The sequence below is a fragment of the Perognathus longimembris genome, chromosome 4 (genome assembly GCF_023159225.1).
Source record: "Perognathus longimembris pacificus isolate PPM17 chromosome 4, ASM2315922v1, whole genome shotgun sequence".
NCBI lineage: Eukaryota > Metazoa > Chordata > Mammalia > Rodentia > Heteromyidae > Perognathus > Perognathus longimembris.
This window is the reverse complement of record NC_063164.1, coordinates 6,940,553-7,228,910: the sequence shown is the minus strand read 5'-3', so window position 1 is coordinate 7,228,910 and position 288,358 is coordinate 6,940,553. Positions and strand designations below refer to the sequence as shown.

The 288,358-nt window shown below is 41.5% G+C and overlaps 3 protein-coding genes and 3 long non-coding RNA genes across 34 annotated transcripts in view; 3 read left to right on the top strand and 3 right to left on the bottom strand.

Annotated features, from left to right (window-relative positions):
* The window catches only part of Dner (delta/notch like EGF repeat containing), a 277,045-nt gene extending 199,160 nt beyond the window's left edge, over nt 1-77,885 (bottom strand). Inside the window, exon 1 of the mRNA XM_048344595.1 lies at nt 77,607-77,885. Coding sequence (XP_048200552.1) covers nt 77,607-77,885 — 279 coding nt within the window. The remainder of the gene's footprint in view (nt 1-77,606) is intronic.
* A 17,665-nt stretch (nt 77,886-95,550) lies between these two features.
* Trip12 (thyroid hormone receptor interactor 12) lies at nt 95,551-228,524 on the bottom strand. Of its 29 annotated transcripts, XM_048344575.1 has the most exons (44): nt 227,143-227,270; nt 206,883-207,029; nt 192,445-192,570; nt 190,792-191,447; nt 190,645-190,704; nt 171,312-171,417; nt 170,534-170,572; nt 165,873-166,009; nt 159,368-159,451; nt 158,024-158,119; nt 148,371-148,519; nt 145,315-145,350; nt 145,140-145,235; nt 144,001-144,093; nt 143,092-143,253; nt 140,558-140,626; nt 140,306-140,471; nt 138,207-138,333; nt 137,955-138,114; nt 134,859-135,012; nt 133,335-133,563; nt 132,923-133,041; nt 131,661-131,868; nt 128,734-128,834; nt 128,179-128,353; nt 126,904-127,045; nt 125,514-125,705; nt 124,607-124,758; nt 122,359-122,531; nt 121,979-122,052; nt 120,774-120,973; nt 119,801-119,928; nt 117,544-117,695; nt 116,749-116,891; nt 115,722-115,878; nt 114,393-114,491; nt 108,311-108,425; nt 107,854-108,008; nt 106,703-106,867; nt 103,552-103,716; nt 102,058-102,171; nt 100,502-100,596; nt 99,799-99,902; nt 95,551-99,265 (listed from the first exon to the last, which is right to left on the bottom strand). In XM_048344575.1, exons 2-44 carry the CDS (start codon nt 206,978-206,980, stop codon nt 99,069-99,071), a joined length of 6,168 nt encoding a protein of 2,055 aa, XP_048200532.1. In that variant the 5' UTR covers nt 206,981-207,029; nt 227,143-227,270; the 3' UTR covers nt 95,551-99,068. The 29 variants fall into 29 exon arrangements, with proteins under 29 accessions (XP_048200532.1, XP_048200516.1, XP_048200522.1 ...); XM_048344559.1 differs by having other exon boundaries at nt 190,645-191,447; XM_048344565.1 differs by having other exon boundaries at nt 122,359-122,516; nt 190,645-191,447.
* Nucleotides 116,105-136,484, top strand: LOC125350225. Its single transcript, XR_007210703.1, has 3 exons — nt 116,105-116,366; nt 126,320-126,328; nt 136,474-136,484. It is a non-coding gene; the product is annotated as an uncharacterized LOC125350225 (long non-coding RNA).
* LOC125350222 lies at nt 223,788-224,059 on the top strand. The gene is made up of 2 exons (XR_007210700.1): nt 223,788-223,886; nt 223,925-224,059. It is a non-coding gene; the product is annotated as an uncharacterized LOC125350222 (long non-coding RNA).
* Fbxo36 (F-box protein 36) lies at nt 227,400-286,611 on the top strand. Its single transcript, XM_048344593.1, has 4 exons — nt 227,400-227,907; nt 272,134-272,242; nt 277,591-277,763; nt 286,259-286,611. The coding sequence occupies exons 1-4, from the start codon at nt 227,812-227,814 to the stop codon at nt 286,445-286,447; spliced, it is 567 nt and encodes a 188-aa protein (XP_048200550.1). The 5' UTR covers nt 227,400-227,811; the 3' UTR covers nt 286,448-286,611.
* Nucleotides 234,096-241,153, bottom strand: LOC125350224. The gene is made up of 4 exons (XR_007210702.1): nt 240,263-241,153; nt 239,450-239,454; nt 236,854-236,858; nt 234,096-234,125 (listed from the first exon to the last, which is right to left on the bottom strand). It is a non-coding gene; the product is annotated as an uncharacterized LOC125350224 (long non-coding RNA).
* Nucleotides 286,612-288,358: the final 1,747 nt, after the last annotated feature.

The following is a 288,358-nucleotide window of genomic DNA, read 5'->3' as shown; positions in this document are numbered from 1 at the left end:
GCAATGGAATAAAATTTCTTTAGAAATGCTAAAATAATCCCAAGTATATAAACAATTTCAAAGTTTAGCAGGTTTTAAAAATAAACCCAAAACATTACAACTGAAACAAAGCCACAGTGTGAAATCTAAAGTTAGTCAGACTGGTGTAGAATGTCACAAGGCTCCTTCCAAGCCTGGGCAGACATGCCAGTCCAACCACCTGTTCCCAGGGCTGGCAGGGGCAGGGCCGGCCGCTGCGCCACCCAAGTCTCCAGACCCAAGCAGGCAGACACAGCCACCCCTACAGAGATACGCACCTGAGCACATACCGCCACCTGCGGCTCCTCTCTGGGAGCTTAATTCAGGTCACAGAGGCAGGAACGCTACCTTGACCTACCTAGCAGAGGAGCCTAAAGCCAAGCACACTAACAATGGCCTTTAAAAGTGGGTTCCCAGTACTTAAAAATACCCAAGTACAAACACTTCGAAGCCTGAGTTTAAGGACTAAATAAAAAATGCCAACATGCACCTATCATCCTAGCTACTCAGGAAGCTGAGATCCAGACAATGATTGTTCAAAACCAGCCCAGGTAGAAAAGTCTGCCAGACCCTATCTTCAAAATAACCAGCAAAAGCCTGACCAGAAGCATAGCTCAAGGGGTAGAGTAGCCATCACACAAGCAAGCCAGGTGAGAAAAAGGCCTTGAGTTCAAGTCCCAGGACCAGAAGAAAAAAGAAAATACCAACACTCAGCAGACTATGACGTTGTCCTGCTAAGGGACAATGACACACAAACAAAGCCTATGAATAATATAGGGGAAAGGCTGTCTTGTTTTGTGTGGGGGGACTTGAGGTTTGAATTCAAGACTTCACACTTGCTAGGCAAGCTGTGCATCACACAAGCCACACCTTAGCCCTATACTTTTATTTCTGAAATCATCTTACACTGATATAATCACATCTGGAATTTGGGTTTCGTGAGCTAATCTTGCTTAGGACGTACGGTTCAGAGAGAACCCAGTGTTTCTAGAAGAAAACAGGCTGGCATTGACTGCCATTTTCCAATCTAGGTGGAAACGGGAAGGGGGCGGGGTATCTTTTCAGCTCCAGTGGCTCTGCCTTGCTGCTGGCCCAAAGGAGTCTTCTGTCGTCATGGCAACCTGGCAGCGCCTCTTGGGTGAAGCTGGAGGGGGCCTGCCTCTCCTGCCAGGCTCTCCTCTGCCCCTACCTAGACCCTCTCTATGACCTTTACCAGCAGTGGTGACCTCATCTTCGAACCACACCTATAACCTTTTCTCGACGGAGATCCATCTCAAGCTCCAGTGCAACTGGTATCCAGGTTGAAAATGAGTCTGCAAGCTTATTAAGTGTAACTACCACAAGTTAGAATACTTCCTTCCTTTCCTATGGCCCTATACATCCCAGCTCTTCCCCTCTCCCGGTCCCCACTGCCCTGAATCTGTGGGCTTTTCCCATGAAAACACTGGACTCCCCAGAAACCCAGCAATAAGGGGTTTCATGCCTGGCACAGCGGGAGAGCTCCGGTCCAGACCACAGTCAGCCCTGACTGGCCCATCACCAGACGTTAAATGCATTGGCGATGGTCCCTTCCTACAAAGGCTCTGAGGTTCCACATCAGAAGACTCACACCTGGATTAGCAATGTCTTGTCAAGGGTGTGAAAGGAAGAAGAGAGATGGATGGATGTTGATGTCCTGGGGACAAGGTCTTATCTCTGCATTATTGCTCGTGGCATTTTAGTCTTACGTTATTCTAATAAAGAAAAGGAAGGAAGGAAGGAAGGAAGGAAGGAAGGAAGGAAGGAAGGAAGGAAGGAAGGAAGGAAGGAAGGAAGGAAGGAAGGAAGGAAGGAAGGAAGGAAGGAAGGAAAGAGAGAAAGAAAGAAAGAGAGAAAGAAAGAAAGAGAGAAAGAAAGAAAGAAAGAAAGAAAGAAAGAAAGAAAGAAAGAAAGAAAGAAAGAAAGAAAGAAAGAAAGAAAGAAAGAAAGAAAGAAACTGGCTAGGCACCAATAGCTCACACCTTCAATCCTAGTCACTTGGGAGGCTGAGACATGAAGGATCATGGTTTGAGGCCAGTCCAAGCAGGAAAGTCCAGGAGATTTCACCTCCAAAATAAAAAGCAAAAAGCCAGGCTGGAGGCCTGACTCAAAAGGTAGAGAGACCCAGCCAAGCAAGCAAAAGGCCTTACATTCAAACCCTAGTAGGAAAGATAAAAAGGCAAAAAAGAAAAGAAAAGAAAAGAAAAGAGAGAACAAAAACCCAAAAGAAAATAAAAACAAAGAGAAAATGCAGAAGAGTGGGTGGAAGAAAATGAAGATCATAGAGAAAAGAAAAGGAAGGAAGGGGTGTAGTTCAACCACGACAGTTTGGGTGTTGTTTTTTCCTTCTTCTTTTGTGACCAGAATGTACTGAACAATCTATTGAACCAACTGTAAACGTAAAGCAATGAGGTTGAATTCCAATTCACAGTGCCCATAAGGGCGCTATTTCCTTACACACGCTGTGAAATGATCATTTCATGACAATGACACTCAAACTCGTGCTTTCCATAGTGTTTACCACGCGCTGAGCTTCACACTGCCCACAGCAGTTAGTGGCTTTCTTAGCCCTGTTCTGACGGCTGCTGGCACTGTATGCTCATTTACTATTATTTTATTTTGGCTCACATATTAGAAAGATGAAAATTTAGAAAGGAAGACACTGAAGGGCACACACGTTGGATAATTCAGCCATGGTTTCAAGCTCTGAAAGGGCAGCGCCTGGATTTGAACCCTGGCTGGCTGACAGAGCCACATGCTGCTTGCCTGCATGCAATTTCTCCCGATGCCCATGGCTCCCACATACTGAACCTCGAGTTTCCCTGACAGATGCAAGATGAGAACAGTTTCCCCTAACCCCTCAAGCTCACGGTTTCCCCAAACCCAGCCGCTGCTCACTGGCTCCTGAGCACACTGCCCTCTTCCTCCCTCCTCCCTGCACCCTTCTCCCTCCTCCCTCCTTCTTCCTCCTCCCCCCACCCTCCTCTCTGCCCCCAGCTGTACAGGGGGGGGGTGGCCCCCTTGCTGCCAAATCACTAGAAGACCAGGTTCTGCTGGCAGAATAGGGTTCATATCAGGACCAAGGTACAGACAGAAGAGAATGGAGAATGTGGAGATGAATTAGCACAGAACTAAGAAGGAGCTCATGCGTGGACCTCAGTGATGAAGTCCAAAGAAGGCCTCCATAGAAGGCAACCAAAGAAGAAGCAGAAGCAAGAAGGAAGAGGAGGAGGAGGAGGAGGAGGAGGAGGAGGAGGAGGAGGAGGAGGAGGAGGAGGAGGAGGAGGAGGGAGGAGGAGGAGGGAGGAGGAGGAAGAAGAAGAGAAGGAGGAGGAGGAAGAAGAGGAGGAGGAGGAAGGGAATGAGGGGAGGGGAAGGGAGGGGAGGGAGAAGAGGAGGGGGAAGGGGGAGGAAGAAGAAGAAGAGGAGGAGGTGGCTGGGAACATGGCCTAGTGGTAGAGTGCTCACCTCGTATACATGAAGCCCTGGGTTCAATTCCCCAGCACCACATATACAGAAAACGGCCAGAAATGGCACTGTGGCTCAAGTGGCAGAGTGCTAGCCTTGAGCAATAGAAAAAAAAAAAAAAGCCAGGGACAGTGCTCAGGCCCTGATTTCAAGCCCCAGGACTGGCAAAAAAAAAAAAAAAGAGGAGGAGGAGGAGGAGATTCTTAGGAGAGGATCACAAAGGCTCAATAGCTATGTGCATATCATCATATCACATGAAAAGAACTCCAAGAAATGGAGAACTCATTGAAAAGGACTCCAAGAAATGGAAATAAGAGGGTTTTTTTTTTTATTTTGAGCTTTTTTTCTTGTTGTCACTATTTCTGATTGCTGTTTATGTGAGTTTATCTGTTTGGGGGAGGATAAGGAGAGCACAGAAATGGTAGGATGAAGGATGCACAAATGCAGCAGTGAGATGCACTAGACACCCTGTTGACAATTAACTGTACAACCTGTGGGGGACTGGCAATCAACTAGTAAAGCACAAGGTCGTTTTGGTATCACACGTACCTACTCTTTCCTCTGACCACAGTGGTTTGCTGGCGCCAGCCCATTGTGAGATTCTTACGAGTTGTGTGAGCTGGCTGTCAAGTGTCCACATTATCAAAATTCAAAGAAGCCTACAATTAAATGGTGTGAAGAGCAAAGGTAATAAATATTTTAAACCTATCTCCCTCCCTAAATATTTTACTATATTTTATCATCTTTACTCCAGCAATTATTTATAGCTATTGTAGTTATGTCATGAAAATGCTAAGTCCTGTGTTCTCCTGTGCATCTCTTCCTGACTCTGCTATCTTCGATTCCGCTGTGGGAGCTTGAAATCTGCTGCCGTGGGAGTATTTACACCGTGGAAGTGAGAAGATCACAAATGGAGGGGCTGCAGTCATAATGTCTTCCAGAGTCAGTTGTTAAACATTACGGCCATACTCAAGGAAAATGCACAATTGACCGCCATCCTCTTACTTATCTGTGACAGATATGAGGCATTTGGTCTTTTTTAATATGAAAAACGTCATCATTTTTATTTATGCATTTTACTGGATTTAGTTCCTTTCAAAACCCATGAGCACAGAGTGCAGTGGTACACACCTGTGATCCTAACTCTTGGGAAGCTAAGACCAGAGGATTTGCAAATTTGGGACCAGCCTGGGCTGTATGTATAGTGAGACTCTGCTTCAAAAACAAATAAAAAAATTTAAACTTCACTAAGATGCTTTAGGAAAATTATTTAATGTTCTTATTAGCAAGGAAATAATTGGAACAGATGTCACATAAAGCATTTTGGTAGAAATTTGAATTCATTCCTTTCTATTCAGAGTATATTATCTGCTAAGCAGGATTTCTCTGGCTCTGTGTGTGTGTGTGTGTGTGTGTGTGTGTGTGTGTGTGTGTGTGTGTGTGCTGTTACTGGGGCTTGAACTCAGGGCCTTGTGTTCTTGCTTAGCTTTTTGTTTGTGCTCAAGGTTGGTACTCTACCATTTGAGCCACAACTCCACCTCCAGCTCTTTGCTGGTTCATTGTGGCTAAGAATCTCAGGAACTTTTCTGCCTGAACTGGCTTTGAACCAGGTCAAAGCCAGCTTTTGAGAGTTGGTGGTGCTAGCTCTCTTCTTTAAATTATGAGCAACTATTTAAAGCCAAACCTAACCTGATAGGAAAAAAAAATCACAACAGTTTGTGTCAATTCTCTCCAGCTCAGCCATAGACCCTTAAATCCTAGAGGACTTTTTAAAATCAATTTTTAAAACGAACTGTAAAACTCTCCTAATGGAGGACTGGGAGTGTGGTTCTGTAATATAATACCTACGGAGTAAGTGCAGGGCCCCGAGTTCAAACCCCAGTACTGCAAATACTAATAATTAATAATAACGTATATTAAAATACATAAGTAACCTAAAAGGCCAATACATTTTGAAAAAGAACACAAGTTACAAGATTGACACTATCTGATTTCAAAACTGCAGTCTCAAAGAGACTGCCCATAGTCCTTGAGGCAATATGGAATCAGTCAAAAACACAAATGTCGATACCACAGAATCCAGAAACAGATTCAAGCATGCTGCCAACTGACTTTCAGCAAAGGTGGCAAGAGGGTTTACTGGGAAAAGATAACTCTTTTCACCCAATGGTGTAGGAAAGGTGGCTATCCATACAGGACAGGTGTCCTTGGTGCTCCGCTCTCATTTTCAGTGTGCACGGTGGAGGAGGTACTCTCTCTGTAGAGAGGCCCAAGAGGCATATCCTTCCCAGAGAGATGAATTCAACTTCCATCCAAAGATGCCGGGGTATTTCCTGTTCCAATTATTGAAGTAGCCGGACCTCTTGTATGACTCATGAATCTACTCAGACCTGCTAACTTGTGGGCGGAAGTCTAAAACAGAAATACTAAGAATTCCATCATTTTACTACTAAGTCATACATACAGTCACCCCGAGACAACCCACAAAGCCATGTTGGTGGACTCATCTAATTCAACCCTCTTCACAGACTTATAATAGATTCCAAAGCAATGAGATCGGTGATCTGAAGAAGCTAATGGGCTCCTCAAAGGGCCAGCGAGGATATGAGGCAGACCAGAACACATCTCTTAGGTGGTTCCAATACCAGCCTCTAAAGCTAGACCCCATAGGCTCAAAGAAAAACATTGAGAAATAAAACAAGGCTAGGGAAACCCACTTTTGGAAATGAGAACATAGGGTTTGTTACAGTCACAAATTATTTTGATCCCAAAGTAATTTTTACCTCTAACAGCTTCAAGTATTATGAAATGTCTTGTTTGAATATCACTTAAAGGACATTCGATAACAAAAAGGGGCACCAATTCCTATGTTATCTTTTTGTGTTATCCATACGTAGTTGTACAAAGGGGTTTCGATTTGATTCAAGGTGTCAATTGGTGAGTACAATGTGTCTTGATGATATCACCTCTTACGTCATTCTCTCCACCTCTCCCAACCCCGCCCATCCCATCAAGGTAGCTGGTTCCATTTCCACACATATACATTGAATATTGTGACTGTGTTCACCCACTCTTTCTCTCCTCATTTGTCTTCTCTCCTCTCCCCCATCAATAAAACATATTCAGTTTCCCAGTGTTTATTTTGTTAAACTATAAGTTAGTTGCTCAAAGGAGTCATGCCATTTAGTCAACTTGTTTGTGTGTGTGTGTGTGTGCGTGTGTGTGTGTGACTCTGTGTATGTTTCTGTATGTCTACATTGTAGACCTACCTTCCACACATGAGAGAAAATTTAAGCCCTTTCGGACACTAATTCTTAAAGACATTATAAAACTAAGTTTTTGAGCATTTAAATTTACATCTCAAAAGTGGATACAACCAGAGTTCAAACAATGCCAGGGTTTCTATCACAATTCTCACAAAAACTAAGCCAGTGGCCATTACAGATGGAGCCAGGATGGAAGGCACGTGCTCCAGCCTCCCACGCTCCAGCCTCCCACGCTGCGACTGCTACAAACACGACGTTCTCATTGCTCAAAGGCAGCCTACTGAGGGAGGAACCAGGGTCCCACGTGGGATTCCGGAAGCCACAGAACTTGCATACTTGCACAAAACAACCTGATCTGCAATTTCCGGCTTCCCCCTTCAAGAGATAGTCTGTACTTACACTTAGATCTCAATTACTGACATCTATTTACAAAGGAGCCCTTGAAGAAACATGAAACACATATAGATGCCCCCCACCCCCAGCCAACTACCCATTTGTTTTCACAGCTTCCAGAAGGTTCTTTCAACCCAGCCCTTAGGTTCTAACACCCTGAGAAGGCTGCTTGAAAGGGCTGGAAGAGAAAAACAAAGGAAAATCTATAAAAGGCTAATCTTACTCGGGTATGCTTTCATGAATTAAGGTCGCCCCAACTCTAAATTCTGTTGTGGCGGGGTCTTTGCCTCTCCACCCTTGAGCTCTGATCTGCATCGACAACCCTTCCCGCTCACCGAGTCATTGCTCTGTTGAAACGGTTAACACAGAAATGTGCCAAATTATTTAGAGATGGATGAATAGCGAGTAAAACATTGTCAACGGCTGACACATGGGGAAGAAAGCGCTTCCTACATCCTGTGTAAAAGGGACCGCTGAAACAACTCAGGCCATGCGAAAAGTAGGCATATTTCAAACAACTGAAAAGACCTCCAGGCATTGCTGACATCAAGACATATTTCAGATAATAATAATTTCTAACTGAAAAATACATATTTCAGGGCTGGGAATGTGGCTCAAATGGTAGAACACATGCCTGGTATGGTCTCAAGGACCTAGCTTCAATTGAAAGGAGGGAGGGAGGGAGGGAGGGAGGGAGGGAGGGAGGGAGGGAGGGAGGGAGGGAGGGAGGGAGGAAGGAAGGAAGGAAGGAAGGAAGGAAGGAAGGAAGGAAGGAAGGAAGGAAGGAAGGAAGGATTCTCAAACCAGCTTACTTGTACTGCATTTCTCCCCGGTCGTGGTGAACAAGGAGAAAGCATGCTAAGTGTGGGAAGTGGTCATTTTCTCACAGCAACAACATGTGTGCATGGGACGGAGCGGTGGCAGGAGCTGAGAGGCACGGAGGGCTCACTGAAGCCACGGAAGGGCCACTGGGCAGCGCCAGGGACTCCCAGAAGCCGCCGACCGCCCATGCATAGCAGCGCTCACGCCTCGGATGGGCGGTTTCTGCCGCCAGAGCTCCACTGCCTGCTTTAGGGCCGAAAGGGCCAACACCCGCACAGGCCTGTGTTGTGGTTTTGCTGAGCTGGCTGGAAAGGCAGAATGTCCAAAGGATTGAGGTTGCTAAGACGACTGCCAAGAGTTTAGCACAAATGGTGGTTCTCATGATTTAAACCCCAAGCAGGAAGAAAAGAAAGAAGTTATTATTTGGCTGGTAGGGATCTGGGAAGTGGGAAGTTGTGAAGCCTTTAAAAAGTCCTGGATGTCCTGACAATGTTGAAGGAACAGCCGTGGTGGGAATAAGGTGAGGAGGGAGGGAGGGAGGCTGGGTGCTGTCGGGTGGGACAGGACGCTGGAATCGGGGATCTTCAAGGTCAGCAAATGCAGAGCTGACTGTCTAATGTGTAGTCACAGGTGAGGAAGGCCGACGGAACCCAGATGCCGCTGGGATTTTGTGAGGATGCCCCGTAGAAACCAGTGGTTCTATGACTCAAAGAAGAAGAAAACTAAATCAGACATGAAAGAGTTTCAGAAATAAGTAGATGAAAGAGTGGGTTAAGGGTTAAGCACAGAAAAATCTTCCAAGGAGTACAATTCTGCGCATAGATGTGAAAGGGCAATATTTTCAAGTTACACTGCTATCTCTCCCTTTCTCCCTCTCTTACACACACACACACACACACACACACACACACACACACACACACACCAAGTTAATATCAAGCCACTGCCCTGGGGATTTTTTAAAAAAACAAAAACAACCCCAAGGGAAGTAGGGAAAGTATGTTGACAGTCTCCCGATCCATATTGCACCCTTCATACTGGGGAAAAATGAAACAGGCAAGAATAATCCTCTAGGAAAGGAAACATCAAAAAGAAAAAAGTATGAAAATGTTCTCCCAGGACATTTACATTTTCCTCTAAATGGAAGCTGGGAAATGGTGTCCATTGTGAGCTTCTTTGAACCAAGTCCATTGGCTTCCTCCTGGCTCCTCGGCTCCCCCTGGTGGACAATTTGTTTATTTTTATGGCACCTCCAGAGCTTGGCACCTCCTGCCCACAGGTATGAGATCAATAGGTATGAAAGTGCTCGGAAATGCAGCTTGTTCAGGGTTCTGCTGTGACCAAAGCCACAAAAAGAGAGAGAGAGGAGAGATTCCACTACAAAAATCACACCCTGTTACCTTTTTGTAGCAGATAAGAGTCTATTGCGTTATATTACAATCATTTAAGTGAATCTTCCTCACATTAGAAATAAGGCTTGGAAGGAAGGAGAAGGAAGGAAGGAAGGAAGGAAGGAAGGAAGGAAGGAAGGAAGGAAGGAAGGAAGGAAGGAAGGAAGGACTGGAGGGAGGGAGGGAGGGAGGGAGGGAGAGAGAGAAAGAGAGAGAGAGAGGAAAGTGGATGACTACAAAGCCATTTACACTGAATTTGTGGCTGTGGTGACTTCGATGGTGCTCACTGCTCAGTAGCACCGTGCCTGCTCCTCCCATCCTCCCAGGACGTTCCTCTGGTCTCCATCCATGCCGTCTCTGGTAAGAGATGGGGCATCAGTCACCACGGGGGTGAAGCTTGGCGTGATGAGTGCTAATTCTGTTGCTGTGACACAAACCCCAGATCTTCATTGTGATGCCAGCTCATTGAGTCAGAGTAGAAGAAGTTTGGTGTTCATGCTCTTAAGCAAGATCAAAATTTTAGAGCACAAGTACCTGATTGTGATGTCGGCTAAGCAAGGAGCCTAGGGTATTTTGCCAGTAGGTTGTAGTTAATAGGAGAACAGAATTGAAGTTGTCCCAAATGACACCATAATCCCTCTCGACCCTTCTTTCTGGGATAATTGAAGCACTTGTCGGCCCTGGAAATAGGCCACACACTTAGCACAAATTGAATCGCACCTTCTTTGAGCTACTTCAGATTTGCCCACGGAATCTGTCGATAGTGCCTGGCGTGGAGGCTGACTATGTAATTTGTCATCCACACCAGATGCCTTCAGAGTAAAAAGGGTACCGTTAATTAGCAAGGGACACAGGCTGATGCACGGCCGGCCTGCAGTAAGTGCTAGTAGACAAGCAACCTCAACTGGCCTCTTTCATTCATTCCATCAGTCATGGATTTTCTAGGAGCTGATCTAGCCGTAGGCCCTGGGCCGTGGGCTAGGAGAGCAGGGATGAATGGACCATTGCTCCTAACCACAGACTCCTAGCAGGATGTGGACAGGCTTGGCAGCATTCGTGAGCTGGTGTTTCGAGTCCACCCGGGCAGACCTGGCACAGGGGCTGCATGGACACGGTCCTGAGGGGGCAGTCACGGAAAAGAGGCCTCAGCCTCCCACAGAAGCAGCCAGGAACAAAGCTGCCAGGCACTTTGCAAAGCCCAAAAGATGGGCCAATCCGTCGGCAATGTGGATTTCAATGCTGGGTCTGTTATTAGACATCCTGACATTCCCCTCCCCCTCCCCCTCTTCTCCTGTATTCCCCTCCCCCCTCTCCCTCTCCCCTCCCCATCTCCCTCTCTATACATGGCCCTCTTTCCCTTCCTTCGATGTCCGATGCAGCGCATAAACACAATACCAGATAATCATGCCCTGAGTATGGATTCCTTCCACCTCCTAATTTAAGGCAAAATATTACAAGAAGTTTGATGATTAAATAAGACTCAACAAGCACAGACTAGTCTATGGCTAGGGTTGCCAAGAAAAATTCTGTAATAAATATTAAGATAGCCAAAAAAAATGTGATTTTAGTAAAGCATTTTAAACACAGATGGCTTGCAAAGTGCAATAAACAATGCTCCACTGGTTTAATTCAGAATCACAAATACCAAAATATAGAAGTCAAATAATTCGTTTCTACTCCTATCTTGCGATGCTGACACAGTACCATATGCTCATCAAGACATTTGTGCACTGGGTGTGTTTTATCGTGAGAAGGCCTGAGCCAGCCAGCTCTCAGCTGCTAATCGAGTGGACTAAACATCTGACAGGTGCTTGTTACGCAACATTACTCTTGGGTCTAATGAAAAAATAAAAATGAAAAATATACTCTACAAGTGTGAATGTGTATGCGTGTGTGTGTGTGTGTGTGTGTGTGCACCAGAACTTGGGTGTGAACTTTGGGCCACATCCTCCCACTCATTTTCTTTCTCACAGCCGATTCTCTACCACTTGAACCAGGCTTCTAGTCCAGTACTCTTCCGGTTAGTTGGAGATGAGATTTCCCGCCTAAGTAGTTCTGACTCCAATTCTCCCAATCTCAGCCTCCTGAGGAGCTAGGCGTATAGGTGCAAACCACTGGCACCTGGCTTGACTGTTCCTTAATTGACATCTCCATCCCGGGTCTATTCCAGGCTTGGACATCGGATGCCCCAGCTCCACAGCAAACAGGGGAGTTCCCTGTCCCCATGGGGCCCCACACTCGCTAGCAAGGGACAATACCAAGCAATACCAAGGATGCTTACGTTCATTTTTTTTTAAGACAAGAGCTAAATAAGAAATGTCTAAAATCATAAAATGCTCATAGTGAAAGAGAAAAATAAAACAGATTAAGAAATAGTAGGCTTAGAGACATTGCTCAAGTGGTAGAATATCTGCCTAGCATGCACAAGGCTCTGAGTTTGAATCCAAGAAGAAGAAGGAAAGGAGGAGGAGGAGGAGGAGGAGGAGGAGGAGGAGGAGCAGGAGGAGGAGGAGGAGGAGGAGGAAGACCACAAGGAGGAGGTTGAGCATGGTGGTATGAGCCTATAGTTCCAGCTCCATGGCAGGCTGAAGCTGAAGAGCACTTGAGCACAGGAGTTCAAGTCCAGCCTGGGCAACATAACAAGATCTCATCTTGAAAAAAGAGAAAGTGATAGAAGAATTCCAGAACAGATGTAGAAGGGGAGAAGTGAATTTAAAACTTAAAGAAGAACAAATCCAACTACAAAAAAATAGCAAGGGCAAAATTTATCTTACCTATGTACAAACTAATAGTTTAAAGAAAAAAATAGAATTCTAGTCCCCAACTTCTATACATTACACTCAAGGGATAACTTGTGAAAGAAAATATTCAGATCACTGTAGGAGGGAACCAGAGAACACTTCTAGATTGGAATCTAAAAATACCTGTTACAATGATCACAACTGCTCAATCCAGTTATTCTATTCCTAAGAATACATGGTAAAGATGCATTCTGACATGTTCACAAGAGATTTTTTTATAAGGGTATCTGTGAACATTCACACCAAATATGTATACAACTTAAAATATAACAAATTGGACAGAACTTCAGAGTCCAGCAAAAGCATCACTACGCAGCGAATTATACCATGTCTATGGCGAAATATCACCATGTGGACCATCGATGGTGAAATATCAGCTAATGATCACAAATTTGTGAATAATCTACAATGGCACGTAGCCATGTCTGGGAGACTTTTAATGTAGAACTCAAAAGTATAAAGTCATATTATAAATGATTTCCATTTGAAATCTATTATGTTTGGGGGATGTTTTTGTTTTGTGACAGTCCTGGGGTCTGGACTCGGGGCCTGGGTGCTGTCTCTGAGCTTTTCTGCTCATGGCTGGTGCTCTACCACTGGAGTCATATATCCACTTCTGGCTTGTTTTGGTGATTAATTGGAAATAAGAGTTTCCCAGACTTTCCTGCCAGGCTGGCTTTGAACTGATCCTCAGCTCTCAACCTCCTGAGTAGCTAGGATTGCAGATATGAACCCTGCTTGAAATCTATTGTGCATTTTTATACTAATATAAAAATATTTTAGGGAAAATATGCTAAGAAGTGATCCTCTCTAATCTGAATTAGAAGATTACAAGTGAATTATTTTCCTCTTATGTCACTAACAGTTCTAACTATTCCACAAAGGAATGAATAGTTTATATTTATAAGGAGAAATCAAAGAAATAGAAATATATCATTTTAGCTGAGTGCTGGTGGATAACACTTGTCATCCTAGCTATTCAAGAGGTCAAGATCTGAGGAACAAGGTTCAAAGCCAACCCAGGTAAGTCCATGATTAAGCTCCAGAAAGTGGAAGTGGCACCATGGCTCAAAGTGGCCTGAGCAAAGAACCCATCCCAGGCCCTGAGTTCAAGGCCCACAACTGACCAAAGCAAATGAAAAAACTGCATCATGCTCAACTTTGTATCCTGAGGGTCTTATACAACAGATGCTCAATCAAAGCCAACTGAGTCATAAGTCACAAGTTCAAAATAATTGGCTCTAATACTTACAACCATTCATCTATTGTGTCAGTGGAGATAATTGTCTTTGATGGGAGCTAAATCAATGTACACACTGTTCCTGGAGTGACACTTGGTTATATACTGAAGGCACTCTACAGAGCTCTTGAGTTCTTGAGGCAACTATCAACATGTTATACTGCTTATAAGAATTGAATTCAGTCAGTGAAGCTCTCCCATTTCTTCCTGCCTTCCCTCGTCACTTCACCTCTGAAATGTCAAGTGATTTAGATTAATTTAGAATATCTGGCTTTCTAAAGATTTCTTTTTGTTCTTAAATCTTTAGTCTTGCATTGAGAATGCTAAGCATATGCACAGTAGCCATGGTTATAAGGAAAGCAAGTTTGAGTAAACATCTTCACATATACTCTCAGATCACTTGTGACCTGGCACTCTGTTTCTCTCTCACTCAAGCACAAAGTTAATAGACATTTCTCTGAATCATACATTTTGTCCCAGAATAATTCATTGCCTCTACCCTCCACTCCAGTACTATTTTTTTAATTTGCAAACTCTTGCCCCAATGAAAATGGGCTTGTAATTGCAGTAGGCTTCCTCCCACCCAATGATAACCTCTCTAAACCTATGTTGTGTGGATGAAATCCATGAATGAAGCCTACACTGACCTGAACTCATTACATTTCACCACTTGCTGATACAGAAGACTTACACTGTAGCTGGGAGTATAAAGTTGTTCAACCACTCTGGAAAGCAGTGTGTAGGTTCCTCAAAAAAAAAAAAATTAAACATGGGCTCGGAATGTGACCTAGTGGTAAAATGCTTGCCTCGCACATATGAAGCCCTGGGTTTGATTCCTCAGCATCACATATAAAGAAAAAGCCAGAAGTGGCACTGTGGTTCAAGTGGTAGAGTGCTAGCCTTGAGCAAAAAGAAGCCAGGGACAGTGCTCAGGCCTTGAGTTCAAGCCCCAGGACTGGCAAAAAAAAAGAAACCTAAACAGAACTACTCTATGATCTAATAATTGTACTCCTGGGCATTTGTCTAAAAGATTACAAATCAGGAGACCATAAAGCCACCAGCACAACCATGTTCACTGCAGCGCCATTCACCATAGCCAAGGTGTAGAATCAGCCCAGATGCTCCTCAATGGACAAATGAATCAAGAAAATGTGACATATATATATACAATGGGATTTTACTTATCCATTAGAATGAATGATACTGTGCTATTTATAAAGAAATGTAAAGACCTGGAAAAAAATTATGTTAAGTGAAGCAGTTCAGGCTCAGAGAGACAAAGGAACCATGTTTCCCTTATATATGGAGGATATATTTAGCTTATAAACTTATTAGACAATACATTTGGGTAGTATGCAAGTATATACAAATGTATTAACTGACCTATGCTTGGTTCAAGAGAGAACTCAGCTAATATAATCCCTTAGAAAGGCGAAGGCAAAGTTCGACAAAATAAACACCAGGAAGTGGGTCCTTGAAGAGGTGCAGTGGGGACGAAGGGAAAAGGGCATTGATCGAGATATACTGTATTCATGAGCTGCTTTTCTAAATGACAACTCCTTTGCACAACTACTTACTCAAGATAAATTTTTAGAAAAGGAGTTCTTTTCTATAACAGTTCTTTTCTTCTCCTCTCCGGGAGGAGAGGAAGACTTGAGGAAAGGCTAGACAAGCACAGCAGGATTAAAGTGTCTTAGACAACATTCTCAACTACAATCATTTCAGGATTTATTCCTATTGCATCAAAAAAAAAGTATTTTTCTTCCTTTTTTTTTTCTTTTGAAGGTCAAAAAGTAAATATTGAAGGTTGACTACAAAAAAAAGCTTCTAGAAGTTTAACTCTACCTTTATGAACACATTGATTGTCTTAAAATAGAAGTGATGATTTAGTCCATCAAACATATTAAATATGGAAATTCCTTCAGAGGGAATTACGTATGTAATTTACTGGAGATGAATGCTATCCAGCTCAGCACCTGATTTGTAGGGTCCTAATACCCATGGTATAAATACTGTCATCATATCCAGTTTTCGGCTACTAACGTCATGTCATTGAACGCAAAGTCACAGACAGCTCTGTAAGCATGGGGCAGCTCCCTGGCACTCCTGACTTGAGCTACAAACAGCATGGGTTATTCTAGGACTACAGCAATCAAGAACATCAAGAGGAGGGGCTTATGTTTATGTACCACACATGCTTTCAGAAAACTTCCAAGCCAGACACTGGTGGCTCATGCCTGTAATCCTAACTACTCAGGAGGCTGAGATCTGAGGATTGAGGTTCAAAGCCAGCCCAAGTGGGAAACTCTGTGAAACTTTTATGTCCAATGAAGCTCCAAAAAAAGCTAGAGGTGGATCTGTGACTCAAGTGGTAAAGCACTAGGCTTGAGCAACAAAGCTCAGGGACAGCACCCTGGCCCTGAGTTCTAGCCACAGGACCTGCACACACACACACACACACACACACACAGAGAGAGAGAGAGAGAGAGAGAGAGAGAGAGAGAGAGAGAGAACTCCTAACACCTGGGTTTCTTACACATTGGATGAAAATTATTTTTAACTGTTGCCACCTACTCGTGTGAAGGGATCATGAGAGCTGGAGGTTGAAGGTAAGGTAGAGGAGAGAACGCCCCATCCTGGACTTGGGTAGAGTCAGTCATCATCAAGGAAACAGAAAGGATTCCACAGGAAGAGACATTTCACTCACCTGGCATCTTGCCTATTGCTAGTGTGTTAGGGAAGATGCTCCTGGGAGAAAACTGCACTTGCAAAACCAAATCCTCTCCCCTGGAAATAGGAACATTCCAGCCTCTTGCTTCTGCTAGCAGCCCTTCATGGTTTCCTTTCAGGCTATTTGCATTACCTGCTACCTCTCACCACCATCCTGGCACTTTAGTTAACTAGGGTTAACCAGGGTTATACAATCACCCTGCATTATCCCTTCCATGTGGGTGCTTGCCTGGCCTGACAGTGTCTCTAACTCTCTTCCAACTCTCTTCCTCTCTCTCCAGGGGCCAGCCACTTCATGGCTCATTCTGAGAAACGTAGGACACATGGAGGTTGATAGTTGTGACGTACTTTCCATAATACTTAAGAATCTGAAGTCAATTTGTTACATAGGAGAGACCTGTTGGACTCTTCCCTCCTCCATTTGCCCTTCATCTAAGATGTGGACCAAGATTTCCCTTGGGATTAAGCAAACTGTCAGTCATACCTGAAGGTGGCCTGTGATACCACTGGGCCATTCAGTCTCTCTCTAATGCCATCCATGAGTCAAATGGTCAGCTGACCATGACTGAATTGTTTTTAGGGCAAGCCAGGAAGCAGCTGTTGACTGGCTCCTGCTTTGCAAAGCCATGCTGGGTCCTCATGTCCATGTGCTGTCCTGTGGCCTCCACTTAATGCCTTTCATCACCTAAATCTGTGAGTCTGTTTCTGTCACATATAGCTGTAATTGGCCTAGACACATCTAGCGCTGTTTGGTACATCCATTATGGTAGGCAGAAGGAAAGTCTCCTTGATCTCTTACATCTTCCTATGGGTCTCCAAAGACACAGGAGCATATCTGTCAGGCTTTAGAAGAAGCAAGTTCATCCTCTGTGCTTTGCTTTCTTCAGCTTTTCAAATCATTATCTGGTCCCAAGCAAAACTGCAGGAGGAGAAATAGTCCTTGAAATGGCCTCAACCAGGTCTCAGTGTGTTCTAAGCTGAGTCCCTCCATCCTTCTGCCTTGGGTTTATCTTAGGTCAACTCCTCATGAAGCAAATGAGGATAAAGGACAGCCCACGGTGACAGGATACACATGGAGGATTCTTTCATTCCCAAACAATGAATTAGCACAATATTAGCCAAAGGGGACCTCAAGGACTTTCAGTAGGTGACATCTCAGATTAAGTTCCTGACTTTCAAAAGGGATCATGAGAAAGCAACTGGCAATCAGAGGCTGGACCAAAGAGGATGTGCAAATTAGCACAATCCATCGGACCAATGGAAATGTCCAAGTGCCAACAAACAGCTCTTTTAAGATTCAGCAATACAGGCAGGCAGCAAAGATGGAGGCAATTAAATCAGACACCCTGATGGGACAGAGAGAGAGAGACAAAGACAGAGAGACAGAGACAGAGAGACAGAGAGACAGAGAGAGAGCTGTTGGAAGCATAATGGATTTGTCTCAATTAGAAAAGGGAAGTGACAGGCATTTGACATCTTAGCTATTTCTGGTCACTATTATTTCCAAAAAAAAAAAAAAAAGGAAAGAAAACAGTACTCAGCCAAGATTTACTTCATGATAAAAATAAAAAAACTAGAAGAAATAGTTAAATGGAGCCCCAACCCCTCCTCCCATCTAGAACAGTTTGAGATGAAAGTCATGGAGGAAGACAGCAGCAAGAGAGAGAGTAAATTGTGAGATCAGGAATCAGAAGTTGGGTTCAGATTCAAATTCTGCCCCCGAGGCCTCATTCTCTCGTCATCTGTAAAGGAAATGAGATCACCACGCCAGCAATTGATTCTGCAGAACAAATAAGCTAGAATATAAGACCAATGGACACCAAGTTCTCAATATGCCCCTAGACATACAGAACACTCAGAGGGGAAAAAAATGAACTGTGGCCACATTCATGCCAAGTAATCTGTATCTCATTAATATTCTGCTTTAAAAAAAAAGTGATCTTGCAGAAGAGATGGTCCCCTCAAAAATCTGCCAAAGTGAGAAAAGAAGCCTCCCTATAAAAGACAGTCAATATTCATGAAGCTCAGAAATGAGCCCAAAACAAAAAAAAACCCAGAATCAATGTTTTTTCAGCCTGGTGTCTTGGGTGTGTTAGGTGTAGAACTACAGTAATCAGCACTGAGCTTTCAGCCGGCCTAAAAATAGCGCTTCACCTGCTGCTGCTTTCTTTTCCCATTGGTTGCAAAGGCTATTGTTTATTCCAGCAGATGGAGAGGAAGCTGTGAAAAGCTCTTCACTTTGTGCAGAAGGGAGCCCAGGGAGGCAGAGGCATGGGTAGTATGTTAATGAGCAGGGCTGGGGATGATTAGCTCAATTGCTAACCCAAGATCTTTCTTCTCCCTGGAATTTGTCACAACTCTGATCTATGGGCTGTGGCACCAGCATGCTAATGTGGACCTGCATCTCTGGGCACAGCAGTGAGCACTTCCATTAGGCCAAGTTTCTATCTCTTCCTGGAGTCTTTCCTGGTGCACTTGGAAAGGCAAACTTTCTTTGTATGGGTAACATAGTACCGTAGAAGCTGGAGGTATGTGGGAGCCATTTCTGGGTGTGGGACCACAGTCCCACTGGTGACAGAAATAAAGAGCAAACAAACTCTCAACTCTGTGGTTCTTTTTCTCTGTGGATAGGCCAATGTCTTAGGCACCACGTGTTCTCGCACCATAGCTGGAGAAAGTGCGATCACAGAGTTCTGCCTTCAACAGCTCCCTGTCCAACACCCATTTTTTTTGTTCCTTTCTCATTATACCTGAGCAGATCAAGTTGATGAAAAACAAATATTAATTAAGGCTCAGTTTACATTAAAGTAGACGGGAGATCCTGTTAATCTTTTATTAACCCATTGCCTGAGAATGTCATTTTTTTTCCTGTTCATGTTGTAACTCTGCATTTATAGTTACTATCTCAATATAAGAAAACATGTGGAGAAAGCAATGGAGACTGAAAGGAAGAGGACTGTGATTTGAGGCCAACTCACACAGAAAAGCTTGCAAGACCCCTTTTCAACCAAAAGCTGGACACAGTGGTGCGTGCCTGTCATCTCAACCAAGATGGGAGGCTGAGACAGAGGTTCTTGGTACCAGGACAGCCTGGGCAGAAAAAGTCTGTCAGACTCCATCTCCAGAGAGGGAAACTGAATGCAGTGGCATGTGCCTGTGATCCCAGCAACCATGGGAAATCTAAAGTAGGCAGATCACACTGCAGGCATGAAGCAACACACTATTCTAAAACTAACCCATGAAAAACAGAGCTGAAGGCATGGTTCAGCAGAGCATACCAGCCTAATGAGTGAGAGGCCTTGAATGAAGCCCAGTGTTTACAATAGATGGAGGAGGAGGAGGAGGAGGAGGAGGAGGAGGAGGAGGAGGAGGAGGAGGAGGAGGAGGAGGAGGAGGAGGAGGAGGAGGAGGAGGAGGAGGAATATGGAAGCTGGCCTAGTGTCTCATGCCTGTAACCCCATCACTCAGAAGCTGAAACAGAACCATCAGCCTGGGCTACACAGGAAGGCACTATCTCAAATAAATAAAACAAGAGCTGAGTATAGCTCAGTAGTAAGAGTACTTGCCTAGCATTTCCCCTCCTTTCCCCTTCCCTCCCTTATTCTTCTCTCCTCTTGCCTATGTAAGACCTGGGAGATAAGGAGAGGGTCCTGAGGGGTGGGGAGGGGAAGGGAGATAAAGGTGATTGTTGAGGATCAGTAAAAACTAATGGTTAACATTCCTTGGAATAAATAAAATCTAGGAGAAGGCTTTGCAGGTTGTCAAAAAATCATATTTAGAAGTTTTGGATAAAAGGTTGAGGGAGACTATGGGTCTTATCTCAATTATGTGTTCATCATAAAGATAATAATAATATCTAAGCTGTGTGCTAAGTTCTAATCCCTATAGAAACAAGATCAAGTAGTTATCAGCTGTAGGAACAACCAGCAAATTAACACTTGTCGAATTGTTGAGGTCAAGTCAGAATGTCTATGTAAGCCACCTGTAGTTCAGCCTGGACACTCTGAGATCACATGAGCAAAAACACCAACATGCCATTTTTTCATCAGCAAAACCTTTTAATTTTAGCCCAGTTGGAAGTGTTGACCAGGAGGTCTCAAATGCCACCAAAAAAGAAAACACACACACACACACACACACACACACACACACACACACACACACACGTCTACAAAATCACCAAAGATATTACTTAAAATAGCATCTGGCAATTTTTAGGATCTCTTTCAAAGAGTCATGCTGAGATGAGGGGAAGGGGTCGATCTTACTCGGTTTTCTCTAGCTTCGTAATGCAGGTTTTCTAGTTCATTTAAGCTAAAATGAACCCAACTTTTAAATACTGCCAAATCCTGGACATGTTGCTACAGCACTCACTGAAATGGTGGACTCAGCACCACCACCACCAACAATAACCACACCCTGCTAAGTATAAAGTGTCTACAGCCAGGGGGAGCCAAGAGCAGTGATCAAGACCCAAATACTCAAATAAATTACACAAATGATTTTTTTTAAAACAGCATTTTATTTTGTTATTGTTTTTGCCAGTCCGGGAGCTTGAACTCAGGGCCTGAGCACTGTCCCTGACTTCTTTTTGCTCAAGACTAGCACTCTGCCACTTGAGCCGCAGTGCCACTTCTGGCCATTTTCTGTATATGTGGTGCTGGGGAATTGAACCCAGGGCTTCATGTATATGAGGCAAGTGCTCTTGCTACTAGGCCATATCCCCAGTCCCTACACAAATGATTTTTAAACACATTAATCAATTTAAAAAGAAATAATAAAAAATATACAAAGAGAAACTAACTCTTCCCAAAGATAATAAACCAATCACTAAATGGGCAAGGGAGCTAAAGAGAGACTTCTCAGAAGAAGAGGTAAGACGGGCAAAGAAACACAAGAGGAAATGCTCATCACCCCTGACCCTAAAGGAAATGCAAATAAAAACAACTCTGGGATTCCATCCCAAGCCAGTTAGATTGGCCAAAGTCATGAATTTAAACAACAAATGTTGGTGGGATGTGGAGGAAAGGAACCCTATGGCTTTGTGGGTGGGAGTGTGAATTAGTGTAAGCACAACGGACAGCAGCCTGGAGGTTCCTCAAAAAACAAAACACAGATCTTCCCTCTGACCCAAGCATACCACTCCTGGGCATCTACCAGACCATCATGAGCCAGGATAGACTAAAGACACCTACACATCCATGTTCATTGCCACACTATTCACAATAGCCAAGTTATAAAAAGAGCTCAGATACCCTACAATACATGCGTGGGTCCATTTCTTTGATTTGTTGTGTTTCTGGGTCTTTATTGAGAAAGTTTTGACCTGTGCCAAGGAGCCCTAGTGTTTCTCTTATTCCTTCTTGCAATGTTTCTAACCCCAAGGTCTTTGATCATTTGGAATTGATTCTGGTGCAGGGTGATATATGAGGATCTAGCTATAGTTTTTTTCACAGGTGTTTAACCAATTTTGCCAGCACCATTTGTTGAAGAGGCTGTCTTTCTCTCATCCTACTTTTTGGCTTACACCTTAGCGTCAAAGTGTGGTCTCCAGAACACATCTCCAGTCTTTAAAACCTTCTGTGCAAACCTCTGTGTGACCTTGCATGTATTTCTTAAGCCCTCTCTGCCTCATTGTCATCACCTCTACAAAGGAAGGTGGGCAAAGGACCCCTAGCTGAGGATTAATAAGGACATCCTCTAAGAGATAATGGCCCCGGGAAGATCCCTGGCAAGCTGCCTTCCTTTCACCAAGCATAGGCTGAGCTCTGATTCACTGCCAACCACAATGCATGCTGGGAAGCCAAGCATAAACAGGAGGACCACTCCCTGCAAAGGCAGCTAAAGAAGCCAACATCTAACGCTTTAGTATTCCTCAGTACACTTTCTTGTCAATAATTAAAATAATTCCATTGCCTTGATAGCCACACTTCTATTTATAATCCTCAAATTATCTGTTTCATTCCAACAATCACACCTAAGCATTTATTCATTAACTCTTGGGAGAAGAGTTTAATTTCAGCAAATGTATTTCAGAGATATTTTGACGCCTTGAAGCTATGAAATTATAATGCAACTCATTTGCTTTCTGAAAGGTTTACAGGCAATAGTTTTCCTTGTCTTTATTTTCAGCTTTATTGAGTTATTCTTGACAAATAAAAAATGGCTCCTACTCAAAGTACACAATATGATGACTTGATAGATACACATATTGTAAAATGATTACCAATCTAGTTAATTAACACCCCTTCACCACACAGCCCCTTTCATTTATGGCCCTGACTGTATGATGAGTGTCCAAGCAAGTTTTATTAAAAAAAAAACAATACAATATCATTAGCATAATCGCAGTGCTGTTCCTTAGAATCTAGAACTTACTTATAACTGAAACACAGTGCCTTTTGACCACATTTTCCACATCCCCAGGCCCCTTCTAACTACCCATAGAAATAGGTTTGATGTTTTAAAATACCACATGTAAGTGAGAACATAATATTTGTCTTTTTGTGTCTGGCCTGTTTTGCTTAACAACATATTCCATGTTTTCTCAAATGGCAGAATTTTAGAGGCAGAGTGAGTGGCTCAATCAATAGAGTTTCTGCCTATCAAGTGTCAGGTCTTGAGTTGAAATCCCAGTATTGTCAAGTAGAGGATTTCTTTCCTTTTGTCTGAGGGAATAATATTCTAATGTATATGTGTATAGATCACACCTCTTCCTTAGCCATTTACTGAGTGGATGGTTGGTGATGGATTGTTGGTGGGTGGATGGCTAGTGAGTGGGTGTCTCTTTGGGGAATTATTATTCTATTATCTTTTGTGAATTCTATACCTTTTTATGAGTGATAGATAGTATCTATATCTATTATGAATTATGCTGGAATGAACCTGGAGGAATCAGATAAGTAGTATTAAACCTTCTCAAAAACATTTTTTAAAAGAAATGATTTTTCAATTTCAACATTATATTACAAACAAGCCATAATGATCCTAAAGGTATTTATTTAGCCTGATGATGTTTCATCATTAGCTGAGCAGCAATCCTATTCATACCAGTATTTGCTCTGTAACCACACAGCTGTCAAGAACACTGTGAAAATATGTACCAGTGGCTCACGGCTATAATCCTAACTACTCGGGAGGCAATCTGAGGACCAAAGTTCAAAGCCAGCTGAGGCAGGAAAGTCTGTGAGACTCATATCTCCAATCTACCATTAAAAAGCCAGAAGGAGAGCTGTGGTTCAACTAGTAGAGTGCTAGCCTTGAGCAAAAAAGAAAGAAAAAAAAAAGTTCAGGAACAACACCCATGGCTTAGAAACATTTATGATTTTCCTAAGTCAGTGATTTGAGAACAAGAAAGAAAAAAGAGAGTGAATTAAATTCGAATTCAACAGAATGCTGCTGAAGTCCCTCCCACACATGCATCTAGTTGATCTGAGGTCACATTCTAGAAAGGCCAATGTAACTGGGAGGCAGGTTCACATTTGCCGCCATTATCCCGTCGACCCAGCCTTCACAAGTCTGTGGAGAGGAGCATGGAAGAATATGACTTTACTGCAAAGTTCTTCCTGTGTGCTATCTAAGAGAGTTCAGGACCAGGTGGCCTAGATAGTAATACCCTGTGTAAAAGGGGGGGAAAAAGAACTTTTATAAGAAAGAGTAAATCGTAGAGAAATAGAGGTTACAAAAATTAGCCAGCTTTCTCCTGAAAGAAATGTAATACTTTTCAGAAAATGGATCAGTTCTCTACATCTGAACTTGGTCCCGGAGGATGAGGTGACCTAAATGGAGCTGCCACTCTGGCGGTCAGAATTCTGCAGCTCCCAGGCTGGCGTGTGCTGATGAAGGAGACTGCAGCTGTAGCGAGGCCCTGCAGCTCCAAGCTCCACACAGTGCCTCTGTCCTGGGACACGGGCGGGGGGTGTCCTTGCAAGGCGCCTGAAGCTAGACTCAGTGAGCACTGGAAACAGGAGCTACTAGAGGAGCTAGACTTTTTTTTATGTCATTAACCTTATTTTTAATAGAGTAACCTTACCTCCTTCAATATTTACTGTAGGTTTACCTACAAATTACCACAATTGTGAAACAACTCTGTTCATTGCTAACCTATGCAGAAAAAGGAAGAGCTTCCCATCCCATTCAGTAGCTATTCTCCAACTCTCCATCTTCACAAGCCTTCAGTATTTATTACACAGAACAAAATGGCTGGCCTGATTTAACCTCACCACTGTGATCTAAACTATTTCCAATTTATAGTCTGGTCACAAGACTGGAACTGTAAGACCTGCTCTGGGCTGACAAAAGCCGTGTGACCTTGGGCAGCCAGATTCATCTGCCTCTGAGGACCAGACTCCATGAGCGCCTCTCACAGAAGCCACTTCCTAAGGTATAGAGGTGATTCCCCACAAACACTGAAGTTAACGGTCAACTCCGCGATGTTCAGAAGCAAGCCCACATCCCAGGTGGAAACAGAGTCCCTTGGAGCTGAAATTCTGCTGTTGTTCAGAGGTACAACCTGTAGCATACCTGAATATATATATATATATACACACACACATACATATATATACACCTGAATATACATATACACGTACATATATATACATCTATATGTATATGTACACATACATATACATGAATATACATGTACATATAAGTATATATACACTACTGTAGTATATTATGCTGTATAATATGTCCTGTTGCTATTTCTGTTAATGCAATACAATTCCTAGGTTATGCCTAGCTCTTACTATATTGATTATATCTAGGACATGTATGTGTCTTGGGCACACATACAAGACAGGACTCATCAAACGGTGGCTCTGTGCTGTGACCCATTTGTAGCACAGCCGACATTCTTCAGAGAATATAAAGATGCTCTTTAAATGACTGAGGACTTGATCTGTCTCGTTCATATGAGCTGTCCTGAGGGTCTGTCTCTCAGCCTGGTGGGGAGGGGTGCTACTACAGAGGAGGGGTCAGAAGGCTCCTGACTGTCACATGAGAAACAAGTGAAGGCTTGCACATGGCCAACGCCACACCCTGGATTATTGTTTTGCTATGGCCCACAAGCTCTTCATCATCCATTTCAAAATATCTCCTGTCCCCACCCTTTACCCAAATGTAAGCTCCATCAAAAGGGGGGAATTTGTGAGGGGGGAAAAAAAGGTATTCATTGCCCGACTTATGAAATGGTAGTGTTGTAAGGTGAGAAAACAGAGAAGCTACATTTTGAGAGGTCAACTCTTGGAATCTTTATTGGAGCGTTAGCAGTCTGCAGGCAGCCAAATGTTACAAAGGCCTGCAGCCCGTAAATACACTTAACACAGTTAGAAAACAGGCCAGAAAGGAACAAAAGAATAAAAACAATACCAACAAACCAATTCAGCCCCAATGAGCACTCTTGGGTGGTCCTTGATCCACAGATCTTCCCCCCCAGAGGCTACAGAACTCTGCACAGTACTCAGCGCCACCAGAACCGCCCTGTCTGGTCAGTGTAGCAGGAAGAAGAGCAGGTTTGGAGCCCATCTGCTCCATTTAGGGCTTCAATTTCCAGAGGGATTGATCCCCAGGTTTCAGAAAAACATGAACAATTAAACAAGACAGAGGAACAGACACTCACTTCTAGAAGATTTCTGAGTGGCTCCAAAAAGATTTTTGGGGGGATGGCATATCCAGCTTGGAGGAGCTGGTTGTCAAGAGTGGGCAGAAAGACCAGGGGCCCTGGAACTCCTGGAGGGGGGGGGCGTGCCTCTGCTGTATGGGTTTCCATCCCCTGGCAGCTGGCCCGGGGAGGCCATTCGCCAGTAGCTTCAAGGAACCCAGATGCCCTCCTGGGCACTGGGGTCTCGGTAGTACCTCCATTGTTATAAGGCGAAAAAAACAGAGAAGCCACATTTTGCAAGGTGGAATCTTGGAGTCTTTATTGGAGCACTAGCAGTCCGCAGGCAGCCAATTGTTACAAAGGCCTGCTGTCCACAAATACACTTAACACCGTTAGGAAACAGGCCAGAGAGGAACAAAAGAATAAAAGCAATACCAACAAACCAATTCAGCTCCAATGGAGAACTGAATAAGGATGCCATGAACACCAGAGAAGAGCCAGGGGCCAGGACACAGGATGTGAACATGGAGACATGTGGCATGGTGTAATGGCACCTAAGCTGATCCAGGCCTAAATAGGCTTAGGTCAGGGGCAGAGTCACAGGAAGCTCCCAGCCCCAGGCACTGGACTGACAGGTTTAGTAACCTATCAGTCAAGTGCCCTCCCCTGCCTCCAGGAATTCAGGCAGATCAACACCTGGGGGCTTCATCTTTCCCCCAGCATGAAGATAAGTTGCTAGAGCCTACCATTCACTGCGTGGCAAATATGGTGCCGGAAAAACCTGACCTTCCTATTTTAGTAGCCCCTCACTACAACACATTAATAGCAACAATAAAATTATTTTTAAGAGGAAAAATGGAGATTTCCCATTTTCAGTTTTGTTGTATTGGCAGAACTTAGAATTGAACTCAGGGTCTCGCTCTTGCAAGGCAGTGCTCTACCCCTTACGCCACTCCTCCGGCCCCTTGTTCCGTTGGTTATTGTAGAGGGAGGGTCTTGCTTTATGCCCAGTCTAGCCTGGGCTATGGTCCTCCCTCTTGGGCTTCCCGGTGCCACAGTGCCCGACAACTGTAGCTGGGATGACAGGTGTGTGCACCACTACACCCCGTGCCGAGAAAGGTTTTACCTTGCGTTTATTGTTGAGTCACAGACATAGAGAACATTGCTTCTGTCCAACAAATGCTTGCTGAAAGAACGAAACTAAGCTCCCCCTTCACGCCAAAGACGTCATGGTGGCTCTGAGTGGCAGGCCACTCAGACACAGAAAGTTAGGTATTCCTACTTAATACTTATTTGTCTGTGGTAATCAGACATAAAACGATAAGCTGCTGCCTCCAAATTCCCACCTATCAGCCTGAAACTCAGGCCTAGCTCACTGTAGCTGAATAGATGGAGTCGTGAGATACTGAACTTTATATTCCCAAGATCATCAAACTGCCAAAAGCAGGAAATAAGATCCAATTTTAACTATTAGGAATTAACCTATCGATTGCCCAAAGATAGATGACTTACAAATACAGGGCTTCATCAAACATAAAATATCAAAAATTAAAGAGAAAGCTCTCTATGAAAGATAACCGGGACAAGGAGCCAAATGTTAAAAAGATAAACATTCGGTTTAATGCAATATAAATTTGACCAACCAAAGTAAACCTCAAAATCAGAGCAACTAAGCAGGGCACGCAGGGATGGATCATTCCTGTAATCCTAGCAACTCTGGAGTCTTGAGAATTAAGGGTCCGAGTTTGAAGTCAAATTCGTGCAACTCCTATCTCCAGTTAACTGCCAACAAAAGCCCAAAGCAGAAATGTGGCTTTAGTGGTAGAGCACTATCCTTGATTGAAAAGGCCAAATGAGAGTAGAACTCCTGAGTTTAAGCCCTGGTATTGGCACAATAAAATAAAATAAGAGGACAACTAATGTAACTTAAGAGGCACAAATAGGGCCTGCTTTTTAATGAAATGTTTACATGGACCATTCAGATGCTGTCATTTCACAATGACCTCTTTGTGAAGAATGGGAGAAATGTTGTTCCCTGGCATGATGTATTGGCATTCAAAATCCATAATTCATAATCAAGACTGAAATAAAACTTCATGGCTGCATCTCATGATGCCAATAGCTAGACAGACAGACAGAGACAGAGACAGAGACAGAGACAGAGAGAGAGATTCCAGCAGGCAACTAGGACAAGGTTTCTTTAGGCCATGACATCAGACAACTTGTTTGACTGTTTAGCATCATATTGACATACTAATGATCATTCCAAGCTCTAAATACAGTCAGATTTGTGTCAATTTGGCAGGAGTGTGCTACCTCACAAAGGGCTAGGCCGACAAAGAAAATCAATCCCACTGGTTAGAGTAGAGCACAATGACATCACAGGAAAAAGGACACAACACTGGGACTCAGCACCACAAAGACATCCAAGAACACTTCAGCCATCAGAGACACAAGCTATCCTTAGCTCATTGATTTTTGCATCTCTGAGCAGCATTATTCAAGAGGGTACGTGTTCTAACACGCAAACATAGACCCAAGGAGAGTAGAAACAGCCCAGTGGTGAATTCATTGTCTGCCAGGCACAGCTCTCAAGATTTTATATGCAATAAGTTAATACTGCTACTCCCCATTTTGCAGATAATAAAACTAGAGCACAAAAAAGCTGGGTGCTGGTGGTTCACATCTGTAATCCTAGCTACTCAGAAGGCTACGATCTGAGGGTCATGGTTCAAAGCCAAACCGGGCAGAAACATCTATGAGACTCTTATCTCCAATTAGCCAGCAAAAAGTTGGAAGTGGAGGGGTAGCTCAAGTGGTAGAGCACCAGCCTTGAGTTACAAAGCCAAGTGAAAGTGAGAGGTCCTGAGTTCAAACCTAGTACTAGCACAAAAATGGAGAGGGGGGAAAAATAACTTGGCACCTGGTTACCCAACAAATGTCAGCTCAGGCACAGGACCAGGAGCGCTGGGTTCAAAGGCCATGCTCTCTCTCCACCACTCACAAGCTCCAAGGACAAACAGCATCTATGTGGTCTCTCCTGCCTTCTGGGCCTCCCTAGAACAAGCCCAAATGCCTGAAAAACCAGGGATAAAGACAGACCTCTCTGACTCCTGCTGGTCAGAGAAACACTCAGATCCCCTCAAGTTGTCTGCATCCATCAGGTGAACAGCACCAAACCAGACCCAAGTTCAAGAGTGAAGTCTCCATAATCAACGGGGTGAGATACGAAAGTGAATTAACACGTGAAATCTCGGAGGCCTGTCAGAAAAGGAAAAACAACAAAGAAGACCAATCTACTGATGCTGAATTAAAATAAGAAGCTGGGCTATCTCTGGGCTGACCACCCCAGGCTAGGATAAGTGTATTCTATTTATCCCCAACCCTGGCAGTTGGATGATTTCTAAGGTCACTCCTTATTCAAAAACTCTGCCCCTAGTATTCCACACTAAGTTTTCTCAGGACTTTGCTCCTGAGTAGGCTTAGCCAATTGAAGTGGATTAAAAGCAATCATTAATGCTCTTTTCTCTAGCACAGTGTTTAACTTTGATCCAGGAACGATGAATATGGAGAAAATACATCCTAATTCCTGGCTCATCTTTGCGAAACCAAAAAAGGAAGTGTGGTAGAAAATGGAATGTAATAGAAAACACAAGCTTCCTCCCAATCAAACCACCATTTGATGATGCTGAAAGCAAGCATATTCAAATCACTCCAAAGCCAATTTTGTCTCCACAACTTGATTCAATCCCAGGATTTGTCATGGCACTCATTTCCTGAGCACATGTACAAACCAAAGGCATCTTTCATCCCCAACAGTTTTCATGTTGCATTCTCAGAGAAATTATAAACTGGCATGCTTGTAGCCTGCACACACACACACACACACACACACACACACACACACACACACACCCTCAATGAATACAAAATTAAATGCCCCTTCTTCAATGAGTACTTTCAGTTTTCAGATCTCATTTTTTATGTAAAACGTTTTTTAAAAAGCAACAACAATAAGAAGAAATCTCCCTTCTACTGTGCAAAGCATAAGGTCTCTGTGTGTGCATCACAGCATTTCTATGCAGCACCTTCACTAACATACCCAGCCAATCAACTGAAAGTATGCCATGACTCACTCATTACGGAGAAGAGTTAAATTTTTAGGAGTGTGTTTTTGGTTGGTTTCCTGAGAGTTGGGAATAGGATAGGTGTGCCCTATTTCATAGCAAACAACGAGTGCATTTGCATTCACTGCCAGCTGACCTCCATTCTATAGCACAAGTGGGGCGGTGGTTTGCAATTGAGGGCCCAGTGGAAGCATAACTTCACCTGTGCAGCCATCTCAAAGAATACATTACCAAGAGTGATTCCACAAACATTCCGGAGCTAGAAATACAGAGATTTCCATTTTGGATCTCTATATTCAAGGTGCACCTGGCATTGAGAAAAGCCCTTAAAGTTAACTGATAGGATACAGGAGAGTAATCATTCCATTATTCGTGGTCACATTTCAGTCGTTGGCTTGCACTGGTTTTGAGGAAAATCATAAAATCCTGCCCATTTGTCTGTTTCAACTACCAAGATTTGTTGCATACTGATCTTTTCCATACTGAATAGGGATTGCCTCCTAGTCTTTGCTTAAGTTACTAATTTACACAAATTCAGAGAAGAATTGCAGAAAATGAATGTCGTTATTACTTAGAGACATTTCATATACGCCAGAGACAGAATGCAACACCCCACAGCATCTCAAATGGCAAGGACAGGAACTGAAGCTGGCAGCTCTGGGGTAAGGTCCTATTCTGGAAGCACCATGGGAAACTTCCCTAGTGACCAGCTAGTTAAACTCGATCTCCATTCATCAGAGGGGTGAATTGAGGCACAGAGACTCTTCAGAACGTGACTAGTAAATGAAGCAGCTAGAACTTGAGTCAAAATCCATACTATAATTCATTCATGCTATTGTCCTTTCAAAACAAGCTCCAGGAAGCTGGAATATGTGTTGTCAAGAAAAGATGAGACAAGAGAAGGGGACCAGATGAGTGGAGAAAGGAAGAGTAGGTGAGAAGAGGCACAATATCCAACGTACGTATGTGAAAATGGATCCAGACGACTTGATGGGATCAGTAGAGTTGGGACAGATGGTGGAGAAAAGAATAGGTGATATTGATCAAGAAACCCTGTACTCAGTGTTTTCTGAGTGGAAACCCCTTGGCACAACTACTTAAAGATGCTAATAATAGCAATAATTAATAAATAAAAGTAAAACAGCACAAAAATGGCACCCAAGTCAAAGCAAGGCAGGGTCACTCATTATTATGGCTTCCTCCATGTGTGGAATAGGCTCATTTAGAAGCCACAGAGCCAAGAGGTCACCAGACCCCAGCCCAAGTCAAGCCACCTGGTTTCTTACCAAGACTTATCATGAATGACTTTCATCTTCGGTATAATAATATACTGACATGTTTGACCTTAATTACACTTTTAGTTCTAAAAATAGGCAATCCCCAAAAGACAAAGAAATTAAAAGGGGGGGAAAACAACATGGCCCCATGCAAAAAAATAAAAATAAAAATCTTATGTACCTATTTATTCCGGCAAGGAAATTAAAGAATTCTTTTTCATGAGTAGAACTGTCTCCTTTGGTCAAATCACTCAGGCAAAGCTGCAGGTCAGGGCCCTTCCATTTGTAGACTAGCCATTGCTATAGCTATTACTGTAGCTAGTCTCTAAATTGATCAGGGCACACATTACTGCATAGTATGAACCTCATTAAGGCTAATTTCCGCTTGCTAAGGGGAAGCTCTAATTTTTAAGGTCTATGCAAAGCAAATGAGAGCTATGGCTGCATGACCAGAGTCCAGGTCCAAAGCAAAGTCAGCAAAGGAAAAAAAAAAATACAATAAACCAAATCTTGCCAGACTTAAGACACTAATTAAAGAAAAATTCAACACAGAAAGGCCAGAGTTGCCAGAGGATTTCAAGAAAGCTAATCTTGGTTCCAAGGGTTGGTCACCAATTTCACCAGTGCCCAAGCCAGAGGAGGGTGTGAGCTGGCCAATCCCACTCAAAAGTGCTGGGAATAGGCAAGCCACCAAAAGGGGAGCTTCCAGTCTGGCCAGTATCACTGCCAACACTTTCAGGCAGTTCTCTAAAACACACTATACCGAGTAGATATATTTAACAGTTGGGTTTTTAAAGTATTTAAATATATGAGCAATTGTTGCCCTCAAATAACTAGCACCATATTTAAACAATAATAAAGAATGGTAATGTCAACATTTACTGTTTTCAACCTATTATAGTGTTAAGATATAAATAAGCTATTAAAGCAATGCCTGTTCAATTGGATTTGGAGTCAACCTAAAATAACAACTAGCATAAATTCCTAGCTGGATGCCAGTGGCTCAAGCTACTCAGGAGGCTGAGATCTGAGGATCTTGGTTCAAAGCCAGCCTGAGCAAGAAAGTCCATGAGACTCTTATCTCCAATTAAACACCAGAAAATGAGAAGCGGCACTGTTGCTCAAAGTAGTAGAGGGCTAGGGAGCCTTGAGTGAAAAAGCTCAAGGACAGAGACCAGGCCCTGAGTTTGTCAAGCCCCATGACCGACCAACCAACCAACCAAAAACAAATAAATAAATAAATCCCTAGCACTTTTTGGACTGGGATTGTTTTTGACACAGGATTGGTGGAGGGTCAAGATAAATCCAGGTCTTTATTTCTTCTTATCATAGTTCAGAGTTAACTTTCCTTCTTAATTGCTGCAAATCCAAGCCACAGATCTAGGCCTTTCTCAAGTACGTATACACATTACTTAATTCAACTTTTTAGCTACTCTTTCCATTATAATCTTAACTCAATTCCAATCATTGTTCATGTCAGATAAACACCACACTTTCACCTTGTCCTACCCTGTATTCAAAAACCCAATTTTTACCCAGGACAGTCATTGAAGCCTGTAATCCTAACTGCTTGGGAGGTAGAGATCAGAGTATCATGATTCAAGGCCAGCCTGGGGGTAAAAGAAGGTCAAAAGACCCATCTCAACCAATGACTGGGCAGGTGGCACACACCTGCCAGCTCAACTACGTGTGGAAACACAATGGCTGGGTAGCATGGTGAGAGCATGTCCTTCCCAGCTAGGACACCGGAAGTACAAATAGGAGAATCACAGTCCAGAGTGGTCTGGGCATAAGACCATCTGGGCATAGTTCAAGCAGCAGAGAACCTGTCTAGCAAGTGTGAGGCCATGAGTTCAACACCAAGTACAAAAAAAAAAACAAACCACCTCAGGGCTCACATAATGAATGGCTCGATTTCAAATCAAGACTCATAAATTTACTCTAGCTTCTGTCAGTAGAGATTTTCCACCCTCTCTCGCATTAGTTCCCAGATGGTCAGTCTACCTCACCACCTTCTGCTCGAGTGCCACTGCCTCCTCAGCGTTCGTACCAGCCTTGCATTGTGTTATATCCTCCTTTTCCTTTCCTCCCTTCCTCCCAGACAGTGACCTGACTCACATGTCAGGGAGGAGTCTACAATCAGTCATTGGTGCCTCTCCTATCCTCCGTTTCCACAGCAATGTGAGGCTGGGAATATGGCCTAGTGGCAAGAGTGCTTGCCTCCTATACATGAAGCCCTGGGTTTGATTCCCAAGCACCACACATATAGAAAATAGCCAGAACAGGCACTGTGGCTCAAGTGGCAGAGTGCTAGCCTTGAGCAAAAAGAAGCCAGGGACAGTGCTCAGGCCCTGAGTTTAAGGCCCAGGACTGGCAAAAAAATAAAAAAAAGCCAAAGCAATGTGATATGGATTATCATTTTTTTAATATCTATGTTTTACTAGTAACCAAAGACAAGGCACAAGCAATAAAAGTGAAGGGCAGGGGTGATATCACAAAAGCTAACCTTAGACACATTTCTACAATGAAGCACAATTTTACCTGAGTTTCACAGCAACAAGGCAAAATATGAAACATGACATGCTAAAGTTGTTTTTAATCCGGGTTTTATCACATGAATTCATCAGCAGCTATTCAATATCCTCGGCTTTGAACTCATAGGAAATTTCCATGGGTATCATTATATTAACAACATTTAACACCATGATAGATAATATGACAGAAAGTGCAAGCCCATATAGTGAGCATCAAAAGAGAGAGAGAGAGAGAGAAAGCATGCACTGAGGGCATAATATTAGCCTTATTCAATTAATGGTATTCTTTTTTGGGAGCTGGAAAGATACAGCATTCACAATGTAGAGCATTGAGGTCCTGTGACTTAGTACAGAAATAGCTCCCAGTACTATCCGCTGTTCTGCCTGGCCTTAACTGTGTGTGAGCATGCTCACTCTCCAGTACTGCAGCTTGAACTCAGGGCCTGGTCGCTATCCCTTAGCTTTTTTGCTCAAGATGATGCTTTACCACTTGAGTCTGTATTTGGGGCGGCTAATTGGAGAAAAGAATCTCACATATCTTTCTTTTTTCTTTTTTTCCCAGGCTGGCTTCAAACCATAATCCTGAGATCTCAGTGTCCTGATTAGCTAGGATTCCAGGTATGAGCTACGGCACTTACTTCTGACTCAAACAATGCATCTGGTGGTTCAAATGAAGGCTACTTCAGTGGCTGGAGGGAGCCCACCAAAGTCTGGATCCCAAAGATGAGACAAACAAAGGTGATGCGTAGGCAGGAAAGCCAGAGTCCCCACGACAGAGGGCCCCTTGTCCTCCTTGTGGAGAAGTCCCACAAGCAATGCATGATAGGTCCACCACATCTATCGCTGAAATACCACTGTATCATGTGCTCCAAGGAGAACAGGGCAAAGACCTGGGCAGGATCATCCACCTGCACCACCATCTCCAGTGGCCTGGAGAATGGTTCCTGTCTGAACTTCACTGTCAGCAGGGCTGGAGCTGCCCCCAGGACTCAGTAGTAACAAAATGCCCTCAGGACAGCTAATGGTTTCAAAGCTCTGCACCGCACTCTGGAGATACAGAGATGCAACGGCCCAAAATAGCTGCCTGATGTGGCCACTCTGCAAAGTGACACATAGAAAAGTGGAGCAAGGAAGCACGGTGCGGGACTGCGGAGAATTTCTGACAAGCCAGTGCCCTGGAGAATACCAAGCCTGGCGTTTTAATCAAAAAGTTATTGGGAGCAGGCATCCTTCGTGACAGTTACATAAACTGCCCACGAGCCCAGGGACCTGCTCCGCTGGTGCTCTTTATGTTTCCTCAGGCCTTTTTTCTTCTTCTTCTTCTTCTTCTTCTTCTTCCAGAATTAGGGGCACACTTAGGCCATAGCTTTAACCCCAGTAAATCACAGCCACTTGAGAGTTGTAGATGCCTCTCTCTGTGCTTGTTCCTACACCCAATGTTTTTCTGATGAAGATGTTATCTATGAAGATAACAGCTGACATACTTCCATCTATGATCATGTTTGTGAGTAAGGCTAAGCTTGTTTATAGTAAGAGGCAAAACTTTCATAGAGAAAGGGGGAGAAATAGGAGAGGGGAAGGAGGAGGGAGAGGAGGGGAGGAGGGGAGGAGGGGAGAGGAAAGGAGAGGGGTTGGCAGGGAAGAGGAGCGAAAGAGCTGTGGATGACAGCTAGGAGTGATCCTTTCCCAGCCCACAGGTGGAAATGTGAACCAATCCATGTGTCTTCTCAGCTATGCCCAGATCCACTGAGGACCCGTGCCGTAGCTATAAAGGAGATGTATGGCAGCACTGGTTCTGAAGTCTAGCCACATTTCAGACAGAACTGGGAGTTTGGGGGTCACACTCCTCTGACTATGTCCTCCAATGTGCACACCAAGGTCTCAGGGCAGAAGAACCCAGCTGCAGCACTCGGGTGCTGCTGCTCGCCGTCTCCCCACTGGGGGCCGCTCCAGAGGCCTGGTCGCGGCCCGAGGTGGCACCCTCTCTCGCCTCTGCCTTTCCTGTGTACCCAAGAGAGGGCAGATTGTCAGAGAAGCAGCGTTCAGCATTCTCCGTCCCAGGCCACAAAGTAGCAGCTTCTAATATCTTGGTCCAGAAAGAACGCTCATTGCTAATCCAAGCAAAAAATATATTTTTAAAAGTAGCTGAAATGCAAAAGGAAGAAATCAGAAAAGGTTCGTAAATTGTTCTCCATAAATAACGCTCAAGTGGAAAGTTTGCACTGAGGGAATAGAAGAACAGGAAGTGCCCATTCTAGAAAAGTTATGATCAGCTCGAGCATCTCCAGCCTTGCTGGCACTGCAGAGGGGAGACTTTCCCCTCCCTGCAGAGCGAAGCTGCTCAGCTCCACCCTGGGGAAAAGAGGAGGGGGGCAGGGACCCCTACACTGTGGAGACACCATTCAAGTTCCTAAGTCATTGTTGAGGAAATTCCACCAGGCACCAAGAAATCACGATTCCTTCCAGACAGACCTGAGTTCATTCAGAGGTACATCCTAGGTATGACACAGGGTGTGAATGGCACTAAGAATGGCCACACACTCAGCTGTATCCTCCTGGGTCCTCTCAGTGTGTCTTCTACAAGGCCAGGGTGGAGGAATTCCCTTGCTCTCTCATGGCATGAGAGAGACCACACCCGAGCGCTCTCATCCTCACCTAGGGGTTGTGACGGAGGCAGGGAGGGAACTGGGGGGCACAGCTGAGGAAACAAGTCACACAAAACAACAGACTAGCCTGCGGATAGGAGACAGATTTTCCATGAGGTTCTCCAAGGAACTGGAAACATCTCACAGGAAGATGATGTGACAGCATCAGCCACTGGTATCTAAGTAAACAATAAGCAGAGCCATTCTGTGGCAAGTCTACAATGCGCTAAGAAAGCAGTGCTCGCACCCAAAATGGAGGAGTAGAGGCTGGATACCAGTGGCTCACCCCTGTTATCCTATCTACTCAAGACATGGAGACCTAGAAGAGAGTGGTTAGAAATCGTTGTAGCAGGCTGGGAATGCAGCTTCGTGGTAGAGAGCTTCCCTCACATGAATGAAGCCCTGGTTCAACTCCTCAGTACCACAGAAACAGAAAAAGCCAGAAATGGTAGATCACTAGCCTTGAACAAAAGGAAGCTCAGGGACAGTGCTCAGGCCCTGAGTTCAAGCCCCAGGACTGACAGAGAGAAAGAAAGGAAAGAGAAAAAGAGAGAAAGAAAGAAAGAAAGAAAGAAAGAAAGAAAGAAAGAAAGAAAGAAAGAAAGAAAGAAAGAAAGAAAGAAAGAAAGAAGAAAGAAAGAGAAAGAGAGAGAAAAAAGAGAAAGAAAGAAAGAGAGAGAGAAAGAGAGGGAGGGAGGGAGGGACGGAGGGAGGGAGGGAGGGAGGGAGGGAGGGAGGGAGGGAGGGAGGGAAAGAAAGAAAGAGAGAAAGAAAGAAAGAGAGGGAGGGAGGGAGGGAGGGAAGGAGGGAAGAAGGGAGGGAGGGCGAGAGAGAGAGAGAGAAAGAAAGAAAGAAAGACAGAAAGAAAGAAAGAAAGAAAGAAAGAAAGAAAGAAAGAAAGAAAGAAAGAAAGAAAGAAAGAAAGAAAGAAAGAAAGAAAGAAAGAAAAGAAAGAGGAGGGAGGGAGGGAGAGAGGGAGGGAGGGAGGAGAGGGAGGGAGAAAGGGAGGGAGGGAGAGAGGGAGGGAGGGAGGGAGAGAGGGAGGGAGGGAGAAAGGGAAGGAGGGAGGGAGAGAGGGAGGGAGGGAGGGAGAGAGGGAGGGAGGGAGGGAGAGAGGGAGGGAGGAAAAAAGAAATCAGTGTAGCACAAAAAGTCCTTGAGAGTCTATCTCTAAAATACCAGCAAAAATGATGATGATGATGATGGTGATGGTGGTGACGATGATGACGATGGTGATGATGTGGGCGTTAGGCAGGCACGTGGCTTCAATAGATCAGAGAAATCACTGTTCAGGGTCAGCTCAGGCAGACAAACCTACAAAACTCTTACCTCCAACTGACCAGAAAAAAAAAAAATTCTAGAATGAAAGACCTGGCTCAAGGAATAGAGCTCCAGCCATGGACAAAATAAATAAATAAATAAAAAGCTGGAGTAAAGCCAGGTGCCAGCGGCTCACGCCTGTAATCCTAGCTACTCAGCAGGCTGAGAGCTGAGGATTTCGGTCCAAAGCCCACGCGAGCAGAAAAGTAGGTGAGACTCTTACCTCCAATTAACCACCAGAAAACCAGAAGTGGTGCTGTGGCTCCAAGTGATAGAGTGCTAGCCTTGAGGGGAAACACTCAAGGGGGAACACCCTAGCCATGAGTCCAAGCCCCATGGCTGACAAAAACAAAAGATGAGTAAGAGCATGAGGCCTTGAGTTCCAACACCGGCAACCAGCATCGTCAAAAATGCATTAATTGGGGGGGGGGGGGAAGTAGGAGAAAACGAGGGAGGTGGTAACACTGTCCAACAATTAATGTGTTCATTACCTTACTTCTGTGACTCCTCCGTACAACACCTTCATAATGAAATTAAATTAAAAATAAAAGAACATCTTTAAATAAATAAAGACCCCAAAGTGCAAACAAATGCAGCAATGGTACTCACTACACTCCATGTTGAAAATACAGCTGGCGGGTGGGGAGGGGAGGAGAAACCTCGAGAGAGCAAGGGAAGGGGTGACGTTGTCCAAAAAGAAAATGTACTTTTTACCTGACTTATGTAACAGTAACCCCTCTGTACATCAACTTTATAATAATGACACAAAGTTAAAAAAATAAAAGTGGCTATTTTTCATTAATAAATAGTGATAATAATGGTACTGCCGGCGTGGGATCCGATCTGGAAGTGCTACCGATGGTGGGCATGTCCTTCCCATGCTGTCCATCGAGTGGCCAAGAAAAGCTTCTGAGCATTGGAAACTTGGTTATTGTGAATAAAGGGCCAAAATCTTTAATTCCACTTCTTCATACGCAATTTAATATTCATTTAAATAGTCGCATGTGCCTAGTAGCTACCAAACCCACAGCACAGATCTCCTGATTAATTCCAACTACCAAATCTGAGGAAGGAGGTCACAAGCTTGATAGGAAATGTACTCACTTCCTTACATATGAAACCGTAACCCCGCTGTACATCACTTTGACAATAAATAAATCAATTCCTTAAAGAGCACCATAAAGACTGGGGAAATGTGTAAAATGGTAACCACAGGTTGTCAGTGACGTTTTCCTGCTTTTTTTATTTTTTATTTTTTGGCAGTACTGCGGTTTGAACTCAGAGACTTGCACTTTCTTGAGCCACGCTCCCAGCCCCCCTTCTTGCCTTTAGTTTGTTTTTTTTATTTTGCCAGTACCAGCTGGATTGCAATCCTCCTACTTAAACTTTCTGTGCAGCTAAGATGACTGGTGCATACCACCACACCCGGCCACTGGCTAGGATGGGGCTCTCAACATTTTGCCCATGGTGGTATGAAATCACAATCCTCTAGATCTCTACCTTCTGCTCAACTAGGATAACAAGGATGAGCCACCACACATTGCTTCTACTTCTCCTCTATTTTCACCTTTGTAAATAATAAACACATACTACTTTTATCAAGGAAGTAAGTGCTAAAAAAAAAAAAATTAAGAGGGGAAGACAAGACATCTTCCACACTTCCTAAATCCGGTATCTGCCATTCTGACTGAGAAAGTCATGACACTGAAGCTTGAGCCAATCAATAAAAATCCTGGCATCAGGGTATAGGCCTATAATCCCAGCCATCAGGAGGCTGAGGTAGGAGGATCCTGAGTTTTGAAACAGCCTGGACTACACAGTGAAACTCTGGCTCAAAAAAATAAAAATGCAATAGCTAGCAAAGATGGAAATGGTGGTACCCAAAGATCTATGGCTCCCAAGAGGCTCCAGTGCTAAGCTGCTTGCAGTCAAGATGTGGGGAGCCAGCACCTGGCTCTGGAACTTGCTGAGATTGCTCTCACCCTGACTGCCTATGCTAGTCCCCCTGCTATGAGTCTTTCCAAATCTCTTCCCTCTGTCTCCTTAAAATTCACCTTCCAAGTTAAATGTCACCTTCTCTCCAAGGTAACCGGCCAGTCGCCTTCATTTAATCCTCTGTACAGCACTTCTCAGAATCTGCCATTCTCTTATTTACCTGCTTATTGCCATTGTGCCTCGGAAACACACATGCTTACGCTTCAATGTACTCAGAAAGTACACGAAAGAGGAAAGCCTATGCCAGAACACACAACCAGAGCCACCAAAGACACCTCCCCATGCGGAGGACATGCCAGAGCGGTGCTGGCTTTCACAGGACACAAGAAGTGTCTCAGGTGACACTTTCAAATTGCTATGGATACCGTCAGCATGAGCTTCATCCTCCTGTTTAAACCTCAACACCCACAAGTTGCCAGATATCCTCAGCTCCTGTCCTGGACCTACACGCGCCGTAGCCAGTTCAGAGAACCCACAGACAGGGATCTTAGCTGAGCTGCCGCGTGCCCATCTCGTTACTGTCCAGCAAATAGCTGGACTGGAAAGGTCACCCAAAGCACAAGGAACAGGGAGCTGTGGGGGGCTGGGAGACAAGGGCCTTCCTGATTTCTCAATGGCTCATTGTGTCCCTGAAGGCTAATCACATAGAAGCCATCTTGCTTCCTTACCAAGGGGTGGCTCTCAAGGCCTGCCTCAAAGATCTCAGCTCACGTTCCAAAGAGGAAAGGATCAAAAGGCCTCTTCCCTGGCCCCTGCATTGTCTGCCTTGATCAATGGACCTGTAAGGGCAATGGGACCCAGATTCGCTCCCTTGAGCCTGGCAGATCCCAGGGCTCAAGCTTGGCCTGCAAATAGCATGATGCCATCACAAGTGGCGAGGCCCATTTTCCAGGAGGAGCTGACATACTGAGTTAGTTCCAGGGCATCGCTTCGCTTTGGGAGGTCCTGCCACCAATGTGAATCCTCGTTTCCTAGCCTCCTCCACATCATTGGAAGAGGTGACCTCAAGCCCTGTTGCCCTTGACTTTGGAGATGAATAGATCTGGCTGAGATGCAAATCGTGGGTCAGAGCACTCCAGACCTGAGCTCAGAAGGACGGGCCTCAACCTGATGCCTACAATGCCCCTACAGTGCGATCATCAGTGGATATGATATGCTTACCTGCTTTAAAAGGTAGTGGCCAAGATCAAATGCCTCTGAAAATACACCTGACATTTGCTAAATGGTAGTGTGATAAGGTTCAAAGTGTGTGAAATGTCACCTTGTCTACATACTGCAGTGATTTGGAGCGATGGTTTTGCTCCAACACAGTTTGGGGTGTTAACTGCTTTATTAAGTCTCCACACCCCATCCCTACTTTTAGCCACTACAACTGAGTCCTCTCTAAGTAACACAGTGGAGAGATATTTTTGCACAGGACCTACAGGTATTTTTCCCCTGTGGAGAATTCCTGCATTGGTCTCAGGAGGTTTCAAACCACTTATGTGCACCATCAGTGAGGTCCAGCAGGATCACGGAGCTGTGGAAAGTGGAAAGGAATCTCTACACATGCCTTCACCTGGAGGGAGCATTTGGGAGCATGTTCCTGTAGTTACATCTGCTCTCTGCCCAGGCATCTGTCCCCACAGGCGGGCATGGGTCCTTGTTGCTCTCCCGTGATTTCCCATGACTCCTCAATGCTGGACCACTTAAGTACACAGTGGTACCTTCCACATGCTCTATTTGCCCCCAAGCCACTTTCTCCATGTCTCATGGCACTGATGTTCTTTCTTCCTCCCTGGCTTGCTCTTTGAAAATGAAAGATTCAGATTATCTAGTCCATCTACTCATCTCTGCTTTTGCTCCTCTTCTGCCCTCTGGGATAACTTCTCTGGGCATCACTGCTATCCTTCCTGTGTCTACACAGCTGTGTCTACACAGGAGGCATTTCCTTCTGGCTCAGCAGGCCACTGACCTGTCTGCTATCTAACGCTAGGCATCCTCGTCCATTAGAACCCATATCACTCTTGTCTTCCCGTGCTATCACAAGTTATACATGCTACAGTGTATAATCTGAGATGAAGAATGCCACTTCAAGTCCTACTGTCATTACAGATTTTGAAGGTTCTAGTCCCTCTCTTGACTCATTTTACATACAAGACTGAAATCTCAGAACCAAAAGAGGGAAGGTGTTGATCCAGGTGTAAAACCCTACTCTCATAGCTCTGGGCAACTACCAATTTGGGAAAGAAGACCTACTCTTTGCACAAATGTCATCTCTCTCACACACACACCCCAACACCCAGGGCAATTGTGTGATCACAGTGATTTTTCTATTTACATTAGCTGTTACATTCATCACATTTTGTGGATTGTGCCATAAATTCTTATTTTTGATACAAGTGAAACAAAAAAGATGCACTTTTCATAATGTGAAAGCGAGCAATATTAATCAAATTCTTACCAACCTTGAATAAAAAGGCCAAGTGAGAGAGCAAGCCCATTACCGGGGCTTCCTCTTGTACCTGGCTTTTACATTCTACTGGTTGAGCTGTGCCTCCACTTCTGGCTTGTTTTTTCTGGTTAGCTGGAGGTGAGAGTCTCTCAGATTTTTCTGCCCAGGCTAGCTTCAAAATTCAATCCTTAAACCTCCATCTCCTGAGTAGCTAGGACTGTAGGTGTGATCTACCTGCACCCAGCTGAATATTTTAAACGCATGTCTGCTAGGAAAGTACTATTCAAGAAATTACATTAACTCCAACCTTCCTTGTGCAAACTTTGAAACCTATCTCTCTATTAGCATATCCTACTCCATTTTTTTTAGGATTGAAGACAGAATTACAGTCATTTTCCATAACATCTAGCACCAACTGGCAGAAACACATTATAACGAGCTCCTTATCAATAGTAACTTATCATCTAGTTTCCCATCTCAGCAGAAATGTCAAGATCCATGAAAACCACTCATCATGTTCTACGTCCCTAGTGCTGTGTCTGATAAATCGGTGTCTGCTAATTTCACAGCTCTTCTGTCCTCACATTTAACTTCAGACTGTTCTGCATTTGCTTGCCTACCTGCCTGCCTACCTGTCATTCTCTCTAAACTAGACTTAATTACATGGCAAATGGCTGTGTTACCAGCCCATCTCAACACTGTTCCCATCAAACCTGAGGCCAATCTCATCAGACAGAGGCAGTCCAAACTATCACATAAGAATGAAGGTGGCTCCATTCACTCCAGAAGAATAGCATGTGCAATTGCAAAACAATTACGCACAGTACAAGCAACTAGACTTACTTGAGAAGGGGCTGGAAAAGTGAGATCTTCCCAACTGCAAAGAATATAGAGGGGCATTTGACTCCCACCTATACAATCAGGAAGTAGTAATTCTGGGTGGGATTGCCAAATCCTGAAACAACCTTTGCAAGTCACAATAAAAGGACATTAAATATTCACAAAGAGTAACGATGGTGTGCCTCTTATTAGTCTCAGGATTCAGTCCCAGGTCAGAATAGAAATTGGGGTTGAAAAAGCCCTACACACGAATATAGACACATCGATATGCCACTAGTCACAGACAGATTCTGGGAGACATGTGAGGTCTTATCTAGGAAGAAGGTTTGATGCATCCTCTGGGGCTCTCATGGGCCCATTCTTGTGCCAAATGACCATAGATCTTGATCATGTGGAACCGGTAATAACCAGAAAAGAATCATTGACCCCAGATGCTCACATAGTCACGTAGTCACTAACTCCCTCCTTCCTGGAAGAGCAGGTGACACGCAAGAGAAAAACCTCATTGGCCAGCAACTTGGTCTCAACCCTGGAATGCCTAATAGCAAGAATCTTTTCAGCGATCCCGTGTGTTAGTGATGTAAAACGAAAGAATCAAAAGATCTACTTATTTTTCCTAACTGTGTGACAAAACTGTTGGCTTTTTTGCCATTTATTGTCTTACTGTATTTTCTGTTACTGTAACTAAGTATCACTGACTGAGTAACGTATGAAAAGCTTCCTTGCAGCTTATGGAGGAGAAAGTTTGTATTTGTCTAGGGAAAATCACCTAAAGCATTGTATTGAAAACACAACACATTGTTTCCTTAGTAAATTCCTTCCTGGTCATTCATAGCACTAGAATCTATCACTACTTTGTGGTCCATTCTTCAAGTCAGTTTTGCATCCTTTGTACCACAGGTTCCCAAAGCCTAGGGAAGCCATGCCATACCATCCAATGGGGAACTCAAGGAGAATGAAAATGATTTAATGAGATTTCTCTAAGCGATCTATTCTTTCAACCTTGTGTATCCTTCCCCAAAACTGCCATTCAAATTCAGCAGAATGCATTAAATAGGTCATGGAATATTTTACCTTTGATAAAACATCACACAATATGTTTATAAACAACTAGATATTTTAATTCAGCGAATAACACCTCAGGATATTAGAAACAGCCTAACACTGGTGACTCACACCTGCAATCTTAGCTACTCAGGAGGCTGAGAGCTGAGGATCTCAGTTCCCAGTCAGCCTGGAAAGGAAAATCCCTCAGACACTTATCTCCAATTAACCACCAAAAAAGCCAGAAGTAGAGCTGTAGCTCAAGAGGTAAAGCACTAGTCTTAAGGAAAATGTTCAGGGACAGTGCCCAGGGCCTGAGTGTTCAAGGCCCAGGACCAGCACAATTAAATTTTAAAAAGAAATAGATACAATCTGTCTCCAAATGCTACGTACATACTCTAGATGTAAGCAAGATGGCAGATGGCTCAAAGGAAGACAGGAAAGGTCCAAGAATGCAAGCCCAAAGGGCCACCCTACGTTGAATCACAGTGACATTTGGACAGAAGAGAACATGTGGCAACTAGTTCACAACTTTACCCCACATTCTCCCCAGAACCACGATATAAAATTTAGAAACTACAGACTGAAAACTCTCAGGAAACCAGATATAGCTGTACAGATCTTATATGGCCTATAATTGTAATAATTTTATAATACAATATTACATTTTAGTATGTATAGTACATAATACATAACTGCATATTATCTTAAATTAAAATTTGATTAATATTAATTCATCCCCTAAGAACTTCCACTTAAACAGCATTTACTGATAACTATAGCTAAGGACAACTTTCATTTGCTTAGTCAATTTGCTCATCAAACTCTAGTTAAATATTCCACCGAGGATTTAAAAATACTCATAAAGACTCCACTAATCCTGCCTGCTCATACTTCTTGCTTGTATCACCAGCAAGCAAGCCACATTGGCCAATTTGTCTCAAATCCATGAAGTAGGACGCAGAAGTTAGAGCAAGAACAAAGGAGTGATGCTATCCAACAGCCACAACAGAATGGAAATCATTAGGAATGCTGTAAAACTGCTGAGACGGTCAATGATTCCTATGCAGACTAGGAAACTGTATTTGCTTTGTGAGCTAGCTGATTATTTATCGTCTTAGCTCTAAGATGTGACAGCATGAAGTTTGACTCTTAGCACAGGTAAACAGGTCACAAAATATCATCCAGACTGGGGAGAGTAACTCCATCAACTGAGCGCCTCCTGTGTGCTAGGTGGTCCAGCTTTCCTTCTAGTTCCATGACTCTCTGGATATGCCCAGCTCTCTAGATCCAAGGAAGACCTCCAAACATCTCATGTGAGTATTGCTGGGCCCTCAGGCTTCATTCATCCCAAATGGAATGCTTGTCTTTTCCTTCTAAAGCTGGGAATGTATCAGGCTTCAGGCTGGATGCCTATCTGACCCTCATCCCATTGATGGCAATCAATGGCAAGCCCTGTAGTCTCCATTACTTAAATGCTTCAACCTTTACACCCTCTAACCAGCTCCCTCACCTCCTGTCTGTTTGCTACCTGTTCCAACATCCACAGAATGCCACCATCATTTCCTAATCCTAATCCTAATCAATTCCAGTCATGTCAGCATCTGCTAAAAGCTCCCCATACCAAGATAACATGGCTTCCTTGCTTCACCCACCTGACCTACGCTCTTTTCTTCCACCCCAACTTTCTCCAGCGTTTGTTAGAGGGCCCACCTCAAACTCTGGTCTTCAGTTTCTTGACCTCAGGTTCCTGGCCACAAACCCATAGCTTATCATTGCTTCGTAAATGACAAAGTCAGGATCATGTCCTTTGAGAAGCCTTCCTGTCTCTCATTCAATCACTCGCTCCTTCAGCCTTGTTCTTTGACACCATTGAAACATCCAAGTCTCACTCCCACCTTCTCCTTATTTGTCTCCTTATTTCTTTTTTTTTTTTTTTTTTTTTTTTTTGGCCAGTCCTGAGCCTTGGACTCAGTGCCTGAGCACTGTCCCTGGCTTCCTTTTGCTCAAGGCTAGCACTCTGCCACTTGAGCCACAGCGCCGCTTCTGGCCGTTTTCTGTATATGTGGTGCTGGGGAATCGAACCTAGGGCCTCGTGTATCCGAGGCAGGCACTCTTGCCACTAGGCTATATCCCCAGCCCCTTGTCTCCTTATTTCTAATCCGACCTGGTCTCCCAGATTCAGAGCCTCAGCCAACTTCCCCTCTAAAATCCTCAAGCTCACTGAACACCATCCTTCCATCACACCTCCTTAACAAAAAACCCTGTCCTCTTTCCATCCTCAAAACCACAGTACTCAAGGCTTCCGGAGCAAGGCACCCCGTGGTGTGGTTTGTGGTCTACGGGCTCCTCTAGCTTCCCCCACACTGCATGTCTTACTTCCTCCTGACCGTCCTTGCCTCTTATGCCAAGAGAACCAAGCCCATCCGATGCAGATTGCCTGGGTCCCCCGCCTCTGTACCAAAACCACACTGGCATCCCGATACAGAGGATGAGGTGGAGGGCCTGGGTGTTGAGCTCTGCGCCACATTCCTGTCCACAGGTGCGGCTGCTCACTTGGCTCTTTCGTCCTCAACCTCTGCTGCTCTACCCAATCCAATCCTTCCCCATTCAAAACAATCAAGCACCTTCACTCCTAGAAAAACTTTTACAAAAAGCTTCCTTTTCCCCAAATACCCCTTCAGCCCATGCCCTCCTCCAGCTCCTTTCTCCTAAAAGAGGTGACCAACTGCAGTGAGGATCATGGTTCAAAACCAGCCCAGGCAAGAAAGTCTGTGAGACTCTTATCTCCAATTAAATCACAGAGAGAAAAAAAAAAAAAAAGGAAGTGGTGCTGTAGTAGCTCAAGTGGTAGAGTCCTAACCTTGAGCAAAAGGAGCTAAGGGACAGGGCCCAGGCCCAGAATTCAAGCCTCAGGGCTAGCAGACAGAGATGGGGGGCGGGGAGAGGAGAAAGCACCTTAAGACAGCTCCTCCCATAAGTATTCCATTCTATGCTGCAGGTCCATCACCCTCTCTATATATACCTGATCAAAGGGTCTCAATCGGAGGTATTTTGAAATGTTAGGTATGATTTCTGTCACCATGTATGTGGCAGGCAGTTGAACGGCCAGATGGTTGGATTCGAGTAATGCACACAGCCATTAGAGGAGTTGGGCCTTTGGTGGGGTTCGATGAAGCACATCTCCCCTGGAATAGGGAGTGGAGCTCTGAGCTGGCTTGACCTACAGAGTTCAGTGAAGGTGATGCAGCACCAGGTCTGGGCCTAAGCTTCAGGAAGCCCTGCAGGCTTCTGAGGCCTTTTTACTTGGTGGGAAGCCAGCTGCCTTGCAGAAAATCCACCCATCCACTCACCCTGAGACCACCATGCTGCAAGCAGTGTAATCTGGCTGTATTGAGGAATGTGCAGAGGTCCTGCCCAATAGTCCTGGCTGAACTTTCAGCCCAGTGGCCAGGACCAATGTACTTCTCATGCCAATCACATCATCCTGGAATTAAAACCTTCCATCCCAGGTATGCCATCCCATACCAGTGGTGCCCCTTTCAGCCACACCCAAAGGACAGATCCATGAGAAAGTATATGAAGTAATTGCTGGGGGGCGGGAGGGGGGCAGTGTCTCTGTAGTGGCCTTAGGATGAAACCAACATTTGGCTACAATATACCAGGTGTCCCTCATAGGTCACAGCCCACCGTTCTGATCTCATCGATTTTGGAAGCTGATCCCATGAATGAGATGCTACTGTAACTCCATTCTACAGACCAGTACTCAAAGGCTGAGAGCGTGACAAAGAGAGTACATGCAGGTCTATCTGTCCTTCCAAGAGTTCTGGGCTCCTTGCCCCACTTGGTCATATTCTATGGTGAAACATTCTAGAACATCTGTTCTTCATGACCATGACCTACTTACAGCCCATAGTTCACACAAATCATCAAGCAATATGGGCTATCTTCCAACTGAAACTAATTTAAAATAATTTCCTTTTTTTTTAAGAATTATAATGAGAATCCATAGCCACAGATAATTTAGATGAAAGCTGTTCTCATGACCTAGTAAAAATAAAGAACCAGCATATGGTTTGAAATAAATGCAATTCTCGAAAATGCAATCTAGATAATCACTGAATTAGTATAATCATTCTGGGGCATGTTTTTATCTTTGTTGATTTTTTTCCTCCTATCCACTGAGACTGTAGTTGTTTAATAACGACACTAGTTTAGAGGACTCTGATCTCTGGTTGCTTAGCAACCTACAGCTTTGAAGAGAGTGAGGGACGAAAGGTTGGTGGCAAAATAATACTCTTTGCAATTCAACAGTTATTTCAAAGTTTTAGAGCTACTCAAAACTATTCTGTTTTAAATTCAAGTATGCAAATGAATACTTCACTAGATCATGTATCATTTTCATTCCTATCATATCCTGAATTTGAAGTCAAGAGTCACTCACTGAATGAATGACACAAACTTAGTAACTTAAAAAAAAGTATGGCATTTAACAAGGTCTTTTCAAACGTCAAGTGTCGTTACTCAGAGCTCCCTACATTGTTGGGAAAACTAAATGAAAGAATGCAATCACAAAGGATGCAAGGCTTATAGTGTCTGCCCAATAAGCATGAGCCATCAAACCCATCATCATTAATGAGGAATTAATAGCATATATGAGAATTTAACCCAAGAGACTGACCCCTATGAGGTATCACCCCAGAACACATCTAAAATGAACTGAAGCTGCTCACTGGTAGCTCATGCCTGTAATCCTAGCTATTTAAGAGGCTGAGTTGTGACGATCATGGTTGGAAGTCAGCCTGGGCAGTAAAGTCTTTGAGACGCTTATCTCCAATTAACCCACCAAAAAGCCAGAATTAGAGCTATGGCTCAAGTGGTGGAGCACCAGTCTTGAGGAAAAAAAGTTGAGGGACCGTGTCCAGGCCCCACTTCCCAAAACCACTGGTGGCTTTGGCAGAGGTATGACTTCCTAAAGATGCAAAAGTTTAGACACGTTTCCTGTTTAAAAATATTATTTAAATTTATGCCATCGAAAAATGTGTTTCTGCATACCACTTAGGTTGGCCTGAGTATGCTCTTGAAAGAAAAGCAGCAGCAAGCTGAGAACCTCTACAGAGGCCTCCCAAAAAGCACTGGAGATGTAACTTGGCAGGACACCAAGTCAGAAGAAAATATGTTGGACCCACTGAACTCAGATGAGATGAAGAACTGCCAACACTTACAGTGTGAAAATCTCTGGACACTTCCTGTGTTTAATAGCATATACAAACTCATATTTGCTTTAATTAGGGGCCACTGTAAAGCAGGGACGAGCAGACACCAGCAATGGCTCTTTCTAGTCCCATGAAGAACTTCAGATCTCCTACCCTTACCGCCTTCAAAGCCAAATGCAGAGAACTGAAAGCCAGACTTCCACCAAACACAGGACTAAGTCCCAAAAGGTTAGGTGGTTTGCTTAAGGTTGTGCTTTCGGGTTGTGTTGGGGTTCAGCTTTGGCCTTGAGGGGGAAGGGCAGAGGAGAGCGCTCCCGAGACGCCGCCCTTCCCCCAGCCCTGAGAAGCGGGGCCACAATTCTCTGGGTCTGAAACCAGAAGAACTGGCTTTGCGACCAGCCCCCCAACTTTCTCACCAGCCCATGTGCCCCCCATTCTCGCGGGCTTTGCCCATGGGGTGGCACTATCCAGGTGACGTTAGCTCATGAGGGGGTCTTATGACAAGCTCGCCAGCCTATCGCCAGCTCCTAGTCTATCACCCCTTTTCTCGTCACCCCTAATATATCAACTGTTAGCCACTCCCTTATTAAATCAGATTTGCTCTTGAAGCATCTCCGAGACCCGTCTGCACCTGGCTTCCTTCATGGGTAAGGAGGGAGGACAAGGGATCTCGTACGGCCGCGTGCACCTGAGGTCTTTCCTGAGCCCCCCACTCCACTCTGGCCTTACCTGCAGGTCGGGTGACCAGGGGAGAGGGTGAGAAAGGGAGCGATTAGAGTAGAGCCTGAACCCCCATGCCAGGGGAGGCGACCCGAGCACGGCAGGGTTGTGATCCTGGCTGCCCCCAGTTAGCACTTTTTCTAACATACTACTCAAACACCCAAGGCTGGTACTGCTTCAAAGTTTGTTTTCCAACTTTTAAAAATTCCTAATTGCAACAACCTTTCACAAGTGTAATTTGAGTAATTACATCTGAAGGGTGCAATTATTTCCCTTTAGTGGATCATTGTAGTCTCTGTATGCTTATGAGTACATCTCCCCAATTATCAACCCCAAATGCGAAATCTCTCCTCCACTTTCAGATTATCAAGCGGTCAACTGTGCAGCCAACTAACTCCAATAATCTCCCCCACAGAAACAGAGGCAAGGCAAGCACGTATCCTGTTGATTAGGCATTTCTCAAGTTCTGTAGAAAACACACACACACACACACACACACACACACACACACACACACACACACACACACAAAGGAAATTACCAAGCAAAACCCAAATGGCCAGATCCAGGCAACATTAAGAAAATACCTTGCTTTCTTTCTCTCTAACAACAGAAACTAAAACACTGCAACACATTAAAGCAATGGATTCAATCACGGGTCTTGAGAGAGATCTTTGGAAGTCATGATTGGCCTAACAAAATGCTCCATTTGTACCATAAAACTGGCTTCCGTTACATATCCTAATTTATTGGCTAGAAACTAGAATGACTCTCATCAATGGGAATAGTGAACCACAAATCACAGATTTAAGATTTAGCTTGCAGGCAAGTGGGCTTCCAGTACAACAATTCTTATCTCAGTTTAGCACAGAGAGAGCAATGGCAACAACACAACTCCTCTTCATGATTCTATTCCACGACTCTATGTGATTAGACAAATATTTGAAGATATCTCTGTTAAGAATTGTGGCCCCCTCCCCAAGGTCAAAGCTAACTCCCAGTGTGATGGAGGGGTGCCTTTGAGAGGTAATGAGGTCATGGGGGTATGGCCATCATGAATGAGATCAGCGCCCTTATGAATGGAACCCCAAAGATTTCATTGGTCAGTCTTTCCACCATTCAAGAATATAACTCAAAGTCAGCAGTCTGTAACCACTAGAGGGGCCCTCACTTTATAATGAAGCCTCCACACCTGTGAAGGATAAATCGCTGTTGTTTATAAGACTCCATTTGTGGTACTGAACTAAAGTGATCTCCTGAGTGAAATGCACAGCACTGTTTTTTGGCCAGTACCAAGGTTTAAGAAAGAATTTCCTTTCCTTGCTCAGCTTGTGCCTTACCCTTTAAGCCATGCCTACAGCCTAAATGATGAAGATGATGATGAAGATGATGATGATGGTTATTATTTTTATTATTATTATTGAAATGGAACTTCATGGACTTTTTCTGCCTGTGTTGGCTTCTTAACAGTAATCCTCCTCATCTCAGCCTCCTGAACACCTAGGATTCTAGGTGGGAAGTTTTGGGGTTGTTTTTTTGTTTTGTTTCATTTCGCTTTGAAAATTTCTTCCTCTCAACTATGGAAAGGTCCTGACGAAGAAAAAGGAGACGGGCTGGGGATATAGCCTAGTGGCAAGAGTGCCTGCCTCGGATACACGAGGCCCTAGGTTCGATTCCCCAGCACCACATATACAGAAAACGGCCAGAAGCGGCGCTGTGGCTCAAGTGGCAGAGTGCTAGCCTTGAGCGGGAAGAAGCCAGGGACAGTGCTCAGGCCCTGAGTCCAAGGCCCAGGACTGGCCAAAAATAAATAAATAAATAAAAAGGAGATGCTATACAACTTCCAAGTGCCCCACACTGTGCTATGGTTTGGACCATAACTCTCCTTCAAAGATCCGTATGCAAAAGGCTTGGTCCCACCCCAGAGTGCTACTGGGCGGTAAGGGAATCTTCAGGGGGTGGAGCCGAGTGGAGGAAGCTAGGTCACTGTGGCCCTTGAAGGAGATATTGGGATCCTAGCCACTATCCTCCCCTCTCCCTCCCCACCCCCATCTCTACCTCTGCCTCCTCCCTCCCTCTCTGTCTTTGCTTCCTTGCCACCATGAAAGCAGCATCTTGGCTATAGTCAGACACAATACAGCCAGCTGGGTACTGGTGGCCTACCTATAATCCTAGCTACTCAGGAGGCCGAGATCTGAGGATCATGGTTCAATGTCAGCCTGGGCAGGAAAGTCTGTGAGACTCTTATCTCCAGTGAACTACTCAGAGAAAGACAGAATTGGTGCGGTGGTTCAAGTGGTAGCACACAAAGGGAATCAGGGGCAGCACCCTGATTTCAAGCCCCAGGAAGGGCAAAACCAAAAAATTAATAGAGCCAATAATAAAGCATGGGCTGAAACCATAGTAAAATCCAAGCTGAGCCTTTCTTAACATTGATGTTTCTCATCTGTCACAGAGACAGAAATCTAACTCACACAATACGTGACCTCCATGTATCTTATCTGTATTATCATGGCCTTCACAGCAGCCAGGAGAGAGGCTTCGCTGGGCCAAATGTGAAGATAAGGGAAATGAGGTTCAGAGCACAGAGAACCCTGTGCGAGGTCACAGTAGCAGGATTCATATCCTGGAGTTCAGTCAGTGAAGGAGAACTCTCTCTCCCTCAGACTGAATAAATATGCAGGTGAGAGGATGAAACTGAATTTCCCATTTGAATTGATCACTGCTAACAGTAGCTATTCCAGATTTGTCCAGTTTTGTTTTTCTCGGGGCACAGTGGTAGTAGTGGGAAAAGCCAAACCAAACTCTCAACCAAGAAAGCAGAAGAAAGGTGGAGACTTCCAGAGGCCGAGTAGGATCTTCCTTTTGTCGAGGAAGGGAAAGGTTGAACACAAAAATGTGTCATAGGACATACACAAATAACGGGGGCCATCTTCAGCCATAGTTTCCCATTGGAATCATTCCAGGGTCGCCTACCTCCAAAGATTGTGACACAAATGGTCCAAGGAAGGCCCAAGAACTGTCATTTTTGCAGCTAACCTAGGCATTCTAACACATCACCAGGGTTCAGAACCCCTCAGAGAGGAGGAAAGATTATTTGTGTCCCCTCTGCATAAAGCAAAATAGGCCTTACAGAGTCACAAAGAAGGAGAGAATCTCGGCTCTTCTGTAATCCAGATAGCTCTGGGCAAATCATGAGACACTCCTCAGCCTGTTTGTCCTTCTTCTTAGCAATGACAATGCACAGAGATCATGCCTTGTGTGCTCAGTTGGCCCGGTGGAATCCCCGTTGGACAAAATGTTTATTCTTGAATTCAGCAAGGTTACCATGTGAACCCAATCTCCCTTCCAGCTCTATTGCCCTGGGTCTACTTGTTCATTCATCCAACAAACAATACATGCATCCCATGAACAATAGTAATACGATGCTAATTGCGATGCTTAAGGTACCTTCCCAGGAGCTCAGATTGTACCTGAGGAAAGCAGCAAACAAAGATCTCTGTTCTCCCACAGCAGGAGAGACAGAAGCAGGTACAAGGTGACAAGTGTTATGGGAAAACAGAGCAGAATAATCGGATATATTCTTCCTGTGTATGTATGTTGGGGGGGTGGAGGGGGAGGGAAGACAGTATATGTGTATATGTGTGTCTGTGAATGTGAGGGTGTGTAAATCTTGAAGCCACTGTTTTACTATAATTTTGTGTATCACACTGCAATGTTACACTTCATGATATGTCCAGGTTTATTCTTACCAATTCCTATTTATTAAAAACAAAATAGCTGGGCTGGGAATATGGCCTAGTGGCAAGAATGCTTGCCTCATATACATGAAGCCCTGGGTTCAATTCCTCAGCACCACATATATAGAAAATGGCCAGAAATGGCGCTGTGGCTCAAGTGGCAGAGTGCTAGCCTTGAGGAAAAAAAAAAAAAAAGAAGTCAGGGACAGTACTCAGGTCCTGAGCTCAAGGCCCGGGACTGGCCAAAAAAAAAAAAAAGAGAAAGAGCTGAGCCCGGTGCTCGTGGCTCTTGCTTGTAATGCAAGCTATTCAACACGCTGAGATCTGAGACTCACAGTTCAAAGCCAACACAGGAGAAAGGTCTATGAGACTCTTACCTCCAATTAACCAGCAGAAAGCTGGAAAGAGAGCTGTGGTTCAATAAGTAGAGAGTCAGTCTTGAGAGAAAAAAAAAGTGAGGCTCTAAGTTCAAGCCCCAGTAACAGCACCACACACATACACAAATATAGATAGATAGATAGATAAATAGATAGATAGATAGATAGATAGATAGATAGATAGATAGATAGATAGATAGATAGATAGATAGATATGAAGGGGCTAGAGGCATAGTTTGAGTGGTAGAGTAGTTGCCTAGCAAGCTCCAGGTCCTGAGTTCAATCCCTAGTACTATCCAAATCCCCCCACCCAAAACAAAAAACACACCTCTACAATGTCTTCCCTGGGAGCAGTGACTCAAGCCTATAATCCTAACTACTTGGGTGGTTGACAATAGGAAGAATGCAGTTCAATGACAACCAGCTAGAATAGCTCTCAAGACCCCTCCTCAACCCATCGCTAGACAGAGTAGAGTGTGCCTGTCATCCCAAGCTATGTGGGAAGCTACGTGGGCACAGGCCTAGGCAGGAAACCAGACCCTATCCTAAACTCAACCAGTGAAAAACAGAACTGGAGGCATGGTTCATTGGTATCATACCAGCCTAGCAACTGTTAGGATCTTAGTTAAAACCCTAGTACCACCAAAAAAGAAAAAAGAAAGACGCATGCCATATTTTGTATTAGCAAAGTTTTGCATCAATTTTTAGTCTTTTTTTTTTCCTATAATGTTGAATCTGGCTATTCAAGCCAACTCTGCTGATCAGAACAACTAAAAAAGTAGAACAAATGTTTAAATTACCCCGAACCATATCCAACAGTAAAGTTGTTTGTTTGGTTTTTTTTTTCTTCCAGGTGTATGTGAGTTTTGCAAAACCAGCTGAAAATAGACAAAAGTTGATGACAATTCTACTGAGCTCGGAGGAGGAACATTAGAGTTCTGGGCCTGCGAGAGGGCAGAGTCTGACAAATCCCCACCAAGGAACACTCGACAATTGAGAGTGAACCAGAGCTGCAAATGAACGGGAATAACCAATTACATCAGTAAGTAAATATAAAGAACCATTAAAAGACAAACATCATCAAACTCTATGAAATACCAAACCCAACTGCATACTCTTTTTATAAGAGTCCTATCTTGGCAAGATATGAAAGCAGAAGGCTGCAGGTGCTTCTTAGTGCTAGAGCACTTGCCAACCTGCGTGAAAGCCTCGGCATCCTGAGCACAGAAAGATAGGAAGCAAAACAAATGGGAAAATGTCCTATGAGAAAAACCGTATGTCTATGTCCACATTAGACAAAGTAAATGTAAAAGTGAAAAATGTTTACAACATACCTAGAGCTAAAGAGAAATGCCTTACTATGATTAAAAAAAAAAGAGTCAGCCAATTGATAGGAAACTTGTATGCACAAGAAAATGCAAAGCAAGATTTTATAGAACGAAATAAGTATACAAATATACACTCAAAATACCATAATTAGATATGTTCCTAGGTTATGGTGCAATGACACTAACAATCTATTATAGTAGGAAAATATTCGAAATGAACAAGCCCTAAATAATTAAATCTAATTAATGAATTAGAAAAATGCAAATAAGTGGCAGTGAAAATATTACATGATAAAACACATATGGAAACTCTAGCTAAGACTAGAAGAAAAAGTGTATCACTTAATCATTCATAACAAATTTTTAGATGCATCAGGTTAAATCCCATGAAAGTTGAAAAATAGTAAAATAATGGAAGAACAGAAATGAATGAACTATGAAAAGAGAAGTAGGCTCAAAATGGGGCCTCTACAATAAGAAGAGGATGCTTCAAAAAATTCATGACACTAAGTTGGGAAATGTTTATGCATGGGCAAGTGTCATTTAAAAATGCATCAATTTGATATTTGCATTGGCTTCCCCTTAATTGATCCTAGGAGTAGGTACTCATTTTCATTATTTACACATCATTCTTCCATATTTTATCCTCAGATTTTTTTGTTTTCAGCCATTTTACTTTTGAAACCAAATTTTATTGTAGAAATACTTACATAACAAGAAAATTTACCAATGTTGCTATTGTGAATGTTCAGTTCTATGGTGTAAACTATATTCAACAGTGTGGTGTGACCATCACCCCCGCGGACACTCTGAACTCATTAAACTCCAAACATCCATTTCTTTTCCCAGTCTCTGCTGACCACCTCCCTTCTGTTCTCTGTCCCTCTGGATCTCACTAGCCTATGAATGATGGGTGTGGGCGCATACATTATTTGTCCTTTCATCAGCAACTTTCTCCATCTAGAGTAATGTTTGCAGGGTTCACCCGGGTTGCAGCGTGGCTTAGGCATTCCTTCTTTTTCAAGTCTCAATGTATTCTACTGTGTGTACAGCCCTCATTTGTGTTCCCAGTTACCCATTGACGCACACTCACAAATAACGCTTCCATGAACCTGATTGTATCAATATCTGTTTGAGTCCTTTGCTTTCACTGTTTTGTCCATATATCCAGAAGTGGGATTGCTGGATCATGGAGTAAGTCTGTGTTTAATAATAGCATCCCCTTCGGGGAAAGAGGAACCCTTCTCCACTGTTGGTGGGAGTGCAAACTAGTACAACCACTTTGGAGAACAGTATGGAGGTTCCTCAAAAAGCTCAACATACTCGATGACCCAGCCATACCACTCCTAGGCATCTATCCTGAACAACAGGTCCCAGGATACCATAAAGACATCTGCACATCCATGTTTATCGCTGCACAATTCACAATAGCCAAAATATGAAAACAACCCAGGTGCCCCGTTACAGATGAATGGATCCCACAAATGTGGTACCTGTACACAATGGAATACTACATAGCTATTAGAAATGATAAAATAATGGTATTCGCAGGGAAATGGTCAGATCTTGAACAAATAATCTTGAGCCAGACAAGCCTAGAACACAGAGAACAAAGGCACGTGGTCTCCTTGATATATGCTTGTGGGGGGCGGGGGAGAGAACAGTAGAGACCAGGTCTATAAAATAACGAACTTCTCTTCAAATGGTATTTCCACATGTTTGGGTCAGCGATTTTACCTTATGTATCTAAAACCAAACAACTACTAAACAAACATGAAAAGGTCTAGGATAGACCTATCAGAGGATCACAACAGACCAACAGCTATGTACATATGATTATATGAGGATAAGCAAAAAGAACTCCAAGAGAAGGACACAGGAGGACTTTATTATTGTCGTTACATTTAATGTTCTAGGTGAATTTCCTTTGGCGTACCCTACGAGATTACTTACTGTATATGATTTTGGTACACTGGATATTGTATATATGCTTACCTGAACTAGGGAAGGGAAAGAAAAATGAGGGAGAGTGTAACAAATATGACAAGAAATGTACTCACTACCTTATTATGTATCTGTATCCCCTCTGTACATCACCTTGTCAATAAAATTTAATTAAAAAATATTAGCATCCCCAAGGACAATGACAAGAGTTTCAGTCCCTCCGCATTCACAACAATGTCTGTTATTTTCTTTTTTTTTATTAAAAAAAATCTTGACGGGTATGATGTGGTTATCTCATTATGGTTTTAATTTGCATTTCTCCAATGATTAATGATACTGAGCATATTTTCATACTTTTTTTTTTTTTGTCAGTCGTGGGGCTTGAACTCGGGGCTTGGGTACTATCCCTAAGCTCTTTTTCTCTGGTCTAGTACTCTACCACTTTGAGACACAGATCCACTTCCAGTTTTCTGATGGTTAATTAGAGCTGAGTCTCTAGCACTTTCCTGCCCAGACTGGCTTTGAACAATGGTCCTCAGATCTCAGCCTCCTGAGTAGATGGGGTTACAGATTTGAGCCACCAACACCTGGCTTCATATTTTCATATTCTTATTCACCATATGAATAGCTTCTTTAGAGAGAGATACCTATTCAACGTCTTCTCCCGTATTTAATTGTGTTACATGGTTTTGGTTGTTGGTTTTAGTTCTTTAAATATTCTGGATCCCTGATCAGATATCTGACTTCCATATTCCTCTCATTTCTCCTACTGTATGGGTTGCCTTTTCTTTCTGTTGTTAGTGTGCTCTGATGCACAAATGATTTTCGATTTTGAACTCCAACCTATATTAATTTTTTTTCTATTTGAATTGCATTTTCTATTACTTACAACCCAGTAATTCTGACTAATATATAAAGTGTGGAAGAACATTCCTGGCCTAGTCTTTAAGAATGTAGAATCTTGGGGCTGGGGATATAGCCTAGTGGCAAGAGTGCCTGCCTCGGATACACGAGGCCCTAGGTTCGATTCCCCAGCACCACATATACAGAAAATGGCCAGAAGCAGCGCTGTGGCTCAAGTGGCAGAGTGCTAGCCTTGAGCGGGAAGAAGCCAGGGACAGTGCTCAGGCCCTGAGTCCAAGGCCCAGGACTGGCCAAAAAAAAAAGAATGTAGAATCTTTATTTTTCTTATCTATAGGATGACAATATTAGATGTGTCCTTTAAGCTCCTTAAAGAAGTGCTCAGTTTATTCATGTTTAAGACAACATAATCGTTCTCTCAATAAGAACTTAAGCACATCGTTGTATTTCTGCTCTGTCCACAAAATGGCATCATCATCTTAAAATCAGTGTATCTGCTGGCATTTCGCTGTAGTTAACCAAATTATTGACCTTTCTGTCACAGTGATTATGCAAGTTAATGATCATTTTTAATTCAATTTATTTATTTATTTTTTGCTAGTCCTGGGCCTTGGACTCAGGGCCTGAGCACTGTCCTTGGCTTCTTTTTGCCCAAGGCTAACACTCTACCACTTAAGCCACAGCGCCACTTCTGGCTTTTTCTGTTTATGTGGTGCTAAGGAATCGAACCCAGGGCTTCATTCATGCTAGGTGAGCACTCTACCCCTAAGCCACATTCCCAGCCCCTCAATTTATTTTTAAGGGTTTCCTGTAAGTTAAAAAATAAAATCACACTTTTCACACAGTTATTTCTGAGAATCTTGGTGGGTGGAAGTATTAAGCTATGCAGACTTGTTTCCAATCTAAATGAAAACTATTTTATGAATCCAGCTTAAAATAATGGCATGCCCATCTAAGATATATTAGCACCTCCCCCCAGCCCCCAAAAAAGATTCAGATGGGGAGAATGATGAAAAGGGTGACACTGATCAAGATTCACTGTATCATATACTACCTGGTTGATTGACAACTCCTTTGCACAACTATTTAAAGATAAAAATAAAATAGAATGATTCTGTGAATACAATTGGATTCTACTCGTCAAGTTCATTCTTCATAGTCTTGAACTGGATTCGGGAGCTTGCCTAACATATTTTCTTTTTACATCCTTGTCTGCACATGTGTGTGTGTGTGTGTGTGTGTGTGTGTGTGTGTGTGTGTGTGTGTGTACTAGGGCTTGAACACAGGGTCTGAAACTCCTGTTTGGTCTTTTTTGCTCACATCTGTCACTCTACCACTTGAGCGACTGCTTCACATCTGGCATTCTGCTGACTGATTAGCAGTAAGAGTCTCACGGGGGGCTGGGGATATAGCCTAGTGGCAAGAGAGCTTGCCTTGTATACATGAGGCCCTGGGTTCGATTCCCCAGCACCACATATACCGAAAACAGCCAGCAGTGGCCCTGTGGCTCAAGTGGCAGAGTGCTAGCCTTGAGCAAAAAGAAGCCAGGGACAGTGCTCAGGCCCTGAACCCAAGCCCCAGGACTGGCCACTAAAAAGAAAAAAAAGAGTCTCACGGACTTTCCTGCCTGGGCAGGCTTCACACTGTGATACTCACACCTCAGCCATGTGAGTAGCCAGGATTATAGGCATGCATCACCAGTGCCTAGCTTGTGCTCAATCAATATCCTATATTGATTTTTTTCTTATGTTACAGAGATCAGTAGAGCAGACAGCTATGATACTCTGTGAGGAAATCCTTGAATTTGCAGCCAGGAGACCAATCTCAACACCTCCTTTATGACCCCAGGCAAGTCACCAAGAATCTTGTCTACTGCAGTTTCCTCATCAATCAAAGGAAAGAAATGTGAGGATTAAAACACATCACCTATGGAAGGGGGCCTTTCCCCACAGCCATTGTTGTATAGAAGCGAGCATGGCACGTGAGTCGGAATATCAGTCAGAACACAGATAGAAATCCTCCCCCCCTCCCCCACAGTCCTGTCTTCAGGGCTGGAAATGTCCGAGCTCAGACACTGGTGGGAAAAGCCCTGATCAGGAGTTGGCAAATTTGAACGCTGATTCTTACATTCATGAAACTGGCCTTCATTATGTTCTACAAAATTAATGAACTAACCAAAGCAAATTACAACGCCACTCCCAAGTCATTGCACTCACATTCAAGTCACCAGCGGAAAGAGTGAGATCTCCAGATACTGCAAGGAGCTCATCTCTTTCCCTCGCCTGACATTCATGGGCAGACCTGCCAGAGCCCAGCAGGGGGAAACCCACGGCTGGGTGGGAAGCCGAGGTCCATTCTGACTCTTTTTTTTTGGGGGGGGGGCAGTCCTGGGCCTTGAATTCAGGGCCTGAGCACTGTCCCTGGCTTCTTTTTGCGCAAGGCTAGCACTCTGCCACTTGAGCCACAGCGCCACTTCTGGCCATTTTCTGTATACGTGGTGCTGGGGAATCAAACCCAGGGCCTCATGTATACGAGGCAAGCACTCTTGCCACTAGGCCATATTCCCAGCCCCCCATTCTGATTCTTGACCCGAGACTATGATTACGCTATGAGTGTCTCAGGTCCTCAGCTTGTGTGATTGGCAGAGCTGCCAGCTCGTTGGCTGTTCATTTGTAGGAAGGAGGAAAACTCTTATGTATGAGGACTCGGACTGAGCCTACAAAACACACACACACACACACACACACACACACACACACACACACACACACACTCCTTTCCAAACTTCATTATCAAACCCCACTGCCCAAACCCAATCCCTGAACATACTCACAAGGGTCAGAGTGAAGGGACCAAGGACCTCAGCAGTGGTTGCTAAGCAACAGAGGATCTCCAGCCCTTTTGCCTTGCTTTGGCTCATCAGCAAGTACAGGAGTGCCACCCCCAGCTCACTCATTTACACTGAGCTCATTAAAAAAACGAGCAGCCTAAGTGCTCTCCATCAACCCACGTGAGAGGTAGTTGCTTAACAAACAAGGCCGTTGGGTAGCATTACAGCCCACAGTCATCACTGGGGAGGCTCTGCTTCTCCCCCACCATGTACTGAGTGTATTTGGTGGGAGGCTGGGGCCTGGGAGGGGGAAATTGTACAGGGTCTCTGAAGGCTACCTAACAGCCTATCAGAGACCTTCCCCCAGCCCTGTGCAGACTGCTGAGGATCTAGAAGGCCTTGCATATTAGTTTTCCAATTTTCCCTCTTCAATAAAACGAGGCAATTGGACCAATGCCATCTAACTCCAATTCCATTGTTCTAGCAAGCTCTTGATTTTTCCCAGAGCATCTCAGCAAGCCACAGGAACTAGAATAAGGCAGATTTGCTCACTCCGGGGAAGATGAGACTACAGAGCTCTCTGGTACTAAGGTTGTGCCAGGAGGGAGCCATGACAGGCCGGGGCCTCCCATGAAGAGGACGTGGAAGCCACTGACTGACTGGACAGTGCAGTGTCACTGGGCGCTGATAATGAAGACAGATCCAGGATGAAGATCTGAGACATTATGTATCCAGACATCTGGCTGGCATGGCCATTGAGGCAGCAAATACTTTCCACAAAGGATTTGGGGGTGCAGGTTGTGTAAGAAGGAAATGCAGATAGAAAACCACCTGGAAGTTCCTCAAAAGCTAAATCAAAGGGGTTGTAGATGTGGCTCAGCCAATGAGCAACAGCATCAGATACCAAGTTCAAGTCCCAGACTCAGACAAATAAAAAATAAAGGGATTTACAGATGACCACATGACCCAGCTATTCCACCCCTGTGTAAACGACCGAAAGAACTGAAAACAGGGACTCAAACACCTGTATAAAAATGTCCATCGCAGCACTATTCACAATAGCTGACGGGTGGAAGCAAATGTCATCAACAGGTGACGTCAACAGAAACTCATCCACAGACGTGATGAATGAAGGGTATATGTGCAACTGAGTATGATTTAGACATAAAAAAGAAATGAAGGGATTGCAGGTGTGGCTCAGGTGGTAGAGTGTCAGCCAGTGCGCAAAAGATGTTTTAAAAAAAGAAGAAGTATTGATACATATTACACCTGTGTGAATCTCAAATAATATATATATATATACATATACATATATAATCTATGTGCCAAGTGAAAAAAGCTAGGCCCCAAAAGTCACATATTGTATTAGTCCATTTATACAAAATATGAAAAACCAGTAAAACCCTAGGGACAGAATACACACCTGCAGTTGTCAAAGACTGGGAGAAAAGTGGAAAGTGTGGGGATTAATTGCTTAATGGGTACAGTGAATCCTTGCCAGATGAAATATATATATGTATATATATGATCTAGATTGTGATCAATGCCCCTGAATTCTTCACTTTAAAGTAGTTACTTTTTTTTTTTTTTTTTTTTTTTTTTGCCAGTCCTGGGCTTTGGACTCAGGGCCTGAGCACTGTCCTTGGCCTCTTCTTGCTCAAGGCTAGCACTCTGCCACTTGAACCACAGCGCCACTTCTGGCAGTTTTCTATATAGGTGGTGCTGGGGAATGGAACCCAGGGCTTCATGTACAGGAGGCAAGCACTCTTGCTACTAGGCCATATTCCCAACCCAGTAGTTACTTTTATATTAGGTGATTTTTCACCTCAATAAAAATAAATTTTAAGATACATCGCGGCCATGTGTATATCTAGAATAATTTGTGGTACAGAACATACCCGTACAGGATTAGAGAAAGCTCAGGACTCTTTGACCCTTTACTACGCGTTGATCATAACGAGATGACAACCACTGGTGCCCTAACCCTGCCCATGTTTGGTTCTAATGCACTGTGCTCAGAGCCCTGGGAAGAGCATGTTAGAAATGTCCACATCAGGGCTGGGGATATGGCCTAGTGGCAAGAGTGCTTGCCTCTTATACATGAGGCCCTGGGTTCGATTCCCCAGCACCACATATACAGAAAACGGCCAGAAGTGGCGCTATGGCTCAAGTGGCAGAGTGCTAGCCTTGAGCAAAAAAAAAGCCAGGGACAGTGCTCAGGCCCTGCGTCCAGGCCCTAGGACTGGCAAAAAAAAAAAAAAAAAAAAAATGTCCACATCAGTCTGCATTTCTGAAGCAGCACTTGGAGACCCTCAAAGGAGGCCTGGTAAGCCCTGCCAAGAATCCAGACTCCTTCTTCAAAGATGCCTGGCTAGAGCCATGAGGGAGTCTCTAGAGACACACAGGGAAGGAGAAGGGACAAGGGAAATGAAGGGATTGACCAAACCACCCCATCCATGCCCATCCCCTGCTGCTCTCCATCTCCTGGACAGCATTTACCTAGGAATTTCTATGTGGATGAGACTTCCAGATAAGTGGGAGAAAAATCACAAGCATGAGCCAGGGGCTGGTGGCTCGTGACTATAACCCTAGCTAACTGGGGAGGCTAAGATCTGAGGATCATGGTTTGAAGCCAGCTTGTGAATGAGAGCTAGCAGTGAGAGTCTTATCTCTAACCTGCAAAAAGCCAGAAGTAGAGATGCAGCTCCAATAGTAGGGCACTAGCATTGATCAAAGAAGCCAAACCAGAGCCCCAGTAAGAACGCGCGCGCGCGCGCGCGCGCACACACACACACACACACACACACACACACAGAACATAAGCATGTTTCCGTATAAGAAGATCTGATGGAAGGAAGAACTAAATTCTCATCAACTCTGTCTGCCTAAAAAAAAAAAATCCTTTCCTGTGGGCTGGGAATATGGCCTAGTGGCAAGTGTGCTTGCCTCCTACACATGAAGCTCTCGGTTTGATTCCCCAGCACCACATATATGGAAAACGGCCAGAAGGGGCGCTGTGGCTCAGGTGGCAGAGTGCTAGCCTTGAGCGGGAAGAAGCCAGGGACAGTGCTCAGGCCCTGAGTCCAAGGCCCAGGACTGGCAAAAAAAAAAAAATCCTTTCCTTCTGGGCACCAGTGGCTCAGGCCTGTTACCCTAGCTACTCAGGAGGCTGAGATCTGAAGATCATGGTTTGAAGGCAACTCAGGCAGGAAAGTTCATGAGACTCTTCTCTCAAAGTAATCATCAAAAAACAGAAAGCAGAGCCTTGGCTCAAGTGGTAGAGCACTAGCCTTGAGCACAAACACTTAGGGGCAGTGCCTAAGCACTGAGTTCAAGACCTAGGACCCCCTCACCTCTTCCCCCCCCCAAATTCTAAAAACAGTAATAAATCCTTTACTGAGCATGTAAAATATCCATAGGATCCACTGGTCCTCTGAAAGGGAGGAAGCATGTAAAACCACGCATGCTATCAATCTGTGATTTCTAAAAATGTGTCAGTATGTATGACCAAGTAGAACATAAAACAGTTTCTCCTCTAGGAAGCAAACAGGCTGCCTGACTTCCCTCTCTATCAGCATAGCTCCCAAATCCTCATCCTGCCTCATCTTACCCTCCCTTTGTGCAAGAAAAAAATAATAATAACATTAAATTTACTGCTATCCAGCTGAGAGTTTATTTTGGGCCTCATAGAAATGCTAATATTAGTTCTCATTTTTCTGTCTCTATTATTTCTCTCATAATGAGGCTTTTCTACAAAAATAAACAAATTCCCTTTTGCATAATCCAAAAAAAAAATCCAATGGCCAATTTTCATGAAAAGAAATGAAGGTAGAAGACCACAAAAATTCCTGGTCCAAGGAAACAAGGTAGTTGTTCTCAAGGGAGAAGAGGCTAAAATTACAATGTGGAGATTAAGCCTTGAGGGAAATTTGCATTTTACTGAATATTAGGCCAAGCTTTTCTCTGCTCAAACTTGGATAAGGGACTTTTTTATCAGACCATTACACCACCAAGGACTTTTAAGAAATGCTGTATTATCCAATAATGCCATTAAAATTAACTTGGTAATTCTAGCAAAATACCAAGAAACATATGCCAGTTATTAAAGAAAAAAAATGTTCACACTAATACTCTTTAGAGAGAAAGAGAGAAATAAGGGATTCCAATATAAAGGGTTAGAGCTTTCCAGTCCTTATGAGAAGTCAAGACAAATTAAAATATCTAAGCGTGATTTATGTCAGCCCTTTCTATAACAGGCCTAAGTTGGAGCTACACATGGTAAATGTTCTTTTAGGGGCTGGTGGAGTCCACGCTTAGTACAAACCTGGCCAACATGGAATTCTTAAAAAGGAAATGCTTGGCTCAAATCAGGCCATCCTCGGCAGAATGGAATCAAACATAAGGGTTTTAATTAATGCTTTTCGGCTAAATAAAAACCCCAAATTACAAGTTTCTGAAGGATAAAAACAAAACAATGAAAATAAGCAAAAAAAAAATCAAAGAAAAAAATATGTTCAACACAGAGATTGGGCTACATTCCTTCATTAGCAAAGAGCTGTTGCAAATCAGTGAGAGGAAAAAAGAAAAAATGCTCAACTTGAAAGGTAATTCACAGTTTGTAAAATGCAAAGAGAGGACTAGAAATGTAGCTTACTGGTAGAGAACTTGCCAAGAATGTGTAAGATTCTGAGCACTGTAAAACAGGCAGACAGTCAGAGAGATAAATACATAGATACATGCGTAGATACTTAAAAATAAGTTCAACATAAAAAGGCAAAGAGAACCAATAAGATACTGTATTTATCAGCTATCATACATTTAATAAAATTTGGAAGAGTAAACAGCCATTATTATATGCTGTTAATAAATATGCAAAATTGTCCAACCTTTCTAGATGGAAATTCAGCAATATTAGAATGTGTGTACACCTTCCTAGTTGTGTGTGTGTGTGTGTGTGTGTGTGTGTGTGTGTGTGTGTGGTCAAGGCAACATGAACAAATCTGCTTCAATAAAAATTGAATACAGGGCTGGGAGTGTGGCCTAGTGGCAAGAGTGAGTGCCTCGTATCCATGAGGCCCTGGGTTCGATTCCCCAGTACCACATATGTAGAAAATGGCCAGAGGTGGCGCTGTGGCTCGGGAGGTGGAGTGCTGCCCTGGAGCAAAAAGAAGCCAGGGACAGTGCTCAGGCCCCAAGTCCAAGCCCCAGGACTGGCAAAAAAGAAAAAAAAAAATGAATATGTAAGTATTCATTCGGTGAAGGACTGGGTTGTAGCTCAGTAGAACAGCACATGCTTAGCATGCGTAGGGCTCTGAGTTTTATCTCCAGCACTATACTGGGGAATACAAAATAAAGTGCTACTCTCCCACCAAAAAAGTAAGTTTGGCCAGGCACTGGTGGCTTGTACCTATAATCCTAGCTACTCAGGAAGCTGAGATTTGAGGACTGCAGTTTGAAGCCGACCTGGGCAGAAAAGTGTATGACACCCTTATTATCTCCAATTCGCCTGAAAAAAAAAGTCAGAAATGGAGATGTAGTTCAAGTGGTAAAGAACCACGTGAGAGAAAAAAAAGAAAGCTAAACAAGAAGATGAAGCATTGAGATCAAGCCCCAGTATTGGGACAAAATAACAACAACAATAGTTTGCTTTCTAACTGAAGACACAGAATGTTCAAAATAGGAAAAAAAAATTCCAGAAAATAATGCATAAGATAGTTTTGTTTTTATATAAAAGATTTGCATAAGCAAAGATATCTTTCTATATATCAATACGTGTTTATATGAAGACAGAAGAAAATGTAAAGCTACACTCCAAATGGAAGCGTGACTAGTTCAGAGGTAGGAGATTAGCAGAACAGGTGGAGAGAGTACAGTATGTCTGCCGCCATGTTTTTGTGGGCTTTCAATGCCTTGGCAGTTTAAAAGTTACTCTAAAATGGTTCATAAAGATGTAAAACTGTAAATTTAGTTCCTATTTTAAAATGCAAACTAATAAAATTTGTCTTGTATAATCATTTGGCCAGAATTTAAGGCACCATTGATTTGCCCTTCAGGAAAGAGCCAGGAACTGGAGTAGGGGTTAGTCAGGCCTTTGGGGTAAAGTTGTCAGCATTAGCAAATTAAAATACAAGCTTCCTAGTTAAATTTGAACATCACACAAATTATGTGCATTGTTTAGAATATAAATGTGTGTGTGTTTGTTTGTTCTTTGTTTATCTGAAATTCAAATCTAACTGAGCACCCTGTATCCTGGGAGCTTCTCACTCCCAGACAGACACTTGACACTTGGCTTAATCCCCACCCAGAAATTCCCCAGATACTAAAGCTGCATCTCCTTCCTCCATTCCAGTGGTTCTTCTATGAATAGAGGACCTGTTCATATACAAACCTCTGAGGTAGTTGTACAAAGGAGTTTCAATTCAACATGTCTGTTTGTGAGTACATTATATCTTTTATTTTTCTCTTGATTTTTTTTTTCAATTCAATGAATCCGTTTATAAATACAATGTATCCTGATCAATGTCACCACTGTCATCATTCTTCCCTCCATTACCCAACCCCATCCACCCCCTTCAAGGTACCTGGTTCCCTTCTCACATCCCTACATTGATTATTACTCAACTCTACTTTCCCACAGTTCCTCTCTCCAGTCCTCTGCTCTCTTCTCCTTACGCGCCACCTACCGCAAACAGAACCGTTTCATTGTTAAACTGTCAGTTAATTGTTCAAAGGAGTTGCACCATTCAGATCTATCAGTGTATGCCACACTTTACTGTTTGTGTATATATGCATGTTTTTACGTGTGTTTACATTTTAGACCTTATTTCCGCATATGAGGGAAAATATGATCCAGAGTCTCTCTAACTTAGTACAAGGAACATAAATTGTCCAGGTCCATCCATATCCTTACAAATGATACAATATTATTCTTCCTGGTAGATGTATAGAATTAGAATATATATATATATGTGCATGTGTGTGTGTAATACATAGATGTGCCATATTTTCTTGATCCACTCATCCATTGAAGGGCATCTGGGCTGTTTGCATAACCTGGCTATAGCAAATAGTGCAGCAGTGAACATAGGTGTGAAAATGTCTTTACTGAGTGCAATTTGACAGATTTAGAGGACTCACAACAACATGATTGTAGACTTCCAATAGTTTCAAGATTGGAATTGGAAAAAAATAGAAATATTTAAATTCAGTGGAATACAATAGTCTAGAGACTGACCTGCACATTCAGTAATTTTTCACAATTTTGGACAAAGATGATAAAATAACTTAAGAAAGTCAACAAGTGTTCCTGAGACTACTAGGTATCTTATGCCAAAACTGTAAAACTACTGCAAAACTACATGCACATAAAACAACACAATCTGAAAATGGGTTCTAGATGCAAAACCTAAAGCAGGTACTCAAAAGGGGTGGGGTGGGGTAAAAAGGAAAGAGGTAAACAAATGGAGAGGAGAAGCAGGTGGAAATGCAGACAAGAATCCAATGTGTATCCTACAAAGTTAAGCAGAGTGAGACAAGGGGAGGGTTGGGAGGGATGGGTGAGGATGTTGAAAGGAGTGCCATTGATCAACATGTATTGTATTCATAAACTGCTTCATTAAATGGCAACTCATTCGTACAACTACCTAAAGGTAATACAAAAAAGAAATGAGTAATAACTGTTTTTCAAAGCCTAAAACATGAGAGAATATGGGGGGCATTATTTTGTCCCCAGGTTAGGCAAAGATTTCTTAGATAGGTCACACAAAAAAGTGCAAACCATAAAGAGAAAACTTGGTAAATTACATTGCATCAATATTAAAAACCTACCCTTTAAAGGGCCGTGGTGGCTCTTTTAATCCTAACTACTCAGGAAGCTGTGATTCAGAGGATCTTGGTTCAAAACCACCCCAGGCGGAGACTATTTCCAATTAACCAGCAAAAAGATGGGCTAGAGGCCTAAGCAACCCTAAGTCCAAGCTTCAGAACTAGCAAAAGGAAAAGGAAAAGCCTATCCTTTGAAAGACTCTGATGAGTGTGTGCACAATATTGGGGGAGGGGGAAGGAGGACTCTTACACTCATTTGAACAGCCAATTCATCAAAGCAGCCCGGATAGACAAATAGCTCCTGAATAGATAAATGCTCACTATTAATCATCACAGAAACACAAAGTAAAACCACAACAAGGTACCACACTTACTACAACAAAGAAAGAACCAAAAATACAAGAGCATTCACATTGAACTAGAGCTCTCCTTTTTTGGTTGTTTGTTTTGCTGATGGCAAAGCAATAATGTAACTCTTTCAGAAAACAACCTGGCAGTTTCTTAGTGACTTCTTATTAGTTTGTAACGCATATTAGCCACATGACCTAGCAATCCCAGTTAATCCTAGGTATTTGCTCAAGAGGAATGAAAGCATATGTCCAGTATTAAAGACCCATACTCATACGATTACAGCGGCTTTATTCATAAAAACAAACCAGATGTCATCGGTTGGTGAGAGAATGAACCAGTTGCGACTCGGTCATAAAAATGGGCGCTAAGAAGAAAGCAAGCTCTGACACGGTAACCACAGGGATTGGATCTGAGAGCACATGGTCATCAGGATGGAAAGCATGGGTGCCGGCTCACTGATGACATTCAAGAAAAGACAAAACCACAGTGACAGGAATCAAACCAGAACCTGTTGGGGGTGGGGCCAGGGGTCGCATCAAAGGGCAGCAGGACATTTTTAGTAGTAGCTCTACAACTGTATGTGAAATTTGCACAAATAAATGCTGAAATTAGTGATTTTACTCCATGTAAATTGTACCTAGTAAAAAGTCTGGGGATCCTTTGTCTGAGGATCAGCAGTGGAGACCAACTGGAAGTTGATCTTGGGTTTCTTCACATCCTGTCTGTGTTAAATCTTACCTTCCTACAGTTGTACTGGATGTGTTGAGCATTTCTTTTCCTGTTCAAATACACTCCATGCTTGAAAATTAAGCATGGAGTTTGTCTTCAAATGGCACCTTATAGAAATCTGACCAGAACACTGTAGTAATTCAGGAGCCTTTGTACTTCAGCCAACCTCCGTTGGGCCTTATCAGGCCTGTATTTCTGATAGATCCTGAACAGAACAGCTGCAGACCTTGCCCCTCTAGGGATTACTTCCACTGAAACCCAATCATAACCTCACATCCTGCTTTGAATGAACTACAACAACCAGATTTAAGTCCCAGCATTCAAATTCTAGATGCTAGCTACATGTCCTTGACTTCAGGAGCTGTGAGCAAAGAGTAGCAGACATCTCTCTTTCCAATCATCTTTCTTTTAAGGGCACTGATTTCATGCCACAAATCCTCTCTCTATTTCTCAAAAGCTCCATAGATAAGTAGCAGCCAGCCATGAGCCATAGGAAAAGGCAAAGGAACCTAAAATGGAGGAAGAGATCACATGGTCTCCAAGAGAAAATACCGGGATTAAGACATCCCAGCTCAAAGTGACCTTGGCCTGGTAGACTGGACCTAGAGATTGAAGTTCCTCACAAACAATCTCAATAATTATTCAGGCCCCAAAGGCTAATGCTGCTCTGCTCACCCTAGAGATGACCAGTTTCGTCTATTGAAAGTGTGTCTGTAGAAAGTGTGTCTGTAGCGGGTGCTGAACCTGTGCTTGCTGCCACAAATGAGCTAAAGGCAGGAGAAAAGCCTGACAGCTCTGTGTCCATTTGTGTCGTCATTGTCCTAAGCCGTTCTCTCCACTGTCACCTTGCAATCACCTAGAGAACCAGAAAAGACAGAACTGATGGATGTCTTTGTGACCCAGGACTGAAACAACCCCTTAGGACAGCAGAGCCTTGCAAGACAGGTCGGTCACCTCCAAATGTGACAGCAACCTAGCAGGATCAGTCTGTACCCTGGGCTGGAGAAACCAACTCCTGTTGACCAGATTGCTCCCCTCCAATGATGACAGCTCCCCCAGAACCCAGGAGACCCCGAACTGAGATCATGCCAGCCAGGCCACACCTATACCTGGGACTTATAAACTGTGCACACCTTTGTTCCCTGCCCCTAATTCTTCCTCTACTTAAACCTAATGCTCAGATCTGCGCTCTGAAGATGGCTGAAGATGAAGTGTCATCTTCCTGTGGCATCATGCCACATAAGAGTCTCCTTTCTCTGCCATATTCCTTTCCTAATAAATTTGCCTAAGGCCTCTCTTATGCCTGAAGTCTTATCTGAATTCTGCTCTTGCTGGTTGCAAGGGCCAAGGTAGATGACTGTACTGACCTTCCAGTAACCCCGTGCCTCTCCGATCTCTTTAAGAAAGAAAAATCTTGACATATTCACCGACTTGAAGTAGTCATAAAGATGGCTGAACATGCCCCTCTTGAACATACGTATCTCAATGGTTGTGTGGAGGTAGGATAAATTAAAATAACCAGTGATTACACAACAATGTACACAACTGAGACTGCGTGTGCTCAGTTTCCCCTGCTGGCTTGTTCTTGGCGCTCACCAGGCCAGGGAAGCAGAGGAGGAAGTAATGGAACGGCTTTCATGCCTGTGTCCTCGAGGCCCCGCCCTGGGGTAGACAACTTTTGCTAAGGCACACGCTCACTGAGGATGGCATCAGGACCCTAGTTTCACACACCAGACCTCAGAAGAAGGAGCTGCTGGTTGGAGGGCACCCAGAAACAGGCTCCAAGCCAGGGCTTGCTTGCGTTTCTCCCACTTAGAGTCCACTTGCAGAAGCAAAACCTATACCACTGGGGAACGGCGTTCAGCAATCCGTGGTCTCAGGAAAACTGGGTATGCTTCCCATGTGATGAACAAGATTGGGGGGCGGGGTGCCTGTCTCATTTCTCTCTGTGGGTGCTCCAGGTTAGAAGGCTGTGAGGAAGGATGGCGGAACTCTAGTGATTCAACAGAATCACTTGGAGAGCCTTTAAAAACTCCCAGGACTCAGTCCAATCCACGCACGGACCAATTCAGACTAGGACCCCGGAAGTCAGGTTTGATAAATCTCCCAGGTGAATCTTGTCAGTAGCCAGGGCCTTGCACGCCCTGTAGATGAAGCCAAGAGAGAGAAAAACAAAGGCCTTCTGTATGGGCACTGCCACGGTGTGGGGTCGTCCGGGGGTCAGAGAGAGCAAGGGCTCAGCAGTTCTGCCTCTGGATTGAGCAGCAATGACCATGGCTGTCTCCTGAGTTGTATCTAAAAATACTGCGAGGTGTTTGCTTTGTGACTCAAATGTCCTTCAACTTCAGACTAGGCTGTCTCCCTCTCTGGGAGCTTGAGAAATGAGGGCACAAGCAGAATCGTATTGGATGGAAGATGTCACCTGAAACACTGAAACAAAGAGACGGAGGATGGGAATACGTTTTTGTCAACACCCAGAGCGAGGAGGGTGATGTTGCTAAGAATGACCAAGAATACAAGGCACAAGATTTTTTTTAAATATCTTTAATAGCATCAGGAGAGTCGACTGCTGCCTTCTTTTCTTCAACTTGTTACAAGACTTTTGACACTTTTTTTTTTCCCTTTCATTTCAAAGGAAATCTCAAGTCACTGAGAACTTCTCTGAGAAATCATTTATTTCAGGATGGAAGAACTATACGTCTGTAAAAACAAAAGTTTAATACAGTCCATTTCAGTCATTTGTTAAACGTATGTCACAGCATAATTTATCATAGTAGAGAGAAAAGGCAGTGAGCTCACTGAAGGAAAACACCCACAGATACTGAATAAATTGGTACCACCATATTATACACGGAAACACTATAATCCTTTTCTTTTGTATATCTTGGATTGTATAGAACATTTTTAATATTTTTCCAAAATGTTTTAAAATTCATTGTCATATCAAGTGTGGTAGCACACACCTATAATGTAGAACTAAGAAGGCTGAAGCAGGAGGAAACAAGTTCCAGGCTAATCTGGGCTACATAACAAGACCCTGTCTCAAAAAAAAAAAATTATTCATTCTTAAATGGTTCTTTAAACTTATTGAAAAAAATTAAATGACATTTCTGAGTTTCATCATTTCACTAACAAAAATAAGAGGAGCATTACTTTCCTTTTTGAGAAATAAACATGGGATTCAGGGAGGGTCAATGACTATCTCAGGGTGATGAAAACGTAATAGAATGATGAAAGGAGCGACAGTGATCAAGATGCAATCTCCTCCCAAACTGGCATGTCGAATCCAAATTGAGTCTTTGTTCAAAGACTCAATGCTAAGAAAAATAAAAGCTAGAGGGCGAAGCAATGTCTTCTGACATTACAGTTTATACCTGACTTTCTCGCCTGTACAATGAGATGTGCGTATACAAAGTCCAGTAGAGAAGACAGGCACTAGGCAAAGAACTAGAATTCTTTACTGTTGTACATTGCTTGCAAATCTCATGTCTGTAACCCTAGCTACTCAGAAGGCTGAGACCTGAGAATTAAGATTCAAGGCCAGCCTGTACAGGAAAATTCAAGAGACTCTTATCATCAATTAGCAAAAAAAAAAAGGAAGTGGAGCTGTGCCTAAAGTAGTAAACCTAGCCTTGCAGGAGTACAAGGGAAGAAAGAAAGACAGACAGACAGAAAGAAAGAGAGAGAGAGAGAGAGAGAGAGAGAAAGGGGGAGGGAGGGAGGGAGGGAGGGAGGGAGGAAGGAAGGAAGGAAGGAAGGAAGGAAGGAAGGAAGGAAGGAAGGAAGGAAGGAAGGAAAGAAGGAAGGAAGACAGGCAGCCCTGGAATCCTCTGAAACAGTGCCCTTGTTTCAAGTTAGCATATTTAATCAGGAGAGAGAAATATGGAGTCAGCTTAATGATTAGCAATAACTAGCAGTAAAAGCACTTCCACAAGTCCCTTTTTTCATCCAGACACAGACACTGACACATTTTTATTATCATTTTGAAGGATAAGATCCTTAGGGAATACGCAATGAAAAGAAACACACAACTGCCTGCTTGACTAGCCAAGAATTATGATTAAAATAAGACTTACAAACAAAACCAGTGCACTTTAAAACAATCCCTGCCTTGACTGATCAGTTCTATAGACGGACGGTGTTTCCCAGAGGTCTCAGCAGAAGAGAACGGTAGGCCCAGTAGTGGTCACCTCTGATATCTGCCTGTCCCCCTCCTCCACCCCCACCAAACCAGAAGAGCCACAGAAGCCTTGAGGTTTTTCAAGCCTATCAGCAGGATTCGCATCTCTTTTCATTGGTGTCCATCTGCTTGTCCTTGAAGCAAAGTGTCTCCAGTGAAGATCCAGAATCCCACAGGCGTCGAGCAGGGAAAGGAGGGAGACTGGCTTGGGGGACTGTGCCATTAGCCAGTGGGGGTGGAAGCACATGGGTGGCCAGCCCATGACCACAAAGGACACACCTGACTGTCCTATTGGCTTGCCTCCTCCTAGAGGAGAGGGGCAGGGCAAGGAGAGGGCAAGAAAGCTGCCAGCAATCAAGCATACAAGGTAGGTTGTGGGTGAGGAAATCAAGATCCAGTCAATTCTGGTCACCCAACACGGCAGACTGAATTGGAGCAGACGGACTTCAACCATCCACAACACGCAATTCCTGCTACTCAGGTGACACAAAAGCATGCCACAGCAAAGCCAAAGACATATGCACGAACATAGTCACTCAAGTGTGGTGTGTGCAGGAGAGGAGCCCACTGGAACATTTCCTCATTCCTTTGAACAAGTAACTTACAGCTTAACCAAATGAATACCACGAAGCTGGACCGCGTTGGGGGTGGGGGGGAGCAGCATGGGGAACTGTCAAAAGTAGGTGGGCAGATAAATGAAGAGGGGAAAGGTGGACAGATATAATCATAATATTCAATGTATATATGTGAAAATGGAAGCAGTCAAATTGAGGGGTGGGTGGAGTTGGGTGTGCTGGGGAAGAATGATGGGAGGGGTGACACTGATCAAGAAGCACTGTGCATGTTGAATTGAAACCCCTTTGTACAACTATTTAAAGATAAGGGTTTTATCAAAAGAACGAAAGAAGGAAGGGAGGGAGGGAGGGAAGGAGGGAGGGAGGGAAGCCAAAGACAACCTCCATCCATTTGAATTCCAACTAGTGGTTTACAGTTTTCTTAAATTTCTCCAGACAAAAGAAAACCTCAGGTCTCTCTGCTACCATTGTTAGCTTTACTACTATGTGGTTGGGAGATGAGTGATGCTGTTTAAAACTCTTTCCATTGAGGTAAAATTCCATTTCCAATATGTCCACTGAGCAGTAGGTTGTATTTCAGCAACACTGCCTTGGCTCCTCTCCTTCCCCTTATCTGTAATTGAGTATGAGTATGTGTTTTGGGTCCTTTGTTTTCTCTTTCTCTCTAACTTCTCTGTTCAGATTGTCTTTTGTGATACAGTTTCCTGTTTTGTTTTCTGTTCCCATGGATAAGGAGTCTTGAGTCTCACTGCAAACTCATGAAAGATTAAATTAAAATCATTAGGGATCAATGTTTTATGGGATGTGAGGCTCTGAATCGTCCCAGTAAGTTCTTCTGGGTAACCAAGCCTGATCAGATTCCAAATTTACTAAGCTCCCCAGTTAAAATTACAGTCTGTCCATTCTCTCCAACTCTGATCTCAGAGCAGGGAGTGTTGTTTCTTCCCAGATGGGCAGTGTGCCCCCAGCTGCCTAGAGGGCCAGCTACCAGGAAACCTGAAGCCGTTCTGAACCACTGGGTTCTGCAATGTTGATGGGTTCGGTTCGTTCATGGCTCTTGTGAATAAATTGCCTTATGGATCAAATCACCATTTAGGACAAATCAAAATACTTAATGCTTCTCTGTTGGTCATCTTCCAGGAGCACTGAAGAGCTCTTCCCTTTTTTTAAAAAAAAATTTTCCCCCAAAGATTTCTTACACATATTTTTAGAGTTATCTCCCCACCCAAAATCCAAGTTGTGTTGAATTCCCAATTCAAAGTGATCCTTCTCATTTTCCTTAACCTGGTTTGCACAGTCTCCTGTCTTCTCCTGTCTACACCCATCCAGCCTGGCTCCAAATAAGCTATTTCTTTCCAGGAAGAAATCCAGACATGTTCATGTAACAGCAGTTTAACCGAAACAGCTCAGTTCTTAAAAAAAAAAAAAAACAAAAGAAAAAGAAAAAGTCATAGCATTCTTTGAGCAGCAGAGGAAAGCAGTACCGGTCCATTGTCTGATTTTTTTTTAATGTACAGTTCTCATTTTTGCAAAAAGCAAATCTATTCCAGTGGTTAGGATGGCTCCCCAAACCTACTCCAGATGTTCTTGTCACACAGCTCAGCACCGTCACCATCACGGTCATCACCATCACCCAAGGGAGACAAAACGGTTACTGAAACCAGCTAACAAAGAAGACAAAAATGGGATTCAGGCTTGGAATTGCCTCCTAAAGAAGATTCTGGGCAAATAACAAAAAGTCTGTCTGTCAAGGTCAAGCTTTCCAAATCTCACTTCTGTTTTAAATAAAATGAAAATCTATCATATATGTATACATATATATATATATATATATATATATATATATATATATATATATAATGCTCTCCCTTTTGAAAGAGGAGCCCCCTTGGGGCATTCCCAAAAAGTAACTCTTCTTGTTTCAAATCGAAATGAAACTCTTCCACCCTAAATGTCAAAAGACAGCATGTGATTGCGAACGTGTTTCACACTCACGTGGTTTGACTTAATCATTTCACATCGATTGCTTCCCCGTCCCCACCCTGGAGCCGGGGAAGGATTCTCTCCCCGGCGCGCGGCGCGGCCAGTTCGCCCACTGAAGAGTGTCCGTGGCTTTCACGGGGCGTTTCACATCACTTGGAATTATTATTTTTTTTAAATGTTATTTTCTACACCCAAACCCTCCTGGAAGTCTCCCCTTCAAGGGCAGCCGCGGGCCGCCGCCTCCCCTCCCCTCCCCTCCCCTCCCTCACCCAGCTTCGCCTCCCAGCGCCCCGCTAAGCGCCCCGGCTGCCCGCGCCCAGCGCGCGCCTGGAGGAGCGTCCAGCAGCCCGAAGGGCGACGCCGCCGCCCGCCCCCAGACGTGCGCCCCGGACCCCCCACCCCGTCCCCACCCCTCCGCGCCCCCCCCAGGGCCCCCCGTGCCCCCCGCGAAGCCCGGAGGGAACTGGCTGCAGGCCCGGGGAGGCAGCTGTCCGCTCCGCCGCCGCCCGCCCGCTGCTTTGTCAAAGCCTCAAGAGGGGAGGAAGGGCAGGAAAGTGCCCGCGCGCCCCCCACCCCGGGCGCCGGCCTCCCCCCCCCCTCCTCCCCGGGGCGCACCCGTGCCACGCGCAGCCTCGCTCCCGCGGGACGGGGAGCAGGGGACAGCTCTCGTGGGACCCCGGGGACCGGCGGCCACCGGCGGCCACCGGGAAGCCCGGCACGGCCTGGGTCAGGTAGGGCGGCGCGCCGGCCCCCGGAGCCGCGCGACCCCGCACGCAGCCCGAAGCCGGCGGCGCCCGGGAGCCCGAGCCGGGCAGCGGAGCCGCCCCTCAACAGCCCCCCCCGGCTCGGCCCGAGCGGCGCCCCGCGAAGTAGGGGACGCCGAGCGGCGGCGGTCGGCAGAGACCCGCGCGGAGACCCGGGCGGACCCGGGAGCCGCGCCTCGCCCCGCGTCGCGCCCGCCCGCCCGCCGCGGCCACTCACCTGGCAGTCGGTGCCCGAGACGCCGGCGGGGCAGGTGCAGCGGTACCCCGGCTCCGCGGCGGGGCCCGCGCGCTCCGGGCCGGGCTCCGCACGCGGGGTGCACACGCCCCCGTTCCGACAGGGCTGCGCGGCGCACGCTCCGGGGGCCGGCAGGGGCGCGGCGGGCACCGGGCTGGCCAGGCAGCCGCCGCCGTGGGGCCCGGCGCCCAGCACGAGCGACAGCAGGGCTAGCGCGGGTAGCAGCTGCGCGCCCGGAGCCCGGGCGCAGCGGGGAGGCATGGCGGTCCGGGAGGCGCGGGAGCCGGAGCTGGGGCGGCGGCGGCGGCGGCGGTGGCGGCGGTGACGGCGGCGGCTGGGGCAAGCTCGGCAGGACCGGACGCCTCCTGCAGCTGCAGGAACCGTGGTTCCCGGGGCAACCGGGGGCGGGGCCGGGGGCGGGGCCTGGGTCGCTGGGGCGGGGCCGGGGGCGGGGCCTGGGGGCGTGGCTGGAGGAGGCGGGGCGCCAGGCGGGAGGAACCGAGACCCGGAGCCCTCGGGCCGGCAGGGAGTTGGGGCCGGGCGCACGGGACCCCAGCCTGAGCTCAAGTGTGGTCCCTGAGAAGGGCGACGAGGATGGAGCGGTCCACGCCGACCGGAGGGAGGACTTGGGGCTGCTCGCAGCAGCCCCCCTGCGGGCCTCCTGGCGGAGGATCTGTGACCTCATTCCCGGGAGGAGGGTGGTCCGCCCCACCCTTCCCACGGCGTTGCCATCCTCACCCCCACCCGCACCCCTGTACCCACACACACACACACACACACCTGGACCCCCACCCCACACCGCGCACCCAGCCGAGCGCGCGCGGCCCCGGCCTCGTTCTTGGGCTGACCGAGCTGTCTCCTCCTCGCCCGCCCACCGGAGCGCGGACCCAGGCGCGCCGCTGCTTTGAACCCAAAGGGAAACTGAGGCCCGCGCGCGGTGGACCGGAACCCAGGGTTCACCTGACTCCCAAGCCCAGAGCACCGTCAGAACGAGAAGAACAGATCTAAAAGCTCAGGAGCCCAGCTCCGGGCTCGGAAGAAGCCTGGGCGGTGGGTGACCTGCTTTGGGGGGGTCTGTTGGAGACCTCTCCCGCCGCCGCTGCGCGCGTGGGTCCCCCGCTCCGCCCAGCGGAACGCACCCGCCGCGACTCCCCCGCGACCTGCCTCCGCCTCCGCCGTCACAGCAGCCCACACAGCAGACCCTGGATGACCACGGAAGGCTTGGACAGCGGCTTGGCGGGAGAGTGCTTGCCTAGCACCGGGAAGACCTGGGTTCGATTCCTCAGCACCACCTATGTAGAAAAAGCCAGAAGTGGCGCTGTGGCTCAAGTGGCAGAGTGCTAGCCTTGAGCGGGAAGAAGCCAGGGACAGTGCTCAGGCCCTGAGTTCAAGCCCCAGGACTGGCAAACAAACAAAAACAAAAAGGATGACCACATGACAAAAGAAAATCTGACTCCTTTGGGTTGGCCATCTGGGCAATTGTTTTAGGAAACACAGAGATGGTTTGGTGAGAGCTGCCTAAACAGGAAGAGAGTCCACATGTCCGTAGCTGCTGCGGGTGAGGAGCCGGGGACCCGGGGCCCCCAGCGGACACCAAAGGCCAAGTGCTGGCCCCTGCTAGTCCTGGGCCACGCAGACGCTGGCGTTAGGCGCTGGTGCCTAGGGCCTGGCGGGAAGCCCTGAGATCTTCAGGACACCCACGGGAATCTACACGCCGCCCCGCGGGGAGTCAGCCCTCCACGAGTGGGTTACAGTACTATGTTTCTCCTCACATCTGCTCTGTCTGAAACCTCCTCTTTTTGAAAATTCTAATTGTGTGCCACTCCAGCACCCTCTGCTGGCATTAGTCTCATCATTCAGGTGGTTCCAGCACTTGCTGTGCAGAAGTGGCGCTGTGGCTCAAGTGGTAGAGTGCTAGCCTTGAGCAAAAGAAGCCCAGGCCCTGAGTTCAAGCCCAGAACTGGCGATAGATAGATAGACAGACAGACAGACAGATAGACGGGCGGATAGACAGATAAATAGATAAAAAAAGTAAAAGTCGGCCTCGTGCCAGTGGCTCACGCCTGTAATCCCAGCCACTCAACAGTCTGAGATGTGAGGATTAAAGTTCAACGTTAGTGCAGAAAAGCCCAAGAGACTCTAACTCCAATCAACCAGGATGGAGATGTAGCTCAAGTGGTAGAGTGCTGCGGATGAACAAGAAAGCTGAATGAGCATGAGACCTGACTTCAAGATCTGGTACCAGAAAAAGAAAAAGGAAAAAAAAAGACCAGTGTGAGGCAAAGTAAAAGGTCTGAAATCCCCCAGCTTGCTGGTGGTCTGGCTGCTTATCCCTTCTTTGAGCTTCTGCTCCGTGTCTCCTAGGTGAATCTCCAGCTACAGGGAGTCTGATATCAGTAGGCACTAGAGCAAGAGATGCGGACAGAGCCTGGCATTTGAGGACACTGCAGTGCCGGGCTCCATAGAAACCGCAGCTGTATTAATAGAGGCAGAGACACAAGGACAGATGAACACACACGCGTGCGGATCATGATGTGTGCATTACATGGTCGGCTGCAGCTTTCCACCACCAGTTCAACACTCATAGATCCAACCAAGCATGGTCCAAAGAAAACTTAGGAAACATTTCTTTTTAATTTGGGAAAAGTTAGATCTGTACTTTTTTCTTGTTCATTATCGCTTAAGCAATACCCTGTACTAGTTACATCTTTGATATCATGAGTGATCTAGGGACGACTTAAAATACAGGGCATACTGTATGTGGGCTATGTTCAAACCTGATGTCATTTAAGGGACTTTAGTGTAGATTTTGTTATCTGGGGAAAGACTGGCTGACAAGGGAGGACCCGGCACCCATTTCCCACTGATGGCAAGAGATGACTCTGTGTGTGTGTGAGTGTGTGTGTGTGTGTTGTTTGAATCTCAGGTGTGTGACGTGTGGGTCACGTGTGTAATGAACATGTGACACGCACACGTGTGCGGATATATGACATACTGCACCCCACCTGCAGGGTTCGTTCGGGCTGGAGTGTCAGGAAGGCTCTCCAGGGTTTTTAGCTCATCTGCTCACCTGCTTTCTGTGCACGGTGAATGCTCGTGCCAGGTGGCAGAATTGTACGATGTCAGAGCAGACAGGACCCTGGAGGTCTTTTTCAAGGAAGAAGATGAGACATTGGATAACGTTAGTCGGCACCCTGGGCTGGGTAGTGGCTGGAGCAGAGTGAGACACTAAAGCTACAACTTTCCATTCTTTCCATTTTCTCCTAGTGCCTCCCCTCCATTTCCATATTCCTGATCCAACAGCCAACCAAAGGAAAAAGCACCACAGAAATATAAACACTAAGTCTCTGGTCATTTAAAGTGTCTTTGTATACGTTATAGCCACCAACACCATAATGACTATCATATTCCCATAATTAGGAGTATCACTGTAATTGGTTACATCAATGTTTTAGCATACATCAGGTTAGTATATCTAGAGTTATCGTTGAGCAGTTCCTAAATGATATTTCAGGTAGGTTCACATTTACTTTCTTCCCTCAAGACTTGTTCTGATTTGAATTAAACTACTGTTCTCACAGCTGTTTAAAATAGTTTTAATTCCTTTTACATTAGCACTCATATTGATTTGATCTCAAGCAGGTTTAAATGAGAAATCTTGAATATAAAGACTTCAAGGAAGCCTATCTTCCCTATATAAATATTTCATAAAGCACTTGAGCCACCACCAAATGGAAATCGTATCTTTGAGACTCCCAAGAGCAGGAGAATTATTTTAAATTCCACAACTGTTTTTCATTTCCCACATTTGGTCATGAGAAACATCCCAACCTGGAACACAGACTCCCTTTGAGAGGGAATCCACTTCAGGCCGGGGCCAGCAGAGACGGAAGTTCCACCGGTTCAAGGCCTGCCTGCACTCGAGTCCTTGCAGCAGCCTTGAACGTCGGTGCTATGAAGCTCTTGTCTGATGATTTTCCAGGGCGACAGCGACGCCTTCATTGGCTTTGATGACCTGCCAACTACATCATGCTTTTATTGTCATACGTAAGGGGTTTCCATTAGTGACTAAAACGAAGTAGAGATTTCTCCTTCTCCATAAAAAGAAGTCTAGAGGCTTTGGGCCCAGAGTGGATCAAATTCTCCTGGGTTCCTGCTGGAAGAAGCAGCCTGCTTCCACTGCAGATGTGGGAAATGGCCAAGCCAGGTCACCAGCAACTGTGCCTATGCTGTTGTCTGTATCACCGTCCCTCCTTCTTGAGTAAACGAGTCATACTTTTGCTTTGGAAGGACCAGCCCCATTGGACTCTCAGTTTACAGTGCACAGATGTAACTGACCCCACCCCACCCCCACATGCCAAGTCATGTGACCTAGACAGGTTGCCGGGGTAACAGAATGGCTCAGAGATGGGCATGTCCTTCCTGTTGTGTTTATAAACTCTGCATGCCATTGACACCAAAACTCAACAAAGCTAACGAACTTGTAAAGATCCTTTCACAGAGGAGGGGTTAAAGTGAGTGGCAAGCAGAGGGGGAAGATGGAGAGAGAGGGAGGAAGGGCAGGAAAATACATTCATTATAGTCAGTGTACATTTGTGATCATGGAATCGTATAACTTGAGGGTATGGATGGGAGTGAGGAAGATGGGAGGAATCATTAAAAGGGGAGACATTGATCAAGATGCCTTGTACTTGTGATCTGATTTAGTGAACTAAAACCCACTTGTACCCTGGCACAAGTGGCTCATGCCTAAAATCCTAGTTACTTAGGAGGCTGAGATCTGAGGATTGCAGTTCAAACCTAACCTGGGCAGGAAAAGCCTTGAAACGCTTCTCTCCAGTTGACCACCAAAAAGCCATGAGTACAACTATGTCTCACGTGGTAGAGCACTAGCCATGAGGGGAAAAAAATATCAGAGACAGTGCCTAGACCACGAATTCAAGCCCCAGGACTTGCACACACACAAACACACAAAATGGTGAGGTATAGTGCTACATTTTTATAATCTCAACAACTTGGGAGGTAGAGGTAGAGTGATTGCAGTTTGAGGCCAGCCTACACCAAGTTAGCACGATATTATGTAAAAAACCTGAAAGTAAAATGCCTTGGCTCAAGTTATACAGTGCTTGCCTAGCATGTATAAGGCCCTGAGTTCAATCCTCAGTACTGAAAATCAAGGCTGTAGTTCCAAAATTAGCAAAAAAAGAATTCAACAAATTATTTTTACATGGACATATTTTGGCCATGTACTGTTTATAAGCAGAATAAAAGCACCATTAGCTATCAGAAAATCTATTCTCCTATATTAGATTTAAGGAGAAATATCATACAGTCTTCTACATAAATGTAAGTTATTTGCTAAAAATTCAATATATAAACTTGGTAAATACTCTTGAAAACTAAAAACCATATGTACTTCTGTTTTCTTAATGTAACACATGTATCTGTCAAAAAGTTAGCATCAAACTTAATGAGAAAAGATAAGAGGCAATCCTATTAAAGTTGAATGTAAGACAATGTTCATCATCATTACCAATTAATATTGTTCCTGAAGTTTTAACCTCCACAGGTATTCAAAGGGAAATTGACAGATATGTAATTGGACACACAGTCATTATTATTATATGCAAATTGCATCATTTCATATCTGGAGAACCCAGCCAAAATAAAAATAAGAGAATTCCACAAGAAGTCTGGAAACAAATATACTGAGCCCAAAACCTTTGCATACGCAAACGGCACTCAAAGATGTGGGAATAAGGAATCTTATCTGCATTAGGAAAAAACTAGTAATAAACCTAAAAAGAAAATGGAACACTGACCAAGAAAATCTCAAATATTACTGAAGGACACAAAAAACTTGAACAAGAATAGAGCATCCCATAAATGCGTAAGATTTAACATCATGAAATACAGCTGTGCCTATAAATTTAACATGATAAGTAAAATCACCTATGGGACTAGTGGAACACAGTATGGAATTAGACATATTGATTCTGAACTTCACAAGAAAAAAATAGTCTACCGAAGTCAGAAAATAATGAAAAGGATTAATCAATATGAAAACATAATATAGCCAGACCCTGGTGGATCACACCTATAATCAGCCACTTGGAAGGCTGAGACTGAAGTCCAAGGTCAACTTTCAACTTCTTCGTTTGTTTTTGTGTGTGTGTTTTGCCAGTCCTGGGCCTTGAACTCAGGGCCTGAACACTGTCCCTGGCTTCTTTTTGCTCAAGGCTAGCACTCTGCCACTTGAGCCACAGCGCCACTTCTGGCTGTTTTCTATACATGTGGTGCTGGGGAGTCGAACCCAGGGCTTCATGTATACGAAGCAAGCACTCTTGCCACTAGGCCATATTCCCAGCCCCTCCACTTCTTGAGAGGATACTGTCTCAACAGAGAGCCAGACATGGCCCCCTGCACCTATCGTTCTAGATATGTCTGTCAGGAAGTCTAACATCCAAGCATGAGCACCAGTGACTCACACCTGTTATCCTAGCTATTCTAGTTCAAAGCCAGCCTGGCCAGAAAAGTCTCTTATCTCCAATGAACCATCAAAAAGCTGATAGTAGAGCTGTGGCTCAAGTGGTAAAGTGTTAGCCTTTGGGGGGGGGGGAGGGGCGAACAGCACCCAGGACCTTAGTTCAAGCCCCAGAACTGAACTGGCATGCATAGTTAGACAGACAGACTGTAAGCCTGCTAGTCTCCTCCCCCACAGCTTAGCACACTCCCTTCCTAAGCAACAATAGGCCCATGTAGTAGTAAGGGTGGCAAAATATGTAGCCCCCACCCCTAACCCCTTGAGTACATTTATGACCATATAAGGTAACAAGATCCCCTTACAAGTGACCTCCAGGCCTGGGCAGTCAGGACTCCCCTTATCTACCATCTGACAGCAGCCATCAGTCATAGCCGTGACATGGTAAAGGCCCTGGTCCCCACGTCCACGCGGAGGTCCCTGCCTCTAAGACCTCCTAGGTTATAGATGTCACCCCCAGACAATAGACCGCACTTCTTCTCACTTCTCCTGGTGAGAAGGGGTCTTGCCAGTCCCTTTGCTGGCAAGAAACTTTTCCTTTGTTCTTTGTTCCCGGATGTCTGTGTGGTTCCTGGCAATGTGTGATATATCCTAACAGACAGACAGACAGACAACAAAGGTGGGTGCTAGTGTCTCAAAGTTATAATCCTAGCTACTCAGGAGGCTGAGATTTCTATCACCCTGGGGAGAAAAGTCCATCTCCAATTAACCAGCAAAAAAAAAACTAGAAGTGGAGGTGTAGCTCAAGTGGTAGAGTAACATCCTTCAGTGCAAAAAGAAAAAATAAATACATAAAAAGAAAACAAGTAAAAGCACAAGGTCCTGAGTTCAAGCACCAGCACACACACACACACACACACACACACACACACAATCACTACACAACAGGTCTGTGAATTACCATACTGACAGGTTTTTGCCAGGTTGCCATCTTTAAAGCCCTTTCAGGTTCACAGCCCCACCAATAGTGGGTGGAACTCCATTTCCCTCTCAAAAGTTCCATGGGGCTTTTTCATCTTAGAAAATCTGACAAGTGGCAAAAAAAAAAAAAAAGAAAGAAAGCATCTCCAAATAAAAAATAAAAAAATAAAATAAATTTTAAAAAAGGAAAAAATGATGAGGAAAAAGCCCGAGAGTTAATAACCTAATTAACCAGGAGGGGGTCCCAGGCAGCCAGCCATGCACATCACCGGGCCTGGCAACGCCGCCGCTGGAGCCCCGCCCCCCCGGGCCTGCGTCGCGCGTCACGTGACCCTGCGTGCGCCCGGAGACGACTGACGCGCCGAGCGAAGCTCTGTGCGGATTGGAGGACGTGTGCGCAGGGCGCCGCCAGCCTCCAGCGCTGCCATCTCTTCTCTCAGGAGCCTCTATCCTTGTCCTCCTTACCAACTGAATTTCAGCAATCAGGTGTGTAGGAATGCTGGCCACGGGATGCATGAACCACACCACGTTTTGCTTTGGTGTTTGGTGTTTGGTGTGTTTTTTTTCCTCCAGTTATTATTACCCTAAGAATCTTGTTAAACTGAATTATGCTTTACCTTCCAAGAATCGGTCCCAGCACTGAGGACAGAATCATGCTTTGCGACCACGAGGGAAGTTTGCCTGTTCACAGGCAGTGGGAACTCAATAGGAGCCCAACAGCCAGCACCCAGGGGTCATCCCAGAGTGGACAGGGAGGAGGCCAAATTCTGGAAAAGAGAATTATGGGAACCAGGAAGGCCATAGGAGAGGCCACAAAAGCACTTTGAGTGGGTCCTTCACTTCCTAGCAAAATATACATTGTTTTGCTTCTCTACTACAGTGATGGATAGAAAGGCAAGTGGTGGTGGTCCGGAGTTCTGACCTGGGACTTTGCTAGAAAGAGACTATGTTACTTCAGAATTCTAAATGTATTTCTTAAATATGCAACATAAAGTACTTGGTAAGGGCGGGAGATGTGGCACAGTGGTAAAGTGCTTGTTTTGTAAGCTCAAGGCTCTTAGTTCAAACTCCAGTGCTACCATAAGCAAAGAAACAAAAGAAAGAAAATACTTGGTGGCCATTCCAAACAGGTAGTTCTGCTTAAGACTGGACACTATAGAGAAAGACAACCTTTTAAATAATGACCTTTCTGATTAAAAAAAAAATAGTAACAATTTTCCCATGGAAATCTTGAATTCTAGTTACCAAACCAATATAATAACAAATACCAAAAACATAAATTCATTAGAAATTAAAATTCCAACTATGAAGCACTCTTTAAAAAGTAAGAAAAAGATTTAATGAAAAGGGTGTTCAAATGGCTAGGAAAATGCAAATTAAAGGCAGAACAGTTAATATTATACATTATGACAATGGCTACAAGTAAAAGCCTGACATTGACAAGTGGCGACAAAAAAGGCAGAACAGTAATTCATCACCTACACTGTTGATGGGAATTTACTTTAGCACAGACATTTAGAATGAGTTTTTGGTGATCTCAAAAAAGGCCAAGTAAAAGCCTACACTACAATTTGTGATTTTTCTCCAAGATTTGACAGTCCATGGAACTATGGATCCCAAAGCACCAAAAGATATATGCTCAATCTCAATAGCAGTCTTATTTGGAATAGCCAAAATCTGGCAACAGACCAACTGTCATCAGTAGGCGAATGGATGGATTATGGTGCATTCACATGCCACAGTGTGATACATTTATCAAAATGACCAAGCTGTAACTCTGTGCAACATGATTGGTTGTCACACAATAATAAACAAAATACAGTATGGAAAGTCAGAAGAAAGGTGTCTGTGGAAAAATAGAGAGGGTGAAAAGAGAGGAGCAAAGCCAGTGGGTTGGGGCATAGGGAAGGTCCAGTTTATACACGATATGCCTTTCTGACGTGTATACTTCTCTCTGGGTTAAATTCTTCCCATTAAAATAAAAAAGTAGAAAAACCCATACAAGGGGGCTTTCCAGAGCCTATAAGAAATCATTAGAGGGGCTGGGGATATAGCCTAGTGGCAAGAGTGCCTGCCTCGGATACACGAGGCCCTAGGTTCGATTCCCCAGCACCACATATACAGAAAACGGCCAGAAGCGGCGCTGTGGCTCAAGTGGCAGAGTGCTAGCTAGCCTTGAGCGGGAAGAAGCCAGGGACAGTGCTCAGGCCCTGAGTTCAAGGCCCAGGACTGGCCAAAAAAAAAAAAAAAAGAAATCATTAGAAACAGCCAAATTTGTCCATACTTGCTGGATCTTCAGATCCAATCTCTAGACTTATCCCTTTGCCCTGTAATCAATTCAGTGAATACTTACAAGACTCCTATGGTGGCATATGCCTGTAATCTCAGCACTCGAGAGGTTGAGGCCCGAGGATTGACCAAGCTTGAACTATATAGAGACTTTGTCACACACACACACACACACACACACACACACACACACTTTTGATTGATTGAGAAAGAGATAAGCAACCTACGGTGGGCTAACATACTATGTCATACTATATGAAGAGGAATAAAATAGGTTTGTAAGCTCTCAGGGAATTCATTCACAGTTTGGGGAAGCAAAACAGCTTTCTAATCTTATCCTCTGCTAAATACCCCACCACACATCTTCTAGGTTCGTTCCCCTCTTCTCTTTTTGTTCTCTCAGTGACCCAGCCTGTAAGGCAGTGTCGGGCTTCATAATCAAAGCCAATCCAGATGAACTGCATGGCAATGCATTATGCCATCACTTGGTGTGTACCACGAGAATTCCTCACACTAAGGCAGACATCACTAATCCATCTCATGTCACCCAACAACAATGGTGTGTCCATTCTTCTTAAGTGTGCATGAGAAAAAATTCTCCCAGATAGCCCCCGTGCTGGCCATAAGACTAACCACTACAAATGGAAAAGGCTTGAAATCCAAGCATGTTCCATCACCACAATGAAGTGAAATCAGGAATCAATAACAAAAAACATTAGGACATTGACAAGTATGTAGTCATTAAACAACACACCTCTGAATAACCAAGAGGCCAAAAATGAAATTGTAAGGTCAATGAGAAAGTGCTTTGAGACAAATAAGAACAAAAGTAGATCATGGGCAAACCTGTAAGAGGTGCTGAAGGAAATACTTGGAGGAAATGGGTTGTGCACCTGTACTTAGTAAGAGGCAAGATCCCAAATCAACAACTAGCCTCTGCCTTCCAGACACTAGGCAGGGAAGGGCACGCAAAGTAAACAGAAGGAAAGAAACCGCAAGATTAGACTGGAAATAATTGGTGTCGTGTGTTATCTACCTCTTGAGAAAGGAAGCTTAGGAGAAGAGATAAGCACCCCCACAGGCACTGTGTTGGGGTGTTGATGACTTCGTGGGGGCCAGAGCTGTGGGGTATTGTGTTTTCACACAGTATCACTATTGCAGGGGCACCTGGGTAAAGTGAGAAGCAGGCAGGTAACAGAAGATAAAGGCCACAGAGGCACATTTCCTTTTCCCACAGGCAAGAGACAGACTCTGTGCTTTGACACCAAGATGGAAGGGGGGAGGACAAGGGGAGGGAGGGAATCACATTCTCGCCCAAGGCCATTGCCAGCCACTTTGACTTCTGGCCATGGTAAAAGATGCCACCCATCTACCACCCGCTCGCCTTTGAAGGTGCGAGGAGCTCGGAGCGCCTGCGCAGGAGGTATTCCAGAGGTGCAGCGTTCTTGCAGAGGCAGAGAGTCATGAAGCCCAGGAAAGAGCCGGGGAACACGTGCTGCAGGCGCGGGCGGTGGGGGGGGGGGTGCGGACTTGGGGTGCAAAGACTTGGCTGTGTCTCCAGCTCTGCACTCCCACTGGGGGTGCCCGGGCCGGAGGCGTCTTGCACGGAAGCCACGCATTCCCTCCCTGGGCACGTGAACCGAGGGGACACCGGTATTTGGAACAGCCTACGGCTGCCCTGGGAACCACCGCGTGCACTGGATTCAAGAATCAGATGTAGAAATCCAACAGCGGAGCCAGCCAGGCCTGTGAGCCTTGGGTTCTCGTCTGGCTCCGCTCCTGAACGCTTCTCAACTTGTTTCTTCACCTGTAACGTGAGAACCCTGGATCGGATGATTGCTGAGGTCTCTGTGAGCTCTGGGGGATAATCGATTTCACACACTTCCCCATCACAGACTTGTTCCAAGCACCGCAGCCTTTTTAAACCACTGGACCAACACAGCGACACCTGCTATTCTCTCCATCGTAGGAATGTGTGAAATAGGTGAACCAGACTAACACAGAGTGGACCTGAAAATACATAACACACATTCAAAACGGATACGACCCAAAAAGGGAATAAGATCCAGCTGACCAGCTAATGACACCAACCTAAAACTCCAAGGGTAACCAAACCCTTTAAGCAAATAACTTTAAAAAAAAAAAAAAAAGCTGTAAGTGATTCACAGAACATTTTTTATCACCTGTAGGCACAGAAATGCCCCTGCGTGTTTAAATATGCTTTTAAAATATTAAGCATCTCCCCCAAGCAATGGAAGTGATGGATTTCTCTTGTGTCATGATCTCCCCAGGCCCTGGCTGCGTCTGCTCACAGTTCACCACCAAGGTCAAGGTCCTTTGAACAGGAGACTGATCACAGATCACAGTGCTCTTCTATTACCTGGCTGAACCCAGTGCTGTAGCTGCAGACAGGGCATGGACAAGGGCTGCCACCAACTAACATGGGTCACACAGGGCCCTGTGAAGGAGTTGGGCATGCGCCTTGACTTCTACTTCTTCTAAATAGAAAAAAAAAAATCTTAAGTAACTCAAAACAGTGTTTTCATTTCCTCAAATTTTAGCGAACATATACTTGAAGCTATTTCTTTTTTTTTTTTTCTGGAGGAAGGATATAGAGCCTACTTGTTTTCTAACTTTGATGTCAGAAGTAAAGGAAGGGAAGGGAAAGATGAAATATTTCTGGTCATCCAGGTAGCTCTCCTCATTCTTGAGAAAAACTGTCAGTTGCTCTGGACCAAAGTGCTAGTCCTCCTGTTGTTAAGATGTAACATATCTAGAGACATTAAGGTCTTTTTTCGTTCATTATTTTCATTCCAATGCCTTAAAAAGTTATTTGACCAGCACTAATTTACCTACTACTTCCTAGCACAGTCTATTCTGCTGTGAAGCTAAGCTCCCTTCTTGGAAAAAAACGGATTTCTTTTTTTTTTTTTGCCAGTAATGGGGCTTGAACTCAGGGCCTGAGCACTGTCCCTGGCCTCTTTTTGCTCAAGGCTAGCACTGTACCACTTGAGCCACAGCGCCACTTCTGGCTTTTCCTATATATGTGGTACTGAGGAATCGAACCCAGGGCTTCATGTATACGAGATAAGCACTTTTACCACTAGGCCATATTCCCAGCCCTCGGATTTCTTTTTATTCCACACTGACCCAACAAAGAAAACGAAAGGACCATGTCCACAGGACATGGTGACAAAGAAGGAAGCATCGTCTGGGCTGATGGGGGCGGCAGTATTAAGAGGGAGGGCTTCAGCCTGGGAACCCTGTTCATTACTCCAGGGTCTCCCCTGGATCTTTATCAGTCCACACAACTGAGCACCTCTCTGCATCCATCAGTTTCCTTCTTGCTTGCTTTCTAGACTCCTAAATATCAAAGCTCACATCATGACTGTTAGTGCTGTTCTGGGCGAGGCATCATGCCAGGTACCAGGGTCAAAGAGACAAACGAAGCAATGAACTGACAGCAGGCCATCTCTGTGGATGTTAAAGGAGAAAGTCTGACTGGACACATGGAAATATTCATAGGACATTGAACTTGCATGAGATTCAAGTGGAAATCTCCATGTAAAGGGGAAAATACTGTAAACCAGGAACCAGACAGCCCTGTTGCTTTCTCTGTTCACTTTGTGACAAATATTCAGCAATTAACAGACATGCCCGATCACAACCACCAGCACCCACTCCCTGGGGGTGGGGGACAGGGGCGATTAAAGAGGAAGATCACAAAGCTTGTCTTTTTACTTCTGGGTGTCTTCCACCACTTAATGGATTTCATCTTCTTCATCCACAGGAGTGCTGTTCAGAAGAACAACAAGAGCATGTGGGGTCCATTATAACCCCAGCACTGGGGAGGTTGAGGCAGGATACAGAGTTTCCAGGCAGCCTGGAGAGAGTCCCTGGTCCAAAAGAAAAACATAAAACAAACAAAAAACAGACAGAGAAATGATCACAATACTGTACTCTATCATTGTCCATACAGGGAAGAAAACCTATTTTTCATAGTCCATTAGCCTGTAATTCTTAGAGAACAACTTATCTTGGCTTAGCTCTAAAATGTTGTAAGCCCTACACTTAAATACTTACTCAACATCCTCAAGAGAACTATTGAACTTCTCTACTGGGGTGTGTGTGTGTGTCCTGTGGCTTGAACTCAGGGCCCGGGCACCAATCCTTGTGCTTTTTTGCTCAAGGCTAGTGCTCTACCACTTGAAACACAGCTCCACTTCTGGTAGTTTAATGGAGATGATAGTCTCACAGACTTTCCTGCCTAGGCTGGCTTTGAACCACAATTCCCAGATCTCAACCTCCTCAGTAGCTAGGATTTAGACATGGGCCACAGGTGCCTGGCTATATTGATTAATTTTAAGGCTGCTTTTAAACTGGAGAAAGCAACCATCATGGCAATGCCTTCTGACTGTCCAAGTTCTCGTGGATACACTTCAAACAAGTGACAGCCTCCCTTGGAGTAACAAGATGTCCTACTATTGATATAATACTGGGTGTAAGGAATGGAGGAGGGCAAAATTGGGGCTCTTTTGAGTAAAGGTAACTTTCTTCTCTTACCCATCTTCTGTGCCTGTTCTCAACTTCTGTCAAGTTTTGATTTATTCCCCACTTGAGTTTGGGAACATGACATTGGTCTGCATTCTGCAAATTCCCATACAGGATTACTGTTTCTCAGCCACAGGTAAACACCCTGATCCTTAGGATGTTTGGAAGTGAGAAGGGCATTTTGGGTTGTCACAGTAACTGTAAGCTGCCTGTACATTTCAGAAGGAAGAACTTAAGACGCCACCTGCTTTGCTTTATAACCCTCTGAACCCAGAAGAATTATGCCAGCCAAAGAAATAACTGGAAGGCATTTCGAAGACTCATGCCCAAGACTGCATACAACCCTAGACATCACTGAAGTTGCTTTAGAGGCTAAGCTGCAGCGAAGTCAAGGGTTATTCTCCCAATTAGGAAGTGTGGAATCAGGGTTTTGGTTCCCGAGCCTGCTCTATGTACCATTTTCGTTTTTTTTTTTTTTTTTTTTTTGGCCAGTCGTGGGCCTTGAGCACTGTCCCTGGCTTCTTCCCACTCAAGGCTAGCACTCCGCCACTTGAGCCACAGCGCCGCTTCTGGCCGTTTTCTGTATATGTGGTGCTGGGGAATCGAACCTAGGGCCTCGTGTATCCGAGGCAGGCACTCTTGCCACTAGGCTATATCCCCAGCCCCCATTTTCGTTTTTGAACTCATGACTTTGTGCTTGTTGACCACTTGAGCACACTCGAAGCTATTTGGGGGGGGGGGGTGGGGTTCTTTTTTGAAATAGTATCCTACTTTTTACCCCAACCCAACCTAAACTGAGGTCTTATATTTCCTGCCATAGCTGGGAGACAGGCAAGTGCCACCAGGCTCACCCAGGTTTTTCTGTTGAAATGTGGAGTCTCTAACTTTGCCCCCCACCCCCATCCCAAGATGCCTCAAATTCAGATCCTACCAATCTCTGCCTCCCCAGCCACCAGTGCCTGGCCTCACGTCTTCTGAAAGCCTATCACACAGGTCTGGGCATTATGATGAATGACCTCAGGGACTCTGCCTGGATGCCCAGAGCTGTGTGTTCTGTACTTAGTGACTTTAGGACACTGGGAATGGGAGATAAACAAGCCTTGGGAAATGGCAAAAGATGAGATACACGAAGCATTGCGTTTTTGGAGCATGTCTATGCTACATGCTCTTTCTCTGTCATATTTCTTTTCTAAGAAACTCTCCTATCACCATAAAATAAGAACAGGGGCTGGGAATGTGGCCTAGTGGTAGAGTGCTTGCCTTGCATGCACGAAGCCTGGGTTCAATTGTCAGTACCACATATATAGAAAAAGCCAGAAGTGGTGCTGCGGCTCAAGTGGTAGAGTGCTAGCCTTGAGCAAAGAGAAGCCAGGGACAGTGCTCAGGCCCTGAGTTCAAGCCCCAGGACTGGCAAAAAAGAAAGAAAGAAAAAAAAAAAGAACAAGTCATGACAAAAGCCCAGACTCTCATTGATTGAAAGAGCAACTTGGTCCAGAGCGTTGCTTAGACTAACTTGACAGGTAATCGTTTCAGCAACCAGCAGCTGCCCATGGAACGCTAGTGTTTCAACGCGTCCTTTCATTCTGGACTAGTGTTTTCTGCTCCAGTATTCCTTGCTATAATCTTCTTGTTAATAATGTAAATTCCTAAAGTGTCCCTATTGAGCATTATGATGTAGCCACATAGAGGATGTGCATTCATGCACTTACTCCCGATATCCAGTGTGTGCATTTAGGGCACTTGAATAGGCGCATCTTGGATGTCCATCAAGGTTGCCTTAAATCTCAGTGCAGATTTTTGAAGATCAACTTTGCACTTAGGGACCCCTGAAGATTCCTGAACAGGAAGGACAGCACCCCCCCTCCCCCGGGGAATCTGTCCTCACCTGCAGTGGGAATGGGAGCAGCACCCACACCTGGCTGACACCAGAGCCTGGGGCAGCAAGCTGCAGGAAGGCCAGATAATGACAGCAGTACTGCAGTGGCGGCCCCCCCCCCCCAAGCTGCTTGGTCTCAAAACACACCCACTTCACTCTCTATTGCAGTAGTAGCCCAAGAAACGCCATTACGATTTAAAGCTGTTTGAGGGCTGGCTAGAGTGCCTGCCTCGTATTCATGAGGCCCTGGGTTCAATTCCCCAGCACCACATATACAGGAAATGGCCAGAAGTGGCGCTGTGGCTCAAGTGGCAGAGTGCTAGCCTTGAGCAAAAAGAAGCCAGGGACAGTGCTCAGGCCCTGAGTCTGGCCAAAAAAAAAAAAAAAAAGCTGTTTGAACTGGTGTGGCATGGTAGCTCATGCCTGAAACCACCATACTTGAGAGGATCTCCCTAAACCAACTTGGGCTGCACAACCAACACTCAGTCCCTTCAGAATCAAAAAGATACAGTAAATAGAATTTCACCCATAAAACCAATGCCTATCAACTCAGAGTAACAGCAACCCAAAAGTGCTGAACACCAACAGAACTGGTACTATAGACAGCACTGCATCACAAACACTACATCAGTGCCTGTCTTGTATTTGGTAGCATTTTTCACCTGTGACTTCTTTATATAGATCGGTTCATTAATTTCTATCCCTACAATAGGAATTATATCAAGACAATATGTGGCCAGTTATGCACATATAAATGTGTCATATATTTAAGTCTATATGCTTTATTTTTTTGCCAGTTCTGGGCCTTGAACACTGGGCCTGGGCACTATCCCTAAGCAACTTTAGCTCAAGGCTAACACGCTACCATTTGAACCACAGTACTACTTTTTCTGTGATTGGATACGAATCTCATGGACTTTCCTGCCTGGGCTAGCTTCAAACTGGGATCCTCAGATCTCAGCCTCCTGAGTATCTAAGATCATCCAGTGAGCCACCAGGCGGCCAACTTTGCCTGTTCTCTTGAAAATAGCAAATAAGGTCAGACACAAGGGCTCTTATAATCTTTGCTACTGTGGTCCACTATGGGGGAAGCACAATGGCTGGCTGGGCACATGGCTCTTCCCTTTGTCATCCGGAGAGGATTAACAAGCAGGACAGAAGCTCATGTCAACCAGGCCATACAGAGAAACCCTGTCTTCAAAATAACACAGAAAGGGGTTGGAGGTGTCCCTCAAGTGGTGGAGAGCTCTGGGCCCATGTTCATTCTTCAAGAGCTGTAAGCCGCCTAATCTAATTAAAATAAACCAAACAGAAACAAAAAAAGCTTCACATATTCCCTGCCTCTCCCCCTCCCCCCAAAATCCATCACTCTCTAAAGGAATCTACTTCTTTTGCTTCCCTTCCTAATTTTATTTCAGAAACAGACTGATAGAAATATTTGTCAAAGGCAGAACAGCTAGCCACAGAAATCAAGAACAGTGGCTTCAGTGTTCCAGCCGTAACTCTCCACTGGACCTAGCACTTCGAAGTACCTTCAAATGCAAGAGAGAAGTGGCTTACCCAAGTGCAAATCTCTCTGGAGTAAGGATCAGGGACATTTCTGTGTGTCTCTTAATGGGCACTGCCTTCAAAATGGTTAAGTAAAATTGTTACTTGCCAAAACATGCTTTCCAAAACCCACCCATAGAAGCAAATGCCACATCTCAGAAGAACACTCTTAGTTGTGTATATTTTAATGAAACTGACCATGAAGGATAATGCTGTTTATTAAAAATATAAGTCAGGGAGAAGGAAGTCAGTGCATTTACGCAATTTTACATAAACATTTGTATTTGAGGTTCCATTATTCCAACAGTTCATATAAATCACTGTTTCAAAGAAAAAAATGTTTTACACAGGAGATCGGCAATTAGTTATAGGTTTGGTAATGAGGTTTGTAGAAAAAATAAAACCATCTCTTCCTATTAAAGAATACCACTTATGTAGAACGAATCTCCAAGAATTTTTTCTTGCCTAAGTAGTTCTCAGAAAACAGCCAATCATTTTCTCTTGGTATGTTTTGTCTGATTTTTTGTTTTCTTTTTAAGGTAACACCAAGGACTTTCAGCAATATCTCAACTAGGCTATCACTGTGTAGACTCATACACACCATTTCAGATAATTAAGAGAATCACATTTTAAAGGAACAGTCTCTTTACAAAAGGGCAAACACAATGGGACAATGAAACAAAGCCTGAGACAAATTAAAAAAGATGGCCATTTTTGCTAAAGGAGAGTAATTGCCAGAATCTGTCCCTCCAAAGGGATTTGGCTTATGAATGCACTTTAAGGTGTTCTTCCAGCATCTTTACTTAACCAGTTTTTCTTTGGAATAGTAGTGACATTCCACTTCACTGAGCTCATAGTACTTACTACAGAATTTAGGAGTCCAATATCAACCCAAGATAAAAGATCACAAACTTACAATTTGCCCATAATAATCCTTATTGTAGAAATCCAAGAGTTTGGTGCTATTTCCTGAATATGAAAGCTGGTGCTTTGTTTATCCATTTGCCCTTCATGCCCAAGATGCCTTGAGGGAAATTACGGAGTAGAAGTGGGCAACATATGCCAGCTGTACCACTTTCTGTACTACATATGAAGCACAAGAGGCAGACATGGGAATGAACTTTCTGCAGCATACCACTTCTTCCCATATGGAACAAACTTCTGATCACCAACACAGGGAACCACTGCCCAAGCACAGGAAGAGAAATCTGCATCTTGTTCAAGTGGTTATATTAGAAGGTTTCTGCTGAATTGAGCCCAGTGGGGCCAAGGCATCTGCTCCCAACTACAGTAGTTAGGAACTTACAGTTGACTTCTAGAACGAGAGATTACATGCAATTCCCTCTTCCTTCTCTAAGTGCAGTAGCTAGCAGGTTCTTTGCACACAACAGATCAATAACTGCCTAACTAACACAAAGTATTAGGACTAAAACCTCCATCTTAGCAATTAAAGGGAAATAAAATGTCAGTACCCAACTGCCTTGTGTTGACCATACATTAAGAAAATAGTGTGAAACAAATTTAAGGCATAACTGGAGTAACAGCAAAGGAAATAGGTATTTCCCCCCCTACGATGCAGTATTAAGGCCTCTGCCAAGACAGAGTGCACTATAATTATCCAAAAGTCCCATGTATTAAAGAAGTTGAAAACCAAAAGCTTTTAAATAATTATTAACCGAATTGCTCACTTGAGTTTGAGAATCTTCATATGTACTCATTAAATGGTAGAATCAATAAGGTCAAATCTGCCAGTGCCACAAAATGGGTAAAATAGTTATTTTTAATATGAAATATTTGTTTATACAGATGTCAACATTGTAACAGAACTCTGGAGGTGGGGAGAATAAAATTCTGTTGTCACACAAAAGCCTTTGTGCTTATGTTTGTGAAAAGATACCAGAAGTGAAAACAGAAAAGTTCGGTCATTAATTTCACTTAAGGAAGTAGTTCAGCTCCTCTAGCTGAAACGCAGCTCCCTTCTTGATTTTCAGAGTGGACCTGCTCATTTCTCAGCCTCTGCAAGCACAGGGAGAGGCTCTGGCTCCCACTTCCTCCAGCAAGTCCTTTGCCACTCAGTGACTGGGTTATAGTCCAAGTAAACACAGCAGAGAATGTTTCCATATAAGGCCTTGAAGCGTAAGATGACAATAATTGAAATAAAAACTACCCAGGAAGTTTCTTCTGGGTGATGGGATGGGGGAAAAGGACGTCTATGTCAACTAACTACAACTTTGATTTCTTAAAGTTTAATAAAAAACAAACTCATCTTTCATTTTCAAAGAGATGAAATACTAGAAAATTCAAATTTATGCAACAGGCTTAATTTTGAGGCCCAGGACGGAAGGACTCTCCTCCCATTTTCTTTCCATATGTTATGTTCAAGCTGCTATGACAAATTATTTAAATAGCAAAATCAGCCATGACCTGAATCATGAACACGATTAACTTACAGATAACTATTCATCTACACACTTAGATGTTATGCGTACAGCACAGAACTATAAACAAAAAGGTGAAGCAAACTTTATTTATTTTCAGGTAAAAACATTAACCTGATAAGATTATTGCAGATTTGAGAAATCAGCACATAAAACAAATGGACAGCATTTCTTACACGTGCTTTTATCTGTGTGGAGACCCAGGTTGAACTGTTTGTCTCAAGTGAACACTGGGAGAAGATGAGAATGGAAAAAAAGACTGAGAACAGTAATTTAACACAAGAACAAGAAGGAAAAAAAACGCTTACCCCAACAGGGAATGAAAACTGCTTTTTTAAAAAAACTTTACATCCATTTTAAATGCTCTTGACTGTAGAATAAATACTAGCCAGCCCAAGCCATAGACTTTCGAAACCTACACAAAACAAACTAATAAGCTTTCCTGCCTCCATTCCAGAGGCTGTTGCTGCTGGAATCACCATGTAAACAGTCCTAGTGTGTCACCTGGCAAATGCCAGTAATAAACTATTAACTATATTAAAACTAAACTATAAGAGAAAATCTACTTAGTTACAAAGGCTGAATTATATTGACAATATATTTCAATTCAATGAATCTTAAATTATATCTTAATCTGAGAACATGGGACAACAAAAAAAGCCCACGCTAGTGAAAACATTACAACTGAGTGTTGTCTACACACACACACACACACACACACACACACACACACACACACAACTCCGTGTACTGCACAGACAATAATGAGTCAGAGTCAGGGAGAAAGAATTAGAAGAAAGTGAAAAGCATAGATCCCATCTACTGAACTACAGTTGTCAAATACATGTGAGCTTTAATTTCTGTACTTTATGTACATGAGTTGTCTTTGGAAAAAACAAAACTGCAGACTTAGCTAGATGGATACACACAGCCCAGAATTAAACTGCACAGCGACATTTATTGTTCAGCCTGGAAAAACATCCCTTTTAAATTTCACACAGCAAAGCAAGTTAAAAACTTCACTCATCAAATAAATGATAATTTAAACAAGAACTTGCTAAAGAAACCTCATCACAACAACATTTTAGGGCCTGATCACTTTAAGTCCATGGGGCCATTAATGAATATCAACCAAGTATCTCTTTTATAATCTGCAAGTCTTTTTTTCCTACAACAAGAAGGCGTAACATGTTTCCTTGACCCAGGTGATACATTTAGAAAAGAAATCATGATTTTTTTTTCTTTTGCTGTAACAGGCAGACACTGATTTCTTGTTGTGATCAGGAAAGATGGAATGACTGCTGCCCTTCTCTCGCTGCTATCAACAGTTTGTCACGCATTATTTCAATGCTTGAGTAGTCCGGCAACTTAAGATAGTTCACACAAGTCATTACAGAAGGTAAGAAATCATCTGGGTTCTCTGTTGATTCAAATGTCTTCCGGACAATAGTCAAAGGTGGGTTCAGACTCCGAAATCCTAATGAGGAAAAAAAGAACAAAGCTCAAGAAATTTGGCAAGTTAAAAAAAATTTCCCGAAATACACTGCTTTGATGTAAAATATTAACACTCACTGGTATTTTTTTCTTGCGTGGTAAATGTATTTTTAATACATTTAATACATTTTAATACATTGAAATCTTTTTTCAATCGTGACAACAGTTCTTTGTCTCCTGGTTTTGTAAGACTGTTTTAGAATCCAATGTCATGGATTCTTATTGAAACACAAGAGCTGATCATCTAAGTCAGCTATAATGTACAAACAATAAATTTTGAAGCAGAATTATACGTGCATTAGCAATTTTATTTTAGTATATTTAAGACTACCTCAAACAAGCCTGCCAGTTATGGTCTTACTGGTGCTACTAAACAAACTGAAAGCTTAGAAAACATCATATTAGAATAAGATGTACTCTAAGTCAAAGAAGCATCTACATTGTTAGGAAGTTTCACACACACACACACACACAACCATTGGTATAACAAACACCAACCATCAACACTGTACTCACCTCCAACAGGCAGTCGTGGGCTACCAGTCACAAACTGGAGAAACAACCTCTGCTGCTCATTATCAAAACTACTGAGAATCTCAAACAAGAACTTCACCGCCCGACTATAGCAAGAAGAAAGCAAAATTATTCCATTGTTTCAAGTACAACCTTTAATAAAATCTGACTTGAAAGTTACAAATTATCAGTTTTAAATATGGTTACAAGTGAACCCCCATTATAGCTAATTAAACTTGTTTTTCTTCTGCTATAGCTCAAATCTCTGTACCAAGTGGATGAAGTAAAATTAAACCTGTTTCGCCTTAAACAAATAGTTAAAACCTTTTGATCTTTATAGTTTTGTAAGTAAGGCAAAATGTCTGCAAGGTAAATTTAAAAGTAGCCTCCCCCACCCCAAACTGTGCATGTGTACGTGTGTACACCTGCCTGTGTGTGCACACACATGCACATCAGGCATGGGGCTTGAATTAAAGGCTCAGGTGCTATCTGAGGTTTTGTACTCAAGGCTAGCACTCCTACTACTTGAGACCCACTTCTGGCTTTCAGATGGTTAATTGGAGGTAAGAAATCTCATGGACTTTCCTGCCCAGGCTGGCTTTGAACTATGATCTTCAGACCTCAGCCTTATGAGCCACCACCATCCTCTTCCCCAATAGCTTTTCACTGTTTAAACACAAGCACCCTTCTAGAGGCCAGCAGTTACCTGTCATGAGTGTAGCCATGATCAGGCCTGCAACACTCCATCAACGTCTTCGCATCCCAAGTGTCTGCTTTACTGCCACACAGGAGCTGATCCAGCTTTGAGAGAAAGGACAAAGAATTACTTAAAAAAATACCTGTACACTTATGTAAAAATAAAGGGCTACTTGTAACAAATTAACAGTATCTTTCAGTAACAAACCTGCTACTTGAGCCTCCTTCTAACATATTTAGATTCCTCATTTCCTCTTCAGTTGTATTATTAACATTTGCAGGGACTGTATTTCAGAGAAGTCTTTAACCTCAAATCACAAGGGTCTGATACAGACCTTGAATTCTCATTTTATTGTAACCCTTCTCATCATTTTAGAGGCTTTAAATTGCAAATCTGCTTCCAATCATGGAGACTTGATAAATCCTGGCTTTTAAAGAGTGTATACACACAATGTATACAATTAAACCAAAAAGAATTCTAAAACTTAATGGGAAAGAAAGACAAGTGGACAAGAAAGTTAAAGTGAGGCAGGAGGATTACAAGTTCAAGGGCAACCCGAGTTATACAAAGTGAGACAAAATGGCTTTCTGTTCTGTTCTTAGAAAAATCTAACATCGGTTTTAAATTAAGCCATTTTTCTCATCTGATGATTATCCATTGTGGAAGGCTGCATGTATAAAGAAAATCCAATTTGTGGAAAATGAAGTTTAGTACTTACTATGAGCATCATTATGAAGCACCTAACTTTCTGTTTAATTGTTAGGGCTACCTTACTAATAAAATTGCTATCCAACTGCTATAGATCAGTCATATCATATTAAATACAATAACTTGGATAAGGTTATACATGAAATCCTGGTCATGATGAAAACCAGACTCAGTCTTAGAACTTCAGTAACACAAAGTGCCTAAGAGTACCAAATACAGTACATGCCTAAGACAGTTAGTGGTAAATCAATGAAGATATAAAATAATCAAGCTTAAAATGCCAAGTCATTCAGAATTTCCAGACCCCGGCAATAATGCACGCATATTGTAAAAACAGTATTTAAAAAAAAAAGAAAAAAGCTTCCATATTAGAGGAATTTAACACATTCATGGGCCTTTCTATGTACATTTGATACTGGTGAAATTAAAGAAAAAAGACAACTTGAAACGTTAAGGACTAACCTAGGTCATGAAATGCTTTGTTTAAAAAAAGTGTAGGCTGGTGAGGAAACCCCTGGTTATCCCTGCAGCCACATTGGTGGAGAAATATGATAAACATGCAGACAGAGGGCCACACACACCACAAATCCCATTCCTTGTGGAGCAGCACTAAGCGGGGGGTCTCCATTCACAGATGAGGCTATGTTTTACTCTATCATATGGTAAGACCCCAGCACTTTTTTCTAGGAGGAGATGCCTATTTTCATATCATTTCTCGCTCTAGAAATTTCCTTGTCTTGCTTGAAATTCCCCTTCTTGCTCTCAAACTCCTGTGGTTATTGGAACAATAACACTAAAATATTCCACTAAGATAATTACAGGTGCACAACTAAAAATCATGAGAAACGACTACTTACTTCCTCTGGGTAAAAGTACTGAAGATGACTGAGTGGGAAAACAGATTCAAATCCATCTCGAAATGAATCAAACTGCCTAGAAACACCTTCATTGAGTGCCCAGAATATAACCAGCTGCAAAAAGAAAACTATTTTTTAAAAACTGAAACAAGATTTCAAATTTTTTTTTTTTTTACTATTTAATACACAGTAAAATAACTTTGTGGATCACTTTAAACAAGTAACAAGCTGGGTACCAGTTGCTCATGCCTGTAATCCTAACTACTCAGGAGGCTGAGATCTGAGGATCATGTTTTAAATCCAGCCCAAACAGGAAAGCCCATGAGACTCTTAAAGAATTTTTTTAATTATTTTTTTTAATGTGGTACTGAGGAATCGAACCCAGGGCCTCACACATGCTAGGCAAGCATTCTACCACTAAACCACATTCCTAGCCAAGCCCATGAAACTCTTTATAAACTACTAGGAAAAAAACAGAAATGGTGTTTTGGCTCAACTGGTAGAGTGCTAGCTAGCCCTGAGCAAAAGAAGCTCAGGGACAGAGCAAAGGCCCAGAGTTCATGCCCCAGCACCAGCAAAAAATAAAAACCCAAACAAAACAAAAAATCCATGTTATTAAGTGCTTATTTCCTGTAAGCAACTTAAGGTCAGTGGAGTCAAGTTTAATTTGATAAAAAAAAAAAACAAACATAAACAAACATCTATATTTAGCGTTTTAAAATTTCATTTGTGTAAAACTTCTCTACTATAGGATCAATATTGCCTTACCCAATAATAAGAGATTTTTTTCAAAATAATAATTATTGAAAATTAATGTATTAAGAGTCACAATTAGCAACCATTTAGCTCTAAGTCCTGCTAAGTTCTGAGAACACAAGTTTTTTGCAGTGTGTACCTCTTATAAATAAATAGGCAATGCCTGGGCATGCAGGCACCTGAAACCAAAGGGCAAAAGAAAGCAATTTGTGTGAGTGTGTCGATATTGGGGCTTGAACTCAGGTCCTATTATTCCCCTTAGCGTTTTTGCTTAAGACTAGGGCTCTATCACTTAAGCCACAGCTCTACTTCTAGCTTTTTGCTAATTATCTGGAGGTAAGAGTTTCATAAACTTTCCTGCCCGGGCTGGCTTTGAACCGTGATCCTCAGATTTCTGCCTTTTGAAAGCAGCCACAATTATAGGCACAAGCTACCAGTGCCTGAGGTCTTTTTTTCTTAAAGTAGTAAAATATGCTGTTTATGATGTTGCATTCAAGTTTGAGTATGGGTTATTCAAGGTATCAACAAACAGCTTGTTTATTTTCTAAAAACAAGGCTAAAGCCTTAAAAAGCAACATTCTTGAGTGGTCCCAAGGATGTGGAAGAGCTCAAGTCAAATGACCCTTGGCATGTATTTTACTACACCAGAGAAATCTCTTTCCTCGCCTTTGCACAGGATACAACAGGCAAAATCTCATATGACCACAGCCCACCTGACCCCCACACAAAGTTACATACTCTTAGGTATTCCTCTAAATTGTGGATAGTGACTGGAATATCTTTCCCTCCTTTCTTCAGTTCAATGTTGGGAAAGCCTGGCAGCGTGAAATCCAATCCTAGATCTTCAACTGAGCAGCCATTCATAGTAAGTGTTTCCAATGCATACTGTAGACTCTCTTTGGTCTTTCAGAAAGAAAAGAAAAGAGTTAGGTATAAGGATTTACATTCATAGATACACTTTTTTGTTTATAAAAGAGAATCCTAGTACACTTGAGTCCCACTGCTCTTAACTTATTCCCTCATTTATCTATTAACTCTTGGCCACAGTCTATATATGAACAGAGAATTATCACAAATACCACAGAATCTAATTCTGTGAGAAAACAACTGAGGCATCCTCCACACTGAGAAGTTGCTGCTATGGGTATATTCAAATCAAATTTCATAAAAAGTGCACTATGGTTTGCATAAAGTTTTACCTTGAGCAAATGGGCTCCAGAACCAAAGTTTTCATTAATTCTAGACTAATCTTAATGAACCTAATTAGATATAAACCAAAAACTGAATAAGACAGGAAATTGTAAATGAAGTCAATGTACTGTCTAGTCATGTTAACTAACTTTTCCCCCTGTAAAATTCATCTAAAGAATCCTAGATGTGCTGTAATAAATCATTCCACTTGTCTGAAGCATAAGCAATGTGTATTCATACAGGAATGCTATGATAGAAAAAAGCTTCAAAAGAGAGCCCTAAGAAAAGATGGGTCATATCCTGATGATCAATGTGAAAAGCAGTGTTTACTACTCACTTTAAAAATACCTAAGACGGGGGCTGGGGATATAGCCTAGTGGCAAGAGTGCCTGCCTCGGATACACGAGGCCCTAGGTTCGATTCCCCAGCACCACATATACAGAAAAAACGGCCAGAAGCGGCGCTGTGGCTCACGTGGCAGCAGAGTGCTAGCCTTGAGCGGGAAGAAGCCAGGGACAGTGCTCAGGCCCTGAGTCCAAGGCCCAGGACTGGCCAAAAAAAAAAAAAAAAACATACCTAAGACACAACAAGAGGATGAAAAAGGATGAATACGATTGAAGCAGGCTACATGTATTAAAAAAAGAAAAATGAAACTGTTGAAATCATTTTACAAAGAGGAAAGTGGAGGAAAGGAAGATAGAGGAATTGAGATGATTGAAATACATTGTAAACACGAATGGAAATACTATAATAAAAACCCGTGTAAGTAATGTGTGCTAATAAAAACTGCCTAAGACAATAGGGAGTGATCTTGTTCAAAGTATACTGTAGGCATCTATGGCCTACACATTGTCCCTGAGCTGCTTTTGTGCAAGGCTAGTGCTCTATCACTTAAACCACAGCTCCCCTTTCCAGCTTTTTTGGGTGTTTTAATGGAGGTAAGAGTCTTGAGACTTTCCTGCCCAGGCTGGCTTCCAACCACAATCCTTAGATCTCAGCTTCCTGAGTAGCTAAGATCACAGGTATGAGCCACCACTGCCTAGTTATTTTGAGAATTTTTCACTTTCAGGTAGATTGTGAGCCAAGACAGCTTGTCCCATGTCTGTGTATTTTCTAAAGTAACAGAATGCCACAGTTTTCCTGGTCTGAGTCATTCAGTACAGTAAACTAATTTCTATAGTGTGATCTGTGCTATGAATTTTATGCATTTAAACTGACATAAGAAAAAGAACAGAATAACAAATATCAAAAGAAAACTTGTGAAAGAGCTGTGATAACACACTGTGCTTGAAACAAGGACAGCTAGCAGAGCTTCTGCAATGTGGAGAAATGTAGGCTCCAAGAACATAAAGCCTAAGTTTGAATTCCAATTGTCCCAGTTATTATGTGTGACCTTAGACAGGTTGTACAACTTAAATACCTTCAATTTCTCATCTGTAAAATCAGAATAGTCACAAGTATCTAAAAATTTACAAAGTTTGTGCAGTTTAATACTTGTGAAGTACTTAAAACAGTGCTCTAACTATTCTTCCTGTTACTTAAGAGACTATTCTTTACTGCACTTAAAAGTTTAAATTTTAAAAGTTGCAACATTTAAACCTAAGCAACTCTAAAACATCTTAAGACAACAGATCTTTTAAGAAAAAAGGGGCTTATATTCTAAATATTTTCTCTTAAATATATTTCCAATTAATAATTATTAGTTAAGCTCTGAGTGCTAACGGTTCACATCTGTAATCCTAGCTACTCAAGAGGCTGAGATCTGAGGATCGTGGTTCAATGCCAGCCCAGGCAAGAAAAGTTCCTAAGACTCCAATCTCCAACTAACCAGCAAAAAGCCAGAAGTGGAGCTATTGCTTAACTGGTAAGAGTGCTAGCCTTGAGGCAAAAAACTAATAAGGTACAGTGCTCAGGCCCTGAGTCCAAGTCCCAGTTCCTGCAAAACAAAACACTAGTTTATAATTACCAATGTGGAAGGTAAGTCTCTTACAAATCATCTTCTGCCTAATATAAAAGTACTTTAGAAACTTATCCATCTCTAAACTCCTTTCTGCCTCATGAAGAAATGTGAAAATTTCTTCAAAATATCTCAATTTGTGACTCATACTATTAACTCAGTTGGCTTAACATAACATCAGTGTTATCTGCAAACAGAAGCCACTCTCTAATAATCAGTGTTTCTATTAATTTTGGATTGAACCAAAATGAGCTATTTAAGGCATAACTCTAAATTTATATAATGATATACAGCTCAAGATTACAAAATATGGGCTATTCCTAAGTTAAGTCATATTTTCTGAAAATAAATTGTCTCAAGAATATAGTTTCAATAGTTCAAATATACACTAAAGGGGGCTATATGGCCTAGTGATAAGAGTGCTTGCCTCGTATACATGGTCCTGGGTTCCTCAACACCACATATGTAAGTGGAGCTGTGGCTCAAGTGGTAGAGTGCTAGCTTTGAGCAAAAAGAACCAGGGACAATGGTCAGGCCCTGAGTTCAAGCGTGGAAGGGCCTCCAACCTTCAACAGCCATTCTTCTATTCTCAGCTTCCCAAGTCTATTACAAGCTAAGTCCAACACTTGCTTAGTATAATAGAAATATTTTAAAAATTTCTTAAAATGAAATACTAATATAAAATTTCAACTACGTTTACCAGGAAAGAACTGACCACTGGATCATCTCTTGTAGGCCTACCTGGGATTTATCTTGTTCCAGTCTTTTCTTCTGCCTGACAATGTCTTCCAGGTGATATACTGATCTGGCTACAACAGGGTCGATGTCAAATAAATCATGTGATGTCAGTGAAGTTTCTTGCCGTAGCATCCACTTATAAAAGGGTAAGCCAAGGGGAAGGTCCACCTGAAGGGCAACATGCAAAATACTGTCACAATAAACTTCTATATTATCTCAAATCTCTAATGGACACTCAAAAAGTCATTTGAAAAAGTCAAATCAATTCCCAAAAAGTTATTTATTTATAAACCATTACTCCTTTTACAAGAAACTGATATTTTAATTTGGAGCCCTAATCATGGTAACAAATTTAGAATAGTAATGATTTAAGCACTAACACAGAACAACTTTTTCTTAATGATAGACATATATTCTTCTTAATACATTTTATATGAGGGTCCCTGAAACACTAAAAGATGCTTAGAGAGATTTAACTCTATTTGAACTAATAAGCAAATGAAGTCAATTCCACTGCAGTCTGATTTATTAAATATTCTGAAACAAGTTAAAATGGAGAACTTACTATATTTAAAACTTAAAAATGTAACTTGTAAAATAACTGACAATCATCCATTCTTCTGTTAAAAATAAAAGCTTGTAAATTTGACAACAGATGAAAATGTCATGTGTGTGTATATATCTATATATACAGGTAAAGTATCCAAGAAAATGTGAGAAGAGGAAATGAAGAAAAGCCCAGAAATATTCAAACCTCCACGAATACTGATTACTTGGGTTATTTTCACAAGAGTACTTTAATAGAAATTTACCAAGGTAGTGTTACATGGTTATGGCTTTCCTACTGAATTTAAAATGTAGTGTCTGATACTTTCAAAGCCTCCCTTAACAATGCTCGCTTCTTTGAACTCTGGTTACGGAAGGAGTGGGCCAACGGCTGGCAGCTGCTCTGAAAATTCTGTCTTTGGCAGCAAGACAGCCTCGCTCCTACCCTACTGCATCAGAACTGGCATTTTAAAATTCCCAAGTGATTCATACGCACCTTTAAAATTGAGAAGTAGTGCTCTAAAATACAGCAGAGTGCAGGGGACGGAGGTACTTTCACAGAACATAGTACACCAAAATTGTAGAAAAGCAAACAATCCTAAACTTACCAATCTGAAATCCATGATAGCCTTAGCCATTAATTTTCCTAAGAAGCGAAACTTCATCTTAACCTTTGCGATATGAGCTGGCTTAGCTGTCCTACCAAAAGGAAGCGCAAACAGGCCCTGGAGGTTTTGAATATACTTGGTCCCTTCTTGGCTTCCTGTAAAATGAGCAATTCACCAAACTTCAGATGATATTTCCAAAAATGAAAACAAAACAAGAACAAAACTTGGTAACTTCGAACATGTAAGAAATGTAACATTATTAAAACTGGAGAAAAGAAATCCTTTAGAGCTGGAAGGTTGTATCCTATTGATAAACAAGGTGGCTTTTGTTTTGTTTTTTAAAGGCTAAAAGATATGGCCCTTTAACAGAGATTAACTATATTTAATGATCCTTCACGTAAGGCTCCATTATCTGACCTTGAATAGCAAAATTCACTGGCTCACAGATTCAAATTACCTTTTGGATTGCTAAGAGTTACTTCTTCACCTCTCCAGAGACCCAAGTCAGCTCTCTGTAGTTCCTGAGATACAAGTGCATAAAACTCCAGTGTAGGCCCAAGACCTGTACCAACCTAAAAAAGAACAAAAATAGAAGGACTCCAAATTTTATAAAACTTGTGGTACTTTTTACCTGCCATTCTCTCAGCAATGTGAAAACTAATAGCAAGTTAAACATTTACCAGGAGGTAACAGAGGTATTTACTAAAATTTTCTGATTGAACTTTCAGTCTTTAGCATCTGGAACAAAACTAGAAGCCCTTTGAGTACAAACACTATTCCATGTCATATGATATGAACGCAACTGGAGTAGTGTTCATAGCTTCATCATTCTTCTAAGATTCCACTAGACTGTAAAAGAAGAGACAGCTTATGACAACTTTGTATCATAGTTTAGTCTGCCAAAGTTATAGGCTATTTGTAAAGAGCACTGTTTTACTATTAGTTACTTTAAAAAATAACCTATACTAGCATAAAAAAGGTAAGACATAGGCTACCAGATAGTCACCTCTGACATTCAAAACAATGATGGTGTAGGCTTGATGTTTCACTCTTATCCTACTGCATTAGCTCCCATATCTTTGTTAGAATTTTACAACAGTAAATGACATCAAACCTCACAATAAGCACTTGAAAAACAACCTTGTAACAATTATTGGTATTTCTCCCCACAATACAAACTATAGGAAAACTATAGGGGGTGCAGTAAGGAGCAAGCAAAGCACAAGTTCTTATCATGGCCTGGCATTCTGTGATGCCTCCTCTATTCCCCATCTTCTCTATCATCACTTACTTTGTTCTAATCACCTTCATCTTCAGATGATGTATGCTGCTAGAGCCATTCTTCCAAACAGCAATGACTTGCCCCTATGCTCAAACCTCATCTTTGAATACCCTACCTACCTTGCCTGTCCTCATCTTCATGCTACATCTTCTTTAACTTTATTTTAACAATACTTGTCTATTATTTGTGTGTTTGTTAATATGTGTACATGTCTCCCTGAACTAAAAGAAAAGCTCTAGGGACTTTGTATATTTTATCCTCCTCTGAATCCTAAACAAGAGGAGAGGCAGGGAAAAAGACAGAGACAAAGAAAACCTGTAGTAATGTTTAGTATCCACCAGATGGTGCTTTAAAACTAGTTAATTTTCTTTCTTTAATTACAAAATTACCCCAGGATAAGAAGGCACTGACAAATATTTCCTCCATTCAAATACAGCTATTTCTACCAGTTGTGAGTGAAAAAGATAGGCAAGAGTGCAAGGCCTTGGGTTCAATTCTTATTTCTAAAAAGAAAAGTTTTTACTTGTGTTTAAAAATATTTCCTTTGAGTCTTTATAGGAGCTTTCTTCTTCCACTCCACTAAAAAAGATAGCTATTTAGTTCCATTCCTGTTCTCAAAGGAAAAGCACTGTTTTCTGAACAAAGACACACAACTACAAAAATAAACAAACAAAAAAACCAGGCTCCATAGTCCATGCTCCATACATCATGTAAAAGAGCCCGAACCTTTGGTGACCATAATCCCTACCATTTGGCTAGCTTTAAAATTTAAAGACTAGTTAAATCATTCCCTGTTTTGTTTTCAAGATAAGTGCCATTTCTGATCTGGCATTTTAGGTTAGAATTCTTCTAGAACTGGTTAGAAACTATTCATGAAGGCAACCGGATGGGCTGATGTATACAGCTGAATTTGATTCATACCCTGAAGCCCTGTGCATCTGTAGAGCCAGTACTTGATTTGGGGAGCCGCCTCCTCCCCAAATAAAGTAAAGTCTTGATTTCTGCATTAGCAGTTAAGATATTGGTTCCTCAAAAGGGTCAGTAAGAAGCCATTCTGAGCTAGTTTAGAGCTCATTTAAGATGAAATTTGACTTGAACCATGAAGGATGAAAGGGAAAAAGATACTTCCACAAAGAAAAATGTTGGAATAAAAAAGTAGGAAGCATATTCAAACAAAGTTAAGTCAACCAAGTAGGTAAGAGTGCACAGATCTTTCATCCCTCAGACTAGAGTTTGAACTCCATGCCTTGCACTTGTTAGCCAGGAGCTCTGCCACTTGTTGTTGAAAGCTAGGATTGGCCTAAATAGAAATTCTATCTACGGCCTCTACCATAAGGCTTAAGGCTTATTTGCTGAAATGAAGTCTTGCTAAGTTTTATTTCCAGCCCAGACTCAAACTATGATACTCTCCGCCTCCTGAGAAGCTGGGATTACAAGTATGAGCCATGGCACCAGCCAGATTTTGCAGTCTTATAAAGAAAAAACAAAAATCAGAATATACACTTAGTACCTATATCCTATTAGCAACAGCCAAGGATCCAAGCAGATTCCAAAAATCTGAGTTTATTCCAATGTGCAAGGATCCAGATCCCATTTGGCCTCCACTTGGCCTTCTTCCTTTCCAACTTCCAGCTTCCAGAACAGTGCTCGCTTTTGTTCCTTGACACTAAAGCCTGACTCTTTAAACCTACTGGAAGATGGTTCCTCAGGCCTTCCTTGTCTTCCACTACAGTCTTAAGTCAAGACCTCACTTCTTCACACCTTTACCAGACATTCCAGAGAAAAGGCTCCTTGCCTGAAAGCTTCACTCACTAGTTACCTAATACCACTCACTTGCCACTCTGCGCCTTGTCCTGTGTCTCTCCAACAACACTGTAATCTTTTCAGTGTGGGAATTCTGCTAGAATCTGGATCACTGGCATACAGTATAATTCTCAGTACACAACACTTTTAAATTTTAATTTTGGTGACTGGATACTTTCTAAAGCTTAAATAAGGAAAAACATGCTTAAGAAAGTCATGACTAAGGCTACTTGGATAGCAATAGATAATACTGTAGATTAAAATTTTAAATCTATAAACCATTTACCCTGAGCCAAATATTGTTCTAAATCATCATATATATGAACTCACCTATAGCTTTGGATTAGAATATTATTACCCACATTTTATACATAAGAAAACAGAAAGGTAGCTAGGGATATAGCTCAGTGATAATGCATTTGTCTAGCCAGAGACTGTAGGTTTAATCCTCATCATTGGGGGGAAAACAACAACAACAACAAAATAAATACACATCTTTGAAAAAGAGAGGGCAATATAGTGGAAGGTCTATTAAGTTTAAGTCCATGTAAGAAGATTTTCATAGAAGTCAAGATTACCCACAGCTTTGTCCTTATGTTTTGAAGCTAAAATGGTACAGAAAATTGTTCCTTAAATCTTTTGCTATATTGTCCTGCCTATTGATAAGTATCTCAAAAGAAGACAAAGACTAGAAAGTAAAATGTTTTTATTCACAGATGATGAAAGTCAGCAAGCTAGGTACCCCTGACTAAACTACACTTCTAGCCCAAAGTCTTTTTTACATGTCTGCGAGCCAAGGAATAACTGCTATATTTTTAAATGTTTGAAAACAAATCTTGACTAGCACTTTCAAGATGTCTGAAAATGGCATGTTTTTCAAATTTAATTACTATAAAGTTTTATTGGAACATGGCCATACTCATTTATGTCTATGATCACGCCACACAATAAAGGCAGATCACAGTAATTGTAAGAGGCCACATGACCCAAAAGATTGAAATATTTACTATCTAGTTCTTTACAGAAAAGTTTCTCAAGCTAAGAATCGACAAGAATCCTAAGTCATCTATTAAAATATAACTAGATTAAGTTTATTGTCACAAAAACTAAGGTCGATATATAAAATGTAATTCTCCATAAGCCAGCTACGAAGTGAAAAATGGAAGAAATAATACCACTTTCAACACCATGAAACATTAATATATTCTGGGGAAAACGTAACCTAACATATGCAAGAAAGACTCTGGACATAAATTATGAAACAACACAGAAAAATCAAAGACCTAAAGTGGACAACTATACCATTTTCTTTTATTGGAAAATGTCAATTCTCTTCAAATTGAGCACAATTCAACAAAATCCTAACCAAATTCTGAGGAAACTTTAGATTGACAGATTGGTTCTAAAATTCATGTGGAAGTATTAATAAAGATAAACCAAAAAAACTCTGAAGAAAAAAATTAAGACTCATGCTATCTAATCAACATTTACAATAAAGCTATAGTGATTAGAATTCTGATAATAGATTAAATGGAAAAAAATCTAGAAAGCCAAAAAGTCATAGTTTGTGATTCTCAATAAAAGAGCGAAGGGAACATTACTGCCTGTGTTTTTAAAAAATGGAAGGGGAGGGAAGAGGGAGGAATGGAGAAGGAAGGAGAAAGGAGAAGGGAGGGGGAGAAAAAAGAAACGAGGAAGAGAAGGAAGGAGGAGGAGGAAAGAAGAGAGAGGAATAAGAAGGAAAAAGGGGGAAGAAGAAAAAAGGAGGGAGAAGGAAAAGAAGAAGAAAAAAGGAGGAGGAACGACAAAGAATAAAGAGGGAGGAGGAGGGGAAGAAGAAAAAAGGAGGAAGAAGAATGAAGAACTGGGCATGGAAGGATCATATACTTATTATCCTAGCACTTGGGAGGCTGAGATAGGAGGCTGGGCAAGTTAAAGACCACTCTGGGCTACATGGAAATACTGTTTCAAAACAAAAGGATGAAGGAGATAACAGAAACTAAGAGAATGTATGAATAAAAACAAGTCCACAAATTTAAAAAAAAAAAAAAGACAAACTCTCAAAAAAAAAAAAAAAACTGAACCCCTACCCAATTTATGTCTATAATCCTACCTTACTGAGGAAGTAGAAAGCAGGAGAATCATGGTTTGAAGCTACTCCAAGAAAAAAGTTCCTAAGACTCCATCTTAACCATGGTTAAGTCATGGTTCAAGCCTATCATCTTACCATGAGGCTGAGAAAAGGCTGAGTGCAGTGCCAGGACAAGCAAAAAAGTTCATGAGATCCCCCCATCATAACAGAAAAGACTAGATATGGGAGTATATGCTTTGTCATCCCAATTGTGGTGGGAAGCATGAGTAGAAGGGAGGAAAATCTTTGAGCTGGGGCCAGTGGCTTATGCCTATAATCCTAGCTACTACTCAGGAGGCTGAGATATGAGGACCCTGTTGCGAAGCCAGCCCAAGAAGGAAAGTCCATGAGACTCATCTCCAATTAACCACCAGAAAACCGGGAGTGGTACTGTGGCTCAAGAGGTAGAGCACTAGCCTGAAGTGCTCAGGGACAGCTCCCAGGCCCCCAGAGTTCAAGCCCCATGACTGACCCAAAAAAAGAACAACAAAAAAAAAACCCTTTGAACTTGTTAGAATGTAAAAGCAGGAAAAAAAAAACAATCACATATATATATGTGTGTGTGTGTGTGTGTGTGTGTGTGTATATATATATATATATATATATATATATATATATATATTTTTTTTTTTTTTTTTTTTTTTTTTTTGCCAGGCCTGGGGCTTGGACTCAGGGCCTGAGCGCTGTCCCTGGCTTCTTTTTGCTCAAGGCTAGCACTCTGCCACTTGAGCCACAGCGCCACTTCTGGTCATTTTCTATATATGTGGTGCTGGGGAATTGAACCCAGGGCTTCATGTATACGAGGCAAGTGCTCTTGCCACTAGGCCATAGTCCTAGCCCCTTTATAAAAATTAAAAAGTTCTACAAGATAATGGAAAGATAAAATCCTAACTGACAGTGACTAAACATTCATGATTTGAATCCACAAGTCAGTCTCTAGCTCCATAATAAAACTAATAAAACAAAATGTAAAAATTGGAAAAGCCTCCAAATTTTTGCCCCCAAAAGATATATAAATGTAAACATGATCTATGTCATTAGCCATAAGAGAAATGCAAATTAAAATCACAGATCCTAGTACAAATTTACCAGAATAGCTAAAATTAAGACTATGTGTGGCCAGGTACTATCTGCTCACATCTATAACCCTCCGGAGGCTGAGGTCTAAGGACTGTGGTTCAAAGCTACATCGGGCAGGAAAGTCTGAGACTCTTGTCTCGAGTATCACCCTGAAACCAGAAGTGGAGCTGTGGCTCAAAGTCCTAGAGCACTAGCCTGGAGCAAAAAATCTCAAGCCACCACTGAACTTTTTAGTAAGCTCACCTCATTTTCGTACTGGATTTCTAACATGGCTCGTGAACTGCCAAGGTCCTGCATCACAGATTCGGCTTGCTTCAACAACTCCTCTCTGTTCACAGTACGCTACAAAGAAAGTACAGATATGAGTAAATTGCTTTGCTTAAATTCACATTTACAAATAGGTGGCATTCCCTTAAGTGCAATATAATCAACTAAGCAATTTGACCAATTTAACACCAGATGTTAATAACAACTGCATTGCTGCAAACACCAACAGCATCCTTGCATACATGAAGGAGAGCTACATTCAAATCTAATTACCAATTTATCTTGAATCCATGGCAAGGTCAGAAAATTAAGGTCTCAAAGGAAAAGACCTCCTTAATTCTATCAAACATGAATGCAATGGGAGGACAACTTTCAAGAAATTCCCCTGTGCACATACATTTATATTTCAGATATGGTGAAATAGGTGTGATGATCGTAGTAGTTGAGACAGAGACAGAGGCTCTGGAGCAGCCAGTCTCCTACAACCACTTCTGAAGATGTGCCCTAATAAGATCCATGAAGATGATAAACACCTCTCTGCTATTTCTAAAGCAGGGTAACATTGCTATTTACGGAATCTTCATGTGACATACAGAGATAGAAAGAGCACAATTAGTTATTAAGTAAGTACAATATTTGTTTTTTTTTGTCTTCTCATGACAATCCCCTTCTTTTCATAATTACAAGTGGCCCCTACAAGACTGTTGGAGGTAAAAACTTTGGAAGAGAGGCTTAAATTTTTAGTAAGAAAAGGAGAGAGATGGAACAGAAAAGTCATGAGTGAAAGTATAGGTCAGAAGTGTAGGGCTGGTGTCACATAAGAATAATATGGGCCCTGTGGTTCACAGCCAAGTTGTGGAGCCAAGATTAGAAGCACAGAAGATGAAGTCAGCAACACTGAAGCTTCCTGGGATAGAGACTCAAAATATATTCAGGATTCTGTTTCAGTCTTTTCTAATGGGAATGTTAAGGGAGTGAAGTAGATCTGGTTAAGTCTAATATTAGATGAATCAATTTTAAAAGAATCTATAGTTTGAGATCATAATCTGGAAAGAAAAAAACTTTCAGCAAAGAGAACATTGTCATGAGTTATAGTAAATAAAAGAAAGAAGGACAAACTATTTCAGAAACTAGTGGACTCATAGGCCAGTTCCAAGAAATTAATAGAAAAATAAAAGTAACACAAAAATGATAAAATGAGATATATAAAACACTTACAGCTTCTAAAACCAACAGGCACAGACCATTTGTAGTTTTTCCATTGCTTTGAAAAACTCAGTTTAAGTGTTTTTGGGAGAAACTTACTTTTTTTCTATCCAATCTAGGTGCAACTCTGCTATCTTGAGAATCAGACTGGTTGATTTCTGGGTTGGTATCAAGTAATCTTTGCATTGCCCGATCTCGATCAAATGCGGTTACATAAAAAAGCATTTGCCGGGTATCAAAAGGAAAGAAAAATGGGCTGCAAAAAGATGCAATATATACTTGTTATCTGGATAAGAATCAGAAGCAATCTTTAAAAAATCAAAACATATAACTAGAAACACGATCATGTACCATAGCTCATTTTTAAACTTCTAACTGCCAACTATTCAGTACTTCCCACATAAAAATCTAAATTTTAGTCTCCAAAACCCTACATTTCAATTTACAGTTTACTCAATAGTATCTTTTATCTATCCCAAAGCATTTAGAAAGTATGACACCATAGCCTTGTATGGCTGCTTAAAAAAAAAAAAAAAAAGCCATACTGCATATGCCCAAGGACTAGTTTGTTTCTTCTCAATTTTCCTCCCTGATTTTAGTAATTGAAGCCACTCAGAAACTGCCAAAAGGCAGCTTCTGCTTTTCAAAGCAGCAGCCATGCAGTCCTGCAATACAAGGCCTTACTTAGTGCCTCTTCATTCAGGTTCTAGATTTTGACATACACTTTTGTCAAAAGTACTTCCTGTTGTTCTATTCACAATAGCAGCCTTTATCAATGCAAAGAAAAATATCCAGTTTCTAACTTGCACTGTAATTAATAAATGAAATGTAAAAAATTACCTCACCTGACACCTACATGGCTTTGGTTCAAAAGGCTCTGAGAAAAACATCCCTTTGTAATCCTATTTTATGATCTGCCTCCCCATCCCATGTAGACATATACAATAAAGAAAAACTAGTTCCAGCCTCAGGACAATCTGTTTGCATGCTAAAGCTGTACTATAACTGAGCTGTGATTGAATATAACACTCTTAATAAACAGTTGATTGGGCATAATAAAGATGTTTCTGTGAAAAAGTATGTAAAAACCAATGTTCACAAAGCCACAAGAAAGTGATGGTCTTACCAGGTTTTTCCTAGCTCAGTAAGCCATGTTGGGATGTTTCCTGTCATGATTACTAAAGGATCTTGAAGCTGCCTGTTCGCTTTTGCTGTCAACTTACTGTTAATAAATTCACTAGTTGGAATAATCTCCTTGCACATTGCATTCTATAAAATGTTAAAAAAAAACAGTAAACAATAACATTATAGTCACAATCTTTTCCTTCACTCCCAAATATATTCAGAGTGCCAAGAATTCACCTTGTCTCTAATACCCAATATGTAACCTCCTCAATGTTGCATCCCAACAACTCTTTGTAATTGTTTAAACTCCCAACCTCCACATGCCAGTGATATCGCCTCAGCTACTTATTAATGTGCCAGCTTATGTTTCAGGTAAGGCTATTTTTTTCACTTACATTAAATATCAAAGAAAACATGCAATTTTCTACCAGCTTTTTACTTAACTTCAATAAATGAAAATTTGGGTTAATTGTACCCTAAAGGAACATTTGGTTAAATATACCTAAAGAATACTAACTATGATAAATTTATGTTCAATTTCCATCTCCAGCTTAATTGAATAGGGTTATAACTAGAGAATATTTTACAAGTAAATCTAAGAACTTATGCCATAAAAAAAGTAGGAAATAAGTTTCCACAGATTAAATACATATTACTGGGCTAGGAACCCTGAATTTAGATGAATCAGTTTTCACTTCTAGTACAAGACAAGATTCATCAATCAGAAAATAGAAACTATGAGCTAATCTGTCATGAACAGACCATAGGAATTTCAGAAGTAGACAACATTACTCACATCATACAAGTAATACCAGTATCGACTGACAGCATGTAAAACTCGTAAAAGGAGGATCACATCTAATGATGGGTCTTCAAAGGTGATATTTTCAGGTGGTGTGGGAATAAGGTAAACTTCTAAAGGATTTGACACTGATGGGCATACTCCATCTAGAATATAGAAGACTACATTTTAAATTCTTACCAAAGCATGACAGCTAAGCCATCTTATCCCTAAAACGGCAGTATTTTAATTCTTGATGCCTTATTAATAGCACAAATAGAGATTGTTTCTCTTTTATATCTTATACATGAAAAACCCAAGGTTATAAAAATTTCATTTTCTCCTCAAATACCCAAACATAAGCAAAAACAGACTTGTTGTATGTTGGTGCCTCACACTGTAATCCTATCTACTTAAGAGGCTAAGATCTGAGGATCACAGTTCAAAGCCACCTCAGGCAGGAAAGTCTCTCAGATTCTTATCTCCAATTAGCCACCAGAAAACGGGAAGTGGAGCTGTGGCTCAAAGTGGTAGAGCAGTAGCCTTGAGCAAAAGAGCTCAGGGACAGCACCCAGGTCCTGAGTTCAAACTCCACAACTGACCAGAAAACAAAACTCTTTTATCTCTGTGTATATAATGCTGGCACTGGTATTAAGGCTTGAACTCAGAGCCGGGACACTGTCCCTTACTCTTTTTGCACAAGGTTGATATTCTACCACCATTTGAGCCACATAACTCTACTTCCAGCTCTTTGGTGATTAACTGGACAGAAGAGTCTCACAGTTTCCTGCCCTGGCTGTCATATCTCATCTCCTAAATAGCTAGAATTACAGGCATGAGTCACCAGTGCACAGCTCTCTTTCAATTATAAACAGGTAGTAATAAAACACAAGAGAAGAATAAAGTCAAACCATTTAAGTACCCTGTTAAAGAAATTTCCTCGATTATATAATTGTCATATGACAGACTTCCAAATTATAAATGTAGTTAAAGGGTTTGATTATATAATGCAAGGCTCAGAACTGAATATGAATATATGATGATGGTTTTAAAATAGGATCTGTGATTCTTTGATTCTTGTTAACAAGTTTTCATTTTCTGAAAGCCTAAAGGACAAACAGGTACCATTCATTTTTACCAAGTGAAAGAAAAACAATCAAGACTACTGCTTTATTTTTAAGAGCTTTTTTAAAGACTGAAAACAAATACAATCTCAAAATCAACAGCCTTTTAAATTCTTGTATTTGAAACCCCTTTGTAAAACTACTTAATAAAAATAAATATATACAGTGCCTTTTAGCCAGGCACTGTTGGCTCATGCCAACAGCTATTCAGGTAGCTAAAGATCTGAGGATTGTGGTTTGAAGCCAGCTTGAGCAGGCAAAGTCTGCACTAATCTCTAAATTAGCTACCAAAAAGCCAAAAGTGCAGGCCTTGAACTTTTTATAAAAAGCTGAGGGACAGTGCCCAGGTACTGAATTAAAGCCCCTAGGATGGGGGAAAAAACAGAGGGAGGGGGATACAGATGCTTTTAAATAAAAACTTGGCTAAAAAAAAGCAAATTTGTTATAATGCTCTTATTTCTCTCATACAGAGGAAAGCAATGTGTGGAAGGTTACTGTAGTGGAAAGTGGCCCCATAATATAACAACCTTAGTCTTAACGAGTTTTTCCTGCTATATTAAAGTTGGGGAAGAAGAAAAGCAAGTAAAGAAGGAAAAGCTGTAAATGACTTGTACTCTACAGTTTTTATATTATCGTCATCACTTTAATTCTACAACTGAGAATTTATAATTATAGTGACTAACAATAAAAATGAAGGACCCGCCAGTTTGTCAATGACCAGAAGTCTCTACTATTAAAATGTTTCATTCTTCATTAAAAAAAAACATGAATTTTAAAACCTTAAGAGTAAGCATGTTCTCCACTTCCTGTAAAATTGTGAGTTCTTTTTTTTTTTTCCCTCAGTTATATTCAAAGACTTTACTACATCTAAATAACCTTAAAACCAGGGCTGGGGATATGGCCTAGTGGCAAGAGTGCTTGCCTCATATACATGAGGCCCTGGGTTCGATTCCCCGGCACCACATATACAGAAAACGGCCAGAAGTGGCGCTGTGGCTCAAGTGGCAGAGTGCTAGCCTTGAGCAAAAGAAAAGAAACCAGGGACAGTGCTCAGGCCCTGAGTTTTATTTGCCCCAAGACTGGCAAATAAATAAACAACCTTAAAATCATGAGAAAAGCAATCTACTTCCCATCAAACATCATCTTACCATGCCATAACTCATCATGCTTTTTTGCATTTCTGGGGGACGTTTTTGTTGGAGCTGTTTGAGCTCTTCCTCTTTTACCACCAACACAGTCTTTATTACTTTCTTCATCCTCTCTCACGGGTTTGTACCTAATGTGATCAAACAGTATATAAACAAAACATAGTATTTGTCTCACTGTTGCATATCCATACATGTAGAGTATATTGTGAACATATTTTCACCCCCTCCACCATATTCCCTTTCCTACTTGTTCCTTCTACTTTTCAAAATGTTTGATGGATTCATCATGCTGTATTGTACACACACACACACACACACACACACACACACACACACACACACAGAAGTGTAATTTATTATACAAAGGCAAAAGTCCACATTACAGACTGAAAACAGTCCCAGAAGAACCCAGAAAGCTATTCTATCCTCACTTTGAAGACTACACAACCTAGCTATATTATTAGAGGAGGGACAATGTTATAAATTCCAATAGTAGCTTGGAAAGAATCCCCCCCCCATTTCTATACATAGAGAAATGAATACCAAATGCAGGAATTTATAGCCAAAGGCCTATAAGGACTCAGAATATCTATCTCATTATTTACTGAATATATTTAATATATCTTATTATTTACTGAACTATTTCAATGAAGAAATTTTGTTTTAATTAGGGACTAAAATGCATTAAAAAGGCAGATGTAAATTATTATTGCCGTCCACAGGTATGTTTCCATAATTTGAGGAAGCAAGGTATACACACAATATGCAAAACTAAATATTTTGAGCTCCTATTCTCCTTACAAATACCAATAATGACTTCAGTATCAATTCTAAAACACATGGCATTTTCAAAGTTCACAAAATACCAGGGCTAGCAAAGGGATAGCAAAGGTAGGTGGTGATTAGCAATAGGAAAATGAATGGGAATAGTAGGAATGGAAAGAAATGCAGGAGCGAAGATTTTCAAACTTGCCATATTGTATGAGTCTTTGTCCAAATCCCAGCTCTTCCTAGGGGATTGCTCTCATCATCTGTGGATTCTCTTTCATCTTCAGCCTGAACACTGAACTGTCGTACTGCCTGATACACAGTCATATTGTATGGTAGCAAATGTTCTCCAATGTAAAACTGTAGCCTGTGTCTCACATTTCCTGAATTTAAAAACTGAGCAGCCTAAATAAAGTAAGCAAAATCAATTTTAGCTGCTGATACGGGTGTTTATATAGTTTATCCTCACCTGCTGGATACAGTAACAAGAATCCCAGTCAAGGTCTGAAACCACAGACAGTTACCAAACCCTATGCATGACAAATAACTCTTATCTGGTATGCTTTGTCACCGATATTTCAGATTTCTCCTCCCCCAAATTTGAGATAAGCTGAGTGCTTGTGTCTGTAATCCAGTTACTCAGGAGGCGGATATCTGAGGATCACAGAAGCCAGACTGGAAAGTCCATGAGACTATCTCCAAAATAATAGTAAAAACCCAGAATTGGAGCTGTAGCTGAAGCAGTAAAGTGCTGTCCTTGAAGTAAAACAAAACAAAACAAAAAACCTCAACGACAGTGCTTAGGCCCAAGTTCAAGTCCCAGGACTGGAACCAAAAGAGTATATTTGCATTCTTATGATGTGGTGGTACCTTTAAGGGTAGGACCCAAGTTTAGATAAAATTTGATGTTTCATAAACACCTTTATACACATAACTTTAGAGTAGCTTTATACAATATTTTTTATTTTTATGTTCTTGCTTTTTAATGCAACCTGTCTCATAAGGTCAAGTGTGAAATTTTCTACTTATAGTATCTTGTGGTATTCTGTGAGTTTTGAAATTTGGAGTATTTTGAATTTTTACATTAGGGGTGCATATGCATGCATGCACACATATATACATAGACTGTTTTATCCTACATGTAAGATCAAACCTTAGCTAAGTTATGTCTATAACTTATAACTTATTAATTTATAAAATTAAGCACAGTTAGATTAGCAACTACTAATAAGACAAAATAACAATATACTACAATAAAATTACATAGTTGTTACTTAAAACCTACATTTGTCATTTGTAGAATTTTTCACACTTTCTGACAGTACTTGATGGGTAACTCAAATTGTAGAAAGCTAAACTGCAGATAAAAAGACTAATGTATTTTACAAAATGATGGGTATTTTATCTTACCAGAGATTCATCTATTTCCTCATCTGATCCATCATCATCACTGTCTTCATCATCTTCTCTTACTCTTCCATACCCTAAATATACACAAAGAAGTGAAATGTCTAGCAACTAGATAAATGGTTAATTTGTCATTTTTTTTAAAAGTTACATGTTGATCCATGGAACAGAAAGATCAAAGAAAATTCTGTATTCCAAATGACAAAAATTAGCTCATCACCCAAATAACCAGTTAACCTGTAGGAAAGTTCCACAATACCAATACATTAGTGGTAGGAAAACAAGTTCCTACTGTGTAGGTTTTATCAGAAAGTATTAAATAGGGTAACAGCACATATATTTTTCAATATTAATTTCATCCCAAAGGTATACAAGCAAAGTACCTCTAACTACAAGGTATCTCTCGATAGCTTGCACCAAAGCCAAGGGGTCGATCTTGACAGGCCCACCCTTCCACTGCTTCACATTTGCACAATCAGGATGTCTTTGTAATTGGCATTTTAACTGATGTGTGTTGAAAAACTTTAAAGCCTGTGATCCTCTGTTGAGAGAAAAGCTCAAGATAATTTGCGAAAAAAGGTTAGTCTATAGTTGTCAATCAATACAGCAAGAAAATACAAACTTCAATTTTCTAATGCACAAAGTTAAGTTTGTGTCATGTAAATGATAATGCAAGTAACTCAAGGTATTTGATACAAGTTATGAATAAGAAAACAAAGTGTAAGTGCAGAGACATGCACATGAAATCAACCTCTAATCTAATGTCCTATATAAGGCAATTTTTTGAAATAAGAATTCTTCAACAACTTAAATATACTTCTTCAGTACTTTATCCTTTCTTACAAAATTGTATTTAGAAAAACGAAAATTCTGCCAGGTGGTGGTGGCTCAAGCCTATAACCCTAGCTACTCAGGAGGCTGAGATCTGAGGATCACAGTTAGAAGTCAGCTGGGGAAGGAAAGTGCATGAGACTCTCTCTCTAACTACCAAGAATGCTGGAAGCCAAAAAGGAAGCTCAGGGATAGCGCTTAGGCCCTAAGTTCAAACCCTAGAATCAGCGTGTGTGCGCGTGCACTGGCACACACATTCTCTTTCCTGTTTTTGAATATTTCAGCTATACCTTTCAAATCTACTTTGCTACATAATTTAAAAAAATATTTAATGGTGCTAGGAAAAGGACTCATGGTCTCAGCCTCCAGCCTTTTTGTGAACTGGCTATTTTCCGTGTGAGGTCTCAGTTAATGCCCAAGCTGGCCTACACTGTAACCTTCCCATTTGTGCTTCCCCATGTCACTGAGCACCACAGGTATACACACTGTGCCTAGCAATTATGCTTCCCCAGCAGCTGGAGTTAACAGGCACATGCTAGTCTTTCCTTCTTTCTGCACCAGCATCCTTGGCTCCCCACTTGCCAAGTAGCTAGGTTTACAGGCCAGTGCTTTGCTCCATTTTGAATAAAGTAGTTTATTAGCAACTACAGCAGTTAGTACCTTGTGATATTTAATAGATTTTTCCCTATACGCTCTGAGTTTTTCCTATAAACTCTGTTCTTTAAACATGTCTTTAAAAATTGGTTGCTAGTAAAAGTCCATAAAGAAGCATGTAAATAAGGGGATGAAAAAAGCATTCCCTTACATGTATTCAACACATTTCATACACATAAGGATAAAACTGCAAACTTCCATGGTTTTCATAAGATTAGTTGAAAAAGTCTGTTATGTCACACATTATTCAAGGCTTGTGCAATGATCAAAACAAGTCAGGTGTGATGATACACACTTGAAATTCCAGCTACTTGGAAGGCAGAGGTAGGAGGATAAAGAATCTGAGGCTGCCCCAAGCAAAACAAACTAAAGGACTAAGATGTGGCTGGAGTAGGATAGGAGGCCTTAGATCATTCCCTAATACCAAAAAGCAAAACAAACCAACAAAAACACAAACACCTAAAATATATAATGAACATTAAATTTCAAAGTCTATGCTATGGTAGCTTGATATATTTTAAAATAGATAACAGTTTTCATTCAACCAAATTTTTGGGTGCTTTAAAAATAAATGGAAGCATGGGTTTGGATTTTAAAACAAAACCAATTATTGTTTTCTAAAATTCAAATTAAAATATCCCATGAAGCCTGCAAAAATATTTCCATACCCCATAATAACTTTATTATTTTATAGTGTCCTATGAGTCCTTAAAAATCACATTAAGAATAAACAGAAGTTTTTTATTGAAACTTCAAGATGAACCCCTAAATACAAGGTTAAAGTCATTATCATATATTCAACAGAGAATACAAATATTTTATTGTCCATACCCAAAATTGGGAGAACATAGTAAAGCATATCAGTTTAAGGAAAACTAAATAGGTTTATTATCACAGTTGTCAAGTACCATTTGTTTACATAATACTTTTTAAAAAACGTGTTAAATAATATTTTTCAAACAGACTAAGACTTTTACCAGACCTCTTGCCATTTTTTACTTTAATATAAGTAAATACAAATTGCAGGGTATACCCGCAAAAACAAAAATTCCTCAATAGATGAGTATGAAAGGATAATAAACCTCAACCTTCTGCCGCTAACCATCATGGGACCCTGACAGGGTATACCCAGGCAGTGGTCCTTACCTTCCTCCTGTCCCATTTCCACTAGGGAAATCATGCACTTTGACTGGAAACTGTTCCATCTGGCTGAGGCAGTTGTTCATCTTGTGAACTAATGCCAACAAAGGTGCATGACCCACTGGTTCTACTCGTCCAATGGGCTCTTCTCCGGGAAGCTAAGTTATAAGTAAACCGACAGGTTAATAAACAAGCATTTTAAAAAATGAAATACATTTTGACAAGAAATTTAGTAAGCAGTTTTGTAGAAGGGAAGTATTCATCTCTTCATTTTTATCCTTAATGATTAGTTTGGTTGGGACACGGTTTCCAAATACATTATTTCAATTAAGATGTTTTTTGGTATGGCTCACAACTGCTTTATTCACTACTCATAAACCCAAACAGTTCTGAAAACACAAGTAATTTATTCAGTGGCACAGTCTGACTTGTAAATGAGGTTTACAGCCTTTATTTACCTGATTTTAGCAGATAACCCTAAAAGTAGAAGTAATATAAGCAGTGCTCAAAATTGCCTTTCAATACACCAAGAACAGGGTTAAGTAGATTTGCTAAATGACAGAAGAGTAATTCTTAGGTCTACTACACAGATAATCCAAAGAGAAACATCCTGGCTAGCTCTAAACATTCAAAACAAGAAAATGTGAGTTAAATCAGATATATCTATGAGTAGTTACTCTCGTTCTTACCAGTGAGGATGAAGGACGGGGAGTCCAATCTTTTGATATTGGCTTGTAATACATTATTATAAATGGCAATAAAATACTCTTTGAAAACTATTAGGATAGTGCTTTATGCACAAAGTGTGGATAAGCAATACACAGTATCTTGATCAATGCCTACTACAAATTACCTGCATAAGTACACACTGATTCTTAGGATTAAGATATACGAGCATTATTAGTTAACTTACAGGAGAAGAAAAAAATACATGAAGAAATCGCTTTAATCTGATCTCTCTGCTTACAGCATCCTTTTCACTTTTAGATGTCAAATACAGCAACAGCTGCTTCACAAATCCACTATGCTGGATTTCAAATGATGAAACATCTGATTCTGAGACTATGCTACGGATTTCTACAAGGCACTCAGCTCCACCATCCACCTGAAATAAATGGGAATAGGATTTCTCTATTGATTTAAACACTCAATAAATGTACAATTTACATTTCTTCAAAAGAAATGAAATATATTCTCAATTTTTTATGAAAAGATAGACGAGGGAACAGTGTATTCTTAGTATAAAAGATCTTACATAGAGAATTAAAAATATTTCACGATGAAAAATATTCAAACTAACTTTTTTGGGGGGGTGGGAGACTATGAATTAAAGAATAGTGGGTTCTAAAACCAAAATGAAAAGATCGAACAGAAATGTAAGGTGTAGCTTTATTAATACATTTAAAAATCAAATGAGCTGGGGGCTGGGAATATAGCTTAGTGGTATAGTGCTTGCCTTGTATACATGAAGCCCTGGGTTCAACTCCTCAGTACCACATACATAGAAAAAGCCACAAGTGGCGCTGTGGCTCAAGTGGTAGAGTGCTAGCCTTGAGCAAAAAGCCAGGGACAGGGCTGGGGATATAGCCTAGTGGCAAGAGTGCCTGCCTCGGATACACGAGGCCCTAGGTTCAATTCCCCAGCACCACATATGCAGAAAACGGCCAGAAGCGGCGCTGTGGCTCAAGTGGCAGAGTGCTAGCCTTGAGCGGGAAGAAGCCAGGGACAGTGCTCAGGCCCTGAGTCCAAGGCCCAGGACTGGCCAAAAAAAAAAAAATAAAGCCAGGGACAGTGCTCAGACCAGAAGTTCACCAAAAAAAAAAAAAAAAAAAAAAGGCAAATGAACTGGTTATTTTCTTGGGAAAAATAAGAATTACAAAACAACATCAAAATCGCAAGAACAAAAATTCCTCAATAGTTTAGATGAGTATGAAAAGATAGTAAGCCTCAACCTTCTGCCGCTAACCATCATGGGACCCTGACAGTGTATGAGTGTGTGTGTATAAATACATACATACATATTACATCAATTCTAATTTATACCTTAAAAAGACTTTGAAGAGATATGTGCTCAAGGGACATTTCTGAAATCTATGCATATGTGTAATGGGATGAAGAGGAAAAAATTCAAAGATAAGATTTTTAGTGCGTTCAATAAAATGATGAACTGACAGTCAAGGGAGAAGCAAAAATGTCTGGTTAAAAAAGGGTGGGAAAAGCTATCTATGTTAGTTAAACCCATAGAAAGCAAGAAAAGATGTCAGAGACTGAAAAGGACAAGAAAGATGCACTAGACACCATACCTGGAGGTTGAGTTGTTCAGTTGCAGCACAAAGTCTCTGAAGGACATTCAATGCAGGATTGCTTCCATCCATATTCTCAGAACTAAAATAGCGCTCTACAAATTTATGTGCCTGCTCCTTAATCCAACCTTTAATTTTTTCTCTTCAAGAAAGAGAAAGAAAAATGAGGGTGTAAGGTCTCACAAGAAATGTATTCACTGCCTTATTATGTTACTGTACCCCCTTTGTATACCACCTTGTCAATAAAATTTTTAAAAAACCACAGGAAGGAATTAACTCCAGAATATATCTGGAAATAAGATTCTGTAACTTTTATTGTTTACATTTTCAGTTTTTTATAATAGTATGCTTTTTTTTTAAAAAAAAAAGAAGAAATATTAGTCTTATTCTGTGTATACAGAAAAGATTTCATCTGTAACTTTTGATCAAAAGCAAATACTTTCAAGCCTATGTCTGTAGAATAATAAATCAAAGTTTTTTTTGAAAATGGGCTACAATGTACCTTGAGAATAATTACTTAGAATCCTACAGTGAAAACTCTTAGTGTTCACATCCAAATTCAATTTTACCTAATTATCAAGGCATAAGCGTATTTGTAATGTCCTTGAATAGAAGTTATAGACCAGAAATGTGTATCTCTTTAGGGGCACATAATGCTCTGACAAATAAGACTTGAATGATTAAATTACAAGTACAGGTAGCTTTAACCAAAATTCAGAAATCCAGCCACCAACTCAGTCAAAACAAATTATTTAACCAGTGGCATGTGAATCATATATATATTTTTTAATCTGGGAAGATGATAACCTATAGTAGTATTCTACAAAAAAAGGTGCCCCCCCCCACTTTTGTTCAATTATTTTAAACACATAAATTAGTATGAAGCTGTTTATGGTTGATAAGAGTTCCAGGTACTTAATTAAAAACAAACAACCGCCCCCCCTCCAAAAAAAAACAAAAACCCTCTGCCCTAAAACAGAGAAAAATAACTTCCCTTTGTCTGAAATAGAACTGAGGAAAAGGTTCCATAAAGAACAAAATTTGGTTCTGAACATGTATTATAGCTTCTATGTTTGTCTGTCAGAATGTAAGACAGATGGAGCTTAGGGACAAAGGGTTCATGAATTGAGAATCTACCTCATCCTTGAGCTATGCCATTTCTGTGAAGTTCCTTTTCCGTGTTATCACTTCCATATAATAAATGTGCTGAAGATTTCCTGATTCAAGATAGAAACAACAGAGAATCTCTCACCTTCCCTTCTCCCCCCACTTTACCTGTTATTGGATATGGTATCCTTTGAGGCAGCCCTGGCAAGACCACTAACTCCTGCAGTTCGTGCTGGCTCAATGTTGTTGCTATTGGACTGTGCACTTAACCTTCCCCATGTTTTTGGATTCAAGCTGGCCAGGAAGGAAGATTTAGGTGACTGAGTGGTGGTGGGGCTTTTAGCTGTTAAAAGAAAAAGAACTGTAGTTAAATTGGCTTAGTACAGATAAATTGGTTTAGTCTTAACTGATTAAAAATAAGAAGCAAATTAGCCAGGCACTGGCGGCTCATGCCTATAATCCTAATAGCTACTCAGGAGGCTCAGATCTGAGGATCACAGTTTGAAGCCAGCCAGGTAGGAAAGTCAGTGAGACTCATCTCCAATTAACCACCAGAAAACCTTTGGCTCAAGTGGGAGAGTGCTAGCCTTGAGCTGAAGAGCTCAGGGACAGCGCCCAGGCCCAGAGTTCAAGGCCCATGACCAAAAGATAAAGAACACTTCATCTGGTAACTTATGCTACCATCTTCCCCACCATGTACCCAAGTTTCATCTAAGGACACACCTTGATTGTCTACTTTGTCATCATCTCTTGGAGGTGAGTACTTTGGCCTTCGTGGCCCTCGTTTTGGCAGTCGTTTTCTCTTCAGAACATCACTTAATCGACTATCACGTGAAAAAATGAGATTAGCGATTACCATCAAGAAAAGCTAAAAATGGCAGATACATTAAGTTACAAAAAAAATTGTCTAATATGATGTTCTTCACCTTTACTTAATGCTACATCTTTGCCAGACACAATCTAGAGATGTACAAAGGATATGATTACCAAATAGAATCTGATTCATCTATGTATTCATATTTAAGATACAATACATAATGTACATTAAGAAAACAGTACAAATAATCAAGATTGTAAGAACTATGTTTATCACCAACTAAAAACTGTGTGTTCTATCTAGTGCCATCTTTCATCCCTAACTTAAATGGCAACCAAGTATACAGGGCACTCAATATTAAGCCATCAAATATTTTACTGATTATAACGACCTACAAAAAGTTATTTCATGGCCAAACCATCACAAATTAATGCATTTATGAACACTTTGCACATATACGTAACTAATTACTAGTAAGCCTACTCTGTATCAGAACTATGTGTGATTTGTCTATAGCATCTATTCGTGTACATATATCATCTTTAAGATAAAAAAGTATGTCTGTCTCAAGGCTAGCCCCATACACTGCTCCTGTTGCTACTACTCCCCATCTGACTACAGCCTTTGTTTTTAACACTAGATTGCACCACCACACGTGGCTAATACCATTTACTCAGCACTACAAATACCTTGAGACAGCAGTAGGTTCTTACAGTAACAAAAGTACTTAAGATGAACAGAAATAAAATCCAGTTCAAATTGCAAAATTATGAAAAATTTTGGAAAAAGTTTTCTAATACCTAACACATCTATGAACATACTTAAATTGTTCAAATACATAGGACAATCAGGGTACATGGCTTTCAAAAGATAAACCTTAAATATGCCTCAACAGTTTCTATTTTAAAAATAAAATTACTTAGAACTTTTCCCTTGGAATGTAGAACCACTTAAGGCTGAAAATATTGGAGAAAGGTACTTCCCTCTTTCTTTGGTATCATCAACTGTTAAAGACTCCATAAACAACTCAAACTCCTTAACTTAAAATAGCTCAGAAATGTTGTGGGTCTGAGCTCTATTATGTTACCCTAAAATTCTAAGGACCTATTACAGCTTGGGCACCACACTGGCATCAGACAGCAAAACCCTCCAATCAAGTGGATATGAGATTTTAAAAAAAGGAGTATGGAAGACAAGTACAACCTTAGAACTGGAGAGGTCAGAGATACAAGTATTTTCCAGGCCCAGATTCTTCAAATGTGGCAGGTGACAAATTACACCTAAACACAAATGTTTTCCTGTGCATGAAGTCTCAGTTGTTTGCCACAACTCATGGGAACTACCAAAATTATTTTTTAAGCTAGGGTGGCAAACTGCCACCAGGTGGCACTAAAAATGCAGTCTTTTTAAGCAAGCCCCTTTCCAAGGTTAAAGTTTACCGAATTCACTTTTTGAATTCTACTTATTCAGTATTGGTGTATTTTTATCAAGATATAACGGGTAGCATGCAATATTATACTTAGATTCTAAATTTTGGAACTAAATCTAATTTATCACATTGCATTCATAGAGCAATACTCAGCTTCTAACATATCTTAAAGAGTGATATGCTTCTGTAACAAAATTAAAACAAACAAGAGTGGTTTAACAGTAATGCAAATGAACACAGGGCATTACACTTGCCCGTTTGGGGCTCTATCACTTTAAGTCATGTCTCTAGCTCTGTTTTTCACTGGTTATTTTTAGATAGAACACTAAAGTGTGCCTGTGATCTATTAGTCTACTTTAGGCTTCCCATAGTCTACCAACACATCTAGTTTCCCTCATTGTAGATGAAGTCTCACTTTCTCTGCTAGAGCTGGCCTGGAACCTCAATCTTCCCATCTCAGCCTCCCATGTAGCTTGGGATAGACAAGAGGTATATATATACCACTATGACCAGATATCAGCAGAAGGCATCTCACAAGCTTTTCTGCTCATGCAGAACCACAATGCTCACATTCTTTGTCTCCCCAAAACAGGATTGTAGGCATGAGGCAGTAGCATATAGCAGGGTTTATAGTTCAGTATAACAAAGCTAATATGAAATAGGTGGAAGTACAGACTTTTCCTTAAGGAAAACCATTATTCTTAGTTAAGAAAAAAGTATGTGTCCACTTTATAGTGAAAGGTCTAGATATAAAATTAGGTTTCCGTATTTTCTAAAATTTCCAAGAGGGGTTTGGGAATTAGTACTGAGGGGTTTAATTTAGGGTCCTTTACTTGCTCAAGTTGAGCTCTATCACTTGAGCCACACCTCTGGAGATGGAGTCCAGCAGACTTTTCTGCTCAAGTTGGCCTCAAGCGACCATCCTCTACCTCTTAAGTCTCATGAGAAGCTGGTGGGAGCCAGAGGAACCTGGCAAACTTTAAAATTTTAACATACTAAAGACACATTTACAGTAGTTGAGTATATAATAATCACAATTATAGAAGCAGAAACAGAGTGAAACAATAGCTGTTTGACACTGTGAAAGTAACAGGGAGTATTCATTCTTCTTAGTGTCAAAACAAGACTGAATACAGGTTTCCAAAAGTATCTTTTCCATTTTCATTGAACATCTAACAAAAGACAAGAGACTGGGCAGTAATTCAGTGGTAGAAGCACTTGTCTAGAATGTGCTGTGGGCCTGAGTTCAATCCACAGCACTCATTTCTCTCCTTCTCCCTAAAAAAAACCCAAACAGACAATGTCTACTACCTCTTGCATTTTACATGAGTCTGCATGAATCTTGGATACCAAAGCAAAGTTAACTACAAAGAAGGTAAAATTAACAATGTAACTTTCACTCACCCTTGAGGGCTCAGGTCCAGAGAATCATCTCTGCTGTGCTGCAAGCTAGGTGATCCCAGATCAGCTGCAGCATTGGTGGCGGCCGTTGCTGTCCCACTGCTAACTGACGTGGTAGACCCCAAGGATCCTGACCCATTTGTACATGCCTTTGGTGGACTTGTCAACAAAGACTCTGACTCTGCTAAATGTTTAACTTGATGCATTACACCTTTATAATTACAAGGATGAAAAAGAAGTCAATTTTAATCAGGAGGCAAGACCACTTATCCACCATTATAAAAACCCCCAAGTGTTAAACACTAATATGAAGAGAACTGCTTGAAAAAAAGCTACCAAATGGGGATGGAGCTATAGAAGACAAAGCTAGAAAAATACAAGAAAATTTGAACATATAATAATCTTCAGAACCAGATCATATTTTTAAAAGCTACTCAAAATTCAAAATATCCATTATATAAACAAGAATGAATTCCAAAAATACAGTGCACCTGGTGATAGCCAGTACAAGACGTAGTATCACCAGTTAACGTTAAGGACTACAAGGACACCAAGTCACAGTATGACAGCTACTATGAAGCACCACGTGTGAGATGGGATCCTTATCTGGACTAGGATAGTGGAATGGTACATATCTAAGTGTGTGTGTCCAAGAAGGCCTGTGTCAACAATAGGAACTTTTGAGTGGATGTGCATACATTCAAATTTATCTGGTGAAGGGTCTATTTTCCATCATATCCTTTAGAAGTCACAACTCATTCCATAAATACTGTTTACTCTTTATGCCAGACCATCGCAGCACCTGAGACTTCTCGAGTAGGGGGACAGATACATTTTTTCAAGAAATTACAATAAACACTCATATGCTTGAAAAAATACAATACTGCTAGAGCATAGTTAGGAGGACAGAATTCACATCAATTGTTATGTATATGCTACATAAATACGTGAGGGGAAACAAAGTAGCATCTTATTTTCTGAGGAGATCTTTCCAGATGACCATATATTAGCTATATTTTAAAAGTCTATGATTGCTTCTGGAACTGAGTGTCTATGGAAATGTCACTGACTGGTATGTACTGGTTGACAAGGGAATCTAAAACAATAACATTTTCACATATATATAAAAAAAAACATTCTCTATATGCTGCTATGGCATGTAAGTGTCTTAAAAAGAAAATAGTTTTTATTCTGCTTAAAATTTTTTGTTTTGAAGTAGTATCTGGACTAAGTGAACATTAACTTATTTTCATGAATGACATTACCTTCTCTTCTGAAGTAAACACTAAAAATATCAGGTAACTTCTGCATTAAGATTTCTGCCATCTGAAGTGCTCCAACTACTATCTTCAGGTCTTGGCTTGATAGCATGGATGCAATGTGACTAAAAAAGAAAGCATTTGTATATAAACTTTGACTAAATTGGGTCATTACTTTTGGCCATACTACTTTTAATGTAGGAGCATGGTACTTTTCATTGTAACACCATTATACCATGACAAAATTTTCCCTTAAATTCTCAATTTGGTTAGTTTTCATTAAAAAATTGGGCTTATAAAAAACTAAGACCAGAAATGAGACCAGCTGCTCCCAACAAACTTTCTATTTTTTTGTAGGATCCTGACATAACTTCAGAAACTTTATGAAGTGCTTTTAGTGGTTACATCAACAACATACCTTGAAACAGCATGATTTTTCAGAACATCCTTCAGAAGCTCAGCATCCGCAAAATAAATTATCCTAAGAATTGCTCTAAGGCACTTATGTCTGACCGCAGGTCCTGCTGAGGAACTATATACTTCATAAAGAACACCAAACAATGTCTTAATAAAAGACTTAGCCAGTTCCGGATCTTCTTTCATAAGCTGTGCTCGAGCATCATCCTTCTTTAACTCTGAATATCCACCTTAAAAAAAAACAAAAACTAAGTAACAGACTTCAAAACCAACTATTTAAAAATAAAAGTAACCAAGCCAATACAATTATTTCAAATACTACTAAACCTATAGTCACAAACATTAAGACAAAGTTTAGCCACAAAAAACTACTAGCTTACAATGACCAGCTGGAGATAACAGGTATCAGTGTGCTGACTGTATCTCTTCATTTTACTAATATATACTTAAATACTAAGCAAAATGCAAGATTAACAGAAATACTGTTAAGAAATAAGCAGAATTCAGCCAGGCATAGGAATTCATGCCCATAACCCCAGCTATTTGGGAAACACAAATAGGAGAAATTATATGAGATCATATCAAGCAAGTTAAGAATACCCTATATCTCAAAGAACATGCAGAAAGTGGTAACACATGCCTTTAATTGCACTCACAGAGGCCTTGAACATAGGAGAATGGGGAAGGTTGGGGCATAAGACACTATATGAAAAGTAACTAAAGTAAAAAAGGATAAGGTGTTGCTTAAAGGTAAGTGCTTGCTTGCCTAGCACAGGATACTAAGTTTAAATTCAAGAAATAAATAAAACTGAATAAATTAATGGAAGTAGGCAGATTTCAAGAAGTGGGTAGTATTTCTAAATGGTAGGAGGCTAAACAGATAAACTGAACAGTAACTGATGAGAGCTGTAACTGAGTTAGCAGTATCAAAGGAAAGAAACCCAATCCACCCTACCACTTGATTTTCTAAATAAAATTATTAGAATGTAGTCATATACATTTGTTTACATGCTGTGAACAGATGCAGTAATAGTGAGACATAAAGAAACTTATGATCTATAAAGCTGTATTACTACTCTGTCCCTTCGAAAGATTGCAGTTTAAAGCCAACCCAGACAGAAAAGTCCATTAGCGTATGTCCAAAATAACCAGTCATAAGCAGGGATTATAATGTATGGTCAAATGGTAGTGAAAGCATGGAGCCCTATGTTCAAATTCTAATACCACCAAAAATACAAATATGTTGGAAAGAACTAATTGAGTGCATGGGTGGACTAAGAAAGCAGGAACATACAAATAAATCATCACTTACACTGCCAGTTCTAACTGGACATCACTTTAAGCATTGAATTTTGGGAGAGATACCAGTTTAATATGTCAATTGATGCAAATGATTTTAAAAACACAAATTACTGTTATATAACTTTTCAACTTCCTAAGCATATGCAAAGAGCCAATTATGATCATGAAAACAGAAAATATTATGCACAACAGTAGAGTGCTACTGAACTCAAAAGGTACTTACTAGTGTTGGTATTGGCTAAGGGGTTAGGTTTTCTTTGAATGGCACGTGCTGTCCCTGTGTCCTCATTGATTTGCTGCATAGAATTAAAATCAATAGTATAAACTCGTCCCAGAGTGGACAAGCTTATCTCATCCTCACCGACCTGATGGGCTGCCTGAGAGCAAAGAAAGAGAAACCTTGAATATAAACATGGGAGAAACGCATTACCTTAAGACACACTGGGGACCCTCTATAGATTCTATCATTAAGTATTTCATGTAAAAACTCATTACTTCAAGGAATGATTTTCAACTAAGCAATGATTATACACTTCAGACCCTATCAGGCACCCTTAGAAAAAAATATAAGTACCCAGTCACGTGGTGTTAACTGTCATGAAGACATCATTTATCTTATCTAAGGCACTTTTAAAGACATTGCTGAGAGGGAAAAAAAATTGTTAGCCAGTGTCTTAAGTAGTTTAATGCTTAGAGACATTTACATGATAAGATTCCTAGCATCCACCAAGATATTCCTAAAAACAAAATGATATGTAAAATTGTCTTTAAGGAAACAAAGATATTTAAATATGTTAGTCTAAAGTTATAAGGAACACAAGTAAAACTAAGATTAGTCACCAAGGTGTAAAAGTGCGCATTACACCAACACTGCCTGATTTCAGTGAGCCTGGAGAAGTCACAGAGTCTGGCAGATATGGTGGGGCATGCCTAAGAATCACAGCTCACAGGAGCTTAGGCAGAGAGGATTCTAAGTTCCAACTAGTTATACAATAAGACAATGTTTTCTGTTTGGTTTTTTTTTTTTTAAGGTCACAAAATCATTTGGGGGAAAATGGAGAAGTAATTGAAACTAGAACTCAGGGTGTTATGCTTGCTAGTTACACACTGAGACTCCTAGGTGGAATGGAAGTCTCTCGTGAAATACAATGCATATGCTAATAGCAAAGGTAGGATTACGTGGAAAATTACAAAAAGAAAAAAATCAATTAGAGTTGGAGATTAAGACCATTAGCAGCCATGGCCTATGCTTAATATATTAAGGCTAACAATGAACAAAACTAGTCAAAAGTTAACTTCCTCATAAAAGCAAGGTGGTCCTGATTCAATGAAGAGTTCTTCATAAGAACTCAATTTTTACAACGAAGTCATTGTTTTTAAAATGTTTTTTACAAATTTATTTTTACAAACTGGTATAATATAGCTTTATTAAAGAATGACCGGACATGGTAGCTCATGCCTATAATCCTAGCAACCGAGGAGATTGAGATCTGAGAATCACAGTTTGAAGCCAGCCTGGGCAGGAAATTTCCTTATCTCCAACCAACCAGAAGTAGATCTGTGGTTCAAGTAGTAGACTGCTAGCCCTGAGCACAAAAGCTCAGGGACAGTGCCCAGGCCCCGAGTTCAAGCCTCAGGATTGGGACGAAAGGAAAAAAAAAAGGGGGGGGGGATAAATAGCAATACAGGTATGATGTTCTAAGAAAATTCAAACATCCAAGGTATATAAAAATGTGCAAAAGGGCTGGGAATGTGGCTTAGTGGAAGAGTGCTTGCCTAGCATGCATGAAGCCCTGAGTTCGATTGCTCAGGACCACATGCACAGAAAAAGCCAGAAGTGGATGCTGTGGCTCAAGTGGCACAAAAAGAAGCCAGGGACAGTGCTCAGACCCTGAATCCAAGGCCCAGGGCTGGCCCCCCAAAAAAAGAAGTGCAAAAGAAGCTATTATGAGTAATAAATATATACAACATTGTTTCAAAGATCTTACCAAACCAAAAACAAACTGCAGGATGAAATCAGAAAATACATTTAAGGTTTGTAGTTTTATGCATTGGTAACAGCAAATGATGTATAAGATCTCAAGAAACTTCACATTTCCTAGGTTAGGGAAAACAGTTTGCTCATTTTGTATAACTGACCTTTATCAAATTCCCAAAAGATTAACCTATTTTTGTACTAAGTGGTTTTCATTTGATGTTAATATTTATCCCCGTTGTGGGTAAAGATGGCATTGTCTGTTTTGTTTTTTGGTGTTTTTGTTTATTTCTTGGGCCTTTTTTTCCTTTTATGTTTATCTGTCTTTGGTGGGGAGCTGGCAGGGACACAGAAATGGAGAGGCAAACTCAGCAGTTGTACTCAGTAGATACTATGCAGAAAACGAACTATACAACTGGTAGGTGGGGATGGGAAGGAAAAAGAGAGAAGGGGTGACATTGCTCAAAAAGAAATGTAGTCAATACCTGATTTATGAGACAGTAACCCCTCCCTACATTACCTTTATAACAATAATTTAAAAAATACAAAATAAATGTATTCCATTAACAAATAAATTGTAGGGGAATGGTGAGGGAAAGAAGGAAGTGGTGACAGTGTCCAAAACAAATTACATTCATGGGCTGGGAATGTGACTTAGTGGTACAGTGCTTGCCTAGCATGCATGAAGCCCTGGGTTCCATTCCTCAGCACCACATACAGAGAAGGCACTGTGGCTCAAGTGGATGAGTGTTAGCCTTGAACCAAAGAAGCTCAAGGACAGTGTCCAGACCCTGATTTCAAGCCCCAGGAGAGGGAAAAAAATTTGCATTCATTACCTAACTTACAAGATAGTAATCCCTCCGTATAATACCTTACTACTAATAAAAAATTATTTTTTAAACAAATTATAGTCAAACCTACTTACTGATTGAAATTTATCATTCACCCACAGCTATAATTTGATTTCATGCTTTTACTCTTACTGACATGTATGTAACTATTTTGGGGGAGATTCTTTTCAACTAAAATTAAGATTGATATGTTTTAAAAGAGCCAAATTCCTCGAATGTTTCCTTTCAGGAACGAGGAAACCACAGAACAAAGAACTTAAATTACTTGCTCTAAGTCAATCAGGTAGTTAGCAGCAGAAGCAGGACTAGAACATCATGTTTTCTGACCTGAACAGAAATGAGAACCTTGTTCTCAGGAGACAAAAATGAGAAAATCTTGAGTTAATTTAAAAATTGAGCACACTGAAATACACACATCTACCTCCCCATTCCATCCCTGCCTATCATAGCTCTCCATCCAAATAAACATACTTAAGTGGTACAATGAAACTACTACCTCAATGATCCGGCTGTCAATCCTGTTGTAAGGATGCCAGAGGCCCCGATCATCACGCCACTGCCATATTGCACCATCTGTGTTTTGTGCATTTCCTTTCTTCAACATGGTATCAACCGCAAAAATGCCTTCTTTTGGTAAGCATGGCATAAGTTCACTGAAAACAAAAGTGTAATTCTTTTAGTAACTAGTTTCTGACCATTAAATATTTAATTTCCAAAGTTATCTCAAACCAGTTATTATTCTTACCAAATCAAAGATGTCAATTCATATAGCTCTTGAGGGCTTCTAGGAACAAGATCAATCTGTTCCTGACAACTTCCATTGGAGGCACCACATAGGAGGAAGTGAAGTGTTTCTGCAATGTCTGTAAAGCCAACAATAAAAAAATCCAAAAGCCTATGAAACTAGTTTGTAGTGCCTAGTTCAAATACTTCCTAGAATTGAAGTAATTAAAATTATTCTCTTATAAGACAACATAACATGGAAATTAAAATATCTGAATTAGCAGAAATAAAAACCTAAGGAGAACCAGGTGCCTGTGGTTCACACCTATAATCACAGCAACTTAGGAGGTGAGATCTGAGAATCCATGGTTTGAAGTGTGAGCTGGTGCAAGAAAGTCTGTGAGGTCCTCACTTCCAATAAACTAATAAACTTTACTAAAGTAAAGCTGAGGCTCATTCAACTGGCAGAGTGCTAGCCTTGAGCAAAAAAGCTTAGGAACAACACCCAGGCCCTGAGTACAAATTGCCAGCAAAAGAGCAGGATTTGAGATATGGCTCAAGTGGAAGGAAATGGGTGAGGCAAGCAAGAGGATGAGGAGTTCAAACCTCAATACCAGCAAAAACAAACCTCTAAGGAGAAATGTGCGTACATTTTAAGAATTTCTCTCTAGTAACTTCAACCGAGTATGAACCTTCTGTTAAGTAAGCCTAATCATAATCACTTCAATCTCACCCATTAGATATTAAGCATCTTTCATTACTTTTCTTGCGGATCACAACCCCTTTTTAAATAAAAGCACCTTCTACATGCTGCCATTCCAATACATTTATATACTTGTCTTCCATTCAGATATAATGAAAATGTAGGGACAACTATGGATGGTACATCACTTGAAAGCATCTGGAACTTACTTTTCCAGGTATACATGACAATGGTTACATTCCAACCAAACAGTAACATTTTTACAATATTCTATGCATTAAGTTTCCATTCCCAGAGGGCATCAATTTCTAAAGTAATCTTCATGGAAACAATTCAGAGGCACTGACACTGTAAGTGGAGGGGAGTTCCTAGTCTCTACAGGTTTAGTCATTCTAATGCTGAAACCTGAAGATTGAAGCTCCAAGTCTTGCTGCCTACGGTCCATGTATATTTCTAAAATTATACATATGCACAAGGCACACAAATTCACAAAATGATTAAAAAAAATTTTATCTCTTGAAAAAGTACAGTCTTGGTAACTTTGACTTCTTTAAATTTTAGGACCATAGGAATAAAATTAATCATAATTATAACTGTTTCAAACAAGTATGGTTAATATCCCCACTAGAAAATAATCAAAACAGATGTATTCTGAAGCTCTACTATTATCTGATTTCAATTACAAAATTTATGGTCCTAAGTAGATTTCATACATAGAAATGATCAAGTGCAATTATAATGGAATAAATTATCTCCTGAACAAAGTTTAAAAATAAAATTAGCAGCAAGTATCAGAGACATTTATCAGTATATGTAAGTTCAACCTTTTTTTTTTTTTTGCCAGTCCTGGGTCTTGGACTCAGGGCTTGAGCACTGTCCCTGGCTTCTTTTTTGCTCAAGGCTAGCACTCTGCCACTTGAGCCACAGCGCCACTTCTGGACATTTTCTGTATATGTGGTGCTGGGGAACTGAACCCAAGGCTTCATGTATAGGAGGCAAGCACTCCTGCCGCTAGGCCATATTCCCAGCCCCAAGTTCAACCTTTTTGAAGGTAGCAAATGTTCTAGAAACTAGACAGACTTTAGAAAGAACTATAGTACCTGTTAGTGACTCTAATGAGAATCATTATAAAATTAATATTGTGTAGCAATCCATGATCTTGAGTCATGAGCCACAGAATCACATAAATAACAATATTAGAAATACTAATATACTCTTTCAACAAAAACAGGACCTCATGCATGTTAGGTAAGCCTCTACCATAGAGCTACATTACTACATACCTATTGTTAATATTTTTCTTTTTTTTAATCCAATGACATTCCATAGTCTCTTTTACTTGCTTAACTTACGTTGACTTTTTAGTCAAGAGTAAGTCACTTTTCCTGCTTAAAATACAATAGTAAAATAGCACTTACTTTGCTTCATCAGTTGAACAGCTAGTGTTGGACAGTTGGAACACATCAGAGAAAACATCCGAACAACCATTATAAACATCCCAGAACTTAAGATCGGTGGAGTCACTACTAACAATTGTTGAACATTCGTAAGCAGATCTTTGGAGGCAACCTGTTGTAGTAAGTTCTTCATGAATACAAGAAAAAGAAATGGTTATGTTGTGATTTAGCAATTCAACAGCTTTTGTAAAATATCACAGATAAAACACTTACCTCTTCATGTTGAAAGTTGTCTACTAGACGTGCAAAACAAAGGCAAGTGCTTTCAACTGACTTTTTGTCCTATATGTCAAGAAAAAAGAAATTTATTAAATATAAGGAAATTCTACTAGCAAATTTCACAATTATCTTCTTTTTAGCCCTGAATTCTGTAAGGCAATCTCAATTAGTAGAAAGCAAATTGAACCTAGGTATAGTACAATCCAGTAACAGATTTCAGAGCAAAGAGAATCATACTGGAAGCAAACTTTCTTCTCTACTAACTCCCAAGTAAAAAGGCAAATAAAAAGAATAAAAGGAATACTAAACAAGTTATACCTAAGAACACTTAAAGAAAATATAAAGATCCTATGTTACCTTAGAAATATTCCAAGTGCATTTGTACATGTGTGAAAAATATCACAATGAAACTTCCCCTTGTAAACTAATATAGGCTAATAAATTCAATGTTCCAAACAGAAATGTTTAAATGTTTACAAGTAGACATAGTTAAGTATGTCAACCAGACAAGGTGCACAGAGACTCAAATAGCCACAAATTTGGGGGTTCGAGAGCTGGTAGTATTAACGTCAAAGTAAGTGCATTGACTGATATAGCCACTATACAAATTATCTGAAACAGAGTCGCTAAAAAATTAGAAAATACTTGGCATAAAATTAACTTGCTACCAAGCACTACTAGTGCCTCAAGCCTATAATCCTAGCTACTCAGGAAGCTGAAATCTGTGGATCAAAGCCAGCCTGGGTGGAGGAAAGTCCATGAGGCACTTTATCTCCAATTAACCTCCAAAAAGAGCTGTGGCTCAAGTGGTAGAGCACCAGCCTTGAGCACAAAGAGCTCAGCGACAGCACCCAGACCGAGTTCAAGCCTAAGGGCAGTGCGCACGCGCGTGCGCACACACACACACACACACACACACGCGTGCGCGCGTGATTTGCTGCAGTAGACCTAAGTGACTCATGCCTGTAGTCCTGGCTTCTCAGGAGAGAGGATCGAGATTTGAAGACAGTCAGAACAGGAAAGTCTGTGAGACTGATCTCCAATTAACCATGAAAAGGCGAGAAGTGAAGCTGTGGCTCAAGTGGTAGAAAAACCAGCATTGAGCCCAAAAGCTCAGGAACAGTGTCCAGGCCAAGTTTATGACCCAGAAATTTCACCCAAACCAAAAAGCAATTTGCTATTCACTACAAAAATAAAGGAGTGATGTCATTGCAGACATTATCTGTACTGACCCTCATAAGGGAAAGAACATTTTACTGTCTGCACTTGTCTTTTAGTTCACCTTATTTTTTTCCCTAAATTAGTGATTTCCTATGCAAGATCTAGCATAGTTCTCAAAAAATGAGAATTCAATTAAAACACCCCAGCCTTTGCTACTCTGTAATATAGAAAAGAAAGTAGTTATCAATTATTTAATTTTCCTGCCTCTTATGTCTTTTTTTTTTTGGGGGGGGGGGGTCAGTCATGGGGCTTGAACTCTGGAGGTCTGGGCATTGTCCCTGAGCACTTTTGCTCAAGGCTATTGCTCTACCTCTTGAAACACAGTGCCACTTCTGGTTTTCCGGTGGCTAACTGGAGATAACTTTCCTACCCAGGCTGGCTTTGAACCTCTATCCTCACTCAGTTTCCTGAGTAATTAGGATTAGAGGCATGAACCTCTGGTGCCCGGCCCTTTTATGCCTTATTTCTAAGTATATCAAGGTATTATGATAATAAACTAGAAAACAAATTTTTAGCCTAAGAAAAATTACATAATTGAACTACATTTTTTAAGAAACAAAGAAAAAACTGAATGTACTACTCTACCATTTTAGAGAAAAAAAACTCCCAGATGAGTCAATACTCATTTTATCCAGCTACATAAATCCCTATTTAAAGGTATTTTATGTATCTTATTTTTCCCAGAATTTAAGCACAAATATTTTTTCTTAAAACCAGATTTCTGAAGGTATGTTTTTATAATAACAAACCACACAGGACATCATACTAAAAGAAACTCTACTTTCTCTGTAACCTTGGAGTTAAGTTTAGAATCCATCGTCTAGCTCAAATTCAGTGTAGACCTCCTATCAATGATTACAGTCCACTCATTCCACCTTTAACAAAACTGTTCTTATCTTCTCCAGCCACAGACAATGCAGTATATATCTTTCATTTCTATTTGAGAGCCTTATCTCTGTTTTGGTTATAACCCCTATTGTTCTGTTCTTGTCTATTTTTCCTGATGGCCAGGAAGTGTAAGCAAAAGGGGATTCGGATCAAATCACACAGTAAAACCTTATGCTATGGTAACAAATTTATTCTTTACATTAAAATAACTTAAGATACCAAATATGTAAATTACTGTTCATTTGGTTAAATCCAAATTTTAATACCTAAGACAGTATTTTAAAATAACTTAATATGTTATTATGATCAGCTAATACTCCCGGTTATATAGATCCTCTTAGACTTAGGACACTAGCGAACAATAACTGAAATTATCCTAACTTTTTTTTATAACAACATAAAATAAGTTCATACTTTACCTGATGAGTTAACCTTTGAGTAAGCAATGGAAGAGAATCTGCCACAAAATGAAATTCATCTGGTGTGATACTCTGGCAACAATTAGCTGCAATTGCTAATGCATTTCTTTGGGCATTTATGCTGAAGAATTCGAGATATAGTAAGCAGTCTGCCAAACCACCCTGAAATACAGAAAACCTTCTATTAAGGTGATGGAAAATACTTTATCGACAATATAAACCAAAACTAGAGTGGGGTGCTGTGGCTCATGACTGTAATCTTAGCTACTCAGGAGGCTGAGATGTGCAGCCAGCTTGAGCAGATAAATCTGAAAGACATTCATTTCCAGGCAAGTAGCAAAGGGCCAGGTGCCAGAGCAAGAGAGAGAGGCCACGAGGTTCAAGCCCAAGTACCAGCACACATACAGAAAAGGCAAAACAAAGTCGGGGAACAGGGACTCGAGACTGTAAATCCTAGCTTACTCAGGTGACTTCAATCTGAGGATCACAGTTCAAAGCTAGCCTGCATAGGAAAGTCTGTGAGACTCTTGTCTCAAAACCACAATCAAAAAAGCTGAAAAGTGGGGCTGGGAATGTGGCTTAGTGGTAGCATGCTTGCCTTGAATGCATGAAGCCCTGGGTTTGATTCCTCAGCACCACGTAAACAGAAAAGGCTGGAAGTGGCACAGTGGCTCAAGTGGCAGTGTTAGCCCTGAGCAAAAAGAAGCCAGGGATAAATAGTGCTCTGGCCCTGGGTTTGAGCTCCAGGACTGGCCAAAAAAAAGCTGAAAGTGAGGCTGTGGCTCAAGTTAGTAGAGCACTAGCCTTGAGCAAAAACCAAACTACTAACACGTCTAGTACATCAAATTTGTTAACATGAAATATGAAATCTTACAGTAAATGAAATAGTCCTGCAGTAACAATACTTACCGCCTGTAGAATAGCTTTACTGTGTCTCCGTGACAACATCTCCAAGGCAGTCAAGGCCTGCTCTGCCACATCAATGCACTGAATAACTTGCAGCTGGGAACATATAAATAGGTGACTGAAGGTTAAGACTTAAGTTCAAGTGCTTTATCTTTTACATCAAAGTTTAATAGATGATTTCTTTTCCTTCCCCTTTTTGAGGGGGTGGGTAGGGGCAGCTGGTACTCTATGTTCAACTTAAAGACCCTACACTCTCAGTCTGCTGTCTCACTCATCGTGGGCACTCTACCACTTGAGCAATGCCTCCATTCCAGCTTTTTGTCTAGGTGGAATCTTGCAGACCTTGCTGCCTATACTGGGTTGAATCTACTATACTCCAGACCTCAGCTGCCTCAGTAGCTAGAATTAAAGGTATAAACTACAGGTTCCTAGATAGATGACTTGTTTTAGACATAAAGGTACTTGACTGTTAATTCAAGATACTGGGTTGCAAAGGCAAGAGGCAGGAAGAAGGATTGAGAGTTCAAGGTCATTCCAGGAAAGTTAATGAGATTCATAGCTTAAAAATAAGGCCGGGGTCTTGGCTTGAGCAGTAAGCACCTGCCTGAATCAACAGTGGTACCAAGTTTAAATAAAGTACCACTGAAGGAAAAAAAATTACATTTGGTTTTAAATCTTATATATTACATTTACCAAATAAATTAAGTTTTATGACAGTATACTAAAAAGGAAAAAGGTCCACAAAAAGACCAAAGCCACATTTACCACAAACTGTATTTTAAACTTTCCCTTCTCCGTTGATTCAATTTGATGATCTTAAGGTACTTTGTTTCAACTTTTTCAGCTAGCAATTCAAAGTATTAATTGCTGTCAATATCACTGATATTTCTGGAAATTATATTTTAAACCAAGTGCTTAAGTTGTTCACTGAATTGTTAATGCAGTAAAAATAAAATACAGATTTCATAAATGATTTATTAGCTTCAACTTTAAACTATTGGTCTGATGAATGCCAAAATATTCTCTTCAGGAATCGTGAGCTAAAAATATGCCCCAGTTAGATAAATCATGACTGGAAATGATAAATTCAAAATGTGACTCAACGTGTGTATTTCTAAAGAATTAGACAAAACCAAGTCTACCTTTTCTAAAAAGACTGGAATAGCATCTACTACAACAGCAGATGATCGAGGAAGTGCTTCCATCATGTATGTTAAGGCTCGGCAAGCATGATTCATCTAGAAAATAAAGATAATTTTCTCAATAAAAGCTCAAAACTAAAAATTTAGAGTATTTTGAAATATAGTGTATACTTACAATATCAAAATTATGTTCCATTTGCAGTAATGTTATCTGTTAAAAACATAACAAAGGATTTAGAGGGTATATTTTGAGTAAAAAGTTCAATAAATAATTCTTTTTTCACTCAAACTGAGAAACAAAGTATTAGATAAGACTTGTACCGCACAAAACAACATTATGATAAAACCTCGCAAACATACAAAAGAAATGATTATATTCAGAACAGCATTCATTATATGTAGTAGCTCTTACTTGGGAATACGTATTGCTAGATTATTAATCGTCACCTCAGGTTAAAATGAAACCTTTCACGCTGCTTACAACAAGACATTTTGGTTGTTCTAATCTCCATTCACTTACAGTGCCAACAAATATTCAACATATAAATGTATAGGACCAGTAATATATTATTATTTGCTGGATTAAACTATTAGTACAGGTATAGGACCACAAATGACAATCCTATGGACAATACTCTCAAAGCTATAAACACCATTTAACTAAGCTGCAAAGAATATACTAATGTGAACATGGATCAAACCAAAAACCAATTATTCATTAACTAAAAGCCAGCTTAATATAAAATTTCAACATTTGGATAAATGAATCTAAATACCGGATTTTATACTACTTTTTCTTATAGAAAAGGAAGTAGGTAGATTTCATATGCTGCTAGCAGCATATACTACGCCCTATTGAAGCAACTGAATTTCCTCCTCAGGGAAAGACAGTATTACTCATCGTTATTTAATTCACAGAAAACTTAAATGCACAGAATTTAAACTGTTAATTAAGTAACTACCAGTAACATATCAGATATTCTAATAAAATATTCACTTAATATCATCTTTATCTTCTCAGGTCTGAAGTAGGCCATATACCCGAAGTCCAAACAGAGACAATCTTTGTTTTAAACAGACAACAAAACACACATCTTCCTACTCAGGAATAAGCAGCAATCAGGTGTGTAAATTAGCTACAGTAATCACTTAAAATATTTAATCTAAGTTTCAAAGTTGTCATACTACCAAAAAATTAGTTCAGTTCTCCAATCAAAAGACTGAATGAACCCTTTTGTAGGGGGATGGGGGGGTGGAGAGGGAGAGAGAGAGGGAAAGGGAGAGAGGGAGGAGGAGGGGGAGGAGAGACTACACTTATAAAAACAGCATTTTGACAACATTGCTTTTTAACAAACAAAAAGCAATGATAGTAAAATATAATTCAAACAGTAGAGCCCAGCTATTGAACACATCAGCAATCTAAGAATGGATATTAACGTAGGCAAAATACAATAGTACAAAGAACAGAACTGATAAGATTTGAGAACTGGCTTTTATTATCTAGAAATCCAAGTGGCAGAAAGGTAAGAAGAAATGCTTTATCAATGCCCTGCCAGAGCCAAGCAATCCAAAGAGAACAGACAAAATAACGGTTGTGTCTCATTTGTTGTCTTTTTGCTCAGCTCTCTCAAAAATCAACTCTCCTGATGTGACTGAATGACATAATCTCACGTATGAACCAAAATTTCATTTTCTGTCAGCATTACTGGGCATACAAAAAAGACAGTATTTAATTTCTAAGATAAATACATGCTAAATGTAATAATATATTGTTAGCACTTAACCCACACTTAAATTTTAATCTTAAATTATAGCAAATTTATTTCATAATGAAGTTAGAAAATTATCAAGTTACTATTTGAAAACACACATTTAGTAATGACAACTTTTGTTTTCACCTTAGAAATTTGAAGCATTTATTATGTCAATAAATCTTAAATATCAAAAAATATCAGCACAAAATTGTATTAAAAGATCATTTTAAAAATTGGTTTCTTGGGCTGGGGATATAGCCTAGTGGCAAGAGTGCCTGCCTCGGATACACGAGGCCCTAGGTTCGATTCCCTAGCACCACATATACAGAAAACGGCCAGAAGCGGTGCTGTGGCTCAAGTGGCAGAGTGCTAGCCTTGAGCGGGAAGAAGCCAGGGACAGTGCTCAGGCCCTGAGTCCAAGGCCCACGACTGGCCAAAAAAAAAAAAAAAATTGGTTTCTTGGAAAGTGGCACTGTGGCTCAAGTGGTAGAACACTAGCCTTGAGCTGAAGAGCTAAGGGACAGTGGCCAAGCCCAGATTTCAAGCCCTCAGACAGACAGACGCCCCCCCCCCTCCAATGGATTCTCTCTTAACATAAAGCCTTTAAAATTCGAAGGAACCACATGGCATATGGGAATGACTACTCTTCCCAAATGTATTTGCCAAACATGAAACCTTTCACAGCCATAAACATAACTCAAAGTGAATTGTTTGATTACTATTGCCCAAAAAGGTTGGTAGGTTGGCAGATATGGCTTATATATTTTATGCAGTAAGAAATCAAAATAGTACTAATAGGCTGACTAACTTAAAATTTAAAACTGTTAAGTATCAAAACTCAAGTGATATACATATTATGAACTCCAGCTGGGAATGTAGCTGTGGTACAGTTCTTTCCTTGAAACTAGCCATTGGGTTCCATCTCCCGGCATTATCAAGATCGTCTCTAACGGCATCTCGATCAAATCGAGTGCCAAATTACACAACTATGTTCAGAAATATCTACCACCACAAAAAAAAGAATATTACTAGCAGTTACAATCACTAGCAGCTACATTATCTATAAGCACAAAATAAACACACCAAGCCAAGCACTCATCTTAATTCTCTCAGTTCTTATTCTTAATTCTCATACCATGCTTTGATATAAATGAAATGACACTAGGAATATATTCATCTTTTAATTCTAGCATGTTTAAAAAAATCATAGAAATATTCATACATCTAATGTAATTCAGCAGCCTTTAAAGAATAACAAAAACACCATTGGTGGCTCATGACTATAATCTTAACTACTCAGGAGTCAAGTCCATGAAACCCTTATCTCCAACTAAGCACCAAAAAGCCAGACATGGCTGTGCTCAAGAGTATTAGCCATGAGCTTTAAAAAAGCTCAGGGACAGAGCCCCGGCCCTGAGTTCAAGCCCCTGGACAGCACAAAAAGGAAAGAAAAATAACAGGAAAGTTGTATACTTACCAAAGCTGGAACAACACTCTTGACTGGAAAACCTCCCAGCGTCTCCTCATTTCCCATGACTAATAGCTGACACATTTCAATGACTGCCTGAAGCTGCTGACTCTCATCACTGGCTTGTAGTCCTTGCAGAAGCTGCTGGGCCTTCGAACCTTCATAAGAAAGAAATCAGTATTTTTTTAAAACATTGTATGGTATAAGGTAGAACTCAAAGAGTAGGTCTAGACATGCTAGTGACATATTCAAAGCAAAATCAAAGTAGTTGGGTCAGCTCTATCTTAGTCTCATTTCAGTTATTTCTATCTTTTTAGTTGAGAACCTGATTTACTTTTCACAGCAAAATAAAAAAATACCCATAAGACTAATACGAAAGTACCTACTTTTAATGAATGTACATAATAAAAAAAGCTTTATGTAAGAACAAACCTATTAAACGACTTCAAAGGAAATGTTATTTTTCTCTAAATGATGCATCAAAATAAATGGATGCAAGTACTACAAAAGGAGAAAGAAATGAGACAAATGGAACAACCCATCTAATAAAACAGGTGAAAACGATGAAGCATTCTGTAAAAACAGTAAACAATTTTTATATCTCCTTTCTTTTCGTGTAGATAGGTGACTGCTTCTAAAGACTCAATTCCATTATACAAATAACTAGAAAACACTGGTAACTATTTCTACAGAGAAGTTATCAAGCTGAAGAAAGCACTGAAAGACAAAACTGTAGGGCTACTGACAAACTCAGAGCACTTGCCTAGCATGTATGAGACCCTGAATTCAATCCTCAGCACTAAATAGTCTACAGATGTTTTCATGTTTCCCTGTCACTTTCTCTTCTTACATCTTTTCAAATTACTCTTTGTGTTCAGTTGGTCTAGTTCCATGGTATTAAGCATAATAGTTGGATATATGCTTGGAAACAATTTCAGCCAATGTATTTATATAAAAAGCAAAGCCTCTCATTGTAATTAAGCTTCATTGATCGTCTTAAGGGGATACTCTTCCATCGGACACATGATGAACCTTGGAAATCTTGTATTCCATTACTGAAGATCATAATGAATCCCATAACTATTGCTGCCTTTTCTTATGGAACATTAAATAAACATTTTTGGCAGTACTAAGGTTTGAACTCAGAGCCTTTTGCTTGCTAGGTAGGCACCCTACCACTTGAGCCACACATGAACTGCTATTTGTCCTTTAGAGTAATTAAAGGACCCTCCCGCAAAAACAGTACAAATCACTTTGTTCAACTCCGTATCAGATGTTATAAACTAAGTTATAATCAATTTTAGACCAAGGATATTCATTCTTTTTTTTTTTTTTTTTTTTTTTTGGCCAGTCCTGGGCCTTGGACTCAGGGCCTGAGCACTGTCCCTGGCTTCTTCCCGCTCAAGGCTAGCACTCTGCCACTTGAGCCACAGCGCCGCTTCTGGCCGTTTTCTGTATATGTGGTGCTGGGGAATCGAACCTAGGGCCTCGTGTATCCGAGGCAGGCACTCTTGCCACTAGGCTATATCCCCAGCCCCGAGGATATTCATTCTTATATTTAAATAATGTAGAAAGAAATATTAAGAGGGAGAGTAACTAGTGAGAAAAGAGCTAAAAAAAAAATTGGTCTTTAAATTCATTTAAAAAGGAGTAAACTGTTTATACCACATCTTAACAGATCACCTAAAAAGAAAAAAAACAATACGCCATGCAATGAACCATTTACAAACATTAGGCTTGGCAATTCTAAGAATATGAACCTCTCTAACAAGGTAAGATCATGACCAATACTCTGGAACATCCTAAAAAGAATTTCTGCCCACTGAAAAGAAAAAGCTAAAATCATAATATACTATATCCCCTGGTATATGAAGAAATCAAAGTCTTTGTGGAGTAGGTGTTACATTTAGAACCTTTTTTATACTTGTAAAAATTAATGGCAGGGTAGGGGTGTAGGTCAGTGGTACAGCACTTGCCTAGCATGTGCGAGACCCTGGATTCAATCCCCAGCACTGGAAAGGAAAAAAAAATTCATGAGGAACCCCAAATAATTTCTTATTACATGGATTAAATCTATTGATATTTTTAAATGTTTGTAATTAAAATAGAAAATATCAAGTCAATTTATTCACTACATATTAACATACACAATTTTTTCCTTGGGAAAAAAAGATGCTACTTTCAATGAAAAAGATTAATGTAACTGTGTATGGTGACAAAACATCTTAACGTTAGGTGTAATACAAGTCATCTTGGAAAGGTGTTTAAATCACTTATCTAACATGTTAATAATGGCCCTGGGATCAATCCTAGCAACCAAAAGAAAAGGACAGCTGAATACTCACTTCTATTTTCCATATATAGTGGTATGTTACTTGAGAAAGTGTATTAAAAATGCACCCCATTTTGACACAAAGAGTATTAAAAAGGCATGAAAAAGGCATGAACTTAAAAAGACAGTTGACAAAATTTCTCTTATCAAGCAAAACTGCAATTATTTTTACTAGAAGAAAAGCTAAATCAATGCATTCAATATGGCACTGAAGAATTCAATGATCATTAGTAGAGTTTTCTGCCATTGCTTTGATTCTTAAAACACCAGCAATTTCACCAGCAAACCCTCAGTAAATGCTACTGGTTTTGTTTTTTATTTCATTTTTTTCAGTTGTGGGGCTTGAACTCTGGGTCTGGGCACAGTCCCTAAGCTCTTTCTTCAGCTCAAGGATAGGGCTCTACCATTTTGAGCCACAATGCCACTATAGATTTTCTGGTCTCGGGGACTTCCCTGCCTGGGCTGGCTTTGAACAGCGATCCTCACATCTCAGCCTCCTGAGTAGCTAGGATTACAGGTCTCTAGGTCTCTGCCACCAGTTCCTGGATTACTACAATTTTTAATCTTAGAGTTTCTACATAAAGATCTCAAGAACCACACACCAAACTTTGAGAGATACTGCCCATTAGAAACTGGCAGGCAAACACTATTTAAAAAAATGAACTAGTAATTATTTGGAAGTCTGTACGCTATACAGTCTTTTTTTTTTTCAAATTTTTATTATCAAACTGATGTACAGAGAAGTTACAGTTTCATACGTTAGGCACTGGATACATTACTTGTACTGTTTGTTACCTCGTCCCCCATACCCCCCTCCCTCCTCCCCCTTTCCCCCCATGAGGTGTTCAGTTCACTTACACCAAACAGTTTTGCAAGTATTGTTTTTGTAGTTGTTTTTCTTTTTTTTACCCTGTGTCTCTCAATTGCTATACAGTTTCTTAACTGCAGCAAATCAATTCTGACACTGGAAGTCAAAAGCAGCCATAGACAATGTGAATTATTATTCATGAACAATAAAAGCGGACCTTTGTTTAGTATTTGTTACAACAGATCACTCTTAACATCCATTCACCCACTTAAAAAATACGTCATTCTTAGTTCACAGATAACTCTTATTTTAAGTGAAATTATGTATGTACCTAAGGAGATGATCAGATTTAGTCCATGAGTTTTGACTTCTGTCACAGAAGCTAGTAGAACTGAATCACCACCAGATATTTGCTATGTTCTGCAACTGTGCACGTACTATGGTTTGATCTAAGAGCGCTGAACCTGTAGGTATTTGAGCCAGTCCTCCAAGCTCTTTATTATTTTATTTTTCTAATGGGAGTCCTGTTTCTTGTCCTGGTTGGTGATCCTTCTATTGACACTTTCCATGTAGTTGGGGTAATGGTCTACTAACATGCCCAAGTGTTTATTGGTTGTGATAGTGTCTTGTAAATTTTAACAGACAAGCTTCAAACCATGATCCTCTTGATCTCAGCTTTCAGAGTAGTTACAATTACAGGTGTGAGCCACCATGCCTGGCTTGCATAAAACACTTTAATAAACACAATAAAGTATCCTGTAGTCTCAGGTTAAAGGCAAGTCCTGCTTCAAATATACACACTATACACACAGGTGTCACGTTTTTGGGTCTACTTCAATACTCAAGGATAAGGAGAAAGATTTGCCAAGTTGGTATCAATCTAAATTGTTAGAGAACCACACAAAGCAAATACACAGAGTTGAACCACAGATGAAATGAGTCACAACAGAATTCCAACTCTGGTCAGATAAGCTCAAGTCATGGCTAAAGGGAAACTATTTTGCTACTGAATCTTTACATTTAAATAGAGAAAAAGAAGAAGAAAACACCACTGGCAGAAAGTACCACTCAGTTCTTTTATACAAAAGGTTTGCCATATACTTTTTTTTTTGGGGGGGGGGGCAGCCCTGGGGCTTGGACTCAGGGCCTGAGCACTGTCCCTGGCCTCTTTTTGCTCAAGGCTAGCACTCTGCCACTTGAGCTACACTTGAGCTACCACTTCTAGCCATTTTCTGTATATGTGGTGTGGGGAATTGAACCCAGGGCCTCATGTATATGAGGCAAGCACTCTTGCCACTAGGCCATATCCCCAGCCCCTGCCATATACGTTTTAATCACTAGATTTTGAGAACGAAAAGAACACATCACAGAAATAAGCCAATTCTTATAGAATTAAAATCCATATTGCTTAACGGATTAGCAGATTAATGTATAACCATCTTCACAATTAAAGATAATAAAAAAGTATAAGCAAAGTTTTTCAAGAACTGCAATCTACAAAATATACAAAGAAATATCTACAATTGAATAAAACAACTGAAAACTCATCAGTAAGAAGTGAGCAACAAGAAAAAGATCTCAGAATCACAAAGACAGACTAGAGTGAAGAATTGAACATACAATGAAAGGGGAGATATTGATGAGGATATATTGTACCAATAAACTGACATATTATACTGAAATTCTTTGCACAAGTACTCAAAGATTGTCATTTCTCACCAGCAGATTTCTAGGGTGACAGATACAGATTTTGTTAAACTGAAAATAATGCCTCCAATCACTATAAGTTCAAGTTAGTCCAGGGAAAATATAAGGGAGTTATAGAAAAATAAACAAAAGGGGACATTCCAAGAGGTAGATGTAGATAACAAAAAAGAAAGAAAGAAAGAAATCAGGCAGTAGTTCATGTTTTGGGGTTTTTTTGTTTTTTGTTTTGGTGTTTCTTTTTGGTTGGCCAAGGGGCTTGCTTGAACTCAGGGCCTGGGTGCTGCTCCTGAGCAATTTTGCTCAAGGCTAGAAATCTACCATTTTGAGCCACAGTTCCATTTCTGTTTTTTCTGGTGGTTAAATGGAGGTACAAGTCTCATCGACTTTCCTGCCTGGCTTTGAACTGATCCTCAGATCTCAGCCTTCGGAGTAGCTAGGATTACAGGTGAGAGCCACCAGGATCCAGCTTTAAGCAATTTCGATGCGGGATTCAGGATTTTCCTAAGTATATACAGGAACTCTTTTTGCCAGAAATTAATGTTAAGAAGTTAAACACTCATAATCCTATGCCTTTACTTAGACCTAGGATAAACAAACATACAACCAGGGTTTTCCATTGGTATTATTCATATTTCAAGCACACCATCAAATCTCCCTATAGGGGTTCCCATAAAAGATAATTTTTTTAAAAAAGGTTGAGCATGAGGTTGTACATGTGGCTCAAGTAATAAAAGGTCTGTCTAGCAAGTGCAGTAAAGTTTCAGTAAAGTCAGGAAAGTTTTTTCTTATTATAGTTAAAAAGTACTAGTAGATGAAGAATAACTAAATGAAATACAAAACACATGAATGAGTCCCATTAAATTAAGGTAAAAAGTACTATCACTTCAAGTACAAGATCAACATACTCAAACAATTAAAAATATTAACAGGCAAATTTTTTAAATCATCTATAAAAATAAAACAAACAGGGCTGGGGATATGGCCTAGTGGCAAGAGTGCCTGCCTCGGATACACGAGGCCCTAGGTTCGATTCCCCAGCACCACATATACAGAAAAAACGGCCAGAAGTGGCGTTGTGGCTCACGTGGCAGAGTGCTAGCCTTGAGCGAGAAGAAGCCAGGGACAGTGCTCAGGCCCTGAGTCCAAGGCCCAGGACTGGCCAAAAAAAAAATAAATAAAACAAACAGGCTGGGCACTGGTGGCTCACATCTGCAATCCTAACTATTCGGGACACTGAGATCTAAGGATCACAAGCCAGCCCAGGCAAAAAAGACCTTGAGATCTTATCTCCAATATACTACTCAGAAAAGGCCGGAAGAAGCACTGTAGCTCAAGTGGTGGAATGCTAGCCTTGAGCACAAAGAGGCTTAGAGATAGCACCCAGACCCTGAGTTTAGGCCCTAGGACCAACAAACAAACAAATAGCATTGCCTTTAAGGGGCAATGGTAAGATTGATAGTGAAAACATTAACAGTCTTACAACATATTAAAAAATGTTCTTCAGGCTAGAGGGAAACAATTCTTAGTAGATGAAAAGAATTTCAAGAAACAACTAAGAATAATGGAACGGGGAAATAAGCAAACAAACAATATGAATGGCTTAAACAAGTGTTATTAAATATATAAACCTAATATAACAACATAAAATGTGGTAGAAGTTAAACAATTTTAAGATTCCTATGCAGTTTGAGATATGAAAAAGAATTAAGGTAGGCAATAATAAACCAAGGATATGTATTATAATCTTGAGAATAAAGAGCATATATACATAGGATGTTTCAAGAAATATACAAGAGGCTAATAGAAAATTAGAATACTTGACTACATATACAGGAACATACCTATACACATATATTTTTTACTTTTTAAAAATACTTAAATACAGATACATACAAATACTTTTACATGTAACCTTGTTTCTAAAAATAACAGTTTTTTAAAAAGGAAATAACTCAAATGGCCAAATAAATATCCACAGAATACAGTGATATGACAGTTTTACAAAAGGAATCTTCACCCGACCCTCTATACTCATAACCTGACATTAATGAAACTGAAATTGTAACCTCTTTGTACAATTACTTAATAACAGAATTTGAGGGGAAAAAAATAACAGGACAGGTTATCTATTTAAGAAAAAACAGTAACACTTTTAATAAGTTGGAATTGAAAGATAAAGCAAATTAGTTACTATGTTACTACCACTGGAAATAAAGCTTCTAACTTTGGAGAAAGGAGTATTAGTGAAGTTAAGTGAAAATATTACAGCCCTTTTGGTTCAAAGCCAGCTTAGACAGGGAAGTCCATGAGACTCTCATCTCCAATTAATCACAGACATAGCCAGAAGTAGGACTGTGGTTCAAGTGGTAGAGTGCTAGCCTTGAGTAAAAAGGAGCCCAGAGACAGCACCCAGGCTGAATTCAAGCCCCATGACTGGCAAAATAAAGACAGAACAGTCTATAGGGAGACATTGTCTCAAAAAAATCTTCAGAGAGCCAAGAGTTTGGCCTAGTGGTAGAGTGCTTGCCTAGCATGCACAACGCCCTGGGTTCGATTCCTTGGTACCACATACAAAGGAAAGGCTGGAAGTGGCACTGTGGCTCAACTGGTAGAGTGCTATCCTTGAGCAAAAAAAAAAAAGAGCTCAAGGACACTGCCCAGACCCCTGAGTTCAAGCCCCAGGACTAGCAAAAAAGAAAAAAAAAAATCTTGGGAATAGGGAGAATGGATGAGAATGCAAATGAGAAACCAACTGCTATAGGTTAATGACTGTCAGTGGGCTTGTAAGGGTTAACGTGCCATTATGCAACCTTATCCTATCTTTTTCATAATCCCATTTCTAAGTTGGGATAGCTCCCAATTTCCTACACTTGTGGTTGACCTGAAAAAGCCTCCATGGTCTGTCTGATAAGTCTCTGCATCAATTCGGTTTCATCTTCTACTATTTTCCTTCTAACTTTCTCAAACACAAATTTATTAACATCTCTGGCGTGGCACATGTTCTTTCCTATGCATAGCTGGTTTCCTAACCTCATTTTTTGTTTTGTGGTTTTGTTTGTTTGCTTTGCCAGTCGTGGAGCTTGAACTCGGGGCCTGAGCACTGTGCCGCTGGTTTCTTTTTGCTCAGGGCTAGCACTTTATCACTTGAGCCACAGTGTCATTTCTGGCTTTTCTTATATATGTGGTGCTGAGGAATCGAACCCAGGGCTTCATGTATATGAGGCAAGCACTCCACCACTAGGTCATATTCCCAGCCCCTAACCTCACTTTTATCTCTAGAAAAATCATAAGGACTCAGGATAAGATTTCTCTAACCAGTCTAGCCATCTCCCCCAATCAACCTACAACCTTTATTCTCTTTCCTTATACTGACAAAAAAAATCTAAATTCTTAGTAAAGATTAACTAAATGCCCGTTGCTGTCTGTATCCTTTAAGTATAGAAAGTCCACAACTCTATCCTATTTGTGATTCAGTACAATCCCAGCATCTAGTATAAATGGTATTAAATAAATATCCAATTCAAGAGTTCTTAAGAAGCCGGGTATAATGGCACACACCTGTAATCACAACATAGGAAGGAGAGGTAGGAAGATCCAAAGTTTAAGACAAGCCCTCAGCTACATGGTAAGACATTTATATATCATTTTTGATTTATCATATATATCATATATATATGATAAATCAAAAATGATACAACTTGAGGGGGAAAGAAGTAGCAAGGATGGAGAAAAAATGATCATCACTCAGTGCATCTGATTAAAGATGCACTGAATATATAAATGGGTATGTTTAACTGCAACCTTCTTGCATAACCATTAGATGAAAAAGATTAAAAATAAAGAGAAAGAATAGGGGGGGACTGAAGACATACCTCAAGTGGTAAAAGCATGAGACACTAGGTTCAATCTCCTGTACCACCAAAAAGAGGGAAAAAGTTTGATTTTTGCATGTTATCTGAGATCTATCAGGGCGACACAAACAATATGCCAGCTGCTTCTTTTATTTCTTTGTCAAGTATTACAATTACAGGCTCAGGTCTGTAATGCCAGCTACACAGGAGGGCTGAGATCAAAGCCAAGCTAGGCAGGAAAGCTTGTGAGACTATTATCTTCTCCAATTAACCAACACCCCCCCCCCCAAAAAAAAAGCCAGGAGTAGCGCGGTGGTTCCAGTGATAGAAAGCTAGCCTTGAGGATTTTTTTTTTTAAAGGTTCAGGAACTGCACAACAGGCCCTGAATTCAAAGCCCCAGGACCAGCACACAAAAAAATGAAGTAAAGTAAATATAGTTTTAGGAAGCTAATGTAATTCCCTGTTAGAAATCAAGTGTAAAGTACTTATAGTTACAATTGAGACTGTTCTGTTAATCATATAAAATCTCTGGGTTAAAAACACATTAATTTGATAATAAATCCAGTGACTAGAAATTGTGCTCAAATTCATATTAAGAGACTGCTTTATAGATGAATTTCATTATACCATAAACACTCAAGTTCTGAATCTGTTAGACCATGCAACCAGGTAACTGCCAAGTAAATAATTTACTGTTCTATAGCTCAAACAAAATAAAAGATAATATTGCTATAAATACTGGGTTTTTAAAATCCCAGTTCATTAATCAAAAATAAAAGTACAAAAGAAAATTTAGTAGATGATGAATATAAGGTAAAAACATACATCAATCCTACTTGTAAAAAAAAATACAGATTAAAAGTTCATGAAAATTTCCTAATACTCATCATCAATAAGTAAACATTGAGAACAGCACTTAATAAAGGGCTTCAAGGAAAAAAATAAATTTAAACATTCACTTACTAGCTCCGCTTCCAATTGTTCTATGGAAAAGTTGTGACATCCGAGGGCCAAGAGGACCAAACAGGTGAGGAGGAAGACCCCTGGCCTCTAACAGAGCTAAAGAAAAAAGAAGGGCAGGGGGAGTAGTTGAGTTTACTTAATGCAACTGACCAGTTCTTAAAATGTCAAGGAACTGATTCATCTCACATAACTGAGTTAGCCAATGTTACTTTCAAAATTTCAAAAGAAACTGCATTAAACTTCAAAGACCACCTGCATTATTAATGTAGCAAACATTCATGTACACAGATGCCTATACTTCAAGCATCTTAAGTTTTATGGAGAACTTAAAATCCAGTGCCAGAAGGAGCTGTAACTTTTTCAAGAAATACCCAATGTAGGTATTAAACACCATTGCCCCATTTTCCCTCTGACACTGTTTCCCAGTGACATATTGGTTAAGACTCTCCAAAAACACTATGAAAATCATATTTTTATGTTCAAAAAGAAAAACTACGAGTTCATAAGAGTTCTAGTTAAAAACAGTTGTCATGTCTCTTAAGAACATCAAAAAGTTACTCCAAGTTTACTTATAAGTTTCTCATAAGCCTCACATTGAGGATCTATTATAAATCTACCATCTGAGACAGAAACACATATCTACCTATTAAATAGAAAGTTTATACAAAATTTAAGATTGCTTTTTGTAAAGGCTCTGACAATAAAATAAAAATCTGAAATTTACACAAACATTATACCCTTCATTTTAAAATAGGTGACCAAAAAGACAAAAACCCACCTTACTAGATGCATTCATGTTATTAAGTACCAGAAAACAACATACCTTTTTCAAGGTATTTGGCAATTTACTATTAAAACCAGATATATGCTTATCACCATGATCAAGACTTTGGGAGGCTGGTTCTGGGACTTGATCTCAGTGCCTTGTGCTCTTGCTGGGCTTGCTCGCTCAGATAGCACTCCACCACCCGAGTCATGCCTCCAGCCCAGCTTTGTGGTAGTTAATTGGAGATGGAGCCTCAAGGACAATTCTGCCCAGGCTGGCTTCAAACCTTGATCCCTCAGATCTCAGTTTCCTGAGTAGCTAGTATTACAGGAGTCAGCCACCGGTGCCCAGCTAAGAAAATTTTAATAGTAGAAAATTATCTAAGGCTTTCTTATCAAATCAATAGTAAAAATGAAGATGCAAATAGCTCATATTCTGAACTCAAAGCATCCAATCACCACTGAGCAGCCTGTGTAGAAGTTCAGGCACTGCAAGATGTTCAAATGAACAATTAATTTCAACAGAGAACAGGAGTAGCTGGCAGCCTGTAGTAATCATTTCTTTCAGACTGTCTTTACCTTGTAATCGTCCCATCTCAGAATCATCCGATTCACTCTCCCCAGAGGTAGTCATGCCAACAGCCCCTGCAACAGAACTAGAGGCTTTTGGGGGAAGGGGGGGTGAGGGTTAGGAGAGGAGCATTTAAATTCATTATGTCTGGCTTATCTTAAAAAAAGAAAAACCAACATTTTACAGAGTATTAAAAATAAAAGCAATTAAACTTGTCTTCATACCGCACATTCAGATGCTGTTCTAAACTTCATTGTGCAGTGTTTAAAACAAAAGGAACACTGAACTACCTTAGTAATAACAAGCATAAAAAATTAAAATCTTTGCATTTCATTCATACATGGCTTTTGACAAACTCCTCAAACCCTTTGAAAGAGTGAATTAAGGCTTGTCCTGAACTCCTGAACCAAAAGTCAATGAAAGCAATACTGCTAAAACCACTGTTTTATCTGTTTCCTCTAATTGCAGAAGTATAGAAAGATTGTATATTCTTATTTTTGGAACAAAATACTGAACATAAATATTAGAATGAACAGATGACCTCAAAGCATTGCTAAGAAAGAGAAAACTAAAATGCCAAAACCAGAGTAGGATGAAGAATTAAAGGTCAAGGGGGCTAAAAAAAAAAAAAAAAAAAAAGGTTCAGAGGGACATTACTACACAAAATGCTGACCTGAAACCAAAGCAAAACCAAAAGCAGTGTTACGGTCATCAAAATATGCACCTAATCAGGAAAAAGAAATAACCAAAAAACTACTCCTGCAAAACTAGCAGTGTTCTGTACTTCCAAGTGTCTTCTTTAGTTAAGTATTGTTTTAGACAGGTAAGACTGATGTACCTAAGACCATATGACTCACAATTCCTAAAGCATGATTTATGAGACAAACAACAGAATAATGCACGTCAGAAAGACTATTTTTAAAAGGCTCATGAGTACTGCACAAATTTAAAGCTTTTCTGAGCTGGCTGTGGTGGCCCACACCTATAATCCTAGCACTTGGGAAAAGGAAACGATCTTGAGTTGAAGGCCAGGCTGGGCTACAGAGACTCCTGTCTCAGAATTATTTAAAAAGTAAAGAAGCAAATAGTTTTCCTTAAGTAAAATATGCCAATGCACCAGCCACCAACTCCAAATTTTTATTACTATTTTTTCATTGAGTATTTTAAACTTCAGTGGGATTGATTTTTTTTTGAAAAGTTTACAGATTAGAACAAAGATTAGCAAACTGTGGCCCAAAGGCCAAATCCAGTCTACCACTTGGCCTTTTAAATACAAATTTATTACAACATAGCTGTACTTATTTATTTATATACTGTCTGTGGCTGCTTTCACGCTATCATCACAAATTGAATTAATTGCAACAGAGACCATATGAAGCCTAAAATATTTATTATCTGGCCTTTTATAGAAAATGTTAAGAACTCAATGTTTTAGAGACACAAGATTACCCAAAAATGCTATTAAAGGGTTAATGAGGCTTAACCACCCACACTCAAAACTGCTGCTGTTGAAGAAAATGACAAACCAATAAACTGCACTACACGCTGCTATAGGTAACATTTATTAAATGTTTTCTATACACAGGAATTACCTACATGTTCCCTCACAACAAAAAAAAAATAGTAATATAATAAGAATTCACACATGAAGAAACTAAGGCTTGTAACTGAGTATTCTTTCCCAAGCTAGATTACTAATAAGGGACTGAAAGTTTGAAGGCAAGATAGTCTGACTTTACTGACTGCACTGTTCTTCCTAGGTCCAAGACTAGAACTCGAACTTGTTATCTGTAGCCACTTAGCTTCATTGGCTAGCACTTTACCAACTTAGCCATCCATGCCACCAACCCAATTTACTCTTATTTTTTGTCGGTCATGGGGCTTGAACTCAGGGCCTGGGCACTGTCCCTGAGCAATTTCTTTCAAGGCTAGTGCTCTACTGCTTTGTGCAGCAGTGCCACTTCCTCAATTGTACTCTTAAGAACTATACTGTACAAGCATCTTAAACATACTTGTCAAAAGTCTTTTTGAATAAAATTAGTATAATTTCTTTACATTATACTGAAACCCTGTAAATAAATACTTATATTAGGTATGGATTATGACTGAGTATGTTAAAAAGTGGTTATTCCAAGTATGTGGAAAACAAACACAAAGTTTTAGCATATGAAATGGTTGGCTTTTAAAAAGCACTCTGGCCAGGTGCTCATGCCTACAATTCTAGCTGCTCAGGAGGCTAAGCTGGGGATCATGGTTCAAATCAGCAATGAGACTCTTTATCTCCAATCAACCATTCAGAAAGCTAGCAGTGGACCTGTGGCTCAAAGTGTGCTTAGCCTTGAGCAAAATAGCTCTCAGGGACAGTGTCCAGGCCCTGAGGTCAAGCCCAAGCCCCAACCCCGACAAAAATAAATAAACCCTGAAAAAAAAAAATAAAAAGCACTCTTGTATTCACACATTAAAAAGCAAACAAACAAAACCAACAACAAAAAAATAAAACACAAGTATTAGGCCCAGTGAAGATGGCTCACATCTGCAACACTAGCTACTCAGGAGGCTGAGATCTTAAGATCATGGTTCAAAGCCAGCCTAAGCAGAAAAGTCCCTGAGGCTCTTATCTCCAACTAACCATGAGAAAACCAGAAGTGGCTCAAAGTGGAAGAGTGCTAGCCTTGAGGGGAAAAGCTCAGGGACAGTGTCCAGGCCCTGAGTTCAAGTCCTGTTACAAACAAAAAAAAAAATTTTTAAGCCACTGAGTGAAGGAATGAAGTCCAAAAATAAATGTACTCCTTATCTGACTTATATAACTATAACCTTCTCTGTATATCACTTTTTTTCAATTCAAAAAATTTAAATACTAAAACTGTACTTAAGGGCTAGGGATATGGCCTAGTGGCAAGAGTGCCTGCCTCATATACATGAGGCCCTGGGTTCGATTCCCCAGCACCACATATACAGAAAATGGCCAGAAGTGGCGCTGTGGCTCAAGTGGCAGAGTGCTAGCCTTGAGCAAAAAGAAGCCAGGGACAGTGCTCAGGCCCTGAGTCCAAGCCCCAGGACTGGCCAAAAAAAAAGTAATAAAATACTTTCTTTAAAAAAACTGTACTTAATAGTTTTAAATTAAAAATTATTTAGATTTATTTTAAAATATCCTACAGAGCTGTAAGCATTAAAGGTAATAAATTCCATAATTTATAATTTCAAATTATAATGCCACAAGACATTAATCAACCAATATGTAAAACTTATAGAACATATTCTAAAGTTTTGTTCTCTCTCAAGTTTTATGGACCCATAGAATTATTACAACCAAAGGCAATCATTCTGCTTTTCAGTGGGGGTAGTTAGCCAATTCTGACAGAAACCAGTTACTAGAGGCAAAGGGACCCTTTCACTAGTCCTTTAAAAGCAAGTGGTTTTTGTCTGTTGTAGTCTGGTATGTTTCACAAAACTATAGACAACCCAAATTGGTCTAGCCTTGGCCTGACTTAATTTTAAGAGAGGGGGCTGTTTATAAACTCCTGTAGATAAGAAAAGAGTATCAATCAATAGGAGTCAACTCCCAGTCGATCTTAGTCAAGGTTAAACTTCCTTGAGCAAATAAATACACTACATTTTGTCTGCAGACAAATAAAATCCAAAGCCAGATTTTCAGCATTATCACTTTTTTCTAAAGCTAGTATGTGTCCTGTTCTCTTATCTAGTCTTACCATACTGCCCCAGTGCTATGAAAAATAGTTTACAATGGATAAAACAGTGTTTAAATAAGACAAAAGTTTTTACTATAGAGTACCAAGTTTTTATACTTTAAGAATTACAACCTTTTACATAAAAGATAAAATTCTGATAAGTTTCTGGAATGAGATTTTAATTGCCAAGAAAGTGTTAAAAAGCTTTTAGATGCAAGGCTGGGGAATATGGCCTAGTGGTAGAGTGCTTTCCTTATATACATGAAGCCCTGGGTTTGATTCCTCAATACCACATATATAGAAAAAAGCCAGAAGTGGTGCTGTGGCTCAAGTGGTAGAGTGCTAGCCTTGAGCAAAAGAAGCTCAAGGGCAATGCCCAGGCCCTGAGTCCAAGCCCCAGGACTGGCAAAAAAAAAAAAAAAAAAAAAAAAGAGGTTTTAGATGCAAAATACAGGAAGCAATAGGATTTCTTGCCCTCCCTCCTATCTTTTATTCCCCTCCCTCCTCTTTCTCTCTCTCCTCAATATGTCACAACACTTGGAACTAATGTCAACATCATAGTTATAGAATATAATTTCATCATCAGGTAATATGGTCACCATATAATTCATAATGGTGTTAAATAAAGGTAAATAGAGAAGAGTTTACAAAAGGGGTTGCATTCTATGATCTAATCTCAATCATTTCTTGGGAAATTATGGAGATTTTTAAGGTAAAATGTGTCAGATCAACATCTATTTTTTCTTACCACTTTACTATTTTGAAGGGAGTATTCTACCAACTAGAAAATCATTGAGAATGGGATTACTCAACACAGGTTGTCAAAGTCACTACCACAAGTCGAAGCACTATGCTCTACACTAATTTACACATTTGTTAATTTACAAATAAACTAAAGCACATTATGCTGAAGAATTTAAAACTCCGTAAGTAAGAAAAACAGGGGAAATCCTACACCTAACAAGCCATTCATCCTACAGATGTACTGAATTCTGCGTTTATCTAATACTAATAAGTCACTGATATCTTTAATTCACAGGTATCTTTAATTACCAACCACAACATATAAACTAGGAAAATACTTATATTGTATTGTGCTTAGGGAGGCAATCTGACTAGAGTAATTCCCTTGAATTTAATTCCCATTGGATAAAAAATTTTTGCTCCCCCACATCCTCGATTCTAGCCTCCAATTATATCCATATGAATTAAAACACCCTTATAACCCTAAGAAAACATAGGTATTGTAAATGTGTACTTTATTTCTAAGATCTGGATTTGAATGTTGCAAAACCATTCTAGCTTAGAAACCTGAGCAAGTCTAAGCAATTGTCTCTGCTAATCCCTGTTTATAAAATGGCAACAAGACCCATACCTGAACAGGTTGTTTTGAATGTTAAAATGAGAATTATGCGCCAAATGTTTAATACTGCATTTGCAGTAAAGTATATGTTAGCCACTGTTAACTGTTATAGAGTCTACTGTAAAACATGCAGCAAATCCTTTCTGTCATCCATTTGGGAACTGTCCTTTCTTCCACATTCAGTCTTGAAATTTATAGACTGAGAAGTGATGTAAATCATGACTAGAAAGGATAGGATGTGGGTCATGACAAACAGGCTTTGGTGGATTTCACGCAAAAAGGCCTATATTTTTCCAAGTATTTAACAATTAATAGTGAGGGAAAGTATTCTATGAAAAAATAAAGGGATTGAAAAGTTTTCTCACAACAGAAAAGATGCTCTAAATCAAAAATAAAATTTATTGTATGAACGGGAAGAGTATAGTTACTTAAAAAAAGACAGATACCAAGCTGGACAGTATGTTAACAATAGTTAGCTCTAGATCCTTTATGACACAATCTATGACATGACCAATCATACAAGTTAAGAAAAACTAGCACATTCTCAATACTGAACCTCAGTATATAAAATTGCTTTGTTCAAAACTAAGTCATTGGGCTGGGAATATGGCCTAGTGGCAAGAGTGCTTGCCTCATATACATGAAGAAGCCCTGGGTTCAATTCCCCAGCACCACATATACACAAAACAGCCAGAAGTGGTGCTGTGGCTCAAGTGGCAGAGTGCTAGCCTTGAGCAAAAAGAAGCCAGGGACAGTGCTCAGGCCCTGACTTGAAGGCCCAAGACTGGCATATATACAGATATATATAAAATAAAGTCCAAGGTTATAAAACAAAAAACTATGTAGACTCATGTATAGTATCTGATTTAAGGGATTCATTCTTATGTCCATAATGATAAATTGTAAAACATTCTTATGTCTAAAGTGTATTAAAAAGAAAATCATCATCAAAGAATATTTTCAACCTCACTAGCCACAGTTAAGTAAATTTTGGTTTCATAGTAACCGTTTTGGTAATAGTATTGGGTATGTATTTAAAGCTGAAGGGAGGAAATCTCTCTGAATTCTGTTACTCTAAAATGCCAAAAAGTAATATAAGGTACCCATAAATAAATATGTAAACGCTATTTGTAAAATAGCTTAGGTGAACTAAATGCTATTTTAGGGCTTTAAAAATTCTAAATTAAAATTCAAGCTTGTGCAATAATTCACACCATATCCTTACCTTCCATTATGAACTTAAAATTATTTCAAAGAACCAAATGGACCTTTCTAATAAGTCCATTTAATGTAATTAGCATAAATTTAAAGAACAAAAGTATACACTCAATACTAAAACCTGTAAGGTAAGACAAAACTGAACAAAAACATACTTGGTGGTTAACACCTAGAGTATTTCTGATTCCAACACTTCATCACAGACACAGAAATGTGTTTTAGGGCTAAGAAATATCAATCTACCTGCAGCTCCTTGGGGAGCTTCATCTGTTCTGGCAGCTGAAGAATTCACTGTCTCCTGGTTGCTTTCAGGGTCTGCCATTTTCTCCTGCCGACGAGCCTCAGCTGCTCCTCTCTTGCCCAGGCCAGAGCCTCGCCGACTGCAACAGAAAAATGTCATCACAGGCAGCCTTACCATGGCACTAGAAGTAATGTATAGACAACACAAAGCTCAAATTCATAGAGTACAAAGCCAGTTTCTTCTCCTTTTTAAATAAAAATTGTTGTAGAAAAATCACTATGCAAAACAACTAAGACTTTGTATATTCAAAATTCTTCCAAGTTATAGTGTTTTCACAATACACTTTTGTGTTTCTGGAAGATACTGGTTGTCATCCTTACAGACACATTATTTTAAAACAATGAAAAGGAAAAGTGACTCCTCTTGACTGGAAATAGTCAAATAATTAAAATAGAGCCCCATTTGCATGCTAAAAATGACTATGACTTTGAGGTCTAATGGATCAACAGCCAAGGCTCATGCCTGTAATCCTAGCTTACGAGGCTGAGATCTGAGGATCATGGTTCAAACCCAGGCCAAGCAGGAAAAATCCACCTAACCCTCACCTCCAATTAACCACCAAAAAGCCAGAAATGGAGCTGTGACTCAAGTGGCAGAGTGTTGTAGCCTTAAGTAAAGCAAAATCAAGGACAGTGTCCAGCCCCTAAGTACAAGTCCCAAGACTGACACCAAAAAGAAAAGTGGATCTGTGGATCTATCTATCTATCTATCTATCTATCTATCTATCTATCTATCTATCTATCTATCTGTCTGTCTGTCTGTCTGTCTGTCTGTCTGTCCTATCTACACACACACACTAGCTTGCAGACAGTGACAATAGGAGAAGAAAAACAGGTAATCATGGGGCTAGAAATACAGCCTAGTGGCAAGAGTGCTTGCCTCATATACATGAAGCCCTGGATTCAATTCCCCAGCAGCACATATACAGAAAACGTCCAGAAGTGGCGCTGTGGCTCAAGTGGCAGAGTGCTAGCCTTGAGCAAAAAGAAGGCAGAGACAGTGCTCAGGCCCTGAGTCCAAGCCTCAGGACTTGGGGGGGGGGGGGGGGGGGGGGAAGCCAGGAAAATCATCTACTTCTCCATGTCCAAGAATAGCTAAACTATCCTAACAATGAATAATAATACAGTTATATAAAATAAGGGATTAAGGACTAGCTAGGTGCTGAGATCTGAGGATCGTGGTTCAAAGCCAGTCCAGACAGTAAAGTCCAGAAAACTCTTTATCCCTAGTTAAAACACCAAACAAAAACAAAACAAGTCAGGTGCTGGTGGCTCATGCCTGTAATCCTAGCTACTCAGGAGGCTGAGATCTGAGGATCATGGTTCAAACCCAGTCCAAGCAGGAAAAATCCACCTAATTCTCACCTCCAATTAACCACCAAAAAGCCAGAAATGGCAATGTGGCTCCAGTGGTACAGCACTAGCCTTGAGCTAATGAGCTAGGGACAGCCCCTAGGCCCAGAGTTCAAGCCCCATGACAGACAAAAAAAAAAAAAAAAAAAAAAAAAGCCAGAAATGGAACTATGATCTGACAATGGGTGGATGCCAGTGGCCAAAGAGGTAAAAGTCTGACTATGACTTTGAGGTCTAATGAATAAGACCCTAAGTTTACAATAATAAAAGGGGACAGGTAGTTGTGAATATGATTTTGAGCTACCATGTAATGCTATGATAAAAATAAATATTTTAGTTGAAATTAACATTTAATCAGAATGTGTAAGGGGAGACCTTTTCTAGGTGAACATTAATGAGAAGTGTCAAAACGATACTAGTTGTGGCTCAAGCAGCAGAATGCTAACCTTGAGCATAAAAGCTCAGGGGCAGCGACCATACCCTGAGTTCAAGCCCCAGGACTGGCACTAAGAAGAAAAAAAGAATGAGTTAATATTCATAAACAGACATGTGGAAAGACTTTCATTCTGGATAAAGGTATAGAATAAGATAGGAAGTAAAATAACCACTCCATTTTCATGAAGCAAATTATATTTCATTGGTGATAAAATTTTAATAACTGGTAAGCAAATCAGTCAGAAACAAAGGTCCTTTTATAACTTTATATGGTCTACACAACTTTCCAAAATACCTTAAGAATTGCAGACACCTAATAAAATGGAAATTTATTGTTTTGTGGGTCATGGAGATTCAATTTGGAGCCTGAGGGATGTCCCTGAGCTCTTTCTCTCGAGGCTAACACTCTTAAGCCAGTTTCCTACCCTGCTAACTCTGAACAACCATCATCAGATCTCAGCCTCATAAATAGCTAGGATCACAGATGTGAGATGCCAGTGTCTAGCCTAATATTTATTTATTTATTTGCCAGTCCGTGAGCTACCAGTGTCTAGCCATATATATATATATATATATATATATATATATTCATTCATTCATTCATTTATTTGCTTGCTTGCCAGTCCTGGGGCTTGGACCAGGGCCTGAGCACTGTCCTTGGCTTCTATTTTTGCTCAAGGCTACCACTACACCACATGAACCACGGCACCACGTCTGACCTTCTCTATTTATGTGATGCTGAGGAACTGAACCCAGGGTTTTATGTATGCTAGGTAAGCACCCTACCGCTAAGCCACATTCCTAGCCCCTAAAATATTTTGTGACTAAACAACTCTACAGTGAAATTAGTTGTTGCCTCATGAAGAATAAAATAGAACAAGCAGTCATAAAGGACACATAAATAAAGGTTTTGAGTTACCTACGTTTTCATAAACAGTGAAGACTGTTGCCCTCAACAGGGGTTGGTTTAATCATTCACAAGTGAACCACTCAATCAAATCTCAATTTTACCAAATTATAAATTAGAGGGGTTCAAATTCACCCAGCATCTCATATGCACGCAAGGTTGAATACCAGATACACAGGGTGTAACCAATTGTTAGATACAACTTGCTCAGAGCACAAAGACACTGAATTTAAGTAAATGCTCAAATGATTCCATGAAGGTTTTTTTTGTTTTGTTTTTTTTTGCCAGTCCTGGGGCTTGGACTCAGGGCCTGAGCGCCTGAGCATTGTCCCTGGCTTCTTTTTGCTCAAGGCTAGCACTCTGCCACTTGAGCCACAGCGCCACTTCTGGCTGCTTTCTATATATGTGGTGCTGGGGAATTGAACCCAGGGCCTCATGTATATGAGGCAAGCACTCTTGCCACTAGGCCATATCCCCAGCCCCTCCATAGAGGTTTTTTATTTTATTTTATTTTTTATTTTTAGCCAGTCCTGGGGCTTGGACTCAGGGCCTGAGCACTGTCCCTGGCTTCTTTTTGCTCAAGGCTAGCACTCTGCCACTTGAGCCACAGCGCCACTTCTGGCCGTTTCTGTATATGTGGTGCTGGGGAATTGAACCCAGGGCCTCATGTATAGGAGGCAAGCACTCTTGCCATTAGGCCATATCCCCAGCACTCCATAGAGGTTTTTGATGAAGAGCATGTCACTCCAGTTGAGAACTAGATAGCTGTGCACAGCATGGCTATGTGTGCTGGAAGTCGTTTTTTACATGTACTAATTAAGAGGTCATGTGTTGAAGGATACAGAGAAAGAAAATTAAAGAAAATTGTAACACTATGTATTTACCTGGCTTTGCATACAGCTTAAAGTTAATTTCAACCAGGGTGAATTAAGTTTTTATAACACAGTCTATAAACCTTTCATAAGATTCAAAATTCAGCCCTAACCAGGACTAGAACTATGAATAAGTAATTTCCACAAGTCCTCATGAAAGGACTGCTAAGAAACCTCAAAACAAAAGGTATACTAGTCTAGATGTCATAAACAATCTGAAAAACTTGGAAGTAAGTGTAGAAGCTGAGGATATTGGTGGTAGAGAACAGATGAGTATACATAAGGTCTTAGGTTCAATCTCTAGCACCCAAAAAAGGGGGGGGATAGGGATGATTTATGGTGGAGCAAGGACATTTCTTATGATTAATACATAGCCTTTCCTTAGGTCATTATTGTGTCACTGATAAAATATCAGAATCAGAACAACTTGTCTTGAAGAACTCAATGTACTAAAAAGCCTTTTCACCCAAGTTAGAACAGGAAAAAGAAAAAGGAAAAAATGATTATCCCATCACTTGATTTATCTAGAAGAAACAAACTACATATAGAGGGAAGGAGGAAAGAGACACTAAGAGGTAACAGAAAGGATGAGATTGATTGGGATATACTGTAAAAATGTATGGGATGTGTGGAAATGTACCAATGAAATTCTAATCCGTATAACTAATGCAAATTGATTTATCTAGAAGAAACAAATTACATATGGGGGAAGGAGGAAAGAGACAGTAAGAGGTAACAGAAAGGATGAAAATGATTGGGATATACTGTAAAAATGTATGGGATGTGTGGAAATGTACCAATGAAATTCTAATCCATATAACTAATGCAAATTAATTTATAAAAAAAAAAGACACCCTAGATATAAAAGAGGGAGAACTCACATCTGGGTTCCAGATAATTAACAGCCCAAGTACACTTGGCAAACTGTTCCAAGCCTGAAATTCTGAGAGGAAATTGCAAGAGAGAAAGACTTCTGTTGAACCTAAGATTTTCAACTATTCAATGAAAGTATACGAATCATACCCTGTACCACATACCAAAGGTAGGGGACATTCTGAAAATGAGATCCACAGCAACTGAGAGAAATAGAAATTGGAGATGTAAGAGAACACACATTGCCCAAAGTTTTTCTGGATGTGTAAGTGTTGTAATGAAAAGTATGTTTTCTACCCTTAGCCATTAAACTCATTAACATGTGCCAACACGTTCAGAAACTAATTAGGCAATATGAAAGCCATTAAAACAGATATTCCTTTTTGATGCATTAGTCATACCACTGGGAAATTTAGCTATCTTAAAAAAAACTCAACGATGCTCATTAGAGATGTATTTGGCAAATTAGAACTCTGCAAACAACCAAATGCCCAAGTACTTTCTAGCAATAACTAGAAAACGGTGTAGTAAGATGAAAAAGTGGAGAACAAAAGCATTGTCAAAAATAAAATGAATGGGCTAAATGAATAGCATGGCTCGTCAAGCACAAGACCCTCAGTTCAAGTCTTAGTACCTGCCCTTTAATAGATGGGAATAAATAATACATGATTCCAACTAGTAAAAACATAATTAAAATTGGGGCAAGAGAAGAATTTACAAAAATACACTAGTGATTTTACATGTATTTACTCAAATCATTATCATTATGGTAGTATACTCTTGTAATACCAGCACTCAGGAAACTGGAGGCAAAAGGACAATGAGCTTGAGACCAGTCTGAGCCACATAGTGAAGACACTGTCACAAAACAAAACCTACTAACTTACAAAAAATGTGTACAAGAATAGAATAGAAAAAAAGAAAACATATGCTGAAAATTACCTGGTACTAGCACAGGAGCCCGTGGTCTTTTGGCGTGTGCTCCTCCTCAAACTGGGGAGCTCAGCAGGTGGGGACTCACTGCGCTTCTTGGTAGATTTTCTTAAACCTATTTGTGAGAATTACGAAAGTCAAACTTTGTAAAAAGAAGTTATCATGATTTAAGATTCATAAAATTCTTTCAATAATCCATTTGTTTTGAAAAGTCCACAAAAAAGTCTCCTGTCTTTCCAGCAGTATTGCTAAATGTATTTTCATAGTTTTTACTTAGCTTACTCCTGGAAAACTTTCTATCCCTTCTCCACTGCTTTACCACGGTCAAGAGATTTCTATGACACATTCACTTGTAATCCTATATACTCAGGAGACTGAAATCTGGTGATTGCAGCTCAAAGCCAGCCTGGGAAGCAAAGTCCGTAACTAGAAAACCAGAAGTGGTGCTATGGCTCAAAGTGGTGGAGTGCAGGAGAAGCTCAGAAACTGTCTTCAGGCCCTGACTTCAAGTCCCATGACTACCCTCCAAACACACAAAAAAATATGTATACAAAGTACACTTTTTCACTTTGTCTTATTTCAGTTACTTTATAAAGCTGACCAGTAACAGTATTAACAAAAATAATTTATGTCACTCTATGGGTAAAAAACATGTTTTAGCTGAATGTCACAGGAATATGACATTTTTATATTTGGAGACTTTTAAGTAACTTGCATTTCCCTCGGCATCTTTTTTTGTGTGTTATGGTATTAATGACCATCTCAAGTTACATGATTACTCAAACACACTTTACATGTTTCTCAAAGTGATCTAAGGCCTTCATAGCCTTAACAGAGTTTAAAACAATATAGCAACTATGTATTTATTACTATTTTATCAACAAAGAGAAGTCATATAACCGCTCACCCACAATTCACTCTACAATCAGTATTACAACATTAGTAGCATACTGGGTGGTAGTCTTCAAAGTCAACAAGTATGAGAACTATGGCACTATCTTTTAAATGGAAGTGAACTTTTCCAAAGATCAATTATACACTTTAGATCTACTATACTTTTCCTTCATTTAATTTTTGACTATTACTTTTTTTTAAGATATTCATTATTGTTCTCACTTTGTCAAAAGTACTAATAAAGGGTCAGGGACAGAAGTGGTAAAAGGTTTTTTGATAACCTCTTCACTTCTTAAGACTCTTTATAACTCATTCTTGAGATGGTCATTAATACCATAACACAAAAAAAAGGTATTGAGGGAAAAACAAGTTAATCTCCAAATACAAAAATATCTACAATCCGACAGACATTATCATTTAGAAATCCAAAGTAAACCTTCTGGACCTATTACCCAAAATAAATTTTCTATCAAATGTGTGGACTACATTGAAAAGGATCAAACTAGGGTTTCTTAATAGGTAGATTTAAAATGCATTGTTGGGGGGGGGGGGGAGAAGAGATTCACGTCACACTGAAAACTGTCCTAAAAGAGGACAAATTCATTGAAAATTACTTCAAAAACCCGTTATTATTGTCAATAGTGCCACTTTAGTGCATTAATTTTAAAGTATCTTTACACATACAGTAATGAACAAAATAACATATATTTACATCTATGTAGTAACCATTAAAATACCCGAAAGAATGTATTTTGAGGCATACTTTTCTGATTTTACAATTCAATGGTTAAACTCAGGCCTGAAGTTTTGCTAGGCACATCAGATGCTCTACCATTTGAGCCATGTCTCCACCATTTTTGCTCTTTATTTCAGATAGTTTCCAACTGCAGGTCTCAACCACATTATCCTACTCCTATACCTCTAACACAGCTAGAAACACATGCATGGCCCCCATGCCTGGGGGCTTGAAATCAGTGCCTCACACTATTGCCTGGCTTACATGCTCATGGCTGCCACTCATGAGCCATGCCTCTAGTTTCATTTTTTGTTAGTTAACTAGAGATGGAGTCCCTGGGACTTTTCTGTCTAGGAAGATGACTTCAAGCTGTGATTCTTTGTATCTCTCTTGAATAGTTAGAATTACACGTCTAAACCACTGGCATGAGCATAGGTCTCACTACATTTTTTTCCTGGGCTGCCCTTAAAGGAAAACCCACAGCTCCAAAACTGTGCAACATCACACCTGTCAGTGATGGTATACTTACACTCCAACATTTTACACTTTCACTATTCATACCCTTAGACTTCAATATATATAAATTTCATTTGTTAATTGGCATATGATGTTCATTAAGTCTGACAAATGTATTCACCTACTTAACAAGATCATAAGACAGAACATTTTCATCACTTTATGAAGTTATTTCGTGTGATCACTAAAAGTAACACATATAAATGGAAACAAAAGAAGTTGGCAATACTTATTTCAGCAAGACATATGTTGGCCACTGTAAAATTAGACAAATGATGCCATTACGCAGTGAAAATTGGTTCCATTTCCTCTCTATACATCTCTGTACCTTATAATAGTAAAATATTTTTTTCAATAAGGTTCAATTTGTCAAGGAGAGTAATTTAAATACACAGTGGGTAACCTAAAGTACTAACAGATCTGAAGTACAGAAGCATAGTAGTAGCAGATTTCAAAATCTGATTATTTCATCAAGACAGATACATTAAGGAAATACTGGGGGGGGGGGGGCTGGGAATACGGCCTAGTGGCAAGAGTGCTTGCCTTGTATACATGAAGCCCTGGGTTCAATTCCCCAGCACCACATATGTAGAAAATGGCCAGAAGTGGCGCTGTGGTTCAAGTGGCAGAGTGCTAGGCTTGAGCAAAAAGAAGCCAGGGACAGTGCTCAGGCCCCGGGTTCAAGGCCCAGGACTGGCCAAAAAAAAAAAAAGGAACTACTGAGAAATACTTGCCCAGTAGACATTGAAGGACAGATAAAGAAAATCATTCAACAGAAGTTGGCTACAGTATGTTGTCAATGAACTTCTCTAGAACAAATTACATATTAGGCCATAAAACAAGTTTTGCATTCACAAACTTAAAATTGAAATCTCATCAATAATATCTTCTTGACTATAAAGGCATAAAATCTGGAATTAAACCTAGAATTTCCAGGTGTAGTTGCACACCCCTATTATCTTACACTTAAGAGGCCACAGCAGGAAGACCAGCCTCAAAAACACCAAAACACAAAAGCAGTATAAATGGAGCAACATACTCCTATTCCTAAACAAGTGCTAAGTCAAACAAAATACAACTTAAAAGTAAAATTAAAACACAGCTTGAGACAAATAAAAATGGAAATGCAAACTTATGGTTTGCAGTGAAAGTAAATCTAAGAAGGAAGTTTACAGCAACAAGTCTACATGAAAAAAAGAAGAGAACATAGAGGATATGGCTCAGTGGTTGAACACCTGCCTAGAGTACCTAAAACCCTAAATTCCATCCCCAGCACCAAAGAGTATCTCAAGTAAATAACAAAGTTAAACTAAGAAACTAGAAAAAGCCGAAAGTTAGTAGGAAGAATGACATAATGATCAAAGCACCAAAAAAAGAAAATTAAAGATTAAAGAAAAGGGGCTGGGGATATGGCCTAGTGGCAAGAGTGCTTGCCCGGTATACATGAGGCCCTGGGTTCAATTCCCCAGCACCACATACACACAAAACAGCCAGAAGTGGCGCTGTGGCTCAAGTGGCAGAGTGCTAGCCTTGAGCGGGAAGAAGCCAGGGACAGTGCTCAGGCCCTGAGTCCAAGCCCCAGGACTGGCCAAAAAAAAAGATTAAAGAAAATAATAAGTTTGGTGGCTGGGAATATGGCTTGGCGTTTAAGAGAGTTTGCCTAGCATGCATGAAGCCCTGGGTTCCATTCCTCAGTACCACAAAAACAGAAAAGGCAGGAAGTGGTGCTGTGGCTCAAGTGGTAGAGTGCTAGCCTTGAGCAAAAGAAGCCAAGGACAGTGCTTCGGCCCAAAAAAAAGAAATGAGTTTTTAGATGCTAAATTGACAAAAAAGCAGCTAATTTACAAAAGACAGATGACCAAATAAAGAGAAAACACTAATTATAAAACAGAACTGTAAAAAAAAAAAAAAGCTTACAAAACTACCATTAAAAACAGGCTGGGTGCTGGTGGCTCATGTGTGGAATCCTATCTACTCAGGAGGCTGAGATATGGGGATGAGGATCTCTCAGCAAAGTGTGTGAGACTCTTATCACCTGTTAACCAACAGGAAACCAGATGTGGCACTGCGCCTCAAGTGGTAGAGTGCTAGTCTTACACTAAAGAGCTTAGAGACAGCACCCAGGCCCAGAGTTCAAGCCCTTGACTGACACTGACACACACACACACACACACACACACACACACACACACACACACGGGCTAGGAATGTGGCTTAGTGGTAAAGTGCTTGCCTAGCATGCATGAAGCCCTGGGTTCCATTCCTCAGTACCACAAACAGAGAAAAGCCAGAAGTGGCACTCTGGCTCAAGTGGTAGAGTGCTAGCCTTGAGTAAAAGAAGCTCAAGGACAGTGGCCAGGCTGAGTTCAAGCCCCAGGACTGGCCAAAAAAAAAAAAATTCATAGAACAAATTAGATATATTTAAAGAAACAAATGAGAACCATTTATCCTACCTAAATCACAAATCAGAAATATGAATCTGTCAACATGGCTCACATGATAAGCCTAATAAAAGCTCAATGATTGCCTAAAAATAAAGGGGGAAAGGAAGAGAGGGCAGGGAGGAATGAAGAAGAGAAAGGAGGGATAGGAGGAGAAGATGAGAGAAGAAAATCTTAAACAGTCAATAATAAGTCTCAGTGAGGCCTTGTGACACACATCTGTAAACACTTGGAGGGGGCTAGCTGGAGCTACATACATGGTCAAATGCTTTCTTGGATAAATGGACGGATACTTCCCACAGTTTATCTTTTGGCAAGATTTTTCAAAAGGCTCTGGTTCCTTGGTGTTTTTAAATTTACTTTTTTATTCTTCTAAGAAAAAACTAGCTTATGTAGCAGGTAACTCTGAAAATACATGTTTCCACTTTGTTAAATGATAAAAGAAAACAAAATAAGCCAAGTATGGTAGTATATGTTTGTAATTCGGCACTTAAAAGGTAGACACGAAAATTATGAGTTCAAGATCAACTTGGGCTCCATAGTGAGACTTTTTCATAAATGAATGAATGAATGATAAATGAAAAACAAAAAGGTTTTGTCCAAGATTGAATAGAGAGGAAGAAAATTTGAAAAGTTCTCATTTAAGTCCATTCTACTAAGACAAAGAGAATGTCTTATGTAGCATCACCTGAGTTTGATGTTTTATACTACATAATTCTACTTTTTTTTTGGGGGGGGGGGGGCCAGTCTTTGGCCTTGGACTCAGGGCCTGAGCACTGTCCCTGGCTTCTTCCCGCTCAAGGCTAGCACTCTGCCACTTGAGCCACAGCGCCGCTTCTGGCCGTTTTTTTTTTTCTTCTGTATATGTGGTGCTGGGGAATCGAACCTAGGGCCTCGTGTATCCGAGGCAGGCACTCTTGCCACTAGGCTATATCCCCAGCCCAATTCTACATTTTTTAATAAAAAGTTTAAACGTTTCTTTGACCCAAGAGGTATACCTGGATAATACTACTAGGTGGTATATACATATTATAATGAGAAATCTGGGACTTGAATAACAGGAATCACCAACTAGAACTGAACATTCTTTCCCATCAGATTATGGCTGAACTGAACATTCCAACCCATTAGATAATGACCTCAGAAATAATGTTCTCAACCCTATGTTTGCCACACTGTAGATTTACAAGGCATATAGAATCTGAAGCAAAACATCAAATAAAAACAGAGCCATTAATAAATGTAGACCATGTGGGGGTACTGTAGATTTTTAAAAAATTAGTCTGAAAAAAGGAAAACTCAAGAAAAATAATGGCTGGGTGCTGGTGACTCACACCTGCAATCCTAGCTACTCAGGAGGCTGGTTCAAAGCCAGCTCAGACAGGAAAATCTGTAAGACTCTTATTTCCAATTAACCATCAAAAAGCTAGAAAGTGAACTGTGGCTCAAAGTGGTAGAGCACTAGCTTTAAAAAACTTTTTTTTTTCCTTGACCACTCCAGATACAATTATACTATATGATAGACAATACTGGATGCCTGTCCTTGCTTCCAAATCAATAGGGCCATTTTATGAAATACTAGGTTTTGATGTAAAGAATGGTAACATTTATGACTTTGTGAGGAGAGAAGTAACTTGTGAGAAAATTGAAAGTATGTACTATGGAGAGAAGTAACTTGTGAGAAAATTGAAAGTATGTACTATTAGATCATCTTTGTCTATGACACTGGACAGCCATTCTCAAATTAGAAATTGCCAAAAATAAGAAATGTTGAAAACATTTTGATTAGGTAAGTTGGTCAATCATTTTGAATTGGAAAAATTTTTTTCATTAAAAACAAAAGACTAGGACCATCGGTGTAAGCGTGGAACTCATGCCTGACCTGAGTATTCAAATCCTCTCCAATTAACATTCAACCATCAGCCTCTCCATCACAGGGACTCATTCAAGAATAGGTATACGGTGCAAAGAAATCAGAGACTTTTCACAAATTGACAGTAAATAGTGTCATTGGTGCTTTAGAATGAGGTGACAGAGGGCACATGGTTTGGGACTACTAGGATCTTCATTTGATCTTATAAATCAACCCAAGCCCAACGACTATCTCCATTTGAATGCTCAGATCCATTCATCTTGAGTTAGACAAGCTCTTGGCTTCAAAAGTCATCATCTTCATTTCCCTTTCTTCCCTTTGCATTTAATTCTGGTTGGATATCCATCACCTACATCCCCAAAAATCTGATTATAAGTCACTACTGTATTCATTTATTTGTCCAGAATAGGTAACAATGAACTGCAGCTTGTGGGCCAAATCCAGCTGATGATGTTTTTATACAACTGAAATTTTACATGGGAAGAGGCGAAGGGAGGAATCAGATCTGGGAACTCTCCTTTAGCTTTTTTACTTAAGGCTCCCACTCTACCACTTGAGCCATACCTCCACTTTCAGCTTTTGATGGTTAATTGGAAGGTAGAGCCAAATAGACTTTCCTGGCTTCATGAGTAGACCTTAGCTTAAGACCTTACCTTCATGAGTAGCTACAACTATAAGCATGAGCCACCAGAGGTAGAAAATTTTATATTTTTATAGAACTTCAATATAAGAATGTGACATTAGTCATTAGAGCCTAAAATATTGAGTACATGGTCTTTTACAGAACACATTGAGTTGTACTTTTATAACAGAAAAGAAAGAATAGCAACAAGCCATTTCTGATCTTCAAAAATGGTTTGTTTTTGGAAAGACTACCTCAAGAATATTGGTGATAACATAGGAGAGGTAATGAATCTATAAATTACTTTGGATAGCATGGACACCATTAAAAATATTAATGTACCAGGCTGGGAATACGGCTTAGTAGTAGTGTTTGCCTAGCATGGGTTCAATTCCTCGGCACCACATAAACAGAAAAGGCCCAAAGTGTTGCTATGGCTCAGGTGGTAGAAGGCTAGCCTTGAGCAAAAAGAAGCCCAGGGACAGTGCCCCCCCCCCAATTAATATGCCAATTCATGAGCTACACATCTTTATTTTTCTTGTGTTTCTCACTTTCTTTTACCGACGTTTTGTAATTTATACACTGTATAAACCATACCCCTCTGAAAAATTAATCTTCACTGGCAAATGAACCATTGACAACCTGTGGTTCATGCCTGTAATTAACTGTACCTATAACTAAGGAGGCTGAGATCTGAGGGTGGTGGTTTGAACACAGCCTGGGCAGACATATCAGACTCTTATCTCCAATTAAACAGTAACAAGAAGTAGAGGGGGTAGGGCTCAAGTGGTAGAGCACCAGACTTGAGCCAAAACACAAACACACAGAGAGAGAGAGAGAGAGAGAGAGAGAGAGAGAGAGAGAGAGAGAGAGAGAGAGAGAGAGAGAGAGATTTATGACAGAGAAACCAGTCAGGCCACAGTGGCTCATACCTATACTCCTTGCTACTCAGAAGGCTGCGATCTGAGGATCGCAATTCGAAGCCAGCGCAGGCAGGAAAATCTGTGAGACTCTTCTCTCCAATAAACTACTCAGAAAAAGCTGCAAGAGGTGCTATGGCTCAAGTGGAAGAACACTAGTTCAAGGCTAGCGCCCAGGCCCTGAGTTCAAGCAGCAAGACTGGCCAAAAAAAGAGAAATAGAGAAACTAAAAAGGAGCAAAATCTCCAATAAAAAATGTTCAAACAGTACAGTAATAAAAACATCAGGAACAGTTATTAATGAGATTCAAATAAATGAGTATTCTTACATGGCTGGTGGGGATGTGAACTCCTATTTTTGTGAGAAATTTCAAACTTGAGTATTTAAAAAAAAAATCACCAATGGAAAAAATATATAGAATGTGTTATGCTTTATTAATTTTTTAAAATCTACATAAAGCAATGTTAATGTCGATTAGTAGGGAATGGGCTAAGGTACAATCATATAAGATAAGCCACTAAAAAAGATGCGATCTTATAAGGTGTTGGGCCAGGGGTAACTCTGTGACAGAGCATCTGTCTAGTGTATGCTGAATAGTCCTAGCTTCAAGCTGCAGCACCATAATCACACTCACCCAAATGTAACTGACAGTTTGGGGCAGGAAAAGTCTGTGAGAGATAAAGCCCTTTTATTCTTTACATGTATATAATCTCATTCAATCACTGTGAAGATGAAATTTAATGCATATACTACATAGCCATGTCTTTTGTTGCATATAGGTGTACATGGATATGAAAATATCTGCCTAAAATACAACACATGCATGTACTTTCTCTTGTCCCCTCCAAAGTATGACTAAAATAGCATTATAAGCCAAGGACCAGTGACTTACACCTGTAATCCTAGGTAGTTTTTGAGACGCTGAGATCTGGGGACCACCGTTCTAAGCCTGCCTAGCAGACAAACTGGAGACTCTCATCTCCAATTAACTACCCAAAAGCCATTAGTATAGCTGTGCCTCAAACGGTATAGAGGACCAGCAAACATGTCAAGGGACAGCTCCCAGGTCAAGTTCAAGCCCCAGTACCTGCACATACAGCCATACACAAAAAATCTAAGAACTGTTTATAGATTGTGTGCACGCACTAAGGCATTAACAAACAAGAATCTCATAAATAAATCTACAAAGATGGAACATGGAAGGACTACAATTACAACAGTTTAACTACAAGGTGAAAGAAATACCAAAAAAGCTAATAAAACTAGACAAGCGGAAAATAGAAAACTGAGCTAAGTACCAACTAGATAGAAGCCTTTGATGACAAAAAAAAGCTTAGGAATTAAGTCGGTAGCAATGGCTCACGCCTATAGTCCTAGCTACTCGGGAGGATGAAATCTGAGGATCCCGGTTCAAGGCAAACCCAGGCAGGCAGGCAAATCCATGAGACTCTCATCTCCAACAAACTACCAAAACAACAACAACAAAAACTGGAAGTGGCCCAAGTAGTAGAGCACTAGCCTTGAGCTGCAGAGTTCGAGCCCCAAGATGGGAAAAAAAAAAAAAAAAAAAAGCAACTCAGGAAAATTCATGGTATCAAGTAGGGCAACTTTAGAATTAAAAATGAAAACTGATAGATAGGCTGCTGCTGAAACAATCACATTCCCAAGACCCCTCTCCCACGTCTACAATTGGACAATTGTTTCTGAATTGATCCAGCAAAACACAGGGCCATTATTCCTTACAAAGTACACAGAAATTGCTGATTAAGTACTCAGTTACAAATAGATGCACTATACCAAAAATATAAAGGTAGCCATGGGGATGAAATGTCAATAAACACATGAAAAAACTACATATACCCCACCTCCTTTCCAATTTACACTTTCAGCCCCCCCCCAGAACTTTTTATTTTTCTTTCTTTGCTAGTCCTGGGGCTTGAACTCAGGGCCTGGGCACTGTCCCTGAGCTTCTTTTTGGTTTAGTCCCGCTTTTTGTGTTTTGGTTTTTTTTTTTTTTTTGGTTGGTCTTGGCCTAGGATGGTCTCTGAGCTCTTCAGCTCAAGGCCAGTACTCTCCCACTTGAGCCACAGCACCGCTTCCTCTGAGTTTCTTTTTGCTCAAAGCTAGCACTCTACCACTAAGCCAGAGCGCCACTTCTGGCTTTTTCTATATATGTGGTGCGGAGAAATCAAACCCAGGGCTTGATGCATGCTAGACAAGCACTCTACCACTAAAGCCACATTCCCAGCCTAGCCCCTAGAACAATGACAGGCAGGCGTTTAAAAGAAAGATGATTTAAAATATTAGATGAGATTTCAGAACAAAACAAATCAACCAGATCACTACTAAGCTTACAAATTAAGTCTCACCTTTGAAAAGTTGCTCATTTAAAACACTCAATATCCTTCCATTTATCCAAAATTATGTGACAAAGGGACTATTATAAACAAAGAAACCAATATAGACAAGAAAGAAATGCATCCATAATCAAATACAGGATTAAAACAATTTTTTTTAAAAAAGTGTCAGGCAATGATAGCTAGTATCTTTAATCCTATCTACTCTAGACGTTGATATCTAAAAGATCACCATCTGAGGCCAAGTCATGCAGGAAAAGTTAATGAGACTCCATCTCCAAAATAAATGGGGAAAGGGGGCACCTGCAGGAAGAAATACACTGGAAGTATACCTCAAATGGTAGAGTAACAGTTGGGCAAGTAAGCAAAAAAGCAAACCAAAAAAGCACCAGGCCCTGAGCTCAAACCTCAGTATTAACAAGCAAGAAAATAAAAAGTAAAAAAATGAAAAAAAAAAATGACATTTTAGCAACAGAAAGGTTTAGAAGGTAAAGCTGAGGAAATACCAGAAATAGAAAAAGGGAAAGCATGGAAAAGGCACATAATTAGGATCATGCAGGTAATCACTCCAACTAATAGAAAATGCAAAGAGACATAAGACTTGGTGAATAAACAACTGTCCTGACTCTCCTGGGACTACTTTGCTTTAAGGTTTGAAATTCTTGAGTGTTACGGAATGCCCCAGACCCAGGAAAAACAACATAATTGGTGACCATTACAAGAAATGCAAACAAATTCACAGCAATGCCTAGCATCTTGACATTTCTAAATAATGGGGGTAAAGACCTCAAGCATATAGCAGGACTCATGCCTGTAATCCTAGCTACTCAGGAGACTGAGATCTGAGGATTGCAGTTTGAAGCCAGCCTGGGGAAGAAAGTCAAAGACACTGTCATCTCCAATAAACTACCAAGAACAACAACAACAACAAAAGCTGGAACTAGAGCTGTGAGCTGTGGCTCAAGTGGTAGAGGGCTATCCTTGAACAAAAGCAGCTCAGGAATAGCACCCAGGCCCTAAATTCAAGCCCCAGGACAAGCCCCCCCACCCCCACCCCCACCCCCAAAAAAAGAAGAAAGAAAAAGAAAACAAAGTTACACGTGCACAGGTCAGAAATACTGTTTCCAAAAAACACCCTTGGGGTCAGGCCTCAATATGTATTTATATACAAACACAAATGTACCAATGTTGAAAACAAAAACATACTGTAGTTCTTCAAAATTCTAAAAGTAATTCCCACCCAAGAACTCTCTATTCAACCAATCTAAGAAATAAGTATCACAGTGATATATGTATGAAACACTGTCAGACATTCAAAACTTGAAAAAAATACTTGAGCCCAGTGACCCATGCCTGAAAACCCAGCAATATAGGAGGCTGAGTGAGGCAGAAAGACTGCAAGCTGAAGGCCATCATGGACCAGTAGCCAGACTGTCTTCCAAAAAGAGAAGGGGAAGAAGGCATATGCTGGGAACACTCAAGTGGTAGAACTGCTTTGATAAGCACAAGGTCCCAAGTTCAAATCCCAGTAGCACAAGAAATAACAAATAACAAAAAAGAAATGTTGAAAGTAACAAGTCAGGCACAAAAGTTAACTTCAAGGAATTGTGCTGTTAAAAAAAAAAAAAAAAAAAACATTCCTGGGGCTGGGAATATGGCCTAGTGGCAAGAGTACTTGCCTTGTATACATGAAGCTCTGGGTTCAATTCCCCAGCACCACATATATAGAAAATGGCCAGAAGTGGCGCTGTGGCTCAAGTGGCAGAGTGCTAGCCTTGAGCAAAAAGAAGCCAGAGACAGTGCTCAGGCCCTGAGTCCAAACCCAGGACTGGCCAAAAAAAATAATTAAATTAAATTAAATTAAAATAAAAAAATAAAAAATCATTGCTGTACAGCTCAGTGTAAATAAAATTTATAGATTAATGATAAAATAAACACTGCACTGATGGAAATGTAGTTAAGAATAGGTTAGAATGAAAAACCCTCTTTCCATGAAGAAAATGAAACAGAAACTGGAAAAATAATCTACAAATGGATATACACATAAGAAACACAATTTTGAGACTGAGGTAAATACCAAACAAACAACTAGAGAAAAGAGCAATACGACAAGACCTCTGTCACCTGAAATCCCAGATACTCAGGAGCCAGTTGTAAAGAGGATCAAGGACTCCCCAAATCAATCGAAAAGCTGGGCATAACACCTCCATGTTCATTGCTGCACTGTTGACAATAGCCAAGATGTCCCACTACAGATAAATGGATCAAAAAAAAATGCTGTACCTGTACACAATGGAATTCTACACAGCTATTAGAAATGATAAAAAAGATAATGGCATTTGCAGGAAAATGGACAGGTCTAGAACAAATCATGTTGAGCAAAACAAGCCTAGAACATAGAGACAAATTTCACATGTTCTCCCTGATATATGGGTGTTAGAAATAAATAAGAGACATGACAAAGAAAGCAGTAGGACCCAAGGCACCAATCCACAGGGAGACTAAAAAAGGTAAGTCTCTGGAGAAAGACACCAAAAAGTAAAACACAAACACTAATTCCTATGTACATAAATTAATATCCAGGCTGAAAAGAACTCCAAAGAAAAGGAAGCAAAGGACTTCTTAGTAATTAGTCTTAGAGAATTTAAAGGACCCTATCTATACTCTTTACCTCACATATGGTGTATGCATGTGCACATCTGAAAGAAGCTGGGAGGACACAGAATGAGTAGAAAATGGGAAGAAATACAGTAGACAAGGCCTAACAACTGCAATGGACACTGATGAAAGCAAACTAAGCAAATCAAGGGCAGCAGGGAGGAGGGAAGAAATGAGAGAAAAAGGAACAGATTACACTAAGCAAAAGGAAAGAAATGTATATGTATTACCTGATCTGGAAGGAATTATTTTGTGCCAGTCCTGGGCTTTTAACTCAGGGCCTGAGCACTGTCCCTGAGCTTCTTTTGAGGCTAGCACTCTTAACACTTGAGTCACAGCACCACTTCTGCCTCTTTCTGTTTATGTGGTGCTGCGGAATTGAACCCAGGGCTTCATACATGCTAGAGTGCATGCACACACTCTACCACTAAGCCACATCCTCAGCCCCTGGAATTATTTTATTGTTAATAATCATAGAGGTCATAAGCATTGTAGACTAGATTGACAATGTTCATCAAGGGGAAAGATTTTTTTTTTAATGAAGAAAGCAAGGGAGTGGGGGTGGGGAGAGGAAAGGGGAAAAATGAGGAAGGGGGTAACAAATATGACAATAAATGTATTCACTACCTTAAGTATGTAGTAACTATCTCTGTATATCATCTTGACAATAAAAAAATTTTTTTAATCTGAACATGGCGGCAAGTGCCTGTCATCCAAGTTATACAGAAGATATACACAGGAAGACTGGAGGCCAAGACAGCCCACCACTCTACCTGAAAAAAGAAGAATGAAAAAGAAAAAAGAAAAAAAAAGGTAGGTGTAACTCAAGGAGTACAGCAAGCATAGAGCCCTGACCTCAAACACCCCACCCTTCTCAAAAAGAAAGACTGCCACTGTGCTTTTTGTTGTGTTTGACAGGGTCTGGTTATGTAGCCCCTGTTGGCCTGAAGTTAACCTCTTACCTACACCTACCAAGTGCTAAGATACAGGCACATAATCACCATATCTATCCTTGACTGGCTAGATTTTCTCTAACTCTGACTTTAAACTGTTCTTAAGTGTTGATAAACAAGGAAGAAAAAAATGGGCAAGAGACATATCAAGAAGTACCTTTTGGGGTATGTAATTAAAAGTGTCACTGATTTGTGGCATGGATAAGGCCTTGAATTAAACCCACAATACTACAAGAAAAAAAATCATTGTATTTTTCTTGGTACATTTTAGATATTTTCTACATTTTTCCTCCTGTTTTAAGTAATAATGTGGAATCACATCTGTCAAGATCATAAAAATAGAGGCAAGAATATAAAACAATTTTAACTTTTTAACACATAAATTCAATGAAATATAATTTGGGTAGGTTCTTATTTTGGCTTAGTTACACAAAACCTAACACTGTCATTTATAATTTGCCCTTTTTTTTTTTTTTCCAGTACTGGAGTTTGAACTCAGGAGTTTGTGATTGCTAGGCAGGCATTCCTAGATGTAGATCATGCCACTAGCCATCTTTTGCACTGTTTTTGAGGTACAGTCTTGCTTCCTGACCAGGTATGTACTTTGGCTGTAATCTATCTATTTTGGACTTCCCACTAAAGTTGGGGTAATGGGCATGCACCAACCACAACACTCAGCTTCTTCTATTGAGTTAAGAGTTCATCAGACTTTTCTGTTCAAGTTGGACTAGAACCACAATCTTCCTGGATCTTCAGCCACCCATTAATCTAGGATGGCAGGCACATGCCACTGTATCGAGCTATTGATAGAAAAAGGATCTCATATGTATGCCTGGGCTGGCCTCAAACCACAATCCTCCTAATCTGCTCCTTCCCCCAAAATAACACAATTACAATTAGTTTACTCCAATAAATTTTCTAAAGCTTCCAAGATATTCATTCTTTGTACTTTTTGGGGTGCTGGTCCTAGGGCTTAAACTCAAGAGCCTAGACACTGTCCCTGAACCTTTTTGTTCAAGGTTAGCACACTACCCTTCAGCTATAGCTTTACTTCTGAATTTGGTTATTTGGAGATAGAGTCCCTGACCAGGTAGGCTTTGAACTATGATCCTCAGATCTCAGCCTCCTGAGTAGCTAGGATTATTAAGCATGAGCACCAACTTGTGCAATTTTTTAAGATTGGAAAATAAAAAATATTCACTATCAGTGATTTTTAAAGTGTGTATAAACTGGAACTATTAAGGTACTAAATTGCCTCATTATACAGAAAATTCTTGACAAGCCATTTCCGTTTAAACTTTCTGCCCAATACTTCATAAGGCTTGAAAATAAACCAACTTTTTTCAATGTAATAGGGATGGTCCTACAAGAAGCAAGTTAAGTGGAAACAGAGTTTAGCAAACTAAATTCCTCCTGTCTGCTGAAGTCATTTTTATTTCCTTTCTCCTTCAAGGCTAAAGATGCAAAGCACCATGTTTTATACTAATGGAAAGAGCCATAATCCAAAGAGAATTACCTCCCCAAATTAAGCATCTGCCAGGTTCTTTTCTAGTTCAAATAATGGCCAAAGGCTGTATATGTGCAAATCACCTGGCGTGTGAAACTCAAGATTAAAATTAGCTGGTAACTCCTACTGTCATTAATGCTCATGATGTCCACTTTAAACAACAGGAGAATAAACTAAAGCTAAAATGGACACAAACTAGAAATACAATACCTTTAGATGTTTCTACAAATAATTTTAATTACTCAGTTTTTGATCAACAGCTATTTCTTCTATATGTTATCACCTGCTACTCAACACTGAAACTGCTGCAATTCCTTTTAAGACTTTACCTTTAAAACTGGGCATTGGTGGCTCATGCAGAAAAAGCCCAGGCAGATAAGTGCCTAATACTCAGCTTCAATAAACAACAACAACAAAAAAAAGCCAGCAGTGGAGCCATGGCTCCAAGTAGTAGACTGCTAGCCTTGAGCAAAATGAAGTTCAAGAAGCTGAGTACCAGTGGCTCAGTACTGTAATCCTTACTACTCAGGAGGCTGAGACCTGAGTATCACAGCTCAAAGCCAGCCCAAGCAGGAAAGTCTGAGATTCTAGTCTCCAATAAACTATTCAAAAAAGCCAGAAGTGGTGCTGTGGCTCAAGTAGCAGAGAACGTGCCTTGGGCCCAGGCCCAGAATTCAAGCCCCAGGACCAGCCCCCCCCCCCCAAAATGGGAGTTCAAGAGACAGTGCCCAGAACCTCTCCAGTCAAATTACTATTTAACTATTTATGTTTAATGTTAATGGTTATATCCATTATATTTGAGGGAAAAAAGTCTGTTACTAAGTTAAACAGCACATTGATACCGTAATAATTACATAACATGTTATCACATAACACTCTCCTCCTTTCAAGACACAAGATACACAAAGACTTCTGTTCGATTCTTTTTGATGAGGTGCAGTTGATAAATAGCAGTCTTTCAGGAAGTCTACCACTAAAGTAGTTGTTCCACTAGCTATTTTGCCACACTACTTCCTCATGAGGAACCTGTTCACTGGCTGAGGACAGCTGGTGAAGCAGCACAGTAGAAAAGGTCTTTCTGCTTAAGTGTCCTGACCTAACACAACCTATCACTTTTCAAAGAAGGTCACTAGCCTGTGGACCACTACTCTAACAGTTGGTCAAATGAATTAAAACACTAGATTAAGTTACTGTGTTCCTCCCAAGAGCTTTCTGTATACAAATGCACATCTTGTACGTCCTTGAATATTAGACCAGAGAATAGTTTGATTTCCTTAACTATGGCATTCTTCTACTAACCAGTCTTTATCTGAAGAATCTTATCACCAGCTGATTAGCGTATCTGAATCTTGAAAGCAGGACATTTAAGGAATACATATCCAATCTATGTCCTACAAAATAGCCTATTCCATTTTGTGACCAAATGTAGAGCAGGATTAATAGAATCATATGGACTGTTTTGCTCATGGTTCAGTAACTGCACTGCAGAACTCTCCCTGTCTCCTGAGAGTTTACTCACAACCAAGGAAATCCTATTAATTAACCATTGGAAAGGACTACAGTTTATATAAACAGCTCATCTCTGGGATGAGTCAAAGCCATTACATCAAGTAGTACCTGTTATCATTTTGCTATGGTAACAGAAAGAAGCTGCTCAAATGAGGGAGTGAATTAGCAGGAATTTAATGTAAACAAAATCTAATTCACTGACTACACAGATTGCATGGCTAGTAAGTGGGCACACTCACATCAAGTTATACACGTTATATACAGGGGAGAAGGTATAAGAGCTGGCACGAACAATTCTAATTGTCAAGAAACCTTGGCACTGGGGCTGGGAATATGGCCTAGTGGCAAGAGTGCTTGCCTCCTACACATGAAGCTCTCAGTTCGATTTCCCAGCACCACATATATGGAAAACGGCCAGAAGGGGTGCTGTGGCTCAGGTGGCAGAGTGCTAGCCTTGAGCGGGAAGAAGCCAGGGACAGTGCTCAGGCCCTGAGTCCAAGGCCCAGGACTGGCAAAAAAAAAAAAAAAAAAAAAAAAAAAAAAGAAACCTTGGCAGGACAAAAAATTAATTGGGGCTGCTTCCTCCTTTATCCCATAGCACCTGTTAGACTCCAGTTCTTCCACTTGCTCAGCTAGCACTTTAAAACTTAATCCATACCTCCAGCCCTATTTTTTTTTACTATGCTGGAGATGGAGTCTGAATTTTCTCTCTAGTTAGCTTCACACTGTGATCCTCTGGATTTCATCCTCCTAAGTAATTAAGATTATAGGCATGGGCCACTAGCCCCAGCTTGTTGTGCTTTCTAAACCTGGCCCACTTCCTTTTAATGTCAATATACCCATCAAGAAAATTCACTATACATACCCTCAGACTTAAGACTTTAGTACTTCTTGTTCAATGTACCAAATAGAATGAAGTTCTACAAGCTGAAAGATGTTACTTTCACAACCATTTTATGTAATACATCTAATATAATATAGGTAAGTGCCTACTGCTCGGTGGTTGAGAGAGTAGTTGCCTAGCAAGTACCAGGCCCTGAACTCAAGTCCTAGGACCACCAGGGGAAAAAAAAAAACCAAGCATACACAAACCCCACAGGTATTTAATTGTGCTTTTCAGTATTCCTGTCAGGGGTTAACAATACTAAGCCAACCAAAAGTAATAATAATACCAAGTACGCTAAACAGAGCTAGACATTCCGATTCATTAGGTTAGGCTGATTCATGATTAACTAAACTAGAATGCTAGTAGACACTATATAAGATCTTGCAGTAATGAAGAAAATGTTCTATCCTGTAAAATTATAATCTTGTAAGAGGGCTCAAAAGGGGAACGTATGGCCAAAAACTTATTAAGCCAGGCACAGTGGCACAAGCCTGTAGTCTCACCACTGAGGATGAAGCACAAGAATCAAAAATTTGAGGCCAACTTTAGACCACACATGGCAAAGAAAGGGAGAGCTGGCAAACAAACAAAAAAGCCCCCCTGACAAAATAGGAAATGCTTATTTTTTATTTAAATGCTTTTTCAAAAAATTTTTTTAAGTTATATTTCTCTTTTTTGTTTTTTTAAATAGGAAAAAAAAAAAAAAGCTGAGTGTCAGTGGCTCACACCTGTAATCCTAGCCACTTAGGAAGCTGAGATCTGAGGATCACAGTTCAAAGCCAGCCCAAGCAAGAAAGCCCCTGAAACTCTATTCTTACCAATTAACTACTAAAAAGCCAGAAATGGCACTGTTGCTCAAAGTGGTAGTGGTAGAGCACTGGCCTTAAGAAAAAAAGCTCAGAGACAGCTCAGGCCGAGTTCAAGCCCAAGGCGCAGCACGTGTGCACACACACACACGCACCACACACACACACACACCATCTTTAGCTAGTGCTAAAGCAATTCCTTATTTGTTCCCATAAAACTAAATACAGAGTGGAGCTGTGGCTCAACGTGGTACAGTGCTAGCCTTGAGCAAAAGAGCTTGGGGTCCAGGGTCCGAGTCCAAGCCCATAACTGACCAAAAAAAAAAAGGGGGGGGGGGAATATTTGCAGGGCCCTGGTGGCTCACAACTGGGAGGCTGAGATCTAAAGATTGCAGTTTGAAGCCAGGCTTGGGAGAAAAGTCCCCATGAGACTCTCATCTGCAATTAATTACTCAAAAAGTAAAAATAGAGCTGTGGCTCAAGGTGGTAGAGCACTAGCCTTAAGCAAAAGAGCTCAGGGACCTGAGCACCCAGGCCCTGAGTTTTGTTATCAGTATATATAGTAATGAACCTCAGACTGGCTCAGATTAAAAAACAAAACTAGAAAGCATAATCAATTTGAACAGGGATTTTCTTTAAAGAAAGAGGTCTTTTGAAAACTTACTTGCTAACTTGGCCTGTAATCCAGAAGGTCCAGGTTTTGATGTCTCTGACTTAGAAGACCCTGGAAGAGACAGTTTTGTTTTAGGAAGGCTAACTTTAGGGCTGAAACGAGCAGCCCAATCAAATTTTGAAGAGCCACCAGTTTTACTCTGTTCCTTTTCCCTGCTACTTCTTCTGGGACTAGGACTGGATGCTGAACGGGAACGTCTGGCCTTGTTCTGGTCTTTTCCTTGCTTCACCCTGGCACCTGGAGGTATGGTGGAAGATGCTGAGGCTACAGCCGAAGATGATGAGGAAGTCGAGGCAGCAGAGGAAGAATCAGTGATGGTGCTACACCCAGCTTTGGCTGAGGCGGCGGATTTTGAAGCCAGCTTGGTAGGTTTTGCAGATCTCTCTTCGGCACCAGTTGATTCAAACCCAGAACCACTCTTTAGACAAGAACTCTCTGTCCTCTTTCTTTTCTGACTCCGTGAACTACCAGCGGCCCCACTCTTTCTGGTGTGAGCCTTGCTTGTTGATGGTGATTGTGCAGATTTCAGTTGTTGCTCCTGGTCTAAATGTCTCTTCTTTGACTTACTATGTGGCTTATTTGTTTGTGAGGGAGACTCAATATGCTGAAGTGCTTTGGGTTTTTTCGCAGAGCTAGGAGAGTTGGTCCTGTTGTAGTCTGGACTAGCACTGCGTTTCACTCCTCGAGAATTGTCTTTCTTAGGCACCTGCCCCGTTTTTTGCCTTCCTGAAGTATTGGCTCTGTCTGGATCCTCTGGTTGTGGAACTATGACAGCAGATGATGAACTGCAGCTTCTAAGAGGTTAGATAAGAAAAGAGTTAGCAGAAGCCTGTCATGGAGAAAATTTGTCATGTAATACTCATTTAAGTATCTGCGGAAAAGTACTTTTAAAAAAAAGGGAAGGAGGGGGACAAATATACCCAGTAAGTCTGTATTTAAAAAGCTGGGGTATGGCTAATGTGGCAAAGAATCCCTATCAAGCTAGTATGAGGCTGAGTTAAAACCTGGTAACATTGCCACCAAAAAAAGAAAAGAAAAAAGAAGCCAAACACAAGTTCTCAAATGGATCGAATTTCAAAGGAGAAGTGTTTTGAGAAGTAAATATCTGGCTGGAAGTTAAGGGCGCTCTTTAGCCCCAAAATTACTAACACTTCCAATCATAAATCTTAAGAGCTAAGATCACAAGAAAATGAATGATTAGTGGTTCAGACCAGTGGAAACCATAGAGCTGGACACTGGTAGCTCAGGCCTGTAATCCTAGTAACTTTAAGAGGCTGAGATCTGAGGACTGCAATTCAAAGCCAGCCCGAGCAGTAAAGTCTATGAGACTCTTTGACTCTTACCTCCAATTAGCCAACAGAAAACTGGAAATGGAACTGGAAAAAGTGGTAGAGGACTAGCCTTAAGTGAAAAAGCTCAAGCCCTGTCACAATAATATTCCTTTCCAAAAATATCTACCAATTGGAGCTTAAGAACCATTGTACTGGGGGTGGGGGGGGGGAACAATGATCTGAACAATGGCTCTGAAAACAAAAACTAAAGGATAGCATTTTTAGATACCTGTAATAGTTAAACATAGAGAACCTTATCTCTAAACAAGTAAACATTTCTTGTCTAGGACATGTTGCACTAATTATCACTGAAAAAAGATAAAAGCATTCACCCTAAAACACACACTTAAGAAAATGAAAATGTAACACACTAAGATGACCTTGAAAGTTTTAATATTAAGCAATGATTGGAATGTAACTAAGTCTGCCTTGAAAATGTATAAGCAATGTGAAAATTTACCTTTTAGAAAGGTGTCCCCTTGACAGTTCAGAAGTAGTATTAGACTGCACTTTGGGTGCCTTAGAATTAGATTTTCTACTCTCAGGAGGGCTATATCCCTTATGTTTTGCCTGCCCTAAATGTGACCTGTCAGCAGAAAATCAAAACAGAAATCTATCAGGAAACTGAGATGCAAATAAAATATTGAAAATGAATTATTTTTACATTAAAAAGTCTCAATTTGACATTACTGACCTACTTCCTCCAAGTACTCATAAAATTACTCTAACAATCTAGAAATGATATCATGTCTAAAAAACAATTCCATCTATAGACAATGGTTAAGATTTCTTAAGTTTTCTTAATTGCATGAAATGTTTACACAATGAATTTCTCAAAAATATTAAAATACCATATATCTTTACAAATACGATCTACACTTTAGAGATAAATACTACTTTTAACTAATAGACAAAGTATGCTACTGCGCAGTGGGATGACTAGAGATAACAGTATGCTGTATATTTTAAAACCCTACCAACTCTGAGTTTGTCATAAAGATATCAGATGTGTTTAGCCAGACTTAAACATTACATATATAGCAAAACATCAGATACTCCAAAACTTTGAGCAATTTTTATTTATCATTTAAATTTACAATTACAATATTTCAAATAGGCAGTGAGACTAATTGCAATTGAGTTTATAGAAAAGATAATTCATGACTCACATAATGGTTTCTAATGTATACATTAAAATCCAGGTAAGTACATAAAATGCAAAAGGCAGATGAATCAATTCTCAAATAGATTTTATACAGCTCATCATCAAAAGTACTAATCATAAACCTTCATGAAATCAAAATAGCTAATTTTCTAAGAATGAAACACGTACTAATCAACATAGTCCAACAAACTTACAAAATTATTGCCAAAAGTCCCAAACACATTCAAAACATTCCCCTCATTGATATAGCTACATTATATTTACAATAAATCAAAGTATTATGCAAGTACTAGGTACTAGTACTATATACTAGTCTGAAAGCCATGAAGAAGCTGTTTTCAAGTGATACATCTATTTTAAGTATCAAGCAATGGCTATAATATACAAAAAAGCATGTTTTAATATATAATCAGGAAAAGCTAGTGTTATGAGACATTAATAAAAGCAAGCAGTATAATTCACAACAGAAATTCATCTGCAGAATATATGAGAATACAGAACTTATTAATTCCATAATTCCAAAGACATACTTTTTTTAAAAAAAAAAATTCTCAACTAGGGGAAGCATCCAATACTTAATGTGCACATAGCATACACAGTGAGAGATCTTGCATTTTATATAGCGTCATTGTTTTCATTTAAGAACCATTAAAAAGTATTTTTAAGTTCTGTCATTCATGTCTTTTTCTGTTCTTATTGTCAGTTTCATAAAAATTATGTTAAAGAGTTATCCCCATCCCAAAGCTAGACAACTTTATGAACAATATTTAAGACAACTACTCAGCTAAGAGGCCAATGTCTGTCACCCTAACTATTCTGAAGGCTAAAATCTGGAGGATCATAGTTTGACTAGTAAAAAGCTAGGATGAAGGCATGAAGTATTGGAACACCCATAGTTAAAATAGATCTCTACTCATAAAAATAGTGGAACACCTAATGGGAGCATGCATTGGCAAGTGAGAGGCCCTAAGTTCAAAACCTAGTACTGCCAAAATTAATTTAGGGGTCAATCTTTTTAAACTGATGTTCCTATCCCTAATAAACTATAAAAAAATTTTAAAAATGTATTGTTTACCATCAGAACTTGATCCACATCAGCCTAATGGTTCTACAACAATGACTAAACTGAAGAGTAATTTTTATTTACCTAAACCTACTCATTCATTCATCATGACCTTACTAACAGCTTCAATGAATAAAAGAATTTTGCAAGTGGGGTGGTGGTGGTTCATTCCTGTAATCCTAGCTACTCAAGAGGCTGAGACCTGAGGATCACAGTTCAAAGCCAGCCCAGGCAGGAAAAGTCCAATAAACTATCAGAAAAGGCTAGAAGTAATGCTGTGATTCAAGTGGTAGAGCGCTAGTTTAAAGCACAAAGAACCCAGGGACAGTGCTCAGAGTCAGAGTTCAAGCCCTAGGATGAAGGGAAGGGGGAGGGGAGGGGAGATTTAGGAGACAAGCTTTCTACCAGATCACAAAAAAATACACAGTATTTAACCATCTCAGAAAATCAGAGCTCACAAAATTGGCCCAAATCTAACCATGCTCATATTGATGCTACCTAAAATTATTCAAAGTCAAAGTATAATATTATCATTGAGACTGACAAATACTTTCAAACTATATGTATTATTGTATAGATCCTGTTGCCTGTTTAGCAAAGAGGTCTAAATATATCTTCTGTGAAGGACAGTCACAATGTTTATTAGCTTTGGAGGCAATACTGTGTCACAAAAGCAAATATAGACAATAAATGTGCACAGCCACTGTATTTACAAAAACAGGCAGGGATCCAGACTCAGCCCATAGGCTAGTTTTCCAACCCTATTTCAAGGAATAGACACCAGATGGTACTGTGAAGTGGCAACATGGGGATCTCTCAAAGTAGAGTTCTATTTTATTATACCCATTTATAAATTATTTATACTCAGAATACTACAAAACAAACCTCCATAAAGTAATAGTAAACAGACTAAAGGATACTATACTTAACAGGAGGAGTCCAATGGTATAACTCCTCTGCACAATTAACGTATTGTTTATCAATATGAATACCACGAAGTGAAAACATATTTGGAGAGAAGGACAAAGAAGGGCACAGGAATGAAGGAAGGGTGAGAAATGAAGTCATTACATTCGATGTAAATTATTTAAACATTGAACTACATAACTTGAGGGTAAGGATGGAAGGAATGACAGATCACGAAGCATTGTATCCATGAGCTAATACATGGAATCGTAATCTTTTTGTATAACTATATAGCAACAACAGTAATACAATGGCCTGTAACAGAATAACCAGTGTCACAGTACTCAGACCTAAAAGACCTTGGATGCCTCCAGGTAGGTAATTTTGACAACTTAAGTCTTGATGCTCTAACATTAACTTTTTATTTATAAGAATAATCTCCTTTAGAACTAGAAAAAGTTATACCTACTTTAAATGAAACTTGTGGATCTTAACAGTAAAATTCATAACTGATGAAAACTAAAATGAGTGTAGCATGAATGTGAGCATGAATGGGAAAAGGACAAGCTTCTACACAAAATAGGTTCCTGAAAATAATCACCATTAAAAACAAAACAAAGTCTGGTAATATTGCCTAAAGGTAAAGTGCTCAATTCAAATACATGAAGCCCTGGGTTCCATTCCTTAGCACCACATATAAAGAAAAAGCCGGAAATGGCACTGTGGCTCAAGTGGTAGAGTGCTAGCCTTGAGCAAAAAGAAGCCAGGACAGTGCTCAGGTCCTGAGTTCAAGCCCTAGGATTGGCAAAAAAAATAAAACACCTACCCAAAATAGTAATAGCTAATGATGGGAGTAAGACTGGACACAGCTGGACAGCAGTGGCTCATGTCTGTAATTCAAGCTAGTAAGGAGGCTAAGGTGAAGAAAAAACAGTGTGAAGCCAGCCTGGGTAGCTGTGACTCAAGTGGTAGAGCGCTAGCACTGAGCAAAAGAGCTCAGGGACAGCACCCAGAGACCCTGAGTTCAAGTCCAGAACTGACACTGATGACACACTGGCACATGTACTCACAAACACACACAAGACTGGACACAGTCAAACTTGTTTTATAAAGTTCTAAAAATGACAATCCATTTTAACATAAAATTTATCTCCAGCTGGGTGTAGTTCTTTGGTTTACACAGTATGCTTAAGGACTTGGATCTAACACCCAAACATTACAATAAAGATTTGGGGCTGAGAATGTGTCTTAGTAGGAGTGCTTGCCTGGCATGCACGAAGCTCTGGGTTTGATTCTTCAGTACCACATAAACACAAAAGGCCAGAAGTGGCGCTGTGGCTCTAGAGGTAGAGTACCAGCCTTGAGCCAAAGAAGCTAAAGGACAGTGCCCAGGCCCTGAGTTCAAACCCCAGGACTAGCAAAAATAATAATAACAATATTAAAACCTCAACCAACAGTTACAGGAATTATTAGTCAATCTTCTAGGTCTTTTTTTTTTTTTAACTTCTTCAATTGTAAAAATTTAAAGACATTTTTAGGCCAACTTCAAGAAGATTGAACAATACAATTCTCAGGTAGGGTGTTTTATGGCTTTTGGTTTGTTTGTTTTACAGAAATAGGAGCAAACAACTTTGAGATTATTTTTTTCACAGTATAAAAGATGATTGTTAAGCCGGGGACCAGTGGCTCACGCCTGTGATTCTAGCTACTCAGGAGGCTGAGATCTGAGGATCGAGGTTCAAAGCTAGCCCGGGGAGCAAAGTCCATGAGACTCTTTATCTCCAATTAACCACTAGAAAACTAGAAGTGGTGCTGTGTTTAGCGTTAGCCTTGAGCTGAGAGCTCAGAACAGCGTGCAGGCCCAGAGTTCAAACCCCACAACTGATGAAAAATAATATATATATATATATATGTATACACATATACACACATATCTATACCACATATATATATATCAGAGTCCCCGATTTGCAGGATTGTATTAAGGTCTTCATTACCAAATCATTCTCTTCAATTGAAGTTTTTCTTATTCCAGTTCATCTATGTGCATTGTTAAGGAAATCATCTATGAACAAATACAAGTACTTCTAAGTTATACATACATCATTTCTGTAGTTACTAAGGAATGGTCTCAATAAATCAAACTATTATCAACTCTGTATTGTGTGATTTCAGTATTATCATGAACTAGTACCTCCTGTTGACTTTTTTTTGTGCCAGTCATGGGGCATAAACTCAGGGCCAGGGCAACTATCCCTGAGCTTCTTTTGCTCAAGGCTAGCACTCTACCACTTGACCCACAGTGCCACTTCTGGCTTTTTCTGTTTATGTGCGGAATCGAGCCCAGGGCTTCATGCATGCTAGGCAAGCACTCTACCACTAAAGCCACATTCCTAGTCCATTCTGTTGACTTTTATGCATGCAATCTTGATTGGACTCTTAGATATCTTTATTTCACTTTGGTAGCTCAAAGGATAGAACTATCTCTAGAAAGCAAGAGAGGGGTGTCAGTAGTAAAAACACTTGCTTAGCATGAAAAAGACCTGTATCTGACTTCTACCATCAAAACAAAAAAAACAACAGTTGAAGGCAGGTACAAGTGGCAGAGTACCACCCTACCAAAAGCAGGAGCTCAAACCCAAATTCCCCACCCCACTCCAAAAAAAACCCTTTACATAGAGGAGTTTGAAGAGAGACTTAAAACATTATAACAAGGAGCACATTCTTTCTTTAATGTCAGGAAAAATTTACACAGGTACTAATTAGTTGGGCAATTCCTTACAATATAGGCTTTAAAATGCCTGAAATTGTGCTAGGTATAATTGTACATACACAATGTGATCCCATCACTCAGGAACTGAGGCAGGAAGATCTCAAGTTCAAGGCCAATCTGGATTATAGAGAGACTGCTGTGTGTAGTACACACACACACTTGTGCACATGCATGCATACACACAAACACAACATACACACACACAAAGAGTGGACTGATGACTGAATCTCCAGATATGTCTGAGTGTACAATCATATACAACATGCATTTTTATGTTTTAAAAAAGCAATTAGTTTTATCTTCTAAAAAATCATTTTTTCTTTAAAGCATTGCAAAATACATGCTTTAAATAAGTCATTTATTTTCAATAACCACAGTGAGAAACTCATTTTCAATCACTTCTTGAAATTCACTGTTTTCTATAAAATGTACCAGTATCCTTTTCACAATAGAACCAATATTGTATTTGTCTAGCCACATTTCTATGTTTACTAATTTATGATAATACTAGTCCGTAATTTAGAATAAAGCTGAATTTCTCTACAGCAGTACTATTCCAAAGAATACATGCTTGAGAATAGGGGTGCTACTGGTATTTTATAAGTATGAACCAGAAGCAGGTTTCAGATGATACAGAGAACAAACCATGTGTGGGCTAAGTGATAGAGCACTTGCCTAGCAAATGCAAAGCCATGGATTCAATCCTCAGGACACAAACTGTCCCTTGACCAAATAATTTAAAATAGGTTTGGAATATGTAAGCCACCACCTTATGAAAACATCTGGACATGAGCAGTGACAGATGAAAAATTGTACTTGTAATTTCTTAGCATATGTTTTAGACAGTTTGTATAGATTAAATTTTCCAAAAATGCACACAAAAAAAAAGATTTTGTTTTTTTTCAGTTCTCCTATCAGTCATGTTATGTTTTCAAAGTCTACAACAAAATCTCGTGGCATTTAAGTCTATCATAGCCAGTCAGTAAACTCAAATACAGATGCAAATACCCAAAAATCCTGACATCTTCCACCACTGCAGCCAGGCATTTATACCCGATGAACAGCAGGTAATGAAATTTTGTCATCAATATCTTTTAAATGCTACTATATGATACTGACAATTTCTAAATAGTACATAGATAAATGATTTATAGATTTCTAATTTCTCGTAAGATGCTAATGGAAAATAATGAAAACATTTACATCATACTCAGACCAGCTATAATGCATATAACAGAATGTAAACATCTTCATTATAATTATATATCACATTGTATACACTGGACCAAATATTCACTTCACTACTCATTACATGCAATTCATGACAAGGTATAGAAATATGGTAACATAGGGCTGGGAATGTGGCTTATGGTAGAGTGCTTGCCTAGCATGCATCAAGACCTGGGTTCGATTCCTCAGCACCACATAAAGTGGAACAAATCTGAGGTGGTGCTGTGGCTCAAGTGGTAGAGTGCTAGCCTTGAGCAAAAGGAAGACAAGATCAGTGCTCAGTCCCTGAGTTCAAGCCCCAGGACCAGCAAAAAAAAGAAAAAGAAATATGGTAACAGTCCTAAAAGAGGTTAAGTCTACAAAACTACCAGGTATTCTACAAAAGATCTTTCAGGAGATTTACTCAAGTTACCAACAGAATATAGTCTTTACAAATGCACAGCATTTATGCCTGGCCAAAAAGCATTTTTTAAAACTGCAAAAAAAGAGCATTTGAAATATAAGCAGAAGTATATAGAGAGAACTATGGAACTCATGGCATCTGGCAAATTATATGAATTGCTCTAAATATGGAGATAAATTTGAAAACAAGGATGAGAAGACAGACGACAGCCAGATAAGAATAGTTTCTATCTGCCTTGTAGAAGGATTACGTTTTAGTACTTAACAATGAATCATACCAGTGATTTGGTCCTTAACAGTGACAGATTAACCGGGCCAGAAACAGTAAGAAAACAGCAACAAATTTATGTGTTCAATTATCTGAGTATATTGAGAGTGGAGGACTAAACTATAACATTTTCATTATTGTAGAAAGAAAGGCAGAATGAGTGAATAGAATCAGAACTATGAAAAAAGATATTCCTAAAAACGGTTGGAACCTTACAGCTCAATTTAATACCACTCTCCATAACTGATAAAGTACTGGTTGTTAGAAGAAAAATACTGAGGTAACTGGTGATTGATTATTAATGTAATATGCAATCGCTCTTAACTATAACTCATAAACAGAAGGGCAGGGAATGTTGCTTAGTGGTAGAATGCTTGCCTAGCATGTATGAAACCCTGGGTTCAATTCCTCAGTACCATATAAACAGAAAAGGCCAGAAATGGCCCTGTGGCTCAAGTTGTAGCGTGCTATCCTAACTCAAGAGACAGTGCCCAGGCCCTGAATTCAAACCCTAGGACTGGCAAAAATAAATAGGTAAAACTTAATAAGATAACCACAAAACAAGTATTTGTTAATGTGCTCAATATTTTATAAGCAACAAGTTTATATTAAACATATATACAACCTAAAGCTTAAATGACCCTCTTGTTCCAATTTTAAGCATATAAGGTATAAAGGAGGACATAGTTCCTAGGAAGGAAAGGGAAAGCTTGAACTCCTTTAAGTATTAGACTCACTAAATCTGCAAATGCACAACAAAGGCTAGAAGCTCAGTGGTCAAAGTAAAATGCCTGAATCTAACTACCATCCATTCTATCTATCCCCAATTATATGGAGACCAAAATACCTTAAGGGCTAAGATGTTATAGAAAAATTTTTATTATTTTTTCTTTGAATATTTTAAAAAGGTACCTTCCTGCTTTGCTTTCTGAACAGCAAGAAAACAGCCTTCCATCTGTAACACAATCCTTAGGATTCAGTTAGCATCAGAAGCATTTATATATTCTTTTTTAAAATCACACCGAACCTTTCTAGGAAGGCATTCTGAGTATGGATGGCTACCTTTTTTTGGCCAGTCCTGGAGCTTGGACTTGGGGTCTGAGCCCTGTCCCTGGCTTCTTTTTGCTCAAGGCTAGCACTCTGCCACTTGAGCCACAGCGCCACTTCTGGCCGTTTTCTGTATATGTGGTGCTGGGAAATTGAATCCGGGGCTTCATGTATGAGGCAAGCACTCTTGCCACTAGGCCATATCCCCAGCCCAAGCAAGTCTTCAGTAAAGGATTTGAAATACTGAAGAGAGGCTCGCAACATCTTATAGCTTCTTAATACGTTTAGAATGTACATTCTGAATCAATTTCACATCTAATCAAAGCAAGAAATAAAAACGGCAAAAAAAAAAATATTTAAGCATGTAAAATATTTTTGGGTACCAGTGGCTCACACTTGCAATCCTAGCTACTCAGGAGGCTGAGATCTCAGGATCACAATTCAAAATCAGCCCAGGCAGAAAAATTCCTGAGATCCTTATCCACAATTAACCACCAAAGAGCTGAATGTGGAGTTATGGGTCGAATGGTAGAGCACTAGCATTCAACAAAAGAAAACCAAATTAGGGAAGGGGAATATCAAAATGGTGAGAAAAAGGGTGAACCAATGCAACAGCTACTCACAAGACAATATGTTGGAAAATAATTGTACTTAGGGGGTAGGGCTGAGGGAGGAATCAAAGAAAAATGAGGAAAGGGGATAACAAGTTTGACAAGAAATGTACGCACTACCTTCCATATGTAACTGTAACCCCTCTGTACATCACCCTGACAATAAAATTAAATTTAAAAAAAAAAAGAAAATCAGAGACATCACTTAGGCCAAGTTCAAGCACCAGAACTGGCACTAAGAAAAAAAAAAAGTAATTGGGCAAGGTGTGGCAAGACTTTCAGTAATCAAAGAAATGTTCATTTTAGCCAAAAGATCTTTACTCTGTAAATTTTTCTCATCATGGAATTTGAAGAAATGGGCATTGGTCTTCATGAAGTATAGAAGTAGTAACCAGACCAATCATCAAAAAAATTATAACCTTAGAGCCTACAAATCCATTTTCAAGAACCTGGTAAAACCTGAATCTTGATCAAGTCTAATAGATAGGCAGGGCCTTATTTTTTTGCAGCAAAAAACTTGTGAGAAAAACTAGAAGCCCAAGTCTAAATCATGAGCTTTCACATTTAAAATTTTCTCCGGGAAAAACTATAGAATTCCAAAAATTATATCTAAGAACTGGTTGCTATATTGAATTACACTTCTATTTTCATGTTGGAAGCATTCACACAGGAAAGACTGTTAAGAGCATGAAACAGAAATATGAAAATATGAAGCCTGGTTGTTTTTGTGAGCAGTAGGATTAAAATTATCTTTTTCTTTAAGTTTTCTGAAGCTTCCAATTTTTCTATTGTTCATATGAACTGCTTTTGTAGTAACAACAATGCTGAAAATATTACAAAAGCAATCCCAAAATAGCATTGCTATAAAGCTGAACTCAGTCCCACCATTATTTGAGAAAAACAGATAAAAGTATATATACAGAATGAAAATGCTACTGCATGGCCAAGGAGGGGGAGGAAGTAGCCTACAAATACCTGTGCTAGAAGTAGAAAAGGCTAGAAGTATCCCTGAGAGCAAGCCAACAGAGAAGCAGTGGGAGTACTTTCCTAAAGAAGAAAAAGAGAACAGAAAAGAGAGGAACAGATCAGCTATCATCCAAAAACTCAGAAGAAAGGGAAAGAGAGAAACAGAAGAGGAATAAGATGTTTAGTACAGTTCTGGACAGTTGAGGATGAATAGTTCTTTGGCATACATTTTAATCTTCTTTACTATTCCAAAGATTCTACTTTATTATTTTACGAACAAATATCAGTTATTTTTAAAAATGTAAGTAACCAAGTTAGGTGTGATAGGTACATGCTGGTAATTCCAGAAGTCAAGAGACTGAAGAGTATCTAGAAATCAAGGCCAGTCTGCGTGAACCTATCTTAAGAAGGAAAAAAAAATGTGCCAGGTGCTGGTGGCTCACACCTGTAATCCTAGCTACTCAGGAGGCTGAGGTCTGAGGATGGTGCTTCAAAGCCAGCCCAGTCAGGAAAGGCTGTGAGACTCACCTCCAATTAACCACCAGAAAAAGCTAGAAGTGGCACTGTGACTCAAGTGGTAGAGAGCGAGTCTTGAGCAAAAAGGAGCTCAAGGACAGTGCACAGGCCCAGAGTTCAAGCCCCAGTACTAGCCAAAACTTTAAAAGAGACTAATAACCTTGATTTGAGAATAGTCACTAGGAGATTACACAGAGGTTGCAGCTTTAGAAGAAACCATAGTATTTTTTGCCCTAAGAATTATGAGGGAAATCTACTATATGTTTAACTGAATGAATAGTCTCTAAGTCCTTCATCATACACAAAAGAGGCTACCTTTGTAGTCAGTAAGTCTGAAATGCAGTTCTGATTATTTTGGTTTTATCAAATTGACTACCTACCACATTTGTAAAAAAAAGAGAGATTACACTTTTAATAAACGTAAAACACTCCTCTAGTACTGTTTTCCATCACTGTATTTATATGAATACCTTTACAAATTCAAGCCCACTGGTTCCAGTTAGCAAAAGCCATACAGAAAAAAGAAATTTTTTTTAACTTAAAAATCTGAGCAACAGGGGGCTGGGAATATGACCTAGTGGCAAGTGTTTGTTTGCCTCTTATAAATGAAGCCCCTGGGTTTGATTCCTCAGTATCACATACATAGAAAATGGCCACAAGTGGCGCTGTGGCTCAAGTGGCAGAGTGCTAGCCTTGTGCAAAAAAGAAGCCAGGGACAATGCTCGGGCCCTGAGTTCAAGGCCCAGGACTGGCAAAAACAAACAAAAAAAAAAATCTGAGCAACAAGAACCATGTGAAGAGAATAAAAATACAGTCAGAGTTGTTCTCTCCCAATTAATCCCCATCTCTTCATTCCAAGATAGAAAATCATTAGAAAAACTAAGATACCACAAACTATAGTGTTTCAGAAGTTAGTCTGGGATTTAATGAGAAAGCCTTAGACGTTCCTTTCGCACCCACCCTGAGATTCTATTGGCAGAAAAAAGAATTAAAAAAAAAAAACAAGGTAAGAAGGTAAACTTAGACAACCCTTTAATTTTCATTCTTAAACCAATAGAGTTTGTTTTTGAAGTTGTAATTTTACTTTTTATTTTATGTATTTTTTCAGTCCTGAGGCTTGAACTCTGGGTTTGGGCACCACCCCTGAACTCCTTTTGGCTCAATGTTAGTGCTCTACCCACTTGATCCACAGCGCCACTTCTGGCTTTTTCTGTAATTAATTGGAGTTAAAAGAGTCTCACAGGGGCTGGGGATATGGCCTAGTGGCTAGAGTGCCTGCCTCGTATTCATGAGGCCCTGGGTTCAATTCCCCAGCACCACATATACAGAAAATGGCCAGAAGTGGCGCTGTGGCTCAAGTGGCAGAGTGCTAGCCTTGAGCAAAAAAAGAAGCCAGGGACAGTGCTCAGGCCCTGAGTCCAAGCCCCAGGACTGGCCAAAAAAAAAAAAAAAAAAAAAAGAGTATCACAGACTTTCCTGGCTGGGGCTGGCTTGCCACTGTGATCCTCAGATCCTCAGCCTCCTCAGTAGCTAGGATTACCAACAGGCATGAGTCACCAACACCCAGGTAAATATGTATTTTTTTGTCCTGACTATAATTATACCTGTCTACATAAAAAATTTTGAAGAAAAATGTATATTCCTAATTACTATTAAACCACAGTATTGCCATAAAGTCAAACATAAACTTTAAAAGTCATATTTCAAACAAGTTTTAATGTAAGGAATACATATGGTTCCAGTAAAAAGGATATCAGGAAGCTAAATCGAGGGGGGGTGGTCGTAGTGAGAATGGAAAAGGAAACAAAAGAAAGAGAGAGAAATTGAGAGGAATGGGAATGTGGCTTAGTGGTAGAGTGCTTGCCTGGCATGCATGAAGCCCTAGATTCAATTCCTCAGTACCATATAAACAGAAAAGGCTGTCTAAGTGTTCAGGTCATGAGTGACAAAAAATAAACAGGCGAGAAATTTGAAAGGAGTACGTAGGAGAACAAAATGGGATAAGGGAAAATGATGGAAGGAATGATCAAGAAGCACTGGGCAATTCAATTAGTCGGACAAGTTAAATTGTAACCCCTTGGGCCTCTTGTGTACGAACAATTTTCATGGTTTTGTGGGGTTTCTTTTGAGACAGCATCTTACTATATAATCAAGGCCAGCCTCAAATTCCACCATCCAATTGACAGGATTACAGGAATGTACCATTATACATTTAGCTCGGCTCATTTTTTAAAATACACGCTACAGTAAAAATCTTTTTAATTGTACATAACACTAATTTTTTAAAAAAGATAACAATGCCAAAATACCTTCCTACTGAAACATTGATAGCTCAATTCATTATGCTTACACTAAATGTACAAGTTTTATCACTAAATATTCAAGTTTTATTACTCATAAGTATACACATTCACAGATACAGAAATATACATGCAGTTTTAAAAGATTGAAGAAATATGGCAATGGCAATGAACCACATTAAGGGGGTTGTGGAACTCTAACTTTTTGGAAATACTATTCAAAATAAATTATGACAGATACTGGTGGCTCACACCTGTAATTTTAGCTATTTAGGATAGGAGATCTGAGGATTATGGTTTGAGCCCAGCCCAGGAAGAAAAATCCCTATGAAATTCTTATATCCATTTATTCACACAAAAACGAAGTGGAGCTGTGGCTCAAGGTGATAGAGTACTAGCCTTGAGCAAAAGAGCTCAGGGAACAGTAACTATACTGAATTCAAGGCCCACAAATGACACCCCCCCCCAAAAAAAAAGATCAATAGCTCATGCCTACAATCCTAGCTACTTAAGAAGCTGAGATCTGAAAATCATAGTTCCAAGCCAACACAGGCAGAAAAACATTTGTGACCTTCTCATTTCCAATGAACTACTAAACAGCTGGAAGTGGAGCTATGGCTCAAGTAATAGAGCACGAGCCCTGAAAGAGCTAAGCGAGAGTATTAAGGCCCCAGTACTAGCACCAAAAGAACATGTTTAAGACCATTAATGCTAACAAAGTCAAGGCTCCCTCACAATTCAGACAGCATCCATGTACGATCTAAAACAATGAAGAGAAAAAAAAAAGCAAGACCCCCTGTGGTCACTGTTATGATTTTGGTACAACGGATATTGTACATATGCTTATCTGAAATAGGGAAAGGAAAGAAAAATGAGGGAAGGTGTAAAAACAAGAAATGTACTCACTAACTTATTATGTAACTGAACCACTTCTGTACATCACCTTGTCAATAAAATTTAATTTTAAAAAAAGATATCAAAACTGAATACAAATGAGGCTCTATTTCAATAAGATTACTAAGTCAAGAGAAAAACACAAAATGGCTTAACAACATGTTATGAGACTGGAGAATAAAAACAATTACACATCATATGCTAATAAATCTACATTAGGCTGTTGAAAAAAAGTCAATGACTAGCTATTGGCTCAGACCTATAATCCTAGCTACTCAGAAGGCCGAGATCTGATAATCATGGTTTGAAGCCATGGGGCAGCAAAGTCTCTCTAGAGACTCTTCTCCAGTTAACCAGAAAAAAGCCATAAGTAGAGCTATGGCTCAAGTGGAAGGGCACTAGCCTTGAGCAAAAAAGATCAGGTGACAGTGCCCAGGCCCTGACTGAGTTCAAACTAAGCAAGACCCACACCAAAGGGGAAAAAAAGTCAATGACTATTTTTTTAACACACTGTATGTGTAAAGATTTAGGAATCACTTTAAATTACTTTGAGTTACTTGGCTCAAACACCCTTACTAATAAGCCATACTATTAGGGTTCTTTAGTAATTTTAAGAATGTTAGGAAAATTTAGTATTTTTAGGGAAATCCAGCCAATCACAATCACCATTCAAGTTTTGATCCTTACTGATGTTTATTGTTTTTTAAGTATTTTCTTTTTTTCCAACTCCTTTTCAAAAATTCCATGAAATACATACCTTCCTCCTATTGAGTCGTCTTGTGGTTGGGCCCCGGCAGTGTTCCTCTGTGAACGTCGCAGTGACCCCCCTGGATTGTTATTAGGCCGGTTGGACATTGGCACCTCTCTCTTGAAGGGACATACCCTTTCTAGACACTACCATTCACTGAAGGAAAAAAAGACAAAAACCGAACTGGTTAGATATATATATAACACAGGAAAAAAATAAGTGTCAAAAATGAGGAAAATATATGCACACAATTTAATCTGATAGAATTCACTGTCTTCTAAAAATTGCAACTGACTTGGTAAAAAGTCAGGAGAATAACATTCACGCCATGTGGTAAAAAATCTAGCCAAATTATGTATTTTGTGAATAGTCCAACTCTCAATTTGAAGAAAATTAACGCACATATAGCTGTCTTTATTTCCACATTTCTAGTACTTTATCAAATAAATTAATAAAAGAAAAAAGTATAGTATCTCACTAGGGAAATGGGAGAGAAAAGGGCGTAAGCAGAAGAAACTGAGCAACTGTCCCAGCCCCTCTGGCTTTACCTTGAACAAGTGAATCTCTACATTTCATTTACTTCTATAAAATCTGCCCGTTACCTATCTCACTGAGTTATCAGAAACAAGAAATTATGAAGTATTTTTAAACAATTTAGCTCAAAACAATTTTCTTAATATGAATGATCCTTCTATAAGAAATGTAGGGACTCAATGGAGTCTTTTAAAAAAAAAAAATTATGTCCTAGGGCATGAACATGGGGCCTAGCTACTGATCCCGAGGCATGGGTGCTGTCCCTGAGCTTTCTGATCAAGGCTAGCACTCCACCACTTGAGTCACAGGCTCCACTTCTGGATTTTTTGGTGCTTACTTGGAGATAAAGAGTCTCATGGACTTTTCTAGTCCAGCTGGCTTTGAACCATGATTCTTCATCAGATCTCAGCCTCCTAGCGGCTAGGATTACAGACATGAGCCATCAGCATCCAGGTATTTTTCTTTCACTTTTGAATATCAGTGCTATTATTTTTTTTTAATTTAAGATTCAGGACCAGAGTTCAAGCCCCGTGACAACTCTCCCCTCCTCGCCACCACCCACCAACAAAAGAAGCCACAATATACTACCTTTAAAAAATGATGTAAAAAAATTGGGGACACTTTAATATTTCACATTAACAGGTGAATACAAAATATAAAGTAAATTTTCAAAAAATGACAACAGAATTATATATTCATGAGTCAAACATTAAAGTAGCAACAAGGAAGCAGGATGACTGCGAGCTTGAGGCTAGGCTAGGATCTCTAGTAAAACGCATCTCAAAAAAAAAAAAAAAAACAGGGCTGGGAATATGGCCTAGTAGCAAGAGTGCTCGCCTCATACACATGAAGCCCTGGGCTTGATTCCTCAGCACCACATATAGAGAAAATGGCCAGAAGGGGCGCTGTGGCTCAAGTGGCAGAGTGCTAGCCTTGAGCAAAAAAGAAGCCAGGGACAGTGCTCAGGCCCTGAGTTCAAGCCCCAGGACTGGCCCACCAAGAAAAGCAAAAAACAAAAACAACAAAATCCTGTTAATCACCTTCAAACATAAACAACTCATTCCCCTAAAATCCTGTCATAGCTCATATATCTTAATCTTTGAGCACTAATTGCATTTAGTATTTCTTAAAAGTCTTAAGATTAGACTACACAGTCAGCATGTGTTAGTTCATGTGCCCAAATAGTTTTAAAACTAGTTTTAACAGGTCTGCCATCCTCCTGGATACCAAAATTAGCAAATCAGTAGGGATCAGCTTCTCACTACCATTTTTTTGTGCATCCTCTTAAAAGATGTATTCTACTAATGAAGAAACAAAGGGGAAAGGGTAGAAGACTAATAAAATTCAAAGGGAAGGTCTCTAAAATTCAACTTAACTTCATTTTCTACAACTATATTAACACTTCCTGAGTACTTTAGAAATTCTTCCTAGTGGAGATATAATATCATTTATTAAAGATGGAAAGACCTACTGAGAGGAAAGAATGACTTGTAAATTCCTCTCCCTCCCTCATGGGAAAATGTAACACTACGTACACCTTGTAGATTATATTAAGATGTTCTCTATAGACAAGTTCATGTTTAATGACCTTTAGAACAAAATGAGGCAATAAATTTAGAATATTCTCAACATATTCTTGTCACTGCTACAAACTCTACTACTATATAATGAGATCACAGATGCTACTATGCAAGAAAGCCCTATGCCTGCTTTTGAACAATTAAAAAAAAGGTTTTCCCCAGGGCTGGTGGTATAGCTCAGTGACAGGGTGATTTGCTTAGCATATTTAAGACCCCAGTTCAAGCCCCAGCACTGCCTCCCTACCCCCCAAAGAGTACTAAGTAATCACAGATTAAAACAACCTTTTCCAAACAATGTATAAGTAACCTGTCATCAACAATACTACAACTTCAAACATAAGCTATTAAGTTTATAGTTAGGCTCAGAGGAGGAAAAAAAGCTAGTAACTTGAACTCAAGCTTTGGGGGGGAAAAAGATACAGACTACATCGTTACCAAAAGGTGAAGAAGGCAATGTCAAATTTTTGTTTAAGATCATGTATGTCAGGGGCTGGGGATATGGCCTACTGGCAAGAGTGCCTGCTTCATATACATGAGGCCCTGGGTTCGATTCCCCAGCACCACATATACAGAAAATGGCCAGAAGTGGCGCTGTGGCTCAAGTGGCAGAGTGCTAGCCTTGAGCAAAAAGAAGCCAGGGACAGTGCTCAGGCCCTGAGTCCAAGCCCAGGACTGGCCAAAAAAAAAAAAGATCATGTATGTCATCCAGAAAATATCAAATCAACTTAGTAATTCATTTCAGCTAGGTGTGAGGAATGACATGGGTTTATGACTGTTTTGTCTATCACATTAATTCTTTTGCAATTTTTATATAACTATTAGATCACATACTTAAAAACTGCTACCCATATCCTTAAAATCCATCAATATTCTAAGAATTTTCAGTTTTCTTTTTTGCCAGTCCTGGAGCTTGAATCCTGGGTTTGGGCACTGTCCTTGAGCTCCTTTTACTCCTAGTGCTCTACCACTTGAGCCACAGCACCATTTCCAGCTTTTTCTGTAACTGGAAACAAGAGTCTCAGCGACTTTCCTGCCCAGGCTGGCTTCAAACTGTGATCTCAGCCTCCTGAGTAGCAGGTGTGAGCCACCAATGCTCCACATTTCTAAGAATTTTCTAGTACTGTGACCTAAATATTTACACAAATGTATAAGGACTGTGTACTTAAAACAGTTCCCTGTAGTATGTCCTAATAGAAAAACGGAGATAGAGCTGGGCAACGGTGGCTCATACCTACAAATCCTAGCTACTCAGGAGCTGAGAGTTGAGGATCACTGTTCAAAGCCAGCCCAGGCAGGAAACTCCGTGAGACTTATCTCCAATTAACCATTCAAAAACTGGAAGTGGCACTGTGGCTCAAGTGGTAGAGCACTAGCCTTGAGCTGAAGAGCTCAGGGACAGTATCCAGGCCCAGAGTTCAAGCCCCACCAAGTAACCAAAAGAACAGAGAGAGAGATGGTCCAAATCATTTCTGTCAGGGAGTAGTTAATAAAGTACGAAGCATCAATTCTGTAACATTGATTAAGGAGGACTTAAAAAAGTGGTAGAGCTGTCTATATACATACAGCAGTGACATCCAAGGGCATACACAACATCAAAGTCACTTAACAGGTATCAACAATCTTCACCATGATAGAGAAATAATCTTAACTTCACCCATTATGCCAAGTACCATAATGAATCCAACTGGAGAAAAACAGGATGGAGCAAGAAAAAGGGAAGAGGAAAGGAAGAGCTAGTTTGGGTTCAGATTTTAAAGAGGTATTTTAAACTGAGACTTAACGAGTAAGATATATTTGTTTGCATATGATTTTTTTTAAGTCTAGAAAACCACCATATGTCAACAACACTCTACCATTTTCTGTGTGTGAACTGTAGCTCAAGTAGTAGTGCACTAGCACTGAGCACAAAAGCTCAGGGACAAGACCAGGCCCTGAGTTCAAGTCCCAGGAGCAACAAGCACAGAGAGAAGAGTGGAGAGAGACAAGAGATGAAGAGAGAAGAGAAATTAACATCATGAAAGCATAGACACTGAGAGAATAGAAATACTAAGTAGATAATTCTCAATTTGTGGGAGGTGCATGTACACTAGGGCTTGAACTCAGGGCTTTACACTCTCACCTTTCTCCCACAACAGTGGTGTTCTACCACTTGAACTGCACTTGCATTTCCAAATTTGTGCTGTTATTTGGAGTAAGAGTCTCTTGGAATTTTCAGCTTGGGCTAGCTTTGAACTATCATCCTTAGATCTGAGCCTCCAGAGTAGATAGACTACAAGTGTAAGCCACCAGCACCTGGCAAAGAGCCTTAGATATGAAGGAAATATTATTTATGTGACCCTAATATTAGCTTCTATCTTTAAAGAGCACTCATTTTTTGAAGAAGCAGTCTAATGTATTAACAACTGAAATTTGCTTCAAAGTAACTGGTGTGGGGGATGACCATGAGTATATAGATGGGAGGTGGGAGGAAGTATGTGCTGTTATGGGAGGAAGTAGTCTGCTATGTGGCAGACTAAAAGTCCATGCTGACCTTTCCACCCTGTTTGTAGTCTTACATTAAAAAGTTGTTCAGACTCAAATGTGCATAGTCATGAAATGGAACTAGGAAACTATGCAACAGTGGTAGGAAAAGGGTAGGTGAATGAAAAGGAAAATAATGGAAGGGGCAGCTGTTTCACTGTAAACATAAATGTACGTTAAATTGTAATCCCTTTGTATAACTGTTTGAAAATTATAAATATATATACTTTTTTCTAATAAAGGCTGAGTGCTTCAAGAACATAATCCAATCCACTCAGAAAGCTGAGATCTAAGACTCATGACTGGAAGGCAACCCAGGCAGGAAAGTCCATGAAATTTTTAGCTCCAATTAACTAGAAAAGGGCCAGAAATACAACTGTGGCTAACCTTGAGTGAAAAAGATAAAGGACAGTGCCAGGCCCTGAGTTTAGACCCCAGAACTGGCACACACACAAAAAAAGTAGCTATGAGTTGATAGTATTTTAGTTGGGGGCCTAACCTAAGCAAAAGCTCATTATACAATTACATTTTTATATTTGAAATCTTTCATATGAGAGGAGGAGGAGGAAGGGAAAGAAGAAGGGAGGGAGATAACAGCACATGCCTCAGAACTGAGGCTTGAGAACAGAATTTAAGGCCTGCCTGCAACAAAACAAAGACAACAAGACCCTACAGATCCAAACAAAACATTAAAGTATTATAACCAAAGGAAACATGCTTTATTTTTAATCATTCTTTATATGTGTATGCCCCAGCAGCAGGGCACGAAGAAGACCTTGCTCTCACTTGGATCTCCTGCTCATGGCTGGCACTCTACCACCTGAGTAATGCCTCCATACAACACTTTGTCATGTAATTTGAGACAAAGTCTTGCAAACTTTCCGCCTGGGCTGGTATGTTACTACAGGTCTCAGCCTCCTGCGTAACTATGATTACTGGCATTCCTGACTCAAAAGTCACTGTTAAGCCATTTGTTTTATTATTAAATGTCCATAGAGATTTTATCATATGAAAACAAGTTTATGAATATAAAGTAAACCATCCCTGACCTAAATATGTCAATCTATACTTTAATTCAGAATTTAAATTCTTTTCTCTCAATTCTAACAGTGTGAGATAAAAGAAAACAGGTCCTTCAAAGGTAAAAATACAAAAGAAAACAAATCCTATCCTCTACCATTTGAGGAGTGACCACAGTAACACTGTATCTTTCCACAGTTCTCTTGTAAGAATTCCCAGTATAAAAGAAATTCTTGCGCATATATGTTGTAACAGGATGGGCACAATTTTTCTGGTAACATAACATGTAAATCATGTAGAATTAATGTATCACACCCAACTCTGCAGTAGAGATGGTATCTAGTATACTACTCTATCCCAGTGAAGCACAATCTGAAGTACTAGCTAGCAGTGTCTTAAAACCCTTATTGAAAACAAATTTAATAAGATAAATACAAATGTATTTTCATAAACCAAGCACTGCATCTTTTCCTTAGGTAAATATGTATGTGTGCACATATGTGTATATATATATGCACATATATCTATACACACACACTCAGACATATATGGCAATAATGAGACATTACAAAGGATCTTTGACACCCTATGTAGGCTCTCAAGCTTTGTACCCTTAAAACAAAAATTTCTCAGGTAAATAGTCATTACATTCAAAACATTAAGGGAGTAATTCACTGACAGTGTGTTTAAGCCCTTTTATGTCCTAGGTGCAATCCCTAGCACCAATGAGAGGAACTGGAGAGAAATCATGTTCATATCCACATGAACAGGACCTTCAACTACTAGCCTTCTTCAAACGGACACAATCATTAAGTTGAACAATGAAAGCCTTAAGACTGTAGAATATTTTCTTCAGCCTAGTAAAAATAAATGTTAGTGCAATTATTTTTCACAAATGAAGTTTTTGTCAACTGGATTGTGTTAAGGTACAAGAAAAACTAAAAATGACCAAGATAGATACAAACAAGGACAAACCTTAGAAAACTATTGTTTTTTGTGAGGTGTTTGGGGCAGTACTAGGGTTTGAATTCAGAGCCTTGAACCTGCTAGGCAGATGCTTTATCACTTAAGCCACACTCCCAATCCTTTCTGCTTTACTTTTCAGATACAGTTCTGTGCTTTTGTCTAGGAACAACATGCAAACCCAGGATTATTGTAAAAGCAAGCATTAGCCAGGCACTGGTGGCTCACACCTGTAATATGAGGATTGCAGTTCTAAGCCAGACCAGGCAGAAAAGTTACTCTTATTACCAATTAACCAGCAAAAAAGCTGCAATTTGGAGGTGTGGCTCAAGTAGAGCACCAGTATTGAGCACAAATGCTCAAGGACAGTGCCCAAGCCCTGAGTTCAAGCCCCAGAACCCACACACAAAAACAAAACAAAATTTAAAAAACAGCATCATTCAATAAAAGCAAAGTTCAAAGGAACTTCATCTGTAATAGAGCATCTAAGCTTAATGTTATTAGAACTCGGGCCTCCTGGTCTCTTACATGTTGACTCTTAAAAGGATAGCTCATACCTATCAAATTCATTTTATAACTTTTATTTGTACAGTATTATATACAGCTTTATGAAAAAAATCAGCATTTTATGTGATAACACAGTACTGTAAAAGATTCTTCTCTAAACATTGTATCAAGCATAATTGTTGAATATATTAAAATATGTATCAATCCATCACAATATGTTGGTTTCCTCCTCCATCTTTACTGAAATAAGCAGCTCAACTATATATAGATGGCTCAATAAAATCACAGCCACAAAATTTCTAAATCTACTAGGGACAGAATATGAACAGCAAATAATACTAAAGTGAAAAATTAAGCAGGAGATAAGAAATAGAAAGACCACAGGCAGAAGACAATGCTTACTATCCAAATTCCTTCTATCTCACTTCATCCATTTACCACTGCTGAAGAAATACAGCACAGGTCTTAACTGTGCCAAACTACTCCAGAGGCTTCAAACTGAGCTCAAACCCAGGGAATTCAACATAGACAACACCACCACCACCACCTCTTAAAGAATCCTGCCTTTGGGGGTGGGGAGGATATCCCTTCACCTCTAATAGACTTTTCTGGTAAACCTCAGGGTGAGTCATGATTGAGCTGGACCAGATTTTTTTTTTAAAGAGTATCTTTTCTATTGTTATTATAAAGGTGATGTACAGAAGGATTGCAGTTACACCTTCCCTCATTCTCCCATCCCACCCACAAGTTGTATAGTTCATTTTCAACATAGTGCCTAGGGTACTACTGTGGCATTTGTTCACCCTTTGTCCTATTTCTGTGCCCCTCCCCTTAACCCTCCCCACAGACAGATAAATGAACAAAACAAAAAGAAAACAACTATTCTGGTAACCCTCCGGGTGAGTCATGATAAAGCTAAAGCAGCAATTTTTTTTCTTTCTTTTCTTTTTTTTTGGACAGTCCTGGGGCTTGGAGTCAGGGCCTGAGCACTGTCCCTGGCTTCTTTTTGCTCAAGGCTACCACTGTAACTCTTGAGCCCCAGCGCCACTTCTGGCCTTTTCTGTTTATGTGATGCTGAGGAATCGGACCCAGGGCTTCATGCATGCTAGGCAAGCACTCTACCACTCTACTGCTAAGCCACATTCTCAGCCAGGAATTTTTTCTTAAAAGCATTTTGAAGTAAAAATATATTCCTAATGACAACTGAACAGGTTTGATCACACAGTTAAAGTCTACTGAATCTTCTGGGTGCCAGTAGCTTACACCTATACTACTAGCTTACTCAGAGGTGGAGATTGGGAAGACTGAGGTTTGAGAACAGCCAAGCTAAACAAAAAGTGGCATGCTCATCCTATCAACACAGACTGACATCAAGATCACAGTTCATGGCTAACAAAAAATTCACAAGACTCCATTCTCAACAGAAAAACGCTTAGAGTGGTGAGGAGTGTCTGTCATACATACTACGGCAGTAAGTGTACCTCTATACCAGGAAGTATAAATAGAAAGATTGCAGATCAGGCTGGTCCAGGCAAAGAGAGAGCCAATGTCAAAAAATAAGCAGAGCAAAAAGGGCTGTAGGAAGCCAGGCAACATGACTGTTAACGAGTGAAGAATCTAGTAAGATTTAAGAATCACAGTGAGGCGGGGAGGGAATGATAAATCCCTGAGACTTTACCTACAATTAACCAGAAAGAGAAGTGGAAGATGGCTAGCCACAAACAGGGCAGCTGTGAGCAAAAAAGAAAAAAGGTGAGCTGAGCAAGAGCTAGAGGTCCAGAGTTCAAAGCCCCAATACTAGCATATATAATTACTTTTAGTGGGCTGTTAAGAATGGTTAAAGAAATACAGTGCCTAACCCAATAAGCATGAAGCACTAAGTTCAAATTGCAGCACCCAAAGCAAGTTTTCTCTCAAAATTCAATGTAATCATTGACATCTACTAAGAGAAAAATACAAATGCATATGAATCCAGGATGGACAAGGAAAGGATTGGGGCAAAATTACCTAAGTCTAATGACTTTCCCCATAGGAATAGAAGAAATGCAAATAAAGGTTTCATAAAGGAAAATATGAAGCTTCATATCTGCTTTGCCAAACTGACATTCTTGGCTATGATAGCACTAAAAGTTCACACTTTTTCCCCCCCAAAGTCCAACAAAATTCTACAAATATTGAACTGCAGCCTTCCTAACTTTACGAATAGGTAGTATGTGTGAGCACGTGTATTGTGTGTGTATATATTGATTTTTTTCTTTTTTGGGGGGAAGGGGGTTTCACAAGTCCTAGAGATTGAGCTCAAGGCCTAAGCACTGTGCTGGAGCTTACAGCTCCACCTCTGGCTTTTTGGTGGTCAACTGGAGCTAAGAGTCTCATGGACTTTACTGCCTAAGCTAGTTTTGAACCACAATCCTGGGATCGGAGCCTCCTGAATAGCTAGGATTTCAGGTATGAGCCACAGGTACCTAGCTACAGATACAGACAGGTGTGATTTGGAGTCATGACATTACACTAACAGCTAACATGTCTACTACCACAGAGAAATCAAATTTAATTCAAGTCTACAAGAAAACAATAAGCTGTGCATGGTTGCTCATTTGACTGTAACCTCAGTACTCAGGAAACAGAGGAAGAAGAGGAGTTCATGGGCAGACTGGAAATTCACGATCATACTGCCTTCAAAAAAAAAAAAAAGGCACAGCAACTTAACCTGTAAATCCAGACACTCAGGAGACAGAGGTGAAAATTTGATGTCATCATAGAGTTCACAAGACTACCCACCTCAATCTTCATCAATAAAAAGCTTAGGCACTCTGGCTGGAGCAGGCTTAAGTAGTAGAGTACTAGCTAACCAGCAAAGTTGAGCAAGATCATGACATTGAGTTCAAACTCTGAAACCTTCACAAAAACAAACAAAAAAGCAGGGCATGGGAGCACATATCTCAAGTATGAAGGGAGCATTAAGTATGATCCATGCCTGTAATCCTAGCTACTCCAGGATGAGATCTAAGGATCTTGGTTTTAAGCCAATACAGGAAAGTCCCTGAGACTTTTTTAGACTATCTTCAATAAAACTATTTAAAAAGCCATACATGGAGCAGCTGTGGCTCAAGTTGTAGAGCACTAGCCTTGAACACACATAGAAAAAGTTATACTGCCAAGCCTGGTGGTTTACACCTGTAATCCTAGCTACTCAGGAGGCTTGAGATCTGAGTATCAATATCCGAAGCAAGCCCAGGGAGAAAAATCTTACCTGAAGCAAGGCCAAGGAGAAAAATCTTATCACCAATTAACCATGAAAAAGCTGGAAGTGGAGCTGTGGCTCAAGTCGTAGAATGCTAACCTTAAGCAAAAAAGCTCAGGGACAGTGCTCAAGGGCAGAGTTCAAACCTTAGAAATGATATAATAAATAGATTTTTTAAAGTAATATAAGAACAGTCTGCAGAACAGTTCAAGATCCTATTCAATAACAAAAGCAAAACATCCTGGAAGTATGGCCCAAGTGGCAAAGCACTTGTGTGGGATGCACAGTCTTGAATGCAAACTACAGTACTGTGAAGAAATGAAATAAAAAGGGAGACTGGGGTATAGCTCAATAGTAGAATGCTTGCCTAGCGTGCCCAAGGCCCTCTAAGTCCAATGCTCAGCACAGAAGATAAAGTAAGTAAATAAAACAAATGGGACCCTGTTTACTATGACATGAGCTAGAGGATTAAGCAAATATTCTATTAAAATTTTAATTTGATTAAACGACCACATAAATACCATTAATACTTCATATCCACACATGGTTCCAAAAGAGAATGACACTGAGGAAAAATAAAAATGCTCAGGATACATAGAGATCAGTATTACATTGCAGATGCTTAATTTTTCCCATACCACCACCCAATTTCTGCTAAAACACAGGCTATTCAACAAATCTCAAATTTTCACTCATCATTGCAACTAAGCACATTTCTCTTTTGCCTTGTTCTTTGGGCACCATTTGCTTTGGATGTGCACCTTCACAAAATTAAGTACTGAGAAATGGCAGATCACACAATGATTTAAAACAAATCAGTGCCTGCCAATGCCAGGCACTGGTGGCTCATGCCAGTGATTACTCAGAAGCTGAGATCTGAGGATCACAGTTCAAAGCTAGCCCAGGCAGGGAAGTCCATGAGACACTTATCTCCAATTAATGACAAAGAGCTGGAAGTGGAGCTGAGGCCCAAGTGGTAGAATGCTAGCCTTGAGCACAAAAGCTCAGGGACAGCACTCAAGCCCTGAGTTCAAGGCCCAGAACTGGAAAAACAAAAAAAAGAGTGACAATAATGTGAAGTGATGGAGGACTTCTCCCCATCTGAGCATTTCTCCATATCAACAGAGCTGCATAATTCATAAACAGAAATTTAAAAATTAGATGTTTATTTCATTTTTAAACTTTTGTAACTGCACTTATAAATAATTCACTTATACTGTATACATATAAATAGTTTAAAAACTGTAAAATTCTAAAAGGAATGTAAAAGTTATCAAACAATTTACCAAATTTTCAATTTTGCTGGATAACAAATGACTCAGGCATATAATCTTAATAACTGAGGAGGTTGAGATCTGAGAGTCACAATTAAAGCCAGATCAGGAAGACAAATCCAAGACTCTTATCTCCAGTTAACCAACAAAAAGGTGGAACTGGAAGCAAATCACAGAGCATCAGCTATGAGTGAAAATGCTGAGGCCTAGGAGCAAAGGACCCTGAGACCAAAAAAAAAAACAAAACTTATTCACCTTATTCAATTTTATTTTTATTTATTTATTTATTGTCAGTCCTGGACCTTGGACTCAGGGCCTGAGCACTGTCCCTGGCTTCTTCCCGCTCAAGGCTAGCACTCTGCCACTTGAACCACAGCGCCACTTCTAGCCGTTTTCTATATACATGATGCTGGGAAATCGAACCCAGGGCTTCATGTATAGGAGGCAAGCTTTCTTGCCACTAGACCATATTCCCAGCCCCACCTTATTCAATTTTAATAATTGCCCTAAAGCCAATACCTGTAAACAGATGTTTTATATTCCAAAAGTAGAACTTTCTATTCAGTAACTAAAAACCAATACTATAGAAATTTCTATTCAGTAACTGAAAACCAATACTATACCAAGTAAATACAAAAATTAAATTCAATGCCAGTCAAAATTCACCTTTTACTGGGGGATGGAGGTGAGTGGGGGCAATAACTGAAATTTGAACTCAGGGCCTTGAGTTTGCTAGTTTAGCACTCTACTATTGAAGCCAAGTCTCCAGCTCTACTTACTATTTTGCTGGTTATCTGGGGGATGGGAGGCTAGCAAACCATTACCTGCACTGACATCAAACCATAAAAATCCAGATCTTAGCCTCCCACAAAGCTAGTATACAGGCATGAGCCACCTGGACAAAATAAATAAATAAAATAGCCTAGCACTAGAGGGAGACTCATGCCTATAATCCTGGCTACTCAGGAGGTTGAGATTTGAGGATTACACAGCTCAAAGCTAGCCTGGGCAAGAAAGTATGTGAGGCCCTTATCTCCAATTGACAACCTAAACAGGGGAAGTGGGAAGGTGGCTAAAGTGGCAAAGCACTAGCCTTGAGCAAAACAGCTCAGGTACAGTGCCTCGGCTCTGAGTTCAAGGCCCAAGACCACCACCAAAAAAAGTAAATAAAGTAGACAAGACAAGAGTTTCAGACTGGCCTGGGCTACATAATAACACTGTAACTCCCTCAAAAATCTAAAGATCTAATTAAGGTATTAACTAATTATACAAAACAAACTCTTAAATGCGACAAGTAGACAAAACAATTAAAAGACCAAGAATGCTAAGAAGTGCCTTTGTGTTTTCACAGAAAGCAATTCAATCTGACTATAACAACGGTGCAAAAAACCACAAGAAGCAATTACAAAACACTGAGGCCATTAAAAAAAATAGCATTTTCATATACTTGCTCTTTACAAGTCAACAATAAGCACTTAAGTTTTTTAGTTAAGAGAGGGATATGCTCCATACATACTATCTCGCTGAACCTGCTCTCTGAGGACACAAAGCAGCTTAAATTACATCCCAACAGTGAAATTCAGATAGGCCCTCAGTAAAAATTCACTTGAAGTTTCCAGGGCATCAAATGTTTACCAACCAAAGTATTTTTTACTTGAGTTAATCTGATTTTTTTGTTTGTTTTATGCCAGTCCTGCAGCTAGAACTTAGGGCCTGGGTGTTGTCCCTGAGGTCCTTTTACTCAAAACTAGTGCTCTACCATTTAAGCCACTATGCCACTTCAGGCTTTGCCTGAGTAGTTTATTGGATATAATGAGTCTCATGAACTTTCCTACTCAAGCTGGGTTTGAACCGAGATTCGAGATCTAAGCCTCCTGAGTAGCTAGGATTATAGGTGTGAGCCACTGGTTCCCAGCTTAATCTGATCTTTAGAAAGCAGCACAAAGTATATCTATGTACTCAAGTGCTGCCAAAGGGGTAGAAATGAATAGGAGTTTTAAAATCAGGATAGAACTGGTTATGACAGCCAACAAGCTGATTAAAATACACATTGAAAATTTGTAACTTGAAGTCTTGAAAACTGCCTATAGACTCTTGAGTTTATAAATAGCCTTTAAAAATTAATCCATGAGGGCTGGGGATATAGCCTAGTGGCAAGAGTGCCTGCCTCGGATACACGAGGCCCTAGGTTCGAGTCCCCAGCACCACATATACAGAAAACGGCCAGAAGCGGCGCTGTGGCTCAAGTGGCGGAGTGCTAGCCTTGAGCGGGAAGAAGCCAGGGACAGTGCTCAGGCCCGGAGTCCAAGGCCCAGGACTGGCCAAAAAAAAAAAAAAAAAAAAAATTAATCCATGAATGGAGCCAAGTGCTAGTGGCTCACATCTGTAGTCCTAGCTACTTAGGAGGCTGAGATCTGAGGATGGATATTCAAAGCCAGCCCTGACCAGGTAAGTCTGTTTCAAACTCTTTTATCCAATTAACAACACCTCCCACCCCCCCCCCAAAAAAAAGCTAAAAGTGGAGCTCAATGTGATAGCATACTACTCTTTGGCCAAAAATCTCAAAAAAAAAAAAAAAAAAAAAAAAAAAAAAGAGCCTGAAGAGGCACTATAGCACTATGGCTCAAGTGGTAGAGTGCTAGCCTTGAGCAAAGGAATCTCAGGGACAGTACCCAGGCCCTGAGTTCAAGCCCCAGAACTGGCAAAAATTAAAAAGAATTAACTGAAATGATGAACAATATTAGAAATTGGTTGGAAACACCAATCACTTCACATCATACCAAACACATTTGCATTTCCAGTGTAGCTTTTAATTAAGTCAAACATGGCAACATACACCTCAAGTCCCACCTCATTGGAGGCTGAGGAGGCTTCCTCCAGAGGATTCTTAAATCAACTAACAAACACTACACTCAATTATTTTCAAGTAGGATACTTTTGTATGGGATAAAGGGTGTTGAGTCAACAGCTAATGCTACAGTAAAGTGGATTAAAGGCCTTATGTTCTAATTCATCTGTGTAGGCCAATATCCTAGTATCCACTACATAAATGGAAATTAGGTCTCCATTTTCCACTAAAAACATACATGAGCTGGGTGCCTATGGCTCATGCCTGTAATCCTAGCCACTCAGGAGGCTGAAATCTGAGTATCGAAGTTCAATGCCAGCAGTTCAAAGCCAGCACAGGGCAGATAAGTTCGTAAAACTCAGATGTCTGGGCATGGCTAGAACCGTGCCTTTTCCTTCAAAGTAAGTTTCCTTTAGTGAAAAGCACTGTTGAAGTTAGATCACAGGCAGCTTTGCTCTAGGTTACTTTTTAATTAAGTATAAACAAAAAACTAAATAAATAGGCCTGTATACTAAATTTGTTTTTCTTCTGGCTAACTCAACTGAAAGAAAACACGGGGCTGGGAATATGACCTAGTGGCAAGAGTGCTTGCCTCGTATACATGAAGCCCAAAGTTTGATTCCTCAGCACCACATATATATATATATATATATATATATATATATAAGGCCAGAAGTGGCGCTGTGACTCAAGTTGGCAGAGTGCAGCCTTGAGCAAAAAGAAGCCAGGAACAGTGCTCAGGCCCTGAGTTCAAGCCCCAGCACTGGCCAAAAAAAAAGAAAGAAAACACAACCAAAATCTGAAAGGTCTCAAAGAAAAACTACCGAAAAGACTTATCTCAGTCTAGAAAGCAAACTTTTTTTGCCAATATTTTGAATATATCAATAAAGACTAGATTTAAGTGAGCTATATATACTTTTAAAAACACAAAGCAGGGCTAAGAATATAGCTTAGTGGTAGAGAGCTTGCCTAGCATTGATGGAGCCCTGGGTTCGATTCTTCAGTACCACATAAACAGAAAAGGCTAAAAGTGGTGCTGTGGGGCTGGGGATATAGCCTAGTGGCAAGAGTGCCTGCCTGGGATACACGAGGCCCTAGGTTCGATTCCCCAGCACCACATATACAGAAAACGGCCAGAAGCAGCGCTGTGGCTCAAGTGGCGGAGTGCTAGCCTTGAGCGGGAAGAAGCCAGGGACAGTGCTCAGGCCTGGAGTCCAAGGCCCAGGACTGGCCAAAAAAAAAAAAAAAGGTGGTGCTGTGGCTCAACTGGAAGAGTGTTAGTCTTGAGCAAAAGAAGCTCAAGGACAGTGCCCAGGCTGAGTTCAAGCCCCAGTACCGGCCAAAAGAAAAAAAAAAGCCAGACACAAACCATTAGCCAAATTAAATTTTACTCAAGACTCAGCTATCACAGGTAGCACTGACTGTAATCTTAGCAACTCAGGAAGCTGAGACCTGAAGAATGACAGCTGAAAGCCAGTTAGGGCAAACAAGTCCATGAGACTCAAAAATAACCAAGAAAACTAGAGCTGGAGATAGTGTATAAGTTAGTAGATAGCCAGTCTGAGCAAGAAAACCCTGAGTTCAAGTCCTAGTATTGGGGGGGTAGCGAGGATGCTTTTTTAATTTAAAAATCAGGAGAAGCCAGCCACTAATAGTAGCTCACAAATGTAATCCTACCTGAGATCTGAGGATCACAGTTCAAAGCCAGCCCCAAGAGGAAAGCCCAAGGATTTTTTTCTCTAATTCACCACCAAAAAAAAACTTAAGGGGGCATTGCATTATGACTAACCTTGATAAAAAGCTCAAGGACAGGACCCACGCCCTGAGTTCAAGCTCCAGGACCAGCACCAAAATAAAAATAAAAAAATTAAGAGACACAAGCATTCACATATGTAATCTGAGCTACTTAGGAGTCTTAAGACCCGAGTATCAGGGCTAGGAATATGGTAGAGTGCTTGCCTAGCATGCATGAAACCCTGGGTTCACCACATATATAGAAAAAGCCAAAAGTGGTGCTGAGGCTCCAGTGGTAAGAGTGCTTGAGCAAAAAGAAACCAGGGACAGTGCTCAGGCCCTGAGTCCAAAACCCAGGACTGGCAAAAAAAAATAAATAAAGATATGAGTATCAGGGTTCAAAGCCAGCCTGAGATGCTTATCTGTAATAAACCACCAAAACAACAACGAAGGCCAGGAGCTGGTGGCTCATGCCTATAATCCTAGCTATTCATGAGGCTGAGATCCAAGGATCATGGTTTGAAGCCAGCCAGGGCAAAAGTTCATGAAACTCTACTCAGAAAAAGCTGGAAATGACACTGTGTTTTAAGTGGTAGAGCGCTAGCCTACAGCACAAACAGGCTCAGCGACAGCGCCCAGGCCCTCAGTTCAAGCCCCAGGACACGCAAAAAAAAAAAAAAATGCAAGGAGAAAAATATAAGGTAGAAAGCAGTCTGAGGAAGTGAGCAGAAGTCAATTGTTCTTTACATTCTGTACATAGTAGGTGCTTGTGTTGTGGTTTAAATGAGTGTAAAGCATATAATTCAGGTTGCTGCAAAGGCAATAAGCAACTTGAGTGAAGATGAGAAGCAACAAGTAGGTTACTGTTTTGACTTGAGTCCATCAAATTACCTCTACAAACAAGGAACAAAGGAACAACTGGCATCACATTTGCTCAAAAACATTCCCACTTATTCACTTAGAAGGGCAAGAAAAAAGTTCCTTTGACCCTAAAAAAAGCAGAGACCAAGAATCAAACCTGTTTTCTAAAATTGTAATCAATATCAGTAGTCACTTTCAGGAAAGCCAGAAAAATCTATCACTAAAAATGTAAAGCATGTGTGAAATTTTTCTAAATAGGGTTACAAAATTTGGCTAGTTGACATATGTGAAAGGGTATCTGACATTTGATGCAGTTTTTTTTCAATGCAGCAGATAAAATTCAGGCCCAAATAAGATCCCCTATGATTTCTAATTATAAAACGCTATGCATCTAGTCATAAACCCCCTTTACAAAGACCACCACCAAGCTGTGTCTTTAATGAGCTCAAAATAGCTAATCTAATTTTCTAAAATTAGCAGCATCTTATACTTATTTAGCACTTTGGTTTGTTTCACAGTCATTCTATATGCTGAGCTTCAAAAATAAAATGGAGACCAGCTAGGTTAGTGCTCAGGTCAAGGTCGCTGACAATGTATGAATTTTCAAGCCAGTGACTTATCTTTGTTAGGACCATAAAATCTTACCTAGATAACAAATACAATAACCTTAAAAACTGAAATGGAAATATCAACATTACTTCAAATTCACATAGCTGGATGAAAGCATAAATTTTACTCTAACTGATCTACCACCCATTTTCCCAATATGCTAATCATATTCTAGCACCTCCTAGAAGTCTAAATGTGAAAGTTTACAAACTATTACAAAGTAAATTTTTTTAATGAAGACAAAATGCTTGACCAAAGTAGTAAAGTCAGCTGAGCAGACTTAAAAACGATTCAAGCTGAATAAAATTGAAAAGCAGATGGAAACTAAGATAATCTTAATTACAATTCTGTAATTCTTAGGAATTTACATTTAAAAGACAGGCAAACAGTAACCCCACGAACTCCATCCAACTACGTTCATCTGTTCTATTAAGTTGAAACTTTCCAGTTTTACATAGGTGAAAGAAACCCACACCAGTTCAGTATTTCTGGAAGCTAAACAGAGAGCAAGTTAAAAAACAACAACTGTTTACTCTAAAACTTAACCATGTTAAAACGTATTTGAATACTAAATATATGAAAACAAATGTTAATAAGCCATCTACAATTTACTTCTGATACCTCTGATAACTCCATCCCTCAACACCCCCCCCACCACCAGCGACACACACCAGGCCTCAAATACAGGCTGCTTGCCTTTTTTCTAAACAACTAGGACCTTTGTTCCCTGCCTCCCTCTCTTACTCCACTCAATAGCTCTTTTCAACTTTCTACCACGTTTTGGGGTTTTTTTTGTTTTGTTTTGTTTTGCTTTTAGACAAGCCATTCTGAGCTTCGACTCGTCAGGCCATATTAAAAAAAGAAAGAAAATAAAAAAAGTAAGTCTGTGGAGAGGAACAGAAAGTTAAGCACACCACTTAAGGGCCTTCAGACTGGGGAAAGCCTGGAGGTCGGGTGGTTGGGCAGCCCGGGCAGGATCGGGAGCGCCGACTAGGGAGACAGCAGGACAGCAGTTAGTTAGAAGGCCACTCGGAACAGAGTCACTGCGCTACCAACCGACCAACCCCCACCCCCACGCACACGCGTCCACACGGAAACACTCCCCCTCTCCGCCCCCCACCCGCCAGCCAGCCAGCCAGCCCCCCCACCCTCCCCCAACGTACGGGGCTCAGCAGCCCCCCCCACGTTCTGTCCACGCCACCCCGGGGGAGTCAGTTCCCCCAAGTCATCCCCATCGGTAGTTCAAGCCTGTAAGTTATCCCCCCCAACACTCACACGCACACACACGCACGCGCGCGCACGCACACACAGACACACACACACGACTCGCGGGTCTTTTTAATTTCTGAAAATGTCTTCCCTTCTGGTAGTGCAGGTCTTCCCCCCCCACACACACAACACACACCACCTTTCCGAAAAGGGGGCAGTTGGGGAAGACGAGGGGTTCGCAACCTTCGTTAAAGGGAACATCCGCCAACTTGTTTCCTCACGTGAAAGGCCCACTCGCTACGGTGGAGCAGGAAAGTGGGGGGGGGGGGCTTCGAACCGCCGGCCCAACGTCCTCCGAGGTTTTATGTAATCAGCACATAAATAAACGAATCGCCTGACTCGCCTGGAATGTGAACAACACGATCGGGGCGACCACGGGCCGGCCCCCAAGTCCGAGCGAACCGCGCGTCCCCCAGCGTCCGCCCCCATGACTTCAGATGTTTTTTCCCTCGGCCAAGTTCCCCGGCCTCGGCCCGCGACCGCCCCCCCCCCACCCACCCACCCCCGGGGCCGACCTCCACCTCCTCCTCCTCCTCCTCCTCCTCTTCCCCTCAGCCTCAACTTCCCACCGCCGGCCCTGCGCCGCGCCCCCGGGACCGGCCGCCCCCAACCGTCCCCGCGGGCGGGGAGCCCCCCTCACGGCGGCGGCGGCCCGCACGGCGGGGCCGCTCCCGCAGCCCCTCGCTCCCCTCTCCACGGTGCTCACTCGAGCGGCTCCCTAGTCCCCATTTCCGGGCCGTTCCCGGCTCCCACCCTCTACTCGGCCGGTTTCCGGGCCCCCAGTCCTATTTCCGGGGAACCCTGGCCGTCTTCACACTCCCCCACCTGCACTTCCGGCCCCCCACTTTCTCTCTTCCTAGACGCCCTCCAAGCTTCAAAAGCCCACTTCCGGCCCCCCGTCAGCCTCCCTCCCTCCCTTCCCCCCCCGCTCCTCCTCCTCCTCCTCCTCTCCCCACGACCCGCCCGTCCTACCCGGATTCCGTGAAGGGCCTTCCTCATCGCGGGGGTCCGACGGGGCACCTGGCGACCCCCCCCCCACTCCCGCCGGCCGGATCCCTCAGGCGGCGGTCTCCCTCGAGCGCCTCGCCCGTCAACCCCCCGGGCCGCTCCTTCCGCGACGCCGCCAGCGCCGCCGCCGCCGCCGCCGCCGCCGGGAGCAGGCCGAGCGGGAGCCGAACCGCGGCGATGACACAAGCGGGCTTCCTGGGACTTTCTGTTCCAGCTCCTCCCCCTCCCCCCACCTACCCCTCAGAACGGCCCCCTCCCCTCGGCCGGCCCCCACCGTTCAGAATTGCGCCCCAATTACCTAGTTGTGCCCCAAAGTCTCCGGTCCGGACTCGGTGGCGCGGCGGCAACTTCCAGTCGCTCCCCCCACCCCCCCCCCAGCGGCGGCGGCGGCGGCGGCGGCTCCTCAGGTCCCTTCAATTATCAGCTGAGCCGCAGCACCGCGCCGGCGTGCGCCTCCGCCCGCGCCGCCTCCTTCCCGCTGTGCAACACCCTCCGGGAACTACTTCCCCCCGCCCCCCCCACCCCGGACTCGGCTACCCGGCTCGTCCGCGGGGCCGGCCCCCCGCTGCCTACGCGAGGCTCGGAACATCGACCGTCCCTCCCCAGCGCCCGGCTCGAGTCTCCCAGAGGCCTCCCCAAGCTCCTCCCCGATCCCTTCCAGGGACCAGGAAGGAGACGGGCACTCGCCTGGTATCCCTCCGCCGGGGTCACTCCCTCCCCTCCGTGATAGCAGGAACTAATTCCCCCTCGGGTCACCCGGGAGCCTGGATGTGGAAATTTCAAGGACCCGGGCTCCTCACGACCCTTGAGGAGGGGACGGTCACCCCGAGCGAGGAACCATCTGCCATCTGAAAAGCGGGGATTCGGTTTGATAACTAAGGTTTGGGGGGCTCCCCCCCTCCCACCCTGACCCCCACCAAGCCCCGCCCCTTCCTGGTTGTCTTAGCGACGGCGGTGGCGTCCCAAGATGGCGTCCTGGCTGCCGGAGACTCTGTTCGAAATTGTAGGACAAGGCCAAGCTCCGAGCAAAGACTACTACCAGTTGTTGGTCACCCGCTCTCAGGCAAGTACGAGCCGCGGCTCGGGCTATCTCCGAACTCCCTTTCCCGTCCAGTCGGGACCGGCAATGCGGGCCGCGCTAGGCCGAAAGCCACCGTGGCCCGCCGGAAGCTCTCCGCCTGGGCTCCGAGCGAGACATTTCGGTCCCCCCTCGTCCCCTCGTCCCGGCGGTCTCCACCCCCCCTCCCCCGGCGAAGCTGCTCCTCCTCCCCACAGTGCCGTCGGCCTCCCCGGCCTCCTACCCGCGGTGTTCCCTCCGCGCGTACGGGGGGGAGGGGGGGGAGAAACGGGCGTCCCCGCCGGCGCGTCGCCTCCCCGTCGGCGTCTGGAAAGAAGAAAGACTCCGGGGGCCGAGTGTCCCGTGGAGGAGCCCGCATGGGAGGGAGGGGGGGCGGGGGAGAGAGGGCCGGACTCTGCCCCGGGGCACAACTTAATCCCGGGGACCGGACCGGGTCCGCACCGGCGGCCTCCGCGGAGACACGGCGGGCACACACCCCGGCACCACCACCCCCCCCCACCTCCACCCGACCCCGGCGGCACCCCCGGACGATCGGGAGCTTCCCCCACCCCCCCTCCCCTCCCCTCCCCTCACCTTCTCGGAGCCTTTCCATCCCCACGGAAAGTGTGCGGGGGGGGGTGGGGGGGGAGGGCGGACGGGGAGGCGAGGGGCGGCACGAACATGCTTCAGCTGCCCGGCGCGGCGGCCCCACCCATCGTGACATCTGCTCCTCAACAATAAGCCCGGGGATTAGGTTATCGCCGCCGGGGTAAAGTAACTATTGGCCTATTTTTAGGATTATTTTCCTGGCGGAGGGTGGGCTCGGGGAACCGACGTATGGTGGCCCCCCGGGAAGCGATCGACCCCCCCACCACCACACACACACACACACCCGGACCTGGGCCTCCACCGGGACCGGGCTTCTGACTCCTGGATGAGCGTCAAGGCTGTTCTCCGTGCATCTCTTCCTCTCGTAGATATTATATAAAATGAAATATACAACCCCGGGTGTGTGTGTGTGTGTGTGTGTGTGTGTATCGTTTATACCAAGTGTCTTTTCCAGAACCTTCGCACAGAAGAGTAATTTTTTTCCCTCATACGTTTACAAGCATCTTTTAATATACAAAGTAGTATATATATATTGTAAAGTCTACACTAGAAATATTGCTAGCGTCGTAGCAACCTGTCGCTTTTTTTAAGTTTTTTTTTAACTTATTTTTAGGAATTTTTATAGGTTTCACAGGGAGGATTGTTCCGCTGATTGGTTACTTGGGTTTGGGGGAGTTGTTTTGTTTTGTTTTATTATTTTTGCCATATTGGGAATAGAATCCAGGGCCAGGGCCCGGTGAGCAAGAGCTCAGTCATGACCTATACTCCTAGCCCCTTGGGATGTCTTAAATCATCAAGAGTGCTGGGTTGTTTATTGTTGTTGCTGTTTTGTGGGGTGTTTTGTTTTTTTTTTTAACATTTTAAGATTTTGATTGACTTTTCCAATGGGCTTGGAGATCCAGGAGACTGGTAACTTCACCGTTTCTGACATGGATAAGCTAATTCTATTGTTGTTGTTTTTTTCCTATTTTCATCTGCTATGAAAATGCTCTCGTTTTCACCTTAAACCTTTTTCCTTACTGTTTCCATATATCTTTACAATTGTCCTTTTGCACATTTTCTTTTCCTTGAGGTTCTAGTAGCACAAGTGTGCTACTCTCCCTCTGATGTAAGTAAGCCTCAACAAGTTAACTCTGCTTACATTTTTACCTCAGTAAATTAATCTTAACAGCGCCCCTGGCATTGCTTTACCTCCAAACTGCTTCAGTTGTTGGTGTTCTTCAGACTTCATTTTCCAGTCTGTCTTATGCTTGTGCCTTCCTTACCCTGCTCTATTTTAGGAAATCTTCACCCTTATTATCCCAGTGCATTTTTTAAATTTGTTTTTATTAACAGATCAATGAGTTTGTGTAAAATCCTTTTCCAGACCATTTTCCTTCTCAAACATGCTGAATAAAGCCACCACAGCTCTACAGCAAGAGTTAATCTCAAATCTGATTGATTCTTCCTCATTTAAAAGTGAAGTTTTCTTTAAAGAAAAAAGCAAGCTTAAAAAAAAATACACTTTTCAGTCAACTATCTTGAGAATATACTATTTTCTAACCACAAGAGAATTCTGTTAAATCTCAATACAGGAAACCAAACTTCCAGTAAGAGGTGACTTGACATAAGTGCTAGAAGACTAGAAATTATTTTTCTGGAAAATTGTTGCTTGTAAATTTCTCTCCCCTCCCTTCTGTCTTTGTTCCAAAGAATATATTGCATACTGTCCAGCATAGGCCCAAACTTAGACAGTTTCTTCATAAAGATTCTGAATTTTAGTCTTTTCACTGCATTCTTGTTGTAAATATTATACACAAATATTTCCTTTGCCTTTTGCCTATGCAAATAACATTTAAAATGCTCTTTTATATTTATAGGTGTATTTTCCATTAACAAGAGATGCCATATTGATTTGGAGTTTTGTTTTTCTTGTTTGTTTTTTCATAAAAGTAAATCCTTCTATAACATAGCTTGGACCATATTACTAAATTTTCAAATCTTATCTTTATAATGATGATCCCAAAGCTTAGAAAAATATATGCACTGCTTTGTAAATCAAAGATCCACCCACTTATTCTCACTGTGGGATTTTTGTTGTCTTTCGTGTGCCAGTACTGGGGCTTGAACTCAGAGTCTCTTTCCCTCTCACTTAGCTTGTGACACTCTACAACTTGAGCCAGGTTTCAAGCCCAGCTTTTAGCTGGTTATTTTGGAGATGGAATCTTTTTGAGATTTTTTTTTCCTGCTCTTTATTTTGGTCTGAAACCAAGACTTAAATTAAGTACATGACACTTTTGCTCTTTGGCTAGTTGAAATTTTTTTCTGCTTGGCCTAACTTCAAACTGCTATCCTCTGATCTCAACCTATTAAATAATTCGGGTTCGGGGCATGAACTACCAGCACCTGGCTTCACTAATAGTGCATATATTAGGATATTAATTTGGATCCTATTTTTTTTTTTTTTTTTTTTTTTGCCAGTCCTGAGCCTTGGACTCAGGGCCTGAGCACTGTCCCTGGCTTCCTTTTGCTCAAGGCTAGCACTCTGCCACTTGAGCCACAGCGCCACTTCTGGCCGTTTTCTGTATATGTGGTGCTGGGGAATTGAACCCAGGGCCTCATGTATACGAGGCAAGCTCTCTTGCCACTAGGCCATATCCCCAGCCCGGATCCTAATTTTTTTTAAACTATTGGATTCCATAGTATGTTAGGGCTAAAAAGAATCTTGAATATTACATAAGCCAGGGATATTTCACATGCAGCAGCTAACGAAATCTCAGATTTTCATGGAAGAAGATCTTTATCTTACTGTTTTTTTTAAACTAAGGGCCTGGGCCCTATTCCTTAGCTTTTTTGCTCAAAACTGGCACATTTCCACTTGATGATCCCCCGATCTCAGCCTCCTGAGTAGTTAGAAGCAATTGCAGGTGTGAGCCACAGGCACCTGGCTTATATTTTGTATTCAGTTTGGCATATACAAGATTTCTGCCTTTATAGAATATAATATCCAAAAAGTATGTGCAAACACCTTTTTTTTTTTATTTAAAAAAATTTTTTTGCCAGTCCTGAGACTTGAACTCTGGGCCTTGGCACTGTCCATCAGCCTTACTGTGCTTAAGGCTAGCGCTCTACTACTTGAGCCACAGCACCACTTCCAGCTTTTTCTGTTCATGTGGTATTGAGGAATTGAACCCAGGACTTTATGCGTGCTAGGCAAGCACTCTACCACTAAGCCACATTCCTATCCCACTACACCTTTTTTATATGCTAGACGTTACTATTCTAGAAACAGGATACATCAGTGAGCCAAACCAAGTCCCTCTTGTGACGCGTATGATCTAGTGGGGAGAACATCATTAGGATTTGGTTTATGTAAAACTTTACATGATTTAATTCTTGTTTGTTGTTTTCTTTTGAGACAGGGTCTTGCTATATAGCCCAGGCTGACCTTGAACTCACAATCCTCCTGCCTCGATCTCTGGAGGTTCTGGGATTGAAGGGATACACTACCAATTCCTGGTTTGTATGATGTTCTTCTAGCTCCAGAGGATGTTCACAAGCAATCATCAAGTTAATGAATAGAATAAATACTTTAAAATGTTAGTCAGGCAGAAGCCAAAAATCAATTTACATTATATAGTATAGGTAGGCACTTATCACTACTTTGCTCTTACAGTTCTATTTTCTGGGACTCAGTATGTAACTGTGGTAACATGTTTACCACCTGGGGTCTGTGGACATGATCCCTGGCACCAAGAAGAAAAAAGAGAAAGAGAAGAAAAAAGAAGTGACATGATTGGGCTGTTAATGTGGTTTGGGGTAGAATGCTTGCCTAGCATGATAAAGCCCTGGGTTTGATTCCTTAGTACCACATAAACAGAAAAAGGCCAGAAGTGATACTGTGGCTCAAGTGGTAGAGTGCTGCTAGCCTTGAGCAGAAGCAGCTCAGGGACAGTGCCCAGGCCCTTAGTTTAAGCCCAAAACTGGCAAAAAAAAAAAAAAAGAAGAAAAGAAAAAAAAGAAGAGGAAGAAGTGAAATGAAATTATGCTCTTTGTCATCTCTAAAATGGAAGTGTTGCTTCAGGTAACCAAAGCTGGCAACTTAGGTTTAATATGGCAAATACTAAGCCTCAGACACAGTAACCATTTGCTGAGGAAATGAGAATTGGCAGGTACGGCTTCTGGCAGCTCATAACACAGATGATCATCACGAAAACATCAATGTGTAATGGTCGCTCCATCAGATGACAGTGAAAGGAGACTGGAGCAATTTAATTAGTCTTCTTTCATCTCTGTTACTAAGTTGTACTAGAAACTCAAAAAAAAATTGTAAAACTAATGTCATTTGGGGGAAGAAATGTCAAAAGCTTATTAACCCCTACCCCACCCCCCAAAAATTCAGTTACAGGTATTTTTGAAGTACTAACTGAAAATGCCTAAGGCCTCATGCCAATATAAGACAGAAAACTAGTCATCTCATTGACTTCTGAGAAAGGGAAAGAAGACTAGGCTTGGGAAGGCTGCTTGGGAAACAACAAAGAATTGTACTTGTGCCATTTCAAACTACAGACCAATTTGGGAGATTTAAAATTTAAATATAGTTTCATAAAAATGTTAATATATGCCCTTAGACCCAGCATATACACTTGTAGGATTTTATAGCCAAGAAATGCTTTCCACTGTGCATAAGAATATGCGAACAAAAGTATTCACCAAAGAAATAATTGTAAAAATGTTTTTCAACTAATGTGGCTAAATTCTTTATTCATACCATAGAATACTCTGCAACCTATTAAAAACAATGTGGATTTCTGTTTATACAGTAGATCATATATAATATAGCAAGTTGCTGTGTTAAACATAGTATAGTTCCAAATAAGAAAGACAAAAATTGTTTTTAAAAGTTAATGAAGATTCAAGTCAATGTTAGAAAAGCAGAGAAGATTAGCTCTTACTAAGAGAGTTTGGAATTGCTTTCTGCATTCATGTTTCTGAAATGTCTGAATTCTCCCCCAAGAGGCATCTATTTTGATAATCAGAGAAAAGCAGCAAAGTTGTAAAATAAAAGTATAAATTGCCAGACTGTGTATACTTCAACTTCCTGGAAGCTCCCTCTGAATTACGTATTGGGGCAGCATTGATAGCTGGGTCACCAAAACAGCTACTTTTATGGGGGAAAACAATTCAATTCTGGAAATTTAAAGCAAATGGATTACTGATTACTTGTAATTTTTTTTGTTAACTTCAAATAGTTCAAATAGTTATACAAAGTAATTTCAATTTAACATGAACATGTACAATGTATAATGTGTATGTATAACATGTATAATATATCTTGATCAGTCACTCTTCCTGTCATTTTCCCCACTCCCATTTGTAATTTTTTGTGTGTGTGCAGATTGTTCACTGTCTATGAATTTATGTGCTCAAGACTAGTGCTCTGGGGCTGGGAATATGGCCTAGTGGCAAGAGTGCTTGCCTCATATACATGAAGCCCTGGGTTTGATTCCAAGTACCACATATATAGAAAACGGCCAGAAGTGGTGCTGTGGCTCAAGTTGTAAAGTGGCAGAGTGCTAGCCTTGAGCAAAAAGAAGCCAGGGACAGTGCTCAGGCCCTGAGTTCAAGCCCCAGGACTGGCAAAAAAAAAAAAAAAAAAAAAAAAAAAGAAAAGACTAGTGCTCTACCACTTGAGCCACAGTCATACTTAGGCTTTTTGGTGGTTAACTGGAGAAAGGAGTTTCACAGATTTTTGTGCCCGGCTGGCTTTGAACCGTGATCCTCAGATCTCTGCTTCCTAAGTAGGTGGGGTTACAGGCATGAGCCACTGGCACTGAGCTCCATTTGTAAATTTTTAAGAAAGTTGTAATATCTAGAAACTGGACTTTTCCCTTTTGGAGAAAGTTAGAAGCTGGCCTCAAACTATTTACGTGCTGGCATTAGAGACCATACTTGCCTATATTATTTTTAATATAGGTAGTAATTATTTTTAAGAAATAAAAGGTTTTGGGGCTGGGAATATGACCTAGTGGCAAGAGTGCTTGCCTCGTATACATGAAGCCCTGGGTTCAATTCCCCAGCACCACATATATAGAAAACGGCCAGAAGTGGCACTGTGGCTCAGGTGGCAGAGTGCTAGCCTTGAGCAAAAAGAAGCCAGGGACAGTGCTCAGGCCCTGAGTCTAAGCCCCAGGACTGGCAAAAAAATAAGTAGATAAATAAAAGGTTTCTCTGTTGGGAATGTGGCTTAGCAGTAGAGTGCTTGCCTAGCATGCATGAAGCCCTGGGTTCAATTCCTCAGTACCACATAAACAGAAATAGCCAGAAGTGGAGCTGTGGCTCAAGAGATAGAGTGCTAGCCTTGAGTGAAAGCAGCTCAGGGACCATTCTCATTCTAGAGATGACCTGCTTTCAGCCTGCTGAAACTATATATTTTTTTTCCTAATGAACTTTTCCTACCACTTTCAAAAAAAAAATGGAGAGTAAAAATGAGACAAAGGTGGTCCATTTAATAGCTTGATGTGGCCAAAAATAAAGCTTGGAGAAAATAATTTCTCAAGGAAATTGAGATCATATTAAGTAAATGCTAGATTGCTCATATTGGGAGTATGAAGGTACAGTTTACTTGACACTAGTGTAGTATTTTCCAAGGGGGAACGCTATAATCCCTAAGTTATGCTCTGCTTCCTCACCCTCACACACGCCTACCCCTACCTCACATTGAAGGTCAAGGCCCCAAGAACAACATACAAGGGAAAGGAGAGGAGAGGAAGGAGATGTGAATTCCTGTTTTCTGCCTATTGGTTCCTTGTCCCTAAGGGAACAATGCTCACTGATGGAGTCTGCAGCCTTCTAAGCTAAGCTGTCCATTCTGCCCGTGGGTCACAGCCCAATTGTTTGCACCTAGAAACATCTGCTGCTGCTCCTTTGTATGTCCCAAAGTCAGGATAGTCCTGTTCACTTATTTTCCTCTCCAACTGTTTATGTCTTCTTTCTCTCCTCTCCTCTCCGCTGTCTTTATTCTTCTGCCCTTACAAAAGACACAGTTTTCACCTTCGTCGCTGCACCTAGAACCTTGTGCCCTGCCCGGCTCCATCCTATAGCAGGTGTGTTTTGGTTTTCCTTCCTGTAGGTCACATCTTTACGTGCTCTTCCTGACAGCAACAAGTGCAATAAACATTCCCTTCCCTACTCCACAGGTTAGGCCAGGTGCTTAGAATAACAAACTGCCTTATTCTATTCCTCATGTCTGACACACTTTAGAAAAATGATTCCCAGCCCTGTGACACTCCAGGATGTGCCTTATTAGAGTTATGAAATCGCTCTTAATCAGAAGTTTTAACTACCTCTTCAGTGACATGTGGCACTTTCTGGGGAGAGCCATGACATGATCCACATAAGGAGTTAAGCTCTTGAAAACAACAACAGTCAGAATTTACCATATTATAACCCAATCACAAAAGGCTCCTGACACATGGTGGGCCTACGCCCACACGCACACACATACTCTGTCTCTCTCTGTCTCTGTCTCTCCCCCCCCCCCCCCCAGTGCATCTCCCTTCTGCACAGGCCTGTGAGCACCTACTCAATCTGGGCAGTTTATTTGGTCTCACCCTGCATTGCCACAAATTTGCTGCATAATTATGTGGGGCAGTAGAGCACTTAATTGGGAGTCACTGAGTCATGGGTCCTTTCATTCCTTCTGCTGCTGTTCAAGCTTTTTGACCTGGGGCAAAGCACTTAATTTGTCTGGAGTCCCAGTTGTCTCATCAACAAAATAAGGTTACTAGTCTAAGAAATCACTAAGACTTATCCCATCTCCAAAAGGTACAATTTCACATAAAATGGTCTTTGATATAGGAAAAAGCAGTGGATTTCTTTTTCTTTAGACTAATTGAGTTTGAAGGATTGGGGATTCAGCTCAGTGGAAAAGCAAGGCCCTGAATCCAGTCCTCAGCTCTGCAAACCACAAGAACAACAAGGCAGCTAGAATAATTGAGTTTGAATCAGACTCGATATTGGTGTAAGACTTTACTTGCCTGATGTTCTGCTTCTTCCTCTGTAAGATGAACAGTTCTACCCTGGATACTCACAGAGCCAGGACCAAACACATGGGAAAAGCACTTCAGGTTTGTGTTTCTCAGCAAGATATGACCAAGTAAGATGGAAAAATCTTGACTGAAACGATTATTTTTGCTTCTCTTTTCTCTGGAATTTTGTAAAGACTTTAAATCCTACTGTGAAAGGAGAACTATTAGTGATATGGAAAGGGAGGAAGAGAATAAGAAAGTGTAGTGGAGGGAATATAATTCAAACACATGTCTGAAGATTTCACTGTGAAAGCTAATACATTGTACAGGTAACGTATGCTAATAAAACCTTACTGTGCATCATGAAGCTCCAAGAAGAAACTGCAACAGAGAGCTTTTCCTTCACACATGACAGTGGAAGCCTCTGTCCTGAGGCTCTTCAGCAACCTGAGAACTGGAATCACTTCTGTGGAAAATGAGTACGCCTGGTATATAGCAACGAATAACAAAGAAACACCAGCACCAAGCCAGTCAAACTTCACATCATATAACAAAACAATTATGTAATAACTCTTTGTCACCTTTTATTTTCACTCCTTTTAGTCCATTTGTGTTTCCACAAAAATACCTGCGATTGGGCTGGGAATGTGACTTAGTAGTAGAGTGTGTGCCGTAGCATGTGTGGAGCCCTGGGTTCGATTCCTCAGCACCACATAAACAGAAAAGGCCAGAAGTGGTGCTGTGGCCCAAGAGGTAGAATGGCTAGCCTTGAGCAAAAAGAAGCCAGGGACAGTGCTCAAGCCCTGAGTTAAAGCCCCAGGACTGGTTAAAAAAAAAAAATCAAAAACTGATTGTGGTTACAATAATGTATAGATGAATTTGTGGGGAATTTTACTTTTCTACCCAGGCTATCCTCAAACGGTGATTCTCTGGATCTCAGTCTCTTGAGCAGCTAGGATTACAAGCATGAGCCACTAGCCCTTGGCTAATTTAAAATTAATACTGGCTTTCCAATATTAAAACACAAAACCTTTCTTTAAAATTTTTCAGGTTTTTGGGCTGGGGATATGGCCTAGTGGCAAGAGTGCTTGTCTCGTATACATGAGGCCCTGGGTTCAATTCCCCAGCACCACATATATAGAAAATGGCCAGAAGTGGTGCTGTGGCACAAAAAGAAGCCAGGGACAGTGCCCAGGCCCTGAGTCCAAGCCCCAGGACTGGCCAAGAAAGAAAAAATAATAATAAAATAAATAAAATAAAAATTTTCAGGTTTTTGCCAGATACCAGTGGCTCACACTTAATAATACTAGCTACTCAAGAAGCTGAGATCTGGGGCTGGGGATATGGCCTAGTGGCAAGAGTGCTTGCCTTGTATACATGAGGCCCTGGGCTCGATTCCCCAGCCCCACATATACAGAAAACGGCCAGAAGTGGTGCTGTGGCTCAAGTGACAGAGTGCTAGCCTTGAGCAAAAAGAAGCCAGGGACAGTGCTCAGGCCCTGAGTTCAAGGCCCAGGACTGGCCAAAAAAAAAAAAAAGTCAAGAAGCTGAGATCTGGAAGATCATGGTTGAACCCCAGCCCAGGCAGAAAAGTTCACTAGACTCCATCTCCAAAATAACCCACAAAAAGGAGGAGTTACGTGATTAGAGCACCAAACAAGCACAAGGCCCTGAGTTCAAACCTCACTACTACCGGAATATAATCTTATTTTTTCAATGCTTTCTTGTAGCTATAATATGCTCAGTATTCTCTTATAGACACCTGACATTTTGTTAGACTTAATAGGATTTTTTTCTATCCTGTTTATAAATGATATTGCATCTCAAAATCGTGTCCTCCATTTTTTTGTAGCTAGGGGGGAAGCACATTTTGGGGGAGCTAGTCAGGAGGGCTGCTGGGAACAAAACCCATGGTTTTATAAATGCTAGGCAAGCACTCTACCATTGAGTTATGCCCCAACCCCCTCACAAGTGATTTTTATTTTTAGTAAATTTCCTTTTATGATCTTGCTAAGTCACTTATAAACTCATAGTACTTTACCTGTAGATTCCTTTAGATTTTTCATGAAACATGTCATCTATGAATAATGACTTACTTCCTGCTCTATAATCCTCATGTCTTCATAATCCTTGCCATATGACAGTCAGTAGCAAAGATATCTACTAAAATGTCAAAAAGGAATGATGATACTACACATTCTACTTTATTCGTGGGCTTTTGAAGAAGGCTTTCTGTATTTTACCATAAAATATATTTGCTGTATATTTCATTTGAGGATTTAGGAAAATGGGTTGTTTTGTTTGCATTTGTTTTTAAACATAGCCTCCCTGTATAGCTAAGACTAGCTTTGCCATTTTAAAAACTTATGTCAGGCAGGTATGCTGAGCATGCCTAAAACCCAGCATTAAGATAAGAGAGCCAGGGACCAGTGGTGGCTCACACTTACAATCCCAGCTGCTCAGGAGGCTGAGATCTGAGGATCAGGGTTCAAAGCCAGCCTGAGCAGGAAAGCCCGTGAGACTCATACATCCAGTTAGCCACCAGAAAGTAGAGCTGTGGCTCAAAGTATTAAGAGTACTAGCCTTGAGCAGAAAAGCCCAGGGACAGTGCCTGGGCTCTTGAGTTTAAGCCCCATGATCACCAACAAAAAGGTGATTGAGTTTAAGGCCAGAGTTAAGCTACACAGCAAGTTTGAGACCAAAGTGAGATTGAGACTAGCCTGGGGCTGGCTGTACAACAAAACCCTGTTTCAAAATGGACACAAAAATAAAAGCACCAAATTGCACAAAAGTGTTTTCAACTGACAAAATAATTGAGGCTGAGCTAGGAGTGGTGGCACAAGTTTGTAATCCCAGCTACTCAGGAAGCTGAAACAAGATCACTTGAGTCCAGGAATTCAAGAACAAACTTAAGATCTTGAAGTAGAGACTGCATCTCAAAAGAAGAGAAAGGAAAAAAAAGTGAAAGGAGAGGAGGAAGAAAATAAAATTTGAAATTGAGACTACTCAGGTGGCAAGGCTATAAAAGAGAATTTCCTGATGTGTCTGCTGCTTCAAGTCCCAGACTGCAGGACAAAGGTAAGGCTGCTTGCTTCAAGAATCTTGCAGCCTGGGCTGGGAATGTGACTTAGTGGGAGAGTGCTTCTCTAGCATGTGTGAAGCCCTGGGTTTGATTCCTCAGTACCACATAAACAGAAAGGGCGCTGTGGCTCAGGTGGTAGAGTGCTAGCCTTAAGCAAAAGAAGCTCAGGGACAGTACCCAGTCCCTTAGTTCAAGCCCCAGGTCTGGCAAAGAAGAAAAAAAAAAGCTGTGGGCACAATGGCCCACACCTGAATTCCCTTACTCAGGGGCACAGATTGGGAGATTAAGTCTATCTAGGCCAGCCTTGGCAAAAAAAAAAAAAAGGCAAGCTACTCCCCCATCTCAGTCAATAAAAAGCTGGGCTCATTGGCTAGTTAGTGCTGGACACCCCAGCTATGTGAGAAACATAAATAAGAAAATTGCAGATAAGGCATAAATGGGAGAACATATTTGAAAAAGTAACTTATTAAAAGGCCTTGTAATATGACTTAAGCACACACAACACCCTGAGTTCAAACCTCAGCACCTCTGAGGAGAAGGAAACAAAACTCTGCACAGAGTGCTTGCCTCATACATGAAGCTCAAGTGGTAGAATGCCAGGACTAGAGCGCTTGTGTGTGCATGCGTGTGCGTGTGCACGCGCACACACACAAACACAAACACATGTGCATGCAGTCTAGCAGAAAGACACTAAAGCAGGGTGATTTAACCAAGTCTGCTGGGAGTATTGGAGGGAATCTTGAGCAGGCAGCAGACAGGACTTCACTAGGAGGAGATGTGAACTAAGAAGAGAGGTGGAAGCAATAGTCTAGACAGAGAATTCTGACAAGCTAAACTAACTATCCATAAGTAATGTGTTAGGCCGGCACATAAAGTTGAATATAGGAGCCACAGAGGAGCAGCCACGTTGCAGATCAAGCTGTCTGTAAATCAAGAACTTAGATGTGAATATGTAAGTCAGTACTTTGCAAATCTTTTCTTGGTTTTGCAACTAAATGTGCTTTTAAGGTTTCCAGAGCCTTTTTACTGGAGATTGAATTCTGGCCTTGGACTTGCTAGGCAAGGGTTCTACCATGAAGCCACTCCTTCAGCACCTTCCATGATTTTATTCAAACCTTTTCTTTGGAAATATTTCTAACATAAACGTCATACACACAACCTCCAGTACAAGTGCCACCTTTTTTAACACCTTAAATTCTTCTTCCAAGTTATAGATGAGCACATTTTTGGAGCAAGCAACAAAAGAAAGCATCTGTCACCACTATTGGATACAGCATTTGCTTACAAGTGTTTCATTGTTTGGGAAAGCTGAGCTCTAACCAGCCCTGGTGGATGCATGTCTATACACATTAGGGATAATTGGAGCCGAGAGTCAGACTTAAAATCATTCAGGTCTCAGACATACCAGTTTAGCACAAAGTCTTGGAACAATGACAGTTCACAAAAACACATAGACCACCTTTTGACAAGAAAATCAAGCTAGAGAGACTTAACTTGCAAGGAATTGCTAGTGCTTCTGATCTATGTTTAGAGGTTGGGCTGGAGATTTGGACGGAGAAGTGAGCCTATGTAGGCTCAAGCTGTCCTTGAACTCACCCTCCCAATGTTGGGATTATAGGCTTTGTCATAAATTTGGTACTTGAAAAGGAGACAAGCTATAGAAAAATGATTCAATCTGAAATGAAAGCCTTATGCCTGACGTTTATGAATCTTTGGAATTGATAGGAATCTCCCCTCCATCCCTACCCCAGCACTGAGGCTTCAACCCAGGGCCTCAGAATTGGTAGACAAGTGCTCTACCACAGAGCTATAGCCTCAGCTCCAATAAGAATCATTTTTGAAAAAAAAAAAGATTTCATGATGGAAGATGTCACTAATTATAAAGCACTGAACACTTAGGTGGACATGTTAAATTGTAATCTTCATATACAACCTGTTGAAGTTCAGAAAATAAAAAATTGCTAAAAATAAAAATTGATTTCAACTCATTTATTTCCACAAGTCTTTTGCTACTTTTGTGTCTGTGTAACTACTGGAGCTTGAACTCAGAGGCCTGGGTACTTGCTGTCCTTTAGCTTTTTGCTCAATGCTAGAACTGTACCACTTAAGCCACAGCTACACTCCTGGTGATTAATTGATGATAAGACCACACACACTTTCCTGCCTAGGTTGGCTTTGAACTGTGATCCTCAGATTGAGATCCTGAGTAGGATTACAGGCATGAGCCACCAGTATCCTGTCTGTCTGTCTGTGTGTGTGTGCAGATGCTGGGCCTTGAACTTAGGATCTGGGCACCGTCTCTGAGCTTCTTTACTCGACTAGTGCTCTGCCATTTGAGTCACAGCTCTACCAGATTATTTGGTGCTTACATGGATATAAGAATCTTGAGGCTCTTTCTGCCCAAGGCTGGCTTGGAATCCTGATCTTCAGGTCTCAGCCTCCTGAGAAGCTGGGAGTTACAGGCATGAACCACAGGCACCTAGCTAAACAGGTGTCTTTTTTAGTTGTTTTGGCTGTTGTTGAGTTTGTTTTTTTTTAAGACAAATTCTTACTGTATAGCTCAGACTAGCCTTAAATTCAAAATCAGCTGCCTGATTATAGATTACAGATGTCTATTACCACATATACACCTTGTTATACCATACCCTAATGATAATAAAACACACTTTTTTTTTTTTAATCCAAGTTTGGCTTTTTTCTACTTGCCATGTGCCAGGCCCTGAGTTCAAGCCTGAGCACACACACAAAAAGAGACAATAGGTCCCTTCTTCAACTGCATAGAAATAAAATCAGGAGTAAGTATCAGAGGAGTAGACAATGAGAGACAGCTTCACCCCAGAATCTCTGGCCCAGCCGCAATCTCTCCATGCATCTGCAGTGGTAGCAATAGTCAAACCACTATGTACCACTTTCTTTTTTCTCTTTCATTCTTTCTCTTCCCTTTTCATTTCTGTTTTGTCTGTGCTTTTTCTGCAAAAATATGTTGGCTTGGACCTTTGAGTTCTACCACTCAAGTACCTGGTGTCTTGTTGGTGGGTCTTTTTCATGAGAAATGAAGAGGCTTAGAGAAATGGCCCCTCTCAGGGCCCCCTTGAACCAGCCAAGTGGGAAGGGCTCAGAGGATCTGGCTTTCCAGAGCAGCAGAGGTTTGCTGGGCCCTGCTTGCCACTCCTCAGGAATGGCCGATTCCATCTCCCTCCCCTCCTTAAGAACTTGGTGTCTTCATGCTTCAGTGGCCCCTCCCAGAAGCTCAGTTCTGGACCTCATGTTTAGCTTCCTCTGGAGAGAGGAGCTGAGGTTTGTATTCAGCCACAAGGTCCCCTGCATAAGAAGTTTTTCCCCACTAGACATCCTGAGCCACAGTCAAGTTTGTGGTCTGCTTCATATGTTAGGAGCTCATATTCCTGCCCCAGCTTCTGTCTGTGGTGACAGTGCCCTGATTTTCCAGAGGGAAATCAGGCCTTCCCAAAACCTCATTCCGTGTGGTCCAAGTAGCCACACCCAACATTCTCAATACCCTAGTCATTCAGAGATGAACCCACTGCCAACCCAAGCTAATTATGTGCTGAGATCCCTTTGTTGTTTTTTTTGTTGGAGCTTTTTTGTTTCTTTGTTGTTTTTTTCTTATAATCCAAGATGGCTTTGAAAGTTAAATCCTCCAGCCTCAGCCTCACTAGTGCCAGCATTACAGGCATGTGCCACCATGCCCAGCATATTTCCTTTATCTTTTTCTTCTCTTTTTTTTTTTTTTTTGTGGTATTGCGAACTGAACGCTGAGCCTCACACATGCTAGGCAAGTGCTCTATCACTTGAGCTCTGCCCTCCCCCAACCATATCTATCGACCCATCAATAAAGTGTGTGTGTGTTGGAGTTGGGGGTGTTGCTTGTTTTTTGTTAGAAATAAGAGCTTGCTAAGTAGCCCAGGCTTCTTGCCTTGAACTCCCTAAGTATACCAGGCTATCTATCCTCAAGCTAGTGATTCTCCTATTTTGGCCTCCCAAGTACTGTGATTACAGGTGTGTATCACCACTCACAGCTCATCATGCAACTTGAGAATGGTGCCCTTCCTCTTTCCCTAGACTTATGTAGTGGTCAGTCAGGATCTACTTGTAGTTATCACCATCAGAAACAACCTGCCTGCAGATTCACCCAAGAAAGGAGCCAACAGGGGTCTGTGTCATCATTGGAGGCTTTGCTAGGCTCTACTATGTAAGCCGATAAGATCCCCACCCCTCCTTTTTTTTCCCCCTCAAATTAAATTAGGAAGGTTTTCTGTCACCTAATAACAAAGCTCCTTCACTGGTCCAGGCCAAATGGAAATTCTAGTCCCATCAGCCTGTGGGCACTAGGAACATCAGCCCTAGCTGTGGAGGCTTTGGAGTAAGCTGTTCGAAGTCCTGCCTTTCCAGTGTAAGATATGCAAGGCAAGCCTGTTAAAAGTTTAGTCTGGGGCTAGGGATATAGCCTAGCGGCAAGAGTGCCTGCCTCGGATACACGAGGCCCTAGGTTCGATTCCCCAGCACCACATATACAGAAAACAGCCAGAAGCGGCACTGTGGCTCAAGTGGCAGAGTGCTAGCCTTGAGCGGGAAGAAGCCAGGGACAGTGCTCAGGCCCTGAGTCCAAGGCCCAGGACTGGCAAAAAAAAAAAAAAAAAAAAAAAAAGTTTAGTCTGTAAGTCACTATGGCTGCGATTTTGAGACCCACCTCATCTGTCTTCTCCCCCCAAAATTAAACTCTCAAAGTAGCCTTGAAAAGGATGTCAAGAAATGGGTGATTTGAGGGAACAGATGACACTGTACAAAAAGAAATGCCCTTATTACCCGATGCATGTAAATGTAACCCCACTGGATGTCACCTCTAAAATAACAAAGAAACTTTTAATAAATAAAATACAAATTTTAGAAACAAAATAAGTGGGTAGTATTCTGAAACCTCAGTTTACTGGCAGTCTTGCCAAGTACTAAGACCAAGCCGAAGCTGGTGGCTAACTCCTATAATCCCATAGCTACTCAGGAGGCTGAGACCTGGAGATAAAGGTTTGAAGCCAATCCATGTAGACAAGTCCACAAAACTCTATCCCCAATTTACCAGCCAAAAAGCAGGGATGGGTGCATGGTGCAAGTGGTAGAGTACCAGCCTAGCAAGCAAACAGCCAGCTTAAGGCAGATAAACAGATAAACAAACAGATAAGCAGAAAACTAGACCATGTGTGTTGCATTAGAGTTCTGCTACTGAGTTGGATGTGTTTGCTGAGTGAAATTCTTCCCCCTTTGCTTGGATATCACCTGTCCTGTATTCTCCATTTAGTGAGGAATCAGCATTGTTTGGGAATTAAAGTAAAACGAAGTTGGAAATAAAGCTAGTGAACAAAAGACATACTTGTATAGATGATCCAGACAATTGCATTCTGCAACACTTGTACCTATTTAAGTTCCATTTTAACTTTATAGTTGTTTTATAAATGCTGCTGAGACATTCTAACTCAACAGATGATGTTACCGCTTTAAACAGAAGGCGATCAGGTGGGCAGCTTAAGGCAAAAAAAAAAAAAACCCTACATTACCATTTTAAATTTAGGAACATTTCTAGTGGTTTAACCAAAAAAATGCATTTTTATATAAAATAATGAAGAATGTAGTGTGTTAGGAGTAGAACTCAGTGGCACAGTGCTTGCCTAGCGTGTGTGAAGGCCCAGTACTGCAAATAAATAAATGTCTTTTACTTAGGTTTAGGTTTAGTTAGGTTTGTTCATGGGGGGGTGGGGGGGAGAGCGGCGGGGGAGGAGAGCTTTCATGGACTAGGGATTTGTAAGCTACAGTTTGAAATCAGTCTAGGCAGCTAAAATAGTTGTTTCTGGTTTCGTGTTTTTTGTTGTTTTTTTTTTTTTTCAGAGAAATTAAGGTGAATGTGAAGTTTTTGGTTTTGGTTTGGTTTGGGGTTTTTGACAGTACTGGGGTTTGAATTCAGGACCTGGCACTCTACCATTTGGCCACACACTTCCAGCCCTGAATGTGGCTTATTATGTTCTATTTTTTGTTGAAAAACATCAAGCCATGTTGGCAATGCTACAAAGTGGGTGTGGGTAGGGAGGGGCAGGGCCACAGAAATGCCATAAAGGAGAGTTTGCAAGTCAGCTCTAACCAGCACCTCCCATGTGGCACAGTAGTGAAACACAGGCCCTCCCCTTCCACTTCTTCATCTTGAAAAATAGGCTTTGAGAAAGAAATGAGCTCATAAATATGAAGAGCCTCAAACAATGTGATACATATATTAAGTGCTGTCTGTGTTCCTTATTATTATTACAAATAATGAGGGTTTTGTTTGGGGTTTTTTGTGCTGGTACTGGGTCCAGGTTCTATCCCTGAGCTTTTTCCACTCAAAGCTAGCAATCCCCAGCTTCACTTCCAGCTTTTTGATGGTTAATTAGAGTTAAGTCTCACAAACTTTCCTGCCCAGATGACTTTGAACCTTGATCCTTAGATCTCAGCCTCCTGAGTTGAGTACTTAGGATTACAGATGTGAGACACTCAAGGCCTGGCTCTAGTGAGGTTTTGATTGGAAGCAGAAAGATTTTGTGGACAGTATCCATTACTTATTTATTTATTTATTTATTTATTTATTTATTTATTTATTTATTTTTGCCAGTCCTGGGGCTTGAACTCAGTGCCTGAGCACTGTCCCTGGCTTCTTTTTGCTCAAGGCTAGCATTCTACCACTTGAGCCTCAGCGCTACTTCTGGCTTTTTCTATGTATGTGGTGCTGAGGAATCGAACCCAGGGCTTCATGTATATGAGGCGAGCGCTTTTACCACTAAGCCATATTCCCAGCCCCCATTACTTATTTATATTAATAACTGTATACATGGGAAAAAGAGAGAGAGGAAAACTTGGTGTGGCGAACACATATAGTTTGACAGTGCCAAAGTCTCATTTTGGAATTCATCTTGTTCCTCAAATCAGAGTCCCTTCTAGACTTCGTTCTTCCTTGTTCCAGGCACAGGAAACAGATTGTTTCCTCCTCTCTGCCCTCTCTGGTGTTCACCCCTCCTCCCCCACCAAACCCAGGTCCCATGGTTTCTCCCACCTGGTTCCCTCATCTGGTGCTCTCCTCCATTGTGCCCTACTGAGGGGGAAATCCAGTCAACTGTTATTATAGATCCTTGCCTACTTGCTAGCTATAGTGCCTACTTGCTAACCCCACGTCTACATTCCCAGGGCTTCCTAGTTATTTTTGGACTGAAAAAGATCCATGTTTCCTTGCTGAGGCACAACCAGAGCCATACACCTTTTAAAACAAGTGTCCTTTTGGTGCCACATCAGTGTGTTTATTGCTGGTAATTTTGTTTAACAAGGCTCCCAGGATAGTTCCAAGTACTATATTTCCTAAGTAAAACCAGGTGGTGATATGCCTCAGGGAAAATACATGTTAGATAAAGCTTCCTTCAGGCCTCAGTTACAGGTATGCTGACTGTGAGTTTGATGTAAATGACTGAACAATACATATTCAATAAGGTGTCTACATTGAGACACATAAAACAAGCTGACTTGAGGATGGGTTGGATGTAAATGGAAAATGTAACCTGAGGCTTTCAGGAACCTAACTCTGTTTCCCCTAGGACAGTGGTACACTATTTGCTAATTCATGTATTTACAATGATTTCCTAGAGCTTAAGTAATATGAATAGTAATAATCAGCTGAACACATATATACAGACTTTTCAGCATAGTGTTTCATTTTACTCATAGGATATGCCATCTGTGTGTGTGTGTGTGTGTGTGTGTGTGTGTGTGTGTGTGTGTGTATTCTGCTCTCACTCCCCACTAGGAACCTTTCTTTTTTCAGTTGGGTATTCTTAACAAAAGAAACAGTAAAAGAAACTGGGAAAGCTGGAGGCCAGGGGCTCAAGCCTGTGATCCTAGCTACTCAGGAGACTGAGATCTAATCACAGTTGGAAGCTAGCTAGGGCAGGAAAGTCCATGAGACACTAATCTCCATTTAACCACCAGAAAAACTGAAGTGGTAGAACATTATTAGCCTTGAGCAAAAAAGGTTAGTGCCTAGGCCCTGAGTTCAAGCTCTATGACTCATAACACACACACACACACACACACACACACACACACACACACACAGAGTTGGGGACTAGGCCCACTGGCTTATGCCTAAAATGCAAGCTACTCAGGAGGCAGACATTGGGAGGTCTTGGTTCAAGGTTATCTTATGCACAGGATACCCCATCTCAACTAACAGTTGAGCACAGAAGTGTATACTTACCATCCTGGGTTCCAAGTAGGCATAAACCTAAGGATCTTTATTCAGACTAGCCCCAGACAAAAAACAAAACATTCAAGACTAATTGAAAAATAAATAGGGCTAGGAGTATGGCTTAGTTAGTAGATCACCTCCCTAGCAAGCTCAAGACCCTGAGTTCACACACACACACACACACACACACACACACACACACACACACACACGAAGAAGGGAAAGAAAGTAATTGAGGTTTGGAGGATGAAAAAGGAAGTAAAACAGGAGAAGAAAGGGAGATGGAAGCAGGTTGCCGAGGCCTTGGGATCTGTTTCTGGACACTGCTAGGTCCCACCATCTCTTGAGGATCCTCACAGAAGTAAGGTTCTTGGCTGGGTGCAAGTATCTCAAGCCTGTAATCCTAGCTACTTAGGAGGCTGAGATCTGAGGATAGCGGTTCAAAGCCACCCTGGGCAGGAAAATCTGTGAGACTCTTATCTCTAATTAATCACAGAAAAAGAAAAAGCCAGGAGTGGAGCTGTGGCTCAAGTGGTAGAGTGTTAAGTCTTGAGCAGAAAAAGGCTTAGGAACAGTGCCCAGGCCCTGAGTTCATGCCCCAGGATCCACAGAAAAAAAAGAGACAGTAAATGTAGCTTAGTGGTAGAGTGCCTGCCTACCATGCATGAGGCCTTGGGTTGGATTCCTCAGTACCACATAAGCAAAAGATAAATAAAATTAATAAAAGGAGAAAGGAATTGTTAAAAAAGTTTAAAGACAAAGAAATAAGGTTCTTTCCCTTGTGGATGTCATCTCCACTACAGGCAAAACACTTTCCAAGCAGCTTTGCTTATTCATTCTCTTTGCACATCTGCCTTGATCTCGCCCAGGAAGTCCCTGATCCTGACCTTTGTTTGAAGAGAAAGCTTAGGAAATAATGAGACTAGTAAAGATTATCCTAAATACTTCCTCCTTAAACACTCAGTGAGCCTCAATCCTGGCAGCCAGCAACAGGAAGCCCCAAAAGCAAAAATAAATGAACACATGAACAGGTGACAAGACCCTGAGGAAAATGCCTTTCACATATCAGCCACAGGCACCTCAATAGGACTGGTGGTATAGAATCTGTTTTACAGCAAAGGAGATGATGAATGGAAAGTAGCCCCTTTCTTTTTTTTTTTTTTTTAAAGCTGTGTAGACTAAAGGCTGTACGAGCCTACTAAGGTTTCTTCAGCTGGCATATGGTTGTGAATATAGCTATAGCTCAGTGCTAGTGTGAATTCACTTAAGTAATTGTTGGGTTAACAAGTACTGGTCTTGTTTCCTATAGTATCATTTAGGTTTTGGGGGGGTGTTTTTTTTCCTCTCTCTCTGCTCTAATGCTTTTAAAGAAATGGCACAAAGCAAGAAGTGGGTCAGGAAACATTCAAAATGTTATTATAGGTTCTGAATCTTTCCAGAGCGAAATTGCTAGCTGTTTTTCAGGGAAAGAACCTGTGAACAGAAGCTGTTCCAGGCAGGGAGGATCCATTTTGGCGGTCACTGAATTGTGATACTGCAGTTGGGGCAGAGCAGGTGACATTTTGAAATGTGGGGCAGAGTGAAGGTTTAGAATGGCACTGTGCTAAAGAAGAGATAAACCAGGCTCTCTGCTTGGGCCTCACACTGCAACCCAGCGTTTGTAGCCATGGGAGGAAAAAAGAAAGATCCCCTCCCATTCGTCTCTCCCAAAGAAGCTTTATGCTGTTGTGTTGAGGCTAAGCTATCTCTCTGCAAGCATGGAGGCAGAGAGCCTCTTGGGAAATGTTGCCCTGATCCTCTAGGGTACCATGGAGATGAACATAAAGGGATTGTCAAATGATGTGAAGGAAGTGAAATGGACAGAATTTGGTCATGGAGAGTCAGTGTTTTGTGATGACAGAGTAATGAGAGTCAAGAATGACTCAGCTTGGGGGAGGGAAGGGGGGGAGGGAGGGGGACATGAGGGACAAGGCAACAAACAGTACAAGAAATGTATCCAACGCCCAACGTATGATACTGTAACCTCTCTGTACGTCAGTTTGAAAATAAAAATTTGAGAAAAAAAAAAAAAAAAAAAAAAAAAAAAGAATGACTCAGCTGGTACCACCAGCTGGTGTCACAACTGTTGGCTACTTGTTATGTTATTGGACTCCTCCTCTAAGAATACCCTTCTTTAGTCAATTTTTGTATATATGCATATGACCCAGTTTACGTTATCCTGTATGTTGGTATTTTAGATCTAACTTCCACATATGAGAGAAAAATGCACCATTTGTCTTTGAGCCTGAGTTAACTTCATTTAACATAACTTTTTCTACATCCATCCATTACCTTGCAAATGACATATTATTCTTTCTGATAGATGAGTAAAATTCTATCGCATATATGTACCGTATTTTCTTGACCCACTCATCCATTGTAGGGCATCTGAGCTCTGTAAACTGGCTATCATTACTAGTGCAGCAATTACATGAATGTGAATGCATCTTCACTATATTCTGACTTGTAATATTCTGGGTAGACGCCTGAGTGGTATTGCTGGATCCTAGGGTAATTGTATGTTTAGTTTTCTGAGGAATCGCCAAACCACCTTCCAGAGTGATTGCACAACTTTGCATTCCTACTAACAGTGTAGGAGAGTTCTCTTTTCTCAGCATCCCTGCCAATCTGCATTTCTTTTTCTTTTCTTTTTTCTTTTTTTTTTTTTTGGCCAGTCCTGGGCCTTGGACTCAGGGCCTGAGCACCGTTCCTGGCTTCTTCCCACTCAAGGCTAGCACTCTGCCACCTGAGCCACAGCGCCCCTTCTGGCCGTTTTCCATATATGTGGTGCTGGGGAATCGAACCGGGAGCTTCATGTGTAGGAGGCAAGCACTCTTGCCACTAGGCCATATTCCCAGCCCCCAATCTGCATTTCTTGTTGTGTGTATTTTTGATACTGGCCCACCTTACTGTGGTGAGATGCACTCTCAATGTTGTTTCGGTTTGCATTTTCTTTATGGCTCGGGCTGTTGAGCATTTCCTGTTGTTCTCTGGCCAGTCTTGGTTCTTCTGGGGAAGTTTCATTTAGCTTCTTTGCCCATTTATTGAGTTATTAATTTGGGGATGGGGAATGATGATAGCTAGTTTCTTGAGTTCTTCGTATGTTCTAGATATTAAGCTAACAAAGTTTTTTTTCTTTTTAAAAAATTTTAATTGCTTTCTTTTGGGGGGGTTGGGGGAGCATCTTTTCTTTGGTACTGGGGATTGAACCCAGGACATTGTGTTTGCTAGGCTAGCACTTAGCCACTGAGCTACTCAGCCTAGGTTTTTTTCTGATAAGTTCTATGAGCTACTCTAGAAAATCCATTGAATCCGTTTATTATCAGGATATACAAAGGCTACAGGTGATGAGATGTGTGGAGTGGAACTAGGAGAAAGGGGTACAGTGCTTGTCTGCCTCCCTTTTGGGCACTCTTATCTTCAGAGGCTTTCTACTTCCTGTCCTTCTGAATTTTTTTTTTTGGAGACTATTGCATAAGCATGACTGAAACATGGACAACTGTGTAGAAATATAATTGGATGAAAAGGGTTGATCTAATTCTAGCAGAGTAGCAAGGCCTGTCAGTTCAGATTCTTGGCTTCTCTGTACAGCATTCGTTCCTAGGGGCCCTCTCTTACTAGATCTTAGGATTTACTATCAGACTAGGTAAGTCAGAGGTTTTTTGTGGAGGTTGTTTTTGGTTTGGTGCCCGGAATCTAACCCTGGGCCTCGCTTATGCTAAGCAGAAACCTGTCACTGAGCTACATCTTTGGTCTCACGTTTAGAAATTGGAGGCAACTCCTCCAATTCAGAAAGGTGGGCAAGATGAGAGTTTCTATGATTAGCCCTGGGCGAGGAAAATTCTAGTATCTGCCTGGAGTAAGGGGAGTTAGGAGCTCCTGACATCTGTATGACTACTAAAATGGTAATCTATCCCAGGTCCTCACCCTAAAGAAACTCTATGCTCCTTATCTCCCCATCTCAATCTGTGGTCATTATGTATCTCCCCCAGGGGTGCAGGTAGAGTACTGGAAATTGACCCCAGGGCCTCCAGCTTTCCAGGCAAGCACTATACCATTTTATTTGTTTTATTTTATTTATTTGTTTTTTTTTTTTTTTTTGGCCAGTCCTGGGCCTTGGACTCAGGGCCTGAGCACTGTCCCTGGCTTCTTCCCGCTCAAGGCTAGCACTCTGCCACTTGAGCCACAGCGCCGCTTCTGGCCGTTTTCTGTATATGTGGTGCTGGGGAATCGAACCTAGGGCCTCGTGTATCCGAGGCAGGCACTCTTGCCACTAGGCTATATCCCCAGCCCCTATTTATTTGTTTTTGCCAGTCCTGGGGCTGGAGCTCAGGGCCTGAGCACTGTTTCTGTTAATGTGGTGCTGGGGACTTGAACCCAGGGCTTCATGCATGCTAGGCAAGTACTCTACTGCTAAGCCACATTCCCAGCCCCCATGCATTTTTTTAAAACTAAAAACAACTTTTATGAAAAATTAGGTGTGTTTATACAATCCATATTAACTAAATGGAAGTCAAATTGTAGGACACCTTAACTAAGGTAAGGGTACTTGTAGACTTATTTGCTCAAGAACTTCCCCGTTTTAAAATTCTGTAGCAGTATACATTTATTCCTCAGCATTTCAAATAAAACATTCTATACCAATAAGCCATATTCTTTTTTCACTTGAAGGATTGCCTGCCAGTTTGGTCAGCAATGATCGGATGCTCTGCCTACAATGTTTTTTAGCCCTTTTGTAGAATTTAATGTCTTTCTCTGATGACCACTTGGGCCACACTGCAGGAGGATTCCTTATCACACTGGCTTTCCCAGCACTTGCTCTCACTTAGCATTTCAGAAAGGAAGAAAAGCAGCAGGCAGCGATTACTGAGCTCTTCATTTGAGTCCCTTGCCTGCTGTAAAACAGAAGATGTGGCTGAGTTATTATAATTTTTTTTTTTTTTTGGCCAGTCCTGGGCCTTGGACTCAGGGCCTGAGCACTGTCCCTGGCTTCTTTTTGCTCAAGGCTAGTAGCACTCTGCCACTTGAGCCACAGCACCACTTCTGGTCTTTTCTATATATGTGGTGCTGGGGAATCGAACCTAGGGCTTCATGTATACGAGGCAAGCACTCTTGCCACTAGGCCATATTCCCAGCCCTGAGTTATTATAATTTTAATGTTAAGTGTATTTAATGCTATAATGTGATTAAAATACTAAAATTTCACTTCAAAAGTAGCCTTTACCCAAAGAAAAGGGATATTGTGGCAATTTCATAACAATAAATATTTCTCAGTTCTTATTGATTTAGCCAGTCTGTCCTTGGGCTTGAATTCAGGACCTGGGCACTGTCCCTGAGCCTGTCTGTGCTTAAGGCTAACACTCTACCACTTTAGCCACAGGGCCACTTCTGGTCTTTTCTGTTTATGTGGTACTAAGGAATCCAACCCAGAGCTTCATGCATGCTAGGCAAGCACCCTACCTACCACTAAGCTATATTCCCAGCCCTATTTATTTATTTTTGAGATAACGTCTTCTAGCCCCATACTTAGCCTCCTGAGTACTAGGATTATAGGTGTACATGCAACACCATACCCAGTTTTTTGTTTGTTTGTTCTTGTCGTCCATGGGGCTTGAACTCAGGGCCTGGGCACTATCCCTGAGTTCAGCTCTTTTGCTCAAGGATAGTGATCTACCTCTCTGAGTCCCCATGCCACTTCCAGTTTTCTGATGGTTAATTGGAGAGATAAGAGTCTCATGGACTTTCCTGCTTAGGCTGGCTTTGAACCATGATCCTTGGGTCTCAGCCTCCTGAATAGCTAGGATTACTGGCATGAGCGTGCCATTTGCTGGACATGCAAACACTTACCCTGCCTTCCAGGATCTTGTGGACTAACAACTGATTCAAAGATCAGATGTCCTAAGCATCCGCTTGTTGGAAGGATCAGAGATTCAAGTGTTTGAGATCCTGTTAGACCACAGATGCCTTTTGGCTGAGACCAGGGTTGCAAAGAGCTTAGGGAAGGTCAGGCTGAGTCCTGATAGACAAAAGAGTTAGCCACAAAGCAGACTGGGTCTAATGAAGGTTTGTCATACAGGACAGGAATTCTTTAGTTTATTCTAAATGTGGGGAGAGGTTGTTTTCTCTTGTGTTAATGGGAACTCAGCTAACCACAATCACAGCTACCAACCAACTTGTTACCGTGTAGGAAACCATCCTTTACTCAAACCTATATTTACTGCCAGAATCAGGGAAGGCAGACAGCAGAAAAGCCAGAAGTCCCTGAAGACAGCATTGTGCTGCAGCTCACACTGCACCATGCGGTGCCTGAGCCTTCCCTGCCAGGCTTCTGGCAGCCAGGTGGACAGTGCTTTCTGTTAAATGGAGTCACATGAAAGTATAAAATGTGGTGAATGTGGATAAGGTCAATCCAGTATTTGCTATTAAGTAATGAATACTATCACTGATTCATAGATTATTTGGGAGGTTGAAATGTCTAGAGGTTTGAACTTTTTTTGTAAGGGACCAGAGAAAAAATATTTTAGGCTTTCCAAGTATCAGATAGGCTCTATGACATATTCTTCTTTGCTTGATTTTGTATTTTCCCTCTTTAAAGAAATTGAAGGAGAGCTGGCAATGTGGCTTAGTGGTAGAGTGCTTCCCTCCTATGCATGAAACCCTGGGTTCGATTCCTCAGTACCACATAAACAGAAAAAGCCGGAAGTGGTGCTGTAAGAGGTAGAGTGCTAGCCTTAAGCAAAAGAAGCTCAAGGACAGTGTCCAGATCTTGAGTTCAAGTCCCAGAACTGGCAAAAAAATTATAGGAACAAGCTGGGCACTCATAGCTTACACCTGTATTTCTAACTACTCAGGAGGCTGGAATCTGAGGATTGTGATTTGAAACCAGGCTGTGCAGGAAAATCAATGAGACTCTTATCTCCAGTAAACTGCCACACACACACACACACACACACACACACACACACACACACACACACACAGAGGAAAATAAAAGTATAGAAAGTGGAGCTGTTGCTCTAGTGGTAGTGCACTAGCCCTGAGCAAAAAAAGCTTTGGGACAGCAGCCAGGTCCTAAATTCAATCCCAAGGACCAGCTAGTGGCTCACACCTGTAATCCTAGCTACTCAGGAGATTGAGACTCTTATCTCCAATTATCCACCAGAAAACAAAGTGGAGCTGTGACTCAAAGCAATAGAACACTACTAGTCTTGAGCAAAAGAGCTCAAGAACAGCCCCCCCAGGCCCTGAGTTCACAAACAATAAAATAAATAAATAAAATTGTAGGAAATGAATTTAAAAAGGAAAGAAAATTGTAGAAACAATCTTAGACAAGCCATGGGCATTTATGCCCTATTGGATGAAGTTCATGGCCCCTGGCATCCAAACTTCTAAAGAAGAAATTTGGAGAAGATATTCAGTTCTGTTATAAATGCATTAGTGTAGCACATGTGATAAATGTGTCTCCATTAAGCCAAGAGATCTGTGCTGAGATGTGGATGTTGAGTCCTGAGCACACAGGCAGTGTAAGAAGGATGGATAATATCACTCAGGTTGGCTGAATGGGGCTTAAGGCACAGGTGAGGAAAGGGCCACAGCTTGAACTACAATCCTTCACCAGGAGTGCCGTAAAGGTCACAGCCCCAGGCAGGGAAACTGGGAATGTGACTGGAAGTAAACCAGTTTTGGTGCAGTAGCTCACTCTATGACAGATTTGTGTCCAGAAAGCACACGGAAAAGGTACATCTCCAGCTCCATCGTGAAAAGAGAGCTCAAAGTGCCAGGAATTAACAATCTCAAGAAGAGATTGAGAAGTAGCCAAGCAGTCCTTGTATAAGGGGCAGACTTTGAGCAGATACAGAGGAGAGGCAGACAAATCCAAGCGTATGTAGACGGAATTGTAAGTACCATAAGACTGGACTGGAGGGCAAACTCCACGAGCGTTGTGTAGGCAGTGCCTTGAGAAGGATGGGAACTCCTAATTTGTAGGCAAAGGCCTGACAAGCTCTTATTGATTTTCATTTTCCTTTGAGTGCATGGAACACAGCCACTTTGTGATTATTTAGGACTTAGCTACGAGCAGCTGTGTAAAGGAAGACTTCCAGGAAGGCAAAAAGAGGAGTGAAGAGAACAGAAAATCTTCGTAGTTGTCCAAGGGGAAGACATTGAAGGTCCTTAATCAGTGTTGTGCTGGGAAATGCTTTAGCCCTGGCTTTCCAAGGGAAAGCTCCTGATATATTGCCATTACCAGTTCCTGGGATGCAAGTGTTTCTATCCTGGCCTAACTAAGGCAAGTAGTGGATACAACAAGGAGTTGACTAGAGAAGTATTTAGTAATTGGAGTGTTTCTTTGTGACTGATTGAGGAGTAAAAAGGAGAAATAAGCAAATATATAGTTTTTCTCCTAAGTGCAAGGTAAAACTCCATTGGGGCAGTGAACTTTAATCATTTTTTTTTTCGGCCCGTCCTAGGGCTTGGACTCAGGGCCTGAGCACTGTCCCTGGCTTCTTCCCGCTCAAGGCTAGCACTCTGCCACTTGAGTCACAGTGCCACTTCTGGCCATTTTCTACATATGTGGTGTTGAGGAATTGAACCCAGGGCCTCATGTATACGGGGCAAGCACTCTTGCCACTAGGCCATATCCCCAGCCCCAACTTTAATCATTTTGTGCACCATATTTTGTTACCAAAACAGTGTATGGCACATGGTTGACATTTGGTAGGTAATGTTGTTATTCTTGTTGTATTTATTTATTTGTTCATTTATTGAGACGGGGTCTCACTGAATGGCCCAGGTTGGTCGGGAACTCAAGATCTTCTTACCTCAGCCTCCCAGTTGCTGGGATTATAGGTATGTACTATCACGTCCAGCTCCTGTGTTTATTGAAGATTGACTATTTCTCCACTAAACTATTGAGATCATGCTGGTCATTGGTGGCTCACACCTATAATTCTGGCTACTCACAAAGCTGAGATCTGACAATCTAGGTTGGGAGCCAACATGAGCAGAAAAATCTGAGACATTTAAAAAAAAAATTTTAAAGAGGATCAAGAGACTTATCTCAAGATAACCAGCAAAGAGCCAGAAATGGAGGCATGGCTCAAGTGGTAGTATGTGCCAGCCATGAGCAGAAAAAGCCACGTGAGAGCTGAAGTTCTGAGTTTAAGTTCCAATCAGGGTGCATGTGTGCACACACGCACTAAAAAGCCTGCAGCACACTACTGAAGAGATTATGTAACAGGTGCTTAAAAGCTGCTTTCTGTAAAAGAAAGCACTACTTACTTGGGCCTAAGAATAACTAAAAGCAGAAGAAAAGCTTGTATTTTGTCTCTGTTCTGAGCCATTCTCTCTTCAGTAACTTTGCCATCTCCTTGGACTCTGAGAACATTAAGACTAATCCACAACTTATTACTGGGAACCCGAACTGCCCCAAAGGAACAAAAGAACCTCCTCAGGACAAGACTACTCAGCAAGCAATGTAGACTTGTTTATCTTGAGCTGTGAAGACTGATAACAGCCCTTCCCCAAACATAGAGAAATAAAGGTCAAGGAGCCCAACTCTGGACTGTTTAACAGTCATGCATACATCTCTGCCCCAGCTCTTAGTCCACAAACCTAAAGCTTATGTCTGTACCCTGAGGACTTGTGAAGTTTATCTGAAGTGTTCTCTTGCTGTGGCTAGCTGATGTCAGGCAATACAGCTCCTTTCAATGCCCTTCCCTTTGTTTCTTTATCTTTTTCTTTTCTTTTTTTTTTTGCCAGTCCTGGGGCTTGGACTCAGGGCCTGAGCCCTGTCCTTATTTCTTTTGCTTAAGGCTAGAGCTCTACCACTTGAGTCACAGCCTCACTTCTGGCTTTTCCTGTTTATGTGGTGCTGAGGAATTGAACCCAGAGCTTCATGCATGCTAGGCAAGCATTCTACCACTAAGCCACATTCCCAGCCCCATGTTTCTTTATTTTACACAAAAGGGAAAGTGGCCAAACCTGACAAATGAAATTCTTGGAGTCTGAGCATGGGTTTAAAACTCCAATTTCAATCATTGCTAACATAAGCCAAGACTGGGAACTAGGCAGTGTGGCTCAAGTTGGTAACTATTGCCTAGCAAGCAGGAGACCCCTGAGTTCAATGACTTCATTCCCCAGTACTGAAAAGAGAAAAGTAGTTGGAGATGAGAAACTTGAGATAACACTTTCATGAATTACACTGAAAAACATCTTTAAAAAAAAAAACAAACTAGAGACATATTGGATAGCAGTTAACTGGAGGAAATTTTTTTAAATTAAATTTTGTTGACAAGGTGTTGTGCAAAAGGGGTACAGTTACATAATAGGGCAGTGAGTACATTTCTTGTGATATCTTACACCCTCGTTTTTCTTTCCCTTCCTTAGATCAGGTAGGCATATATACAATACCCAGTGTACCAAAATCATATACAATAGCCACGTGGCCGCCAAAGGAAATTCACCTAGAACTTTAAATATAACGTCAACAATAGAGTTTGCTTATCCTTGTCTTATATGATCATGCATACATAGCTGTTGAGCTATTGTGATCCACTGAGAGGTCTATTTTAGACCTTTTTATGTTTAGATACATAGTGTAAGCTCGCTGACCTCTACTGTCGCTGACAGACCAGGTCTGCGAAACAAAAAACTTCTTTTTTTTTTTTTGGCCAGTCCTGGGCCTTGGACTCAGGGCCTGAGCACTGTCCCTGGCTTCTTTTTGCTCAAGGCTAGCACTCTGCCACTTGAGCCACAGCGCCACTTCTGGCCATTTTCTGTATATGTGGTGCTGGGGAATTGAACCCGGGGCCTCATGTATATGAGGCAGGCACTCTTGCCACTAGGCCATATCCCCAGCCCCACAAAGAAACTTCTTGTCAAATGGTATTTCCACAGGTTTGGGTCAACTGGAGGAATTTTTACTTCAGTTCTACCAGGACCCACTTGGGGGAGCTGATGAGCAAAGGGACCAGGAGTGTGAGTTTAAAAAAAAAAAAAAAATCACAAGTTGGGAGCTAATGAACCCGCAGAGGGAGGGAGGGATATGAGGTGTGGAGATGAGCCAAATTCTGTAGAAGGCAGAAGTAGAAAATCTAGATTGCCTGACTTGTCAAATGCTTATAAATTATTTTATTCAGTTACAAATTATCCTAAATAGAAAGGGCGGTGGATGTTTGAGCTGTGTCTGAAAATGGAACCTTGTAAATATGATCATAATGCCTTCTCTAAGCCATGCCTTTGTAGTCACTGATGGATCTTGTTTCTTTTTTTCTTTTCTTATTTTGTTTGCTCAAGGCTAGCACTCTACCACTTGAGCTACAGCTCTACTTCCTGCTTTCTGGGGGTTAATTGGAAATAAAGAGTTTCATGGACTTTCCTGTCCTGGCTGGCTTTGAACCATGATCCTCAGATCTCAGCCTCATGAGTAGCTAGTGTTGGGAAAATGGAGGAGAACGGAAAAGGAATAGGTCAGACTCAATCATCAACAGGCGAGGACTGTTTATTGAGGAACAGAGGAGGGCACAGACCTTCCTGTGGGGTTGGAGGTTGTGCAAGGGGGTGAATTTGGGACCAGGCTTATCTGGAGTCTGAGCAAGGAGGCAGGTTATTGAAAGCACCCCTAGGTCTAGGAAGCTGGGGCTTTTCCATTTGGCCCACAGAGGGTTGTTTCCAGCTGGGCCTGGGTAAGGTGTCTGGCCTGCAGATCACAGCAGGTTGGCACACTGAGGGTCCTGCCTGGTATCTGTATGGGCCTGAGGCAATAGAGCAGGGGTCAATTCTTCAGCTAGGATTACAGGCATGAGCCACTGATCATATGATCATATCTAATATAAATATACAAATACTTCATGCTTTTCTTTTTGGGTGTGTGTGCTAGTAGTGGGGCTTGAACTGTTGGCCTAATGCACTATCACTTGAATGACACTGCCAGTCAGTCATTTCTTCATTTTAAATTGTAAATTTGGAATTTGATGTTATCACCACCAGACTGCTGGCCTGACAAACCTTAGTTTGAGAACCTGTCATCAATTGTCTGAATCTTCTTACCTTTTCCCTTCATTATCTACTTCCTATCCTTAAACTCAATTCCTGGTATAGCCTAAGGGGAGTTTTTCCCAGAAAACCTTTCATATACAAAGACAGGAATTTGAAGTTGTTAAAGCTCTAAGGACAATCTTTGACATGTAGAGGCTGAGGAATTTAACATTTTTAAAGCTCAAACTTTCAAGTTGCATTGCACTAAAAAACTAATATGTTGAATTTAAACCCCTTTGCATAATTACTTATTTTTACCATGTAAAGAAATTTAACAAAATAAGGCTCAAGGGCTGGGAATGTGGCTTAGTGGTAGAGTGCTTGCCTAGCATGCACAGAACCCTGGGTTCAATTCCTCAGTACCACATAAACTGAAAAACTGGGAAGAGATGCTATGGCTCAAGAGGTAGAGTTAGCTAGCCTTGAGCAAAAAGAAGCCAGGGACAGTGCTCAGGCCCTGAGTTCAAGCCCCAAGACTTGCAAAAATAATACTAATAATAAGACTCAAACTTGAGTAAGGGGTAAGTCCTTAGACTTTTGGGCTCAGACTAGATTGGGTGGACATTTATAGTCTTTCTCCACAAACGCAAGCTGCTCTTTTTGAGCAAACTAACCTCTCCTGTGGGGCACTGGTGGCGCATGCCTGTAATCCTAGCTACTCAAGAGGCTGCGATCTCTGAGGATGGCAGTTTGAAGCTAGTGTGGACAGCAGTTTGTGAGATTCTTATCACCACTGAGCCAGCGAAAAGCTGGAAATGAAGCTGTGGCTCAAGTGGTAGAGCAGAAAGGCTAAGGGGACAGTGCCCAGGCCCTGAGTTCAAGCCCTAGTACAAGCACAAAAAAGTAAAATAACAACTCACCCCTTATGCCAAGGAGTTTTCTTTTTGCCATTCTCTACTGTTGTGCCTAGCCTCCCTTTTCTTTTTTTTTCTTTTTTTTTTTTTTTTTTTTTTGGCCAGTCCTGGGCCTTGGACTCAGGGACTGAGCACCATCCCTGGCTTCTTCCCGCTCAAGGCTAGCACTCTGCCACCTGAGCCACAGCGCCCCTTCTGGCCATTTTCCATATATGTGGTGCTGGGGAATCGAACTGAGAGCTTCATGTGTAGGAGGCAAGCACTCTTGCCACTAGGCCATATTCCCAGCCCCTAGCCTCCCTTTTCTAAATCTGAGCCAGCGCCCCTGCATCACCAATGTGCATGCATTGAGAACCAATGGCCAAGATGGTAGACCAGCACGGCGGGGCTGGCTTGGACAGACTTGGACAAGTCTTGAGTGCTCACCTTGAGTTTCTTTACCATCTTTTGTAACACATCCTCATAGTAAATATCCCACCTCCCAGTACCTTGACAATTTATAATTTCCAGGACGAGCCCAATATTGGAGCCCAATATAGGGCCCGGTAGGAGACATAGTGGCATCTTATTAAACCACCTGACCCATCTTATCCTAAGAAAATATAACCTTGCTGGGAGTGAGGGACTGATCGAATTAAGAGCTGGACTCCAGTTCTTGCCTCTGCTCAAGAGGGTTCAAGAACTGAGATTCACACATACCTCAGCAGAAAATGGGTAACATGATGACTCTTCTTTTTATACTGGAGTTTGAACTAGACTTTGTGCTTGTTAGGCAGGCACACTTGAGCCATATGCCCAGCCCAGTTATTCATTTTCCTCTCCCTACATTTTTTTATTAGCATCCATTAATTGTACACGGGAGTTTTCATTTTGATTGTGTGTTTATGTGTACACTGTGCCTTGATTGCACTTACCAATATGTCACACTCTCTCCTCACCGTTTCAACTGTTCATTTTGTTATTGTTCCTGTTCTGGGGCTTGACCTCAGGGCTTAGGTGCTGTTCCTGATCTGTCTTGCTCAAGGCTAGCATACTGCTACTTGAGTCACCATTTGGTGGCTAGTTGGAAATAAGAGTTTTATGGACTTTCCCGCCAGGGCTGGCTTCAAGCCATGATCTAAGGATCTCAGCCTCCTATGTCGCAAGGATTACAGTCATGAGCCATCTGTACCTGGCTAACAACTATTCTTTCTTTCTTTTTCTTTTTTTCTGCCAGTCCTAGGGTTTGAACTCAGGGCCTGAACACTCTCAGTAAGCTTCTTTTTGCTCAAGGCTAGCATTCTACCACTTGAGCCACAGTGCTACTTCTTTCTGTTTCTGTTTCTGTGGTACTGAGGAATTGAACATAGGGTGTCCTGCATGCTAGGCAAGCCCTCTACTAGTAAGCCACATTCCCAGCCCTGCTCGGTTTTTGTTGTTGTTTTGTTTTCTTTTTTAAAACAATCCCTTTCCTTGGTTCATTGCTTCACAAGTCATAGGAACTCAATAAATACTTGGTTACTTGATAAATGTGTTGACTCATTCAGTAAATGGAAGTTGTAACCCTTACTACAAGCCCTTTCAAAATTTGATCCAAATTGTTTTGGACATTTGACCTATATTGAAGGTTAATAAGTGTTTTTATTGAAAGAATAGGGAACATTTTTTAACCCAGCAGAACATTTGAGTGGTAAGAGTTTTACTGATTATCATGGTAACTTAAGAGAAGCAGGATTTTGCCAAGTGAGGTATGTGTTGTGTGTGTGTGTGTGTGTGTGTGTGTGTGTGTGTGTGTGTGTGTGTAGTGGGGGGTGGGGGGTGTCTGCCTGGTCAAACAGTCTTGGTGGAACTGGTCTGGTTGATCATTACCACAGATCTGCTTCTTCCAGCCTCTTCTGGCTCCAGGGGATCAGGGAATGTTTGAGGGAGCAATTAGGCCCTTGTCAGATGATTGCTTCTGCTTTGGGGGTTGCTGGGCAACTTAGTTTCTGTCTTAGGGTGTAAGCCTGCAGGGCTCTTTATCTCTGGAATTTGAGACAACCGGGAAGGAGAAAGTGATTCAGAAGGACTAAACAGATTAGAGGACAAAATTCCTCTGAGACAAAGGCTGTGGATCCTTCTTCAGTTCTTTATTGAACTTTTGGGCAGTTTCTACCTGGAAGATACCCTGGCTGCTTGTCCAAGAGCCTCCAGACCAGAGTCCAAGGGCCAGCTGTGGAAACAAGTGCATGAGTAAATATAGAGCATTTGAGGAGGATTTGTACTGGTTTCCTTGCTCTTCTCCTATATAAACTGCATCTTAGCAGGAAAACCTTTCAGAAGCAATCCCAAGGTTTTTGTTTTTATTTATTTTTTAATTGTTGTTTGGGTGCCTCAACCGGAGCTTGAACTCAGAGGTCTTGTGCTTTACCTGTGTCTAACAGCTAGCACTCTATCACTTGAGCAACACCTCCATTTCTGGTGTTTTTTGTTTTTGTTTTTGCCAGTCCTAGGTCTTGAACTCAGGGCCTGAGCACTGTCCCTGGCTTCCTTTTGCTCAAGGCTAGCACTCTGCCAGTAGAGCCACAGCGCCACTTCTGGCTGTTTTCTATATATGTGGTGTTAAGGAATCGAACCTAGGGCTTCATGTATACCAGGCAAGCACTCTTGCCACTAGGCCATATTCCCAGCCCCCTAGTGTTTTGATAGTTAATTGGAGATCAGAGTCTCTTTTCTGCCCTGGCTGGCTTTGTACCACAACCCTCAAATTCAGCTTCTTGAGGAACTAAGACTATAAGCGTGAGCTACCAGTGTCTAGCTAATCCCAGTAGTTATGGTACCGATGCTATAAACACCATATTTCCCCAGTAGGCTTGGATGCTTTGCTTAGGCTTGGGTGCTAAAAAGAGGGCTTTGCTAAATCATCTGCCTTCTTGCAGGAGCTACATCAGACATGTTGAGTGAACAAGCAAACACTTTCCCAGCTCCTGTGTCTCACTGTGCTCGGATGGGTGACAGGCGCTGCTCCAGGGAGGAGGTCTTCAGTACCAAGGTCTTGATGTTGTCATGAAAAAGAAGTTGAGGACACACTGGGGTAAAGACCCTAACAGTTTCTTAGTAAAACAAAACAAAGCAAAGACAGAAATAAAACACAACCCAGACATAGATGTGGGCACATCTGATAACAGGTGCATTCAAGTGATTTAATAGCATGGGTATATATAATAAAAGAAATAGGTTGGGGTTCACTCATATTTGTCTTAGGGTAAGGGCTCCTTTTTGATTTGACACTGGATACGTTTTGTTATTCTTGCTATTACACTTTTATCAACTGGGGCAGAGATTTGGAGGTTGGCCTGCTCACTAAACTTGGGTCATTGAAATTTGGGCATTCCTTCAAAGACAGGACACGTGCTCCCTTCCAAACAGGTGTCTGTCTTTGAGATATGTACTTGAAGCATGTTTTTGTGCCAAGAGGAGTCATTTTCCCAAATGTGTGTTTTCTTTTTCAGGATAAGTGTCATTCTTTAAGATCTCCTTGCTTAGCATCCAGAGCATGTTGTTTTGGGCAAGCAAGCAAGGTCAGAGGGAGAGAGCTTCTCTTCTTTCCTTATATTCTTTCTTCCTTTCTTTCTTTTTTTTTTTTTTTTTTTTTTTGGCCAGTCCTGGGCCTTGGACTCAGGGCCTGAGCACTGTCCCTGGCTTCCTTTTTGCTCAAGGCTAGCACTCTGCCACTTGAGCCACAGCGCCACTTCTGGCCATTTTCTGTATATGTGGTGCTGGGGAATCGAACCCAGGGCCTCATGTATACGAGGCAAGCTCTCTTGCCACTAGGCCATATCCCCAGCCCCATATTCTTTCTTTTTATGTATTGCACGTTATGAGGGAGTGGAAGGCTTAAAGCAAAGAAGATAGTGCTTCTGTGTTTTTAACAAAGCTACTCACAATATAGTATTTGTCTCTGAATTCCTGGCTGCTGTTTCCCATGCCTCATTTTCTCCGATGTATCCTGTCCCATCACCACTTGGCTTCTAAAGAGCCCAGACTGCTCTTGTTAGGTCTGGGGGCTTCTGCCAGTACTCAGACAGGCAGAAGTATTCACCAAAGAAGGAGGCTGGAAGCCATTAGCTGCGATACTTAAGAGATCCAAAGGCTCATCACTCCAAGCTAGCCAAGACAGAAAAGTCTGAGCCTTTTTAACTCCAAAATAGCCAGCAAAGAGCTGGGATGAAGGTATGGGTCAGTGGAAGAATGTCACAAGACTAGCAAGGGTTTTTAAGGGCTGTTTTTTGGAGGTGGAGAAGGGATTACAGGAGCTGATGTGGTGGGGGAGAACAGATGATCTTTGTTCCCTTCAGCAGATGGTAGGATGTTGATATTGTCTAGGAGTACTGATTCATTTAAACAGTGAAAAGGCAGGAAAGGATTTAAGATAAACAGAGTAAGTTTATTTGAAAATGATTGGAAGCCATGAAAGGAAATAGCAAGCTCTCCATCAGGAGAGGGTTATAAAGAGGAGTCCAGGGCTTGGAATGTGGCTTAGTGATAGAGTGCTTGCCTAGCATACATGAAGCCCTGGGTTCACTTCCTCAGTACCACATAAACAGAAAAAGCTGGAAGCGGCACCATGGCTCAAGTGATAGAATGCTAGCCTGAGCAAAAGAAGCTCAGGGACAGTGCAGAGGCTTTGAATTCAAGCCCCAGGACTGGCAAAAAGACAAGAGAGACAGAGACAGAGACAGAGACAGAGACAGAGAGAAGCTGCTGACTAGGTCTGAAAAAGATGAGCAAACTTATTAGATGGAAGTTTACACAAACGAGTCCCTATACAAAATTGAACTGCTGGGGCTGGGGATATGGCCTAGTGGCAAGAGTGCTGGCCTCGTGTACATGAGGCTCTGGGTTCAATTCCCCAGCACCACATATACAGAAAACAGCCAGAAGTGGCGCTGTGGCTCAAGTGGCAGAGTGCTAGCCTTGAGCAAAAAGAAGTCAGGGACAGTGCTCAGGCCTTGAGTCCAAGCCCCAGGACTGGCCAAAAAAAAAAAAAAAAAAAGAAAATTTCAGGGCTGGGAATATGGCCTAGTGGCAAGAGTGCTTACCTCATATACATGAAGTCCTGGGTTTGATTCCTCAGCACCACATATATAGAAAAGGCCAGAAGTGGCGCTGTGGCTCAAGTGGCAGAGTGCTAGCCTTGAGTAAAAAAGAAGCCAGGGACAGTGCTTCAGGCCCTGAGTCCAAGCCCCAGGACTGCCCCCCTCTCCCAAAAAGAAAATTTCAGCCAAACACTGGTAGCTCAGCTCACAGCTGTAAATCCTAGCTACTCAAGAGGCTGAGATCTGAGGGTTGAGATTCAAAGCCAGCCAAAACAGGAAAGCCTGTGAGACTTTTATCTCCAAGTACCCACCAAGGAAGCCAGAAGTAGAGCTGTGGCTCAAGTGGTAGAGTACTAATATTAAACAAAAAAACAAAACAAAACAAAAAAAAACTCATGGACAGTGCCCAGGCCCTGAGTTCAAGACCCAGGACTGGCATTAATAAAGAGAAAGATAGAAAGAAAGAAAGAAATTCCCATCTCTGTACAGCACTTACCTTGATTTTTGTTTATTCTGATTTTTGTTTTGTTTTGAGTAGGGGTCTCATTATGTAACTCAGGCTGCTCTCCAAGTCAAAAACCTTTCTGCCTTAACCTTCTAAAGGCAAGGATTACAAGCATGTGCTACCACACCTACTTTTTCCTACTTTATTTTTCTTCACAGCATTTACCGCCATCTATCACACTGTAAAATATATGTACTTGTTTTGTATACTGTCAGTCTCTCTCTAACCTCACCTTGGGGGTGGGGCTTTTTGTCTGCCTATATGTGGTTGTGAAATGTGGGATGAATGAAAAACTATGACCTTTCAAGTGGATGAATCACTTCTATCATGTGTTCAGTACAAAATCCAATGACGTACCATGCCAAATACAGATGATTTGTGGGTTGGCAGCATTCCTTCTCTTATCATGAACAATGAAAGTTAGGGCTTTTTGTCATTTTGATGAGGTTGACACATTTAATCTGTCTAAAGGATGTGGAATCAGAGAAACTGAGTGTCAGGTACTTGTGGCTCATGCCTGCAACCCTAGCTACTCAGGAGGCTGAGATCTGAGGATTGAGGTTCAAAGCCAGCCTGAACAGAAAAGACTGAAAGGATTTAGCTCTAGTTAGCTATCAAAAGGCAGAACTGTGGGGCTGGGGATATAGCCTAGTGGTAAGAGTGCCTGCCTCGGATACACGAGGCCCTAGGTTCAATTCCCCAGCACCACATATACAGAAAACGGCCAGAAGCGGCGCTGTGGCTCAAGTGGCAGAGTGCTAGCCTTGAGCGGGAAGAAGCCAGGGACAGTGCTCAGGCCCTGAGTCCAAGGCCCAGGACTGGCCAAAAAAAAAAAAAAGGCAGAACTGTGGTTCAAGTGACAACACACCAACCATGAGCAGAAAAATGGAGAGTTTGAGACCTGGATTTCAAGCCCCAGTACTGGCACACAGGTACACACAAAAAGTAAATCCCATCAAACTGAATAACAATAAACAATATTGCATTTGAGCAGTGATAAAACACGTTTAAATCAGAATGTAGTTGCACAACTTTGTTATTCAATAAAAATTAACTCGTTGAACATGTAAAAAAAAAAAGTAAATCCCTCTGAGTAATGAGCTGTTTAGGGCATGAAGAGGTTCAAACACAGGGCCTTGTAATTCAATTTCCATAAACATAATAAGGCCTTCAATGGTTAATTTAGCCTGTGAGATAGGCACCAATGTTGGCATTCAGAAGTAGGTGTTTATTTTATAGACAGGAAGATAGGAAACAGGAAATATTCCACGTGGAGTGAGCATGAAAAAACCCCCACACTGATTGGGTGAGGGGACTGAGCAGAAAGGTCATGTATTCAAGGCTAGCCTGATCTACACAGTGAGACTATCTCAGATAACAAGCATAAACAAGAACTAACAAAACCCCCAAATGCACAGAAATAAAACTATAAACCAGGTGTTAGTAGCTCATGCCTGAAATCTTAACTACTCATGAGACTGAGATCTGAGGGTTGTGGTTTGAAGTTAGCCCAGGCCAGAAATTCCATGAGACCCGTATCTCCAAATAACCATCAGAAAACTCAAAATGGTGCTGTGGCTCAAAGTGGTAGAGCACTAGCATTGTGCAAAAGAGCTCAGGGACAGCACCTAGACCCTGAGTTCAGGCCCCATGACCAACAAATAGGTTTGTTTTATTTTGGACTTTTTGGGCTGGTCCTGGGGCTTGAACTCTACCACTTGAGCCCTAGCTCCACTTGTGACTATTTGTGATTAACTGGAGATAAGAGTCTCAGGGACTTTCTGCTTGGGCTGGCTGTGAACCATAATCCTCAGATCTCAGCCTACTGAGTAGCGAGGATTATAGGCAAGAGCCACTGGCACCTGGCTTCTAGTTACATTTCACTAGGAGGCCATGAGGCTTGCTCATTGACATCACTATCAAGTCAACACAAAGCGTAAGTGTATACCATGGGATGAGGTTTGCTTTAAAGAAACTAAGCTCCCATGAACCCTGTGAGTGTGTGTCAGATGGTGTCAGATGTTTCACTTCAGGCCTCCACCCCCAAAGCCAGTCCCACACGCTGGAGACTGACACTGACATCACTCAGCCCTGCCCTGAGATTCTGTGCTTTTTAGGAAATGACTCTTGTTTCTGTGATGGCTCCTGCCACCAACTGGACAAAAAGAACAGTTCCTAAGTGTTGAATGAATCCCATTCAAAAGCCTGGAGTGTGGTATACTCTATGCCTTCCTGCCTCTGTTATACCAAGTACATCTGTTTAAACCACACCTGCTCCCGTGGGGAATGGTGGTGGGAAGGTGCAAGCCATAGAGTATGTATTCCTGTGCTCTAGGTTAGGGTGTATCATGAGCACATTTATCGTGTTGAATATATGTATAGATATGTATGTTTTATAAAAATCTGGTCTCGGGGTACGACTCATGATTGCTTTGTGGCTTTTGTAGCTGGACAAACATATTTTACGCTCTGGGTGGGTTGAAGGTAGCAGCAGTGGCTCTTATTTCCACACTCGCAGGGTTCTTTTTTTTTTTTTTTTTTTTTGGCCAGTCCTGGGGCTTGGACTCAGGGCCTGAGCACTGTCCCTGGCTTCTTTTTGCTCAAGGCTAGCACTCTACCACTTGAGCCATAGCGCCACTTCTGGCCGTTTTCTATATATGTGGTGCTGGGGAATCGAACCCAGGGCTTCATGTATGTGAGGCAAGCACTCTTGCCACTAGGCCATATTCCCAGCCCCGCATGGTTCTTAGTGTGGAATCCTAATAGGGGCTTGTCTTGACACCTGTTGTTGTCACCATCATGTAGCCACAACATAGAGGTACAACCTCGCTGCAGAAAGTGTATGCCCATGTAAAGAGAATTAAAATGTCATGGTTTTATATTTAAAAAAAAAGAAATTAAGCACTTAGGAAATCTTACCAAGAATCAAATGGACATAAGATTTCATCTATTAGGAAGAAAAGAGACAAAAGTTCTACTGAAAAGAGAAACTTCTTCAGATGAAGAATGCCATGGCTGAGTCTTATTATATCTACATCTCACTAGAATCACATCTAAAAATGGAAGAATATTGTAAAATGTAGTCAGTGATTGTGTATCTGAACATGTGTTTTGGGTTCCCCAAGTGGTTGCAATGTTTTAGTTATTACTTGCCAGGTGAGAGCGGTGCTGCGGTGTGGGTATCGGCTGGGTCCATGCGTGTGAAGTCCAGGTCTCAATGCAGCAGACAAAGGACTGAGGCCTTCAGTGAGATTAGGTCATAGGCCTATGGCCTCATGAACAAGCTAGTGTTAATAAATTAATGCCATGAATCTCATTGTATTTTATTGTTTTATTTTTGTTGGTCATGGGGCTTGGGCCTGGGCACTGACCTTGAACTCTTCAGCTCAAAACTTAGGGCTCTACCACTTAAGCCACAGTGTCACTTCTAGCTTTTTCTGAGTAATTTAGAGATAAGAGTCTCACAGACTTTCCTGCCCAGGCTGCTTTTGAACCTCGTTCCTCAGATCAGCCTCCTGAGTAGCTAGGATTACAGGTGTGAGCCACCAGAGCCCAGCTAGTGATTCTCAGAAAGAAAAGAAGGAAGGAAGGAAGGAAGGAAGGAAGGAAGGAAGGAAGGAAGGAAGGAAGGAAGGAAGGAAGGAAGGAAGGAAGGAAGGAAAGAAGGAAGGCAGCAAGGCAGGAAGGAGGAAGGCTCTCTAAGTAGGCAAACAGCTCTCTAAGTAGGCAAACAGATCTCTGCCGAGCCATTATTGAGAAATATCCTATGTATGACACGTTTTCATACATGGATTCTGTCCATGAACCTGACACTCCTTGTAGGAAAGTTATCCATCATCTTGTCTGGCCTGTTGACAGAAAAGGATGGAAGACAGCCAACTGGTTACTTTGGAACTGGCTTCCAAAGTGATGGGGTCTCTATTCTTAGAGATTTTCGAGGAAACAGATAAATATTTGCCACCATATAATGTTATGGAATGGCCTGATCTCTCTCTCTCGCCCCTCTTTCTCTCTCTCTTTCTCTCTCTCTCTTTCTCTGTCTCTCTCTCTCTGTGTGTGCGTGTGTGTGTATGTGTGTGTGTCTGCCTGCCTGTCTATCTAGGAGTCTTGTTTTATTGCCTAGCCTGACTTTGAACTCCTGGGCTAAAAAGTTCCTCCTGCATTAGCCTTCCAAAAAAACTACTACACAGACATGTTCCACCCTACTTGGCACGACCGGTTAGATTTTTCGTACACTTTCCAAAATAATAATAATAAATATCATTATTAATTTTATTATCACAATATCATATAATATATAGTAATATTAACAGTATTATTATTATGCCAGTACTTGGGGCCTGGGGCTGTTCCTAAGCTTTTTTGGTTGTTGTTTTGGTTTGGGTTTTTTTTGCCAGTCCTGGGGCTTGAACTCAGGGCCTGGGTTCTGTCCCCAGGCTTCTCTGTGCTCAAGGCTAGCACTCTACTACTTGAGCCATAGTGCCACTTCTGGCTTTTTCTGAGTAGTTTATTAGAGATAAGAGTCTCATAGACTTTTCTGCCCAGGCTGGCTCCTAACCATGATCCTCAGACCTCAGTCTCCTGAGTAGCTAGGATTACAGGTGTGAGCCATGGGCACCCAGCAAAATTATGATATTTTTTGTAACACTAATCTTTAAGGAAAATTCATTGATGCCCGAATGTGAGTTCTTTTTTTTTGGCTAGTCCTGGGGCTTGGACTCAGGGCCTGAGCACTGTCCCTGGCTTCTTTTTGCTCAAGGCTAGCACTCTGCCACTTGAGCCACAGCGCCACTTCTGGCCGTTTTCTGTATATGTGGTGCTGGGGAATCGAACCCAGGGCCTCACATATATGAGGCAGGCACTCTTGCCACTAGGCCATATCCCCAGCCCTCTTTTTTTTTTTCTAGTCCTGGGGCTTGAACCCAGGGCCTGGGCACTGTCTCTGTCTTCGTTTACTCAAGGCTAGCACTCTACCACTTGAGCCACAATGCCATTTCGAGCTTTTACTGTTTATGTGGTACTGAGGAGTTGAACCAGGGCTTCATGCATGCTAGGCAAGCACTCTACCACTAAGCCACATTCCCAACCCTATAATACTAATTTTTTTTTTTTTTTTTTTTGCCAGTCCTGGGCTTTGGACTCAGGGCCTGAGCACTGTCCCTGGCTTGTTTTTGCTCAAGGCTAGCACTCTGCCACTTGAGCCACAGCGCCACTTCTGGCCGTTTTCTGTATATGTGGTGCTGGGGAATTGAACCCAGGGCCTCATGTATATGAGGCAAGCATTCTTGCCACTAGGCCAAATCCCCAGCCCCTATAATACTAATTTTTGAGAGGCTGAAGTCAGAAGGATCTTGGTTTGAGGTCAGCCTAGGCATACATGCAAGACTCAACCAATAGCTTGGGCATGTTTACACATGCCTGACTGACATCACAGCTATATGGGAGGCTTAGATCCTGACTTGGGCAGAAAAGTCTGACTCTATTAATGGAAAAACCTGGGTTTGATGATATATACTGTAAACCCAACTATGAGAGGAAGCCTAAAATAGTCAGTTCACTCTCCAGGTATCAGCCTAGGTGAAAAAAACGAGCCCTTATTTCAAAATAACCAGTTCATGAAAGGGCTGAGGTATGACTCATTAGTAAAGTCCTTGCCTAGCGAACATGAGGCCCTGAATTCAAACCTCAGTACATTGCCAAAAAGCACAAAAACAATACAGCCATCAGGATTGTAATCAGTTTTAACTTTTAGCACCTTCTCTTCAATTCCAGTTAATCTTTAGATGGTGGAAGATCTCTCTAAGGAGTGAGTTTCGGTCAGCCAAACCTGGAGAAACAAAAGAAACCCATGAAGACTTTCTAGAGAATTCCCATCTTCAAGGTGAGAAGGGAACATATATTTATTGCTATTAAAATCATAAGTAGGATAGTTTTCGTTCCCTTTATTTATGATGCTAGACATGTTACATATTACATGCTAGCCAAACTACCTTGTTATCCCCAGCTCCAGTAGCAGATTTCTTTGCCAGAAAGTATCAAAAAAGTAATTAGGGGCTGGGGATGTGGCCTAGTGGTAGAGTGCTTGCCTCCTATACATGAAGCCCTGGGTTCCATTCCTCAGCAGCACATACACAGAAAAGGCCAGAAGTGGCGCTGTGGCTCAAGTGGCAGAGTGCTAGCCTTGAGCAAAAAGAAGCCAGAGACAGTGCTCAGGCCCTAAGTTCAAGGCCTAGGACTGGCAAAAACAAAAACAAAAACTACCAGAAGTAGAGGTGTTGCTCAAGTGGTAGAGTGCTAGCTGTTAGACACAGGTAAAGCACAAGACCTCTGAGTTCAAGCCCTGGTTGAGGCAAATAAATGCAAAACAACTCCATCTCACCCCACTTAGATTGGCCAACACTGTGATTTGAACAAGTGCTGTTGGGGATGTGGGGAAAAAGGAATCCTATTGTACTCTTGGTGGGAATATAAATTGGTACAACCACTCTGGACAGCAGTCTGGAGGGTCCTCAAAAAAAATGAAACAGATTTTCCTTATGACTCAGCCCATACCACTCCTGGGCATTTACCCAGAACATCACAAGCCATGATACTGTAAAGACGCTTGCACATCCATGTTCATTGCTGCACTATTCACAATACCCAAGTTGTGGAAACAGCCCAGATGCTCTACAAGAGATGAATGGATCCAAACAATGTGGTATCTGTACATAATGGAATTTTACATCATCTTTAGAAAGAAGAATAATATTCCAGGTGCAGGGAAATGTGTGGACCTGGAACAAATCATGTTAAGTGAGGTAAGCCAAGCTCAGAGAGCCAAACAGCACATGTTTTCTCTCATATGTGGAAGCTAGATCTAAAATATACTGGGACATGATAAATTATACAGGTCTCTAGGCATTCACCCATAGTGAGACCAAAGAAGGAGGCTCTTAGGAGAGGAACACAAAGGGGCAATACCTATGTGCATCTGATCATATGAAATAGTATTTATCAAAATGAACTTTAGGAAATGGAAACAAGAAGTTTTTTTTTCCTTTATTGCTTTTTGTTTTCTTTTTGTATTGTTTGTTCATTTATCTGTCTCTGTGAAGGTAAAGGATGCACCAAAATGGAGGGAGAAAGGATGAATAAATGCATTAGTGGACACTGGACACTGTGTGGAAAATGAACTATACAAACTTATGGGTGGGGATGGGAGGGAAGAAGGGAAGGGTGATATTGCCCAAAAGAAATGTACTCATTACCTGACTTAGGTAACTATAACCTCTCTATACATCACCTTCATAATAACAATTTAAAAAATTTTTAGATAGGGCTGGGAAGGTGGTTCAGTGGTAGAATGCTTACCTAGCGTGCTTGAAGCCCTGGGTTCAATTCCTCAGTTCCACATAAACAGAAAAAGCCTGAAATGGCGCTGTGGCTCAAGTGGTAGAGTCCTAGCCTTGAGCAAAAGAAGCTCAGGGACAGTGCCCAGGCCCTGAGTCCAAGGCCCAGGACTGGCCAAAAAAAAAAAAAAAAAAAAAAGAGTGCTAGCCTTGAGCACAAAAACCCAGGGTCAGCGCCTCGGACCTGGGTTCAAGCCAAGGAGGGAGGGAGGAAGAAAGGAAGAAAAAAAGGAAGGAAGGGGGAAAAAAAAGAAAGAGCAACAACAGTATAGTGCTTGTTGACAATGGCTGAAATAAAATTTTGGAAAGGTGATTTGAGAACTGCTGTTCCCCAATGACCCCAAGAAGAGAATGCTTGAGAACTATAACATTGTCTAGCCCTTGCACTCATTTGGAGCTGAGGAAAGATGGGAAGTCAACAGGTCTTTAAGTTTATTATACCATCCATCTTTGGAATTATGTCAGAAGGCTTTCAAGGCAGGCAAAATTCCCTGTATCTACAGTCATTTATGTGTCTTTATGAGGAAGAATAAAGAAAGAGAAAAATTATGCTCATGGTACCAATGAAAGTGGGGAGCAGAAACCCACCATGTTGCAGTCAGACCATCGCAAGGCAATGCTCTCTCGTATTGTGAACCCAGTATCACCCCCTTATTAGAAGAGATTCATATCCATCCCACCTCAGTATGAACCCAGACCAGCAGCTCGAATGGTACCCCCTTATAAGATGCCACTGGCACCCAGTTTGACCAGAGGGGTCCTGAAAGTACAGAGAAGGTATATAGAGAAGGTATGGCAGTACCCAGCTCTTGTGAATCAGCCAGGACAGCTAGTTGACTAGCTTCCTCCCCCTCATTCTTTCTCAGAACTAATAGATTTCCTTTTTTTTTTTTTTTGCCAGTCCTGGGACTTGGGACTCAGAGCCTGAGCACTGTCCCTGGCTTCTTTTTGCTCAAGGCTAGCACTCTACCTCTTGAGCCACAGCGCCACTTCCAGCTTTTTCTCTTTATGTGGTGCTGAAGAATCGAACCCAGGGTTTCATGCATGCTAGGCAAGCACCCTACCACTAAGCCACATTCACTGCCCGTGGAACCAGTAGATTTCAAAGATCCCTTCCCTTCATACCAGGATGACCTCAGAAGGATCTTCGCTGCGCACAACCCATGCTGGGCTGATGTGCAGGGTTTCATGAGCGCTCTCCTAAGTGAAGTGGATTTTTATAGTTTGTGAGGAAGCCCATCACCACCATAAGGAACATCCTGCAGTGCCCCCAGCCCCAGATGTTGCGTGCCTCTTATCCATCCCGACTGCGACCAGAATGGTGGGGAGGATATGCCTAAAATAAAGCATTAGAAGAGCGCTTATTTCTAGATTGGGCTTGACAGGCTGCTGACAGCTTGCTAAAAGCTGCTTGTTGGCATGGGGTTCCCACCTTTCTTACTCCCCCTAATAGGGAAACAACCTGATGAAGGTATACTTGTTACTACAAGACATGCAGGAAGATATACCATTGTTGAACAATACCTCACGTACTGCTGCTGCCGTGGTCCATACAGGGAACTATGTATCAGCCAGGACTTGGGGTGCTTTCCCCCTCCATCATACTGACTTCCATCCAGTTGCTAAGCCCCAACTGCAAAGGCTCCTAACATCCTGAGCAAGAACCATTTGCATAGGCCTCATGGAGAGAGCCAGGCTGAAAGCCAAAGCTCGGATATTAGAGGGCACAGAAAAGGATATGGAATAAAAAAGGAAAATTCCACTCTAATTAGAGCCCAGGGAGGCACACTGGATAGACAACTTGTAATTAACTAATTAATTTGTCCCATTCCTTGTTGTCTCCTAATGTACCCCTCCCTCTCCTGCCATCCAGCAGGAAGTAGCCAGACACCTGCGTCCACTCTTACCACCTAGGGTTACATGATAGAACAAATTAGCAGTGGGGAATTTGTAATGGAAAAATTCTCTCTGTGTGTATTAGTTTTGTGTTTTGATGTCCCACTTTTTTTTTTTTTTTTGCCAGTCCTGGGGCTTGGGACTCAGGGCCTGAGCACTGTCCCTGGCTTCTTTTTGCTCAAGGCTAGCACTCTGCCACTTGAGCCACAGCACCACCTCTGGCCTTTTCTATATATGTGTGGTGCTGGGGAATTGAACCCAGAGCTTCATGTATACGAGGTGAGACTTTACCACTAGGCCATATCCCTAGCCCCCTGATGTCCCATTTCTATCAGCATAAGATTTTGTTTTGTTTTTGCTGGTCCTGGACCTTGAACCCTCTGGGCTTGGGTGATGTCCCGGAGCTTTTTTGTGCTCAAGGCTAGCACTCTACTACTTGAGCTAAAACACCACTTAAGGCTTTTTCTGGGATTATTTGGAGATAAGCATCTCATGGACTTTCCTGCCTGGGCTGGCTTTGAACCAAGACTCTCAGATCTCAACCTCCCGAGTAACAAGGATTACAGGCATGAGCCACTGGCACCTGGCTTGCCTTTTTTCTTGCATACACATAACTAGGCATCTGTTTGTTTGTTTGTTTATTTATTTTGCCAGTCCTGGGCCTTGGACTCAGGGCCTGAGCACTGTCCCTGGCTTCTTTTTGCTCAAGGCTAGCACTCTGCCCCTTGAGCCACAGCGCTACTTCTGGCCATTTTCTATATATGTGGTGCTGGGGAATCGAACCCAGGGCTTCATGTATATGAGGCAAGCACTCTTGCCACTAGGCCATATTCCCAGCCCCATAACTAGGCACCTATTAAGGTAGATGTAAACCTTTGTTGTTTGAGGTGTAGGAATTCAAGAATCTTGCTTTGTGACCAAGGCCTTTAGTACTCTGTTTTCCTGACTAAGAGTCATGATCGCCCCAGCCCCCTCTCCCCCCCTATTTTGGTGCTGGTCTTGGGGCTTGCACTCAGGGCCCAGGTGTGGTCTCTGAGCTTTTGTGCTCAAGGCTAGCAATCTACCACTTGAGCCACAGCAATACTTTGGGCTTTTTGATGGTTAATTAGAGAGAAGAGTCTCATGGTCTTTCCTACCCAAACTGGCTTTGAACCACAATCCTCAGATCTCAGCCTCATGAGTAGCTAGAATTACAGGCATGAGCCAACAGCACCTGGCAACTCTGCTCATCTGAATGCCATTCTGTACTCAGAGGTCCTAACTTCCATTTCCTGAGCATGGGGAAGTGTGAGCCTTCCAGCCTCCTATGCCAGGACAGACCCATCTACAGATGTGACCCCTCTCTTCAACCTTCCAAAAACCTGCTCCCCTCAGAGTGGAGTGGAACAGATGCTTCTGGTCAGAAGACTCCTCCATCTTTGTCCTTCAGCTTTCCAGTAAAGCCTGGTATCTCTCAAGTCATTGGCAACTAAATAGCAAGTAATCAAGGTTGGATCCAACATCAGTTGGAGACAAATGTCTCTAAAACTTCACACCTGCCAGGCTCCAGTAGCCACATTCCTAGCTACTTAAGAGGCTGGGATCAAAGGGTCTTAGTTCAAAGCCAGCCACAGCAGGCAAATCTGAGGGACTGATCTCCCAATAATCTGTAAAAACCCTGAAGTGCAGGTGTGGCTGAAGTGGTAGAGCACCAACCACAAGCAAGGGACAGCTGCAAGTCCTGAGTTCAAGTGCCATTCCTGTCACAAAAACAATAGCATCAACAACACCCTTCCTGTCCGTGATTCCAGAAGCAGCTAGGTGACACTAAGAGTAACTGCAAGCTCATGGCACTCTTAGGGAACCAAGTGCCCTGAAGCTTCCTTCCCATTGGTTATGATAGTATTCATGTTACTATGTGTGATAAACAGCCATATTGGTTTGTTGGTTTCTTTGATTACAGTCCAAATCGCCTTAATATTTGGTGGAAGAATATTGGACTATGTCTCCAATTTGTGTGGAGGTAAATTCGACTTCCTTGAGCGGCTCTCAGACAAATTGCTCCTGAGTATCATTTCTTACCTGGACCTGGAAGATGTTGGCAGGCTCTCTCAGACATCACACAGGTTTGCAAAGGTAACAGTCTGTTTTTTTTTTTTTTTTTTTGGCCAGTCCTGGGGCTTGGACTCAGGGCCTGAGCACTGTCCCCGGCTTCTTCTTGCTCAAGGCTAGCACTCTGCCACTTGAGCCACAGCGCCCCTTCTGGCCATTTTCTGTATATGTGGTGCTGGGGAATCGAACCCAGGGCCTCATGTATACGAGGCAAGCACTCTTGCCACTAGGCCATATCCCCAGCCCTAACAGTCTGTTCTTTTAAGTCCATGGAATCTGCCATGTGTGTTCTCAGAAGAAAAAAAATGATATAGCCAGGTGTGGGTGGTTCACACCTGTAATCCTAGCTACTCTGGAGGCTGAGGTGTGAGGATTAAAGTTCAAAGCCAGACTGGGAAGGAAAGTTAATGAAACTCTTATCTCCAAATTAACCATTCAAAAACCAGAAGTGGCACTGTGGTTCAGGTGGTAGAGTGCTACCCTTGAGCAAAAAAGTTCAGGGACAATGCTCAGGCCTTGAGTTCAAATTCCATGATAGACAAAAAAAGAAAAACAAGTTACTGACAGGGCCTACTTTTGCTCCTGAAAGGAAGTGGGCGATCTCAACAAGTACCAGCAGTTACTGCAAGAGTCTAGCAATGATCACTTCTTTTCTTTCTTTCTTTCTTTCTTCCTTTCTCTCCTCCTTTCTCTCCTCCTTTCTCTCCTCCTTTCCCTCCTCCTTTCCCTCCTCCTTTCCCTCTTCCTTTCCCTCCTCCTCCCCCTCCTCCCCCTCCTCCTCCTCCTCCTCCTTTTTTTTGGTGGGGAGAGGGTAGTTAACTGGAGATAAGAGTCTCATGGATTTTCCTGCCTGGGTGGGCTTTGAACCATGATCCTCAGATCTCAGTTTCCTGAGTAGCTAGGATTACAGGTGTGAGTCACCAGCATCTGTCCATGTTCACTTTTTACACTGAGTAGTAGCCTGTTCTCCAGGTTTTACCCACATCTGCTCACAGCATCCTGCTGTGAATTTAGAGCAGATGTGAAACTATTCCACAACTTCCTCCTAAGTGTTCCATTTGTCCCCAGACTAGACAAAGAGGCAACCAAAAGTGAATTATAGACCAAAGAATTGCAGATCAATTATAGTACTGGTATTTTAACTCAGAACTGTTGCCCTCCCCAGCCAGGGACAGCATGACGGGATACCAAAGCCAAAGAAGTGAGAACAGAGAGAGAGTTGAGCATGTGGGGACCCGCAGAGACAAGTCTGACCAGCTTGTGAACACCGGATTCCCATAAGCAAGCCTATTTATTTAGCTTAGTGCAGGGAGGGTTACCACAGGTACATGCAGAAAACAAGACATCAATCTATTTTGTTATTACAATCATGAAACAGAGTTTGTGTACATAATGAATAACTGGCTCCTTTATTGATTTGAAGGCAAAGACTGCAACTTAGACATAACTTAGACATCCATTCTTCTTTATTTCAACCTTTTCAAGGTCATGTTCTCAGTCTTCTGAATACTGATGAGGCAGCCTTCCAACCACTTTACCTTTTCCTGGTCTTACAGCTCAGCTTCAGAGTTCCCTGCTCAGGGCCTTATACTCACTAGGCATGATTGCTTGGCTGGTGCAATTGCTTTTTGCTGGTTATCTTGGAGATAGAATTTTTTCTTGCCAGTCCTGGGGCTTGAACAGAAGACTTAGGCACTGTCCTTGAGCTTCTTTTTGCTCAAGGCTTGAGCCGCTTCCAGCTTTTTCTATTTATGTGGTACTGAGGAATCGAACTCAGGGCTTCATGCATGCAAGGCAAGCACTCTACCACTAAGCCACAATCCCAGCCCCAGAACAGTATTTTGTTTGTATTTGTGAAATAGGGTATTGAGTTCCATCATAATGATGAGATTCAAAATGTTTAAAAATTATATTCATCTCCAGTGGCAGTCATATCACCCTCGATCATATAATCTCTGCACATTGGACACATAAGACACTGATTGTGTGGATCTCTGCCAGTCAACAGACCTGGCCTTGGAGAGTCTGTAGTGTTAGCCCACAGTAGAGGACAGATATCCACTTAGCACACTTAATGCCACCAGCAATCAGAGTCACCAGGCCACCTGCTCTTTCTCTAACTCCATGTTGATCCAGTTCTGTAGTGGGTACCAAGGATGAGGAAATGAAGATCTGAAAGGCTTGATGGCTCTAGGTTTAGCATAAACAAGGAAACTTCTCTTAGAGCTTGGCTAACCTGAATGGTGAATCCTCCCTCCATCTCTTATTTCTTTCCTTTCTCTCTCTTCTTCTCTCCCTCCTTCTTTACTCCCCTCCGTCCTTCTCTCTCCTTCCCTTCTTCCCTCCTTTCTCTTTCTTCCCTCCTTCTTTCCTTCCCTCCCTTCCTTCCCTCCTTTTGTGGTACTAAGGTTTGAACTCCCCGCAGGTGGAGTTTTCTCATCTTCACTTGCACAGCAGTATACATTTAATTTTGTTAATTATTATTATTATTATTATTATTATTATTATTATTACTACTACCAGTTCTGGAGCTTGAACTCAGGGCCTGAGCACTGCTGTCCCTGGCTTCTTTTTGCTCAAGGCTAGCACTCTGCCAACTTGAGCCACAGTGTCACTTCTGGCTTTTTCTTTTTTGTGTTTTTTTTCTTTCTTTTTTCTTTTTTGCCAGTCCTGGGGCTTGGACTCAGGGCCTGAGCACTGTCCCTGGCTTCTTTTTGCTCAAGGCTAGCACTTTGCCACTTGAGCCACAGCGCCACTTCTGGCCATTTTCTATATATGTGGTGCTGGGGAATTGAACCCAGGGCTTCATGTACGGGAGGCAAGCACTCTTGCCACTAGGCCATATTCCCAGCCCGCTTCTGGCTTTTTCTATATATGTGATGCCGAGGAATTCGTGTATACGAGGCAAGCACTTGTGCCACTAGGCCATATTCCAGCCCAGCAGTATACATTTAAATAAGCAGGATACCAGAAAGCTGTGTTCCTAGTTGCTCCTCACCACAAGCCTTATGGAACCCTTGTCTTCTCTGAGTCTTGTTTCTCCATTTGTAAAAGGAGAGATTTTACCTATCAGTTCTTTGGACCTCTAATGGTTCCTGTATGTTAATGTTCCACCCTACCACCAGGGGGCGCTAAGTCCATGATTAGCCATATTGTGAATCAAAATAAGCAGAGCACACTTGGATGGGTGCCTTGTGATTTCAGTCCACACTGCCAGGCCAAAGAACTTCAGGGCTTGGGCATCTTAGATGGGAGTCATTTATAGATCAGAAACAAAACTAAATTTCAGACTAAATTAAGTCATGAATGAACATAATGCTAGTTGAGATTTTAGCTCTTTTGAAGTTCTTTCCTTGGCCCTCAAACCTTGTTTTCTCCCATCATCTCTGTTATACAAGACACCTAGATATCCTGAAATGGATTGTGCTAATAATGAGGTAGTCGTTCACATTCATGTTAGAGTGCAGCTATTTGGAGGGAGGTCCAGATCTGTAATTGTTGTTGCCTTGATGTTTATGTGGAAAGGATCATACACAGTTTTGCTTTATGAAACTATCCATGTCTATTTGTAGTTCATTCATTTTCAAAGATGAGGGTGATGGTCTTGGGAAGTAGATGAGGCTCGTGTGTTTCTTCCTCTGCTCCAGGAAGAAGTGAGCTCTTGTGAGAGCACCACAGGACAGAGGGAAGGCCTGGCAGGGGTTGGGCAAGTGGGACGTTTGGCTTTTTGGGATGGCGTGTCGCTTAGGTGCCAAGAGGCATGGTGCCGGCCAAGAGAAAGGATGGGATGTCTATCACAGGGATGGCTGTGGACATGCTCAGTTCTCCCTCAGACAGCTGGAGGAGGACCCCACGCACAGGAGGGGTTAAAGCATGGAAGGACAGCCAGGGTCCCGGAGTGTAGGACAGTGGGGCTTTCACAGGTCTCTGAAATGCTGGGCCTCGTCCCTTAAGGACAGTGCTGTTCCAGCCCACAGGGCATACACTAGCCAGAGCTGGTCTCACTAGAACATCTGCAGTTGACCATACTGGTGAGTCCAGTTGTCTTCAGTCTGCTGCCTATGATCTGAAGAGATAGGATATTCTAGAACTTTCTCTGAAAGGAGAGTCAGAGTTACAGTTGCTACAAAGCTTTGAATGCAGCTGACTTGTGGGCTGTTTAGTTAATGTTATGTTGTAGCTCTTTAACTAAATCTGCCTCTTGGGCTTGAACTCAGGATCTGGGCACTGTCCTTGAGGTTTTGTGCTTCAGGCTAGCATTCTACCACTTGAGTCGCTGCTCCACTTCTGGCTTTTTTTTTTTTTTTGATAGTTAATTGGAGATAAAGAGTCTCTCATGTGCTTTCCTTGCCAGGCTGGCTTCAAACTGTAATCCTCAGATCGCAGCCTCTTGAGTATCTAGGATTACAGGCATGAGTCACCTGGTTTTCTGAATCTGCCTTTTTCAGTATTATCTTGCTTGGCAAATTTAGGTTCTAAAGAAATGTCTCCTTGGATAGATTAAGGATTGACAATTGGGTTCTGTACCCTATTAAATTCATCTAAATGACAAATCAGAAAAGAGAAGTATTTCCTCTGGTGTTAAATTCAGTGAACACAAATTAATCAGTCACATGAGTCTTTGTCCTCAAAGACTCAGTGGCTCAGTGATGTGATTGTATGTGTAGTGGACTTCTAATTTTCCATCCTATGACCTGTTGGCTGTTCCCAGCCTTCCAAGACTCCTGATTGTAGCAGTAGAACATCCATGTTGGCGGCTCCTTGTTTTATAGGGCCTTGTTTTCTAGTCCTGTAAATAGAACAAGTATAGGGGCTGGCTCTTCAGTGTCTATTTCCTATTGATTAAGTGCATATATTTCCAGGGATTCTGTGTATGTGAGCACATGCACGTGTGTGTGTGTGTGTGTGTGTTTGTGTGTGTGTGTGTGTGTACCAGTCCTGAGGATTGAACTCAAGGCCTGGGCCTGTTCCTAAACTTTTTTGATCAGGGCTAGCACTCTACCACTTGAACCACATCTCGACTTTCAGGTGTTTTTTGCCGGTTGTGGGGCTTGAACTCTGGGCGTGGGCACTGTACTGTCCCTGAGCTCTTCAGTTCAACGCTTGTGCTCTATCACTTTGAGCCACAGAGCCACTTCCAGTTTTCTGGTGATTAATTAGAGATAAGAGTCTCATGGACTTGCTTGGCCAGGCTGGCTTTGAACCAGGATCCTCAGATCTCAGCCTCCCGAGTAGCTAGGATTACAGGCACGAGGCACTTGCTGATCGTTCTCTCCTTCCTACTCTTTACTGGGATTTTTTTTTTTTCAACTAGGGATCCTCACTTGGCTTTTTCATTCAAGGCTGGTGCTTTTAGCTTTCACTTGAGCCACGCCTCTATTCCAGTTCTTTGCTAGTTAATTGGGTTTGTCTTCCCTGGCTGGCTTTGAACCTTGATCCTTAGAGCTGAGCCTCCTAGCTGTGAGCCACTAGCACCTAGCTTCAGTACTGGGATTGAATTTAGGGCTTCATCCTTGCTAGGCAAATGCTCTGCTATTTGAGCACAACCCCAGTTCATTTGCCTCCCGTTGATTTTGAGATAGACTCTTACATTTTCCCAGGCTATCCTGGGACTGCTAACCTTTGCCTTCTGAGTAGCTGGTTTATAGGCAGGTCCTACTACACCTGGCTCACATGCTGAAGTTTTCCTAACCTGTTTCCAGGCCCAGAGGGCTCCCTTGCACTACTTCCTTTTGATCTCATTGTGTGGTCAGTGTTCACTAAGCTCTATTAAAGCTATCTCAGCTCCTAACACATCAAAACCAGACCTTGAGTTTTCTCTCATACATGGGCTGTTCGCATGCCTTCTCCAAGTCTCATTATTTCCCACACTTGGCCTAAGTAATGTTGCTCAGGCCTAAAAGCTCATCTTTAGTTTTCATTCCCCAATTCTCCTAATGTAATTCATTAACCAGACGAATCCTACACAGTCTACCATCTGACCACGTCCCCCACCCTCTCCTGCTGCACACACTCCTTCTACTCACATGGTGCTTTTTGATCCAGCAATACTGGGATTTGAACTCTGGGCCTTTCACTCTCATACTACTTAAGCCACACCCCCAGCCCCTCTTTGCCCAATATTTTTTTTGAAAAATTACTTATTTATTGTCAAAGTGATGTACAGAGGGGTTACAGTTTCATATGTAAGGCAGTGGGTACATTTCTTGTATAATTTGTTACCTCCTCCCTCATTTCCCCCCTCCCCCTCCCCCTTTCGCTCTCCCCCCATGAGTTGTTCAGTTGGTTTACACCAAATGGTTTTGTAAGTATTGCTTTTAGAGTCATTTGTCTTTTTATCCTTTGTCTCTTGATTTTGATATTCCCTTTCCCTTTCCTAGTTCTAATACCAGTATATACAGTATCCAGGGTACTCAGATGAGATACAGTGATAGCATGGTTGCCCAATATTTTGAGACAAGGTCTTCCTGTGTTTCCTGAACTGGCTTTGAATTCATGACCCTCCTGCCTGAGCCGCCCAGAGGCCCGGATGACAGGTGTATACCTTAACACCCAGCCTGCGCAGGTTCTTGACAGCAATTTTTAGCCATTCTAGGGCCTTTTTCTCTCTTTGTCACAGTTTGTGTTTCTTTGGAGGTTCAAGTCTAAAAACCCTCCCCTCCCCCCCTCTGAATAGAGTGCAATTGGAGTTAGTATTGTGGAGTCTAAGGTTTTTCTTTTTAATCAGGCCTATTTACCTTTCCTAATATTTAAGTAGTAGCATTGCTCCTAAAAAAGAAATTTTAAGGGATAAAAATAAGGTCAACCTCTGGGAATGTGGCCTAGTGGTATAGTGCTTGCCTCATACACATGAAACCCTGGGTTTGATTCCTCAGTACCTACCACATATATAGAAAATGCCAAAAGTAGTGCTGTGGCCCAAGAGATAGAATGCTAGCCTTGAGAAAAAAAAGAGTCAAGCTCAGTGCTCAGGCCCTGAGTTCAAGCTCCAGGACTGGCAATAAATAAATAATACGGTCAACCTGATTTTCATTCTGTCTGAACAGTAGGCTTTCTCTGTTCCTCCTAAACAGTGATATCTGCCCTAATCCTTAACTAGCAGATCTTGTTTCCCACTGTTACTCATCTCTGAGGGGCCTCACAGCTTCTTGCTCATTTCTCTATTTATGCCTGTGTGTAAGGGGAGTCAGGAGTCTAGGTGACTTAGGCAAGTCCCTGCAGAGGAAGGACCTGGGATGGGCCTTGTGCCCTGATACGCGTATAAAAGCACTGTGAGCTACTTAATGTCCCCAGCCATGCCTCGCTCTCCGCTGGTGGATTTTCACATGGGACAACCACAGAATAGAAGAGATGCAAGGGAAATGAGGCTGGTGATGAGCTTCCTCCAGTGTACATTGGCACAGGAAGCTGCAGCCAGGAGGCCCACAAGGACTCCTAAAAGCACCTGTCTATATTACCTGGGGTTGCCACCATGTGACACTTAATGCCCCAGCACCTGCAGATATCCACATTCTTGCCTATGCTTATCTAATGAAGGTTGGAGGTAAGAAATAAAGGTAATCAATACTAGGCAAGAGCTTTACCACTGAGTTGTAGCCCCAGCCAGCTCCATTCACTAGCATTTACTAGCAGAAGGTTAACAAGAATAGCTGACACTGCTGTTGTCAACTGAAAAGTGGTGTGAAGAAAACCCTGGATAAATGGAAGCTGAGTTTTAGCAGCTTAGAACATGGAGGACCAAGTCTTGTCCTGCAACATCACCTAGGGCTAGAGAGGTCTTGGCAGGCCTTAACTTTGTGGCCCTCGATAAAAGCCCCCAGGTCCCAGAAAGCACCTCGTTCCTGCACAAGCACCCCTTTCCCTGTTCCTGGGCAAGACAGAATCCTTTGTTCTCCTGTGGTGCTTGGTGCCTGTCCCACATGTGGAGAGGACTTGTAACAAAACTTGTGAATGGAATATTCTAGACCTGGGGGGGGGGGAGAGTTGGTAAAATCAAGGGCTGCTTTCTTCTTTTGCTGTAGTTTACCATAGTAACTCCTGTCACCTGCTCAGGCCCAGGATTCAGGAAGAAGGTCTCCCCCAAGGAGACTTCGGGTGACTCAGTGGTACAGCACTCACCTCACACGGGTAGGATCCTAGCTTTGGTCCACAGCACCGCAGTTATCAACCAAACAAAACTCGTGATTAATAAAATGGCACGATTTAGCAATGTCACTTCCCCAGCACTGGGGTCGGGGGGGGGGGAAACTGAGTGGGTGATAAATGCAGGCTGTGTGTGTGGCCATGCTATTCTGTACCTGTCTCGTGGCTCCCATCCCGAATAAGATCGGCTGTAGCTGTTTATAGATTGATGTCTTTCCTGAATGAGGAGTCAGGAAAGACTCCCGTGTCTGGCCCTCTTGTCTTTCGCACGGGATCTTTCACAGTGGCTGTCCTGCAGGCGCCACTGCATTGAGGGAGTGAACCCGTCTGTGGAAGCACTGCATGCTCTAACCGCGTGTGGCTCTTTCCGCCCGCAGCTGTGCATGTCGGACAAGCTATGGGAGCAGATAGTCCACTCGGCCTGTGACTCCATCACGCCTGACATGAGAGCCCTGGCCAAGGCCAAGGGCTGGAGACACATATTCCTCACCAACAAGCTCCAGCTCCAGCCGCAGCTCGGCACAAAGAAACAGAGACGGGGAGGCCAGAGGGAGAAACACCACTAGGGACACTTCTTCCTCCAGGCAGGGACTTGCACTGATGCCAGGAGTCCTTCACACAGCACTGAAGATTTGCACGCAAGCAGCAGAACCTGGCTGCTCCGGGCCATGCTTGAACCACAAGAATGTTCTACTAGGTAAAAAAACAAGCAATAAAGGATTCTAGCAGACTTTTATTAGATGTGTTATCTAGGTGTGGGGAGGGGCGCTGGGCTTCTTCATTGTTTTCCTGGTGTCCTGAGTCTGAATCCCTCCACAGAGCTCGCTGCTCCCAGGACGCTGCAGGAGCGCGGTCATAGGAGGCCACTGCAGCCGTCCTTGGGCTCTGGTATTTTTTATTTTTGGTCCAGTTGTGGTGCTTGAACTCAGGGCCCGAGCACTGTCCCTGTGCTCTTTTTGCCCAAGGCTAGTGTTCCACCACTTGAGCTGCAGCTCAACTTCAGGCTTTTTCTGTTTCTGTGGTTCTGAAGATTCGAACCCCAGGCTTCACGCGTGCTAGGCAAGCACTCTACCACTAAGCCACATTCCCAGCCCCGGGCTCTGATTTTGTATCCAGACCCTCACTTCCTGAGGCTCAGTAAAGCTATCACTTCTGAAAGGGATTCTGCTTCCCCAATGAGACAGACAGCTCTTACGTTGTAACAGGGATTTGGGTTTTGGGGGCGTTTTGTTTGTTTGTTTTGACAGTACTAGGGTTTGAATTCAGAGCTTGCTTGCTTGGTTTGCTCAGCTAGCATTCTACCACTTGAGCTATGTACATCTCCAGTCCAGCTTTTTGCTAGTTAATTTGGAGTTGGAGTCTCAAGGACTTTTCTGCCTTGGTTGGCTTCAAACTGACATCCTCCACATGTCAGCTTCCTGAGTAGCTAGGATTAGAAACAAGTTTTTGTGCAGATACTGGGGCTTGGATTCAAGGGCCTGGGGGCTGTATCTTAGCTGTTTCCCTCACAGATCGTGCTCTACCACTGTGTGTGTGTGTGTGTGTGTGTGTGTGTGTGTGTGTGTGTGTGTGTGTGTGTAATTAAGTGGAGAAAAGACTCTCGTGGACTTTTCTGCCCAGGCTGGCTTTGAACCATGATCCTCAGATCTCATCCTCCTTAGTAGCTAGGATGATAGTCATGAGCCACCAATGCCCAGCACAACAATATGTTTTGTTGTTGTTCTTTTGGTCTGGTCCTGGGGCTTGAAATCAGGGCCTGAGCTTTTGTTCTCAACGCTAGCCCTACACCATTTGAACTATAGCTCGGCTTCCAGCTTTTTGGTGGTTAACTGGAGGTAAGAGTCTCATGACTTTCCTGCCCACACCAGAGTTGAACCATGATCCTCAGTTCTCAGACTGCTGACTTGCCAGGGTTACAGGCATGAGCCACCAGACAGTATGGTTTTGAGGATGAAAGTTCTACCTCGCTGAGGACCGTGTACCATTCTTTTCCCCTGCCCTTCCATGCTGATTAATCACCTCCACACAATGAACTTGAAGAGCAAATAATGTAACGACTCCTTGGATTCACAGAACAAAGCCCCCTTGTGCTTGCGCATCAGCTTAGTAACTGACTCTTCTTTCCTGCTCCCCCACTTTCCTGCCTGGGCAACACCAGAGCTATGGCCCTCCGAGAGGTACAGAAGTGGGGGCCTCTGGCCCTTCTCCCCACTTGGGTCCTTCTGGAACACCTTGACACCAGGGATCAGTATGTTGCCCAGCTTGGCTCCAGTGACCTTTTGGCTTTTCAAGTAGCTGGAACTACAGATGTATGCCTCTGTGCCTGCCTGTGACTCGTTTAGAAAATGTTTTTTTTTTTTTTTTTTTCTAAAACGTTTAGGTCAACTCCTGTAAATATCCGAGTAGATTTCCTTTTTTGTGGGGGTGGAGACAGTACCTCTGCTCATCAGCCCCCACACTAGATTTTAATCTTTAAT

What these genes read in the sequence shown, in the direction of transcription:
- Trip12 (XM_048344559.1), bottom strand. Translation starts at nt 206,980, where the DNA reads ATGTCCAACCGGCCTAATAACAATCCAGGGGGGTCACTGCGACGTTCA. An exon ending in CTGGACCTGAGCCCTCAAGG is followed by an intron (nt 128,835 to 131,660) that starts GTGAGTGAAAGT and finishes TTCACGTGATAG; the next exon opens with TCGATTAAGTGATGTTCTGA. An exon ending in AACTCTTAGCAATCCAAAAG is followed by an intron (nt 108,009 to 108,310) that starts GTAATTTGAATC and finishes CTCATTTTACAG; the next exon opens with GAAGCCAAGAAGGGACCAAG.
- Fbxo36 (XM_048344593.1), top strand. Translation starts at nt 227,812, where the DNA reads ATGGCGTCCTGGCTGCCGGAGACTCTGTTCGAAATTGTAGGACAAGGC. An exon ending in TGTTGGTCACCCGCTCTCAG is followed by an intron (nt 227,908 to 272,133) that starts GCAAGTACGAGC and finishes CTTCAATTCCAG; the next exon opens with TTAATCTTTAGATGGTGGAA. An exon ending in CATCACACAGGTTTGCAAAG is followed by an intron (nt 277,764 to 286,258) that starts GTAACAGTCTGT and finishes TTCCGCCCGCAG; the next exon opens with CTGTGCATGTCGGACAAGCT.